The sequence below is a fragment of the Thamnophis sirtalis genome, unplaced genomic scaffold (assembly GCF_051295495.1).
Source record: "Thamnophis sirtalis isolate CommonGarterSnake01/CBP01778 unplaced genomic scaffold, rThaSir2_p1.2 scaffold_2, whole genome shotgun sequence".
NCBI lineage: Eukaryota > Metazoa > Chordata > Lepidosauria > Squamata > Natricidae > Thamnophis > Thamnophis sirtalis.
This window is the reverse complement of record NW_028261382.1, coordinates 14,924,230-15,210,297: the sequence shown is the minus strand read 5'-3', so window position 1 is coordinate 15,210,297 and position 286,068 is coordinate 14,924,230. Positions and strand designations below refer to the sequence as shown.

At 43.4% G+C, this 286,068-nt stretch overlaps 5 protein-coding genes across 5 annotated transcripts in view; 1 reads left to right on the top strand and 4 right to left on the bottom strand.

Moving 5' to 3' along the window:
* Positions 1 to 30,340, bottom strand: part of CHSY1 (chondroitin sulfate synthase 1) — a 108,048-nt gene extending 77,708 nt beyond the window's left edge. The window contains exons 1-2 of the mRNA XM_014054810.2: positions 29,929 to 30,340; positions 13,558 to 14,053 (exon numbers count right to left, since the gene is read on the bottom strand). Coding sequence (XP_013910285.1) covers positions 13,558 to 14,053; positions 29,929 to 30,254 — 822 coding nt within the window. The 5' untranslated portion in view covers positions 30,255 to 30,340. The remainder of the gene's footprint in view (positions 1 to 13,557; positions 14,054 to 29,928) is intronic.
* Positions 30,341 to 42,604: 12,264 nt separating this feature from the next.
* On the bottom strand, positions 42,605 to 53,444 carry SELENOS (selenoprotein S). Its single transcript, XM_087704318.1, has 6 exons — positions 53,287 to 53,444; positions 48,826 to 48,954; positions 47,390 to 47,496; positions 45,487 to 45,576; positions 45,323 to 45,398; positions 42,605 to 43,171 (listed from the first exon to the last, which is right to left on the bottom strand). Exons 1-6 carry the CDS (start codon positions 53,360 to 53,362, stop codon positions 43,086 to 43,088), a joined length of 564 nt encoding a protein of 187 aa, XP_087560444.1. The 5' UTR covers positions 53,363 to 53,444; the 3' UTR covers positions 42,605 to 43,085.
* Positions 53,445 to 56,005: 2,561 nt separating this feature from the next.
* SNRPA1 (small nuclear ribonucleoprotein polypeptide A') lies at positions 56,006 to 65,272 on the bottom strand. The gene is made up of 9 exons (XM_014054812.2): positions 65,116 to 65,272; positions 62,573 to 62,720; positions 62,299 to 62,377; positions 60,709 to 60,755; positions 59,542 to 59,644; positions 58,515 to 58,594; positions 58,016 to 58,091; positions 57,360 to 57,453; positions 56,006 to 56,237 (listed from the first exon to the last, which is right to left on the bottom strand). Exons 1-9 carry the CDS (start codon positions 65,195 to 65,197, stop codon positions 56,179 to 56,181), a joined length of 768 nt encoding a protein of 255 aa, XP_013910287.1. The 5' UTR covers positions 65,198 to 65,272; the 3' UTR covers positions 56,006 to 56,178.
* A 9,708-nt stretch (positions 65,273 to 74,980) lies between these two features.
* PCSK6 (proprotein convertase subtilisin/kexin type 6) lies at positions 74,981 to 207,209 on the bottom strand. Its single transcript, XM_087704317.1, has 21 exons — positions 206,933 to 207,209; positions 179,969 to 180,073; positions 162,327 to 162,437; positions 158,326 to 158,469; positions 154,937 to 155,013; positions 147,593 to 147,681; positions 136,961 to 137,133; positions 134,256 to 134,468; positions 133,026 to 133,126; positions 128,513 to 128,616; positions 120,478 to 120,595; positions 112,766 to 112,954; positions 108,349 to 108,485; positions 103,470 to 103,649; positions 98,560 to 98,662; positions 97,789 to 97,985; positions 94,394 to 94,481; positions 86,374 to 86,477; positions 83,039 to 83,165; positions 80,579 to 80,691; positions 74,981 to 76,738 (listed from the first exon to the last, which is right to left on the bottom strand). Exons 1-21 carry the CDS (start codon positions 207,101 to 207,103, stop codon positions 76,641 to 76,643), a joined length of 2,742 nt encoding a protein of 913 aa, XP_087560443.1. The 5' UTR covers positions 207,104 to 207,209; the 3' UTR covers positions 74,981 to 76,640.
* A 48,872-nt stretch (positions 207,210 to 256,081) lies between these two features.
* PLEKHO2 (pleckstrin homology domain containing O2) overlaps positions 256,082 to 286,068 on the top strand; it is a 39,229-nt gene continuing 9,242 nt past the window's right edge. Inside the window, exons 1-4 of the mRNA XM_087704315.1 lie at positions 256,082 to 256,302; positions 271,879 to 272,031; positions 274,639 to 274,755; positions 279,455 to 279,559. Of these exons, the coding sequence (XP_087560441.1) occupies positions 256,294 to 256,302; positions 271,879 to 272,031; positions 274,639 to 274,755; positions 279,455 to 279,559 (384 nt within the window). The 5' untranslated portion in view covers positions 256,082 to 256,293. The remainder of the gene's footprint in view (positions 256,303 to 271,878; positions 272,032 to 274,638; positions 274,756 to 279,454; positions 279,560 to 286,068) is intronic.

Here is a 286,068-nt window from a genome sequence, read left to right as displayed (position 1 = left end):
GGCAAAACTGTTTTGTCTTACGTTCTTGGCCACTGAATAAACCGAGATCTGGTTGCCACAGAAATGGGATGTTAGCATGAGGTTCTGTGATGAACTAGACTTCCCCAAAAAGCACGAAGCAGATTCCTGGTCTTGACAAACCCCTTTTACATTCAGCAAAGGCCTGGTAAGCAGTCTTTCAAAGGTGAATTTATGACCACAGACATTATCTAGCTTGGAAAGCTGCCCTGTAAATATTTTCCAAATGCAGTGCTGCACAAGGAAAGACTTGGCCCAAAGTCTCCGAGATTCACGGACAGATCTTCACGCTCCTGAAACGAATGAATAAACGAACAAATGAATTGTTTCCTGCAAAAGCCCACTCCCCTTTTGTTCCTGTTTTATTTCCTATGGGAGGGGCCATTCATCGTCCACCTGTGGCTTTACACCCAAGTCAACCTTGATTTCTCAACTGTTCTTCTGGCAGCTCTGCGCATGTGCACACTAGGAACAGACTCCAGCTGTTCCTCTGCCTCACTGCTGTCTAGTTTCGAAGGCAGCTGAGAACTGCCAGATGGCCTTGGCTCCCGTCTCTGCCTCCGACACAGAGCCCTCATCTGAGCCTTCCCCATTAACTGGCCATGTTCCTCCTCAACCTCCTCACTGTCTGACTCTGCCGCCAGTTTTGCTGGTCGCTGGCGGCCCACAACAGGTTCCACAGTATGAAGGAAAGGATAAACTTTTCATACACGGCTAGAGAGCCACACACCACGTCTTTGATACTGAATACAATTCCAGGAGACACCAGATACCAGAATAAGACTTTAAAACTGAAGGAGTAATTCATGATTTTTTTAAAAAATATATATGAATGAGCTGCTCATAGAACATCAGCAATATGCTGGCTTTTGAAATAGGAATGAAAAATCACTTTTATCCCAGACAGAACATTGATATAATTTCTTCTTTTAGCCAGCTGGAATTTGAAGCAATGGTTTTTATCAGACCAGCAGCCATTTACAAAGAACTCCTCAGTTGCAAGGAAAGTAGGAGACTAAGTTTTTACCCATAGGAAATAATTACATGTACACAAGAGACACCTTAATGCTTAATTAAATAAACATGGCAGCTTATAAGCAACAGGATTCGGGAATTCTTTTTTTTTTGTCTTTACATATCTGAGATCAGAGAAGCTCCAACAAACAAACAAGAATATATACTAATCAAAAGAAACAGATGTTTTGGAGGAAGTAGCAGCCAGATACTGTTTCTTCTTTCTCATGCTTGTCTCACAATTTGGTTCTTTGCCATGCAAAAGGGGAATTTGCATTCGCTTTTATGGGAGGAGATCAAAGTATATACTTCAGAACATGCTTTAATGGGCTAAGCTTGCTAGATGTTGGCATAGGAAGCAAGTTTTTTTCATGCTCAACTGTCTCTTAAAGCACATCTAGTTTGTGTGGTCTTCTCTACCGGAATAGGCAGCCAGAAAATTCAGTTTTGCACTGCTTCATGTGCAAAACTGCTACTGTCTTCCTGATCATTTCTGGGGTATAAGCATATCTGACCAAGATTTGCAACAGGGTGGAGATAGCTATCAGCAACATTGTTCACATTTCAGCTTGAAATCCCATCTGTCCCATAAGCAGAGTCAAGAACAAAGGATTGTGGGAGTTGTAGTCTACAATATTTGGAAGAAAGCCAAGATACCCTTTCATATCATCACAGATTTTAGAACTGTACTTATGCAGCGAGGGGATTTTCTGAAAGGGAAAAGAAAGAACAATGGGGAACAGCAGCAGCATCTCACAAGCATACACACTGTGGACAAAATTCACCCACTCTCAAGAAAATGTCTAAAACTAGTTGAGGGCAATTCCAACCTCTGCACTGTCAGAATTGCCAACGAGGTAAAGTTACAGAGGAGGAAGGAAGAGAAGAAGGAGGAAGGGGAGAGGAGGAGGAGAGAAGGAGGGGAGGAGGAGAGGAAGGGGAGAAGAGTCCTAAACATGGATGGATTTTGGTCTTAAACATCACCAACTTCTATAAACAGGGGCATTGTGTTTTTGAGGCATCTATTCTGGATGTAAACAGGTTTCCTTCCCTACCTTTTTAATAAAACATTCTTTTAATTAAGTGTTCTTTTTTTTAATCAGGGCAACCTGGACTACCCAAATATGGGATGGAGCATACTGCTTCCGCTTTCACCTTTCAGCCCCAATCCAGGAGCCTTCCCATATTTGGGTAGACCAAGTAGCCCTGATTAAAAAAAAAACCACTTAATGTCTCTCCTTGTACAGCTGACAAAATGAGGAGAGCCTGTGGCTTAGAGGTTAATACGTCTACCTAATATGTAAGTAGCCTGGGTTTGAATCCCAGAAGGGCATGGCTGGCTGACGAGAGCTTGAAATAGATTTATGCTAATTCTGCCTTTATTTCTTTGTCGGCGAATATAAATTGAACACATTCTTTTCATTAAAAGGAAGATAGGAGGCTGGCTTGCTGAAAAGCATGCCAAAAGCCTCTTCTTGATTTTCAAGAATGCCAATGGAGCCCAGAGGGGTGCCACAAGCTTACATAAAATGGAAAAGTGACGAATGGCTACAGCCCAGAGCTTTATTTGGGAGTGTGCCCAACCTGTCCATAAAAAGATCAAGAATAAGCAGAAGGGATGCTGAGTGTCCCGTAAAGGGCAAGTAACGTTCTCATAAATTAGCGCTTTGTAAACAGTCACACTCTCGCTTCCTCTCCTCTACTGCAATTATTTTCTGAATGGTTGGGGGGGGGGAAGGCCCACCACCAGCTATTCCATGAAAGAACTCGCAGTATATTCTCAAAATTCTAAAAATGCCTGACAACCCAAAGTTGGTGGGACGTCCTTGGTTCTAGAAAAGGACAAAGAGGACAGGAGACGAAGTGCTTCTTAAAGCAGGGAGCCCTTCAAGCTTACTTTTTTCTTAATTCTTCTTTCGGACAATCCCACGTGCAATTTCGGAACAGCAGAAGCCAGAAGCGCAAAAATTATACCCATTCTGAACAAAGCCTCAAAGGAAACGAAAACAGATTTTTCCAGCCACTCTGGAGACAGGACTCGATTTTCTGGCCCCCGTCGTCGTAATCAGAAGCCTCAAAGCAAACTGAAGAACAAAGGCCTACTCAGTGGAGAAGTCAAATCCAAGCTGGTTTTTTTTTTTAAATTTACCGTTGGCAGTTATTATTCAGAGAATCATTTGGAGGAGAAGGAATAAATCTGAACCCGGAAAAGCTCTTTGGAAACAAGGCTGAAGGGAGAAAGGGTTGTTGCAATTTGTGATGCAACAATGACTAAAGAATGAACCTATCACCATTAATTGCTGTTGTTACTGTTATCTATTATTGTTATGAGGGATGCGGTGGCTCAGGAGCTAAGACGCTAAGCTTGTCAATCAAAAAAGTCGGCAGTTCGAATCCCTAGCACCACATAATGGAGTGGGCTCCCGCTACTTGTCCCAGCTTGTGCCAACCTAGCAGTTGGAAATCACGTAAAAAATACAAGTAGAAAAATAGGAATCAACTTTGATGGGAAGGTCACAGCGTTCCGTGCGCCTTCGGTGTTTAGTCATGCCGTCCACATGACCACAGAGACGTCTTCGGACAGCAGTGGCCTTTTGGCTTTGAAATGGAGATGAGCACAGTTGAGAACGACTAGCACATAGGTGCGAGGGGAACCTTTATCTTTACTGTTAGGAGCAGCATCTATCTGAACTCATTTAGGACAGAATGAAAGCATGGAAGGTTATGGACCGCTGGTTCTGTATGGATGAATCTATAGCTATATGTCTATCTCTATCTATGTATCTCTATCTCTATATATCTCTATCTCTATATCTATATTGATAGATAGATAGATAGATAGATAGATAGATAGACAGATAGATAGACAGATAGATGATAGAGATAGATAGATAGATAGATAGATAGAGATAGATAGATAGATAGATAGATAGATAGATAGATAGATAGATAGATGATAGATAGATAGATAGATAGATAGATAGATAGATAGATGATAGATAATTTTCTTGCAGACATTTCATGACCGAACTAGGTAACATCATCAGCATTAGATGAGAGTGAGGGGGAGGAAGGGGAGGACTACTATGGGGTCCTTGCGTCTCTCTGATTTTGGTTGTTTTGTTGCAGTCATTTCATGACCCAAGTAACACCATGAGCACTAGAAGGGAGTGGGGGGGAGGAGAAAGAGGAGGACTATTGTGGAGTCCTTGGGGCCATCTGAGCTTGGTTCTTTTCTAGCAGACGTTTCATGACCCAACTAGATAACATCCTCAGTGCTTTTTTAATAACCCATACTAAGACTCAGACAGTGACTGGCCCAAAATCCTCCAGCTGGCTCCTGTGCCTTAAGCAAGACCAGAATCTCAGCCTCCTTGCTCCTATAGCCCAGCACCCTAATCTCTGCACAGGCTCTCCTCTTGCATTAGTTTTTGTTTTTTAGTACATAGTATTTTGCCCATGGGAATGTCCCAGAATTCCACAAACTCCTAGAGACAGGAGGGTCAGCCCAGTTCAGCTCAGGAACTTGACTAAAGATGATAGATCAACAAAAGCATCCAGAATTGAGGTCAAGTTCAAAGCAGGGAAGTGGCTAAGCGGAAAACCTTGCTGTGATTTTGAACTTCCAAGAGATGCTACAGCAAGACATGATTAAATGAGAAGGGTCACCAGGCAAGGTTTTGGCTGGGAGGGAAAGACAAGGGAAATCAGTGAAGGAGGAGATCCTGTTTTCACTGGTACACGTCTTCCTTGCCCCACAGGGAAGCTGCTGAGCGGCCGTCCCGAACAACGGGACAAAATCCCACAGGGGAAGGAAACTTTCAGAAATGTTTCTCAAATGTCAATAATCTGGGAGAGCTTGGAGCTCCCTTGTCCCTTGCTAATTTTTGGCCAGCAGAAATTCCTGAGTATCCAAATTTCTGTAACCCTGCTCATATTTGCAACATCTCTGGAGTCCCTTCTTGTCCTCCAAGATTTGAAATGCAAAAAAAGGGGGGAGGGGGAGAAATGTTTTGTTTCATAGTTGGAACAAATCACTGCATTGCAGAAGCTTTGCCAAATTATTTTGACTCAGCCAGAGTTCCACAGAATTGAAAATCTGGAAATCTTCTAGGTTTCAGACATAACGAAATCTGGATGGGGAGAGGAAGGCAAAGTTGAGGGATATCTCCCCCTACTTCTCCTCGTCTCTTCAGCAGCTTCCTATGCAACCATCTACCTAGTCTACTTACCTCCCATTTTCCAACTCCCTTCTTTTCCTTCCCCGTATCTCCAACCACGGATATTCTGGACTCCACCCTCCCCCCATGCAAACCTCATACCTTGATTCAGGCAAAGTACCTGTTCTGACCTAGGCTTCCCAAGAGCCTGAAGCAAAGTCTTTGTCCTGACAAAACACCCTTTTATTAATTTACTGTGAATTCTGCTCATTCACATCCAGCAAAGTCTTTTGAGGGAGGATTTACAGTCACAGACCTTCTCTGGCTTGGAGAGTTGCCAGGCCGATATCTGCAAAACTTGGTCTCGAACCAATTAAGCGAACTAATTGTCTCCTGCAAACTCCCCTCCCCTCTCACTCCTCATTTATTCCCTCTGGGAGGGGCCATTCATCGTCCACCTGTGGCCTTACTCCTAAGTCAACCCTTGTCCCTTAGCTGTTCCCGTCGTCTGGCAACTCTGCGCATGCGCACAATAGGAACAGGCCCAGGCTCTTTGTCTGCCTCACTGATGTCTGACTCTGAAGGCAGCTGACAACTGTCAGACGGTCCTGTGCCCACTCTAAGCCTCCGAAATAGAGCTCTCATCAGAGCCTTCCCCAGATAAGAAATCAGAGTCCACTTGGGAGTAAAGCCACAGGTGGATGGTGAATGGCCCCTCCCATAGGAAAGAAAAGAGGAGTGAAAGGGGAGGGGGCTTTTGCAGGAAACTATTCATTTGTTCGTATCAGGAGTGTCCATGAATCTCAGAGACTTTGTGCCAAGACTTTCCTTGCATAGCACTGAGTTTGGAAAATATTTACATGGCAGCTTTCCAAACTAGATAAGGTCTGTGGTCATAACTTCACCTTTGAAAGACTGTTTGCCAGGCTTTTGCTGAATGTAAATGAGAGGAATTCACATTCCTTCATTAAAAGGGGTTTGTCAAGACCAGGAATCTGCTTCATGCTTTTTGGGGAAGCCTAGGTCAGAACAGGTGGTTCATGGTTAATCGTTTATTCTACATAACGTAACCAGTAGGGTTATGTTTGATCTGTTTTTAATTTTGTAAGCCAAGAGTCAGTTGTGTGAGATGGGCAGCCGTATAAATGCTACAGATAAATAAGTCTTGTATGCTGCTACCCGAAACCTATGTTGCACAAGGCAAACTCATAGTAGAAGAAAAATATTGATAATTAATCAGTGGGTGGAATAACTCAGCTAAGACAGGAAGAATGCTAACGACCAGACGACTGCACGGAATATAAATCCTTCCATCCTCTTCCTTCCAGAGCTGAAGAAGCTTCTTGGATGAGAAATGAAACATCTTCAAAGAAAAACCAGAAAGTCCAGTTGACTTTTGAAAAAGCACCTTTGGGACAACCATGACCTGGATCAGACTCAGAATCTCCATAGATATAAGTTAAAACAGCCTGTTCTCATCTAACAAATTGCAAATGTGTTTGATTTCCTCATTCCATGCCAGCTCAGCCAATCACATTGGGTTTGAGTAGCGGTGAATTCTTGATCTAGATCCTGCAGGCTGGGAAAGTCTGAAAGTTAAAGTCATATATCTTCAAGCTGCTGAGAAACACTGCCCTAGATCTGTCAGCCCCAAACTTCCTGAAAGCTGTCCCAGCATTAAAAATAGATTCTTTTAAGGATGATTGTTACAGATTCATTTTATTCACGCAAAGACTATCAGCCCATGCTGCCTATAATAAGCTTCTCGGGAACAATACAGCACCACTCAATTAATTGAACTCATTTAAACAAGAGCAACACACACAAGACAGCGAGTGACATTGGCACGGCTCTCTCCAGACTCAATAAGCAGCCATCGAGCTGGCAGCCATCAAGTTGCACGACATGGCAATTGTCAAGAACCCCATCTGCAAAACCACAGCAGGAAATGAGCTCACACAAATCCAGGATGTAAGAAAAAAGAGAGAGATTGTGTTACTGGCAGGACGACAAGCTAACTCTCAAATCTGTTCAAAATTCAGGGGCAGAAGTTGGCACACATCACCTGAAGAACATACACTTGCTAGAATGGAGACAACAGCCTACTGACAACCAGAAACTGCTATAGATAGTCCTTGGCTTACAGACCACAGTTGAGACCAGAATCTCGGTTGTTAAGCAAGGCAGTTGTTAGATGAGCCACATCCAATTTTGCAATCCTTTTTAACCATCCAGAGTTGCTAAGCGGATCGCTTGCAGTTGTTCAGGACAATAGAGAGGCTTAACAAAGGGAGATGCTTCAGCTCTGACTTTCCCCACTATCCAGTCAGAGCTGAAGAAGCTTCTTGGATGAGAAGCAAAACGTCTTCAAGGAAAAACCAAGAAAGTCCCGTTGCCTCTTGAAAAAGCAATAGCAATAGCAGTAGACTTATATACCGCTTCATAGGGCTTTCAGCCCTCTCTAAGCGGTTTACAGAGAGTCAGCATATTGCCCCCAACAATCTGGGTCCTCATTTTACCCACCTCGGGAGGATGGAAGGCTGAGTCAACCCTGAGCCGGTGAGATTTGAACCGCTGAACTGCTGATCTAGCAGTAGCCTGCAGTGCTGCATTTAACCACTGCGCCACCTCGGCTCACCCTTGGGTCAATTCCATCAAATTCAAGATACATCAAACCACGGCGGGGCAGGAAGCAACCGACGATGGGTTTTAGGGACATTTTGCCCCCCCATCTATGTGATGACCTACCTTGTTCTTTGGGCAGCTTATTACATCGTCTTTGACTTATGACCATAATTGAAATGTTTGTTCAGTAAGTTTGACCCCATTTTGCAAACTTTCTTGCCATAGTTGTTCGGTGAATCCAAGCAGCTGTTAAATTAGTAATACGGTTGCTAAATAAATCTGGCTTCCCCATTGACTTTGCTTGTCAGAAAGTCGTAACAGGGAATCCCTGTTACTTGGGTGGCGCAGTGGTTAGAGTGCAGTACTGGAGGCTACTTCTGCTGACTGCTGGCTGCCTGCAATTTGACAGTTAAGAATCTCACCAGGTTCAAGGTTGACTCAGCCTTCCAATCTTCCGAGGTGGGTAAAATGAGGACCCAGATTATTGGGGGCAAGATGGTGACTCTGTAAACTGCTTAGAGAGGGCTGTAAAAGCACTGTGAAGCAGTATATAAGTCTAAGTGCTAGTGCTATTGCTATCCCATGATCCCAAGGAATTGCAACCATCATAAATACAAGCCAGTTCCTGAATGTCTGAATTTGGATCAGATGATCGTGGAGAGGCTGCAGCGGTCATAAGTGTGAAAAAACAGTCCCAAGTTACTTTCTTCAGTGCCACTGCCACTTCCCGACAGTCCCTAAACAAATTGTTGAATCTTGTTTGCTCAAAGTTGGAAACAAAAAAACATTCCTTCCCTCAAATGCAGAAATCATTAAAAAAAAGTGTGCTAGAATGCTCAGAAATGGATAAACTAATGATGGAACTAAGAAATAGAGAGGAAACAGAATATTACAAGATATGGAACAGGTGGTACATCTGGCTTGAAAAGCGATGTAAAATCAATGCATAAGGAACACATATTTTTCGGAGTATAAGACGCACCGGATTATAAGACGCATCAAGGTTTTGAAGAGGCAAATTTAAAAAAAAGTTTTTGCACTCTGCAAACCTCCCAAAAATGGCCTATTTTTCACCAAAAATGGGCCTGGTTTTTTTTTTCCAAATAAAGGGCATGAATAGCCTTAGGAGGCTTGAAGAGTGCTCCTGGGAGGGTGGGGGGATGAGCAAAGAACGGCCCGTTTTTTGTGAAAGCAGGCCCATTTTTTCTCAAAAAAAGGGCATGGATAGCTTTTAGGAAGCTTATAGTGTTCCTGGGGGCTGGGAGGGGGAACAAAATTGAGCAAAAATCTATACAGTGTATAAGACGCACCCAGATTTTCAGCCTCTTTTTTGAGAGAAAAAGGTGTGTCTTATACTCCAAAAGTTACAGTAGTAAACACAATGAAAAGAGGTGGCATATACTTAGAAAACCATAGAGATGGAAATATTGTATATAGATGTGTATACTGTAAAAATGAGAAAGTATGAAACAAAGAGGAATACGTATAAGATAATAGAATGGAAAATGGAAAACCCAAAATCAGAAAAAAGAAATACCGATAATGGAAAGCTGTAAAAATGTAATTGTGATTTTAATGTTTGGAAAGTGTCCAATTAAAAAATTAAAAAAGGAAATGGCAAAAAAACCGACAACCCACAAATTGTTGTAAGTCGAGAGGCCCATCTGTACGAGGGCCAGCAGTCCAAAAGATCAAAGGCTCCCAGACTTCATTTCTGAGCTATCTCTACACATGGCAGGACAATGCAAACTGCTCTCTTCCCAGAGCCTGGGAGGGAAGCTTGTTTGAAGGACAACATTTGATGGATGGTGGAGGAGCTGTGTCAGGCAGTCCTTGTACCGTCTGCCAGGAGACAATGTGTGCGAGAGTTTCCATCTCAGCCATGAGGTTCCACTTTCGTGCAGGGGGGAAAAAAAGCTAAGAGGATTGTTTTGTTTTTTTAACTGTGCAGAAAACTGAAAACCTTCGCTGCAGAAAACCTTCGTCAACCGCATGATTTATTTTAAGAGGCTGTCGCGCAAGAGCCCATTGTTTCCAGTTCCAAAAATACCTACTGAACCTTTAATTTTTTTTAAAAAAAAATCTATTCTTGTCAAAGCATACACTGCTGAGATACAGAGCTGGAAAAAGAGGAAGAAGAAACTAAGCATTGGCTGACGAAGAGTGCAAAGAAAAAGAAATGACTCATAATTTATCATAAAGGAAGGAGTTGTTAATAAGAATCAACTCAAAAGAGGGCGGGGGTCAAACTCGCGTCGTCATGTTGCCATCACGTGATGTATTTTCCCTTCGCGGAGCTGGGGTGGGCATGGCCTGCACGGGATGCACCCGGCCCGTGGCCTCCCAGTTTGACATCCCTGCTCAAGAGTGTCAACTGAAAATGATTCCAAGCCAGCTCATCAGCACCAGTGCATTCCCCCGTTTCCCTGAAAATAAGACCTCCCCGGATAATTAGCCCAATCGGGCTTTTGAGTGCATGCACTATGCCAGCAGCAATGCCAGAGGAAATGGCCCTCTCAATCAGGTTCTGCAACCCCCTGGGAAGATCACCCACATCCAATGAATCCCAGCTGGGATTCACTGGATCCTGAGCTGCCCCAGCATGGGGAGCTAGGGTAGGCCTGGGCAAGGCCTGATCTCCACTGGGATCCACCTGCATGCAGGAATCCTCCAAATCCAGGCCCTGGTCTTCCAGGGAAAGAGGTGGAAAAGGGGAAGCCTCCCCAAAAAACCTCCTAAGAGAATCTGGAGAACCAGGGGGTGGTGGAAACGGGACTGGTTGTGGTGCACCCCCCAAGGGAGACCTGGAACGAGGAGGAGATACACTTAGTCTGCCCTGCTGGGCCCTTAACCTTTTTGCCCTAGAAAAGGTCTTAGAAAGGGCCTTCTGCCTCCTAAGCTCATCCCTCTGCGTGGGACTTGAGGGACGAGAGGCAGCCGCCACCCTTTGAGCCCTAGCCGAGGCTGCGGGGCACTGCCGGGAAGAGGGGCCTTCCCCAGAGGAGTGGGGGGAGAAGAGGACTTTCGCGCCTCCTCAGCCATTTGCCACGTGGCAATACTCACGGCCCTCCAAGCAAAGCCTCCTCGATGCTCTCTCTCTGCTCCACTCTTCAGCAAGGCAAAGAAAGGGGAAAGCTCGGCGGGCTACAGGGACTGCCGCCGAGGCTTCTCCCAGCTTGAGGCACCCACGTGTCGATTTGCCTCCCCGCGGCTTGCCTCGCAGCCCCACAAAGCCTTTACACTCTTCCCAGCGCCACCACAGCTCGATTCCAGCCGCTAGAGCGATCAATTTTCAGCGATGAGAGGCCGTGGGGTTCGAAATCCCGAGCCCGCAAGCCTCCCGATTGCCCAGGGACAAAATTTGCAGTCGCGTGGCTGGTATGGCTCCAAATGGCTGCTGCAATGGCGCCTGAGCCTTCCCAGCCCTCAGAAGGCAAAGAACTGTCCCTGGAGGCCAGGAAAAGAAAAGCCAGGCAGAAGAAGAGAGCAATTCCTAGGGAGGCTACAATTGCCAGGAGGCGTCAGTAATGGTAGAAATACAGGAGAGAAAAATAAGAGGTCTCGCTTTTTGGCCGGACTGAGATGAAACTGGAAGTCAAGGGTGGAGCACAGAGGCGTGGCTTCAGCTTCATCCCAGTCTCATGGCCAATTGGGCGTGTTAATACCATCTACTGGATCCTCCTGTCCCTCGCTCCGGAAAATTGCGCGCGCACCCCCCGAATGCCACTCAATCCTTTCCGCCCATCTGCGCATGCGCACACGACACACACCTCATGCATGCACGCACGACCACTCCCCAGGCTCCGGAGTCTTTCCTGAAGCCTGGGGAGGGCGAAAATGGCCTCCCTTGGGCCACGGAAGCCAGAAACGGATTGTTCCCGAACTTCCAGTTGGGCCATTGGGGCTGATTTTCGCCTTCCACAGGTTCAGGAAAGCCTCCAGAGCCTGGGGAGGGTGATAAACGGCCCCAACGGGCCAACCGGAAGTTCAGAAACTATCCGTTTCCAGAGGGCCTCCGGGAGGCCGTTTTCGCCCTCCCCAGGCTTCAGGAAATGTGCATGGAGGCCAGCTGTTCTTCCAGGTTCCACCGTGTGCATACGCGAAGACCAGGTGCGGCCCGGAACCCAGAAGAGCAGCTGGCGACAGTGCGTGTGCCCACAGAGAGGGCTCTGCGTGCCACCTCTGGCATGCGTGCCACAGGTCCACTATCATGGGATTAGAGGGAACTTATTTTACTTGCTTTGGGGGAAGTTTTCAGGGGACCATAACATCCCTGGCAATTTATTGGGGGGCTGATTTGGGACATGTGTTTTGGATTGGGATTAGGATGATCATCTGTACGCACAATAAAGTCAACCACCCAGCTGCAATCAACCTTTCATTCAATGATGTGATGTGCATTATGCTCATCAAAACTCATGTTGGTTTGTAATTCCTAATCATGATATCCATGGATCCAACCAGGAGAGATTCTGATCCCTAGAAGACGGGTGACCTGGAAGCAGATCAACACTGAATATCCCAACTGGAGTCAACTTCTTGTTTCTCGCCCCATAGATGTACTAAATGTAGAGTTTGCCCTCTTCTCTCTGCGTTGATCCCAGAAGAAGGTCATTCACAAGATACCAGGAATTAAAAGTGCTGACTAATACAGAACACACTGTCTGAAAATCACAGTGTTTTTATCGTAACTGCCCAAAGGGAAAAAAAAACAACTCATTTATCAAGGAGAAGTTGGTTGACGAGAACAGAACTTGTACTTCTGAGAAATTCAGATTTCTATTATACATAGAAGTTAGAGTCACCCAAAAGACTGGGCCAAATGCATGGTTCAGATAGCACCGTCCTTGAGACCAGCCACTACATTTTGGCAACTACGTTTCATAGCTCCATGTACTGCGTCAGCCACTTATTCTGGCATTTAAACTAGAATGTATGCCTTAGCTTGACTGGACTAATCTGTAAATCAGGGTTAAAAAGCCATGTTTTAATGCAACGTATGGAAAAAATCAGGTATGAAAATGCACATTGCAACTTAGGTAACTTTAGTTTTTCATGCACCCCCCGTTTCTGAGCTGATGTTGTTAGAGCTCAATAAACAGATTGAGAGGCATAACTGGAAAATAGTTTTTCCCTTACACATCTCCCTCCATGCTTTATACATGACTGCATAAGGTGAATAATCTAAGATTTCTATTCATAAGTTATTGAACCCTTGAAATGATCCAGCATCCAATTCAAAAAATTTCCTTTGCTTGTTCATAAGAATATTGTGTGCATGTGTGTCTGTGTGTGTGTGAGAGGAAGAGAGAAGAAGAGAGGAGGGAAGAGTGAAATAGAGAGGGGAAGATAGAAACAGAAAGAGGAAGAGAAAAAGGAAGAGAGACAAAGAGAGAAAGAGAGCATGAGAGGAAAAGGAAGAGAGGGGGGAGAGAGAATGGAAGAGAGACAAGAGAGGGGAAGAGTGAGAGAGAAAAAGAAAGGAAGGAAGGAAGGAAAAGAGGAAGAGAGAGGGGAAGGCGAGAACAGAGAGGGAGGGAGAGTGCGAAAGGGGGGAGAATGGAAGAGAGAGAAGAGAGGGGAAGAGAGAGAGAGAGAAAAAGGAAGGAAGGAAAAGAGAAAGAGAGATTGGAAGGAGAGAAGAAGAAAAAGAAGAAGAGAGAGAGAAATTCCTTAGAATGACAGCTCTGGAGAACATCTTGAATACTTAAATTCTTCTCTACCCCAGCCTTGGGCCTACCTCGTAAGACCAGACACACTGCACTCCTGCAAATCTCCGTACGCATCTGCCGATCTCCACGTCCTCATGGGTGGTGTACATCTCTCGAAGGCATTCCCCAATGTGAGGGACCATTCTCCGAAGCACTTCTCGGCTCATGATTACTCCTGGACCCCCCATGCAGAAGTTCTCTCCGGGCTCCAGGGCCAGTTTCCCCATTTCTTCAGTCGTGCCTAGTCCGGTCTGCCCTAGGAAGAGGGGCTCGCTGCTATTCAAACTCCGCAGGAAGTTCTCCAGTTTGTCTCCTTTCACATAGACGTCATCATCCGCTCGCATGAACCATTCGTATTTGTCCAAATAGTGGTCATGCATGTACTTGAGCATCATGAATGATTTCTTCTGCGGTGGGTAAGAGTCGTCAACGCCAGGTAGCGACACAATGGGGATCGGGAGAGACATATCTGAGCCCTCGCTGGAAAAAAACTCCACCTTCCCAGGGATTGTGCTGGACCACGTTCTACAGAGGAAGAAACCAAACCTAAGTTAAAAATAATGCTTTGTATTTTGAGCTCATCGTTCAGGCTACAATGCTTAATATGGATGATGGATGGATGGATGGATGGATGGATGAATAATGGATGGATAGGTAGAAGATAGATAGATAGATAGATAGATAGATGGATGGATGGATGGATGGATGGATGGATGGATGGATGGATGGATGGATGGATGGATGGATGGATGGATGGATAGATAGATAGATAGATAGATAGATAGATAGATAGATAGATAGATAGATAGATAGATAGATAGATAGATAATGGATGGATAAGTAGAAGATAGATAGATAGATAGATAGATAGATAGATAGATAGATAGATAGATAGATAGATAGATAGATAGATAGATATAATGGATGGATAGGTAGAAGATAGAAAGGTAGAGATAATGGATGGATAGGTAGAAGATAGGTAGGTAGGTAGGTAGGTAGGTAGGTAGATAGATAGATAGATAGATAGATAGATATGATAAGACAGACAGACAGACAGACAGACAGACAGACAGATAGACAGATAGATAGATAGATAGATAATGGATGGATAGGTAATGAGAGAGAGAGGGGAAGAAAAGAAAGAAGGAAGGAAGGAGAGAGGGGGATGAGTGAAGAGGAATTGTCTTGGGCTGCATTTAAAACATATACTTCATCTATATAAATAACAAACTATCTATCTATCTATCTATCTATCTATCTATCTATCTATCTATCTATCTATCTATCTATCTATCTATCTATCTATCTATCTATCTTGTGGGGCCATGATAGTAGGGCCTCATATGGCAAACCATTTCTTCATTTGTGCCAAGGAAACTTAATTTGTGCCAAGGAAACTACATGAATATAGCTATCACAAAGTCCAGCTCATTTCAAAGGAGTTTCCATCCCCCACCCATCTTCTCTGCATAACTTTCCATGTATATAATGTGCATTTTTCTGCAGGAAAAGGTGTGTGAAAAAGTGCTACTCAGCTCAGTAACAATACACTTATCAACTTCCTGCTCGAATTAAATAGCCTTGTTCCAAGCATAATCTGTGCTTTAATTCTGGGCTGGGAAATGTTCTCAAAGTGTGAAAACAAAATGCTCCTTAAAAGTGTTAACTGCTATTTTATATCAGCAATTCACAGGTATTTTAGATGAAAAATAATGGCTCTGTTCATGCATTAAAAGGTAACAGGAAAGGTAAAAAGACTGGTTAAATTAAGTGAAGCTCCAGCTTACAATGTTGACAGATGTGTAAACAATGTACACATTATAAAATAATATATTTAAAAGGGAAGGTGTTAACATTGTAAAGTAAGAAAATTATCTCCTGAGCTTAATTCAAGAAAACAATCTGTTAGATTGCCTTTGTTCAAATTGCTGGGGATATTAAGCCGATTAATATTCAATAGCAAATATTTAGAGAAACCAAGACTAATATGATGAGTCGTCATTTCAATCTGAAACACGCTTTCCGTCGCAACACATACCAACAATCCAGGCAGAGATGATCCTATCCTACAGTTAATTCTCTATTAAATATTTATTAGTTATCCTGTCCAAAAGACAATGAAAGAGACTCACAAGATCAACATGCATCGCCCCCCCCCAATGGCCCATTTTTGCTCCCAGGAGGCTGCAGGGAGACCTATTAGGCCTAAAACGGGGTGTGAGGGGGTTGTGAGCACATGCACGGGGAAGCGGAGCAGAGGTGGGTTCCTACCAGTTTGCACCTATTCGGTAGAACCGGTTCGTCAAATCTACTGAACCGGTTAGAAGAGGTTCTACCAGTGGACCCGGAAAGCAGGCCACACCTACAGAAGAGGTTCCAAAAAGTTTTGAAACCCACCACTGGTCCTTGGATATGATTATTCTACACTATCGTGCTCATATTTATAAAACTCAGTGCCTCTGTGAAAGGTAGGGATGACTACTGCGTTTGTGGTGCAATCAGAACATTGCGTGTGTTGAAGTTGTTTTAACGCAAAACAAAGATGCCTTTTAAAAAACAAGCATACATCCTATTCTTATGCATGCCAGTGCTGTGTGTGAGGTAATTTAAGGTGGTTCTGACAAGTGTCGTCGGCATCTTCATATCCGGTCACATGGGCGGCAAGCCACTCCCAGCCGGTCACATGGGCGGCAAGCCACTCCCACAAAGGAGGCCACACCCACATAGTAGGTTCGAACAATTTTTGAAACCCACCACTGAAGAGGAGGGGGAATGCAGGGGTTGTGTATGCATACACAGGGGTGTGGGCATGTGCGGGGGGGGGGGGTGTCGCACACGCATTGCATTATGGGTGTGGGCAATCGCGCATGCTTTCGACATGCGATGACAAAACGATCAGCCATTGCTGTCCTTGGCCACGTTCACAGAACAGGCCCAAAACATTTTGTTTGTCTAAGTCGATAAACAAGATGACAACATGAGAGCAACATGGTTCCTGGGGAATGGCATTTTAGCGAGCTCTTCTTTATCTTTTCTTTTATTTGAAGCTAAAAGGGGCCCACCCAGCAATTTTATTTAAGATCAATTAGCAATTTCAGTTTCCTGAATTAGGTTGCAGTCATTTTAGAACTTTAGAAGGAAGGTTAGTTAGCATTCTAGAGCCTGGAACTTAACAGCACCAAACCCCCTGCTGATCATGAGACATGGCAACTGCTACAAGTTGGGAGCAGAAAAGGAATCAAAGAGAAAGAGCAAAGGGAAGAACAAGCGAAAATTCCAAGCATTCTGAAACAAGATGACAGCACTGAACGGAATTAAATACTTTATTTGGCCAAGCGTGATTAAACACACAAGGAATTTGCCTCCGGTACAGAAGCACTTAGTGTAGAAAGAAAAGCAACAGAATAACAGTAATAATACCAGTAAAATAACACCAACAAAGGAGGGAGTTGGACAATCACTGAGCAAACTGTCTCTGTAAGGCAAAGGACTCTGTGTATGTTTTAATGATAACTGGCCTATTGGGAAAGGAACAAATTTAACCTACCTGGATGCCTTTGCATTAACCTGGCTTTTAAGGAGATGAGAAAATTGTATATTATTTATTTGACTCACGCAGGCATTCCTCTCCCCCCAACTCTGCCGGTCCCCCTTCCCCAGTTGTGTGTGTGTGTGTGCAGAGGGGGTGGGGAGATTGCCAGGCCTAGAGATGATGTCTTGGTAACTCTCTCCTGCTTTAAATCCTTCCACTGAGAACGAGTGAGGACAATCACCCAATGGAACAAAAGTTGCCTTCAGAAGCCATGGGAGCTTCATCCCTGGAAGCTTTCAAGAAGAGACTGGGCTGCCATCTGTCAGAAATGGTGTAGGCAGGGTCTCCTGCTTGGGCAGGGGAAGGGGGGGCTGGACTAGATGACCTACAGGGTACCTTCCAACTCTGTTAATCTGAATGAATAAGGATAAACAATAATAACACTGCCCAGAGGTCGGTTCCTACCAGTTCGCACCAGTTCGGTAGAACCGGTTCGTCAAATCTACCGAACCGGTTAGAAGAGCAGGCCACACCTACAGAAGAGGTTCCAAAATTTTTTGAAACCCACCACTGACACACACAGACAGACAGACAGACAGACTCACACAGAAAGAGAAAGAGAAAGAAAGGAGAAAGAAATAAAGAAAGAAAAAGTGAGAGAGATGAAAGAAAAAAAGGAAAAAGGGACAGAGAGACAAAAGGAAGGAGAGAGAGAGAGAGAGAGAGAGAGAGAAAGAAAGAAAGAAAAAAAGAAAGAAAGAAAGAAAGAAAGAAAGAAAGAAAGAAAGAAAGAAAGAAAGAAAGAAAGAAAGAAAGAAAAAAAAACATGGCCGGCAAGCCACTCCCACAAAGAAGGCCACATCCACAGAGTAGGTTCAAAAAAACATTTGAAACCCACCACTGCTACTGCCGCACTAGATGGGTAAACACACATAGATATTAGACAGCACTGTGAGAATTAGGTATTCAGCAGAGTGATGGCACAAGGGAGGGGAGGAAACAATTTATGTCCAGGATGCGAGGGATGTGAAGGTATTTTCTCAGTCCTCCCAAGGGTGCTTTTTCAAGAGACAATTGGACTTCCTGTTTTTTTTTCTTTGAACACGTTTTGCTTCTCATCCAAGAAGCTTCTTCAACTCTGAATTTCCCCACCATCCAGTCAGAGCTGAAGAAGCTTCTTGGGCGAGAAGCGAAATGTCTTCAAAGAATAAACCAGAAAGCCCAATTGCCTCTTGAAAAAAGCACCTTTGGGACAACCATGAACGACTGAGAACCTCAATAGACACTTCCCCGTCTTTCTGACTCGTACATTATACAGACTTTCCATGGAAGGCAGGCTGGTTGCAATTGTTCTTTCTGCAGCCTTGACTATCCGTCCGGAGTCTGCAGCTGTCCTGTTTGGTTGCCATATACAGTTATAAAAGTACAAATAACCGACTCAATAATTCCTCTGAAAATGTATATCAACTGCCTACAGAAGGTGGGGAATTTTTCTCGGGCACTTTATCCAAAGTACAAAGTTAGGTTGGAAATCAAAGGGCAGGCTAAGAAACGACTTCAGTGGCTTGAAGCATCTGCCCCGTAAAACCATAATATTTATTGTCTAATCCTTCCGCTCCTGATTTTTCTTCTTCTTTTAACGACACCCAAGCGAGCGATTCTCTTAAAAGCTGAAGCAAGCGCCTCTTGCTAAGAATCCACATCGGGGAAGAAGAAAAAAGGACCTTTTTCGATTGCTCTTCTGTTGTTGTTGTTTGTTTTTTTTTACTCTTGGCAAGAAATTAGTAAATAGTAGGTGGGGGGGGGACAAAACAAGATTGCTTCTTCTCTCGCTGAAACTCCCATTTAGGAAATGAACTTCCCCTCTCTCCTAATTAAAGAGAAACTTCCTATTAGAGACATTAACCAGATGGAAATTCCTCCAAGGGTATTACAATAAGCTTTCGACACAAAACGAAACTTGGCAGAAACTGAACAAAACTATAACTCCTGGGTATAATTACAGTCAACATCCGGTGTTAAGTTTGTCTCTGTCACTCTCTGTCTCTCTCTGTCTCTCTTCTTTTTAATCAGCTGTTCTTTAAAGCTGGCTTCTCTGTAAATAATGCAACTACTTTACAAGAGAGATCTGCCACTTTCCCCTCCACCGAGGGATCCGTCTGACCAAGTGGCGAGATTAGGTTCTCCTGGGCTACTCCTATTTAATGACTTCCCTTCATGAGAACCAGTTAATTGCTCTTCTTCGCACCATGAATGATTAACTGCAACTGACAAACGGTGAGAAATCTGCTTCAACAAAGGCAGCCGGTTTGAGTTTCAAAGTTTCTGCCTTTAAAGAATTTGGCCCCGTGAAAGAAGAACCACCTCCCACCACATTTGCTGGAGTTGCAAGGAGGTGGAATAACTGTAGCAACTCCTGGAAAACCACAAGTTCCTCATTCTTACTGGAAGTCATACCTATGCCATAACATTGTGATGCGTGTGTTTTGGGAACCAAGGAACCCAGCAGTCCTGAGATCTCAGATACAAAAACCAGGTTTAGGAGAAGTGCAGGCAGAGCTGGAGGGTGGAATTAAGTGAGTCATCAGCCTAGAGTCTTTACGTTAAAGGTAAAGGTTCCCCTTGCATATATGCGTTAGTTGTTCCCGGCTCTAGAGGGCGGTGCTCATTTTCGTTTCAAAGCCGAAAAGCCAGCGCTGTCCAAAGAAGTCTCTGTGGTCATGTGGCTGGCATGACTCAATGCCAAAGGCGCATGGAACGCTGTTTCCTTCCCACCAAAGGTGGTCCCTATTTTTCTACTTGCATTTTAAAATGCTTTTGAACTGCTAGGTTGGCAGAAGCTGGGACAAGTAATGGGAGCTCATTCCATTACATGGCACTAGGGATTCGAACCGCCGAACTGCTCACCTTTCTGACCGACAAGCTCAGCATCTTAGCCACTGAGCCACCGCATCTTTACCTTATGTTCCACAAACTGGTCTAAGTCCTCTTGAATTATGTTGACTCTTATCTAGCATCCATTTATTGTCGCCAATTTAGTGTCAAATATCGGATGACTAGATTCTTGCTGGAACAATAAATTTTAACTGTAACTTAATGAATGGTACCCTTTCTTTGCGCCTGACTCCAGGTAAGGAGAAACAAAAACAAACCAAACCCCAATACAGGTAGTCCTCAAATTTCAGCCATAATTGCACTCAGAATTACAGTTGTAAATTATGCCAGTCATCGCAAGACTTGGTTTTGTGAACTTTTTGTGAAGGTTGTTAAGCAAACCTATTGTCCCCAATGGGATATTTGCAGGAAACTGGATGTCAATGTCAGTTTCCAGCAAGCAGCATCATAAATCATAGAACACCTCGAGCAATTTCAACCAAATTTGGTACACAGATGACTTACTCTCTGGAAACAAATACTGTGGGATTAAGGCACCCCTAACATCCCCTGGGGGGGGGGTTGTTCTGTTAAGATACAGCCAAGTTTCAATACAAAACTTTAGGAGTGGACATCTAGGACCGGCATGAGAAGGAAATCCAGTCAAAATGTGTAGATCTAGTTTGGAATATTGAATGGATTGTGGTAGATAAAAAGTTCAGACTAATCAACATGCAACTTCAACCAGCAATCAGCCACACACATCTGGAGAAAAACAAGGAGGACATGAAGTCCATTTTCCTACTCATTTCAATTATTTGATCACAAGAACAGCAGAAACTGGGAAGAGTTCTCTTGATTCAACCTTGACTATGACAAAAAAATTGGTGGGTAAAAAATTTAAGTGCTTACTGAGATAGCAAGGATCTAATCCTAGTTGTGACAGTCTTATCACCTCAGTAAAGACTTACACACTGCCAACAAAAGTGTGTCTAGTCAAGGCTACGGTTTTCCCAGTTGCAATGGATAGCTGTGAAAGAGGGACCATAAAAAAGGCTGAGCGCCAAAGAATGGAGGCCTTTGAACTCTGGTGCTGGAGAAGATTCCTGCGAGTCCCTTGGACTGCAAGGCGATCAAACTGGTCAGTCCTAGAGGAGATCAACCCTGACTGCTCTTTAGAAGACCAGATCCTGAAGAGGAAATTCAAATACGTTGGCCACCTAATGAAAAGGAAAGACTCACTGGAGAAGAGACTCATGCTGGGAACGGTTGAGGGCAAAAGAAGAAGGGGACGACAGAGAAGGAGGTGGCTGGATGGAGTCACTGAAGCAGTCAGCATGAGCTTAAATGGACTCTGGAGGATGGTAGAGGACAGAAAGGCCTGGAGGAATGGTGGCCATAGGGTCACAATGGGTCGGACACAACTTTGCAACTAACAACTACAATAACCACTAACAGTGCTCAACTTACAACGATTTACAGACAGTCTTCAACTTACAACAATTCACTTAGCGATCGTTCAAGTGTACAACGGCACTGAAAAACCTGTCTCCGTTTTTAACACGTATGACTGTTGCAGCAACTCCGTGGTCATGGGGTTTACATTCAGATACTTGACTCACATTTATGCCAGTTGCACAGTTATCCCACAGTCACAGGATGCCCTTTGGTGGCCCTCTGAGACGCAAAGTCCATGGGGAAATCTGATTCACTTAACAACCCTGCTGTGAACTTAACAAACTGCAGTGATTCGCTTAACAAAGGTGGCAAGAAAAGTCATAAAGTGGAGGCAAAGCTCACTTAAACAAATGTCTCATTTAGCGACAAACATTTAGGGCTCGATTGTGGTGGTAACATGAGGACTACCTGTACAGTGATTTGTTGAGCAACTCTGGCAGAAAAAAAACTCCTCTCAAAGTCAGGTGAGATTCACTGAACACCTGCCTTGCTTAGCAACAAAAATTCTGCTTCCAACTGTGGTCGCAAATCAAGGACTACCTGCATCAATAGTTTTACTGACTGAATTATTTCCCTCGACGATAGCAAGAAACAAAGTGTATTGTTTCGGAATCTGTTGAATTGTAGCTCCCAACAACATCACCCTGTGCTATCGATGTGACAGAAAAATCTTCCAAAACATAAGCTCCAAAATACTATCTCCAAAGAACTAATAACCCTGTTTTAGCTAAATATTGCAAAGTATAATTCTCAAACAATAGCAATAGCACTCAGACTGAATATACCGCTTCATAGTGCTTTACAGCCCTCTCTGAAAGGTTTACAGAGTCAGCCTCTTGCCCCCAGCAATCTGGGTCCACATTGTACCAACCTCGGAAGGATGAAAGGATGAGTCAACCTTGAGCGAGTCAGAATTGAACAGCTGGCAGTGGGCAGTTTGCCTGCCATTCTAACCACTGTACGATCAGGGCTCTTAATAGCAATAGCACTTAAGACTTATATACTGCTTCATAGTGCTTTTCAGTCTTCTCTAAGCAGTTTACAGAGTCAGCCTCTTGCCCCCAACAATCTGGGTTCTCATTTTACCAACCTTGGAAGGAGGGAAGGCTGAGTCAACCTTGAGACGGTCAGGATCAAACTCCTGGCAGTGGGCAGCATCAGTCTGCAATACAGCATTCTACCCACTGTGCCACAAATCAAACCACAAACCAACCTTGGCATCTCCCAAATGCATTGGATAATAGACTCCACCATCCCTGAGCCAGTGAATCCCTGGAGTGATGGGATTTGTAATCCAAAATTTCTGAAGAATGTCAGGTTGGAAGAGCCCACGGTACCATGTCAAACTTAAATAGCAATAGCACTTAGACTTATATACCACTTTACAGTGCTTTACAGCCCTCTCTAAGTTGTTTACAGAGCCAGCCTATTGCCCCCAACAATCTGGGTCCTCATTTTACCCACCTCGGAAGGAGGGAAGGCTGAGTCAATCTGCAGCCTGGTGGGATTCGAGGAGCCAAATTGGAGTCAGCTGTCAGTCAGCAGAAGTAGCCTGCAGTACTGCATTCTAACCACTGGGCCACCGTGGCTCATTAAAAAATGCCCTTGGTGGGTTTTTTATCTTGGTCTATGTAAATACCAATTAGCTAAGGCCAGATTCTGAAATGCTTATTTTTAAAAACATTGCTTTCTCTTTACTGAATCTTCATCAACAGTGTATCTCTCCCTCAGATTTCTTAGTATTTTAATGACCCAAAACAGAATCATGCTATATGTTTCAGAAAGGATACAGAGTTCTGATTATATAAACAAGCTAAGAGGAAAGTATTAAAGCGATACAGAATTGCCTCTAGGACACCAAGTCTTGGGTGGCCCAGCTCTTGGAGGGGGCCGGGGGCAGTACAGTCTCAAGGAGAGGCGAAACAGCTTTAAATTAAGAGATATCTAGCTTGAACAACAAATGCTGCAGTATTTGGTGAAACGCTGCAGATGGGGATGCGGTAGCTCAATGGCTAAGATGCTGAGCTTGTCAATCAGAAAGGTTGGCGGTTCGAATCCCTAGCGCTGCGTAACAGAATGAGCTCCCGTTACTTGTCCCAGCTTCTGCTAACCTAGCAGTTTGAAAGCACATAAAAATGCAAGTAGAAAAATAGGGACCACCTTTAGTGGGTTCTGTGCACAGTGTTCCGTGCACCTTCGGCATTTAGTCATGCCAGCCACATGACCACAGAGACGTCTTCGGACAGCGCTGGCTCTTTGGCTTTAAAATGAAGATGAGCACCGGCCCCTAGAGTCGGGAACAACCACCACATATGTGCGAGGGGAATCTTTATCTTTTACCCCTTGCACAAGGTATCATGTTATGGGCCACATGTAATAACAACCCTTCCAAAAGCATACCAGTAATTAGAGTTATTTGTCACTGGATTTTTTAATTCCAGCTTACTCCCTGCAGGAAGTTGCATCCTTCTTACATTGCGGAGTACCCAAAAGGGACAGCAATACAGATTAAGCATCATAGGGTTGGTCACCATGTTCTGCCTTGAACAATTTTTTGTTTTATGAAAGTTACAAGGGTGTAGGAGCAGTTGGATGTTTGCTGTAAGGCCTTGTCTCTCTCTCTCTCTTTCTTCAAATAACCTTGATGGTGCTACTCAATCACCAAATTAGAGATCTCTGAAACAAGCAGGCAAATCTTCCAATGAGGACATGGCTTATGTCGGAGTGTGGGTGTGCCTGCACATATACTGATATAGACAGACAGACGATAGGTGGTAGATAGATAGATAGATAGATAGATAGATAGATAGATAGATAGATAGATAGATAGATAGATAGATAGATGGATGGATGATGGATGGACGGATAGGATAGATGGATGGATAGATAGATAGATGGATGGATGGATGGATGGATGGATGGATGGACAGATAGGATAGATGGATGGATGGATGGACGGACGGACAGACAGACAGATAGGATAGATGGATGGATGAATAGACATACAAGATAGATGATAGATGAATGGATGGACAAACAGACCGACAGACAGATAGATAAGATAGATGATGGATGGATGGACGGATGAGTGGATGGATGGATGGATGGATGGATGTATAGAGAGAGGAGGGGGAGGGAGGGAGGGAGGGAGGGAGGGAGAGAGAGAGAGAGAAGGGCAGATTATCAGCCAGATGGCAAAAATCTTCCTGATGAGCAGCAAATTAGCGGTATGAGTTACACATTACTCTAGGATTTACTAGCTAACACGCTAGTCTCAACCATGCTTTTTTTTACAAGCCACAGCAGCGGGTTTTTATGCAACCCGCTGAGCCACTAAACAAACCACGTTTTCATCCTAGCGGTACAGTTATTCTGTACACAGACCACCTCCGATTCAAATCATCCGCTGGCTTTGCCAGGGGAGGGAAAACCTAAGCAGCTGAAATAAGAGAAATAAAGAGACCCTACAACGTCCTGTTTTTTGGTTAGAGCGGGCCCGAGAGTAGGGTCCTGGTTTGCTGCCAAATGTCAATTTCCAACCATCCCAAGGGAGCGCTCGATAGATAGGCTGACATGAAACAAGGTTTCCCTTGTCTTCAAGGCCATATACGTCGTCAATGCTCTGCTTATGCATTTACTCAGGGAGCATTTAAAAGTCCCTGATCAAAATGCAACAGAGGTCCCTATCAACTCTCCCTTTTATTTTTCTGGGTGGGTGAGTGGGTGGGGGTGGAGAGAAAGAGACCAGTGATTTCCCAATTTCTGTTAAAAGCTTCCACTCCGTTAAAAAGAGGGCGGGGGGGGGGGAGAGGAAGAAAATAGGCTGGTTTCAATTGCTTTGCTCATGCCAGAGTTCTCACCATAAATTACAATTCAGTACATGAACATTAGTTGCTCGGAACTTGGTGGGGAACAAGGACGCTACAGGGATGCCACCAAAGTGATTTGGGAGAAATAACACCAAGTTGGAACAAGGCCGTCTTAAACTGTGGTCCTCAAGTATCTCAAGTTCACTTTTCCTAAAGATGATTTAGGTCAGGGGTGTCAAACTCGAGGTCCGGGAGCCGGATCTGGCCTGTGGGGTGTTTATATCTGGCCCGTGGGGCCGCGCTGGAAACAGCAAAGGACCGACCTGCGACCTGCGATGTCTCTGCTGGCAGAAACGAAGCTCAGGAAGGCTGCACATTACCCTCCCGAGCTCAATTTTCACTGGCGGAGGATTGCAGAAGGCTGTCGCAGCCAAAAACTGAGTTTGCAAGGGCTGGGTGCAACCCTCCCAAGCTCATTTTTTGCTGGCAGAGGGTTTCAGGAGGCTGTTATAGCTGAAAATGGAGCTCACACGGGCCGCTTGCAGCCCTCCCAAGCTTAGTTTACACTGAAAGGGTTGCAGGAGGCCATTGCAGCTGAAAACAGAGCTCACACGAGCCGCGTGCAGACCTCTCGAGCTTGATTTTCACTGGCAGAGGATTGCAGGAGGCCATTGCAGCTGAGAACGGAACTCAGGAGCCTGTTGTCACTGGCAGAGCGCTCGGGCCACCATAGGCACCCCCGAGACGAGTGATGTTCAGCTGGCCACACCCACCCTGGTGTCCCCCCAGGTGAAACACAACCCTGATGTGGCTCTCAATGAAATCGAGTTTGACACCCCTGATTTAGCTGATAAGTGGACAAAAACAATAATAGGGACCCCCGAGACGAGTGATGTTCAGCTGGCCACACCCACCCTGGTGTCCCCCCCAGGTGAAACACAACCCTGATGCGGCTCTCAATGAAATCGAGTTTGACACCCCTGATTTAGCTGATAAGTGGACAAAAACAATAATAGGGACCCCTGAGACGAGTGATGTTCAGCTGGCCACACCCACCCTGGTGTCCCCCCAGGTGAAACACAACCCTGATGCGGCTCTCAATAAAATAGAGTTTGACATCCCTGATTTAGCTGATAAGTTGACAAAAACAATAATAGGGACCCCCGAGACGAGTGATGTTCAGCTGGCCACACCCATCCTGGTGTCCCCCCCAGGTGAAACACAACCCTGATGCAGCTCTCAATGAAATCGAGTTTGACACCCCTGATTTAGCTGATAAGTGGACAAAAACAATAATAGGGACCCCGAGACGAGTGATGTTCAGCTGGCCACACCCACCCTGGTGTCCCCCCAGGTGAAACGCAACCCTGATGCGGCTCTCAATGAAATCGAGTTTGACATCCCTGATTTAGCTGATAAGTGGACAAAAACAATAATAGGGACCCCTGAGACGAGTGATGTTCAGCTGGCCACACCCACCCTGGTGTCCCCCCAGGTGAAACACAACCCTGATGCGGCTTTCAATAAAATCGAGTTTGACATCCCTGATTTAGCTGATAAGTTGACAAAAACAATAATAGGGACTCCCGAGACGAGTGATGTTCACCTGGCCACACCCATCCTGGTTTCCCCTCCAGGTGAAACACAACCCTGATGCAGCTCTCAATGAAATCAAGTTTGACACCCCTGATTTAGCTGATAAGTGGACAAAAACAATAAAGAGACAACTGTTTGGTTGTTCTGGAGCTAACTGAGCGGTAAAGATCGGTTCTTTGCTCCCAAAACTGATGTTCTTGTCCAAAGCATTGTTTTTTCACCATAAGCAGCAGCTAATTCTCCAGCTTTGGCTCAACCTTAGAAAATCTAAGACAAACTTCAGGCGAGAAATAATTATGAGTTACCAAGAGAAGGCTCCTACTTACAGAATTCCTGTGTGACCTCTGCTTTATCTTCACACAGGAAAAAAAATCACCATTCCTCTAACTAGTATAGAGATTATAGGCATCATCGGTGCAAAGGACATATCTGCCCATCATCGCTGACACTATTGAGACAACCTATGGTTATAGGACCTCTTTTTGGTAGTCTTCTCCAGCCTGAAATACTCCATCAAAGGCCTGGAGACTAAAACAGATGAAGAACGGTTGCAGGATTTAGGTTTGGCTAGTCTAGAGAAAAAAAGAATTAGGAGCGACAGGATAGCAGTATTCCAATATTTGAGGAGAGGGGATCAATTTATTCTCCAAAGCACCAGAAGGCAGGACAAGAAACAATGGAGCAAAACCAATCAAAGGGAGAAGCAACCTGGAATTAAGGAGAAACTTCCTAACAATGGGGACAATTAACCAGTGGAACAGCTGGACTCCAGAAGTTGTAGATGCTTCATCACTGGAGGCTTTTAAGAAAAGACTGGACAGCCACTTGTCTGAAATCGTATAGGAGGCCAGACTAGAAGACCTCGAAGGTCCCTTCCAGCTCTGTTGTTTTCGAATACCTTTGAAATTCAGGGAGGTGGAATAGATCTGGTGGAACACCAAGTCTTCTCTTTTAAAACGGGCAGATGACTTTTTATTTTTTTTTAACAAAATCAATTTTATGGAACAACGCTGCAAGACAGCCTTCCCTATCTTGATCTGGGAAGGACTCCTCCCAGAATCTCCAGCAAGAGTCATTCCAGATGCAGAATCTGGGATCTGAAAGCTACACATTTGGAGAACGTCCAAACGGAGAGGAGAGAGAGAGGGCTGTCGTAGGTAGGGGTACTGACGTCTCCTGCAGCTTCGGGGTTGGGAAATGGATTGGAACTCTTCGTCTTCTCCCAATCCAATCATCTGTAGATCTCTAGAGTGCAACACGCAGCCAAAAGCTGATATATAATATGCTCAGGAAATAGATTTCCCCCCTCTCCCTGCAAAACAAAATGAACTATTTCTTTTTCCCCCTCCAGAGATAGCGAACGCAACTTAAAAGAAGAATTGCAAGGCCCTGAACTAATTACTAACACCCGGTTTTGGCCAGAAGAACCATTAAAAGCAGAATGATTTTTTTCTCTCCCTCCTCCCCCTCTTTTTCCTCCCAGGTTATATTGTATGTGTCTAGCCAGTTTTATCACTTCCCACATAAAACTCTTCAGTTATTCTTCAGTTTGCTGGAGCTGGTGGACCGAAGAAGGGATTTGGTCAAAAGAAGAGCCAAAGAGGGTGTATTCATCGGGCCACACAAAACTTTGCACTTTCAGGGTCTGAAATCACTATGATTATCCATGTCGCCATGCGCACACGTGACACCTTTTTATTTAAGTCTCTGGGTTTTTGCATGTTTGGATGGATCCCCCAAAAGGTTTTTATTCTTCGCATTTCAGTCCATATAGGCGGGGAAGTAGTTAATAGTAATTTATTTGTCAGTGCACAACCTACGTACAATGAGACTGGTTGAGCTCCCTCAGTGCAGATGCCCCCCCAAACACAATACAACTCAGAATGAAGACAGAAAAATCCCTAATCTGATAAATCATATTAACAAACACCCAGTCCTATTGCACCAGTGTCAACATGTTACACGTTGCGCCGGCCCTGCATGTCCATGTATAGTTTTTCCTCTCCTATATAAAAGACATGTATAGTTTTTCCTTTCCTATATAAAAACTACATATAGTTTTTCCTCTCCGGTATAAAAACTACATATAGTTTTTCCTCTCCGGTATAAAAACTACATATAGTTTTTCCTCTTCTATATAAAAACTAGTTTTTCCTCTTCTATATAAAAACTAAGTATAGTTTTTCCTCTCCTATATAAAAAACTACATATAGTTTTTCCTTTCCTATATTAAAAAAACTACATATAGTTTTTCCTCTCCTATATAAAAAACTACACAGTTTTTCCTCTCCTATATAAAAAACTACATATAGTTTTTCCTTTCCTATATAAAAAAAACTACATATAGTTTTTCCTTTCCTATATAAAAAAACTACATATAGTTTTTCCTTTCCTATATAAAAAAAACTACATATAGTTTTTCCTTTCCTATATAAAAAAACTACATATAGTTTTTCCTTTCCTATATAAAAAAAAACTACATATAGTTTTTCCTCTCCTGTTAAAGGATTAACTACTGACTCTGATAAATTATGTAGAGAGGAAGTTATCCCTTTTATTGGGGGGGGGGGTTGGCATTGAAAAGTGTAGATCAGGGCTGAGCGTGAAACACAGATGTAAAGACAGACTATCCTTAAGAGTATCAAGAAGATTCGATTATTGCCTTCCTGCTTAATAAAATAGGTTTGCAGAAAAAGCCAGCGTGTGCACAGTCTACTTGCAACCTGCAAGGAGGTGTGATAGGCATGGAGGGTTTCAAAATCCCCCTTAATGCAAGCCCATATTTTCTTAGCAACCCCCCCTCCCCAAACAAGGGCCCCCAGCATCACTGAAGGAGAGTGTGCATTGAACTCCTGGATGCACCTGAAGCCCGGGAGGGAGGGAGAGCAGTGCCTCACATGGTACCTATGATTCCTTGGGGGGCACCCCAAAAAAGGCTGGCAAATGGGGGGGAGGAATAAAGAACAAGAGGAGGGGAGAAAAAGGACTGAAGCGGGCAGGAGCCCATCCATTCTCGGCCTTCAGTTTAGCAAAGGGTGAAAAGCGGGCTTCGTGGGAGAGCCCCACATGTTACCCGCCCACCACCCCCATTTCCAGGATCAGGGCACGGGGATGCGGAGAGGATCTCTCACCTGTAGGCTGCCACGGCTCGGGTCTCCAGGTATTTCTGGGCTGTCATGACCCCGACGAAGAGGAAGTTCTTGGCCGGGGGGCTCCGGCCCCGAGGCTGGGCAGGGTCCGGGTGCCAAAGGAGGGCCCCTCGGGAGTCCCGGTTGGGCAGAAGCAGCAAGCCGCCGCCGCCCCCTCGCCTCTTGCAACCCTCCATGCTGGCGCGGCGCCGGTGTCCCACGTTCTTCAGCTCCGAAGCGCGGGGCAGGATGAGCCGGGAAGCCAGGGTGAAGCCCAGCACCAGACCGAGCAAGACGCTGAGCCAGGAGCGGCGGCTTCTGCCAGCCATTCCCCACCCCCTTGCTCAGCGCGCCCGGGAGGCTCCCCAAAGACAAGGCACAAGCCCCCCTCTCGTCCTCCGCCTCGCTGGAAACCCAGCCCAGCCCGGCGCCCACCCACCCACCCCGTAGCCCAGCTAGCTGGCTAACTAGCTCTCCGGACGACCACTCCCCCCCTCCCCGGCCGCCTCTCGAGCCGCTTCTTTCCCTTCGGGCGCCCCGTTCCCTCCGCAAGTTCTTCCCGGCTGCGGGCGAGGCCAGGCCCGCGTTCCCCCCTCCGCCGCCTTTGTGCCTCGGGAGACCCCCGGCAATGGCTTCCTGGCCGCCTCGCCCGCTTTCTGGTCCCCCCCAACTCAGCCGGGACGGTTGATCCTCCTCCTTTTTCTCCTCCTCCTCCTCCTGCTTCTGCTGCAGCTCCTTCTCCCCGTCCCGGGCCTCGGCCCTGGCCCGAGAGCGCCCAGCGCTCCGGGGCAGGCTGCTTCCCCGAGCCCCACTCCGGCTGGCTCTCCCGCTCCCTCCCTAGCCGGCCCAGCTGAGCTTCCCCGGCGGGGAAGGGCAAGGCAGCCTGGCGGGCGAGAGCACCGCGGCCATAGGGGCGCTGCTGCTCCGCCTCCTGCCGCCGCCGTGCCGGGGAAGCGGGCTTTGTTCGGACGCCTCCGCCTCTGCTCCGCCTCTTTCGCTGGGGCTAGTGCTGCCGTGGCTCGCCTGGCTGCTGCAGTCCGCGGCCGCCCGCTCGCGCTGCCTGGCCTGGCTTTTGCGGCTCCGGAGCCTGGAGCGACTGATTCAGTTGCTGCTTCTGCAGCCGCCACCGCCGGGGCCCGCGCCGAAGACACTGGCCGCGCATCTCCCCGCGGCTTAGTTCACCATCTCGCGGCGGGGCGGGAGCAGGAGGGGCGGGACGGGCGGGGTGGAGAGGAGGAGGAGGCCCTTGCCTGCCCCCGAGGGCCGCATCGCTCGCCCGCCTGCCGGCTCGGAGACGCGCTTTGGCTTCCCGAAACGGAGCGTCCCAGCCGAAGCAGAAAAAGAGTCCCGGAGGCATTTAAGAGAGAGGGGGGAGTCCGCAGAGGCGGGAGGGGCGAGGGATCGACCTGGAGAGCGAAGGAAGGGATTCCCCACCCCCGCGGAGGAGACGGAAATGGATCGGGAGACGGAATCTTGGTGGGATTAAAAAAACAAGGCAGCTTTTAGTTAGGGCAAAAGATGGCATAAGGTTCTCCCCGGGCAATCTTGGCTCTCTTTGCCCCGGGATTGATGAAGAAATCTGGCAGATTCAAAGCATCAAGCAGTGTGTGCTTGCAGAGTCATTTAGGATCTTGTGAACCTTCTGGCTCCAGTTCCCAAGGTGGTCCTCCTCTCAGCCAACCGCAATCTTGCTGCTCCTGCATTTTTTTTTTTTTTTAACTGTGTGCATTCACTGTTGGGCACAAAAGCCCTCCTTATGTTCCCCACCTTCTCTGCATAAAAGGGCTAAAGTTTCTTTCAGGACAATATAACTGAAGAAGAGTGAATATATAAAAACTGGATTGGACCCTGGGCGAGGGAATCATGTGTGGTGGTCTCTAGATATCGGATTGTAAGATTTGATCGTTCTGGTTTTGCTGACTTTGGATGCGTCATTGGGTTGGCGCAGCGTTCTGAACAAAACTGGGTGAAGGTAATTTAGCAGCAATTTATGTGCAAATAACATCCCTTATAGGTAGTCCTCAACATACGACCACAATGGAGTCCAAAAATTATGTCGCTGAGACATTTGTGAAGTTGGTTTTGCCCCACTTTGCAACTGTTCTTGCCACAGTTGCTAAGTGAATCAGTGCAATGGTTAAGGTAGTAACACGATTGCTAAGCGAATCTGGCTTCTACATTGACTTGTTCAGAAGGTCGCAAAAGGTGACCATGGGATCCCAGGACTGTCATAAATACGAGTGCCTGAATTTTGATCCCATGACCACGGGATGCTGCAGCAGTCGTAAGGGTGAAAAAATGGTCACAAGTCACTTCTTTCATTGCTGTTGTAACTTTGAGTGGTCACTAAATGAATTGTAAGTCAGGGACTATTTGTATTATAGTTGACTCAGCCTTCCGTCCTTCTGAGATGGATAAAATGAGGATCCAGATTGTTGGGGGCCATAAGCTGACTCTGTAAACCGCTTACAGGGGGCTGTGAAGCGGTATATAAGTCCAAGTGCTATTGCTACGTATTATTCGATAGCATGTTTTCATAACATGCTAAGATAATGATTAAGTTTCCACTGGAGACTACTATGTAAATCAAACTATGTTCCCATGTCAGCCCACCCTAACATGTTTTACAGATTAAGCCCTGCTTTAATAAAACAACATGCAGTTTTGGATGAGACATTTTCGACATTTAGTGCTGCATTCAGCAAGGTGCCTCTTCTGTCCATTGGATGGGAAATACTCAAATTGCATAGCTAGGTTACCCATCAATTGGGAAACCTGGAACTTAGGGTGTCAACACATATGAAAGGTACCAGTTTGGGAAAAGCTGGACCAGGAATTCAAACCTTAGCTTGGTTCCATTGGTGGCCACCAGAGATAAGATATCAACCCCACTCCCTTAGGTGGACTCAAGAATATGATGACACACAAACAAGGAAGGAAGGGAAGGGAAGGGAAGGGAAGGAAAGGAAAGGAAAGAAGGAAAGGAAACGAAAGAGGAAAGGAAAGGAAGGAAAAGAAAAAAGGAAAGGAAAGGAAGGAAGGAAAGGAAGGAAGGAAGGAAAAGAAAAAAGGAAAGAAGGAAGGAAAGGAAAGGAAGCCTACTGGTTGTTTAGACAGACTTTAACATTTCCTATCAACAACTTCAATTTTTTATAAAATGGCAAACAAGCTTTTGAGTGGCCCAGAACTCCATCAGATATGATTAAAAAACTGATGAGGAAGTGGGAGGAAGCTCGGTCGTTGGAACTACCCACTTATAAAAGAAGAAGTTAGTAAAGTTAAACCACAGTTGTTGTCCTATTGAGCTGAATGAGTAAGTCCCATACTAGTCACAGGCATTGGTTGTGTATATTGTGCTGAAATGTCTTGGGATATTAGGGGCATCCATGAACAGGAACTGCCAACCTAGCAGTTAAATGCGAGTAGATAAACAGGTACCATTTCGGTGGGAAGGTAACAGCGTTCCAACCATGAGATCACGGAAATGTTTCCAAATAATGCTGACAATGCTAAGAAATGGAGAGGAGCACCATCCTCTAGATCTGGAAATGACTGACAAGGGAATCTTTATTTTTACCTTTGATTAATTAGTGATTAGTAATTAAGCTATAATCACCTTTGATTAACAGAAAGCAGATTTTAGTCTCTATTTAAAATGGCAGAGACAATAACTATATCATGATCTTGTTTTTAAAATGGTATATGTGTCCGCATGCACACAAAGGCATATAGACAGTCGGACTAGCATAAAGTGTAAAATTGACAGAAGATAAACCAACAACCTGTACATGAATGTATCTATAGTTGTAAAATCTATGAGCCACTTCACAGAACTAATTTAGCATAAATAACCCAATATAAGGCTATCCAAGCTTCAATCCCTTTCTCCCCCTGAAAATAGAAATAAAACAATGTGCATGCATATATACACACACTGCATTTGCACAACACACTTAAACACAAACTAGCCAACCTCCTTTCAGCCTATTGCATCATACACACCCAAATACTAGGATATTTTATGACTGAGTGGGTTGGAAAATCTCAGATAAATATAATAATTTATTGTTTTATTAGCCACAAATACATATGATGTGCTCGCAGTTGCAAGATTGCTTGGGGGCAGACAATTGGAAGGAAGCAGGCTCAGTGCACCCATGTTGGGGGGGAGACACCAATTGAACACGTGCATTATAAATAGCTTTTAATCTGCTACAGACAGGGACCAGATCCGTATTGGATATTGATTGTAATACAAATCACAAATTGCTTAAAAAAAAAAAATCCCTCAAAAGCAGCTAAAACGCTGCTCTCAGAATTCCCAGCCAGTTTGGCTGAAAATCCAATCCATTTGGAAAGCACACCGTTGGGGAAAGCTGGTCTAATATTATTATACTTAGTCATCTTAACGGATGATGAAGTGCTTTCTTTTTTTCGATCAAAATTGGTTCACTGAAGTGGGGGTTTTTGTTTTTTTTTGTGCCCTAAAAAAGAGGTCACTTTCATTCATCAACATCTCCTGGACGACATCCCCTCCCCACCCCCTTGCCCCTCCCCTTTGTTGGGCTCAAAGAAAGACCGCCTCCCTGTTGAGCAAAAAGGAAACCATTGGCTCAACGTGGCAGCCTGTCCTTCAAACACCTCAAATTTTGCAAGTTCTTAGTGTTCGCTTCCCCTTTCAAATGGCAATGGAGGGATTTCAAAGGACATAAATGCAAACTTCATTGAAAGCCTGCTTTTACAGGATGTGAGTTAAACTTTCCTTATTCTCTTCTTTTCCTTTTTTCCTTCCCTTCCCTTTCTTCTCTCTTCCTTTCCTTGTTTTTCCCTTCCTTTTCCTTTCCCCATTCCCACCCAGTCAGAACCTAAACATTATTAGTGCAGTGGTGGGTTGCCAATCTTTTTACTACCAGTTCGGGCGCGCGTGACACTTCTGTGCATGCGCAGAAGCACCAAGGCGGGTGGGCAGAGCCTCCTGCCGCCGTTACCGGTTTGCCTGACCCGGGCCGAACCGGGAGCAACCCACCTCTGCATTATTGGAAGATTTGTAGCAACAGGGAATGTTCCTTTTCAAGGGCTTGACTAGCTGGCCATTTTCCCTACCTGATGCTCCATTCTTCACGACATTCTCTGATTTCAAACCGGGGGGGGGGGGGGGAACCTGAGTATCTGCAAATCTAAACATTTTTTATATTTATCCTCCGAATGGGATTTTGAGGTGGGGGTGGATGAACCTTCCTTATCTATTTATACTGTCCTCTGCCGGCAAACAGATGCAGAGAGATATTTATTTAGTTATTTAGACAGAATATAAAACTGCCTGTCTAACAAGGGTGATTTTGGGCAGCTTACAAAGAGTATTAAACTAACACGTCCTCAAGTTCAAAAGGCTACGATTAAACCATAACCCAAGACAAAAACCACATCACCAACAACTAACTACCTGGTCCCAGAATGTGGAAGAAAATATATTTAGATATCTATGAAAGGCTAACAGGGTTGAGGCCATCCAGACCTCTGAAAGAATGCTGTTCCATATCAGTCCATAGTAGAGTTTGATTACAAAAACAGAATTTGTACCCTTTAGTATTTATTCAAAGATCAATTGCACAATCTACTCACAAAGTGACTTTTCTCCCTCCACATTACCAGATCTGCCACATAAGCGTACCGCTGTGCACTGCAAAGGACTGAGCTTTCACAACACATGAAGCTCAAAGCAAGGAAACTATATTTCCGATTTGTCCAATTTTGGAGCCACCTCCATAACTGTTTTCCCTCAACCGCCGTCTGTCGTGATCTGCTGGCTAAGAACTCTGGGAGACAGAATTGTGATTCTAACTGGAGCCTTTAGGACCAATCTAGATTTTCCATGTGGATCAGGAAGCTGGACATAGGCCCAGCCTTTTAAGCGGCCCCTGGAGGCTCAGCGGGCTGAGATGGTCAGCCAGTTCCAGGCCATGATGCAGTCCCACTGGAACAAGGCCTCTGGCTCTTTGCCACCAGCAGCACTTCCCTCCAGCCTTCACCCAAAGCCCTGCACCAGGAGGCTGAAGCACAAAAAGACCCCAAAGGGGGGGACTCTCTGCAGCAACACAAGCATTCATTGCACGTATCCAGCCCAGGGGCCGTAGTTTGAGGACCCCTGATTTAATGCAGTATAAAAACTACAAGAAATTTTTCTGTGGACCACCAAAATTTTCTCACCACCAGTTGGTGACTGCTGTTCTAGTCCAACCTCCTGCTGAAAGCAGGGGCCTTATACCATCCCAGTTACATGGCTGCCCAGTCTGTTTTTGAAAACCTCCAGGGATGGGACACCCACAACCCCAGGAGGCAAGCTGTTCCGTTGATCAATTGCTCTGTTAGACGGGATTTCTTTGATTGCCAGAAAAGAGAGAAGACGGGAGAGAAAGAAAACACGCGGAGAGATGATTAAAAAGTAGATGTTGATGTGTTATCATAAAAACACAGGGATCCAACCAAATCCTTGGGAAGGCCAAACTGTTCTGATTTCTTTGCCACCTCCAATATTTTATTTCAAACATACTTCTAAAAACCAGATCTAGTACATTCTTTTCTTTGGAAACTGGTGTTCCAAGCGCCCATTTCAAACCTGTTAAGACACTAGAGTGAAAGGGAAAAAAAGCAGAAGTTTGATACAGTCAAATAATGAAAGAACACAGTAGAGAAATTGAGCCAGGCAAGAAGGAATCTTGTCCCCGTCACAATTCCATCCAGTCCCAGCCAATGTTTGTTGTTTTTTTCCTGGACAAGGCAGAAGACCTGCAGGTCCTTCCAAATTTCCAGCACCCAAATTTTCTCCGATTGCCCCGCTTTGAGGCCAGATGTTGAAAAGAATCTCCATATACTCTGGAAACTTGTCCATTGGCAAGTATTTATCAGCTTCTTGCTCACTGAGATTTGTCATCTTAGCAGTGCTGAACTTTGTCAAAATTCAGTCCGATGCTGCCCCCCTGAGGCTTCACGCAACCTTTTGTGCCAAGGACAGATTGCAGATATATTTCACTCTGGAAGAATGAAGGACTTCAGCAGTGGTGGGGGAAAGTCCCAAACTTTTATTTCAAAGAGCTAAAGCTTTTGAAAGAAGTGGCAAGCCTTTGAAATTCCAATAATTTTGCAGCATGGAAAAAAAAGGCGTAGAATCGCAAAGTACTGTAAATATTAGAATGTCTGTTGGCGTGGTGAAAAAAATGTGGAAGAAATGCTTGCTACCTTTAGTGAAATATGCAAAGTATTGGAAAAGAGGAAAAGAGAGAGAGAGATGAAGACAACTTACAAACATTCAGATCTGCCCAACGGCAGCTCCTAACATTTTACAAGATTACCTCTGGAAGTTGAAATCTGGCTTATTGCTACTTGCTAACTTCTGCCAGTATCTTAACAAAGTTTGTACAGTGTGCCCTAATACTTCTTCAAGTATCTCTTAGATCAGACCCTAACCTGAAACACTCAAAGAGCCACAAAGGTCCTAACTGGAAGCCCCCTGTTCAATTCTAGAGCCAACTAGAAGTCCGGTTCCCCCACCATAGTCTCCTCCTAGCGTCCTTTTTCCTCTACCTGTGCTAACCGAAAGCCAGTGGTGGGTTTCAAAAATTGTTCGAACCTACTCTGTGGGTGTGACCTCCTTTGTGGGAGTGGCTTGACACCCCATGCGACCGGATATGAAGATGCCGACGACACTTGTCAGAACCACCTTAAATTATCACACACACAGCACTGGCATGCATAAAAATATGATGTAGTTTTTTAAAAGGCATCTTTGGTTTGCGTTAAAACAACTTCAACACACGCACTGTTCTGATTGCATCACAAACGCAGTAGTCATCCTTGCCTTTCACAGAGGCGCTGAGTTTTATAAATATGAGCATGATAGTGTAGAATAATCATATCCAAGGACCAGTGGTGGGTTTCTAAAATTTTGGAACCTCTTCTGTAGGTGTGGCCTGCTTTCCGGGTCCACTGGTGGAACCTCTTCTAACCGGTTCGGTAGATTTGACGAACCGGTTCTACCGAATAGGTGCGAACTGGTAGGAACCCAGCTCTGCTGAAAGCCCTATCAATAATGGAGCTGACTGGACAATTCATCCCTTGCCAGTGTCTCCTCCTGGTGCACTGTGCTTTCTCTCCCCCAACCAACTGGAAGCACCTCCCAAAATTGTGGTGCTGACCCGGCGACAGGGAGCCACAACAGAGGGATGAAAGAGCTCCATAGCCGCAGGTTGCCAACCCGTTTTAGATATTTTCAAGTTTGGAAACATTGTAAATGCAGCTGTCCATTTATTCACTACTTTATATCAATATTTTATGTACTTTCTGTCAGATGATTCTCATTTCCGTCTTTTTTTTTTTTTTCAGCTGCCAGAATCATTTTAACAATATGGGCGGTATAACTGGACTCCAATATGATACTTTGAAACTATATTACTTATTCTTACACATGATCTCATTACATTTTCTCCGGAGATAACAACAATGTTAATTGCCACTTTGTCTAGGGCAGTGATGGCGAACCTATGACACGCGTGTCAGTGCTGACACGCGTAGCCATTTGGGGTGACACGCACAGGATTTCATGCGATTCATCCTCGGCTCCTGCACGGCCGCCGAGGATGAAAGAATCTGTGCTGGAGGAATGGGGGGGGGGGACGTGTGATCTCCCCCGCCCACACTCACTTACTGTATCGCCGCCGCGCCTTTCTGAGCGCAGGGGCTGCTGGTAAGGCGTGCGTGCCGTGCGCACACATGTCATCAGCGTGGCGAGGGAGGACCCGCAGGAGAGGAGCGCGGGAACAGTGCGCGCCTCTCTCCAGTCAGGCCGGCACAGAGAGTCTACTCCTGGGACTGTCGGTTACGACCACACCACATCAGGGAACAGCGGAGTGCCAACGGGAACTGTGAGCACCATTAGCAGCAACTATTGGGGTGCCATGGACTTGTAATTGCCCACAATAACTGAGATAAGTGAGGGGGAGGTTGTGTTAGCTTGTTAGGCTAGTTAACCCCTAATTGGCTATCTATAATTCTATCTGCTGTCACTGGCCCACTGATGGAGCACCCAAAAAATAAAAAACAAAGGTTAAGTAAAGGGAGTGGTAGTGGCAGTGGCCGACCCTTTCAAGAGACATGGAGCGAGATGTATGGCATTATAGAAAAAAATGGCAGATCATTTTGCGTTCTATGTACTGAAACGGTAGTAAGCAGAACGTGGAATATAAATAGACATTTTGAAACTAATCATTCCCAGCTCTTGGAAAAAAGTGAGGATGAAAGGAGGGAATACATTTCCAGGAAGCTACACCTTTATAAGAGCCAATCTAACTCCATCCTTAAATTTATGAAAGGCTCTACAAATTTAAACTCTGCAAGTTTGAGCATTGCTCACTCCATAGCTCAGCATGCAAAAGCGCTTAACAAAGAAGTTACTAAGCAGGTATGTTAAATAATTTGTTTTTGGTTTATTAAATACAATTATATATTGCAATTATACATTTTTGTAGTTTAAACTATAAATTGCGCAAAATTATGTTTTTGTCGAAGTGACACACAACGCGAGTTATGCTCGATTTTTTGCCGATTTTTGACACACCACGCCAAAAAGGTTGCCCATCACTGGTCTAGGGTATGTCTAGTCTAGTGAACAGAAGGACTAGGGGGGTGACATGATAGTGGTGTTCCAATATTTGAGGTGCTGCCACAAAGATGAGGTGCTTTCCAAGGCACCAGAAGGAAGGACAAGAAACAGTGGATGGAAGCTGATCAAGGAGAGAAACAATCTAAAACTCAGAAGAAAATTCCTAATGGTCTACCGGTGGAATGGCTTGCCTTCAGAAGTTATGGGTGCTTCATCACTGGAGGCTTTCAAGAAAAGACTGGACAGCCATTTGTCTGGAATGGTATAAGAGCGCCTGCTTCAGCAGGAGGGTTGGTCTAGAAGACCTCCAAGGACCCTTCCAATTCTGTTATTCTATGTTCTGTGTTTTACTTGAATTAGAGCAGATTCCTCCTGATCTTATTTATGGTAAAGTCTTTGGATTCATCTACAAGATAATTTAAGGTTTTCCATTTTAATTTCAAATGGAGGAATAATTTGTCTTTTCGGCATCTGAAAGGAAAAATCCCTCTGGCTATTTGTTCCTTGGCACACATTTTATGCACCTTGAAGGATTGAAGACTTCAGTGAATAGTTTTGAGTACAAATCCAAGACCTGAAATGTGTCCAACTATCCTACGTTGTTCACCTGTCAATCACATATTAATCCTGTCAGAGAACCCAGCCAAATCTTGCATTTTTGTGGACATTATAAGCAACACAACAGGGACTAAAAGCCTTATGGAGGAAGCTTGGATGAAACTTAAAGGAGGTTTTTGTTCTATCAGATGCTTCCAAGATTATTTGTCAACCAACAGTGAACTAAGCCAACTTTTGCCATCTTTCATTCTTAGCTACCAACAACAGGAAGAAATTCGCACCTTGCTATTTTTCAGAATAACTTCCTTAAGGGGTGAATCACATCCAACTCATTCCAAATGTTAATTCTTCGGTATTTAAACTTCATCTGAGTATGCCCAGATGAGACCAAAAGCTTTTATGAACATTAAGTAGCTTTAAATTCCTCAGAGCTAAGTTCGTATCTTATTCCAAAGTATAAATCACCATGTTTTCTTTTGACACGTGAACCCAGTCATTGTAACTTATTTGATCATCCATTGTTTAGCACAATCTTCTCCAATCCAGCATCTTAAGATACTCTTATTACTCATCCTGGAAGGAACTCTTGGGCCAAAGGGTGATTTAGAGTGATGTGTAAACTTGAGGTATAAATAAAACAGATTGCTACAATTGGCAAACACACAGATCAAATGGATGAAAAACAAACTTGGTAGGGAATGGTAACCACCAATACCTTTATGCTTGCTGGTGGCAGAGGAATACACCCTTCCTGACCTAACTTGGATAAGATTATCAGCCACCAAGATTGTGCAAGGAGAAAAGACACGTCCTATAGACCAATGAAACATACAAAAAGCTTTTGTGAAGAAACTGAACAATTAATCTGGCATACAGACTTTGCCCGGTGTTTCACGATACCGACAGAATCAGGAACATAAAATATAGGGTACCAAAGTCAAGAAATCCTTAAGTATTTGTTAGATAAGCAACCTTCTGGAAAATGGCCATTTCTTTTACACAAAGTGTTTTGTTTCATTTTCTTCAAACCAAAATTAAATAGACCTTCCACACACTGGAAGACTGTTCTAAGTATATCAGGAACTTATCACTTGATAAACATACACTATACTGCCAAAAGTATTCGCTCACAATTGATTCTGATTATGTGGATGGGTGAGCAAATACTTTTGGCAATATAGTGTATTTATAATTCTGGAAAGAACATGGTGTTATCTCAGGTTATCTAATCACACAAATATCTGGCTAGTCATTTAGTCAGATACGTACAATAACTAAAAATGAATTGTATAAACAATGTAAAGAAATAAAGTATAAAAGACGTATTGAAATCAGCTCAGCTCTTTCATACGCGAAGCAGTTTCCCTCTTAAAATGCATTTAAACGTTCCTTGTAGCGGGATAGAACTGGAAAGCATTCACTTTGCAAGCCCTGAGGTAGAAATGGGATGTGAAAAGGTTACCAATGTTTTGCCCTTCTATCGCAATCTTATTCTATTTTAGTCTGGTCTAACCTGTAACAGACTTACACTTCGCCAAAAAAAAAAAGAAGTCCTTTTTAACATGATTGAAAAGATGTTGCAGCGGTCATAAGGGTGAGGACTGGTCATGTCACTTTTTCAGTGTTGTAACTTTGAAGAGGCATTGAGCGAATGGCCGTAGGTTTAGGACGACCTATATACATCACCTAGTATTACTCTGGTGCCCCAGGTTGTTTATAAATTGGATTAGATAAATGCATTTAACCTGGTTTAGAACAGAATCCCACACGCACCCAACCAGCCTCTCCCATCCATGTTCAGGCAAGGTTTGGTTCTGAAGGAAGTTAGCACCCACCCCTCTCCTAGAAAAATGAAATGTCCTAGGAAATATTGAAAAGGCAGAGTGTTTCATTTCCCTAAATGAGAAGTGAAGAAACATGTTTTTAAGGCAGGAAGCAAATTCACTCTTAATAGCCCCCACCTTCCTCAATAGCCCACAGCAGATGTCCTTAAGAGATAAAGAGATAGCTAGGTCTATTCATAGAGAAATGCCCTCACCCAGGATTCCACAAAGGTAGGATTAGCCCTCTACCCATCTCACCACATGGCACTTGGGAAGATTACATCAGCCAGCAAAGGCTCAAGCAAGCCTGGGACACAGACAGCCTACAAAGTTAGCTAAGACCCCCGCCCCCTGGGAGTCTGACAACCAATCAGAATGCATTTCTTACACAGGAACAGGAAGCTCATAAAGTGGAGCCCAGAGAGGGGATAAAGCCCAAGGACTCTTAGCATCTCGGCCCTTTTTTCTTCTTCTTCAAGGGATGTTCAACATCTTTTCCCCCCGGAACCTCCAAACCATGTGGTCCTGTCCATTGAAACCTTCTTTCCAAGCAACTTCCATGAATTCGGTGTCTTTTCCCCCACTTGGAACTGAACCCAGGTGGACATTTCTTCCAACGGTTCCATTTAAACGCATACAAGACTGCAGCCTTAAGACATGTTTATTAAACTAGAGCGCATAGTTTTCTCTATAGAAAAAGAAAGCTAAAGAAACAGACCTCTTGCCAATGCTATGTACAGTCTCTTTGTTATACAAAGCGGAAATGATTAAAAAAAAAAAAGAGTATGGCAAGAACTGCCCCGCTCAGTGGTTGCTAATCTCAGTTGCCCTCGTGGTGTTGTCACCCTTTAGAAGAGCCACGTCATCCAAGGTGGGTTGCTACAGAGAACAAGCGGCGAACTTCAGTTGCATCGGTTTCCATGACTTGGTGGGAACAAAAACTCCAGAGGAAAAACTCTAAAATTCACAGACGGGCATGGCACATTTATAAAAATAAAAATAAATCACCGATCTTCTTTCTTGCCCTTTCTCTCCAAACTCCCTACAGCAAGCAACCCACAGACAGCCACTGGTTGCGAGGTAGAGTTAATGCCCTCCGGTGTCCAAGGAAGACACCGGGAGAATTAGCCTCATCCACCCGAGGAAGGGCCTTTGCGTCCTGGTCTCCACGAACAAGTCCCACCACCTTCTCCAGACAAGGGGTTATAACCTGGGAGAAGAAAGAGGAACTTCATCACATGGTTTTCCACAGGGGACAGGCAGGTAAGGAAGGACATACATCAAAGCGACATCGAAGGGAAATCTGGACTTCTTCAAAACCAGCATAAGAGCAACAAGGCAAAAGAAAACAAAGCTTTCTTAAGAGAAATAATCCTGTGTAGATGGAGAAATCTGGCATCTGTATGCTAAGAAACCTTACACAGATCAAAATAATAACTGACTGCATGAAAACCTGGATTTACACAAAGGGCTCGCAAACTTTTGCAAGAAATAGAATCTGTCTACCACTTTAAAAGTAAAATCAATGCTTTCTCTTTCAATTCCTACTAGTACTGAATGTCTGTATGTCTAACATGTTTGATCTGGTTTTGTCCTCTTTTGGCAAGTTTTATAAGTAAATTCTTTGACTGATTGATTTTAATGGTAAGTGGAAATCCCACATCAGCTGTGGCCCGCCAGCAGCTAGCGGAGCTGGTGGCAGATTCAGACAGTGAAGAGGTTGGAGAGGAACATGGGCCAGTCCTGGAGTCTGGGGAAGGCTCTGATGAGGGCTCTGTGTTGGAGGCAGAGAGGGGGCTAAGGCCGTCCGACAGTTATCAGCTGCCTTCAGAGTCAGACCTCAGTGAGGCAGAAGAACAGCTGGAGCCTGTTCCCAGTGTGCGCATGCACAGAGTTGCCAGACGACGGGAAGAGCTAAAGAACAGGGGTCGACTTGGGAGTAAGGCCATAGGTGGAGGATGAACGGCCCCTCCGGAGGAAATAAAAGAGGAACGAAGGGGGAGTGGAGTTTGCAGGAGACAATTAGTTTGCTTAATTGGTTCGTGATTCTCTGAGACTCCTTGCCAAGTTTTGCAGATATTGGCTTTCCAAGCTCTCCAAGCCAGATAAGGTCTGTGACTGTAAATCCTCCCTTTTTTTGCTGGATGTGAATGAGCAGAATTCACAGTGCATTAATAAAAGGGTTTTTTGTCGGGACAAGGAGTTTGCTCCATACTCTTGGGAAGCCTCGGTCAAAACAATAGCCTATTTAGAAAGATACACACCAGCTAATTCTATTGTAACACCATGCAATGGAAAAAAAAGTTTAATCTACTAAGGAATTCTTTCTTCAAAGGACAGAGATATATAAATAAATACGGATCATGTATACAGGATTTGCTCATGCCTGTGTTAAAAATACTATCAGATATATGCAGTAATTAAGCAATTTTTATCAACAAGAAATGTTGTCAACAATATAGACTATAGGATCTAAAAAGATACAGATCTGGGGGAAAATCAGAACATCATTCAAAAGTGGATAACAGAGAAAGATGTGAATATATGAAATAGTCTTTATTTAGATTAAACAAGTGGCTGTGCTACTTATGATGTTTCTTTTTGGAATCACCAATGGTTTGAATTGGATTTTCATCAATGCTCTGAATATTTTTAAAAAATGCACTGGCTCCATTCAGATCACAGCATCAAATTGATTTCTGCAAGATGATTGGGTAGTTCCAATGATCTTTAAGACAGAACCATCTTTTTATATCTTTACACTATAAGGATTTTACTTTCTATGTCTCCATTAGGGAGCAAACGCAGATCCACCCAGTCCTAATCACACACCCAGGATCACCTAAGAGTAAGGCCAGCTCTGTGAAAGAGGTCAACAGCATGTATTAAACCAAAAGGGACACTGCGAAGCACCAACATTCTCCAACAAGATACACAAAAGATTTGGAACCATTTGTGGTGCTCCAGATGTTGATTAACCAAACTTCCCAGTGTGCCTTGTCAACATCTTCACGCTGACCAGGATTTGAATGTGTGATTGAATCACAAGTAGGGACACACAAAACTTAGTGGCCCGATAACAAAAGAGAACCTGCAGTAATAAAATAAATAAAGAAACAACTGACTCAGGAACAATAGAATCAGCACACTACGGAAGAAAAACCAAAAATTTTCTGGAGGGACAGCCAGATCGTAAGAGTTTTATAGTCAGGTTTCCAAAACCATGAGATGCAGAGCACGATGGAAGGAAGAAAATAGTACCATGCTAAAAAGTGATCCACTTTCCAAGATCACTTATAATTAGACAGAAGAACAGAAAAATAGACAGACAGACAAACATAATTCTTGGTTCAGAACTTACCCTCCCCTCGTAAGGGCTTTTTGTTGGGTTTTGGCTTAACAACAGTTGTCGATGTGGAGGCTTCGGGCGTGGGTTCCTGAAATTTAGTGGGAAAAACTCATTCAGACCCCAAGATTCCAGCTCATCTTTTCAAATCCGAACTGTTCTCAGCAGAAGAGACCAACCTGGTTGTGTTGGAGAGTCGCCTTGTAGCTTTTCCCTTCCTGCATGCTTTCCCACATGGCTATCTTTTGCTTTCTCTTCTCCTCTTCGAGCTGAAGAGCAAAAGGTGCAGGAAGAAGATTAGAATGAAATGATCTTTCCACCGAATCGCAGAATTCGGGCGCCGCTCCAGGCTGTATACAGGCTTCCCAAATCAAAAATAGAAAGACCGCAGAAAGAAGGGAAGTAGTGGACATCTCCCTATGGCTTTCCCCATTTGGTCTCCTCAAATATGATAGACTTCAACTCTGATAATGCCAGCCGGTGTAAACTAAAGGGAATCACTGGAGCTGAAGTCCAACATTATCTTGAAAACATAAAGTTGGGGAGTATGGTATCCAATGAGCAGGCTTGATGAAGGCAGACCAAAATGAAAAGAATTAGCATCGGGAGATGAGAATTAAATTCTCTATGCAGAAGTACACCTGTTCCAAAGACAAATTCCTTGGGTATCCAATCACACTTGGCCAATAAAGAATTCTTTTCTATTCTATTCTATTCTATTCTATTCTATTCTATTCTTCTCTTCTATTCACAAGAGTTGCTTTTTTTCAGGAAAAAGCCTCCAATGAGGCAAGTGAAGTAGTTTGAAAGGTCATTAAAATGTTCTATCAAAATTAACATTTTTGTAGCTATAAAAAGAATTTTCAGTGTTTGGTCCTGGAGAAATCCTTAAACCAGAATAGATTTTACAGCATCTTTTCTCTCCAATGTGAAGAGAAAGGAATAAGCAAACCAGGTGATACTGATGTCACAGGAAGCTACTTTCATGGCCAGGTTAACTAAACAAGTTATTTGGAACGGAAGAGGACAATTTGGACGATTGCTGAGATAGCATGGTGAAATTAAGAGAGAGTTCAGTTCACTTTTCATTTTTCCACCTCTCTTAGCAGATTTAGATTTATAGCTATCTAATTTCCTCCAGGTTTGCAAACTTCAGCTATTCCAGCTCTGTAGAAGGGAAATAATATACACAGTGCGGTGTTTCAGGCCCCCAATGTTTTCGGAACATTTCAAGCCATTAGGCTACAGCCAAGCAATCCAAACTGACCAGGTTCACATATTATATTAAGTTATGGTTTACTTTACCAACTCTGATGGACAAACCAGAGTAACCTAGTTCACACACCACACTAAGCCACTATGTCTATTTTACATTCCACCATCACATACTGCATCAGACCATCAAGCAAATAAGCCGTTGCATGGTTTAATCATCTTTCTTTTAACGACTCCATAATCCCTTGCGGGTTGGAGTCTAGGCAGGTGAATGGAGCTAGCCGAGTGTTTAATGGCCAGATGCCCTTCCTGTTGCCAATGTGAGTTTTGTTCAGCAGATATATCCTTATTGTGCCTGAGAGAGAGAAATATCTGCCACTGCACCACTCCAGTTGGTTTAATGCATGATTTAGTGCAGGGGTCCCCAAACTTGGCAACTTTAAGACTTGTGAACTTCAACTCCCAGAATTCTATAGCTATAGCTGGCTGGGGAATTCTGGCAGTTGAAGTCCACAAGTCTTAAAGTTGCCAAATTTGAAGACCTCTGGTTTAGTGCAACATGTGAATCCAATTCATCACAGTGAGTGCCTTGTGCCCGAGCGCAACAGAATAGAAACTCCGGCGCCAAATTCTAAATTAGCTCTTTAGAGCAAAGATCTCAAATTGCACCTTAAAATTCTTTTTACGGTACTGATTTTTCATTTTTGGGGAGTGCAGGCTCCCAATCAAACGTCTGTATTTTTTCCTCGTGCTTTTGAATAGAAAGCACACTTATAACTGCCAGTCTTATAATGTTGCTGCAGGCAGTAGCAGTTCTCTGAACAGCTGCTTTAGTATCTGAAATAAACCCATCTGGCTGAGACATACCATTTTCTGTTTTTCCTTGAACTTCTCTGCTTGGACATTCAATTGTTCCTGCATCTTCATTCGGGCAGCTAGGAGAGCTTCTTGTCGTTTAACCACATCGTCTGGTTCTGAATCAATCCCAAGAGAGAGTTAACCAAAGCTTAAAGTCTGCTAGAAATCATACATTTGCACTAGCCTTGTGGTTTTTCATCTCTTCCGATACCGAAACTTGCCTTAATTTAATTTGCCACTGCTGCTTAGGAGTTAATCTCTTCTATCTGTCTTAAAATTATTCACCAGAATAATTCCACCAGGAAGTTGTTAACCATTCCTGTTATCCTTAGCCCTCTTAGACAAATAAGCTAAACCAAAACAGGAAGAACTGAAGAAAGCTAAGTTTCGGGGGGTGGGGGGGACATGTTTAATCTGAAAGTCTATCTTATCAAAATGGAAGGGATAAGCAGGACTGGCTGACTCAGAACATTATATAAGTTTACTTCTACACAGCTTCTAGCCCAGGGCAGTAACTATATTGAATTCTACTGTATAGTGCAATATTAATGCAATACCGAGTTTTCAATTTCAATTATATAGCATGTGAAGGATGTGTGCTTGTGTTTTTATTTTTATAGCTATAATGTACACTGAAGATGGCATTTAATTTCATTGTACGATGTGCAATGACAATAAAATAAAATAAGAGGGATACCTCATCCTTATTTCTGTGAAGATGATGATCACATTATCTATTAGCAAGAGTGGCAGATAAATAGCACAATACAAACACGCAATTGCTGCAATTTTATTGCAGTTTTGCAGAATAAATTAAATGCTCCGAGGAGATTCTACATGGAAACCTACAGGGAGGAGTTAATATCATCTTCCCAGTTTTCATAGGCTTACCTACTCTGTTCAAGAAGAGAAACTCATCTTGATAATAATACCACATTTTTTTAGCACTGGCAATAATAAATGTACCCTGATCTAATGCATAAAGATCTAAAGTTGTGCAGACATAGAGAGAAAGTCAGTTGAGAGTATTATTCATACACACCTATATCAGGGGTGAAATGCTACTGGTTTGGGCCACTTCAACCGAACTGGTAGTAAAAAATGCTACCATATGCCCGAACTCGTAATAAAATAATGCTTTAAAAAGTTTTTAAAAGTTCCGATGATCAGTTGTGTGAAAATCAGCTGTGCCTGATTATCTGTGAGGTTCCTGCTTGTTGCAGGGGCCGTTTTATGCGAAGTCCAGCTGCTTCTACATTGTGTGTGAGTCATTGTGCAGCCACGCCCATCTGGTCACATGACCACCAAGCCACGCCTGCCCAGTCATATGACCACCAAGCCACACCCACCTGGTCACATGACCACAAAGCTATGCCCACCAAGCTAAACCCACCAAGCCACACCCACAGAACCGATAGCAGAAATGTTTGAATTTCACCACTGACCTATAGCTGTTATGGGCACACTGGATCCTTTAGTGCCTTGAAGATTTTTGGAAAGTTTTTGTATGAGCAGATAAATGGCAATAAGAGCGAAGAGGATGTACCAGCCATAGTCTGAGAACAATGAATTTACTGAAAGAGAAGAAAAAGGCAAGAATTTGTATTTGGATACAGACAAGAACAATTTGAGATTTGGTCTGCTGCAACAGTAACATGGCAGTGAAAAAATACAGCTGCGTTCTGGGTGGATTTGATTTAAATCACGATTTAAATCACTAGTAAAAAGGCTTGATTTAAATCAACTTGATTTAAATCATGATTTTTAAAGAGCAGCCATCATCTCTGTCCCACAATTCACGTACCAACAGTCCTAATATTGCAGAACAGACATCCTCATGCTACATAACTAAGCTCCATTTCATGCTGAATGAACTAAACCAATTTGTGGGTGTTTTTTTTTTTTTAAATCATTGATATTTATCTATCCTGGCTGTGTTAAGCTAACGAAGGACCGAATAAAAATTCAAAAAGATTATTCCATGCATCTATGCCGTCAGCTATCTAGTAATTTATCACGTACAGCCAGCTGCCCCCATTGCTATTACAACACAGCAAATTTTGGCTCATCCTTTGCAGGTGTAGCTGACTTTCAGTTCCAGAAATGATTCTTTTTTTTTTTTTTTGTATTTACAAAGGACAATTTTATTTGGATGTTGTTTCATTTTGTAAATGAAACTATGAAACTCTGGTCTCAGTGGTAACTATTAGAGTAACCATTCCTTTTCCACTTTTCAAAAAACATTTTCTTCAAAGAGCAAAAACATACATGCAACAAGAAAACTAAGAAAGGAAACAATATAAATGATACACCCAAGGGAAACATAAGTAGCAAAAATTCCAAGAGCCAGCATTTAAAAAAAAAATCATCTTAATTCCCAACATTTCAATCCAGATATAGCAATAGCACATAGACTTATATACCGCTTCAGTCCTTTTACAACCCTCTCTAAGCGGTGTACAGAGTCAGCCTCTTGCCCCTCCCCCCTAAACAATCTGGGTCCTCATTTTACCCACCTCGGAAGGATGGAAGGCTGAATCAACCTTGAGCCAGTCAGGATCAAACTCCTGGCTGTGGGCAGAACTAATCTGCAATTGCAATAGCACTTAAGACTTATATACCATTTCATAGTCCTTTTACAGCCCTCTCTAAGCGGTGTACAGAGTCAGCCTCTTTCCCCCAACAATCTGGGTCCTCATTTGACCCACCTCGGAAGGATGGAAGGCTGAGTCAACCTTGAGCCTGGTGAGATTCTAACTGCCAAATTGCAGGCCGCCGGCAGTCAGCAGAAGTAGCCTGCAGTATTGCACTTTTCTACTCCCTATATTTCAGCAGGCTAGTTTGGAAAAGTGAGAAATGTAGTGGAAACTAGGACCCCCAGAAATACTTTCCTGTTTTTCAAACATAGAAATAGAGAAACGTAGAATTGGAAGGGACCTTGGAGGTCGCCTAGTCCAACCTTCTAGTGCGCGCAAGGAGAAACCTTACACCCATTCCTCACATATGGCTATCCAATCTCTTTTTAAAAGCCTGCAGTGTTGGAGCACCCACAGTCAAGTCATTTCACTGATTAATTGTTCTCACTGTCAGGAAATTCTTCCTTAGTTCTAGGTTGGCTCTCTTATTGAGGAGTTTCCATCTGTTTTCTTCTTATCCTGTCCTCAAGTATTGAAAAAGGTTCCACCACAAAACCGCAGATGACAAAATCGCGCTCGACGAAAGCGCGTACGTGACGTCATCACAGCGCGACGAAAACATCGCACTGTGATCAAAAAATGTAAAAATAAAGCGAAAACCTTACCCTAACCCCCCCAAACCTAACCCTAAACCTAACCCTAAACCTAATCCTTAACCTAACCCTAAATGTAACCCTAAACCTAACCGTTAACGTAACGCTAAACGTAACGCTAACGCTCTAAACCTAACCCTAACCCTTAACCTAACCCTAACCCTAACCCTTACCTTTATGTGAATCGGCTTGCTTTAATTTTATTTTTATTTCAATTTTTAATTTTTTTCGTCGCGCTGTGATGACGTCAAATGCGCACTTTCGTCGAGCGTGCTTTTGTGGACCGCGGTTTTGACGGGTCACGTTGAAAAATATGTTGAGCCTCTCTTTTTTTGTGGCAGCCCCTGAAATACTGGACTTAGACTTAGAATAACTTGTCACTTCAAATGTACACTAATCAGCATATATTAAAATGAAATTTCATTGCGTACAGCTCTCACCTCCAGTATACGCTACATAAACATGACCAATAAATAAAAACATGCATATACTCACATATATTATATGACACAGGGAAACAACAGTCTAATTTTGGATGTATGCATGCATGTGGCAAGAAAAACAAATCTTTTAAATTTATCAGATGGATGGCTTAGGGAACAAACCTGTTATAGAACTAAGTAGTCCTGCTGTAAATACTTTGAAGCCTCCTCCCAGAGGGGAGCAACAGAAGCAGTCTGTAGAGTGGGTGGGTGGGGTCTCTAACAATGCTTCGAGCTCTAAACATATGGCGATTATAAGCAATATCCTGAATGATGCTGCTTATAATCTAAGCATATCGCCATATGCTTAGAACTCAAAGTTTCCTATAATCTTCTCCATTGCCCTTACAATTCTCTGTATGGGCTTTCTATCTGAAGAAGACTATCTGAGGAAGAAAATGATAATTAGGGGTAACTTGATAGCAGTATTCCAGTATTTGAGGGGCTGACACAAAGAAGAGGGGGTCAACTTATTTTCCAAAGCACTGGACAAGAAACAATGGTTGGAAACTAATCAAAGAGAGAAGCAACCTGGAATTAAGGAGAAACTTCCTAACAGGGAAGACAAACAGTGGAACAGCTAGACTTCAGAAATTGTGGGTGCTTCATCACTGGAGGTTTTTAAGAAGAGACTTGTAGGTTACTTATCTGAAATGGTATAGGTTCTCCTGCCTGAGCAGGGGGCTGGACTAGAAGAGCTCCAAGGTCCCTTGCAGCTCTATTCTATTTTAAAAGACTGGAAGACTGCTATCACCCTGAATCCTTCTCTTCCTTAGACTTTGTTGTTAGTTACAAAGTCCTGTACGACACATTGTGACTCCATGGACACCATTCCTCCAGGCCTTCCTGTCCTTTACCATCCTCTGGAGTCCATTTCAGCTCACGCTGACTGTTTCAGTAACTCCATCCAGCCACCTCCTTCTATGTCATCCCCTTCTTCTTTTGCCCTCAATCATTCCCAGCATTAGGCTCTTCTCCAGGGAGTCTTTTCTTCTCATTAGGTGGCCAAAGTATTTGAGTTTCCTCTTCAGGATCTGCCCTTCTAAAGAGCAGTCAGGGTTGATCTCCTCTAGGACTGACCAGTTTGATTGCCTTGCAGTCCAAGGGACTCGCAGGAGTTTTTTTCCAGCACCAGAGTTCAGAGGCCTCAATTTTTTGGTGCTCAGCCTTTCTTATGGTCCAATTTTCACAGCCATACATTGCAATTTGGAAAAACATAACCTTGACTATTTATTTAGCCTGCAGGCACCCCTTATCATCTTTGTTGTATTTCTCTTTCCTTTCGTGCCATTTCAAGGCTCTTCCTTCATGCATAACACCCTCCATTGAGAGCAAGCATTCCAGTTTTCACCCTCCTCCCTCTTTCTTTGCACTGTCATTTACAATTATTATTATGCTTTATTCATTATTAAACTATTATTATTATTAGGTTAATCTTTGGTGAGATGATTTTATTATTGTTGTCATTGTTATTATTTCATCTTTGGTGAGATTCAAAGCCTTTAGGGCTGGTTGGCAGCTCAACTGCTCACGTCCTAACCAAGGACCTAGGAACTGGTAAGTAACCTCAGAGGATATACCTTCTTAAAATATATGATGTTCTGAGTAGCGCAGTTTTTTGCAGTTCCGCTGGTGTTTATTGCAGGAAGCTGCAATCTGTTTATGTGTTTTGTAAAATTCTTGGGACATGGTGCAAAGTGCCCTGATGACAATGGGTATCACTGGGGTTGTTGCTGTTATTACACTTATCGTTATCATCACGCTTCCTCTCTGCAAGCAAGGCGGACGTCATCAAGCCCTCCTCCTTCTCCTCCTGCATCCATTTATGACGTTCGCTTCCAAAGCTCGAATCCCACGCAGCCGGGAATGATGGGAACTGTAGTCCCGACAGTCCTCTCTGGGGACAGGGGAACCCACCCCCCGAGTTCCGCCAGAGACTAGAATTCCTCCATCTCTGTGAAAGGTGTTAAAGGCGCAACCAGACAGCCCGCTCTTTCCCTGTTCGTATGCGTAGGAACGATATACTGCTCCTGAACATGGAGGCTCAATTTTATATTATCTTTTAAAGCCCTAGATCCGGGAACTCCTCCCATGGATGCCCCGAAGGGAACAACCCCACGCCGGTTTCCTCTCACCTGCTTGGAGGAAGAACTGGGCGCCTTCCTGTCCCGCGGGGGGACCCTGGGGGTCCGGGGCCACGTTACCCGTCATGATCCCGCCGACAAGCCGGATCTTCGCAGACACATCCGGGTTCCTAGTCCTCCGGCGGTCAGCCAATGGCGACGCCGTACCTCAGAATTCCCGTCACCCAATGAAGGCCGGTGGATAAGGTCGAGCCAATCCGGAGGCGAATCGGAGGAGGAGGAGGCGGGAGGAAGGGGAGGGGAAAGTTTAAGATGACTAGGCTAAACAGGGAAAGCCCGGCTTCTTCAGGGGGCGGGACTACCTGGGAGGCGGGGCGGGCAGGAAGGAATCTGACAGGCGCTTTGCGAGGGGGAGGGCGGAGTTTGGCTGGGATCGCTTTAAGTTTATAAACAACGCAAAGGAAGAGGAAAATTATCTCCGGTTTGCAAAACTTGCAAGCAAGTTGAGACGCGTTTTGTGCACGCAGTGCAGTGGCCCGTTTTTATATAAGATGCAGCTCAATACGTGCATCAAAATGCATTTTTAATACATATGTGGATACATGTACACAAAAACATGCTTTATATATATATATATATCCATATCTTTATTTCTATATATCTCTACTTATCTATCTCATCTAATCATCCATTATCTATCCGTCCATCTATCATCTACCTATCCATCCATTATCTATCATTTATATCTACCCATCCATCCATCCATCATCCATCCATCTTATATCTATATTTCCCACACACATACATACACCTAGTAGTCCTTGGCTTATCACCCCAATGGAGCTCAAAATTTGTAAGTGAGGCATTTGTTAAACAAATTTTGCCCTGTTTTATCACCTTTCCTGCCTTAGTTGTTAAATGAATCACTGCAGTTGATAACCAGTAAGGCAGTTGTTAAAAGTGAATCGGGCTTCCCCCGTTGACTTTGCTTGTCAGAAGGTCGCAAAAGGGAATCATGTGACTTCGGGACACAGCAACAGTCATAGGACAGGAGCCAGTTGCCAAGCATCTGAATTTTGATCACATCACCATGGGGATGCTGGAAAAGTCATAACTGGGAAAAAGTCGTAAGTCACTTTTTTTTGGTGCTGCTTTAACAGTCACTAAATGAAGTGTTGCAAGTCAAAGACTACCTAGATATGCAAATATAAATAAGCAGAGTATGCTTTGAACTTCTCTATAACTGAGCGTGCAGGATCGACTGACCGGACCAACTGGATAACTCACTTATCCCGTTGCATGGATTCACTTAACCACTGTGGCAAGAAAGGTCGTAAAATGGGCCAAAGCTCACTTAACCACTGAGCAACATAAATTTCGGGCTGAGTTATGGACATAAGTCGAGGGCTACCTGTATTGCATGCGATCCCTAGATCCCGTCAATCCCACAGCTAAAATGCATATTTAAGATACCCTAACAGCCAAGAAATTAAAAGACGCTTGCTCCTGGGGACAAAAGCCATGGCAAATCTAGACAGCACACTAACAAGCAGAGACATCACCCTGCCAGCAAAAGGGTGTATAGTCAAGGCTACGGTTTTCCCAGTTGCAATGGATGGATTTGAAAGTTGGACCATAAGAAAGGCTGAGCGCCAAAGAATGGAGGCCTTTGAACTCTGGTGCTGGAGAAGATTCCTGCGAGTCCCTTGGACTGCAAGGCGATCCAATTGGTCAGTCCTAGAGGGCATCAACCCTGACTGCTCTTTAGAAGGCCAGAGCCTGAAGATGAAACTCAAAATATTTTGGCCACCTAATGAGAAAGAAGGACTCACTGGAGAAGAGCCTCATGCTGGGAAAGATGGAGGGCAAAAGAAGGGGATAACGAGGTGGCTGGATGGAGTCACTGAAGTAGTCGGTGTGCGTTAAATGGACTCTGGGGGTTAGTAGACAACAGGAAGGCCTGCAGGAACGTTGTCCATCGGGTCGCAGTGGGTCGGACACGACTTCGCAACTAACAACAGCAACAAGCCCATCTAGACTCAAAGCATAGTGGTCTCTTGATTTCGTTAGATTTTAACACCAAGATGTCTCTCAGACATGATATTCACATTTGTAGAAATAATACACCACTTCTGACCAAGTAGCAAGGGGCTTCAAGGACAGATATTTCAGTTCCTGGGTGCTCTACCAATTAGATATTGTCCCAAGAGGCAGATCAAAAGTTACTTTCATAATACCACTGACAGAACAAATCCAGGCATATAGACTTTGTTATTTGGTTTATCATGACAAGCTTTTAAAAAAATCAGAAAAAAGTAAAACAGGTCTATTTCACCATTTGATAGAGAATGGAGAATCAACTATGGTTGATTCAAGAATCAATCACGATTCCTTTTAATCTGCATCTCCATGGCATTACAACTCCAGCAACTTGGGTGTCACAATCCACTTATTTTATTCTTGGTGTCTTAACCCTGCCAACTAACGTAATTTTCACCAGATATATACTAAATTTGCTTTGCGCAGGAACTAATCTGCTTTTCTTTTGCTCAGTTCATTTTTCATTTTGCTTTTTTGCTACTTTGAATCTGCACTAAATGAAACCTTATTTGAATGCAAGACTATAAATCTGATTAAACAAATTGCCAAACTGAACCTAAGAGCAGATATAGTTGGGAGACCCCAACAGATCTAGTACTGCTAGTTTATTAGGGTATTACTCTAGTTGAACATAGTTTAAACATGGTAAAAAGTTCACATCATGGTGTGATCCAGTTCAAAAAATTGCAGTTTTATTTAACTGCAAATGTACAGTATAAAATTTACAAACTACAATTGGAGTATTTTCATAGTTGCTTCTTAACACAACAAAAAACATAATCCAGAAAGAAAAAAACCAAACAATAGTACATTGTAGATTATCCAAGGTGTAAAAAATAATAATTAAGATCCATTGGCAACTGTATCTTCCTCCATCTCTTCCACAGCCTCATCTGAAGGACCTAATTAACGGAAAAATACACATACAATTTATTTCTGTCAAACAGATCCAATTCTTACCAAAGGAACAGTTGTACTGATTAAGTTTTTTTTTTTAATTTGGAAAGATTTAAGTTCATTCTAATTTATCAACTTTCTTACAAATACTGGCTTTTTTTCTCTCCAATGACAATTAAGGATATATTACCACATTCTGTAGCCATATATATATAAAACTAGCTGAATACCTATGCTCCACTTCGAAACTATGTGATCGGGCTTGTTAAATCAACACAGCTTTAAAACAAATGAATAGTTATGATCGGCTCCTCCTCTCCCCTTATTTCCCCCAGGCTTGCCCCACAGAGGCCTCTCCTACCTTATCCCCTTCTCTCCCTCAGGTTGGCCCCATTGATCCTCTCCTATCCCTTTCTCTCCCTCAGGCTTGCCCCAGAGGCCTCTTCTATCTTATCTCCATCTTTCCCTCAGTCTAACTCCTTAGCATCAAACTGTTTTTCAGGTGGGGAGGGGGAGGGGGAGTAGAATGTCTAAACTCCCAGCCCGCAGGCCATGTGCTGGCAATGCCCACTCCCAAGTGGCAGTTGGAACAGAGTTCTTTTTAGTTGGGGAGGGGGAGTGGAACGTCTAACTCCTTAAGATCAGTGTTAATACTACTATAAGAAATACTAATAATCTGATGATCATTTAGAAAAATCCTTTTTTAGGTAGGCACCTAGAAGCCAAGAGGAACATACGTGCCAAATTTCAAGTTTGTAGGCTTTACAGTTCTGGAGATTTCATGATGATGCATGAGTGATATTATGCTTTTATATATATATAGATTCTGTATTGTCTTTGTATTTCAAACAATATATTCTCAACAAGATGGCAATTTAAATACCTCGGCCTTGAAATGTTCCATTCTATCTACACAATTACCTTAAATTGCTCTAGAACAGGGGTGTCAAACTCACAATGACTCATTTTCCTCTTTGCTAAACTGGGGGTGGGGGTGGCCAGCATCTAGCCCTCGGGTTGCGAGTTTGACACCCCTACTCCAGAAACAGTAAAAAACCTCATCTGTTCTTTCAAAGGAAACTTGTCAGCTATGCTTTCCAAACATTAGAAGGCTGAATATTTCTTACCAGTTTTACGGTCCCTGCCAGGTATTTGACCAGCCTGCAGCAAGCCTTTCAGCCTCTCCACTTCGGCTAGAGTCGAGGCATTTGCGATGGCATTCTGGAAAAGAAACATCCAAAGTCACTTGTGTAAATTAAAAGTTAAAGCCTAAGGAATAGTCAAATGATTTGCTCAAAGGATAATATTTCCAGTAACAACATAGCTGTGAATTTTTCAAGTAATCTGTATTTGTCAATTGCAAAACAAAGAGAAAGCCATACAATCCATGGCAGTAGCAAAAGCAAGCTTACACAACTGCAATCAAACAGAGTTCTGGGAATTAACAGCAGCATGTACTTCCGTATCAAGGAGTGGTGCGGTGGCCTAGAGGTGGAGTTTTCGCCTCACAATCAGGAGGCTGTGAGCTCGATCCTAGGTAGAGGCAGATATTTCTCTCTCTGGGCACAATGAGAATATGTCTGCTGAACAAAACTCCGCATTGGCAACAAGAAGGGCATCCGGCCAGTAAACACTCTGCTAGCTCCATTCTCCACCCCGCAAGGGATTATGGGGTCGTTAAATGATGATGACGATGTACTTCCATTATCAAATATTTGGCTAGATTTGACCAGTGAGTTTCTTGATTGAGCTTCTCCTTTTATGGGGGTCTGAAAAAAATTACCTTTATAGCCTCCACATCTCCTGGGGAGGGTCCAGCCTTCTTTTTATCAGTAGGCAAACCAGCACCTGGGTTAAAACTGGAAAACAAAAGAAATGTAGGGTGCAATTTGAAAAGGTCTTTTTCACCTGCTTCTCGAACTTCCCAAGAGAAGCTCCGGGAAGCCCAGATTTCAATCAAGTGTAGTATCTTATCTTTGTTAACAAACTGATATAATCAAAGAATAGCTCTTTCAGAAACACCAGCAGGAAAGCATTCCCTAACCCCACCCATTTTAACACTGTCCCAAGCAAAATTGTAAATGCTGTGTGAAGGTTCAGCTGCCAACTTGAATTTTGAACCACCAGGTTGGTGACCAAAATAAATAAATAAATAAATAAATAATATTGTTTCTTCCAAAGTATATGACAGCTACTGTTTCTTATTTTTTTATTTTTTTTTATTTTTTTCCATTTGCCTGTGGTGTTTCTGAAGAGTTTTAAAGTGGTTATCTGTATCTTACGTTTTGGCTCTCCTGGCAATATCCTTTGCAAGCTGAGCACCCTGCTTGCCCTTGAACATTTTCTCTGCCTCCTGACGCTCCTACAGCAACACCACACACACAAAGTTAATGCAACATCAACAGAAACAAGCCTACTGTGCATGGTTTTCCCCCAAAGAAATTTGCAGGGTAAGCTAATAACTAATACCCTGTTTTCCCCAAAATAAGACCTCCCCGGATAATAAGCCCAATCGGATTTTTGAGCTCATGCGCTAAAATAAACCCTCCCCCCAAAATAAGCCCTCACTGAAAATATTGCAACACAGCAGCAGCCATGAGGTGACCACGCTCACCGCCTCCTGTACCTCAAAAATAATAAGACCTCCCCGAATATAAGGCCAAGCACTTATTTCCAGGGAGGGGGGGTCCAAAGAAAATATTTTCAGGGAAACACGGTATATACACATATATATGTGTGCACACACGTTGACATTACTGATTTCAGTTTCGAATTCTTTCCCCAAAGTTGCACACTTTGTTGGAGATTTCTATTTTTAAAAGGGATCTGCTTCTGTCAGAGGTGACATATGAACTTCTGTGTCATACAGGAAATTACATTTAGCTTATTAGATGCTGCTTTGTGACTTTATTTCTCCAACCATCTAAGGAGGAATAACCAAGTATGTATGAATTATTCCAAATGTGGGTAATTTAAAAGTACAGGAAACATTTTTTAAATGAACTCTGAATTTTCATTCAGTCTGTCATATACTGGACACACGCAATACCAAAACTCCTAGTTTTATCTTAATTTTTTAAATTCAGAACCCAAGTATACATTTTAAAACTCCCGGCCTTATTACTGCATTTACAGTATGTTTCCATAACATAATCATACCTCAAGACTGAATTTCAAATTACAGTTGCAAAAAATCGAGCCATAATCAAAATGCTAACCCGGAAAATTAAGTTAAAGAGAAAGCCTCAAAATTATGTAATTGAATATAATTGTTAGGAAATAGTACTTCAAAAGTGTCAGAGGACTTACTTTTAATTTCACTTTTTGGAAATCCAGCACTCTGACCTGTGGAACCTTGTGGATGATATATAGCCTATAATGCTTTTTATTTGTTACAGGATTCCTCAAAACGCTAAAAAGGGAAAAGGGAAGACATTCATATAATTCCAAACAGAAAAATGTGTTTAGACCAGGGGTCAGCAACCTGAAACACTCAAAGAGCCACAAAGGTCCTAACTGGAAGCCCCCTGTTCAATTCTGGAGCTGACTGATAGTCCAGTTCTCCCACCATAGTCTCCTCCTAGTGCGGCATCCTTTTTCCTCTACATGTGCTAACCGAAAACCCTATCAATTGTGGTGCTGACTGGATAACCCACCTCTTCCCATAGTCTCTCCTCCTGGCGCGCCATGCTTTCCCCCTGCCCCCCCCCAAACCAGAAGCTCCTCTCAAAATTGTAGAGCGACTGGTGACTGAGAGATGAAAGAGCCACATGCGGCTCCAGAGCCGCAGGCTGCCCACCCCTGGTTTAGACCATTTAAACAGACACCATTAAGAGAAACACACTAGAAGATAAAATGTGAAACCAGAGATCAGAGGAATGCACAATTGAATTATTACAATAAACTAATTACCAAAAGAAAAGGAATAACACTTCTTTTGGTAAGATAAAAAGTTTGCAACACCAATCAGTTAATGAGTGATTGCAGATTTTTTTTTTTAAAAAACAACTTTAGGTTGTTCTAAATTTACATGCGAAAAAGAACCTGTTATTATATCAAAGAAGAATCCTTATGTTTTGTTGACACTGCAATTACATAAAAAACCAGCTGGCTTTTTCTAGCATAAAAGCCAGCTAGGTGGCAGTGGATCAGTCCTTTTCTCTTAGCAGAGGGCTGTGAAACTTGTGGCCCACAGGCCAGTTGTGTCACACGCTGGCCACGCCGGGTTCAGCAATGTCATGATATGTCATGTGACAATGTGAGTTTGACATCCCTGTCTTAGTCCAATCTTCTTCACACAGAAGAAGTGGTTACAAAGAAAATATGAGGTGTTATGAATACTAGTTTGTACTAGTTGTACAAAATAAAGTGGAATATAAATCTGGTAAGTGAATATATAAATTTGCTTTTAAGTGACAGCGTCCTCATTTTTTTCAACAAATCAGAAACTGTTGCTTAAAAAGAAAGATTTTGTACCTCAGATAAGTTAGGGATTTGATAGTTGCCAAAGGATCAAGATCACCCTAAGAAAGGTAAAAACATAAGACATTTGGTTAATTTTAAACTACCTTGTGTACATTGTGCCTTGTTTCCATCAAGGAATGCAAGATTTAGTAGAGCAAGCATATGTTATGTATGCAATTTAGTTAAGAAAGTTCAGGACTAGTATTCATAATGTTAATTCACACACTAGTTCAGAAAGAATACTGTGCATCAAGCAGGCCAAATGTTTGTAGCATTGGTATTTTAAACTCTACAGTACAGAAAACTTTATAAAGTTTATAAACAACATGAAGCAAAGTTTATAAACTTTATAAACTTTGCTTCATGTTTGTTACGCTTTCTGAACTGTCCAGTTTAAAATGCCTAGGTTGCAAACATCTGGCCTGTTTGATGCATAGCATTCTTTCTGAACTAGAGAAAGGCATTCACTTTTTCTTCCAGAAGGAAGAAACCAATGACCTTTTGGAGATTACATGAGGAAAAGCTTACCAGGTTTATGCATTGTAAGGTCAATAATGTTCTGCAGATTGGAATAAGCCATTCACAAGGAAGAACACATGGATTGAAATTAGAGAAGCACGAAATGGCGCTGTTTACCTGTGTTTTTGTCAAACTACATTTAGAGAATAAGACCTGTCTTTCAGTTTTCCCAAGAGGGGAATACTGTAAACTTCAAATTTCAGTGAGAACTGAAATTGCTTTCCTCAATCCTGCTTCCCTGAAAATTTCTGTCTTCTGCTGTTTATATTAATGACACATATTTAAGACTATTTCAACCAAGGATGTAATACTAAAACTAAGAAAAATGAAAAATAAAAACATCCTCTTTCTCCCTTTATTAGAAAAAGTCATATGTAAAAAGCAGCTCCCATTTTGATGAGAAAAGAGAGTGAAAGAAAACCATTAGAACATTTAGCCATGAAATTCAGCTTAAAGGTAAGGGTTCCCCTCGGACATATGTGCTAGTTGTTCCCAACTCTAGGGGCAGTGCTTATCTCCGTTTTAAAGCCGAAGAGCCAACGCTGTCCGAAGTTGTCTCCGTGGTCATGTGGCCAGCATGACTAAACGCCAAAGGCACACAGAGCGCTGTTATCTTCCCACCAAAGTGGTCCCTATTTTTCTACTTGCATTTTTACATGCTTTCGAACTGCTAGGTTGGCAAAATATGGGGCAAATAACAGGAGCTTACTCCGTTACATGACACTAGGGATTCAAACAGCTGAACAACCTTTCTGATTGACAAGTTCAGTGTCTTAGCGACTGAGCCACCGTGTCCCTATAATTCAGCTTAGATAGTGTTAAAAAAAAGTTGTATTTGGCTTAAAGCTGTTTATAAATCCAGCCAATATTCTTGCAATCTATAGTTTATGGCTTGGCTTAATATAATGCAGATATTCACCTAGAAACTACCGTACAAATACTCACAGTTTTATGCATGCCCAACTAAAGTGTCCACAATTTTTAAGGATATTTAAGTACCGAGAAGAAAACTGAACATAAATCTCAAACTCTAGGTCACCCTAGTACTCACAAAGAGATACTTATTTCCTTTATTTGACTTACCAATTCCAAGATGTTATTGTTGATAAGTATGAGTTCAGTGAGATTTGGCAAAGACTGTTCAAGTCCTTCACCTATTCGGCTAAAAAAAAAAGAAGAGGGTAAAGAGAAAAACAAATAAATTAAATCTGGTAGAAGATAATTTCTTTACCAAGCATCATTTGCTTTTATATTTGCATTAAGGCATGCAATAGAAATAAAGATCAATCTAGAATTTATATTTAATCTAAAGAAGATAAACTCCAGGCCTCAAAATTGTGGCTGAAAACACACTCACCTTAATCTGTTGTTATTCATCAGCAACGTTTTCAATCTCCTCAGCAGTGGAAAACCGTCCAATTTCCGAATCTCATTGTCGGAGAAATCAATAGTATCAAACTGGTCCAATGTGGCACCCAAATTCTCTATTACAGGAATCTTGTAACCTGATAAAAACAGAACAGTATAAAAATATAAAAATACATTTTCTGAATATTCATCTGATAACATTTAACAGCAAATTATTATTGCTGCACTTCTTATAACAAATCTGACAAGGCCTGGCCAAATGGAGTACATTCAGAAGAGAAGGGGGGAGTCTGCCAGAGTGAATGGCAGCAAGCTCTGATAAAAGGAAACATTTGAAACAGTGTTCTATAACTTTACAGGCCTACCTATTGAAAAACACCACTGTCAATATTTGTAACAAAAGAAAACCAAACATCTTTAACAAATACAAAAGATCTGGTTTTTTTCCCTTACTTGCAAGCTCCTAGGCTTCGATTAACTTAGATTGTTGCAAAGTGTATCAATCAGCAGCAATAAACAAAATTGTTTTTTTATAGAACTGCTGAAGAAAAAGCACAGAAAAACTGGCTCACTAAGAACATGATCCAGAGCTTATTACCCATAATGGTCAAGGCCAAACAGAGAGAGCACATTTTTTTTCCACTTAAGGCAAGGTAAGGAGTCAAGACAAAAGATAGAACAGAAATTGTGAGATCCTTCGTTCTCCCTGAGATTGGTTGGTTGTTTTCTTGCAGATGTGTCATTACCCAAACTAGATAACAGTCCTTAGTATTTTTTTTTTGTAAGCTACCTGGAGTCATGGGGGAGCTATATAAATTCTATAAACGAATGAATGTATACCTATCTATCTAAATTATCTATCTGTCTGTCTGTATCTAAATTCTATATGTATCTAAATTCTATATCTATTGCTATCTAAATTCTATCTCTATCTAATTCTTTATGTATCTAACTTCTATATCTATCAGTATCTAAATTTTATATCTATCTAAATTCTATCTCTATCTAAATTCTATATTTATCTCTAAATTCTATATCTTATCTAAATTCTATACCTATCTAATTCTATATGTATCTAAATTCTATATCTCTAAATTCTATATCTATCGCTATCTAAATTTTATATCTATCTAAATTCTATCTCTATCTAAATTCTATATTTATCTCTATCTAAATTCTATATCTTATCTAAATTCTATATCTATCTAATTCTATATGTATCTAAATTCTATATTTCTAAATTCTATATCTATCGCTATCTAAATTTTATATCTCTATCTATCTATCTATCTATCTATCTTCTATATCTATCAAAATTCTATATCTCTATCTAAATTCTATATTTATTGCTATCTAAATTCTATATCTATCTAATTCTATATGTATCTAACTTCTATATCTATCACTATCTAAATTTTATATCTATCTAAATTCTATCTCTATCTAAATTCTATATTTATCTCTATCTAAATTCTATATTTATCTCTATCTAAATTCTATATCTTATCTAAATTCTATATCTATCTAATTCGATATGTATCTAAATTCTATATCTCTAAATTCTATATCACTATCTAAATTTTATATCTATATCTATATATATCTAAATTCTATATCTCTATCTAAATTCTATATTTATTGCTATCTAAATTCTATATCTATCTAATTCTATATGTATCTAAATTCTATATCTATCACTATCTAAATTTTATATCTATCTAAATTCTATATCTCTATCTACATTCTATATTTATCGCTATCTAAATTCTATATCTATATCATCAAAATTCTATCAAAATTCTATATCTATCTAATTCTATACGTATCTAAATTCTATATCTCTAAATTCTATATCTATCGCTATCTAAATTTTATATCTACCTATCTATATTCTATATCTATCTAAATTCTATATCTCTATCTAAATTCTATATTTATCGCTATCCAAATTCTATATCTATATCATCAAAATTATGTATCTATCTAATTCTATACGTATCTAAATTCTATCTCTCTAAATTCTATATTTATCGCTATCTAAATTCTATATCTAAATTCTCTTCCCCCCCTGTTCCAAGAATCCAATCCTTTGGGACCCAATTCTGAAGACCCAATCCTGCTCTTTTGCCTGTTCGTGCATCAGAATCAAGGGTGCTGCTGCTGCTGCTGCCGAAGTAGCCATGCCAGATCCTTGCAGTTCACACCAAAATGGAACAGACGCTGAGAAATAGGTTTGGGTATCAAGATGGTCCCCAGGGGCAGAGGACCGGAAGTGGAGCCGTTCCCGACACCAGTCCTGGGTTTATCCCAGGGGGGAACCTTAAAACGAGCATAGAGTACAATCATAGAGCCTCCCGTTCCGTAACATTCCATAAACGCCTTTTAGTCAAATGAGTTCCTCGCGGGCCACCATCCCGTTCGGAAAACGCTTTGCCCAGGGCGCTTAGGAGCAAGGGGCCTACTACGTCGGACAGAATTAAGCTTGGCCCGGGGAGACAAACATCCCCCCCACGCCCCAAGGCGACTTCTCACCACGGAGGTCGAGCTCCCGGTCTCGCACGGCGCTGGTGTACTGAGCCGCCTGCTCGATGAGCTCCGCCGTCAGCTTCACCATCTTTGCCTCTCTTCGGCGGCCTCCGCAGAGAACGCACCACCGCCAAAAATGGCTTGACTGGAGTGCGCATGCGTCACGGCCGCATTTGACGCAGTCCGCAGAGCTGAGCTGCCGAGCGGCCAAAGCCGAGCAATCGAGCGCCAAAGGTTTTTGCGTAGGAATTGCTCCGTAGCCATGGTAACGCGCGACGCTGTCGGAGTGGAAGGTCCTTCTCCTTTCAAGAGGAGGGGCTTGGAGTTGCCTTTGAGTTACAATGCTCTGACCCCCCCCTCCCAATAAATGTTAAATAAATATAAACGTTAATATAAATACAAATATAACATATAAATATAATAGACATCCATAAGTGGCAAAGCACCATTGCTCTGCTCACAGAAGATGCCGTAATGAGACCAATGAGGATTTAATTAGGGTTTCAACAATGACCCCTCCAAGACCCTCTAGGAGGTCTGCAACATTAAAATGATTTGCCAAATATTGAAAAATGTATTTACTTAAAACATTTAATTAGTCACCGATTGTTAGCTCCCAATCAAGATACTTGCAAAATCAACATCACACATCTCATTATTTTTCATTTGCAAAAGAAAAAGTGTTCCTCATAAAAAATATGTTTCTGGTATTAACATGATTTTTACATGATTCAATAAATAAATATTCTACAAATGCATCAATTTTAATTTTTAACATGGTAAATATTGATAAAAGGTGGCTCAGGACTAAGACGCTGAGCTTGTTGGTCAGATAAGTAGGCAGTTCAGAGGTTCGAATCCCTAGCTTCGCATAACTGAGCGAGCTCCCATTACTTTTCCCAGCTTCTGCCAACCTAGCAGTTCGAAAGCATGTAAAAATGCAAGTAGAAAAATAGGGTCCACCTTTGGTGAGAAGGTAACAGCGTTCCATGCGCCTTCAGCATTTAATCATGCCGGCCACAAGACCACAGAGATGTCTTTGGACAGCACTGGCTCTTCGGCTTTGAAATGGAGATGAGCACCGCCCCCTAGAGTCAGGAACGATTAGCACATATGTGCGAGGGGAACCTTTACCTTTAAATATCGATAAATGTAAATTATGCTAACAAAAGCTCTTTTAGAGTACTCCATCATTTTCAAAAGTAAGAAGGGATCGCAACAGCAAAACATCTAAGAAACACAGATTTAATGGAATGCAGGTTCATCCAACATGTTAAAGCTGGATGTGAGAGCTGATTCTCAGCACGATAAGATGTATATTTATTTACAGTACTTATATGGCTGCTTATCTCATACAATCATTGTGGGTGGCTGCATCCTTCCCGCCAAATGCCAGACCAAACAGCCTCCCAGCTCAACTTCTCCATCGCAGTATTGGAAGAAATATCCATCTGGGTTCAGTTCCAAGTGGGGAAAAAGACACTGGAAACATGGAGGCTGATTGGAAAGGTGGTTTATTGATGGACAGGAGCACCTGGGTTTGAGGTCCTGGGCAGCTGACCACATGGAGTGGAGAGTGAGAGGTATTTATACCCTCTCTTGTATTTTGAACTTGAGCTTCCTGTTCCAGTGCAAGAATATGTATTCTGTTGGCTGTAGTCCGACTCCAATGTGGAGTCAGGTTTGTCTGAATCAAGTTTGGTTGAACCTTGGGCAGGTGATTTTGCAATGCAATAGGCCCTGCTGCTAGATAATCCTATACTGTCCTGGAGGGTCATGTCTTAATCCCATCACCCTGGAGCCAAGGTCTTTGTTTTTGTAGATAGGCTGGCCCAGTCCTTCCCAATGAGCACCAAATATCTGCTGGGGGGCAGGGAGCTGAAGCCGTGAGTTTCTGTCTCCCTTAAGGTGTCTATTTCTCTTTAGGGGAAATATTCTGCCTTTTTAATATTTCCTAAAGTATTTCATTTTTCTAGGAGTGATGAAAGAAATGTCCTTCTGGGTTCAGCTCCAAGTGGGGAAAAAGACACTGGAGACATGGAGGCTGCTTGGAAAGATGGTTTATTGGTGGACAGGACCACATGGCTTGAGCCCTGAACAGAAAAGGTGATCATATGCTTCAATGTTGGTGGAGAAGAAGTGAAGGGCAGAGGAAGGGGCTTGCTAGGCTTTTTATAACCTGTTCAGTCCCACCTCTCTGTTTTCTGTTCCTGTGTAAGAAATGTATTCTAATTGGTTGTCAGACTCCCATAGGGCCACGCAGGGGCAACTCTCTGGGCTGTGTTTTGAATCCAGGTTTAGTTGAGTTCTCAGATGCCATGTGGTCAGTTGGGGCCAATATTATCATGCTTTAATCCCATCCCTCCTGTAGCTGAAGTGAAGAAGTCTTTATTATGTAAAATGAACTAGCTTGGCCTTCTTAACGGCCCATTAACAGTGGGGATTGGCAGGAAGCTACAGGCAACTATTCTGTCTTTTAAAACATGTTTCTTTCTTTTCATATCCAGAGAAATATTCTGCCTTTTCAATATTTCCTAGGATATTTCATTTTTCTGGGAGTGGGCTGGATGATAACTTTCCACAGGAGAGGGGAGGTGCTTTCTACAAGGATTACTGATAGAATAGATGGTATCAGTTACCTCTTCAAATGTATGAACCCATGATGTAATCGCAAGGATGAGGCACTTATCAACTACATCCCCAGTGAGCAAAAGGTTTTCAGGAATGAGAATTTTAACAGTTAGCAGGCAAAAAAGGAACAATAGACTTCCTTCCTTCCTTCCTTCCTTTGTTCCTTCTTCCTTCCTATAAAGAGCTAGGGAAAAGGAAACTGAAACTACACACCACCCTATTTTGCCTAAATGTAGGTTTCCCGTTAGAAAGTAGAGTCCTTGCTGGAAATCCTAGGCTGTTACTTTAACTTTCTTAATAAATCTTACTAGGAATCAGAGCCCTATGTGACTTTCTTTGGGGTTAATTACTTCCATTTTGGGTTGCTGAATCAGAAGCCCGATATTTGATAAATCCCACTTATTCCCACATAAATTGATAGAAGCTATGGCATGTAAAATTTACTATGCACGTCTTCTCTGTCTTTTGGAGTGGCATGTTGATGTCTTCAGCCCAGCTTTGACCATCCATTATAGAGTGCCAAGAGTGGTGCTCATATCTTAGCAATTATATATTATGGGTTGTCCATCAGCCAGGAAGTGTCCTCCAAATAGTCCTTCTGCATGCATCAATGAGGATAATACATTTTAACAAGCCAGAAGTGCATACTTAGAGCAGCGCACCATGAACTACAAAGACATATTACTATGTTAAAGATTGATAGGGATGTATGTCAAAGGTTGTGTGACTAGAGTTGTAGCCTATGACTTTGAAGATCAAGCAGAAGAAGTTGGAAACCGGAACACATGCAATTGTGCTTTTACATTTTCAAATAGCAAAATTAAAATGGGGGGAGGAAATAGGTCTGATAGGAATGGACAACCAAAGCATCCGGAAAATGACACACACACACACCGGCAATCCCATCTTCTGAAATGGTTCGTATGGTATTGAACATCAAATAACAGAAATACATTTTCTTGAAGTTTTTTTTAAAAAAACCCCAAAATATATGTGAAAGGAGTCACAACGTACCTAGAAATAACTAAAAGTTATTACAATATAAAATGCAAACAATCGTTGGAAATCTTGGGTGTGTGTTTTGTGTAACGGTATAATGTCTTTGCTTTCCCAGTGTTTATATGTCCCCTCCCAATGATTTTTTAAAAGATAAAAATTACAGTTACTGTATATAAATATTGCTGACATACAACAGGCATTATTGCTGGTGCTCTATGTATGTATGTATGTATGTATGTATGTATGTATGTATGTATGCAATGCTAATGATTTTTATTTTAAAGATGTATTGCTTTACTACTGGAGGAAAATGGATTGATCTGACATTTCTAATGTTCTTTTTTTAGGTTTGTCAAATGTTGAAAGTTCAACCACTGTTTCTGGCTCAGGGCAATATTCTCTCTCTCTCTCTCTCTCTCTCTCTCTCTCTCTCTCTCTCTCTCTCTCTCTGTGTGTGTGTGTGTGTGTGTGTGTGTGTGTGTGTGTGTGTGTGATGTTTAAATGCTATATGTCAGTACAATTAACATTTTCTCCTTCCTTGGGCACTTTCTGAACTGCAGCAACTGGTTTTAAATCTTATGTCCCTGTCACTGGAGACCACGAGGTGGCATACTAACATCAGAGAAATTTATGCCAAGTGTCTACTTCATCAGAAACTGCATACATAACAAGAAAAATGTTTTACACATCCAGAGATGATAGATGGGTGGATATAAGATAAATAGATGCAGATGTATAGATAATCTGGTTAAAAAACAACACAAATTTTGGTGATGACTAAGAGTCAGCTTTTGCCAAGAAATAAATTATTATGAAAACACCACCCTGTGTGCCATACTCAACCCAAAATTGATTTTTTTTTAAAAAAATGAGCTTCCTCAGTCCTATCAATCAACCAGTTTATTTATGTATTATTTATTACACAAATTTATACTCCTACTTTCATAATATCATATTTCATAAATAATCATGCATGAGAAAAGTCAATACAATAGGAACTTTTAAAAGGGGAGGCCTAACAAATATCCGGGAGGCATATAATACATGATATTTGATTAACTCATGGAAAGCGAGGGACATGGCTCATTTCCAAAGATTGATTATTCCACTGGCATCTACCAATTTTTGCCAGCACTGCTGTTTTCCTCCTTTTGAAATCCCCTCAAATTAAATCAAGTTTGGCCTTGAATTTCCATCTCCAAGCCACGATGAATACATTTAACGACAATCCTCATGCAGTTAGTCCTTGACCTACGACCACAATTGAGCCCATAATTTCTGTTGTTAAGTGAGACATTTGTAAAGTGAGTTTTTACCCCATTTTATGACCTTTCTGGCCACTATTGTTAAGTGAATCACTGCAGATATTAAATTAGTAACATGGTTATTAAGCGAATCTGGATTCCCCATTGACTTTGCTTATCAGAAAGTCGCAAAAGCTGATCGCATAAACCCCAGGATATTGCCACGGTCATCTCTCCCCGCCCGAATGCTGAGTGAATGTTGTGTTTTTATTGTTAATTATTTTTTATTCACATTTTTTTTATGTCTTGTCTTGCACTCCCCTCCCTCATTATTGTAAGCCGCCCTGAGTCCCCTCAGGGAAAAGGGCGGCCTATAAGTGTTCAATAAAACAAATAAAACAAAAAACAAAATAAATACGAGTCAGATGCCAAGCAGCTGAATTTTGATCACATCACTATGGGGATGCTACAAAGGTCATGTAGGAAGTTAGCACCTCTCCTAGAAGAATGAAATATTCCAGGAAATATTTTAAAAAGCAGAATATTATGTTTCCCTGGATGAGAAAAGGAAAAACATGTTTTAAAGACAAAACAACTTCCTGCAGCTCCCTGCCCCCCTTCAGCTTCAGGGTGATGAGATTAAGACATGGCCCTCAGGGCTTGATAGGATTAGCCTTCTACCCGTCTCACCACCTGGCACCTGGGAAGATTACATCACCCAGCAAGGTTCAACCAAGCCTGCACTCAGGACAGCCTACAGCAGGGGTAGTCAACCTTTTTATACCTACCGCCCACTTTTGTATCTCTGTTAGTAGTAAAATTTTCTAACCACCCACCGGTTCCACAGTAATGGTGATTTATAAAGTAGGGAAGTAACTTTATAAAATTTATAAAGCAGAGTTACAGCAAACCCCTACCGCCCACCATGAAAGCTGGAACGCCCACTAGTGGGCGGTAGGGACCAGGTTGATTACCACTGGCCTACAGAGTTTCCCCTGCATGGCCCATGGGAGTCTGACAAACAATCAGAACATACGCTCAAATTCAAAAGTCTAGAGAGGGCATAAAACAGGGCACTCTCAGCATCTCTTCCCTTTTTCCTCCAGGATCTCAAACCATGTGGTCCTGTCCACCATTAAAAACCATCTTTCAAAGCAGCCTCCAGTGTCTTTCTTCCCATTTGGAACCGAACCCAGGCGGTCATTTCTTCCAACAGTTGTGTGAAAAATGGTCATAAGCCATTGTAACTTCAAAAATTCACTAAATGAACTGTTGTAAGTCGAGAAATACCTGCACAAAGCAAGGAGGAAGGGCTGTTGAATGCAGCATTTACTTTTGAGTAAACAAGGAGAATTCTTCCATTTGCCTTATACTGGGAGTATCAACAGCATAATCAAATAGGAGAGTGCTGAAAAATGCACAGGATGCCAAAGATTTAGAGTCCAAAACATGTGGCATCAATTATTCAACACAGCCCAGATTCTATTAGGCAATTTGCAAGTTCAACGAATGTACTGAACCATCCTTTACTTTTCATGCTGTTATAAACTAAACATTTTGCTAAGCCAGAGGCCATGTTTGCACAACACCCTGAGCCCCGGGAAAGAGTTCGTCCGTTCTTTCCAGACCACCTTTCACTGACTATTACAGCCTGACTCACCATTTCAGAGCAGGTGTTTGCTTTCAGGGCTTCCAGAGAGAGTTTAAATGTCATTTTATTGCTTCAGAGGTCAGCTGATGCTTCGGCTAAATTAAACCTTTGGTTTAATTCTTTACTGTCACCACTCGAAAAATCTGAGCTGACTGGGGAAAGTTGCTGTCTTCATTTTACCAGGGAGAAAGTCCCTGTAAATTTAATGGGTGTACTCTGAACAGAGGTACCTGCGATTGCTCTGGTACCCTGTTTTCCCCGAAAATAAGACCTCCCTGGATAATAAGCCAATCGGGTTTTTGAGCGCATGAGCTAAAATAAGCCCTCCCCCAAAAATAAGCCCTCTCTGAAAATATTTAAATGCATGTACAGCTGGTCCCCGCCATTTCTTCTGGTTGCTTGCCGCGCATACAACGCAAGGGGGGGAAGGGGAGGGGGGAACATGCCCCATGCACCCCACACGCCCTTATTTAGTGCCCGCTCCCGCAACCCTAGCCATCGCACCCCTTCTATCACGCTAATGGCCGCTGTAAAAAGAGCGGAAGGCCCAGCAATGTGCAACACAGCAGCAGCCATGAGGTGACCATGCTCACCGCCTCCTTCACCTCAAAAATAGTAAGACCTCCATGAAAATAAGGCCAAGCACTTATTTCAAAAGGAAGGTCAAAAGAAAAGGTTAAAAAGAAATAAGACCTTGTCTTTACTTTTGGGAAAATGCGGGAAAAACCATTATACAATTCAGTTTCTTTATTCATTAGATCTAGGCACGAGGATTTACTCAGGAGGTAAAGACAGGACCCACTTAAACTTTACCCCTGTGTTATTTGCTTATTGCATGCTGACATTTCTTTCCACATTCCTGCTGGCAGGAACTGGAGGACACTGAAGAATTAAACATTTTGAGGACGTTCTATTCTAATTGTTACAGTGATGAGTCACAGAGCAAATTAACTTCATAATCACTAATCTAGTCATTTCCCTACTGGAGTTTTGGGACTCTGCACGCACACGCACACACAGACACACATACATACACACAAACACACACAATTTCCTCAAGCAGAGTCCTATATCATGCTTACCTACAACTGTGGGTTGTTTTTTTTTTGCCTAAACTAATGGTTCTCAACCTATGGTCCTCTGGGGAGCTGTGATGTTGTCACGGGATCCACAAAGGTTTGAAAAAAAAATGTTATGATTTGGATATTGAGTTACCGGTTAAGTCTTGAGCAGGGGTGGGTTCCTGCCAGTTCTAACATCTTCTATAGAAGAGGTTCCACAAATCTACCGTGCAGTTTAGAACCAGTTCCAGCTCCCCCCCCCCCGCCCGTCCACACATCATCAAGATGAAGAGCGAGAGGAGAAATTCTGGGAGTTGAAGTCCACAAGTCTTAAAGCTGTCAAGTTTGAACACCCCTGGGTTTTTTTTTCTAAAGGATTAGGGGTGCGAGGGTCTTGTAACTTGACAGCTTTAGGACTTGCGTGCTTCAAATGCCAGAGTTTCTGAGCCAACATTTTGGTTGTTAAGCAAGAGCATTGTTAAGTGAGTTTCACCACATTTTACCAGTTGGCCACACCCACCCAGTCACATGATTGCCAAGCCACTCCCACCCAATCACATGGCTGGCAAGCCACTCCCACCTGGTTACATGGTCAGCAAGCCACTCCCACAAAGCAGGCCACACCTACAGAAGAGATTTCAAAAAAATTTGAAACCCACCACTGAACGGGTGACACCACATGCGCCAGGTGACATGGCTTTGGGCATTTGGGGCACATGTGCCATAGGTTCACCATCACGGGTATAGGGTTTCGTGCCTAAACAGAGGGTTGGACTTGATGACCTCCAAGGTCCCTGCCAACTCTCTTATTTTATCTATGTGAAGGAAATATCAAGAGGTCACAAGATAAAAGTTTAACCGTCTCCTTTTTCTGTTCTTGCCCATTGCTTCTCCATCACTTTAGCAAGGAAATCTGCCAGCAGGTAAATGATCTGACTAACAAACGGATCCCATGTCACAGTGCAGAGTTTTGAATTCTGCATAATGCTTAGTCTCGTTCAGCAGCTGCCTCCTTTTAATCTTTCCATTTCTAAAACTAGAAAGACAGTGACAGCCAAAGCGGACCTAATGGGATCACTGAAGATGGGCCATGTCTATTCACGGTGAAATTGGTATTAAGAGAGGGGGAATAAAATGTCCATGTAAGTTTTCTGGATCACAGCTCATTCCATTTTAAGAGATTGGGTTGCCTTGCTCATCTCTGCATTTTGAAATACGTGTACCTTTGGTGCTCTCTGAACTTGGTTGTTTTCTTGCAGACATTACCCGAATTAGGTAAAATCATCCACAGGATGATGTTACCTGGTTTGGGTAATGAAACATCTGTAAGAAAACAACCAAGCTCAGCGAGCACCAAGGATTAAATTATTTTTTGTCTTTCAATGACCCTGTATTCCCTTGCATCAGGGTGGAGTTGGGACAACTGAATGGAGCTGTGTGTTTACTGGCTGGATGCCCTTCTTGTCACCAATGCAGAATTCGCAGCTGATATTTACCGTATTTTTCGGAGTATAAGATGCACCATTTTCCCTCAAAAGAGAGGCTGAAAATCTGGGTGCGTCTTATACACTGAATACAGCATTTTTTGCCTCCCGAAACCCCGCCCCCTTCACCAAAATGGCCATGCATCACCTTTAGGAGGCTTGTAGAGTGCTCATGGGTGCTAGGGAGGGCAGAAATGAGCGAAAAATGGGCCATTTTTTGCTCAATTTTGCCCTTCCAGCCACCAGGAGCACTCTATAAGCATCGTAAAGGTTATGCATGCCCTTTTTTGATGAAAAACGGGCTGTTTTTGGGAGGTCTCCAGAGTGCAAAAACTTTTTTTTAAAATTTGCCTCTTCAAAATCTTGGTGCGTCTTATACTCTGAAAAATACGGCATTCATTGTGCCCAGAGAGAAATATCTGCTGCTACCTAGGATCAAACTCACAGCCTTCTGATTGGGAGGCGAGAGCTCCCCCTCTCAGTCACTGCACCAGTCAGAGAGCGCCAAGGACCCCTCATTTCAACCCTGAGCTACAAATATATCCTCCTTTATTAGATAGAACAATCAAAGCCGGATTCATTAGACATACCCCAAACTGTATTGTGGAATTTCTGTCTACCAAGAGGATATGATGTAGCCTAATCAAAAAAGATTAGTTGCATTTTGCACCCATGGGGTACTTACCAATATGTATATTTTGGCCTCTCCCAAAAATATTACAAGCGATTAAAAGACATAAGACATTCCACCTAATAAAACAATACACTGTACTTTACTAGCATGAAATAAATACATAGTAATTGATGGGAACTATAAATATTTTATTCATGTTGTCATTTGGCCAGGTTTGGCCATATCATAAACACTAGCTTGGTTTCCAGTATTCATTCCACCAGTTTGACAGCACATGATTCAAGCAGTATGAACACAGCAATTAATTTTTTTTTCCTTTTCCCATCCTCCCCCACCGCAAAATTTTGAAAACTCACTTTGTCCGATTGCCGATTAACATTTTTACTGCCAATTTCACGTTTCACAGACTGGAGGGTTTTAAACTTATTAAAAATGAGAGTCAGAACAGCTAATACTGTATACGAAAAAGAAAAACAGAACCCCGGTTGTTTACATGTCTGAATACAAAGAAACGACTCTGTTGACGCTTACAAAGATATCGTTAGAAAGGAGGGCAATGCTTTAAGTTACATTTCTTTTAAAAAAAGGTTATGTCCCTGTAGAAAATAATTAAAAAAATTCTATGAAGGCAATGACTGCATTATAAGTTATTTCTTTTTTTAAAAAATCTTTAAGACAACATAGTCAAATATATCTTAACACAATTATAGAAACACCACATGACAAACTATTATATATATATATTATATTATATCATATGTATATATATATTTATGTATAGCGAATACATTCAGATGTTGTTGTTCTGTTCAGTGTGGTTTTGGTAGAATTGGCTGTTTATCGTTCTTGACTGACTAAGTGAAGCACCTTTTGAAAAGGTTTTGCCTCGTGAAATCACTGAGCTGTCTTTATATATATATTTTCAGGAAGGTTGCGCTGGCGAGGTATGGTAAGAGAAGCAAAGCGATCCATTAAGCTCAAGAGATCTATTTTGGGCAAGGAGAGAATATTGTAGCTACGTCTGCAGTCAAGAGTCTTGCCTGTTACCAGCTGTTCTTCAGAGATGGCTTCAAATCCAGTTGATCAGAATTGTAGGCAACACACCGGATTTTTTCTAGCAGGGTTTGATAGTTGAGATCAGTGCATAGGAAAAAGAGTGGGCGGAGGGGGGCCAAGGGGAGATCAATGTCCCCTGCCAATTCCAAAAATCCTTCTTTGGTCACCATCAAGCTTAAGACCATCAAAAGACAATGGGGAAAACGTGCCTATTTTCCAGCACAACTTTGTGGAAATGAATCGTATCACATCGTGACGTTGCAGTGGTGAGGATGCAAATCTAAGGCAGACATTCTAGGCATCTGTAAACTATTCTAAAAGGTTTCGGAGGGAGAAGGAAAAAACGGCTCTTTCATTTTTTATTTTTTGGGGGGAAATGCAGGAAGGAGGTACATCTGCATTCTTCTTTTCACAAAACGTGACAAGTTGGCTAGCCCAAAGCTGAGGCTGTGTGCCTCTCCACTCGCCAGGCACGTCTGAGAAGGATTCACATCGCCGCCATTGGCGTTCTTATTTATTTTGTTTTCGGTCAAAGGTGCAGCAAGCAAAGCCATCTAGTACTTGTAGTGGCTACACTGTAGGGACCAAACTTGCAGGTGATGTGGAAAGTAGCGGAGTTGCAAACCAAGGCTGGACAAGATGAAGGTTAGGACCAGGGTGGGAGTAGGAGTGGAAAAGAAAAAAGGAAAAAAAAAAAAGAGAGAGAGAGGAAACTTTGCTGGAAGGAACTGGCACATGAGGAGTTCCAGATGGCAGATATTAAATGCCGGCTTAGCCAGCCAATAAGCATGTCCGACAGCAAAACTGTATAAATGGTTTGCGTTCACATAACTTGTTGGATTTCACCATCTCGCAGAACATCTCGTCACCTGGGGGAGCGTGTGTTTGGAAGGAAAAAAGAAAAAGGAGACAGCAGGAAGAGAGACATTAGATTAGCATTTCCACTGAGGGGTGGGGGAACTGGAATGTATAATAGTAGAAAAACCATTCTGATGGATGTCCCAAAGGGGCTTCCCCCCCCCCCAGGAGGCAATTGGACTTTCTTGGTTTTTTTCTTTGAAGGCGTTTTGCTTCTCATCCAAGAAGCTTCTTCTGCTCTGACAGGATCGTGGGGAATGGAAGGATTTACATTCCTTGCAGACAGCTGGTCATTTGCCTCCTTTTAGAGGACCTTTGAAGCACTTGGAGGTTGATCTGGGTCCCCAGCTGTCTGCAAGGAATATAAATCCTTCCATTCCCCACTATCCTGTCAAGCTGAAGAAGATATTCCATAAAAATTTTTTTTTGGCTATTTTAAAAATTTTTCCCTCCTGAAAAATAAGCACCTTTGGGACAACTTCTCACCACCGAGTCGCAACCTTTCGGACCTTAGGGATCACCAAAATCATAATTTTAATTCCCATCGACCACTAATATGAATTTTTAAGAAGATAAATAGTATTTAGTGCAATATAAAAATGCAAATAATCTTTCTGCAGACCCCCAAATTTTTTCTCATGGGCTACCAGTGGTCCATGGATCACCAGTTGGTGACCACTTGACCTGGGTGACTGATAATCTCTACAGACTTTTATTCTGATGGATGAACGAAAAGGGACACAATGTCCCATTATTCTAAAGTCTAGGCATCTCCAAGACAGGTAATCCACGACGTGCGATCACAGTTGGGCCCCAAATTTTTGTAGCTAAACAAGGTGGTGGTTAGGTGAATTTTGCCCCACTTTATGTCCTTTCCTGCTATGGTTGCTAAGTGAATCATTGCCCTTGTTAAGTGAGGAACACGGTTGTTAGGCGGATCTGGCTTCCCCCTTGACCTGGGTGGTCAGAAGGTCGCAAGAGGGGATCACATGGCCACAGGACACCACAACCATCATAGCTACATGCCAGTTGCCAAGGGACTGGATTTTGATCACATCACCACAGGGATGCGGTAATGGTCGTAAGGGTGAAAACGGTCGTAAGTCACTTCTTTCAGTGCCGTTGTAACTTTAAATGGGCACCAAACAAATAGCCGTAAGTTCAGGACTACCTGGACACAAAACCACTCTCCTACTCCTGGCCAGATCTTGTATTTATTCTGAGTTAGTTTTAACATAAGGAAAGCATGCAATAGGAAGAGGATGCAGAGTCTCAGTTGCCCCTTCTCCCCAAAATAAATATTTGAGAGAACCACCAATCTACCACCAGACAATCATTATTTTGAAGATGACAGAAGGAATATGATTAACCATTTTGGTGTTGTGGCCCACCAGTGGAGCTGGCAGCAGATTCGGACAGTGAGGAGGTTGGGGAGGAACATGGGCCAGTCCTAGAGTCTGGAGAAGGCTCAGATGAGGGCTCTGTGTCAGAGGCAGAGAGGGGATCAGAGTTGTATGCCAGTTATCAGCTGCCTTCAGAGTCAGACATCAGTGAGGCAGACCAACAGCTGGAGCCTGTTCCCAGTATATGTGTGGGCAGAGTTGCCAGACGAAGGGAACAGCTAAAGAACCGTGGTTGACTTGGGAGTAAGGCCACAGGTGGACGATGAGTGGCCCCTCCCAGAAGAAATAAAAGAAGAGCAAAAAGGGAGTGGAGTTTGCACGAGACAATTAGTTCGCTTAATTGCTTCATGACTCTCTGAGACTCCTTGCCAAGTTTTGGAGATATCGGCCTGGCAGCTCTCCAAGCCAGAGAAGGTCTGTGACTGTAAATTCTCCTTTGAAAGACTTTGCTGGATGTGAATGAGCAGAATTCACAGCAAATTAATAAAAGGGTTTTTTGTCAGACCAAGGAGTTTGCTTCATGCTCTCGGGAAGCTTGGGTCAGAACAATTTGGGGAGCAAGTACAGGAACAGTGTTTAGTGTAAACATAACATTGCAAAGTTCCTTTCTTGCTCTCTTGCCCTAGCCTTGTCTCATTTTTAGATCCTGCCTCCAGCACACCCTTCAGAGGCCAAGGATAGCCAGTGGTCTCTGAAAAACATTGTGTCTCCCTCAAACAGAAAAAAATGTGAGGTGAGAAACGGACATTTCACTGAATAATGCCAAAAGCTGACACAGTGCAAATGAGTTTCTCTTGTTTTCAGAAGGTCTGATGGGATTTCACCACTTAAGAAGTGGTGGGATCCCATTTTCATCTTACAACCGTTCATTTAGGATTTAGAAGTGATGATTTACAACCGTTTTCCACCCTTACGACCCTTGCCGCATCCCCTTTGGGTCAGTTTGGATGCTGGGCAACTGGTTCGCATTTATGATGGTTGCAGAGTCCCCAGGAAGGGGGGGGGGGGCATGTGATCTGCTTTGGTAATGAGCAAAGTCAATGTGGGAGCCAGATTCACTTAACCACCATCTTACTAACTTAACAACTGCAGTGATTCACTTAACAACCGTGGCAAGAAGGCTGATAAAATGGGACACAATTCACTTCGCAAACGTTTCGCTCCGCTGCGGGAAATTTGGGCTCGGTTGGGGCCGTCAGCCAAAGTCCACCTGTAACATGATCAAAGCCGCCCCAATGAATTCAGCTTGGCCTACACAGTTTTAGGATCACAGCTGTCAGGCTTCCGGAGGGGAAGAGAAGGTCTAGTTCAGGGGTTGAACTAGATCTCCTGCACACAGAGCAGACACTCTGAGCTATGGGGTCCCTCCCACGGAATAATTCTATTGCCGCATTGCAAAACTACGAAGCAACAGCAGCCGGTCCAAACACAATCTCTCTCTCCACCCACCCCAGCAATGGGGTAAAAAAAAGGTTAGCTTCCTCATAACTGCTGTAGCATGATTCTAATCATTCCAACCGGCTAGCCACTCAAGCTGGTAACGAGGGACTATATTTAAGAATGAACAATTGACGTTTAATTTGTGGCTCTGAATATGCAAATCCTCCCCGTCCTTCAGCAGCAGCTCAGGGCTAGATTCTGATATCAAAAGAAGTGACATTGATAGTTCTACCTGCTCGTTTTCACGTCACTAATTCTTCTCAATCCGTGCCCCCGACCCCAATTTAATCCCAGCAAGCTTCATTATACGTTCCATAAATACCAAATTTCAGCCACAAAAGCAATTAAAATTGCCTTCCTCTCCGATGCACGGAAGAAGAAGAAGAAAAAAAGAAGGACGAACATCTGGTTGAAGAAAAGGATGAGATTCTGGGGAATGGAGCCATGCAGATCTAGTAATGGCCTGGCCGGAAAGCCAATTCTTACAGCTTTGGTTCATTTTCTTCTCAATTTGCTCTTCATTTTGAAACGAAACATCGGATTCTCTTTGAAGCACAGTATTCTTTCCTCCCCCTCTGCTGCTCACCATCAAACCCCACACATTCAAAATGGAATGGGACAACTCACTGCGGCCAACTCACAAGGGCCAGCTCACGGCGAGACAACACGCCAATGGTCAACTCACCGTGGGACAACTCATTGTGGGACAATTCAACAATTGAACTTTAGTGTTTAACATTATTTTAATGTTTGTCATTCACATTTAATTTTGTCCCTCCTTTGGCATCCTTTCTTTAAAGATTATATTTCTTCGATTGGAGTGTAACTGTTGTCTGATGCAATTTGGCCATTGGGAGTTGGCCATGGGATGCTAGCCATGCCAAGTTTGCCTAGACCCCATTCAAAATGTTACCTCTTATGGCTACTCCTACTCTTACATTCCACTACCTATAGCCACATGCCCAACAGACATTGTTTCATTTACTAACAATCCATGGAAATACATACCATTGTGACATCTGTCACTAGCGATGCATGAGCCACTCAGTAGATAAAACCCTTCTTTACATCTGGAACAGTTTCTCCCAGAGCCATCACAATTTAAGCAGTTATCTTCACACCTGACAATAAAAGATAACTATTTGATAACCAGCGATATATATAATTTTAATTTAAGGAGGGGTATGATTCGAATATTGCTTTCATTGTGGTTTGTTCAGTAAGCCACCATTGGCTGTGTTCATGCAAAAAACTAAAGCACAAATAATAGTTAGGTTTGTGCATACTAAGCCAAAAATAAGCCATATTATATAATTCTGAGCCATGCTAATTATTTTTTGCTTAGCATATTGAACCCAATCTTTGTGGTTTATTCAAAAAAGGAAGGTTATACAAGCAATATGTTACAAATTCCTAGAATAATAATGAACAAAGGCAACTCATCTTTTTCAAAATTCCACCTACTATGTCTATAGCAATAGATTTTAGACTGATGTACTGTCCCATAGTGTTTTACAGCACTCTCTGAGCAATTTAGAATGTCAGCCTATTGCCCGCAACAATCTGGGTCTTCACTTTACTAACTTTGGAAGGATGGAAGGCTGAGTCAACCTTGAGCTGGTCAGGATTGAACTCCTCTCTGTGGGCAGAGTTTGCCTGCAATACTGCATTCTAATCACTGTGCCACTCTATCTATACGCATTATTAAAAAATGAAAGCTTCTTTAAAGCAAATCAGTTCTATCTGTCCACCTCAGCTTTCCCAGCGTGATACCTTACCTGTCTGTCTTGCAGGAGAAACCAGATAGGAATGACAACAAGATGAGCTAATTCTACTTTATCGTAAAGCTACATTGACAGAATCTTGGCAAGTATGAATGTACACCCCCCCCCCAATCTATATACAATCTGAGATACTAGGGAGGGTCTCTTCTGAGCCTTTTTCTCCACCCATTATGCAGCGGTGGGCTCTGCTGTCTCTTATCTGACCATTTATTTAGCAGTGCTGTGGCCTATTGGCCGCCTGACCTTCCAGCAGCTGAATCAGAGTAGTAGTAGGAGGAGGCATAGGAGTCAGTATCAAGACAACCTGAGAGCTCCGAGGGGGAAGAGGGAATGAAGCTGGAAGAGAGGGAGACAGAGGCAGAGCCTGGGGTCTCCTTCAGCCCTCAGATGGAGAGTTAACAGTCCCCAGGTCTGGAGGTGGCTGCTGAAGAAGAGGACCAACAATTGAGTCCAGTGCCAGATGTGCAGCTGCACCAAAAAAAAAAACCAGAGGAGAGGAGAGCAGTGAAAATCTGTGGGCTGGTGCTTGGGACAGAAGAGCCACCGCTGCTAGAGAAGCCCCACCCTAGCTCTGGGGACAAAAGGCAGGGGGCGGAGATGAATAGATATGGAAGACAACTATTTATCTCCCTGCAGGACAGACTTGTTAGCATGCATTGAGAAAGAAACCTTTTTACCAGGGCTGCCAGCACTCCTAATAAATCTTTGAGTTAACTTCAGAGGGTCTGTCGTCTGTGGGTGTTTGGGGAACTGAGTCAGAACAGGCAGCCTCCCTTTGCCTAGTCTCACAAGGTCTTTCCCAAGTAAAGGTAAAGGTCCCTCTCGCACATATGTGCTAGTCGTTCCCGACTCTAGGGGGCGGTGCTCATCTCCATTTCAAAGCTGAAGGGCCAGCGCTGTTTGAAAACATCCACGTGGTCTTGTGGCTGGCATGACTCAATGCCGAAAGCTCACAGAACACTGTTACCTTCCTATTAGAGGTGGTACCTATTTTTCTACTTGCATTTTTACATGCTTTCGAACTGCTAGGTTGGCAGAATCTGGGACAAGTAACAGGAGCTCACTCCATTACGCAGCGCTAGGGATTTGAACCGCCAAACTGCCGACCTTTCTGATCGACAAGTACCACTTCCCTACCAAACCTTGCAAGCCAGGTGCTGATTAAGCTTCTCAGGGTCCGTCCCCCCCCCTCTTGGAGTATCAGAAGAGCCATCTGGCTGAAAACGAGAATTTTCAGACACGGAAACTGAGTTCTGGCCCCCGAGCGTTATCCTTTGTAGGGGAAAACATTTCATAAAAGGTCCCTTAGCAGCAAAGCGCCTCCTTCCACCTGCATCTTTTGTTCTGGGAGCAGATGTTGCAGGGAGTTAAGGAGGGCCAATGTCTAATTGATGAGCATGCGGGGAGCTGGCAAGAAGGAAATCAGATTCCAAAATTTGCAGAAGGAACTCTAAATGGCCTTCTTGTGGAAAGATCTGAGAGGTTTTAAAGGTCTGGGTTTTCTTTTCTTTTTTTCCTCCCTCCGCGAAAAAATCTCACAACATCAGAGCAATCTTAAGACAGTCAAGGCGGAAGATTTATGTTTTGCAGCGTGTCAGAGCAGATTGTTCAGCAAGGTTCCAACTCATTCCCAGACCACTTTCCTAAAAGCCTCCATAAACAGGCTGCCAAAGCAGGTGATTACCTTCGGCAGACTTGGAAGGGTAATCCAAGCCTCTCGTCCTCGTGATAATAGCCTTCTCCACATGTCGGGACACACCTCCACTCGTGGACCTTCTTGGCACACTGGAGACATTCTTCTTGGCCCGGCCCTAAGGATCGTGGGAAAAACATGGTTTCCCAGTCAGGAAAGTTGTAGGTGCAAAATGGGGGGCGGCGGATTTTAGTTATTTATTAAATTTAAATGCCATCCAATGTCAGGGTTCCAAGTAATACCCCCAACCAAAGAAGACTCCAAGGCTTCAGATTCCTCAAAGTTCCAAATTATTAGAGATATCATATTGGTACATCTGGGAAAACCTGAATCTGAAAGCTTCCAGTTTTTCCTCACCCAAAAGAAAGCCCAAGTCCCTTCCCCCTGCACCCACATGTCCATCACATGGCCCAATCAGTCACCATCGCAACTGGAGATGCCTTCTAATCACATCCATCCAAGTGCAGGGCAAGATGTCCTTGACTCTCTGAGAAAGGAATGTTATTTTGGCAACTGATAACTGACATACGGCTCTGGCCCCCTCTCTGCCTCCGACACAGAGCCCTCATCAGAGCCTTCCCCAGACACCAGGGGGAGGCCCATGTTCCTCCCCAACCTCCTCACTGTCTGAATCTGCCCCTAGCTCCACTGGCCATTGGCGGGTCACAACAAGGACATGCCAGAATCTGGATTTGATAGGGATTGAATCTTCAGAATATTTTTGAAAGTTATTTTAGACCATGGCTAAACTTCCTGGAGAGAGGAGACATCCAGTTCTCAGTAAGTCCAATTTTGCCTGAGTGTTGCATATATTTGCTGTGAAATTATTGTGTGTGGATTTTGAAAAGGAGGTTGCAGATGCTTGCCATGTAAGATTGAAGTTCTTTGCTCCTTCGAGCTATACTTCTTATAAGCATTTAATGCTGCCCATGGAGACCTGTGAAAAGGTAAGGCTTCCTCCTTTAAAGCAGTGTAAACTTTTGTGTTCACATCTCAGAAAATATAGTGTGATGTGCAAACCATGTCAGATGTTGTTCCATGCATTAAATAACCATATAAAAGACAAAGGTAAAACCAGTACTTTGTAAACATAATGGAGAGGATATATTAGGAATCACTCCATCTAATAAAATCCTAAATAAAAGTACAATTGTCAATCCTGAAGTGACTCTGGCTGAAGCCATCTTGGAGGTTTCAGGATTGTCGCACAATGGTGGGAGGGAGAAAATTGTTAGATTGTGTTTTGTAGCCAAAACAATAAAGTTTTCCTGTAGGAACCAAGGACATTCTCACAGATGGCTGGCCAGAGGAGGAGCAAATAACCAAGCGACCAGCTAGCACTTTGATTGGACAGCACGACCATTGACTTGGGGGGTTTGGGAAAGTTTTTCTTTTAATCAGATGAAAGTCACGGGAAATTTCAGAGTTGGCTTTCACCAGTTGTGCCAATATGAAGTATTCAATAAAGTGTTCTTTGAGGAACATGCCTGCCTCGGAGTCCTGTTTTCTATGGGAACCTTGTCAAGCTGACAATTTCATTGAGATAATGCTCACAACAGATACTTTAAGTATCACAAAATGCATAGTTAGAAAGAATCCAGATTTTCCTTACAAGTCAGAAGTAAGAAAGAATCAATTGTCCTTCCTTGAGGGTTGCTAGAGCACTAACAGCCTCAGGCTGTTGGATACAAATTCAGTTTAAGAGATATAAGCTGGATTAATACATTCTAAGTCAAGGGTTGCTTAACTGTAGTTTGTGGAATAAATCACTACTGGCTGGGTTAATTCATCATGCAACGTTATCAACCGTGATTGCAGTTGTTTTCACATCTCAGAAAATATAGTGTGATGTGCAAACCATGTCAGATGTTGTTCCATGCATTAAATAAATGTTTCTTATCCTTTATTTTACAATTCTCTCTTGTTCTTGCAGTCTAATATAAATCCTGGGATGGACCAAGTGATGACAACAGAATAACAAAGTTGGAAGGGACCTTGGAGGTTTTCTAGTCCAACTCCCTGATCAAGTAGGAGACCCTATAGCAATTTAGACAAATGGTTGTCCAGTCTCTTTTTAAAAACCTCCAGTGGTGTAGCACCAGAAGTGAGTTCCTACCAGTTCGCACCTATTTGGTAGAACCGTTTCGTCAAATCTACCGAACCGGTTAGAAGAGGTTCCACCAGTGGACCCGGAAAGCAGGCCACACCTACAGAAGAGGTTCCAAATATTTTTGAAACCCACCACTGGTCCTTGGATATGATTATTCTACACTATCATGCTCATATTTATAAAACTCAGTGCCTCTGTGAAAGGTAAGGATGACTATTGCGTTTGTGGTGCAATCAGAACATTGCGTGTGTTGAAGTTGTTTTAACGTAAACCACAGATGCCTTTTAAAAAACAAGTTTACATCATATTCTTATGCATGCCAGCGCTGTGTGTGAGGTAATTTAAGGTGGTTCTAGCATCTTCATATCCAGTCACATGGGCAGCAAGCCACTCCCACAAAGGAGGCCACACCCACAGAGTAGGTTCGAACAATTTTTGAAACCCACCACTGTGTAGCACCCACAACTTCTGGAGGCAACCATTAATTGTTCTCACTGTTAGGAAATTTCTCCTTAGTTCTAGGCTGGCTCTCTCCTTGATTAGCTTCCATCTATTGTTTCTTCTCTTGCCTTCTGGCGCTTTGGAATATAGGTCGACCTCTTCTTTTTCACAACCCGTCAAATCAACTTGAACATTCTGAAATCCTAGGAAATGGATCTGCCACCAAGAATGATTAGTGAAGGCGACATTTTCATGACATGCTCGGAATGAAATCTCAGTTACCTGACTAGGTATAACTTCCCTGGTTTTGAGTGGGAAAAAACCCCAATGTAATTCCTTCTTATTTCTTCTTTCCCTCACCCGCTAGTTAGTGATTTAGATAAAGAGGTCATCTAGAGATCTTTAAGGTAAAGGTAAAAGTAAAGGTTCCTCCGCACATGCATGCTAGTCATTTCCAACTCTAGGGGGCGGTGCTCATCTCCGTTTCTAAGCCGAAGAGCCAGTGCTGTCCGAAGATGTCTCTATAGTCATGTTGCCGGCATGACTAAACGCTGAAGGCACACGGAATGCTGTTACTTTCCCACCAAAGGTGGTTCCTATTTTTTTACTTGCATTTTTATGTGCTTTCGAACTGCTAGATTGGCAGAAGCTGAGACAAGTAACGGGAGCTCACTCTGTTACACGGCGCTAGGGATTCGAACTGCTGAATTGCTGACCTTCTGATTGTCTTAGGGCCACCCCATCCTTCTAGAGATCTTAGTGATTATTAGTTCACCTGTACACGTCCTGCAGTCCGACTGGCAGCCCTCGCATTGCAGAAGTTCCTTTTTCAAATACAGGCCTTGCTGGCATCCTGAAACGCAGTTGTTGTCTATGAGGCTGTAGAGGAAAGCAGCAGAAAACATTGGTAGCAAATAAATAATAATAATAATAATAATAATAATAATAATAATAATAATAATCAGCTGCTGTAAAAAAATTGCGCAGACTGATGATAAATTACAGCACAATTCAGTAGCACAAATGATCCATTGGAATTTATGCAAAAATTATAATATTAAAACAGCAACAAACTGTTGGGAACATAAGCCTGAAAAAGTCACCGAAAATCAAATGGTCAAGATCTTGTGGGATTTCCGTATACAAACGGATAAAATACTGGCGCATAATACACCAGACATCACACTGGTTGAGAAAAATAAGGTCACAATCATAGACATCGCAATACCAGGTGATAGCAGGGTCGACGAGAAGGAATATGAAAAAATTGCGAAATACCAGGATTTAAAAATCGAAATTCAACAATTATGGCACAAACCAGCAGTGGTAATTCCAGTGGTAATTGGCATACTGGGTGCTATTCCAAAAGCACTGGAATTACATTTAAAACAGTTAAAAATTGACAAAATCACCATCAGTCAAATGCAAAAAGCCGCACTGCTTGGATCTGCACGCATATTACGAAAATACATTACGACGTCCTAGGCCCCTGGGTGGGGCCCGACTAGTAATCAATGCCAAATCCGGTGAAACAACTGGCCGCTGTGATACAATTGTAGATCACCGAAAATCCTTAAGGAGAAGGAGTAGCGAAAGATTAGGAGGAGCTGCTAATAATCCAACAAGCTCTTTCACTAATCAGGTGACAGTCTGTTCAAAGCATCTTTGAGATTTATCTTCTCGTCAGATTTTTAAGGTCCACTTTCTGGATTTGTGTAATGCGTGTATAGGGAACTGCAAGCTAACCAAATGGTTCATGAAACAAAAACACAAACAACACCCTGAAACCATCATAAAATAGAGAGAGAGGAGGAGGAGGAGGGGGAGGGAGGGAGGAAGGGAGAGGGAGAGGTAGAGAGAGAGAGACAGAAACAGAGACAGAGAGAGAGATTGTATTCTGATTGTCTGGGCCATGCAGGGGCAACTCTGTAGGTAGAAAAACAAAGGTAAAAGTTTCTGGACCTATTGTTTCTGATTCTAGGGGGGTGGGATTCACCTGCATTTGTTAGCCAAAGGAGACAGCATGACTATACACCAAAAGGGATGGAAAGCTGTTACCTTCTGTTCTGACCCAGGTCCCCAAATATAATAAACCCTCTGTGTTTAAATCAATGATTCCTTTATTAGGAGCGCCGGCAGCCCCAACACAAAAAAAAAAAATTCGACGCAGGCTAACAAGTCTGTCCAGCCAGAAGATGAATACTTGTCTTCCACATCTATTCATCTCTTCCCCCTGCTTTTTATCCCCAGAGCTAGGGTGGGGCTTCACTAGCTCTTCTGTCCCAAGGACCAGCCCATAGATTTCCACTGCTCTCCTCTCCTCTGCCTTCTGCACATCAGGCACTGGACCCAGCTGTTCCTCCTCTTCCTCCTCAGCCACCTCCAGACCTGGGGGCTGTTGACTCTCCATCTAAGGGCTGACGGATGGCCCAGGCTCCGCCTCTGTCTCCCTCTCTCTCTCTTTCTCTCTCTCTCTCTGATAGCTTCATTCCCTCTTCCCCCTTGGAGCTTTCAGGTTGCCTTGATGCTGACCCTGACTCCCTCGCCGCCTCCTCATCTGATTTGGTTGTTGGAGGGGCCGGCATCTGACAGGCCACAACACCTTCCAACCAAAGTGGTACCTATTTATCTACTTGCATTTGCATGCTTTTGAACTGCTAGGTGGGCAGGAGCTGGAGCAAGTCGTAAGAACTCACCCCATCACCCCATCTTAAACCCAGTTCTTCAGCTGTCCAGCTGACAAACTCAGGATCTTTAATTAGCTGAGCCCATCATATCCCTTTCTTTCCTTATAAACCAAACTGTCCACTCTGCAAGCATTTACACTATCAGAAACTACAAGCTGACTATAGTTTTCAACCCAAGACCAACAGGCTGGTCTGCACTTGTGGATGAGCTGAACCTTAATCTTCACTGGGTCCTCCATCAGGATCCTTGCTTTCCAATTGGTTTATGAAAATGTTCTTACGTAAATTGCCTGTCCTTACTTAAAGAACTTTCTCAGCTGATATTCTCTGCTGCCAATGTGCCAAGAGTGGGGTTTTCCGCTTCCTAGCCAGTATAGCTCATTTGAAGGATGCCAGATTAGGAAAAGCTGCCTAAAAAGAGCCGTGATGGCGCAGTTGTTAGAATGCAGTATTGCAGGTTAATTCTGCCCGCTGCCAGCAGTTCGATCCTGACCGGCTCAAGGTTGACTCAGCCTTCCATCCTTCCGAGGTGGATAAAATGAGGACCCAGATTGTTTGGGGCCATAGGCTGACTCTATAAACCACTTAGAGAGGGCTGTAAAGCACTGTGAAGCGGTAGATAAGTCTAAGTGCTACTGCTATTAAGCAAAGCTTGGGGGGGGGGGGAAATGTGTCAATGTGACACATCCATGGCATGTTTGACCGACAGCTGATCCTCACGACAAATCGATTTTCTTTTTTTAAAAAAAGACGACAGGAACATTGCTGGCAAAATCTTGCTAAGCTTAAAAGGGCAAGCAAAACAATAAAAGGAACACTGCAGATTGCAGCCAAGGGAAGCCACTTTTACTGACCCGCCGCAACGGATCTTATTTTCCAAAGTTATAATTTTCGACTTTTGCCCAAGTGCCATTATTGAAGCAGTCATGTCAGTCCAATTACTATCCTCTAAATCAGTGTTTTTCAACCTTTTTTGTGCAAAGGCACACTTTTTTCATGAAAAAAATCACGAGGCACACCACCATTAGAAAATGTTAAAAATTTTTAACTCTGTGCCTATATTGACTATATATAAAGTAATTTTCCCACGGCACACCTTACACTATGTCACGGCACACTAGTGTGCCACGGCACAGTGGTTGAAAAACACTGCTCTAAATGAATCCTGCAAAGAATGTTTGTGCCTCCTGCTCAGATCAACCTTCCGGCATTTCACTCCCCCCCCCCTTTTGCTCTTCATTTCTTTCCTTGGGACAACTTCTGGCCCATCTTCTTCATTTCCTTTGGGGTTGCCCTGCATTCTTGGTTTCTGAAGGCAGCCAAAAATCAGTTGGAGCTTTATTGCTGGAACACTAAGGTGGGAATCATCAAGAAGCAACAGTTTGTGCTAGAGTTACAACAGTCCCTTGCTAAATTCTAGAACACTGAAGAACCAAGTTGGAAGGGACCCTGGAGGCCATCAGGATTAAAGCACCCACAACTTCTGGAGGCAGGCTGTTCCACCGGTTAATTGTCATAATTGTCAGGAAATTTCTCCTTAGTTCTAGGTTGCTTCTCTTCTTGTTTAGTTTCCATCCACTGTTTCTTGCCTTGGCTTCTGGTGCTTTGGAAAATACTTTGAACCCCATGAAAAACAAAAGAGTGGGGAGGGGGGCAAGTGCCCATTGCCCCAGCTTCCTTCAGAAACCTTCTGCCAACCTCCAGCAATAGAGGTCCTTGTCTCGCCCACCTTCAAATGTCTTGAGTTGGCAAAGAAGGAGAAGTTTCTTAATATCAAAAAAGGAACGGCAATCAAGCTTAGAGCATTTTTCTCTCTTTTTATCGTACGTATTAAAGAATGCAGGGGAGTAAACAGAATATTATATGGTATGGAATGAGTGGTACAATTGGCTAGAGGAGAGGTGTAAAGCTTAAGGAAAGACTAAATGAAGACACAGGAGTTAGAAATTAACAATGTATAGGTAGAGATGAACAAACATGTATACATTGTAAATTAAGGGCTGTATATAGTATCATAAGACAAACTGAAATAAGGGGGGAGAAGTACATTTACAACGGATATATACTGAGGTGAAAATGCTGTACAGAAGGAAATTGGAAAAAAAATATTTTTGTCTTTTAAAAAAAAAACCTGTTTAATAAAATTTATTAATTAAAAAAAATGCAGGAGAAAGGGTGGATACTGAAAGCATTTTCTTTCCCAAAATGTAAACTGATGCCGCGGCGGAACGACGATCCTCCATAGGGCTCAATGGAGATTCTTCCTGTCTAAAGGTTCAAACAGACGGAAGCCACCTCGGAGGGATGGTGAAGAAGAGAGAAAACTCTGTAGAATACAAAGAGATCGCTAACTCCTTGGAAGACGCAGGGAAGCTCTCAAGCTGGCAGAAAGAAAAGAAGGGCACTGCGTGCCATCCAAGGCTGTGCCAGCTCAATCGCAGGAGAATGGAATGGAAAGAGTGAAAAAAAGAACAGTGCGCTGGCTGGGTGAGATTCTTTAAATTTGCAGACTTCTGCTAAAATTATCTCTTTAAAAACTGTTGGAGAAGAGTGGGGCCGAAAAAGGAGGTGGGGGGTGTCGATCTTCCAACCCTGGAAAAACTGTGGATAAGCATATAGCTGGAAATAGATCCGGCTTAGAAATTTGAAACAAACGGATAACTTGGGACATTAGTGTTAAATGAAGAACATTGGATTGGCTAATCATGGGAAATCAACTCTGATTGGGAGTTTTATTTTCATTTTTGGGAAGGACAAATCCTGAAGCTGAAGTTCAAATACCTTGGCTACCAAATGAGAAGAGAGGACTCCTGGGTAAAGACCAGCGGTGGATTTCAAAAATTTTTAGAACCTCTTCTGTAGGTGTGGCCTACTTTGTGGGAGTAGCTTGCCAGACATGTGACCAGGTTGCCAGCCATGTGACTGGGTGGGCATGGCCAACTTGTAAAATGTGGTGAAACTGACTTAACAACGCTCTTGCTTAGCAACCAAAATGTTGACTCAGAAACTCTGGCATTGAAGTGTGCAAGTCTTAAAGCTGTCAAGTTACAAGACCCTTGCACCCCTAACCATTTAGAAAAAAAACCCCAAGGGGTGTTCAAACTTGACAGCTTTAAAACTTGTGGACTTCAACTCCCAGAATTCCTTCTCTCGCTCTTCATCTTGATGATGTGCGGATGGGCGGGGAGAGGGAGCTGGAACTGGTTCTAAACAGCACGGTAGATTTGTGGAACCTCTTCTACAGAAGAGGTTAGAACTGGCAGGAACCCACCCCTGGGAAAGACCCTGATGTTGGGAAAGATAGAAGGCAAAAGAAGAAGATGGCAGAAGCTGAGATGATGAGATAAGTACATTTGACACAACGAACATGAATTTGGGCAAACTCCGGAGACAGTGGAGGAAAGGGTAAGGTGCAGGTAGTATTCAGCAGGTTCTGGCCAGTTCTGTAGAACCAGTAGCAGACATTTTGAGTAGTTCTGGCCCAGCCCCGCTGCCTCTTAGCTGATTTTCTTTTGTTACCCTGAACAGGAGAACAGAGCTTGAAAGCAGGTTAGTGGGGTGGGAAGGGAACAGGGAGTTGGCAGTATCCTTCCCCTGCCATGCCCACCAAGCCACACTCACAAAGCCACACCCACCAAGCCACGCCATGCCCACCAAACCACGCCCACAGAACCAGTAGTAAAACAATTTGAATCCCACCACTGGTGCTATGGCTCAAGGAGTCACAAAGAGTCAGACACAACTTAGCAACTGAACAACGACAAACTACTGAAGCTTCCCACAGAAACAGACTCCTTCTCCTGATATTCTTGAATTAGCCCTGTCTTTCCCAAAGATGTCAACATCCTTCCAGTAATGTCACTTATGACCTTTGACCTGCCCAGGGGCACAAGCTGTAGACCCCCACTCCACTCAAGGACCAAGCTGCCTATAGAGGTGATGTGGATGGAGGAACTTTTCTGTCCCTGGAATCCTCTCCCCATAGTAAAGAGATATTAGTGCTGCTCTATTTTTTTTTCTTCAAATAGAGCTAGTGAACTTGCAGTGTTTTATCTATAGTAATGATGGCTTTTATTCTATTGCATGATTTTATGAAGCCTCCTGCTACTTGAGTTATAATTCTTGAATTCTAAGGTTGGCTGGATAGACTAATATAAATACAATAAAAGCAATCAGAAGACAGGACCAAAATATCTTTTACTCAGTAAGAAGAGGGCAGGATTGTCCATCAGAACAAAAGGGAGTCACTGCCAGGAGTTGCTTCCTCCCCATGCTGGATTAACTCTGTTAATCTGTTAAAAATCTCTAGCATTGACACCCAAGAAGAGTCAAGAACCCATTGGCCAAAAACAACAGAAGAAAAGGTCCATGACTGAAAGCTTGGGAGTGACATACAGTATGGCTTGACCTCCATGGTCTGAAATGGGCAGATCTTCTACCTGTATATGACTTCTTTCTTCTCCACAGTGGAGAACTGATCTATCAACGTCAAGTCGGTAAAGCTTGAGTTGCTTACTGGAAGTGGAGCTGAGTGTGGAGAGCTGAAATTGATTGCCATCTCTGGTCTGTTGACTACCTAGGCTCCGATCCTGCATAGTTTCCAAGACCAGACAAGGTCAGCCAACAGCCAACAGCTGCGGAGAAAATCTCCTTTGTAGGAAATGGATATTTTCTAATTAGCTATGCCATCCTAAATGGCCATTTGCTGCGAATGCACATAATGGGGTTGTTTTTCCCCCCAAAACCTCTAAATGTACACACCGATCCAAAAAAGATAATCTACTCCTACAATAAGCAATGTGTATCCTGCCTCCATCTATCAGCCATCTCTCTCTCTCTCCCTCTCTCCCTATAAGCCACCTTGAGCAACATCCATGTCCTGTCATCTAAAGAGAGGGCATAAATATATAGGAGCTGTCTGCCAAATTTCTTCTGCATCAATTTTCACTTACTAAAATGTGTTCCGGGATGTCACTTTACACAGTGCAAAATCACACTTCCCTTATTTTATAGATATTTGTTACTTGATGCTGGGAATTATCTATAAAAGTTTAAAACCATTTCCAAGTTTCTGGCTTAGAGAATTTCAGAAGAAAGAAAGAAAGAAAGAAAGAAAGAAAGAAAGAAAGAAAGAAAGAAAGAAAGAAAGAAAGAAAGAAAGAAAAGGAGGGAGGGAGGGAAAGGAAGAGAAAGAGAGAGGGGGGAGGGAGGGAGGAAGGAAGGAAGACAAAGAAAGAGAGAGAGAGAGAGAGAGAGAGAGAGAGAGAAAGAAAGAAAGAAAGAAAGAAAGAAAGAAAGAAAGAAAGAAAGAAAGAAAGCAAGCTAAGAGAAATAAAAGGTCTCTTTATTAAAAGTGTCCTTATTAGAAATAAAGGTCCTGGCCTGTTAATGCCTCCCGCAGTGAACAGTTTGGTTAGAAGATTAGCCTGTAAAGGGCTTATTGCAAAACCAGGAGGATCAAAGGGTGGGAAATTTCAAATGATGGAAACATATAAACTGGAAATCACATCACCTACCATGTTTCCCTGAAAATAAGACAGTGTCTTATTTTCTTTTGGCCCCTGAAATAAATGCTTGGCCTTATTTTCGGGGAGGTCTTATTATTTTTGAGGTGCAGGAGGCCCCTTAATCTCTCCCCATGGCCCGGGGATCAGCTGATCCAGAGAGGGCCGGACGCTCTGTCTCTGTTTCTGGCACACTCTTAGCTGGGCCTGCTGCTCTTTTTGCGGCTGCCACTAAGAGAAAGGTTTGCGTGGTGGCCACTCCATGTAGTTGGCAGGTGCGTGTGGGGCACATGGGGCATGTTTCCCTCCCTGCGAAAATGATGCGACCGGCTGTGCATGCGTTTAAATATTTTAGGGGAGCGCTTATTTTAGCGCATGTGCTCAAAAGCCTGATTGGGCTCATTATCCAGGGAGGTCTTATTTTCAGGGAAACAGGGTAGACTTTGTGATATTTACAGGAGATCCAGCAAGGAGGTCAACAATCCATTAGCAATTTTTAGCATCTCCTTTTCTTTGTTCAATCAGCTGAAACTGCAGTGCTAGTTCCTAGCAAGGGGCTAACTTCTGACATCCTTGCGTTGTTTCTCCACCAGCTCCTACTCACCTGAATCCATCTTTGCAGACAGAGCATTTGTCCATCTCGCCAAAGCATTTCTTACAGTTTTGATGACACTTCTGGCAACGTCTTTGACCTTTGTAGGGCAGAGAGAAGAGGCCGGGGTGAAAAGAAATTCCAGCGATTATGAACGCATAATTGCAAGATGTAACATTTATGACTTACAGAGTATTTAACGGCAAGTTGAACCATCCGGCACTGAATAATAACGGTACTTTTTTAAAAAAAAAATAGGCGGGATGACAGAAATAATTCATTTCAACTTAAGATATATCATTTTCTAGACCTTTTCATTTTGGAGAAATTCTAAACTTTGGCAAGCATATCTTAAATATTCAAAACCCAGGTCAATTAATTTAAAGGGCTGATTTTAAAACCACCGATGCTTTTTTCAGATTTTATTGAGAAGTGTCAGAAACATTCCTCATCCCATTTCAGATTGGCAGGAGATTAAATCAATGTCTTGAGTAATAAGATTAAGCAGTACTTTCGATCTGAATCCAGGACATTTCACCTTACAAGTAAGGACATGGATGGTGGCTCTATAACTCTTTAAAGCAGCTGCATCTTTTCTCAGAAATATACTTTAAAAAGCTGCTTATACATATTATATGCACGTCAGAGGTGGGATTCAATTATCTTCCCTATCGGTTCGCAGATGTGAGTGTACGTGCCTCATTTGCACATGCACACCGCCTTCTGCGCATGCGCAATGCTTGCACATTATATTGGGGTGGTTGGGAGGAGCCTCCGGCAGCCGCCACTACCGGTTCACCCGAACCAGAGAGAACCGGCTGGATACCACCTCTGATGCACGTCTCTGCAAGCCATCATTCTGAAGCCAAATCCGCAGTACTACTCAATCCCATTGATTAAATTAGTTTAGTTGCATCGTTTCGAAGTCTTCACTTGCAATTAGAAATATCATTTATTTAAATGCTGGGTTCAGTAATGTAATCCTGCAGCGTGTCAATCAACCAACCATAGCTAGCCTTGATCAGTCCCCAGATCTCCTATTTTAATCAGTGAGGAATAACCGTGGGAGGGAAAATTGTTCACGTTAACCCAACAGGTTAGCTAAAACCCACTTCTGCAACAATATGTGTATCTCTCCAAATGCTGTTAGAGTACTTCGCCTGTCCAAATTGTACACATTAGGGAAAATTGCTTCCAAGCACTAAATAAATAAAAAACACCCTTTGTGCTAAAAGAAAAAAAAAAAGAAAACCGACGCAAACACGAAGCAAAATTAGTTTCAGCTAGGGAAAAGGGAAACCTGTCACAAAATCTCAGAAAAGAAACCCCCTTTTCCAGCTATGCGTTTCCTTAAAAGGCATTAGCTGAGGAAATAAGGGATGGTTCAATTTATCAAATGCAGGGAATAGCTCGACGGGTGTAAGATTTACATTGGGGTGAGCCAGGGCACGGGGTGGAAGGAGAAGATGACAGATTGATAATGCAGATACTTATTTATATCCCCCCTTTATCATTTTTATATATAATTCAAGATGGTGAAGATACTCAATTCTCCTTCCTCCTCTTATTTTCCCTGCAATCACAACTCTGTGAGGTGAGTCAGACTGTGAGGGAAAGGAACTGGCCCAAAGTCACCCTGTCAGGACTAACGCGGGACTTTTTCGTGCATAAGGCAGGACTAGAACTCGAACTAGAAGTCTTCTGGTGATTGGCCTAAGACAGCTTTCATGCCTAAGGCGGGGCTAGAACTCACTGTCTCCTGGTGATTGGCCCAAAGTCATCCAACTGACTTTAATGCTAAAGGCATTAGTCTCCAAGTTTCTATCCTGTGCTTTAATCACTAGACCAAACTGGCTCTCAATGCAGGTTGCATATGTATAATCAACCTGTCTTCCCCTCTGCCTGTACGTCCGTCCGTCCATCCATCCATCCATCCATCCATCCATCCATCCATCCATCCATCCATCTACTCACCCACTCACCCCTCTAGCCACCCACCCACCCTCCGTCTGTCCGTCCGTCCATCCATCCATCCATCCATCCATCCATCCATCCATCCATCCATCCATCCATCCATCCTACCATACATACATATATACATACATACCATCCATCCATCCATCCATCCATCCTACCTTCCATCCATCTACTCACCCACTCACCCCTCTATCCACTCACCCACCCACCCACCCACCCCTCTGTCTGTCCATCCATCCATCCATCCATCCATCCATCCATCCATCCATCCATCCATCCAACCTTCCACCCATCCATCCTACCATCCATCCATCCATCCAACCTTCCACCCACCCATCCTTCCTTCCTTCCACCCACCCACCCACCCACCCACCCACCCACCCACCCACCCACCCATCCATCCATCCATCCATCCATCCATCCATCCATCCATCCATCCATCCAACCTTCAACACATCCATCCTACCATCCATCCATTTATCTATCCTGTATCTCACCCCACTGTAAATCCTATATCAATGTAGCTACTCCATGTATCTGATGCAATAAAATTCAATCATGAAAACTTATACCTTTTTTTAAAAAAATGTTACTTGGAAAAGGTGCTACCAGACTCTTAATGTTTTGTCTCTACAGACTGACATGGTTCCCCTCCTACAATGTAACAAAACCAAAACGGATTGATTTTTGCCCTCCCTAAGCAGGACAACCATCAATTAGTGGAACTGCCGATTGAGTGCAAACATTAAAGGTTTTAGAAGCTATTTCATTTTCAAGGAAGGATGAAAACAAAACTGGCTCTTAAAGCAAAAGATGCTACAAAGGCTACAAGCTTCTGTTTAATGCGCTGGAAAGTTTTATGCTTTTCTTTCCATTTTATGAGAGCTTCGGGGTAGCTTTGGCAATCTGAAAAATGTGAAATCAATTAAAAGACAAATTATTTGATTTAAAACTATTACGGTTCTTAGTTAATGTGTTTTTATATTGTTGCTAATGATGGTAACTCTAGATCTGTTTTGCAAGAGACCAACTAAAGTACACTAAGATGGATACAATTAAAAATACATAAAAATAATTGGCATGGAAGGAGGGAGGGAGGGAGGGAGGAATGGAGGAAGGGAAAGAAGAAGGAAGGAAAGAAAGAAGGAAGGAAGGAAAGAAAGAAGGAAGGGAAACATGGAGAGTGGAAGGAAGGGAGGGAGAAAAGGAGGGAGGGAGGGAGGGAGGGAGGGAGAGAGGGAGGAAGGAAGGAAGGAAAACAGAGACAGCACAGTACAGGAATTATTCATGCCACTTTCATGAAAATGAACTTAAAATTTTTATAATAGGTGAGAAACCATTGTAGATTGTACTGCAAATGTCCCCTCAGAGAAGGGGGGGTGGCATTTCCACCCAGTAGTGACTGCTGGTATTGATTTCCCCATTCTTACCATCCTCAGAGTAAAACCCAGCTGGGCACAGCATCACACAAGTGTTTGTCTCTTGATGGTGATAATAGCCACGCTTGCAGGCTGTGCATGAGTTCTGACTTCTGCCCAAACATGCTTCGCAGCCCCTGTGACATCTGCGGCACTTGCGTTGCAGGCTGTCCCCAAAGTAGCCAGGAGGGCAGGAGTTCACGCACTTCCTGGAAAAAGTCCACAAACGTTCCAGATTAGACCAAAAGGAGGACCCACGATGGCAAGAGCTGCCAAACGAAGAAGAGCAGCAAAGTAGCTGGCATAGATTCTTTTTCTGATGTCTTCCATCATAAAACATTAATGCTCATTTCTTGGGTCGATCTTAGACCAAGATCCCCAACTTGGTGTCCTCCAGATGTTATTGGATTAGCTCCATGGGCTGGAAATTATGTGAGTTGTAGTTTGACCTGCCTGGTGGACATCAAGTTGGAGAAATCAGCCTTAGAAGGATGGAGTTAGAAAGGAGAAGTTGGAGACCTTAGTTTAGCTTTTTTTATCAGCCCGTCAGGGGGAGGAGGAAGCTACTGATATTAAAAAAGGGTAAGGAATTGTCTGGTGGTCATGTTACCTATGAAAAATCTGAGGTTAATAGCCACAGTGTACCCAGAGGACAGGTGGGGAAATGAGTGACATACAACATGTTGTTAGTTTAGAAATCTTGAGTGTGGAACTAACTGCGCAAAATGCATTAAACCCCCTCAGTGACCCCCGTCTTTTCCTGGCTTTTTTCCTGCTGATTACCTGCCAGTTTTAACACTTCCAAGGCTGTAGTGGAAACAGTTCAGGCACTGATCGGCATTGGGACCATCGCATCCTTGGTCGCCACATTCCCTATGACACAGACCTTAGGGAGACAGACAGATCTGTTGAAAGAAGAGATATAAAACTCTTCCTAGTCCAACCTACACAATGGCATCCAGCACTTGGTCTATCAACGTACCATATATCCGGTAATCCAGTCTTCATACTACCACAAAGTACCTGTTGCTTGATTCATTTGCTTGACCCTACCTAATAATAGCGGCCCTTGGACTATCTGTTAGTGCCAATAAAGGAGAAGAGCTGCAGTGGTGCAGTGGTTAGAAGGCAGTACTGCAGGCTACTTCTGCTGACTGCCAGTTCAGCAATTCGAATCTGAGCAGGCTCAAGTTAACTCAGCCTTCCATCCTTCCAAGGTGGGTAAAATGAGGACTCAGGTTGTTGGGGGACAAGAGGCTGACTCTGTTAACCGCTTAGAGACGGCTGTAAAAGCATTGTGAAGTGGCATATAAGTCTAAGTGCTATTGCTATTTTCCTTCCTTCCTTCCTTCCTTCCTTCCTTCCTTCCTTCCTTCCTTCCTTCCTTCCTTCCTTCCTTCCCTTCCCTTCCCTTCCCTTCCCTTCCCTTCCCTTCCCTTCCTCTCTTATTTCCCTTTCTCATTCTCCTACCTGGTGGTGAAATGGTTAGAATGCAGTATTGCAGGCTATTTCTGCTGCCTGCTGGCTGTCTGTAATTTGGCAGTTCGAATCTCACCAGGCTCAAGGTTGACTCAGCCTTCCATCCTTCCAAGGTGGGTAAATGAGGACTCAGGTTGTTGGGGGACAAGAGGCTGACTCTGTTAACCGCTTAGAGAGGGCTGTAAAAGCATTGTGAAGTGGCATATAAGTCTAAGTGCTATTGCTATTTTCCTTCCTTCCTTCCTTCCTTCCTTCCTTCCTTCCTTCCTTCCTTCCTTCCTTCCTTCCTTCCTTCCCTTCCTCTCTTATTTCCCTTTCTCATTCTCCTACCTGGTGGTGAAATGGTTAGAATGCAGTATTGCAGGCTATTTCTGCTGCCTGCTGGCTGTCTGTAATTTGGCAGTTCGAATCTCACCAGGCTCAAGGTTGACTCAGCCTTCCACCCTTCCAAGGTGGGTAAAATGAGGACCCAGATTGTTGGGGGGGGGGGCAAGAGGCTGACTCTGTAAACTTCTTAGAGAGGGATGCAAAGCACTGGGAACCGTATAGAAGCGCTATTGCTACATTTGCAGCTCAAGGTTGAAATGAGCTGTCCTTGGGGCTCTCTTTGAGCTTGGATTTTTACTTCCAGACCTTTCATTACCAAAGTAGGTAACATCATCAGTGCTAGAAGGGAGTGGAGCCTGCATTGATGATGTTTCCTAGTTTGGGTCATGAAAGGTCTGCAGGAAAACAACCAAGCTCAGAGACAACCAAGGATCTCATTTATACTCTAATGTTTTATCATAGCTACAGCCTTTGGCTAACTGAATTGACAACCTGCTAAGCTTTTTATTGACTTGGGACTTGGAAAGTAACATCGATAAAAGACCACAAAGTTATGTGAACCCCTGTTAAGGTTTGGTCAATATCCTGTGTTCTAATAGCATGACTGTATGGTAACTATTAAGTTCCGTGTGCAACATGTGTGACTCCTAATGTAGAAAACTTTTCCTGTGAGCCAACAGTGTAGAAAACTCAGGATTAATGAATAAGGTTTTTTTTGTTGGTTTTTTTTGGGGGGGGCTGTGGGGTCTATTCCTGCCCTTTTAAAAATCTATTGCCATTTCAACTGCCTAGCCATTTCTTCTGCATCTCAAATCTGTTCTTCTTTTTGAGGCAACAAGACTGTATACTCCATAGCCTATCTCTCCTGCATTCTCTCCACTCACCTGCTGTTCTAGATAGAAAGATCCATATCACTCTTCCTGTATGGAAGTTAAGAGTGAGCACTTATCTGTGTGTGAAATGGGGAAAGCAGGAACCTTATCTTTGGTAAGCAATAAAATGTATCTTGGGCTGATCCAAGGATAAGAGGGGCTTACTCTGTTTGATGCTTGGCATCATCATTGCCATTGGCATCGTCAACTCTGGATAAACCGGTGTCTTGTGTTTTTATAGAATCTATTTATCTCAATATATCTACTGCAAAGACCTGAAGGAAGATCTTTTTTGCGGTAATAAGGTAGCTCAGTGTAATTTTACTGCTTGCAATCCCACTGATTGTTCAACCCATCAGTGTCTAAGAATGGATGAGGGATCTCTAAAACAAGTTAATCAAAATCTTTCTGAAAGAACTTTGGTGGGACACCATTAGAAAATACTAAAATACTAAATTGGGAATAATGAAATATTTTTTTAAAAAAATCCAAGGGAAAAAAATGAACAAACCATTTCTTTGTTATTGCTAAGGTACAACTCAATGCGGGATAACTCATCAATTCAATTTAATTATTTAAAATAGTTTTAATTGTTGTCATTCACATTTCATTTTGTTTTTCCTTTGGCATCCTTTCTTTAATGATTCTATTTCACCCTTTCTTGATATTAGTGTAACTCTTGTCTTGCAGCGAGTTGTCCCACAGTGAATTGGCCTTGACAAGTTGTCCTGTTGGCCAGTTGGGTGTGATGACATGGCCACGGGCAAGTTGCCCTAGACCCTCTGCAGACAGACCTGAGCTAAACCTGAAGAATTAGCTTTTGAGAATCTTCTTAGCAAGTTTATGGTCTAGGGCAGGGGTTGGCAACCCGTGGCTCTGGGGCTGCATGTGGCTCTTTCATTCCTCTGCTGTGGCTCCCTATTGCAGGTCAGCTCCACAATTGATAAGGCTTTCTGTTAAGACAGGTAGAGGAAAAAGGAAGCCGTACTAGGAGGAGTCTCTATGGTGGGGGAACTGGACTTCCGGTCAGCAGAGGAAAAAGGATGCCGCGCTAGAAGGAGAGACTCTGTGGTGGGGGAACCGGATATCCGGTCGGCTACAGAATTGAACAGGGGGCTTCTGGTTAGGACCTTTGTGCCTCTGAGTATTTAAGATTGCCGACTCCTGGTCTAGGGCTACTTCCACATCTGAACTGCATGGCTGCCTCAGACAATTTTAGTGAGTTTTTCTCTTCAGGAGAAGAGCTCATTTCTACAGGGACATCTATGCCTTAGGAAAGTCAGGAGACAGTTGGACAAACCAACCATTCCATTGAAAAACCAAGCATCTGCCTCAGATTATCATTACATATAAGTGTTAGCAAGAAGACCGTGTTTCTTAGAAACTCCCGTCTCCAAGTTTCTCCTTGGAACAACATGAAAAGTGCCATTGCATTTTTGCCCCCCTCTCGTTTTGCAGGATTGGGATATACTAGCCGACTTGTGTGTTCAGTGCTAGATTGGGCACAACTCACACAGAGACAGTGGCTAAGTTTTCAGAAGACCCTTAATTACTTTGGCCCCGTCATGTGGTTCTATCATACAATGACATTTTACATTAGACACAGTTTTATTTCCCAACAGTTTGATCAAAGCTTGCCGGGGGGGGGGGGGGAAGGAAAATTGTGTGCTTTGTATAAAAATGAAGGACCTCGTTGTCATTGGTGTTTTAATTGCTGTCTCTATTCTTCTGAACAAGGCAGCCACCAGGAGACACAAAGCGTATTGTGGGGGCTGCGCAGTTCCATTCTCTGACTATGGGAAATCAACTTCAGATGTTCCCATAATTGAAAAAGTCCTTCTCGTTCTTTTCCAAGCCTAACAAGGCCAGCCCCCACAATGCCAGAATGTCTCTTCTTTCTTGTTGTTTCAATTAAAACCAAAATTCTTGGAAATCTGAAAGGGATCTCGTTTTATCCGAATTTGTATTTGTGGTTCCCAAGGAAGAAAGGGAATGCCCTGCTGCTGATTTTCATTATGTTGTAAGAGAAACAGCTTCTTGGAAATTCATAGAAGAACATTTCCAAGCTTAGCTTCGTGGGCGATTGAGCAATCCTGAAATAAACGTTCTCCGTGTTCCTAGACTGCAAAGTGCCTGGACTGGTTTTTTCAAAGGCAAGAAACAATGGATGGCTCCAGGGGTGAAAGGCTCTGAAGTCTGCCACCGGTTCACTTCAAACGTGCGCTTTGCGTGCATGTGCACTGCAGGCGCTACCACACAATGCTGCAAAAGGAGGATTAAGAAGCCTTAAGAAGTCTCCAAAGGTAAGTAGAACAGCGAGGGGGGGAGGGAAACAACTGTGCCGTACGATCTAGGTTCTCCAGGAAGCAGGATTTCCTGCTTATTAGCAAATATAAATCACGTGGCAAAGCTGATTGTCATACAGGTGACTACCGGTTTGCTCAAACTGGTAGCATTTTTTCACTACCGGTTCAGGCAAAATGGTCTGAACTGGTAGCATTTCACCCCTGCATGGCTCCTTATGCACAGGAAGACTAGAATAGAATAGAGCTGGAAGGGACCTTGGAGGTCTTCTAGTCCAGCCTCCTGCTCAAGCAGGAAAGTCTATATTATTTCAGATAAGTGATTGTCTAGTCTCTTCTTAAAATCCTCCAGTGATAGAATGCCCACGATTTCTGAAGGAAAACTGTTCCATTGGTTAATTGTCCTCACTGTTAGGGAATTTCTACTTAGTTCTAGATTGCTTCTCTCTTTGGTTAGTTTCCAACCATTATTTCTTGTCCTGCCCTCTGCCGCTTTGTAGAATAATTTGACCCCCCTCTTCTTTGTGGCAGCCCATCAAATACTGCAATCCTGCTATCATGTCGCCCCTAATTCTTCTTTTCTTTAAACCAGAAAAACCCAAATTCTGCAGCCATTCTTCATATGTTGTAGTCTCCAGGCCTTTGAACATTTTAGTTGCTCTTTTCTGAAGCAGAGCTAGAAAGGAGAAACAAACAGTTTGGGGCATTTTACCTGTATATTCATCTTCTTCCTCTGGGATCTCCATCTGATTTTGGAAGAAAGCGACTTTTGAAAGCTCCATTTCCAAAGACGGCGGGTCCAGCATTGTTGACCTAAAGTGCTGAGTGCTGATATTAGAGGAAGGATGCTCAGCTGTTCCGTATAAAATGAGGCTCCATTCTTTTAGCTTCCCTAGGAAAGATTAAAAGTTGACATGATTTTCCTCAATGAGCTATAATTTTAGTTAAGAGGTTCTCAATGTTAGTGAATGAAGAACCCATTGAAAGAGGTGCAAAATGGTACAAGAGCAGAATAAAAGAATAACAGGGTTGGAAGCAACCTTGGGGGGTCTTCTAGTGCAACCCCTTGCTTGGACAGGAAACTCTATACCATTTCAGACTTTCCAGGTTGCCCAATCTCTTCTTAAAAACTTCCAGTGTTGTAAAAGGTAAAGGTTCCCCTCGCACATATGTGCTAGTTGTTCCTGACTCTAGGGGGCAGTGCTCATCTCCATTTCAAAGCCAAAGAGCCAGCGCTGTCGAAAGATGTCTCTGTGGTCATGTGGCTGGCATGACTAAATGCCGAAGGCGCCCGGAACGCTGTTACTTTCCCACCAAAGGTGGTTCCTATTTTTCTACTTGCATTTTTTACGCACTTTCGAACTGCTAGGTTGGCAGAAGCTGGGACAAGTAACAGGAGCTCAATCCATTACGCAGTTCAGTGGCCTAGAGGTGGAGCTCTTGCCTCACCATCAGGAGGCTGTGAGTTCAATCCTAGGTAGAGGCAGATATTTCTCTCTCCGGGCGCAATGAGAACGTATCTGCTGAACAAAACTCCGCATTGGCAACAGGAAGGTCATCTGGCCAGTAAACCCTCTGCTAGCTGCATGCAGTTGCCCAGACTCCACCCTGCAAGGGAGTATGGGTTAGGGCTACCATTAAAAGAAGAAGATGATGATCTTTAGAGCTTTCCTGGAACACTGGGAATACTTCAATACAGGTAGTCCTGGACTTACAAGCAATCTTTTAGTGACTGTTAGAAGTTACGACAGCTCTGAAAAAAGGGATTTACAACCAATGTGCATGCGTATTCTGTACTTCAGAAAAAGGGCTGTTTGGAGAGCAGTTCTCTGCAGCAATTATACATGGGCAGATGGTTAGGAAATCTGTGACACCAACAGCTGTTGGAGAACTGTATGGAAAGAAAGCAAGTCAGTTGGGAGGTGGCAAGAGGAGGTATCTCCATCAACACCATACAAATGCAAGCATCTTTACAAGTGAACTGCCTGCATCAGAGCTGTGGTACTTGGAATTCTGGGAGATATAATCCCAAGGGCTCTGTAAGATATCATATTGGGAAAGGCTGAGAAATTTATGCCTCCGGGGCTTTGCCCAACCTTTGCCCCTTTCTTCAATCTACTTCCCCTTGCCGGTTTATTCCTCTGGCTATGTGAGTGAATACTTTGGCCACCTAACGAGAAGGAACGAAAGAGGAAAACAGGCAACCACAACAATAGAAGAGGAAAGGAAGAGAGGAAGAGGAGAGGAGAAGAGAGGGAAGGGAAGGGAAGGAAAAGAAGAAAGGGGAAAGGAGAGGAAGATTGGGAGGGATAGGAAGAGGAGGAGAGAAGGTATGAAGGGGAAGAGGTATAGAGGAGTAGGGGAGAGGAAGGGGAAGAAGGAAAGAGAAAGGAGAGGAGGAAAGAAGAAAGGAGAGAAAGGAGGGAGGGAGAAAAGGAAAGGAAAGAAAAGTAAGGTGGAGGTAAAACAAAATAAGTGTATGGGATGGTAAGCAAAGCAATCCCGATCGTATATTTTATTTTTTATATGGAAAAAATGAATGTTTAAAAGTGTTAAAATGTGATAAGAATAAGAGCGATAGTGGGTGCACCTCGGTACACCCACGTTACACCTATCCTCCGTGAGCTGCACTGGCTGCCTATTGGGCTCCGGACACGCTTCAAGGTGCTAGTCGTTACTTTTAAAGCCCTACATGGTATTGGACCTGGGTACTTGAGAGACCGCCTCCTGCCAATTACCTCCCTATGACCTATTAGATCCCACAGATTAGGCCTCCTCCAAATTCCATCTGCCAGCCAGTGTCGACTGGCAACTCCCCGGGGGAGGGCCTTCTCTGTGGCTGCTCTGGCCCTCTGGAACGATCTCCCCGTTGAGATCCGGACCCTCACCACCCTTCCGGCTTTCCGCAAAGCCACTAAGACCTGGTTGTTCCGGCAGGCCTGGGGCTGATGAATTTCCAGCCCCACTTGAATGTTGCGAATGTTGTTGCATTTTAATCTGTTTGTCTTTATTTTCCTATTTGTAGCCCCTTCCCCCTTGGTTGTTAGCCGCCCTGAGTCTCTCGGGAATAGGGCGGCATACAAATTGAATAAACTACAACTACTACAACTATAACTAAGAGTATGTATACTTGTAAATGTGTGTATGAGACTAAAAAAAAAAACTTTTTTAAAAAAGAAGGAAGGACTCACTGGAGAAGAGCCTAATGCTGGGAAAGATTAAGGGCAAAAGAAGAAGGGGACGACAGAGAATGAGGTGGCTGGATGGAGTCACCGAAGCAGTAGGCATGAGCTGAAATGGACTCCAGAGGATGGTAGAGGACAGGAAGGCCTGGAAGAACATTGTCCATGGGGTCATGATGGGTTGGACACAACTTCGCAATTAACAACAACATTGGAGTAAATCTACTCCACTGGCAAAGTTACGACTGTTCTGGATTTCAACTTCATTGGTGCCACCACAAAGCCCTGGCATAGTTTGTGTGGTGTCAAGGGCAATTACACCTTTTGATTTCCACTGCCAAGGCCTGGAAGACCAGAAACAATTAAAAAAAGAAAGGAAGGAAGAAATCCTACATTTCAACACAGCTTTTTTTTTGGATCTGTATGTCAGCACAAATTAGTTTGGTGCTTTCTAATGGAATTTATATTGGAGATTTCTGTTGCTTTTTAGCCTCCTGTAAAGACTGGGGTGAGGGGGGGGGCAAATGACACACACACACACACACATCGTCTCTGAACATAATTTATGGTTCTTTTAGGGAAAGAGACCAGAGACCAAAAATTCAGGCAGAAAGAAGACTCCAAGGAGGAATGAAGCCTTCTTCTCAAACACCAATTCATCACCGGTCATTAATGTCACTCTCAGAAAGTCTGCAAGCTATAATAAAGGACAGTGACACCGAGAGCAGACATATATCATTTGCTTTGATAAATACAGTGTCTGTCCAGTACACAGAAGCATTTTTAAAATGTGCCACAAAAGAACCTTCTTTTCTTTGTTGAGTTCCAAGAAGTCAACCAATTTGAGGATAGCAGAGGAAAGGTTTCTAGGGTGACGGCCTTGTCACTATTGCCAACGAATCTTGAAAACCAGGGAAAAGCAAGCATTCCTCCTTGCTTCGTGATAATTGCTCCTTCTAGACACTAATTTAGAGCCATGAATTTGTTGAGCTTCATGAGAAAATAAAAAAGGTAAAGGCTTCCCCTGTCCAGTCATGTCTGACTCCACAGGGCTGTGCTCATCTCCTTTTCTTAGCTGAGGGACCACTGTTGTCCAAAGACAATATCCGGGGTCATGTGGCCAGCATGGCTGTATGCCAAGAGGCACAGAACACTGTTACCTTCCCACCAAGGTGGGACCAATTTATCTACTCGCATTTGAACTCCTAGGTGGGCAGGAGCTGAGGCAAGTATTTAGAACAACAGAGTTGGAAGGGACCTTGAAGGTCTTCTAGTCCATCCCCATGCTCAGGCAGGAAATCCTACACCACTTCAGACAAATGCATATCCAACATCTTCTTAAAAACTTCCAGTGTTGGAGCATCCACAACTTCTGAAGGCAAGTTGTTCCACTGAATAATTGTTCTAACTGTCAGGAAATTTCTCCTCAGTTCTAAGTTGCTTCTCTCCTTGATGAGTTTCCACCCATTGCTTCTTGTCCTACCCTCACGTGCTTTGGAGAATAGTTTGACTCCCTCTTCTTTGTGGCAGCCCCTGAGATATCAGAACATTGCTATCATGTCACCCATTAAACTAGACATACCTAATTCCAGCAACCGTTCTTTATATGTTTTAGCCTCCAATCCCCTAATCATCTTTGTTGCTCTTCTCTGCACTCTTTCTAGAGTCTCAACATCTTTTTACATCGTAAGTAGTAATGGGAGCTCACCCCATAACATGGCACTCGGGTCTCGAACCCAGTCTGACAAGCTCAGCATCTTTAATCACTGAGCCATCACGTTCCCCCATGATGACTGAGAACTTCTCATGAGAATGGAAATCCATTCAGAAGAATTATCTCTTCTCTCTTCTCTCCTTTTCTTCATGGTGAGAATTCTGACTCCTTTATCCATCAAATGACTCACTGAACCAGTTCAACAAAGATATACAGTAGTTAGGCATTTCTGGTTGAAAATATCCATGGAAACTCTCTATTTGTTATAGAGTAGTGGTCCTTCCTGGAATCTGGGCACTGTGGAGTTGGTTCTTCCCTCCTCTTGTCTTCCCCCCAGAAAAACAAAATCAAGTACAAGTCAATATGGAACCAAGAAGAAATGGACTTCTTAGGAATCAGCTTGTAACTAACCTTTGGAAGCAATCAGCAGAAATCTTGGTATATATTAAGCGTGGAAGACACTCAGAATTATGACTTGGCTGCAGGAACTGCAATGTGGTTGGTTTAGTTTCAGCTTAACTGAGCATGACTCTTAGCCACTGCAGAGCACAAACCACAATTTATGGCCAAGAGTGCCGTGTAAGCATAGTCAATTGTAGCTCAGTTAGTCAGCTGTGATTGTACAAATTATGGCTTGGCGCAAAGTGTGAATCCAGCCACTGTAAAAAGGACTGCAAATACTCTTACACGCTTACCTTGTATGTCTGGGTTGCGAACATGATAGGGTTTATCCTGCACCTCCAGTGTCCATTCTCCAGCTGCCCTTTCACCCCAGCAATGGACAGTCATGAATTCCCAGTGTTTGAAGCCTTCGTTAGACTCATCATGCTGTCTGTTAACGAGATACCAGAATCAAGAGTTCAGACTCAAACTATTGACCAAACTGCAGAATTGGGAGGGGGGTTATTTGCTTTGGGAGGGAGGTTATTTGCTTTGGGAGGGGGGTTATTTGCTTAGAGCAGCCAAGTCAATCGTGTTGTTGTAGGTGGAGTCAGAATTTCAAGGAAATGGGGCTTGCTTCATGGTTTAGAAAGAAGGTTGGAGTTTACTTTGTGCTTTAAAAGAAAGGCTATGCACTTTACTATTGCCACCGAAAACAGCAGGAACTATGTCCCCATAATTGTTAATAAAATTGTTTATTGTTAATAAAATTCATCAGAGATAATTTCCAGGGGAAGAACGAAGGGAAGGAAAGGAAAGGAAAGGAAAGGAGGAGAACGGAAAGGAAGGGAAGGGAAGGATGAGAAGGGAAAGGAAGGACAGGAAAGAAAGGAAAGGGAAAGAAAGGAAAGGGAAACAAGGGAAGGGAAGGGAAGGAAGAAAAGATGAAGGGAAGGGAAGGGAAGGGAAAGAAAGGAAAGGGGAGGAAAGGGAAGAGAAGAAAAGGAAGAAGAGATGAAGGGAAAGGAAGGATGAGAAGGGAAGGATGAGAAGGGAAGGAAAGGACGAGAAGGGAAGGGAAAGGAAATGAAAGGGAAACAAGGGAAGGGGAGGGAAAGGAAGAGGAGAAAAGGAAGAAGAGACGAAAGGAAGGGAAGGGCGGGAAAGGAAAGGGAAAGGGAAGGGGAGGGAAGGGAAACAAGGAAAGGGGAGAAAATGGAGGGGAGGAGAGAGGCAGGTCAGGACTGCATTCAGCTGCCTAGCTCCTGGGCCTTCCTAACACTAAGAAATAGCTATCATGTCTACATTTAACACAATTGTCCTAGTGAAACTCTATTCGGTTAGGCTTATGTGCTGTACACAAGAAGCTTAATCATAATGAAAGATCCATTCAACCATATTTCAATGAATCATCTCCTCATTTCTTTATTTTCCAACATTATCTAATTATGCCCAAAGCTACATCTGAAGCTTAAGGGCCATTAAACTTATAAAGTCAAGCTGGAAGTAAATTTTGGATTTCTATCTTATAAGGAGATTCCTTATCCGTGTGAGTTTCAACGTCTGTCTTGAATCACATTTTAGAAACTCAATAATTAGTTACCCCGTTATGACAAGTGATATTTATGGGTAAAATACATCAAAGCAACACAGTTTGCAAGTCTTTTGCTTTTAAAGTCTTCATAGAAGGTAATTCAGAGGGAGTGGGGAATCAATGGGTTGGAAGAAACCGCAAATAAGTCAACATGTAAACTTCCCAGGATTTGGGGGATTGGACAGTAAATTAAATAAAATATAAATGAAACCATGCTCTGATACCTGATTCAAGAAATATCTGTATCCACCAACTAGCTGTTATATAGGTATGCATAAATATGAAATATGTGTCATATTTATTATATAATCTGTTCTGATTTTGGCTTCCCAAGAGCCTGAAGCAAACTCCTTGTCCCCACAAAAATCCCTTTTATTAATTTACTGTGAATTCTGCTCATTCACATCCAGCAAAGTCTTTCAAGGGAGGATTTACAGTCACAGACCTTATCTGGCTTGGAGAGCTGCCAGGCCAATATCTGCAAAACTTGGCAAGAAGTCTCGAAACTCCATGCCCCTTTTGCTCCTCTTTTATTTCTTCTGGGAGGGGCCATTCACCATCTACCTGTGGCCCTACTCCCAAGTCGACCCCTGTTCTTTAGCTGTTCCCTTCGTCTGGCAACTCTGTGCATACACACACTGGGAACAGGCTCCAGCTGTTTGTCTGCCTCACTGATGTCTGACTCTGAAGGCAGCTGATAACTGGCATACTGCTCTGGCCCCATCTCTGCCTCCAACACAGAGCCCACAGAGCCACCACAGCCTTCCCCAGCCTCCAGGACTGGCCCATGTTCCACCTCCTCACTGTCCGAAACTGCTGCCAGCTCCACTGGCTGCTGGGAGGCCACAACATAACCAACTGCAGCCCTTCAAAGACCTCTCTTGTATTCTGATTTTGAAACCAAGAAATAGTTTGACTTTTTTTTTCCATTTTGAGACTTACACTAGAGATGCATTTGCAAAGCCTGTGTTTCCATGGTTCATAACTTAATTAATTTTAACCAAGCATAAAATACAAAAGTGTATAAAAAGATAAAGATAAAATAGGGGAGGAAAGGGGGAAGAGAGAAAAGTATAAGGTAGAATGGAAAAAAGAAAGGAAAAAAAAGCATTGATTTCTGATGCCTTCTGGAGCAGTAGAATAAGGTAATAAGATAAAATCTCAACTTTTTTACTTTTATATAATAGCGTACCATAATATCTCCAAAGGAAAATGACACAAAAATCCAAATTACAATCTTTGGAGTGTTGAATTTTAAAGCAGGAATTCATGTCCAAAATGTGAAGTTTAAAACAACCGATTTGGCACCCCGCCATCTCATCCAACGGAATGACAAGCACATGTGGCCACAGAATGACTGACAAATGCTTGTCATCAAAATTTGCAATCAACAAAGTCAGCCGGGAAAGAGACACACATTTCAATTTTAATACACTTGCGTGTGCTACCAGCTTTCCTCCACTGGTTCTTGCCAAGGGGCTGCCCCAAAATGTATCCACTTCGCTTTGCTTCAGCACCGCTGCTGCCCAATGATTTGTGTCCAAAGGGCACTTCTGTTTTGCGGCTCAGCCAACCCTGACTCGGCTGGGCAAACGGTACCCGCCTTTCTATAAAGGATGATTAAGACCTCTTGTTCATATTCACAGCAAATGAAATCGCACCTTTCATTTCTCTGATGAAAGAGAAACGAAGGAGGGAGAGTCTCACTCTCTACAACCCGTTTTTCCCCCCTCCTTTCCACTGGATTTCTGAATTTCAAATCACCAAGTTGGAATATGAAAACGAAACAGTACAGATGAAAGGGTGGTTACAAAGATATCATTATGCAAAAGGCTCGTGGGTTGAAGGAGATGAATAATCAGAGATCCCATAAAATGGGCTGGAATGACTGGCAAGCTACAAGCACACTTTTCAACTGGCTGGGTCAGTTACAGCTAAGATGTAAGGTGGCTTGCTTCTTTCTGGCTTAGCATGAAAGGAGCCGAGGTGGCGCAGTGGTTAGAGTGCAGTACTGCAGGCTATTTCAACTGACTGCTAGCTGCAGTTCAAATCTCAGTCTACCATCTTTCCAAGGTGGGTAAAATGAGGACCCAGATTATTGTTGGGGACAATAGGTTGACTCTGAAAACTGCTTAAGAGAGGGCTGTAAAGCACTGTGAAGCAGTATATAAGTCTAAGTGCTATTGCTATTTTCCTTCCTTCCTTCCTTCCTTCCTTCCTTCCTTCCTTCCTTCCTTCCTTCCTTCCTTCCTTCCTTCCTTCCCTTTACAGTGGTTAGAATGCAGTATCGCAGGCTAAATCTGCCCACTGCCAGCAGTTTGATCCTGACCAGCTGAAGGTTGACTCAGCATTCTATCCTTCCCAGGTGGGTAAAATGATGACCCAGATTGTTGGGGGCAAGAGGCTGACTCTGTAAACCGCTTAAAGAGGGCTGTAAAAGCACTGTGAAGCGGTATATAAGTCTAAGTGCTATTGCTATTGCTAAAGGGGAACCTCTTTCATTACATCTCCTGTCACCCAAGTCCTGTTATCTCTCTGGGATGTCAAAGAAGAAAAGGCTGCAATACAATTAGAATCCATCCAGGAAAACTACTAGATCAGGGTGGAACATCAGAGGAAAAAAGAAAAAATGGAAGACAAAGTCACTCATTTAAAACCTTTCTTTTCCCTATATCTATGCTTGAGTCTTCAGTAAGGCTGCTTGTTATCATTCGATGGCCAATCCAGGTCAAAAAGCAGATACAGATTACAGAATGATGGTCTCAGAAGGGACCTTGGAGGTCTTCTAGTCTAACTCCATGCATTGCTTCTGAGAAACCCTCAAAGTTTGACCCAACTGAGGTTACTTAGGGCAGCATTCATAGGACACATGTCCTCCTCCCAGATCATTTTCAGCAATAAGATCATTGCCTTCCTGTTTCAAAGCCAACTTCTTCAATTCTCCATCTCGCCCCCTTTTTTGGCTCTTTGGACAACCCCATTGGTTGCCTTGTGGGAAGATTAGAAACTTGCCTTCCTCCCTCCCTCCCTTGAGCTCCCTCCCCATCAGTTCCTTGGGGAAACAGTGGGAGGTATCCAAGAATGCCAATTGTGTCGGGATCCCAATTGTGTTGTGGATGAGATCCAGTGCCACTCACCTCCTCGCCAGCAACTGGGACTTGGTTCCCGAAGGAGAAGTTAGGTATATTTGTAGATCTCCCCGCCGAGGATGCGCAATGGAAATCCGTACGACGACATGCTCCAAATAGGCCACATGATGCTCTGGGTTGTCAGCACAGGCGCTGGTTAGAGTCATAGTTCGGATTGTTTTATTGGCAGGGATGAACCTGTGTGGTTGGAAATAACAAAAATAAAGAGAATAAAGACAAGCCTACTGACATCTCTCAAACAGCAGCAGGATCCACACGGGGAAGACTTCCTTCAAAATGTTAATTCTCAAGATTAACTCAAATCCATTTCCTCTAAATTCAGATAAATATAAGGTGTAATCCATCCCAATCATTTCCAAGTCAGGGGACCCAACACCCCAATCCTGTTTGTCACTCCCAAGAGTCATTGTCACTCATTGCGGAACAAATTGAGCCAGATTAAACCCAGGGCATGATTTAACAGATTAACAGAGTTGGAAGGGATCTTATAGGTCATCTAGTCCAACCCCCCACTCAAGCAGGAGACCCTACACAATTTCTGACAAATGGCAGTCCCATCTATTCCTAAAAGCCTCCAGTGATGAAACTCCCACAACTTCCGAAGGCAACTTCTGTTCCATGGGTTGATTGTTCCCACTGTCAGAAAATTTCTCCTTATTTCCCGGTTGAATCTCTCCTTGGTCAATTTCCATCCATTATTCCTTCTCTGGCCTTTGGGTGCTTTGGAAAATAGCTTGACCCACTCCTCTCTTTGGCAGCCTCTTAAATACTGGAAGACTGCTATCATGTCTCCCCTGGTCCTTCTCTTCACCAGACTAGCCATGTCCAGTTCCTGTAACTGTTCTTCATATGTTTTAGCCTCCAGTCCCCTAATCATCTTGGTTGCTCTTCTCTGCACTCTTTCTTCAACATCTTTTTTATAGTATGGTGACCAAAACTAGATGCAGTATAGGTGTGGTCTTACTAAAGCTTTATAGAGTGGTATTAGTACCTGACTTGATCTTGATTGTATCCCTGTGTTAATGCAATTTAGGATTGGATTGCATTGGCTTTTTTGGCTGCCTCTGCACACTGCTGGTTCATATTTAGCTGGTTGTCCACTAAGACTCCAAGATCCCTCTCACAGTCACTGCTAGTAAGCCTGGTTTCACCCAGTTTCTATGTGTCTTTTTGGTGATTCTTACCTGAGTGTAGGACTTTACTTTTCTCTACATTGAATTTCATTTTGTTAGTGTTCAAGTCTGTCAAGATCCATCTGGATCTTGAGCCTATCTTCTAGGGTGTTAGCTATTCCTACCAGCTTAGTATCATCTGCAAATGTGATTTGCAGATCAAATGCAAAATGCATTTATGCTTATATGTATCTTGCCTTTTTATGTACACTGAGAGGATATGCACCAAAGACAAATTCTTTGTGTGTCCAATCACACTTGGCCAATAAAGAATTCTATTCTATTCTATTCTATTCTATTCTATTCTGTTCTGTTCTGTTCCGTTCTATTTCTATTCTATTCTATTCTATTCTATTCTATTCTATTCTTCATTCCTCCATGCTATGCTATGCTATGCTATGCTATGCTATGCTAGGCTAGGCTAGGCTAGGCTACTCACCAAAGGCAAATATGATTTAACACAGGGCAGCTTCCAACCTCAGTCCTACAACTGTTTTTAATCATTTCCCTTTAGAAGAAGATAGCATTCTGGGTTCTCTTTCAAGTGAAGGGTTCCATGCTTTAAGAGGGAGAGGGGCGTTGATTCTGCTGCATTGCCACCAGCAATAAATCAACTTCTCACTTAGAATCCAAAACATATTGCTAATGTCTAATTTACAGGGAGAGGCTTGCTCATTGGTTTCAGACTCGCTCTGTGGATATGCTTTTGAGCATCTGGTGAAGGTTCCTCTGGAGGAGGATGTTACTGGTCTTTTATTTTTTGGCTTACTCATAAAAGGAGAGTCTATGAAAACCATGAGCGGTGATGTCATTTCTTGGAGAGAAAAGATCTTTGTAAGTGAACTTCAAAACATTACTTGCATGCAGTATGATTTTGCTGTTCTGCTCGGTGGTCCTCAACGTGCAGTTGAAGCCGTCCCCAGCGCCAATGCCAAACAGAGAATGAAAGGGCAGAGAATTCAAGGTTTTCTAGGAAATCCAATCCTACGTTACACTGGTATTGTTGTCAATATTTGAAATTATGTTTGGTCCGGGATTATTTTTGAGGACAAATGTATGGATTAGGATAAATAAATACCCGGGCAATGCCGGATTATCAGCTAGTACAAGATAAAAGAGGCAGCGTGGAAGGCTTTTTTGTCATGTTGAAGGTATGCTGTGGTCTCCCTTTTCAGATTAGTGCTATTCAGATTAGTGCTATTCTTCTACTTCTTGTGTCATATCCATCACTGGACGTTGGCAATCATGTTGGCAATCCTATTATTATTAACAGCTGCAAGAAAAATTGCTGTTGGATTTTGTCCAAACCAGTCCTAGATTTTGAAGCCATGATGCTATTCTTAATGAGGAATTTGGGTTTTTTTTATGCTAACTTCATTGATGACTTCATACATCTTAGGACTCTAGAAGAAGTGCAGAGAAGAGCAACAAAGATGATTAGGGGACAGGAAGCTAAAACATATAAAGATTGGTTGCTGGAATTGGAATTTCCTAGTTAAAGGAAAAGAAGGACTAGGGGTGACATGATAGCAGTGTTCCAATATCTCAGGGGCTGCCACAAAAAAGAGGGGGTTAAGCTATTCTCCAAAGCACCTGAAGGCAAGACAAGAAGCAATGGATGGAAATTAATCAAGGAGAAAAGAGTCTAGAACCAAGGAGAAATTGCCTCCAGAAGTTGTGAATGCTCCAACACTGGAAGTTTTTAAGAAGAGACTGGACAACCATTTGCCTGAAATGGTATAGAGTTTCCTGCTAAGCAAGGGGTTGGACTAGAAGACCTCTAAGGTCCCTTTCATTTTTCATTTTTTTTTCATTTTATTAGCATTTATAGGCCGCCCTTTTCCCTTCCAATTCTGTTATTCTGTTGTGAGCTTTGTAACCATTTCCCCACATGTCCAACATAGCACTATCTTGATGGGTTGAGTAAAATAATCAAGATACCTTTTTAAAAACAACATATAAAAATTAAAAGTATTAGGTCAGTGTTGGCGAACCTTTTCGGCATCGAGTGCCGAAATGGGGGCGCGTGCGCGTGGGAATGCCAAAAACTGGAAGAACAGCTCCCTCAGCGCATGCACGGACAGGGAAGCTCAATTCCAATTTCTGGTGTGTGCATGTGCACCAGTCACCTGGTCTGCTGGTTTCTGATGTGCATGCACATGCGAAGACCAGCTGGTCAGTTGCTCATGCGCACCAAGGAGCTGCCCTTCCAGTTTCCAGAACTCCAGCACACACGAATACCAGCTGGCTGGTTCATGGAATCCAGAAGAGCAACGGGCAACAGCTGGCATGCCCATAGAGATGGTGCTGCATGCCATTTCCGACATGCGTGCCATAGGTCACGGTGAACCTATGGTGTTAAGGACCAAAGAAAATTAAGAATAACACCATGGCAACTATTATTTCTTCGATCCCGCCTTGAGTTCTTTTGCTTTCTGCTCAATCATTAGAGTAATCTTGATGCCTTAGGGATGTCCAGGAATTGGCCATCAAAAGCCAAGCCCAAAGACAGACATCATTGTTGCTAAGCTGGATGCTAGCAGAAATGGGGGAAACAATATCCTTTTAATCAATGCTCTCGATTGCTTGGAAGACTTTCTCCCGTTCCTTAGATGGAACTGAGCAACTGCTAGGGGAGAGCAGCCAAGCAGCAGCTCAGGTCGTAAATCGCAGGGAACATCATGAAAGCCAGGTGAAGGATGGCCGGGACAGACTTCCTTGATCAAAGCAAAGCCAATTCTTTGCTCACAGCCTGCAGCCCAAAACTGGTTTCTTCCTGGCTTCCTACCAAGTTGCTACATAAGCCGGCAGGAGACACTTCTGTGCTGTTTGGTTTTAGCTGAGCAGCCCCCCATGGTCCAAATAAAGAGAGAATCGAATGCTAGTAAAATGAACAGCTGAGCCAAAGGATAAGCACTCAGTAAGTTAGAGGGCAAAGTGTCTATGGAGATTCACAGCCCTCCAAGTCATGGTTGTCCCTTCAGCTCTGAAGAAGCTTCTTGGATGGGAAGCAAAAATCTTTGAAGGAACCGATGAGCTCTGTACTCCCGTTAACCCTTGGAAGGATTATTGCTTGGACTTTTCTGTGTGTGGATGTCATGAATTACCAATAGTTAAATAAAGAGGGCTTTTGGGGACAAGGGGTTTTGTTTCTTGGTTCTGCTAAGGCTGGGTCAGAACATTGGCTTTGCTTTGTCAGAAGGCAGCTGGGAAGATCAGAAATGGTGATCCCATGACTGTTGTGGCCCAGCAGGAGCCGTTGGAGCTGCCACCAGACTCCGACAGCGAGGGGCCCTATGAGTCGGCTCTGGAGGATGTGGAGGACCCTGGACAGGGTTCTGACTCCGAACAGGGCGGTAGAGAGGCTGGTTGGCCACCAGGAGGCACCTGAGCCTTGGACCAGTGGGGAGGAGACAAGGGAGAGTGAGCCGGAGGCCAGTAGTGAGTTGTTCCTGGATGCACGCCATTTAAGAGCTACTAGGCGTCAGGAACAATTACACAGTTACAGGAGGTGATTGTACTCAACTGGTGGTCATTAGGCTCCTCTCCAGACTATAAAAAGCTACTTGTGCACACACCCCTCTTTGCAGAAGTCAACGCAGGATTGAATGTCGGAGGACATTACTGTGAGCTTGGCAGGCTGGATTGCTGCCAAGCCTTATCTATGTTTATTGCTGCCTGAGTTTGTCTGAGTTGCTGCCAAGGTCCTTATCTGTTTGTTCTGCTTGGCTTTCAGCCACCGAGGTCTTGGTGTCTTGCTATTAAAGTACATTCCAGTTAAGCTTGTCTCGGCATTCGTTACTGGACGGGGGAGGGGGTCAGAACACATGATTATGGGATATTGAAGCATGTTAAGTACACATTGGTTGCCAAGCACCATCACGTGACTGTGAGAATGCTGTGACAAGGATTGGTTGTATCTCACTTTTTTTCAGTGCCGCTGTTACTTCAAACTGCTAGTAAAATGAATAGCTGAGCAAAGGGTAAGTAAGTTAGAGGGCAAAGTGCCTATGGAGATTCTCAGTCCTCAAGGACAATGTTATCCCAGATGTTTCCCTTCTCATCCAAGAATCTTCTTCAGCTCTGAAGAAGCTTCTTGGATGAGAAGCGAAATGTCTTCAAAGCAAAACAAGGAAGTCCAGTTGTCTCTTGAAAAAGCGCCTTTGGGATTAGAGGGCAAAGAATGATAAATTCAATAAATGTATCCAAGCTTAAATAGAAGCTCATATAAACCATTGATCCAGTTGCCTTCATAGAGTCTTAAACTGAGCCTTATGCCACCTTCTTTTCCCATGGCTCTATAGAAGATCTCTACCTGTCTGAGTCCAATCATAGAAAGACGATGGCTAAGTAATCAAGGTAGCCAGCACCCCACCCAAATGTCTAAAGCAGTGTTTCTCAACCTTGGTGACTTTAAGTCCTGTGGACTTCAACTCCCATAGCTGGCTGGGGAATTCTGGGAGTTGAAGTCCACAGGACTTAAAGTCACCAAGGTTGAGAAACACTGGTCTAAAGGGTGTGGAGGGACCGAATCGACAACTCTGGGAACTGCACAGCTGCACAAATTGGAAGCGTTCGAGGAAGGGAAACAATTGCGGAGGGGAAACTTGATGACGAAGAGAACTAATATTGTCTCCTGGTGAACTATGAAACTAAGGGCAGGTGTGAAACCCCACAAATCTGGATGTGTTTCTGCCAATGTCTCCAAAACATCACAGGTGAAATCAGAGGTGAAATGTACATGCTGAAGTCATTTATTTAATAATGCATGGCACAGCATGTGTGTGCATGTGCATATAGTCATACAGCTGCTCTGGAGATACAAATGAACATCAAATATTTAGATGGGGTGAGCATGTGTTTTATTTTAGTTACTTTCCGTCTTTCTATTCCCATGTTAATGTATATTCTGTGTCATGCAAAGAAAGCAATTCTTGTCCCTTTATAAGTAAGGAATTGTTATCAAATGCTTACTATCCATTCAGTTTTTCTCCTTTTCCGAGAGGTCATGGTCCTTTCTTACTTGTGCATTCACAACACCTCTAGCATGAAGTAGAGTGGGCTTAAACAGGGAGATTGAGTCGAAGTTTCATGGTTACAAAGGCATAACTATTTCACTGCACTGATTCTAAAACAGGCAGTGGAAATCATTTATGCAGTCTTAGTGTAAAACCAGAAGACTGTTTAGCTACATCTAATAATATTTTCCTTTGTGAATCCTCACCCCAGAACAGGAGGAGGAGAATTGTTTGTACGTGCATGGAATTACGAGCAAAGGCCAAAGTGAATTAACTTTCAGCCATCTCTGGGGTTTCAGAAAAAGTTTTGCACAGGTTGGTAATTAGAACGGTTTGTCATCAGAAAAGCCACGCCAAATTAAATCAGGAGAAAAGAAACTTTTAGAAGGAACCAAGAATCAAAACAACAGCAGCAGCAGCAGCAGCAGCAACAACAACAACAAAAGAGTTGGGGAAAAGCTTGAGAAGATTTAGGGACATATCTGTGTGCATAGTCTTGCAAGGAACAAGCCAAAGCAACCTCATAATAAAGCAGTCCCATGCCCAGGGAATTTCAGATGCTGCGTTTGAGTTAAAACCCACAAGGGACAAAGTTGTGTGGCATTCCATCTCTTGCTAGTATATTTCCAGCTGTCTCGATGCAGGTGTGTATTTAAAAGAGCCTGCAGTTTTTCCAGGTCATGTCAGTTTTCATGACGGACAATTGAGACCTTCAAGCAAAACACTGCAAGGTAAAAGTGTTTAGTGCAGGTATATGTTTACTTCACATGGGTGGTGTGGTGGCCTAGAGATGGAGCTCCTGACTCACAATCAGGAGGCTGTGAGATCGATCCTAGGGAGAGGCAGACATTTCTCTCTCTGGGCACAATGAGAATATATCTGCTGAACAAAACTCCGCACTGGCGACAGGAAGGGCATTTGGCCAGTAAATACTCAGCTCCATTCAGTTGCCAGGATTCCACCCCGCAAGGGATCATGGGGTCCTTAAAAGTTGATGATACATTTGCTTCAGAGGTGGGTTTGGGTGGCACTACTGCCGGTTCGCTCATGTGCTGCTTCGTGCATGCGGGCGCTTGATGTGCGCTGCACACGCATGCACAGTACAATTAAAATCATTCTGCACATGTGCAGAACCAAAAAACAAGATGGCACCACTGTCGGCGCTGCCCGGGGAACCAGTTTGGGGGTGTGGCAGGCCTGGGTCGCTGCCAATTCCAGCGATCCAGACAACCAGACCACTACTGGTTCGGCCAAACCGGTCTGAACCAGTTCAAACCAGTCCGAACCCACCACTGGTTTGCTTCACACCATGCTTCCTCCCTCCTCTTTCCTTCTCCCCTTTCCATTACCCTGGTTATGCCCTTGATTTACAGCCAGTCACAATCTGATCTACAGTTTGATATGGGACCCCACAGTCACACTGAGCGGAGGATACTCGGCACTGACATCATGGCCAAGAATCAGTCAAAGAGTCAATCCATCCAGATGTGAGCACTCTCAGGACACTCACCAAGGCTTCTTATTTGAGGTTCCCACGCAGATGTGCTGGGCAGGAACAGTCTTCCATCTCTTGGCTTCCACCACCAGAGATTCTGCATCTACCAGGCCAAATCCATACAAATGGCTAACTGGAAAGAAAAGTGTCTCAGAGATTCACTGGTTTATTGGGGAAAAACCCCCACACAATTATTATTTTTTTCACAATTTTGTAAAGAAAGGATTTCATCTGCAAATATGCGAGAGCTTTGCACACAGCCTTTCAACGGAGTCCCTTTCTATAGATGTTCTCTTTGATCCTTTTCCTTTGGGCGTCCCGATTTTCCATATCGCTCTGGTTTCAAGGTTTTTCTTTCTTCCCCACACGCAATCATCTGTATTTGTACGGTAGCTCAATCTCTGGCAAGTCATCTTGATAAACAATAAAGGGGGGGACACCCTATCCTCAACATTTAATATGCAACCTGCACCCTTCAGATGTTAATGTATTACAATTCCAGCATCCTCAGTTAGCCTGGCCAATGGAGAATGAGTTCAACAATATCTAAAGGGCCTCTGATTTGCCACCTCTATGCAAAACAAATTGAATTGACCATATGATAGCAAGAAAAGTTAAAAATGAAGAAAATGAGGAACCCAATGGGAAGGAATATATGTAGCCCTGAATTGAACTATGCCAATCCTTGGTGTTCCTCTCCTCTGCCCTCTCTTCTCTCCTCTCCTTTCATATTCTTTCTCTCCTCTCCTCTCCCCTCCCATCTTCTTTCTTTCCTCTCCTCCTCTCCTCCCCTCTTCTCTCCTCTCATTTCATCTTCTCTCCTCTCATCTTCTTTCTCTCCTCTCCCCTCTTCTCTCCCCTCTTCTCATCTTCCTTCTCTCCCCTCTTCTCTCCTCTCATATTTTCTCCTCTCATCTTCCTTCTCTCCTCTCTCTTCTTTCAATTCTCTCCTTTCCTCTCCTCTATTCCCATCTTCCTTCTCTTCTCTTCTCTCCTCTTTCTCTTCTCTTTCCCCCCTCCCTCCTTTCCCTCCCACTCTCTCTCTCTCTCTCTCTCTCATTTGCACACTTTTAAAATATACATATGACCTTGTGAATATATTGCCAGGTGACTCATAATTGGGGATATTGTTATTGTTGTTGCTGTTCTTTCTGAACAGCTGAGCTGACTACTATCATTTATTTTGGATGTTCATATACTGAATGAGTCAGCAATTCTTAAACATGTCTCATCTAGACCTGCTGGAAGTCCAACTGCTTAAATTCTCTGCCAAAGCCCAAAGCCAGTAGTGATAGTGTCGAACTAGAAGCGGAGACATTCAGGTTCTAATCTAAACTGCCCTTATGCACAGAAACTCCTCTGTTGCTTAAACTGAATTCATGTCTTGTTTTGGTCATGTTCCTTTATGTTAAAGATAAACAAAACCAAAAACCCTGGAGAATTTTCATTTTTTTTCTTGTAATACAACATACCGTGTTTCCATGAAAATAAGACAGGGTCTTATTTTCTTTTGAACCCCCCCCCCAAAAAAAATAAGCGCTTGGCCTTATTTTCGGGAAGCTCTTATTATTTTTGAGGTGCAGGAGGCAGTGAGCATGGTCACCTCATAGCTGCTGCTGTGTTGCAATATTTTCATGGAGGGCTTATTTTCGGGGCAGGGTTTATTTCAGCGCATGCACTCAAAAGCCCAATTGGGCTTATTATCCGGGGAGGTCTGTCTTTCAGGGAAACAGGGTAGCACAATCATGCCTATGCCATCCATTAGAAAACATTTGCAAAATTCTTTCCTGGGCACCCATAAGCCCAACTCTCTGTCTGCGTGTATGTACAGGCACATCTGCTTCCATTCGTCATAGAAAAATCCAGGAGCAACAGGCTATTCTCGTTCGGAAGCCTGCAATAGTTTTAACTAAAGGATTACTGCAAAGTCGCTCTAAAATAAACACAGGAGGCAGAAGGTAATTTTGACAACAGCTTATTCTGAACCTGGACAGCATCAAGGTTCCAGCAAAAACTAAAGCCAAAGGGGGAAAAAAAAACAAAAAGAGAGGGGGGGAGGGGAAGCAGAGAAATTTCTCAGACCGAGTTAGAGAAATCAATTCGGTGAAAGTTAAGCCTTCTCCCGAATGCTATTTTTGCCTAAGATTTTTGCCTGCTGAAACAGACGAGCGCTTGTAAATATCTCCCGATTAAAGCCGGGCTCTAAGAGGATTAGCAGGACTCAGAAGGATGAAGGATTCTTGGTAGGTCTACAACATATCACGGATGCTCAAGTCCTCTCTGGCTGCCAAAACCTGTGGGGATTCCGAGCTGGCCTTCTAATTCCCGAAATATCAGCGGGGGTAAGGGAGGAGGAGGGGAGTGCTATTCTAATCAGAAGCCTCCAAGGAATTCAAGATGGTGAGCCCGAGTTTTAGGGTGAAATGCAAATGAGTTGAAGCACCGTAACTCCTGGGGACTAAAAAGAGGGAATTTGTACACACAGCTTGTGGCCCGCTGGTGGCCAACAGAGTTGGCAGCAGAGTCAGACAGTGAGGAGGTTGGGGAGGAACATGGGCCCATCTTGAGGCCTGAGAAAAGTTCAGACAAGGGCTCTGCGTCAGAGGCACAGAGGGAGCTAGACAGCAGCGAGGCAGAGGAACAGCTGGAGCCTGCTCCGAGCATGCACATGCGCAGAGCTTCCAGAAGACAAGAACAACTAAGAAATCAGAGTCAGCTTGGGAGTAAAGCCACATCTTGGAGGTGATTGGCTCCTCCCATAGGAAACAAAAGAGGAGCAAATGGGGAGTGGGCTTTTGCAGGAAACAATTCATTCCTTCGGTCGTTTCAAGAGTGGAAAGTTCTGTTTGTGACGATATGAGATTCTGTGCCAAGTGTTGCCTTGCGTTTGGAAACTAGTTATTTGGCAGCTCTTCAAACGAGATAAGGTTCGTGTTGATAAATATTCCTTTGAAAGACTGTTTGCTAAAGCCTTGCTGACTGAATGAAAGGAATTCACAGTTGTGTAAATATAAGAAGTTTTGCCAGGACCAAGACTCTGCTTCATGCTTGTTAAGGAAGCCTGGGTCAGAACAGACTCCTCTCATTGGAAATGTGCTTGACTCGATAATGCTTTTTATGCACAGAGCATAAAGTGTTCCAATATCTCAGCGGATGCCACAAAGAAGAGGGGTCAAGCTATTCTCCAAAGCACCTGAGGGCAGGACAAGAAGCAATGGGTGGAAACTAATCAAGGAGAGAAGCAATCTAGAACTGAGGAGAAATTTCCTGACAGAACAATTCACCAGTGGAACAACTTGCTTCCTGAAGTTGTGAATGCTCCAACACTGGAAGTTTCTAAGAAGATATTGAACAACCATTTGTCTGAAGTGGTGTAGGGTTTCCTGCATAAGCAGGGGATTAAACTAGAAGATCTCCAAGGTCCCTTCCAACTCTGTTATTCTGTTCTGTTCAGAGCTGCAGCAGTAAAAACATTTGCAATTTCTTCGGCTGGCTTTAAAACCAAAGGGGGTGCCCTTAGAGACCCCTTCAAAAGCGTTCGTTACAGCCTTCTGTAACCAGATGTTCCCGCCAAATGGTAATTTTTAAAGTCACGGAAGGAAATCTTATTAAATACACAGAGAGTAGTCAGACTAATGACATGTTTTACATTTAGTGTAATTTTATTTAAATGTATGGTTCAGAGTTAATTATGGGCCATTCTGTTTTTGTCCCAACCGCAAAGTTTTTTGGAAGCGAGGATCCCTGTTTTAAAGAGTGAAAACAAGTAAGCAGCAATGTATTCTCTGCTGTGGTGCCTGCCTTCTGGAATAAGCCCCCCCCCCCCCAAAGATCCAGATGTTTCCTACTCAGCTGACATTCCAGAAATCCTAAAAGATCTGGTTGTTCTCCCAGACTTTGGGGTAGGTTGGATGGAACCCCGTTGTTAGATATGTTTGCCATATGTCACATGTGTTTGGCTATAGTAGTCCGGATATGCCATGTTGTTTATTTCCCTTGGGTTTCTATTTTTTGTGTTGTATTTGTCTTGGTTTTTTTTATAATGTGAGCTCAACCTGCAGTCAAGGGCGCTGAAGTTGAAGTATTTTTTTTTATTAAAAAAACTATATACAGGTTTTATTCTCTGTCGCAAAGACATGATAGCAGTCTTCCAGTATTTGAGGGGCTGCCACAGAGAGGAAGGGGTCAAGCTGTTTTCCGAAGACAAGGAATAATGGATGGAAACTGACCAAGGAGAGATTCAACCTGGAAATAAGGAGAAATTTTCTGACAGTGAAAACAATCAATGCATGGAACAGAAGTTGCCTTCGGAAGTTGTGGGAGCTTCATCACTGGAGACTTTCAAGAAAAGCTTCCAGTGACTGCCATTTGTCAGAAATAGGGTCTCCTGCTTGAGCGAGGGGTTGGACTAGATGACCTATAAGGTCCCTTCCAACTCTGTTAATCTGTTATCTGTTAACATGCTAGCATTCAAAGAGAAAAGAATTAACTAATCATGTTGGAACTCTGAATGGACCAGAATTCCTTTCAAATATATTTCAGCAACATCGTCAATAACTGACTGGGAAGATAATTCTTCAGGGGACACTCTGCTAAAATTGCATTCTATAAATTAGCATCTTTCTAATTTGTGCTCATAAGATTAGAAGAAAGTTGGCACCTCTTTACAGGCAATGTTTTTCCTCTTTCCATTAGTTTTCCTACTGCCATTCCTTTTACCATTCTTCCTAATGATCACGTATGTACAGAAATGGAGCAGTCTTCTTGCAGAAGCTGTAGTTTTCTCTATTTTGGAAGTTTGTATGAGGTTAAGGTAAAGGTTCCCTCGCACATTTGTGCTAGTCATTTCCGGTTCTACGGGAGGTACTCATCTCCGTTTCTAAGCCAAAGAGCCAGCATTGTCTCTATGGTCATGTTGCTGGCATGACTAAAGGCCGAAGGCTCATGGAACACTGTTCTTTCCCATCAAAGGTGGATCCTATTTTTCTACTTGCATTTTTATATGCTTTCGAACTGCTAGGTTGGCAGAAGCTGGGACAAGTAATGGGAGCTCACGCCATTACGAGGCACTAGGGATTCAAACTGCTGAACTGCCAATCTTCTGATTGACAAGCTCAGAGTCTTAGCCACTGAGCCACCACATCCCTAAGAAGAGGTTAAATAACCACTTTTCATGGATAGTATAATTCTTTTTGAAGGGGGTTTGACAATAAGGCTTCCAAGGCCCCTTCCAGCCTACAATACTATGTATAAAGTGCAATGAAGTGGGTAATCCTTAGGATTGCTTTCAACTCTACAATTTTGTAATTCTATGTCTCTAAACCACTGGAAGATGTTTACATTGGTTTGTAAACAGGGACGTTTCTGAAGAAATGGGGGGAAATCTCCAATTGTTTCACAAAAAATCCTGCTTTGGGTTTATTGTTCCAATTTCCAAAGACTTGTAAGAAACCAAACCGATTCCTGTTATTAGTAGCCAGGCTTGTTATTACAAAACCCTGGGAAATTATAATACTTACTTCACTGCCTCAGCAGTGCTTAAAAAGAGTTGCAAATGACTTTTAATACAACAAAGAGCTCTAAAAAACGCAATTGTGTTTTACAGTGAAGATTAAGGTAAAGGTTCCCCTCGCACATATGTACTAGTCATTCCCGACCCTAGGGGGCGGTGCTCATCTCCATTTCAAAACCGAAGAGCCAACGCTGACTGAAGACGTCTCCGTGGTCATGTGGCCGGCATGATTCAATGCCAAAGGTGCATGGAACACTGTTCCCTTCCCACCAAAGGCGGTTCCTATCTTTTTACTTGCCGTTTTTTATGTGCTTTCGAACTGCTAGGTTGGCAGAAGTTGAGACAAGTAACGGGAGCTCACTCTGTTACGCAGTGCTAGGGATTCAAACTGCTGACCTTTCTGATTGACAATCACAGGGTCTTATCCACTGAGCCACCACGTCCCTATACAGTGAAGGTTATGTTTATTCAAATCTGGTCACTATTTAAATAGATATTATCACTATGTCCTCAATAAACAACTTTCATCTATACACAGAGGGTTACTGACAACGCTTCGTGGATCTAGGATCTGAAAAAATAATGTTGTTCCGGGCTGAACATTTGAATACGAATGCCTTTTTTTAAAAAAAAAGTTTGCATATGTATTACATATGGAGTTAGATATACAGGTAGTCCTTGACTTACGACCATAGTTGAGACAAAAACTTACGTTGCTAAGGGAAACGTTCGTTAAGTTTGTTAAGTGTAAATTTCCCCATGAAAATCGAGTAGTAACTACATTGTCAAAGTTTTATTGTGATTCTCTCTTTTGACTGGGGAGGGGGAGGGTCCTGTTTTAGATTTTACTTTGTTTTTTTAAAAAAATCTTGCCTTGCTTTCTTTCTTCAGTGGAAAAAGCAATCCACCCATCTGTTCTCACCTACTCTTCCCAACAGCCTGAAGCAAACTCCTTGTCCCGACAAAAAACTTTTTTTATTAATTGACTGTGAATTATGCTCATTTACATCCAGCAAAGTCTTTCAAGGGAGGATTTACAGTCACAGACCTTCTCTGGCTTGGAGAGCTGCCAGGCCGATATCTGCAAAACTTGGCAAGGAGTCTCAGAGAGTCACAAACCAATTAAGCAAAGTAATTGTCTCCTGCAAACTCCACTCCCCTTTCGCTCCTCTTTTGTTTCCTCTGGGAGAGCCATTCATCATCCACCTGTGGCCTTACTCCCAAGTCAACCCCTGTTCTTTAGCTGTTCTTTTCTTTTGGCAGCTCTACACATGCGCACACTGGGAACAGGCTCCAGCTGTTCCTCTGCCTCACTGCTGTCTAGCTCCAAAGGCAGTTGAGAACTACCAAACAGCCTTGCCCTCACCTCTGCCTCTGACACAGAGCCCTCATCAGAGGCTTCCCCAGGCTCCAGGACTGGCCCATGTTCCTCCCCAACCTCCTCACTGTCTGAATCGGCTGCCAGTTCCACTGGCGGGCTACAATGCCATCCATCATTGCATAGCAAAAAGAAATCATTCTCCCCCCCCCGCCCCCCTAGTGAGTCACCATTATGCGCTATGTGGATAGAATTCCCTTCTGCACCAAAAAAAAAAGTAGTTTAATGAGTCTGTTGCAGGAGGGGAGAATTGGATCAGGGCAGCTGTGTTGAAATAGCTGGCTGGGAAGTCTTTTTGCCTAAAGAAAAAATATCCCCTTTGTGTTCCTAACCTCAGGGAAGCCCAAACATGCCCCCAACACACACACACACACACACACACACACACACACACACACACACACACACACACACACTCCAGGAGGGCTATTAGGAGCTTTGGAAATAACGGTGGGATTCTGTTAGTTCTTCAATGTTTTCTTTTATGGTATAAGAATATAATCCTGTGTTGTGTGGTTGTGTGAATTAATTAAACTGTTTTTCAACTTCGTTTCGTTTCCCATGTTGTGAAGTGGATCACTGTAACTCTTAGGCGTATCATACAGTGGGTAAGCAAAACTGGCTTCCCCCATTGGCTTCGCTTGTCAGAAAGCAGCTGGGAAGATCAGAAATGGTCATCATATAACTATGGGATGTAGAAGTGTGGTAAGCAGATGTTGGTTGCCAATCACTATCAAGTGACTGTGGGAATGCTGTGAAAAGGATCAGTTGTATCTCACACGAAGGGAGGAAGGGAGTAAGATAGCAATAGCACTTAGACTTACATCCCACTTTACAATGCTTTGTAGCCCTCTCTAAGTGGTTTACAGAGTCAGCATATTGCCCCCAACAATCTGGGTCCTCATTTAACCTACCCCAGAAGGATGGAAGACTGGGTCAACCTTGAGCCTGATGAGATTCGAACTACCAAATTGCAAGCAGTCGGCAGTCAGCAGAAGTAGCCTGCAGTACTGCACTCTAACCACTGTGCTCCCGAAGTTCATGCTATCTTGGCTCCCCTAAGCCGAATTGCTACAGACACCCTTTCAATAGTGCAATGAACATTTGTCTTCCCTTTTTTACGAAAGGAAACCCAACTCCATCCAGGCCAGAAATCTCACCTCGCCGTCCAGCTCCATTTGTTTTCCAGTCAGGAGCCAAGAGATGAACTGGTCGGGATGTTTTCACAAGCAGGTGCTGCACATCTCGCCATGTCAGCAAAGGGCTAAAAACAAACACACAAGGAAAGACAGAGCAATATATCTCTATATCTCTAAATCTTCAGTGGTGGGATTCAGCCGGCCCGCACCCATTCAGGAGAACCGGTTGTTAACTTTCTAAGCAGTTTGGAGAACTGGTTGTTGGAAGAAATCTCATTTTGTCTTTTCCCCACTTTACAGGGCTAATCCTGTAAGGAAGGCAGGAAGGAAACATTCTGGTGTTGTTTCTAGCCTAATCTTGATTGCCCTGCTTACAGAAACTGCCTGTCCTGGTAACCTTTGTTACATTGTAACAGCTAAGGCAAAGCGCCCATTGACGTGAGTGACATTGAGTTGGTAATGCCAGAGTCATATGACCCCTGAACCCATCTACCGAGTTGGTCATTAGGACAGAGAACCGGTTACTAAATTATTTGAATTCTTTCTATCTTTCATCTACCTACCTACCTACCTACCTACCTACCTACCTACCTATCTATCATCTACCTACCTACCTACCTACCTACCTATCTATCAATCTATATATCACCTACCTACCTACCTACCTACCTACCTACCTACCTATCTATCTATCATCTACCTACCTACCTACCTATCTATCAATCTATCTATCACCTACCTACCTACCTACCTACCTACCTACCTATCTATCATCTACCTACCTACCTACCTACCTACCTACCTATCTATATATCTATCATTGTCTATCTATCTATCATTATCTATCTATCTATCTATCTATCTATCTATCTATCTATCTATCTATCTATCTTTGTCTATCATTATCTATCTATCTATCTATCTATCTATCTATCTATCTATCTATCTATCATTATCTATCTATCTATCTATCTATCTATCTATCTATCTATCTATCTATCTATCTATCTATCTATCTATCTATCTAGTATTCATGTCGTGTCTTGCAGATTCTAGATCTGCAAAGGATTCCGTCAAAGAGAAGCACCGGGGCAGAAATATTATTCAATTTCAGCCAATAGCTATCTAAAAGCTTCTGGTCAGTGAGCTGAGAAACAACTTTCCTGCAGCTAAGCTGGAGTCCTGATTACAGAGGAATAAAAGCAGTCCTGAGACAGCAGAATGGCCTTCATCACAGGTAGACTGCATTCTCCCATCCTAAATCTTCCTCTTATATAAAAATGCCCTTGTGGGTTGTTGTTTTTTTAAAGAAAAGAAATCTGAAAAAAGCACAACCCGACAGACCAGTTTTCTATTTGTAGGGAAGTCGGTAGAAACAGAGACTCTTAAAAGCTTTGGCTGCCCAATGCGGAAGAACCACGCACAACACGCTGCATTGTTTCTTTGAGGAGGAATGCGGATTTGTGGCAAACAAACATCATGCAACCGGCCACGGAAGAGCATTACATTGCAGCCACGTTCACGAGTGGCTCAGGGGTAACTCCGAAAGGACTTTCAAGAATCTTTTCATTCATCACTCCTTGAAGGTAGTTTCAAACTCATAATTTCAAGAAAGGTTGGTACAAAACATCGAAAAAAGCCCTGCTCTCTCCCTCCCTCCCTCCCTCCCTATCTCAAGCTGTCTGCTCTAGTATATTCCTCTTCGGTATATGGACAGGAAGATAGGCCACAGATCAATGAAAGAAGCAAGCAAACTGGATTACAAAACCAATCATTTTTAATGGCTAAATATGATGGGTGCTAATTTGGAAGCAAACTCTTCAAAGTGACAGAAAATAAACGATGAGGTCAGAAGGTGTTAAGTGGACATAAAAGCCAAAATCTACTTAGATGGATAGGATGGGTATGCTCCAGGTTCCTCCCTCCCTCCTTCCTTCCATCCCTCCCTCCCTATTATTACCCCTCTCCCTCTGTCTTCCCGCTCCCCCTCCCTCCCTCACCCTCCCTATCTTCCATTATTACCTTCTCCCTTTCTCTTTTCTTCCTCCCTTCCTCCCTGTTATTACCCCTCTCTCTCCCTCCTCCGCCTCCCTGCTCACTTCTTTCGTTATTAGCTTCTCCCTGTTCTTCTTTCCTTCCTTCCTCTGTCTCCCTCCCTCCTTCTGTTCCTCCGTTATTACCTCCCTCTCTGTGTCCTTCCTCCCTTCTCCTCCCTCCCTCCCTATTATTACCTTCTCCCTTCCTCTGTTCTCCTTTCCTTCCTCCCTCTTTCCTTCCTCCCCCTTTCTCCCTCCATTATTACCTTCTACTTCCCTCTGTTCTTCCTTCCTTCCCTTCCTTCCTCTTTCCTTCCTTCCTTCCCTTCCTTCCTTCCTTCCCTCCCTCCCTATTAACAATCTCTAAATGCTGCCATTATTGGAATTTCTCCATAGCTACCCCTGTTCTGTGAAACACCCTTCCCTCCTGAGATCTGACAAGCCCCCAGCTTCTTTGCTTCTGGAAAATCTTGAAACACCTGGCTCTCCACACAGGCATTTGGGTAATGTTAGCCTGGAGCTTGGTCATGTGTGACTTTGATGTGGTGCAGAGTGTTGCCCGAGGGTGCCATAGCTTTTTATTGTGATTCTTTGGAGTTCTTTCCTTGTTTTATTATTTCATGAGCCACACAGGGTTGTGGTTGGAATATGGGCAGCTGTATAAGTCTTTAAGACTAATAAATAAAACAATATCTGGAGGGGAAAAAGTAGATTTGGCTACCGCATTTCCCTAAGATGCTTTTGCCTTGCAGGCATTTCTTAAAATCTCTCGTATGCACCTATGTGTCATGTAGATAAATGCCTATACAGGGGTTTTTAAATAATCAGAGCAATTAAGAATAAAATGTCAGTTGATTGTCTCTCTGGCAAAAAAAAAAAAAAAGGAAACATTGAACATGTTACATTGCTTTAACGCATTTGTGATTGAGTATTTAATGGAGCATTTTATATCAAAGCTCTAAATAACTCCAACATTTGTGGATCTAAATCCCCCCTATCTTATTTTCAAGCAATCTGGGGGTCCCCTGTGCTTCCTAGCCGCACATCAAGTTTTGAATTTTTCAGTCTTAAAACCCAAGGTGCCAATGCACACGCTTATACTTGTGAGACAATTCCATCTCCTCCATCATAATAACGAGGGGAAAAATTCCCCATCTTCGATATAATAACGCGAAACAAACAAATAAATGAACCCATCTCTGCCACTGTGAGTCACAGCAATTAACAATGCATTAGCATGGCAAGCCAAAGTCACAGCATGGAAGTATTAGAAGCAGTCGGCAGAGAGAGCTTGCAGATCGTTCTCTTCCCCCTTCGTCTTCAAAATAAAACAAGGAGAAAGAGTTTGAGGCTGAACAACAGCGGCCAACTTTAACATAATCCTGGAAACTCATTTTCCATAGAAAGTGTGAGGGACAAGGCGGGTTTCCAGAAGCTTATCTATGCTTCATGAGTTTCTCAGCCAAGAAAATAAACAGCAGGTAGACAAACATTTTGAATTATATAGCTCAATACCTTCCATTATGATTGGCTAATGTCCCACAGCAGGAAAAGCGTGCATCAAAACACCGAGACACATTTAAAATTGCCCCAAATCTCTAAGGGGTGTCATCAGTCTCATCCAAAATCTCATGCAAAGACTCAAGATTTTAGAAGCTCGTGGGGGTTTTGCTCATTTTTTTTAATTTAAGAAATGGCTTATATTTAATTTGGATATCCAAGGTGCATGTCAGCCCTGCAGGAAGGTGCAGGAAGATGCACCTTCTTCAGCCTGGTGTTTTCCAAATGTAGTGGACGTCAATTTTCAGAAATCTGAGAATTGTAGTCCCTGTACATCCGGAAGGCTTCGGGTTGGAGAAAACCCATCCATACTATTTTGAAAGAAGACTTTCTCCTATGTCTTCCTCTTATGACTTCAAAGACAAATTCACAGAGAAGGTATGAGCCAATATGAGTATCTGCTGTCATCCAGATTACAGAGTGCATTTCATTGAATATCAGAGGTTAGGGAGCAACCAAAGAAAGAAATTGGTTGGCCTTTTCAGGAAAAAAAAAAATACACACTCAAATTTTTAAAAAGCACAGAATGGTTGAGAACATGTTCTAAAATGTTTAAAGGAAACCAGCTCTGCAGGCCTCTTCACTACCCAGAATGCTTTTCAGCAGTTGCATATAAAACTGGATTAGCATAATGTCTTCTTCAACTTTTAGCAATAGCAGTTAGACTTATATACCGCTTCATAGGGCTTTCAGCCCTCTCTAAGCGGTTTACAGAGTCAGCATATTGCCCCCAACAACAATCCGGGTCCTCATTTTACCCACCTCGGAAGGATGGAAGGCTGAGTCAACCCTGAGCCGGTGAGATTTGAACAGCCGAACTGCAGAACTGCAATCAGCTGAAGTAGCCTGCAGTGCTGCATTTAACCACTGTGCCACCTTGGCTCCTTTTCTCCCTTTAACAAATCATGTCTACCCAAGAGGGTGAATTGAATCCTTACTTGGCTTCCAAAGCTAGAGCGATGATCCCAGCTACCATGGGGGCAGAAACGGAAGTCCCCGTGTGGCCATCTGTGCAATGTTTCTTCAGATCCGTGGTCATCTAAGAAGAAAGCTAATGCAACTATCAGGGAGAAACGACATCCAAATCACATTGCGTAGCCTGGATTTTGTGCAACCATAAATGGCCAGGATCAAGGAGATACCAACGGCTCTTTGGCTTCCAACAGTAGGTCATTCATTCTTTTTTTTTAAAAAAAAAACACCACACATGAGGCAAATCAGATAATCTGAGCTGCTATAACCTGTTCCAATCAGAAGGTTTAGTAGGGTTGGTAATAGTAGAGCAAAAAACATTGAGATAAAAAATCGGAGCTAGTCCTTTCCTCTGTGATCTATCTGTCAACAAGAGGAGCTGTCTAACTCAGACCTAATTAAAAAAATGAATTATCCTTAAGCATTTATGGTGTCTAGGAAGCACGGTGACTCCATAATCTTCTGTAAAATATTCTCACTGAATTTGGGCTTCCCACAGCAAAGGCAATGCTACCAGGGATGTTTGGTTTAACTCATCAAAGTGCTCTGTATTGCTTCTATAGTCATTCACTGGCTGGATTATCTACCCAACGCCCATGGGTAGAAGTTTTTTCTATTACTGGAGAGTCCATGCAACATCATATAAACACTGCAAAGTTTCATTCTTTACAAGCAGGAGACCGCCTGGCTTTGCCAAACCAAGCCAAGCAAAATCCTGCTTCTAAGTTTTCACCAGGGGTGAAATCCTCCCAGTTTGGCTGAATTGTTAGGGACGACTGTCCCTTGCTCTGCAAACCGGTAGTAAAAAAAAAAGCTTCCAAAGATCACGCGGCTTAGTTGTGAGCCGTGCGATTGGCAGAAGCTTTTTTTCCTGCTTTTTAAAGCATTTTTTTCCTGCCGGTTCGGGCGAATAGGCAGGAAAAAAATGCTTTAAAAAGTGTGGTGGGGGGAAGCTTCCGACGATCGCGTGGATCAGCTGTGAGCTGCTCGATTCTCAGAAGCTTTCTCTCCACCCACACTTTTAAAAGCATTTTTCCTACCTATTCGCCCGAAGTGGTAGGGAAAAAAATGCTTTAAAAAGTGAACAAAAGTTGGCCACGCCCACCCAGTCACATGACCCCCCCAGCCACGCCCACAGACCTGGTGGGCAAAAAAAAAAAAAGATTTCACCACTGGTTTTCACCCTGTTTACTTACAATCTGCCGCTCGTAAAAGGCCCCACTGCTGTATGTTGTGGCAAGGGTAGAGGCGCACTCCTCCAAATACCATGGCTTGTTCCCATTCTCGGTGGTGCTGCTCACAGAGACGGTGTAGATGCTGTTGGTGTATCCATCGCAGGAACAATGGTCCCCTTCTCGGCCACCATTTCCAGAAGCCCAGACGAAAATAGAACCCCGTCCTCTCCGACCCTAGGCGTTGGGGGTGAGAGAAAGGGTTGGAAAAGGAATTGACACTCTAGTTAAATTACCGTATTTTTTGGAGTATAAGACGGACTTTTTCCCCTCAAAAAAGAGGGTAAAAATCTGGGTGCGTCTTATACACCGAATACAGCATTTTTGGCCTCCCAAAGCCCGTCCCCTTTGCAAAAATGGCTATGTATAGCCTTTAGGAGGCTTATAGAGTGCTCCTGGGGGCTGGGGAGGTCAGAAATGAGTGGAAAATGGGCCATTTTTTTGCTCGTTTCCCCCACCCCCAATCCCCAGGAGCACTTTATAAGCTTCCTAAAGGCTATGCATGCCTTTTTTTGACAAAAAACGGGCCCGTTTTTACAAAAAATGGGCCGTTTTTTTGCTCCAGCCCCCAGGAGCACTCTATAAGCCTCCTAAAGGCTCTGCATGCCCCCCCCTTTTTTTACTAAAAGCAGGCCAGTTTTTGTGAAAAATGGGCCACTTTTTGGAGGTTTGCAGAATGCAAAAACTTTTTTTTAATTTGCCTCTTCAAAATCTTGGTGCGTCCAAGATCTTGGTGTATAACTATATAAAGATAATGATGAGAATAGCTGGGAACTGTAACCAGGTCGACATCTCAACCAAAATTAGGTTGGGGTGGGTGGGTTAAAAGCACAATGACTATATATGTATACTTTTCTGTTATATCACTTTTTTATTAAAAAAAAGAGGAGAAAAATTAAATATGTATATTGAAAGAGAATTATAAATACCATCAACCTAAAAGGGAGCTTGCTCAGAAGCTGAAATACACCAAGAAAATGAGATGAAAAGTGGTAAGTAGAGCAGAAAGGTAAGGGAAGAAGAGAGGGATAGGAGGAAGGGCAAAGGGAGGGGGAAGAGTAGGAGAGAAATGAGGAGTGGTAAGGGGAGGGAGGAGAAGGAGAGAGGAAGGGGAAGTTGTGAAGAGAAAGATGACAGAGGGAAGAAAGGAGGTAGGGAGGGGGAGGAGAGAGGGAGAAGAAAGTGATGGATAAAGCACAAATATGGTGTATGGAGAGCAGAAGAGCCAATAATTGGTTTTGGGGAGTCGTTGGTAAGATGAATCGATGTAAACATTTAATAATACAACATGATGTTGATTATGTAATAGTATACATGTAATTATTTGTTATGAAAATGGAAAAATAAAAAACTTTAATAATAAAAAAATCTTGGTGTGTCCTATACTCTGGTGCATCTTATACTCCGAAAAATACGGTACTCTACTTTTTATGAACAATGTTCATTGAATTTAACCTCCGTAAAGAAGCGTCTGCCCAATTTTATTTTCTGGAAATAACTTGTGTAAATTCCCACTATCACCATACTAGAAGAAATACATGTGACCAAACATAAAGCATTTTGCAAAGGGACTTTTACCTGTCACAGGGAACGTTTGGAGACACAAGAGATAGTCCTTGAGTTATGGCCACAGTTGACCCCAAAGTGTATGTTGCTAAGTGAAACATTTGTAGAATGGCAGAAAAGTCCCATTGCATGCCTTTTCATGCTTCTCTCCATGATTAGTTCCCATCCATTGTTTCTCGTCTTGCCTTCTGGTGCTTTGGGAAATAAGTTCACCCCTCTCTTCTTTGTGGCAGCCCCTGCCACAAATACTGGGATACTGCTATATATCGATACTTTTAGAACAATTAATCAGTGGAACAGAAGTTGCCTCCAGAAGTTGTGAATGCCCCAACACTGGAAGTCTTTAAGAAGATGTTGGATAACCATTTGTCTGAAACGGTATAGGGTTTCCTGCCTAGGCAGGGGGTTGGACTAGAAGACCTCCAAGGTCCCTTCCAACTCTGCTATTGTATTGTATTGTATTGTATTGATATTATATAGCTGTATGTATGTATGTATGTATGTATGTATATATGTATGTGTGTGTATATATGTGTGTGTGTGTGTGTGTGTGTGTGTGTTTTATTTGTGCAGTTAGCTTCCTCCCATAATTGGGGCTTACCAGGGGTTGTGACACTAAAAATTAATTATAGATAGATAGATAGATAGATAGATAGATAGATAGATAGATAGATAGAGATAGAGATAGAGATAGAGATAGAGATAGAGATAGAGATAGAGATAGAGATAGAGATAGAGATAGAGATAGAGATAGAGATAGAGATAGAGATAGAGATAGATAGAGATAGAGATAGAGATAGAGATAGAGATAGATAGATAGATAGATTAGAGATAGAGATAGAGATAGAGATAGAGATAGAGATAGAGATAGAGATAGAGATAGAGATAGAGATAGAGATAGAGATAGAGATAGAGATAGAGATAGAGATAGAGATAGATAGAGATAGAGATAGAGATAGAGATATAGATATAGATATAGGACTAGATATATGACTAGATCTACGACTAGATTGTGCATTGTTGCAAAACAGAGAACAGAACCTGAAGAAGAGCAGGTGAGAAAAGGGAGGGGGAGCTACAACACCATCACATTCTCCTCACACCTTTTTAATGCCGTTTTCAAATGCTTGCTTAGCCAAAGGACCAGGTCCATCCACTGTACGCCCATCGTCATCTGGACCCCAGCTAGCACTGTAGACATGGATGTATTCGGGCTTGGCGCCGATTGCCTTCGCTTCCACCACATCGGTCACGTCGCCGTCTAACATTCGGATCCCTACACCCGGATGTTTAAAAAAAAAAAAAAAAGAACAAAAAGAAATGGGTTGGGATAGCTCTTGGGAGAGGTGCTATGGACACAACCATCAAAGGCTTTAGTTCAAAGTGCTGCCCGGAGGGCTCTCTTTGCTTGGAGGGATTGGTCACTGAGATAACCTAGGTAGAGTATTATCTTTGGGCAGAATCAATTCGCATCGGAATGAATCCTGAACCAGCTGGGGCTTCGGCATTACCTTCAGGATTGGCCTCCGAGACAAAGTGTTACGACGACAGCGCGACTGGAAGGTTACCAAGCTATGGATACTCAGCTCTGGCCAAATCCACAGCTGCACCGTAATGAGACGGAGCCGTCACTGAGAGTAGTGGGGGGGGGATTTGCTTTGTGCATAATTCTGGCACACCGCAGGCAACACCTTGCAGAATAAACAAAGATTGGGAATGGTAGGTGGGGGGAGAGAATACATTACAAGCCCGAAGGCAGATGGAACATTTGCACAACGAAGCATAAGTTGGTTATGGAAATATACGGGGTGAATTACTCTCCTCTATGATGAGTCTGAACACCGGTTCAGCAACTAGCCAAACAGGGCACTCCTGGAAATGAATAAAGCAAGAGGCATGGTCCACCAGAAAGTTGGCCGGGGTCTCTTCCCAATGAAATGGGAACCAGGCAACAGCTGAGCCTGCTGGATCAGGGCCAAAATCCTCCTTGAATTTATGGTATTTTCATTTCATTTTATTTCTTTAGCGAGAGAGAAAAAAACGCAGCCAAACCAACAGATACTATAATATTAAAAAGGAAGCACTTAGCCTTGAATGAATGAATGAATAAATAAACATACATGAATCAGTCTCCGAAAAAAATTCTAGCAGCTTGATTCATTATTTCTATAAAGGGGAACGACTGATTATTTATCACGGTTTAGAGGTTTGCCATGGGTGGCAACGCACTTTTAGGAGAAAGGGCAGCCAAGGGTAATCTTAGTGTCTAATATTGTTAAGTGCAAAGGCCTCTGTTTAGTTTTAAGGGATTGCGTTTTTCTTTCTGTGCATATTTTTCCTTAAAGGTAAAGGTTCCTCTTGTGCTAGTCGTTCCCGACTCTAGGGGACGGTGCTCATCTCCGTTTCAAAGCCAAAAAGCCAGCGTTGTCCAAAGACGTCTCCATGGTCATGTGGCCGGCATGACTAAATGCCGAAGGCATACGGAACACTGTTCCCTTCCCACCAAAGGTGGTTCCTATTTTTCTACTTGCATTTTTACATGCTTTCGAACTGCTAGGTTGGCAGAAGCTGGGAGCTCACTCTGTTACGTGGCGCTAGGGATTCGAACCGCTGAACTGCCAACCTTTTTGATCAACAAGCTCAGTGTCTTAGCCACTGAGCCATCCTTCCTTAAGAATTTTTCCTTAAGAAAAAAAAGAAAACCAGAAGGAAAAGTTAATTACAGCTGCAGCTTTACTGTGGATTGCAGGTTTTTTTAAATAAAATCTCTTGAACATTATCCTCCTCTGATAGTACAGAATGAATCTAGGTAGTTTAACAACAACAAAAAAACAACCACCACAAAACCTTCCCCTGAGCTTAATTCAAACCAGCATTGTGCAGCAGGCTTATTTCTATAATTGTTGCTAGAAGTTCAAGGCCAGACGCTACCTTCCTCCGAAGATAATTGGTTGGGTAAAAAAGAAACACGCAAGGCAGTTTCAACTCACTAAACACAAATGCATCTACCTTCACCCATTAGGCAATAAAAGCATGTAGAAATAAATAAAGCAACTGGTTGCAAAAATTTGTAGCCTGTCTTGGAGATGTGATTATGTCTCATTTAATGAAGGGCTCTAGATCTTCACGGTAATGGGAAAACTGAAAAAGCTTCCAGGAAATCGAGAAATAAGCTAAACAGAAGGGGATTTTGATCTTAGAAAAGTTTCATGCTCCACCTGAGTTAAGGTAGAACTTTAGTATCACACATACTAAAAGACCTCTGGTTATAAAGAACCCCGATACTGAGATTGTACAATGTTAGGCTTTACAAAACAAAACATGTGTAGAACTTTAGCATAATGTCTCTCCTAGAAACCAAATTTCCGAATTTGTAATTAATAGTGCTGCTCAAAATCCTGCAAAACTTATTTGAGTAAATTCTCCTTCCAGTTGTCCCAAAGGTGCTTTTTCAGGAGGCAACTGCGTGACTCGACAAAAGCGTGCACAACAAAAGCGTGCCAACAAAACCACGTCGCTAAAACTGCAACGTCATCAACGTAGCGACAACAGCGCGGCGACAACAGCGCGGTGACAGAAGGGCGCTTTACAACAGCGCGTCGACAGAAGGGTGATTTAAGTTAAGGTAAGGGTTAGGTTTAGGGTTAGGTTTAGGGTTAGGTTTAGGGTTAGGTTTAGGGTTAGGTTTAGGGTTAGGGTTAGGTTTAGGGTTAGGTTTAGGGTTAGGTTTAGGATTAGATTTAGGGTTAGGTTTAGAGTTGGGTTTAGGGTTAGGGTTAGGTTTAGGGTTAGGGTTAGGGTTAGGTTTAGGGTTAGGTTTAGGGTTAGGGTTAGGTTTAGGGTTAGGTTTAGGGTTAGGTTTAGGGTTAGGTTTAGGGTTAGGTTTAGGTTTAGGGTTAGGGTTAGGGTTAGGGTTAGTTTTACAGCGCACTTCTGTCGCCGCGCTGTTGTCGGCGCGATTCAGCGCTCATTCATCGGAGCACTTTAGAACTCGCGGTTTTGTCACCATGGTTTAGTTGGGCGCGGTTTTGTCATTCGCCCTTTTGTTGGTGAAACGGCAACTGAACTTTCAGACTACAGGAGCCATTTGCACTACTCAGGCGACCCTCTAAAAGGATGAAAATGACCAGCTGTCTGCAAGAAATATAAATCCTTCCATTCCCCACCATCCTGTCAAGAGCCGAAGAAGCTTCTTGGATGAGAAACAAAACATCTTCAAAAGAAAAAACAAGAAAGTCCAGTTTCCTCCAGAAAAGGCACCTTTGGGACAACCATGACCTAGATGACTGAGAATCTCTGCAGACTTTTTCTCCTATCAGTTGAACTCAGTTCGCATTGATTTCCTTGGAGTTTTCTCAGAGACAAGGAGGAATTGGTTTGCAAAGGTTTTCCTCCAGGATGTTTTTATCTATCTACAGCCCTGGTATATTTTGATAATCTCTCATCAAAGGACAATCCAGGTCTGATCCTTAGTTTTTGGAGATCAGCCAAAGCTGTCCAGATACAAGCATCTTAACTGTCCAAAGCTCATTCAGCCAGAATTGTAGCATCCTCACTGCAGTCGCTGACAGACTTCAGTGATCAGGGAACTAGAATCTAGATGATTAGGGGACTGGAGGCTGAAACATATAAAGAATGGTTGCAGGAACTGGGTATGTCTAGTTTAATGAAAAGGGGAGACATGATAGCAGTCTTCCAATATCTCAGGGGCTGCCACAAAGAAGAGGGAGTCAAGCTATTCTGCGAAGCACCTGAGGGCAGAACAAGAAGCAGTGGGTGGAAACTAACCAAGGAGAGAAGCAACTTAGAACTAAGGAGAAATTCCCTGACAGTTAGAACAATTAATCAGTGGAACAACTTGCCTCCAGAAGTTGTGAATGCTCCAACACTGGATGTTTTTAAGAAGATGTTGGATAACCATTTGTCTAAAGTGGTGTAGGGTTTCCTGCCTAAGCAGGGGGTTGGACTAGAAGACCTTCAAGGTCCCTTCCAACTCTTGTTATTTTAAACTTGATCCAGATCCATTTATCCAACTAGGTAAAAAAAATTCAAGCACTTGTATTTCAAATACAATAAAAGCAAATAAAATTATGACGTCGAGCAGAAACAACGATGCAATATGGTAACCCTCCATCAAAAGAATCTTGCAAATATGGATGGAGAGAAAGTTACGGATAAGAATCGCTGCCTTTATCAATAAAAAAAGGCAGTGATACTTAACCGTAACTTTCTCTCAATTCGTATCATCACAAAAAGGTGTGTATCTGGAAGCATCCTTGATTGATTGATTACCAGCAGAAAAGGCAAAAATCTCTTTTAAATTAAGCTTTATTCTTCATTTGAAAATAGAGAACTTACTGTAATACTTGTGCTGTAACCATAACTTTCCTTCTAATAAATACAGTTAATTAGAGCTCTTAGATTCTTATTTTTGAGTGAACGACCCCCACTCACCCTACTCACTAGATGGTAAAGAGGGGAATCTGACAAGGAGAAGAAATAACTTCTTCCTTCTCCTTTCACTTCCATGGGGTGGATTAAATTCAGAACACCCTATCTTCTTTATTTCCCTTTCTCTAAAACAGCCCTCCAATATCTAAAGGTCATGTTTACATTGCACACTAAATCTAGATTTATTGAACCATTGTTGACATCCTAATTGGGTTGGGCTTAAAAGCACAGTAACAAGGCAGGGTAGCTATCTCGTGCAAGAGATTGATTGATTATGTGCTACGAAGTCGTTGTCAATTCTCAGCGACCACATAGATAAATTTTCCCCAGGATGATTTCAACCCCGTCTGGTTTTTCGTGGTGCGCTTATCACCACTGTAAGTGTATTATATTAAATAAATACATTCATCGGATTATATGCAGGGCATATAATCTCCTGGGGCCTCAGGTTGGAAATCTGTATCATAAATCATAGTTTACAAATCACACAAAATGTTAAACCATAAGCAAGAACCCGTTTGGGATTAGAACACTGTTAGCCGTTTTTTTTTTTTTTTGAACAAAGGACATATAAGGAGAGAAACATGTTCTCTGGGAGCAAATGTATGGGGCAAGTAGAACCCTAATTACAGGTATTTAGAACAGTTCATTTAGCAACTGTTCAAAGATACACAACAGTGAAAAAAAGTGACTTACAACTGGTCCTCATGCATACATGAGCCATGGTGGCGCAGTGGTTAGAAGGCAGTACTGCAGGCTAATTCTGCCGACCGGCAGCAGTTTGATTCTCATTGGCTCAACGTTGACTCAGCCTTCCATCCTTCCGAGGTGGGTAAAATGAGGACCAAAATTGTTGGGGACAATATGGGGACCGTGTAAATTGCTTAGAGAGGGATATAAAGCACTGTGAAACGGTATATAGGTCTAAGGGCTATTGCTATCTGACTGTTGTAACATACCCATGGTCATGTGATTAAAATTCATATGTAGCATGTATTTATAATGGCTGCAGAATCCCAGGGTCAGGTCCTCGCCATTTCAACCTTCCATCAAAATTAATGGGGGAAGCTGGATTCACTTAGCAACCACACTGACTTAACAACTGTAATGATTCACTTAACAACCACAGGAAAAAAGGTCACAAAATTGGGTGTCTCTCATTGAACTGTCTTGCTTAGCAAAGTAAATTCTGCTCCCAAGTGTATTCTGACTTTTTTTAATCCCTCCTTTGCAGACATATTTGCCATTAACTGAACACCCCAGTAGCTAGGAGCAGACCTTACCACTCCGGTCAAACCTTTCAGCCAAACTGACGGGGGGGAATCGATAGATGATCAGGGGAGAAGTTAAGGTTTTAAAAAAAAATGGAAAAGAGAAGGGATAAATCAGCCATTTCCCACAGTGTAAGCCATAAAAACTTCTGATGGCTCGCAGCTTTCAAGAGATGGGGAAAACAGGAACGATGGATGAGTATCCTCTCTGTGTTTATTGAATGGTAAATGTACTTGCTCTTGGCAAAAAGGAACAGCGGAACACAACACAAAGAGGAAGTCGAGGAAAGGGCAGAAAGTTTTTTTAAAAAAATGAGATTGGAGCTTTGGGAGCGTGATGGACAGGGCTCGCCCCCAAGCAGAGTCCAGTTCTCAACACTTGGGTTTCCAGGGAATCTCTTTTAGCACAAGTGTGAGAACTTCATAGAATAGCAATAGCAATAGCAGTTAGACTTATATACCACTTCATAGGGCTTTCAGCCCTCTCTAAGCGGTTTACAGAGTCAGCATATTGCCCCCACAGTCTGGGTCCTCATTTTACCCACCTCGGAAGGATGGAAGGCTGAGTCAACCCTGAGCCGATGAGATTTGAACCGCTGAACTGCAGCTAACAGTCAGCTGAAGTGGCTGCAGTACTGCACTCTAACCACTGCGCCACCTCGGAGTAGAAGGCTCCTTACACCTGCTCTGACCTAGGCTTCCTGAGAGCATGAAGCAAACTTCTGGTCCCAACAAAAAACCCTTTTATTAGTTTACTGTGAATTCTGCTCATTCACATCCAGTCTTTCAAGGGAGGATTTACAGTCACAGACCTTATCTGGCTTGGAGAGCTTGGAAAGCCGATATCTGCAAAACTTGGCAAGGAGCCTCGGAGAGTCACGAACCAATTAAGCGAACTAATTGTCTCCTGCAAACTAGACTCCCCTTTCACTCCTCTTTTATTCCTTCTGGGAGGGGCCCTTCAGCATCCACTTGTGGCCTTACTCCCAAGTCAAGCCCTGTTCTTTAGCTGTTCCCTTCGTCTGGCAACTCTGCGCATGCGCACACTGGGAACAGGCTCCAGCTGTTCGTCTGCCCCTCTGATGTCTGACTCCGAAGGCAGCTGATAACTGTCAGACGGCCCTGGCTCCCTCTCTGCCTCCGACACAGAGCCCTCATCAGAGCCTTCCCCAGACCCCAGGACTGGCCCATGTTTCTCCCCAACCTCCTCACTGTCCGAATCTGCTGTCAGCTCCGCTGGCTGCTGGCGGCCCACAACCACACCTGTCCCAAACAAGGGTGATCTCTGTCAGTTAAGATAAGACCGGCTTGAATGTTTGGTTACTCTTGACACCTACAAAGACAGCAATCCCACAAGGGATTCCCTGATTAGGCAGGCCAACACAGGCCTTTCAACCACAGCCAGATTTATGGCAGCCTCAGCTTGCACAGATTAAACTTTAAAGCGTTGCTCTCAGTCAGACAAAATGGAGCTATTGGCTGCACCGGCTGAGGTCGCCATAAATCTGTTAGTCTTTAAGGAGCTTAGAGCTGGGGCAGGGATAAAGGTAGGCTGGCATCCATAGATGAATCCCAAGGGGACCTCTCATTTGCCATAGCTACAAAACCCACATGTTTTCGAGGACGACCACTTCAAAGGGCAGATCTCAGAAGAGGAAGGGTCTCAAACCACAGGTCTCAGAACGGGTGTCCCTTGGGCAAACCACAAAAGCAATGAAAACAAGCATAAAGGTAAAGATTCCCCTTGCACATATGGGCTAGTCATTCCCGACTCTAGAGGGCGGAGCTCATATCCGTTTCAAAGCCGAGGAGCCAGCGCTGTCTGAAAACGTCTCCGTGGTCACGTGGCCGGCATGACTAAATGCCGAAGGAGAATGGAACGCTGTTACCCTCCCACCAAAGGTGGTGCCTATTTTTCTACTTGCATTTTTACATGCTTTCGAACTGCTAGGTTGGCAGAAGCTGGAACAAGTAACGGGAGCTCACTTCGTTATGCAGTGCTAGGGATTCGAACCACTGAACTGCCTACCTTTCTGATCGACAAGCTCAGCACCTTAGCCACTGAGCCACCATGTCCCTTAAGTGATTTACAGAGTCAGAATCTTGCCCCCAATAATCTGAGTACTCATTTTACTGACTTCGGAAGGATGCAATGCTGAGTCAACCTTGAGCCGGTGAGAATTGAACTGTTGGCAGTCGGCAGAATTAGCCTGTAATACTGCATTCTAACCACTGGGCCACAACGGCTCTTCTGAAATAATTTTCAGTTGCTGCAAAACTTCCTAAAACAAGACGGTTCTGAATGGCAGGACACAAATATCTTCTATTCAATGGGTCAGAGGAGCCTCGTCTATCACCAGGGACAGGGCGAAGCCTATTACTCTGTTCAACAAAGAACAGACACTTTCAAGAACAAGAACACAAGGTCAATTCATGTGTGACTTGCGCCAAGCATCAGGGCTGCTTTAGCGGGAGGAAAATCCCAGACTAACTTGTGGAATTATCTAGACGGAGAAAAAGAATGCAGAGAATGTAAACATGCTACTGTACCAATAAAGGAGACTATTTGTAGCTCAGGGTTGGAATGAGGGGTCCTTGGTGTTCGTTGAGCTCAGTTGTTTTCTTGCTACTAGCGCCAATGTTACTTGGTTTGGGTAATGAAATATCCTCAAGAAAACCACCAAGCTCAGAGAGCACCAAGGACCCGACAGTCCTCCTCCTCCTCCTCCTCCTCCTCCTCCTCCTCCTCCTCCTCCTCCTCCTCCTCCTCCTCCTCCTCCTCCTCCTCCTCTCCGCACACCCCATTCCCTTCTAACACTGATGGGAGGGATGGGCTTCAAAAATTTTAGCAAGGGGTTCTCTGCCGGGTTGCTGGGTGGACATAGCCATGGTGGGCGTGGCCTAGTCAGCCACCTGCACTAAGGCTGGGGAGGGGGGAGGCGTTTTTGCCCTCCCTGGGCTCTGGAAGCCTTTGTCGAGCCTCCGGGAGGGCGAAAATGGCATCCCCAGGCTACAGAGGCCCTCTGGAACTGTTTCTGGCCCTCCCGAACTTCCCATAGGCCCATTTTTTGTCATCCCTGAAGAAGTCTGGACCGACAGATGAGGCGACAGACCCCTAAGGTAACAGGAACGGCTTTTATTGAACAGAACCACTCGCAAAGGTAACTATGTACAATTCAGCACCCTGCTCTGCTAGACAGCTATTTATACGGGAGCTGTCAAGCAGAGCAGCCAATAGTAATAGAGCCCGCTTCCAGCCCGGCGCATCTTAGCCAATAGGCGCGAGCCTTTGGTTGCTGGGCTGTCAGTCGTATGTCAAGGACTTGTGGCCTGTCATAAGTCGAGGACTTAAGACTGGTTGGAAGTCGAGGACGTTACAGCCCCCGCCCGCGAGCCTCCATGCGTGCCCTGCCCTTACCTGCATCCAAAACAGACCACGCGGGGACTCCTGGGAGGTGGCGGGATGGGATGGACGGGGCCAGCTAGGAGTGGGAATTGGGGATTCTCTGAACTGCAGAGGTTCTCCCGAACCCCTGCGAGTCCCCAGCAGCCCACCTCTGACTGATGGTGTCATCCAGTTGCATAATGAAACATCCGCAAGAAACCCACCAAGCTCAGAGAGCATCAAGGACCCCACAGTCCTCCTCCTCCTCTTTGCACACCCCGTTGCCTTCTGATGGCGCTATCTAGTTGGGTAATGAAAGATCCTCAAGAAAACCATCAAACTCAGAGATCCCCTCACATGCTACAATCTCCAACAGATAAGATGGGGACAAGTGAGAAAAGGCAGCAGAAGGCCTCCCTTCATAAGCTCCATGCAGAAAAAGGAGGCAATGCCTTTGAGGTATGATTGGATATAAAATTCCTTGGCATTTCTTCCACCCATTCAGAGCCCATCAGCTGCCCAATGTACCCTATGTACAATAAAGAAATACTTCCTAAGCAGTCGTCCTGTTCTCTGGAGGGAATCGGACATCAATTGCATTTTGTAAGATTTTGTGAATGGCAGCCAAGCTAAATATTTGATATTTGACCTATGTGTGTAAGCCTGGATTTGACTTGGTATATAAAACAGTGATAATAGTGCTCCTTTCTGAGGGCTAAACAGACATGTATATAGAAATGAAGGGACATTTTCTTTCTCTCTAAACTAGCAATTTACCTTTTGTAGACTATGCCACCAGTAAGTATCACTGGAGTTTTATCTTAAATAAAATAGGAGGAAGCAGAAGGAATTGTCTAGTGGGTTATAAAATTGGGGAAGAGAGAGGAGGTATAGACAGAAAACAAAAATACCGGATATTCCTATATTTGCTGTATATTTCCAGGCTGGTTTAGCAAAAATTGTAAAAGATAACTCTGCTAAACAACTAATTCCTACATCACTGTCAAACTATTTACTAAGACTGTATTACTATTCTTCTTCTCATCCTTCCTATTACCTACCTTCTCCCACTTATGACTGCAACCATGTTGCTTGTATCTTTACTATTTATATCGTTCTGTTGTTTCCTAGTGTGATTTGATTGCTTATTAGTAACCTATGACTATCACTAAGTGTTGTATCTTAAGATTCTTTATGAATGTATTTTATTTTTCTTTATGTACAATGAAAGCATATGCATCAAAGACAAATTTCTTGTGTGTCCAATCACACTTGGCCAATAAAGAATTCTATTCTATTCTATTCTATTCTATTCTATCCTATCCTATCCTACCCTACTCCATCCTATTCCATCCTATTGTTTGTGGAACTCCCAAATGACAAGACAGGGTCAAAGAGGTAGATGGTGAGACAAATATATAGTACAGTAATGGGAATCCTTGAAACAGTAACATTTTCAACTGCTTTCATAAAACAGATTTCTACAAAGAACAATGGCTGGCAAATGTGTGTGTGTGGGTGGGGGGGGTGTGTCTCAAGTTCAGCAGATTCGCTTTGAAACAAGATGGGCAGGAAATAAATTTAATTAATAAGTAATAAACAAATATTGCAAGAATCCTCTTTCTCACCTCCAATTCTCGCATTGTATGCAATGCCCACAATGCAGATGGAATTGTTTGCCGATGCTGCCACTTCGCCAGCACAGCGGGTGCCATGCCTAGGAACAGAATTCACAGAAAGATTTTAGAATTCAGTAGAAACCTTATACACATTGGAAGTGGAGAGAGAGGGAGAGGGTGGGGTAGAGAGGGAGACACAGAGAGTGGGAGGAAGAGAGAGGAAGGGAGGCAGACAGAGAGAGAGGGAGGGAGGGAGGGAGAGAGAAAATGAATGAATGAATGAATGAATTAATTAATTAATTATCTATAAAGATTCTCAGTCATCTGGGCCATGGTGCAAAAGCAAAGGTGCTTTTTCAAGAGGCAACTGGGCTTTCTGGTTTTTCTTTGAAGGCATTTCGCTTCTCACCCAAGAAGCTTCTTCAGCTCTGCAGAAGAATGAGCTGAAGAAGCTTCTTGGATGAGAAGCGAAATGTCATCAAAGAAAAACCAGAAATTCCAGTTAAAAAAAGCACAGTTGGGACAGAAAGAGAGAATGGGAGAATTTACTAAAGAATTGACTAAAACGTGCCCATCAGAGTAGTTTTCCTGTTGTTCCCTGCAAACCTTATTTGGGATGGAGAATGCAGGAGAAGAAACAGCTTATTTCATCTCTGAGGCATTGGGGTCGTGTTCATTCAAGGCATGCTAAGGCTGCAAATGCCCCCCCACCCCCATTCTTAAAAAGAAGCCTGAATTTGTCTTAATGGGCTCATCGTTCACTTGGCATGATTATTGATTTTAATAATACATCTAACACACATTTAGCTCCAGACTATATTCCTTCGCCCTTGAAATCCTCCTAAATATGTAATGCAAAATTCAATTCCATGCCTATAGAAGATGGCATGGAAGGTAGCCTGGATCTTTCAATGTTTACCTTTCTTAGGTGCAAAGAATCATGTATTTAGTTTAGGTGCGCCCTATGATCCTGACTTTTCAGGTAGTCCAATCAAAGCAGACAATCAGGACTCCGGAGAAACTAGTTTTCAATTGTCCTGTTGGTAAAGTAACTTTGCTGTGGTTTACCAAATTAACTTAATCAGTTTGGTTCATAGAACACAAAGAGACACATTGGGTGTCAAGCTAAAGAAACCAGGAACTGGAGTTGATTTCAAAACATTTAAGGAACTTTTTTTCAGCGAAAAAGATAAAGGTAAAGGTTCCCCTCACACATATGTGCTAGTCGTTCCCAACTCTAGGGGGCAGTGCTCCACTCCATTTCAAAGCCGAAGAGCCAGCACTGTCTGAAGACGTCTCTGAGGTCATGTGGCTGGCGTGACTAAATGGCGAAGGCCCATGCAACAGAAATAGAAAAGGTGGTTCCTATTTTTCTACTTGCATTTTTGTGTGCTTTCGAACTGCTAGGTTGGCAAAAGTTGGGACAAGTAACGGGAGCTCACTACGTTACGTGGGGCTAGGGATTTGAACCGCTGAACTGCCAACCTTTCTGATTGACAAGCTCAGTGTCTTAACCACTGTGCCACCGCGTCCCTACATATACACGAAAATCTGGTCTACTAAAGGATCAAGTCAAATGGGCACTAGATAAGGGTGAGTGGAATTCACCATTGACCCTTATCAATGGTGGGGAGGCAGATTTGGGTCTCTTGTTAGGTTGTTGGTTTGAGCTCCGAGCTTGTCAATTGGGTTGCAAATGTTTTGTCACCACTCAAGGTGACATCGTCAGTGCGTTTTGAGTTGTGCTCGTCTGTCAGAACACAGGTCTTCAGATATCTTTTTATGAGATGCAAATTGGTCTGAATGTTGCTTGTTCGGATATTTCTGAGTCATTTTGGGTCTCTTGTGGCTGCACATTGATTCCAAATTGATGACATATTTAACCTCGCCCTCCAGCTCAGCCTGCTCATCTACATTGAGGCTCTCACGATGTGCCGTGCTACAATGTTTGGGTTGTGGGTGCTAGCTAAATGCAGCAACCCTGGAGTCTGATTCAGAGCTACTTTTCATTACCACAGCAGGTATGATAAATAATGCTAGACAGAGGTAAAGTAAATTTTGGATGAGCAAAGGCACTCTATGCAAATCAATGACAACCACGTCCAGGGAATTACTGAGGTACGTTTCTGCCTTCTGGCAGTCATTAAAGTGGAACGCCTCCATGGCAGCCTGTGTTTGGAAAAGTTTCAAAAGTGCATCTAAGTTTTTTGACAATTAATCCCCTCAATTAATGAAGTGCTCAGAGGATTACTATCATTAGAAAGAGAGAAAGGCTGATCTTAGAAAGAGAGCATTTGTAGCAAGCTGAGTCCCACAAGTCTGAAGGAATATATTTGCAGGGCAGCCAAACAGCTGCAGAATTCAACACAAACTAACACCATCCCATCCCATCCCAATCCAGCCTAGGGAATTGCCGCGATACACTTTATTAAGCAACTGTAGCATCTTATTTCTGATTGCAGGCCAAACTATGGTTAATGAGGCTCAACTATAGTTTGGCTGGATGCCCTGACTGAAAACTATTGTTCCAATGGCTGATTTGCCTCCAGAATTGCTTTTAAGGAATAGAAATGCAAAGCAGAGAGAGAGAGAGAGAGAGAGAAGGATTGAATGCAGGCATCCAGGAGCAGCTAAGTGCCCTTGGTATCTGCCAGGTTTCCTGCTCCACTAAACTTTTTAATATATTTAACTTTTTTGAAATAAATAAACAGTGAGATAGCAAGTTGCAAAGCAAATCACATTTGAATGACCCCTGTACACTTTCTTGATAAAGAGGATGAGTAGAATTTATATTCCATTCTTCCTCTTGAATGAGGTCCAGCCCCACTAAGGTTGAGTGCATGTTGTGTCTTTTAACTTGCCTTGTCTTTCTATTTTTTAAATTTTTTAGTATTCTTTTAAATAGTTTTTTATGTAAGCTGCCCGGAGTCCTTTGGGATTGGGCGGCATATAAATTTATTAAACATTAACATTCAGAAAGGCAATTTATAGTCCAAGAAACTAAGCGAGGTCCTATCTGAGCGTCTTGCTCTATCCATTATGCAGCTGACCATTCCCTAGTAGGCAGCACCTCTCTGCCAATTCTCATAAGGTCTTTTCCACATACCATTCAGAGGTGGGTTCCTACCAGTTCGCACCTATTCGGTAGAACCGGTTTGTCAAATCTACTGAACCGGTTAGAAGAGGTTCCACCAGTGGACCCGGAAAGCAGGCCACACCTACAGAAGAATTTTGAAACCCACCACTGGCAAGGATCTTGTAACTTAATAGCTTTAAGACTTGCATGCTTCAATGCCAGAGTTTCTGAATAGCTACTTGGACCAACCTAAGTACTAATTCATAATTTCATATCTGGTCACATGGGTGGCAAGCCACTCCCATCTGGTCACATGGGTGGCAAGCCACTCCCACAAAGGAGGCCACACCCACAGAGTAGGTTCCAACAATTTTTGAAACCCACCACTGATACCATTGTATCGTCTTGTAGGAGAGTAGCAGAGACTGAGCTGCTAAACAGGTAGTCCCAAAGGTGCTCTTTCAAATGGCAACTGGGCTTGGTTTTCCTTGAAGACGTTTCGCTTCTCATCCAAGAAGCTTCTTCAGTTCTGACTGAATGGCAAAGGATGGAAGGATTTATATTCCTTGCAGTCATCTAGTCTTTAGAATTCTGTCTGAGAGTCAACGACTCTCCGAAAGAGTGCTAATGACGAGATGACTGCAAGGAGTATCAATCCTTCCATCTTCCATCATTCAGTCAGAACCGAAGAAACCTCTTGGATGAGGAATGAAACGTCTTCAAGGAAAAACAAAGTCCAGTTGCCTCTTGAAAAAGCACCTTCGGGACAGCCATGACCTGGATGACTGAGAATCACCATAGACATGTTGCTAAATATGTATTTTGTGGCTGGTTATGGCCCAGAGAGCAGGTAATTTTCACGTATGGGCGAGCCCATTCCCAGAACCCGATTCACCTTCTAAATGTGCCCACTGATGCCCAAAACACGATGCCTTTGTGTGCATTCCTGTTTGAAAGTCTGAATAGATAGACAAAGCAAGGAGATTTTTAGTTGGGGAATTCTAATTGATCAACTTACCTGGTTCTAATATAGTTTGAAACCCTGAAAGTAGCAAAATAATCGAAATTTGGAATGAATTACATTGTTTAAGATTTACAGATAATGGGAAGCTGTGTTAACGTAGTGGGTTTATTGACCCTTTTTGTTTCTTTCTTCTTTTTGTGTGTGAGTGTGGGTGTTTCTTTTTTGTTTCTTATTTTTTATTTTCTATTATTTTTCCTTTTTCTCTTTTTGGCTTTACTTTTATCTTATTTTTTTAATTTTAAAGTTAGCTGACCTTATTATACTCAAATGCTTGTTAAAGAACTATGCCGGGCATGGGACCTGCGAAGCCGTAAGGGGGTTAGGGAGGGGGGATTATAGAGGGGAGGGGGGAGGGGGGAATTACAGTTTCAATCCTTAGAACAATAAGAATTCACTTGTATACTGTGGCTCGTTTTTCTTTTTTTTTCTTTTTTTCTTTCTCTACTTTTATTGTAAAAAACAAATTGAATTGTATGAATACACCAAAGTGAGGAGAAGAGGGAAAGAGAAGGGAGAAGTAAAGAGGGAGTGAGAGGGAATGTGAGGAGGGTGAAATGGAGGGAGGGGGAGATGTCTGAGGGGGTAGGGAAGTAGGAGGGGAATGCTGGAGGGGTGAAAGGAAAGTTGGAGGGGGAGAGGAGAGGGTGTATGGGGGAATGAAGTGTTATGTGGGGTTTTTTTTTTTGTTTTTTTTTCTTTTTTCTTTTTTTTATGCACAGTATATAAGTGATTGTATAAAATGAAAATGAAAATGAAATAAAATAAAATGTTTTAGCAGCAAGTCGAGGGCTGCAGATCGTCCCCCACTCACGATCACAATTGAAAAAAAAAAAAAGAATTCTGTCTGAGAGTCAACGACTCTCCGAAAGAGTGCTAATGACGAGATGACTGCAAGGAGTATCAATCCTTCCATCTTCCATCATTCAGTCAGAACCGAAGAAACCTCTTGGATGAGGAATGAAACGTCTTCAAGGAAAAACAAAGTCCAGTTGCCTCTTGAAAAAGCACCTTCGGGACAGCCATGACCTGGATGACTGAGAATCACCATAGACATGTTGCTAAATATGTATTTTGTGGCTGGTTATGGCCCAGAGAGCAGGTAATTTTCACGTATGGGCGAGCCCATTCCCAGAACCCGATTCACCTTCTAAATGTGCCCACTGATGCCCAAAACACGATGCCTTTGTGTGCATTCCTGTTTGAAAGTCTGAGAGGTTTGCAAATAGTCACTAAAGAAAGACTCCCTGTGTGCCCCATTACTTCTGCTCCTTCCACTGTCTTTCTTTCTTGTGTCTACTTTCAGACGGCAAGCCAGGAGTGAAATGCCATCGGTAGTCAAAAAAAAAAAAAAAGGTAAAAAGAAGTTTTTAAAAAGTTCTGCCCATCAGCTGTGCAACAATCAGTTTAGCCGCGCAATTTATATTAAATCCAAATCGTGCGGCACAGCTGTTCTCCCCCCCTCGCTGTTCTGCTTACTTTTGCAGACTCAGAAAAGGCTTCTTAGCACCTGCAGTGCGCCTGCACGCGAAGAGAACATTTGGCGTGCATGTGAATGAGTAACAGACTCAGTGGTGGGATTCAAATAATTTAACAACTGGTTCTCTGCCCTAATGACTATCTGGGTAGGTGGGGCTCGGTGGTCATGTGACTGGGTGGGCTTGGCCAACTCAAGGTCACTCAGGTCGATGGGCGCTTCGCCTTAGCTGTTACAATGTAATAAGGGTTAACCGGAGAGACAGTTTCTGTAAGCAGGGCAATAAAGATTAGGCTAGAATGTTTCCTTCCTGCCTTCCTTACAGGATTAGCCCTGTAAAGTGGGAAAAAAACAAAAGGAGATTTCTTCCAACAATCGGTTCTCTGAACTACTTAGAAAGTTACCAACCGGTTCTCCCGAATAGGTGTGAACTGGCTGAATCCCACCACTGAACAGACTACAGAGCATTTCACCCCTACCCTGCTCCAAGCCCCTTAAGGATTAAATTGTGATCTTCCTTCTTTGGTAAGTATTGTGCCTCTAGACAGCACAACTAGCATTATTTAATGCTAGGTCATACCTGAAACTGATTCCCTAATTAGTGTAGACCCAAACCTAAGAATAGGGTTATCACCTTTTTTCTGGTAACGGAGTATGAGAACTTTAATGGAACAGTTCAACATACAAGAGCTGCAATCTGTGAGAAGAAAGAAATCTCTTGCTCAATTCACAGCTGTTAAAAGCTAATGAGCCTTGCTTAAAATATATAATATAATGCCGTGTTTCCCCCAAAATAAGACAGGGTCTTATTTTCTCCCCCCCAAAATAAGTGCTTGGCCTTATTTTCAGGGAGGTCTTATTATTTTTAAGGTGCAGGAGGCGGTGAGCGTGGTCACCTCATGGCTGCTGCTGTGTTGCAATATTTCTGGGGAGGTTTATTTTCAGGGAGGGCTTATTTTAGCGCATGCAATCAAAAGCCCGATTGGGCGTATTATCTGGGGAGGTCTTATTTTCGGGGAAACAGGGTAGCAACCTGAAACCAATTGACTTGCCCCTTTCTCCATTTTTCCTCCCCAGGTTCTTGTAAAAATCTTACATTAGCTAAAACTTTCAGCTTGGAAAGCCCCATGGAGCCCCATGGCTGCGCCATGCAAAACAGATTTAAGATTATCTGCTTTGCATTCTCCCACCCACTCACCCTTTAGCCAAATTTGGAATTTTCCTTTTACGTGTAAAACTCTCCCTTTGAATGAGGCTTTTGAATGCGGGTTATTTAGGGGCATAGTAGCCAGCTATTTTTCAGGCTGATAGGCAACTGTTTCACTAGGTAACGGTAAAAGTTCCCAGCACAGATATGTGCTAGTCATTCCTGACTCTAGGGGGCGTCATCTCCATTTCAAAGCCGAAGAGCCAGCACTGTCCAAAGACATCTCCATGGTCATGTGGCCAGCATGACTAAATACTGAAGGTGCACAGAATGCTGTCACCTTCCCACCAAAGGTGGTCCCTATTTTTCTACTTGCATTTTTACATGCTTTCAAACTGCTAGGTTAGCAGCAGCTGCGACAAGTAACGGGAGCTCACTCTATTGCATGGCGCTAGGGATTCAAACTGCTGCATTACCGACCTTTCTGATCAACATCTTAGCCACTGAGCCACCGCGTCCCAACCAATGCTTCACTAGCTAACTACAAAAACAGAGGCATAAAGTAAAAGGCAGCCCAATTCCATTCTTAATGGGGAGTGGTAGGAGAGAGAGAGAAAAAAAATGGAACACACTTATTTTCATTGCTTGGATCATAGCGCGGAGTTGGATCTTCATCATTTCCATTGACATCATAGCTTGCATGGGGGTCCTAAGGGAGGAAAAAGAAATAACCTAAAGCACAGCCAAAAAGTAAATCAGAAACAAGACACAAGGAGCAGTGGATGGAGATCAAATGAGATCTAACCTAGAACGGAGGAGAAACTGCCTAACAGCGAGAACAATTAACTAATGGAATGGCTTGCATTCAGAAGTTGTGGGTGCTTCATCAATGGAGTTTTTTAAGAGATTGGACGGACATTTGTCTGGAATGATCTCCTGCTTAAGCTGGGAGTTTTTATTTATTTTCACTTATTTGATTTGTCAATCATTTACAAAGTAATAGGTATAAGACATGAGTATGAATTAAATGGGTACGAATCAATGGGGACAATAGTACAGGGATGGTAGGCATACTGGTGCACTTATGCACACCCCCTTACAGACCTCTGAGGAATGGGGTGCGGTCAACAGTAGCCAGTCTAAGGTTGAAGCTGTGGGGCATGGAAGATATAACAACAGAGTTAAGTAGTGCATTCCAGGCATTGACCACTCTGTTGCTGAAATCATATTTTCTGTAATCAAGTTTGGAGCAGTTTACATTGAGTTTGTATCTGTTGTGTGCTCTTGTATTATTGCAGTTGAAGTTGAAGAAGTCATTGACAAGTAGGACATTGTAGCAGATAATTTTGTGTACTACACTTAAGTACGACAATAGGCGGCGTAGTTCTAGGTTTTCCAAGCCCAAAATTTCAAGCCTGGTGGTGTAGGGTATTCTATTGTGAGCAGAGGAGTGTAGTACTCTTCTCATGAAATACTTCTGGACTCTCTCAATTGTATTAATGTCCGATATACAATGTGGATTCCAGACAGATGAGCTGTATTCAAGAATTGGTCTAGCAAAGGTTTTGTATGCCCTAGTTAGCAATACAATATTACTGGAGGAGAAGCTTCGTAAGATTAGGTTAACAATTCATAATGCCTTCTTGGTGATGCCGTTACAGTGAGCTCTAGCACTTAAATTGTTTGCTATGAGTCCTCCAAGATCCTTGACAGAGTGAACTTGACAGAGTTGGACGAGAAGACCTCCAAGCTCCCTTCCAACTCAGTTATTCTGTAGAAGCTCTTTTTCACTCTGCTTATACTCATGTTCTTCTTCCAAAGATCTCAGAAGGTTTTTACAGGATTCCCATCTCTGCATCAAGACTTGTTCAGACTAGTTACACTAGATTACTTAAAAACAAGCTTTGCTGCATCCAATAGGACGAGTCATTCTCTGGCTTGCTTATTTACTAGTTCAAAGCCGTTTGCAAAAAAAGAAAACGGATTTCTTGAGCTGAAAGAAGCTCTCAGAGAAGTTCACCGCTCTCGAATATCCAAGCTAGAAGAACCACACAAGAGGTGTGTGTAGTGCTGGAAACGAAAGCAGCCTAAGTCCTTTGGGGATGGCGTGGACCTTCTCTCTTAGCTGGTCATCAGTTCCTTGAAATAATGGTGCTTTTTCCCAGACTTGCAGCTGTCCAAGCTCAGGAAAATACTTGTTTCAGATGCATTACAGAGGTAACCAGTGGCTGTGTGCTGTATTGCTGTTCTGTTGCATCCCCTTAACTCAAACAAGAATGTACAGAAAGCAGAGCTCATATAAAATCCAAGGCACTTTGGATTGCTTTGCATCCAAAAATTGCCTCCCTCTACACCAGGGGTGCCAAACTTGATTTCCTTTGAGGGCCGCATTAGGGTTGTGTTTGACCTTGGAGGGAGGGGGGGAAGGGCATGGTGGGTGTGACCATGGTGGGCATGGCCAGCTCGACATTACTCAGGTTGAGGGTGGTGATGCCTCTGGTGGTCCGAACGGCCTGTCAACGAAAATGGGCTCCTTAGCACCATTTTCGGCTGCGACGGCCTCCTGAAATCGTCTGAGGGAAAATGGAGCTCGGGAGGGCCGCCGTGGCGCAGTAGTTAGAGTGCAGTACTGCAGGCTATTCCTGCTGACTCCTGGCTGACTGCAATTTGGCAGTTCGCATCTCAACAGGCTCAAGGTTGACTCAGCCTTCCATCCTTCCTAGGTGGGTAAAAGGAGGACCCAGATTGTTGGGAGGCTAACTCTGTAAACCGCTTAGAGAGGGCTGTAAAGCACTATAAAGTGGTGTATAAGTCTAAGTGCTATTGCTATTGCAGAGGCACTGCGGGCCGTTCCTTTGCTGTTTCCAGGGCGGCCCTGTGAGCCACATCTAGGCACCCCATGGGCCAGATCTGGCCCCCGGGGCCTTTAGTTTGATACCCCTGCTCTACACAACATTCAAGAAAAAAGAAAAATGGACAAAAGACAAGAGAGTAAAACTGCAAACTTAGCTACTCCTAAAGCAATTGTTCTAACACCCCCCTTGTTATGGGAATTCAGTTGCAGACTAGGTGACCGAAGTGCTGGGTCCTGGGTGAGAGCCTGCTCCATTTCTCCCACTCTCATGGAGACTACCAGAATATTCTGGAGACAGAGAAAATCCATGATGATGATGATGATGATGATGATGATGATGATGATATGCAGTACGAGCCCAGCAGCTTGGTAGAATAAACTTTTGGTCCCGGTGAACAACTCAAGATTGGATCCTGTGATACTATTCAAGGACTACGTATATTTATCTTCATTCACTACCAGAATAACTGCCTTGATTTTTTTTCTGCTGAGATAATGCAAAGTCAGCTGGCATCATAGAATCAAGATCACGCGAAGTGTTAATACCACTTTATAATGCTTTGGTAAGGCCACGCCTGGAATACTACATTCAGTTTTGGTTGTCACGGTGTAAAAAAGATGATGAGACTCTAGAAAGAGTGCAGAGAAGGGCAACAAAGATGATTAGGGGACTGGAGGCTGAAACACATAAAGAATGGTCGCTGGAATTGGGTATGTCTAGTCTTATGAAAAGAAGAAGTAGGGGAGACATGATAGCAGTGCTCCAATATCTCAGGGGCTGCCCCAGAGAAGAGGGAGTCAAGCTATTCTCCAAAGCAGGGAGAATTGTCCTGAGGGCAGGACAAGAAGCAATGGGGGGAAATTAATCCAGGAGAGAAGCAACCTAGATTCCTGACACAGCATTTAACCAGTAGAACACTTTCCTTCAAAAGTTGTAAATGCTCCAGTGCTGCAAGTTTTTAAGCAGACATTGGATAACCATTTGTCTGAAATGCTATAGGATTTCTTGCCTAATCAGGGGGTTGGATTAGAAGACCTCCAAGGTCCCCTCCAACTCTGTTTATTCTACTCTCTTCTAGAGCATAGCAAACTTTCCTGCTTCTTTCTCTTGTATTGTACAAGTAGACAACAAAAGATGTGTGCCAAGACCCTCCCATCTTTACTTACATAGTTCTGTACAAGATCGGGGTGATTCCTCTCTATGCCATCATCAAGGATAGTCACTACGACACCTTTGCCGGTGTATCCTCTTTGCCAAGCTCCCAGAACATTCATTTCGGACCTGCATTGGCTGTTGTTGTCTTCGCAATGCTGAGAACAAAGAGAGTAGTGAGTAAGCTGTTCCTTCCCATACCTGTCACATTCAAATCAGAAAGACGGTAGCTACTCTGGATTGGAAAATGGTAGGACCAGCCCTGGATGAGATAAAGGAAGCCACTGCCCCAGGCAGTAGAAGCAATTGTGTTGGTTCAGCTGTGACTCTCGAGTCCTCTGCTCTTCCCATTTCTTGGAGAGATTTCTGTGTCCCACATCTACCTTGGCACTTGGCCTATGATAAAAACTACTGTATTTTTTGGACTTGTGTGTGTATAAGACGCACCAAGATTTCAAAGAGGTAAGTAAGAAAAAAAGTTTTTCTCCTCCCTGGCCCCCAGGAGCACTCTGCGGGATTCAGCAGAGCTGGGGGAAGGCAAAAAAAGGCTCTGTTTTTGAAAAAACTGCCTATTTTTTGCCCATTTTTCACCCAAACGGGGCATTTTTACCTTTCCCCAGCCCTGATAAACCCTGAAGAGTGTTTCTGGGGGCTGGAGGGAGGCAAAAATGCCTCCGTTTTTGCTAAAAATGGCCCATTTTTTTGCAAAAAAAGGGATGCGGGGGGAGGGGGGCTTGGAGAGGCCAAAAATGGCTGTATTTGGTGTATAAGACATACCAACATTTCCATGCTCTTTTAGAGGGATGGAAGGTCCATCTTATACTCTGAAAAATACAGTATACCCCATTGGGAATGGGGAAATAACCTTCAATAGCCAACCTGGTTGGCTTCTATACAGTGATCCTTGACTTATGGCTATAATGGATCCTGGAATTTCCATCATCGGCCATGACAGTTGTAAATCAAGGACTTCACGAGACTGATCTGATTTTATGAGCTTTTTTATTGGCCACTGTTCAGCGGGAGTGGTAGTTGGGAAGCAAACGCTGCAGTCACAAAGAGAGTCCATTCATTCCTACAGGCAGTTTAGGACTGAAACTGGCTGAAAAGGGCAGGGAACCTTGTAAATCACAGTCACATGACTGGGGAATCCTGCACCCAGCCATAAAAGTGAGCCAGTTGCCAAGTGCCTAAAATATGGTCATATGGTTGCCTGGCGTTTACGCCTGTACCTGTTGGAACTCTGGAACGGAGTCCTTAACCACCCTTGAGCAGGGATGAAATCAACTTACCTTTGCTACTGGTTTGCAAACGTGAGGGCACACACATGCGCAGAGCATCAAAAATGGGACGTGATGACATCCAGGTGGGTGGGCGGAGCCTCCCGATGCCACCGCTAACAGTTCGCCCGAACCAGACAGAACTGGCTGAATAGCACCACTGCCTTTGGGGGGGATCTGTCATGACTTCAAATGGTCATCAAGTGTTAAGCAAGGACTTGGTGAATGTGGAAGGGAGAAGTTCCATACAAGTAGTCCTCATCTTACAACAGCTCATTTAGTGACCGTTCGAACTTACAACGGCACTGGAAAAAGTGACTCTCAGATATTTTTCACACTTATGACCATCCAGATGCTTGGCAACTGACTCACATTTATGACGATCATAAACTCGCATTGATTTACGTCAAAGGGGAAGCCATGTTCCCTTAAGCACCCTGTGACAAAGTTAACAACTGCAGTGATTCACTTAACAAATGTGACAAGGTAGGTGGTAAAATGGGGCAAGACTCACTGAGCAAAATGCGCACTTAGCCACATCGATTTTGGGCTCCGTTGTGGTCGTAAGGTCGAGGACTACCTGCAGAAGTTAAACCTTCTTAATTGATCCTGTGGTGTGTTACATGAACACTCTTTAAATATGGAATAGCCATTCTCTTGGTGATGAAAGAATTACTGCATTAGTTCAGATATTGGCTGGGTTCAGACATTGGTAACTGAACGAGCACGGTGCATTTGATTTCCAAGATTGAACTTTTTGGCTTCAGACCTAGGTCCTTTTTCTGGATTTTAACCGGATGCCGTAGCTGCAACCTGAACCAGGCCAAAACAACCTGACCTGAGTTATTCTCCTTTTGCTGGCAGCTGGCAAGATCAGCTACTGTAAAGCATTAGATGTGAAACTTCTCTTGAAGAGTGTACAGGAGTGGCAGCCTGCTCCAAACTACAGCAGCTCAGCTTCGGCTAAATCCGCCAAGCAAATCACTAAGAACCTGTTTTTGCTGTTATTTTAAGACTTTTGGGAACACCCTGACCATTTCCAAGGTGGTTTTCACACCAGCAAATGTCCTGCATAGCGTGGGACTCAAAAAAAAAACAACCACCACCACCAACCCAGAATGAATGTCTGCTCTTGTGTTAGTCTGCCTGTGTGTGTTGCTTCTACAAGTTCTTTTGCTGTTTACGGGTGGGTGGAAACCAGAGAAAATTAATCTCTCTCTCTCTCTTTATTGGGACTTATAGATAATTAGTTTAAAAAGATTTGTGGCAGGTTGATATTGTATATGCAAGTGGTTCTCGATCTTTCCTTCACCACAGATCTCCTGCAAATACCTTTTGTGGCCACGGACCATGGCCACTCAAGATTTAACTCAAGATTTAAAGCCCCAGGTTGCATCAAGCCTTCGTGGACACCCTGTGATGATATCACAATCTCCTGGTGGTCTGGGGATCACAGGTTGAGAACCACTGGTCTATGGTACTTGAGACATGACTTTACCAGCGGTAGGATTCAAAATCTTTTTACTACCAATTCTGTGGGCATAGCTTGGTGGGCGTGGCAGGGGAAGGACGCTGCAAAATCTCCATTCCCTTCCCACTCCAGGGGAAGGTTACTGCAAAATCCCCATTGCCTCCCAATTAGCTGGGACTCAGAGAGCAGAGAATAGATGGGGCAGGGCCAGCCCGAGGTGGTATTTACCGGTTCTCTGAACTACTCAAAATTTCTGCTACCAGTTGTCCAGAACTGGTCAGAACCTGCTGAATACCACCTCTGGTTTCCACTGTATACATGCAGTTATCAAATTATTTGAAGCCAAGCCCATAGCACAATGTCTTTAGGGTGCTCAGCTGGGGCCCCTTATCCAATTTTAGATCGTTAGAATTTGCAGAATTCAAATTTCTTAAGATCATCCATGCAACACGCAAAATATGTCTTAATACCACTCAGAAACCAGAGACAGGCCTCATGAAAGTGGCTAGGTAGGAAGTCATTCATGTATATCTCAACATTATTATTATTATTATTATTTTTCTTCCTCTTTCTTTCTTTCCTTCTTTCCCTCTTTCCTTCCTTCTTCCTTTTTCTTTCTTTTTCTTTCTTTCTTTTCTTTTTTAATTTGTCTTTTATTATAAATATAGAGAACAAAAACCTCATTTGTCAAACTTGCTTTTTCTGGCCTGATTCTTCTAGCATCCCACAAAGATAGGATGATTCACCTGCAAGCTCAAATCACTGTAGGTAAAACTTGCAGGTCATCATACCAAAGTGGGTATCTCAACCTCTCTTAACCAACAATTAATATTATTGCAAATCTGTATGTACTTGGTGGGCACGTATACCATTAGGATGATTGCTTGCCCAGTCATCTAGATGTTTTGGCTGGATTTAGCATTTTTATCCACCTACCAAGTCCTTCCAAGAACCTATTATTATTCTGTTGTCGATGACCACAAAACTAACTGCCATGCTAAAACAACCCATTCAAACAGGCTCAAATGCAACAAGAGCCAATAAGCCCACTATAAAGACACTTGAAATGTGTGTGTATAAGAAGCAAACAAAGGAGACCACAATAAAACAAAGCAAAATGAAATAAATAAAGTAAAAGTAAAATTGAGTTCAAAGAATAAAATGACTTCCTTGGGACGTCACTCCAAGATTAGGGGCCCTTAAGCTTCCTATGGCAATAGCTGCCCTTTACACACACGCGCACACACACAAAGTGTATAGTTACCATGTACCACATTTCGGGCCAAGATGGGTCATTGAACGAAACGAAACGGTGGTTCCGACGGACTCGCCTTTTAACTCTTGCTTTAACCTCTTGTTGCTGCATCCACTTTACCTAGAGAACGATAAAACAGTTGTGTTTGTCCCTTTTTGCTTTCTCTTATAAAGATCTGCTTCCTTAGAACAGGGTATGTGACAGCTCAGTTTTTACTTTTGGCTCATCGATGGCTCTCTAAGGTAATTGAATAACAACAAAGAGGGGACATTAAAAGATCAAAGTGAATCTCATTCATCAGTAAAAACAATCCCCAGAGCAGCAGTAGCTCTTAGTCTTTAAAATGAGACAGAGAAAAATATCTAGTGCAGTGTTTCTCAACCTTGGCGACTTTAAGTCCTGTGGACTTCAACTCCCAGAATCCCCCCATCCAGCTGGCTGGGGGATTCCGGGAGTTGAAGTCCACAGGACTTAAAGTCGCCAAGGTTGAGAAACACTGATCTAGTGAGATTCTTAAGGTAAAGGTTTCTAGAAAACAAGGGGCCATCCCAGGCAAGGTTCTTGTCCTCATAAAACTCCTCCTTATATGAGAAATCCCATTCTTTTTCTGCACTTCACACCTGTGCTTTTTTACTTAGCACTCAATGGAAGTCACCTAGAAGATAGTAAGTAACAAACCAAACTCTTAAGAGGATTGTGTAGCATTTTAGATTCAAAAGGGAAAACATGCTATTGTTCTGATGGAGGCTTCGCAACAGCCTGAAGCAAACTCCTTGTCCCGACAAAAACACCTTTTGTTAATTTGCTGTGAATTCTGCTAATTCACATCCAGCAAAGTCTTTCAAGGGAGGATTTACAGTCACAGGCCTTATCCGGCTTGGAGAGCTGACAGGCCGATATCTGCAAAACTTGGCAAGGAGTCTTGGAGAGTCACAAACCAATTAAGCGAACTAATTGTCTCCTACAAACTCCACTCCCCTTTCCCTCCTCTTTTGTTTCCTCTGGGAGGGGCCATTCATCAGCCACCTGTGGCCTTACTCCCAAGTCGACCCCTGTTTTTTAGCTGTTCCCTTCCTCTGGCAACTCTGCTCATGCGCACACTGGGAACAGGCACAGCTGTTCGTCTGCCTCATTGATGTCTGACTCTGAAGGCAGCGGATAACTGGCATATGGCCCTGGCCCCCTCTCTGCCTCCGACACAGAGCCCTCATCAGAGCCTTCCCCAGACTCCAGGACCGGCCCATGTTCTTCCCCAACCTCCTCACTGTCTGAAACTGCTGCCAGCTTCACTGGCTGCTGGTGGGCCACAACAGCTGTAGAATATCCCAGGATGCTTGGGTGGCATCAGTTATGACAACCCCTTAAAACCAAACACATCTTTTACCACGATCACGCAGCTGGGAAAAGATGCATCAGGTATAAAAAACTACCAATAGGTACTAAAGGAATGAATGTTTGTGCTTTCAAGCATCATTTTTTTCCTCTTCAAATCCAATGTGTTGCACGCACCAAGTGCCCAACTGCCTCTCCAAAGGATACCTTCTAATAGCGGGATTGTTCTCATGAAAAGCAATTTTGAACCTGCAAATGTCTACGGAGGTCGTCAATTATCCAGGTTTCTTTTAATGTTGTACGCCGCCATGAGTCCTTGGGAGAAGGGCGGCATATAAATCTAATAAACCTCAAACCTCTGGTCATGGCGGTCTCAAAGGTGCTTTTTCCAAAAGGCAGCTGGACTTTCTTGGGTTGTTGTTGTTTTTTCCTTTGAAAACATTTCACTTCTGGGGTTCTAAAGAAGCTTCTTGGATGAGAAGAAGTGAAACGTTTTCAAGGAAAAAATAAAATAAAGTCCCGTTGCCTTTTGGAAAAAGCATCTTTGGGTGAACCTATGAACATTAAGTAAAGTTAAAGGTTCCCCTCGCACATATGTGCCAGTCGTTCCCGACTCTAGGTGACAGTGCTCATCTCCATTTCAAAACTGATGAGCCAGCATTATCCAAAGATGTCTCCATGGTCATGTGGCCGGCATGACTAAATGCCAAAGGTGCATGGAACACTGTTACCTTCCCATCAAAGGTGGTCCCTATTTTTCTACTTGCATTTTTTACAAGCTTTCAAACTGCTAGGTTGGCAAAAGCTGGGACAAGTAACGGGAGCTCACTCCGTTACACGGCGCTAAGAATTCGAACCGCCGAACTGCCAACCTTTCTGATTGACAAGCTCAGCGTCTTAGCCACTGAGCCACCGTGTCCCTATCTATGAACATTCCTATCATTTTTTTCTAAGCTTTGCATCTCCTTCTTCTGCCTTTTTCTTACTTCCCTTCTTTTTGGTATTGAGCCAGTGTTGACTTCTGACCATTGCCTGCAATTTTTTTGGAAACATTTTCAGGAATGGTTTGCCCTTGCCTCGTTCTTCCTAGGGCTGAGAGAGACACTTCCCAAAAGTCACCCAACTGGTTTCACACCTTCGGTAGGACTAGAATTCACAGCCTCCTGGTTTCTAGCCTAGTGCCTTAATCACCTTGCTTTCTTTCTCTTTTGCTGTTGTTAGTTGCAGAGTCGTGTCCAACCCATTGTGACCCCATGGACAACATTCCTCCAGGCCATCCTGTCCTCTACCTTCCTCTGGAGCCCATTTAAGCTCACACCTACTGCTTCGGTGACTCCATCCAGCCACCTCCTTCCCTATCGTCCCCTTCTTCTTTTGCCCTCCATCGTTCCCAGCATTAGGCTCTTCTCCAGTGAGCCCTTCCTTCTCATTAGGGGGCCAAAGTATTTGAGTTTCATCTTCAGGATCTGGCCTTCTAAAGAGCAGTCAGGGTTGATGCCCTCTAGGACTGATCGGTTCGATCACCTTGCAGTCTTCTCCAGCACCAGAGTTCAAAGGCCTCCATTCTTTGGCGCTCAGCCTTTCTTATCGTCCAACTTCCACAGCCATACATTGCAACTGGGAAAACCATAGTTTTGACTGTATGCCCTTTTGTTGGCAGGGTGATGTCTCTGCTTTTTAATATGCTGTTTTATATATACATACATACATACATACATACATACATACATACATACATACATACATACATATAAAAACACAGCATACTAAAAAGCATATATATAGGTCTTATTTCCTAACGCTCAACACATTTCAGAAACAAGAAGCACCATTTAAGTTATTAGCCTGCCTGAAACCAAACGACAATGACAAATCAAATCAATGCTACAAAAAAACAAAAGAACGAACTCCATTTTCCCTAACTGTTCAAATAATTTCCGTCCCTTTTGATCAAAGTCAAAATAATACTTCTAGCTCTTGCTGTGCAGCTCTGATACAACAGCTGCTCTGCAGCTGGAGACTCCTGTTCACACACTAACAAAATAAATTATAAATCTCCTGCACATTGAAAACAGGAGGCTAAATATTGCTTATCCGTTATAAACCTACCAGGATTACAATAAAACTTGGAAATGATGTGATCTCAACTGCAAAAATGGAGAAAAAGAAATTGGTGGCTTGTTTCCCCCCCTCCTTTTTTTTTCCTTTCCAGCATCAGAGAAAACCACCATGAAATCTGGGATTAAACTCCAAGGTAAGCAAAATCCCCGAAGGAACACAGAATCTCAGAAAATGAGCGTCTAATATATATAGCTTAGCCTCACATTTTGATAGCAATAAAATGGAATCCCAAGGAGGGGGGGATGACAACGGTGACCTTTTCAAATGCTGTATGTTTAGCAACTGCTCGGAACGTCATCAAATGTTTAATGTGTGCTCAACGGATTCCTGAGTAATTGTTCACAAGGTCATCAAACATCTTTAGCCTCAGAACCTTAATTTTTTTTTTAAACAAACTTTGCTTGGGCTGTTTTTCCTCCAACAGCCTGGCTTTCATGTAGGATAGTTCATGGTGGTGAGGGGCTTAGAAAAATAGGGCACGTTTTAAAACAATCATCCCATCTCTTAAGTGATCCTTCTGGAGATGAAGATCAGCAACTTCCAAAATTCCCCAGTTGTATTGCTTGTGCTAAAGATGCTGGAGTGCCCGGAAGGCCCCTAAGGTTGAGGAGAGCTGGTTCAGATGAATGCCTTTGCTACGCAGTTTCTATCAAGCTGGTGAGAAGTGGAGAGACAAAATGTGTTTGTTCAAAGCTAGGTAAGGACAAAGCACAGCGGTGCTGAAGGCACAGTACTAATTACCGTATATGGACAAATCAACTTCAGGAACCCTCTATGGCAGGGATCTCCAAACTTGGCAACTTTAAGACTTGTGGACTTCAACTCCCAGTGCATGCGCGAGGACGCCGCCGGCCTCGTTCCAACCGAACCGGTTGGAACGGGGCGAGAAACCCACCCCTGATGTAGAGAGACAGGAATGAGGCCGCACAAGCAGTGTGCACAAGCACAACTCAACTGGCGCAATGTAAGCTGAGCACATGTGTGCATGCCCATCACCACACCACTTGTGTAGCCCAGTTCCAAGTTTTTACTTTGTATTAAGTTAGAAGATACAAAATATGTTACGTATAGTATTGGGGTGATGAAATATCGAGGAAAACCACCAAGCTCAGAGAGCACCAAGGACCCCAAAGTTGATTTTTGTTACAACCAGTAATACATTTGATCCATCCCCAGACATGTTTTTAAAGTAATTTTCCCCGTTCTGTGGTCCTCCACCAATAAATCCACCATGGATTTATTCATGTAAAATATTTTATGCCATTATTCACATACTGGTTTTCCAGATTTTAAGCGATGCTACTTTCCATGGGTCACACAGAGCACCATGGGCAGTAGTGAGAAATGATGGGAGTCACAACAATCTCTGGAGAGCTGCACGTTGCCTACTACACCCACAGAGATTCCACCTGTGCTATTCGTACTGTGTGCTATGCTCACAATTTGTAGAGAAAAGGTGCTTTTCATTTTAATGGCATTTTTATCAACATTTCAGTGCATTTATTTCCTTTGGAAATCAATCATGTCCCCCCAAATGTGCACAAACCCTCATGTGGTTAATTGGATGCTGATTGCGAGGCTATTTATAATCCTGTCTGAATGATATGACAGAGGCCAAGAGATGTACAAGTTGTGAGAAGAGAATAAAAATTAGCCAGGCAAATATGCTTTGGAATATTAGCTGAAATCACACTCCAGCCTAGTCTTTCCCAAAGTGGAGTTCTCTTTACAGATGGCAAGCCTGGGAGTTGCTACATGGCAGAGACAAATGGGTTTATTTCTGATTCAGCTGATGGGTATTTGAATTTTAACTTCAGGTTTTCTTGAAAGTGCTCCCTGATGATGAGTTTGCAAGTAGTCTGTATCTCCATTTGCAGGACCTCACTGTCCTCCCCTCTTTGGAATTTGCAATGCAAAGCATTGCAATGGAATGGGGGCTTGGCAGCTTGGCAGCTCTTCCTTCTAGCAACTGCTCAGATTTTTTTTTTGTGCATATACCCAGAAAACTACATAAAGCTTGGAATAGAAAGGACTTCTGTAATCCTTCAAGCAATTTACTAGCTGTGGTGGCGCAGTAGTTAGAATGCAGTATTGCAGATTGACTCTCTTTACTGCCAGTAGCAATAGCAATAGCACTTAGACTTATGTAGGACTTCACAGTGCTTTACAGCCCTCTCTAAGCAGTTTACAGAGTCAGCATATTGACCCCAACAATCTGGGTCCTCATTTTATCCACCTCAGAAGGATGGAAGGCTGAGTAAAAGCTTGAGCCTGGTGAGATTCAATTTGCCAAACTGCAGGCAGCCGGCAGTCAGTAGAAGTAGCCTGCAGTACTGCATTCTAACCTCTGCACCACCACGACTAATAAACGCCAGTAGTTCGATCCTGACTAGCTCAAGGTGGACTTAGCCTTCCATCCTTCCAGGATCAGTAAAATGAGGATCCAGAATGTTGGGGACAATATGCTGACACTATAAACTGCTTAGAGAGTGTTATAATAAAGCACAATGAAGCGGTACATATAAGTGCTATTGCTATTTTTATTTCTCACTAGCTGATAACCCGGCGTTGCCTAGGTATTTATTTATAGGGGGGAAATGTCCAGACCAAACGTAATTTCTATTGTTGGATTTTCTCCATTACCAGAGGGAGTCCCCTTGTGGAGTACAGTAGAAGCCATTTTACGGCAATACAATAGAAGCCATTTAAAGGCACAACAGGCTGCATCTTAACAGAACGCTCCCCTCAAAGGGGTGTTAGGGGTGTCTTCCCCCCCCCCATAGTATTTTTCTCCAGAGAGTAACTCATCTGTGTATCACGTTTGGTTGAAATTGCTCGATGTTTCCTGTTCTTAATGGGACAAGGTTGACAGCCGAAAAGCTGGTTTTGCCTCATCTTCAATCTGCTGCATGAACTGTTGAAAAGGGCTCACTGCACACCCATCCAAGACTGTACATTCAGGTTGTACAGGATAATCTGCTCAATGTGAGCAAAAGGGCAGTTGATTTAGTAATTATGCTGGCAAATTTCAGGGAGCCTTTGGAATGCAAATGTCTATAAGGACATGAATAAATTGGAAAAAGAGTCTCAGCTGTAAAAGCATCAGTTCATTTTGATGACATGAAATTTACTTATCTTTTCATTCTCCCCTCCCGAAAACCCTTTATTCTAAAGAACCGCACACTATTTTCTCTGACATTTGAATTCCAGGTGGCATTCCTTGTCAGTGAAAGTAAAGGTTCTGCCACTGTCATTTGCATATTCACACAATGACTTTAAATGGGAACAGTCAAAGGGGTGATTCATCTTCCTAAAATCTTTCTAAAATAAATTAGAAAGGTACTCCTTGATTATGAAATCACAATAAAGCCAAGTCCAGAAGGCTGCCATGCTAATTTTGGACAGCGTGTTTAGGTAAATACTAACGGCACAGCGCTTTGCTCAAGAATAATTTAAACACCTGTTCTATTGCAGAAATCATTCATTTTCACACCCAGAACCTCATTGGCCTTTCTTTGAAATCCGACAGTGCTCAGAAAAGTTAACAGGGGATAGGGCGCTCAGTCAATTTGCCATTGTTTTTGCTGCTGGATAAGTTCAAATCACCGCACTGAAGGTGTATTTGAGCTTTTCAAAAGTACAACGGAGGAAAAAGTTGACAAAGAGCACTTGAACTTTTACAGTTTGGGGTCAGCTTGCAAGACTGAGAAGGGCTTTCATCTGGGACTAGTTTAAGATCCCCTTAATGCAGTGCCCATGAAACTGAATTGTCTACTCGCATTAGAGAAGACTGTTAGGAATATAATTTAATGGTTGGGTTGGCAATATATAAATCGTATAACAATGTTTGTACCTGTTTCTTTAAATCATACTGTAAAATGTGATTGGTTGCTGTTTTCCTCAATCGGCCATAAGAGGGAGCCAGAACGAGTGTTAGCTCTCTCTCTGCTTGTTAGATGCTGGGCTGATCTGGAAGTGCTGTGAGCTATTGTAAGTTTTGCAACTGTTAGCAAACTTTGAGTACTGAACTGATTATATGATACTGGACTATGTTATTATCTCTTAACTGAAAGATATTGGTGACTGACTGTCTTATCCGCGTATGACCTGGACTGTTTGATGGACTCTGATACCTCTATTTCCACGAAAGTAAAAGCCTATTTAAACTGCAGTGTTTCTGTATGCTGGTTTGTGTGTTCTCCAACACAACTCTCACAACCCTTCGCTGAATGTACTTCCAACGGGGAGCTTACCTAAAACAAACAACAAAACAGGCTTCGTGTATATATTCCAAGTGTATTTCTGTGTGCAGCATTAGAAGAACCTTTCGGTGTAAGCACAAACTTTTCTGCAAAAGGGTTTTTTTCAGGTAGTGGAAACGACCTGGAATCAGAGCCAGTTTGGTATAGGGCTGTGATCAGTGGTGGGTTTCAAAATTTTTCGAACCTACTCTGTGGGTGTGGCCTTTGTGGGAGTGGCTTGCCAGCCATGTGACCTGGTGGGAGTGGCTTGCCGGCCATGTGTTTTCTTTCTTTCTTTCTCTCTCTCTCTCTTTCCTTCCTTTTGTCTCTCTGTCCCTTTTTACCTTTTTTTCTTTCATCTCTCTCTCACTTTTTCTTTCTTTTTTCTTTTTTTCTTTATTTTTTTCTTCCTTTCTTTCTCTTTCTGTGTGTGTGTGTGTGTTTCAAAAAAATTTGGAACCTCTTCTGTAGGTGTGGCCTGCTTTCTGGTGGAACCTCTTCTAACCGCTTCGGTAGATTTGACGAACCGGTTCTACCGAACTGGTGCAAACTGATAGGAACCCACCTCTGGCTGTGATGGTGAACATATGGCACACATGCCCTCTCTGTGGGTACACATGCTGCTGCCAGCTGCTCTTCTGGTTTACGTTGCACATGCTGGTTTTCGCAGGTGCCAGAGTGCCGGAAAATGGCCTGAAAACAACCCAAAAAACGGCACCCAAACAAGCCATTTTCTGGGCTGTTTTACAGGCCATTTTCTGGGCTGCTTTTCAGCTGTTTTTAGGCCAAAAACAGCCCAAGAAACGGCCCAAAAAATGGGCAGAAAACCAGGCAAAAAACAGGCATGCGTGTGCCAGCCAGCTGGTTTTCAGGTTTTTGGCACATGCATGCACATTCACGCACATTCCAGTTTAGTCACTCAGTGCCGAAAAGATTTGCCATCATTGGTAACAGAGGTTAAGTGAGCAGAAAGTATTTAGAGGCAGAGATATTGCAACTCTTTAAATGAGAGGCATCTTTTCCTGTAACTGAAGCCTGTAGCAGGAAAAGACACAGCTGCTTTAAAGAGTTGCAGACAAGTGCTACGTCCATTACAGGGGTGGGTTTCAACCGGTTTGCAGCAGTCCCTGCGAACCGGTTGGTCGGCGAACCCGGAAGTAAGTAACTTCCGGAAACGGCGACTGGCCCACCCACCTGCCCGCGCTCCTTACCAGGTTTTGACGAGTTCTGCGCTTCTACACATGCACAGGACGCATACAGCGCCTGCGCGATCCTCCAAGAGGAGCTGGAGCATCGCACAGATGCTAGTACGCATGCGTACGCCGCGCGCGTGCACGAGGACACCGCCGGCCCCGTTCCAACCGAACCGGTTGGAACGGGGCAAGAAACCCACCCCTGGTCCATTAGCATCAACATTGTCTTTTATCTTAAATTCTGTGCCATTCTATTTCACATTGTAATTATGTGGGGATGGGTTAGGGTGGAAAGGGAGACAAAGTCTCTCCTCCATGCATGACCAACTAATTGTGAAATGGCTCCCTGCCGTTCGTTTTGAACTTTTAAAATTCTCTCCGGTAGCTACAAGCTGCAGAATAAATAATTGGTGTAGCTAAGCTCTGAAAGAATCAGTTTTCTGGGTTAAGATTAGGGTCCTCCATTAGAAGCTGTGGGCTGGGTACCATGTTCCTAAAATGACATCTTCAAATTGTCCCTCTGCCCCCAGGGGAAAAAAAATCATAGCCAGGTGACCTGCATCCAATTTGCATCCATTAGTGGGGTGCAATGGCTAGAATAGTGTATTGCAGGCTAATTCTGCCAACTGCCAGCAATTCGATTCTGACCGGTTCAAGGTTGACTCAGCCTTCCATCCTTCTAAGGTGGGTAAAAGGAGGACCCAGATTGTTGGGGGCAATAGGCTGACTCTGTAAACCGCTTAGAGAGGGCTGTAAAAGCACTGTGAAGCAGTATATAAGTCTAAGTAGTATTGCTATCCTTGGCCAATTGAGAAAGAAATACTTTGACTCTGCCTTACACTCTTGTTTCCCTTTTTATCTAGATTTTCATTAACCCTGCAGAAAACCAATATTCTAATAGCAATAGCAATAGCAATAGCAGTTAGACTTATATACCGCTTCATAGGGTTTTCAGCCCTCTCTAAGTGGTTTACAGAGTCAGCATATTGCCCCCAACAACAATCTGGGTATTCTAATAGAAGCAGATCATCCTCCATTTCTCCTCCCCCAAATGAATAATTTGTGAAAACTGTGCATGTTCATCCTCAGTAACTTTGAGGAGAGAAAAAAAAATAGAATATCCCACCTCTGCCGAGAAGAAAGAATACAAGGATTTACTTTTCTTTTCATTGTTCATAATATTTGTCCTGTCCTATTTTTAAAAAAGATATTCTAGTAAGGGCAGCTTGGTAATTCAAAAGGTATCTTGGAAACCTCCCAAAATTAAGAGCACACCAAGCAGAATCAGAATACCGTTTTCCCCAAAATAAGACCCAACTGGAGAAAACACCCTAGCATGGTTTTTCAGGATGCTTGTTATATAAGCCCTACCCCAAAAATACGCACCAGTTAAGATCGTCAACCAGATGGATGCATTCAGTACCGTATTTCCCCAAAACAAGACCTAAATGGAAAATAAGCCCTAAAGCATCTTTTGGAGCAAAAATTAATATAAGACCCGGGAAAACACGGTAAATTATTGTTGTGCTTCAAAATCTTCATTCAAATCACAGGGAAGAAGCAGATACAGTAGTACCTATTTGCTTCTGTGTTAATAATACACCACAAGGTTAGAATGCTCTGTAGCAAAGACATAAGGATGTATCATTCAATCCCCCCCCCCCAAAAAAAGGAATGATAGACTAGCCAAAAAAAAAAAAATCCCCAAAGGACGAAATACTCAACTGGTAGAGAGCACATCATAACCCTCTTTCTTCAAAGACAATTAGATCTAATTAGCATCTTTTTAATCCAATCCACAGTAGTACGAAAACAACTCCTGTTCATCAATGAAAGGAATATTAAATATTCCGGCAATTATCATATGACCCTAAAGAAGTGTTTGAAAGTGTCTGAAGGCTTCTTTTAGCAGGTCAATTTGGGAAATATTCCACTGTCTCCTAGTAATTTTCTAAATGTAGAGTTTTAGTGATTATTAGTCAAAGGGGGGAAAAATCACCATCATTTGTGCTCTAGTTATATATTATTATACATTTTAAAATGTATCACGGATATTATTAACTATATGTTTTTAAATGAATAATAATAATAAATAACTAGAGCACAAATGGTTTTTATTTTTATTTTTTATTATTATTATAAACCTTTATTCATTAAACATGAAATTCAATCAACTGAACAATTAAAAATGTATCACAGATATAATTGACTGGCTCTAATGGTTGATACGGGTTGCTGCCAACATCCTAGGTATCAAACAAGTATCTTCTTAAAATGTATTATTATATACTTTATTCATTAAACATGAAACTCAGAACCAAATTATTATTATTAATTAATATTATAAATGCTAATTATTAGTATAATACTAATTTTTCTAATTATTATCTATTTTATTCATTAAACATGAAACTCAGTCTACTGAACATTTAAAAATGTGTCATAAATACCACTGCTACTGGCATTATTATACAATTGTATCACAGCAGCCAGTTGTTTTGCCGGATTTGGCATTGGTTACTAGTCGGGCCCCACCCAGGGGCCTAGGACGTCGCAACGTATTTTTGTAATATGCGTGCAGATCCAAGCAGTGCGGCTTTTTGCAATTGTCTGATGGTGATTTTGTCAATTTTTAACTGTTTTAAATGTAATTCCAGTGCTTTTGGAATAGCACCCAGTGCACCAATTACCACTGGAATTACCACTGCTGGTTTGTGCCATAGTCATTGAATTTCGATTTTTAAGTCCTGGTATTTTGAAATTTTTTCATGTTCCTTCTCGACGACCCTGCTATCACCTGGTATTGCGATGTCTATGATTGTGACCTTATTTTTCTCAACCAGTGTGATGTCTGGTGTATTATGCGCCAGTATTTTGTCCGTTTGTATACGGAAATCCCACAAGATCTTGACCATCTGATTTTCAGTGACTTTTTCAGGCTGATGTTCCCACCAGTTTGTTGCTGTTTTAATATTATAATTTTTGCACAAATTCCAATGGATCATTTGTGCTACTGAATTGTGCCGCAATTTATAATCAGTCTGGGCGATTTTTTTACAGCAGCTGAAAAAAATATTATTATTATTATTATTATTATTATTATTATTATTGTTGTTGTTGTTGTTGTTGTTGTTGTTGTTGTTGTAATATTTGGTGAGATTCACAGTCTTTGGGGTTGTTGTTGCTGAAGTTGTTGTCGTTATTGTTGTTGTTGTTGTTGTTGTTATTATTATTATTATTATTGGTTAATCTTTGGTGAGATTCACAGCCTTTGGGGCTGGTTAATAGCTCAACAGCTTGAGTCCTAACCAAGGACCTAGGAACTGTTAAAGTAATGTCGGAGGATATAAGCTGTTCTAAGTAGGGTGGTTTTTTGTAGAATTAAAATGTTCAAGTTCGATAAATTTAGAATTTCCAAATAGCGAGGTAGCCCTTTAGGTATTGCTCCAAGGGCTCCAATTACAATCGGGACAACACACGATTTCTTTTTCCACAGTTGCTCAACTTCAATTTGCAAGTCTTGGTATTTTGTGATTTTTCTTGCTGTTTATCTATTATTATTATTATTATTATTATTATTATTATTATTATTATTATTAACATTACTGGGGCATGGTACCAATCAGAAGGAGACACAATATTTATACAATTCAACATAATAAAATGAGTTCATAACTTTAACAGCCAACTCTATACAACTAGCATTTATAACGCACATCAAACTCAACAGTCATAAATATTTCAAAGAAAACCCCATGAAACAGCAGAGCACACATATATTCATGATTAATATAAAGCAAATATTAACCTGAAAAACTACCAGCTTCATTAGAGGAGAGTACAACCAGCCCCATTCTAATATACTAGTCCAATAAAAAAAATCATTTTTTAAAGGTCATATGGAGAGAGTTGATCCCACAGCCACAGGACAATATCCCAGACATCAGGAAGCCTGGAGATGGGGATGGAGAAGAGAGAGAATACCTTGCCCTGGGTCACATAAGGGGCAAATAGGACTGTAGGGAGAAATATGGGTCAACAGATCAAGGAATGTTGTAACCAAAGAGCTGTAAACACAAGCTCCGCAACGGTGGGGGCTCTAAACTGGATTGCGCTTTTACGGCCTCTCCGAGGTAGCGGATCCAGGAGAGCTCCTTGGTTTACCGAGGAACTCCGGGAGATGAAACGCCAAAAGAGACGCCTAGAGCGCCGCTGGAGGGCCAGTAAGTCGGAGTCAGACTGAGCACTGATGAGAGCCTTTATCAGAGCCTATCTTGTGGCAATACGGGCGGCGAAATGTGCTCATTTTGCCGCTCTTATTGTGTCCACTGAATCGCGCCCAGCTGCCTTGTTTAGAATAACCCGCTCCCTCTTGAAAGGGAGGAATGTGGATGACCCTTTACAAGGTAGAGCTGAGGAGTTTGTTCAGTTTCTAGCGGATAAAGTCGCTTGGATTCGGACGGACTTGGACTCCAATTGCTCAGAGCCAGCCGAGGTACCGGGGGAAGGTCTTGAGCGAAATTTATGGACTGAGTTTCAACTTGTCACGCCTGAGGAAGTGGACAAGGCCATGGGAGCTGTGAGTGCCTCCACTTGTATACTGGACCCGTACCCCTCCTGGCTGGACGCGAACAGCAGGGAGGTGACACGTGGCTGGATCCAGACTATAGTTAGCACCTTTCTCTGGGAGGGATTCTTCCTGCCCCTCCTAAAGGCGGCAGTGGTGAGACCCCTCCTGAAGAAGCCGTCTTTTGATCCAGCCATCTTGAGTAACTATCGTCCAGTTTCCAATCTCCCCTTTGTTGGGAAGGTTGCTGAGAAAGTGGTGGCCTTTCAGCTTCGGTGGTCCTTGGATGAAACCAATTATCTGGATTCCTTTCAGTCTAGATTCAGGCCTGGCTACAGCACGAAAACTGCTTTGGTCGCGCTGATCGATGATCTCTGGAGAGCCAGGGATGGGGGCCATGCCTCCATCCTAGTGCTCCTTGACCTCTCAGCGGCCTTCGATACCATCGGCCATGGTATCCTTCTGCGGCGGTTGCGGGAGGTGGGAGGCACCGTTCTTCGGTGGTTCTCCTCCTACCTCTCGGACAGGTCGCAGTCGGTGTTGGTCGGAGGGCAGACATCGACCCCTAGGCCCCTTAATTATGGGGTGCCGCAGGGTTCGGTCCTGTGCCCCCTCCTATTTAATATCTACATGAAGCCGCTGGGTGAGATCATTTGTCGGCACGGGATAAAATACCACCAATATGCGGACGATACACAGTTGTATCTGTCCGCCCCGTGCCAACTCAGTGAAGCGGTTGAAGTGATGTGTCAGTGCCTGGAGGCTGTCAGGATCTGGATGGGGATGAACAAGCTTGCACTCAATCAAGACCGAGTGGCTACTGCTGTTCCCTCCCAAAGATTGGCCTTGTATTCCATCTCTCAGGCTGAGGGGTGAAATTATATGCCCCTCAGACAGGGTTCGCAATTTGGGAGTCCTCCTGGACCCACAGCTGACTTTAGAACACCATTTGTCAGCTGTGACCAGGGGGGCATTTGCCCAGGTTCGACTGATGCACCAATTGCGACCCTACCTGAACCAGGAGGCCCTTAGAACAGTCACTCACGCCCTTGTGACCTCAAGACTGGACTACTGTAACGCGCTCTACATGGGGCTGCCCTTGAAGAGCATTCGGAGACTTCAGCTTGTCCAGAATGCAGCCGCGCGAGCGATTGTGGGTGCACCTCGGTACACCCACGTCACACCTATCCTCCGCGAGCTGCACTGGCTGCCTGTTGGTCTCTGGACACATTTCAAGGTGCTAGTCGTTACTTTTAAAGCCCTACATAGTATTGGACCTGGGTACTTGAGAGACCGCCTCCTGCCAATCACCTCCCTACGACCAATTAGATCCCACATATTAGGCCTCCTCCGAATACCATCTGCTAGCCAATGTCGACTGTCGACCCCTCGGGGGAGGGCCTTCTCTGTGGCTGCTCCAGCCCTCTGGAACGAGCTCCCCGTGGAGATCCGGACCCTCACCACCCTTCCGGCTTTCTGCAAAGCCACTAAGACCTGGCTGTTCCGGCAGGCCTGGGGCTGATGAGTTCCTGGCCCCACTTAAACTGTTGCGACTGTTGCTTTGTTTTAATCTTGCTTGTTTTTTGTTTTTTTGTTTGTATTCCCCTCCCCCCCTGCTGTAAGCCACCCTGAGTCTCTTGGGAATAGGGTGGCATACAAATGGAATAAACATTTCAACATTTCAAACAAGTGTTAGCATTTAAACAGGTTGAGCAGGGAATCAGCACAGAGTCCTCCAATGAAATAACTTACGCCAATAGCCTAGAACAGGAGTGTCAAATTCAGGATCTGCAGGCCACATCTGGCCCACAAGGTGCTTAGATCTGGCTCACGGGGCTGCCCTGGAAACCACAAAGGATCGGCCCGCAGTGCTTCTGCCAGCAAAAATGCGGCCCAGGGGGCCACGCACAGCAGGTAGGACAAGACGCAATGGGTGGAAACTAATCAAGAAGAGAAGCAACCTAGAACTAAGGAGAAATTTCCTGATAGTCAGAACAATTAATCAGTGGAAGAACTTGCCTCCAGAAGGTGTGGATGCTCCAACACTGGAGGTTTTTAAGAAGATGTTGGATAACCATTTGTCTGAAGTTGTGTACGGTTTCCTGCCTTGGCAGGGGGTTGGACTAGAAGACCTCCAAGGTCCCTTCCAACTCTGTTATCCCATTCTAAATATAGCAAAGTAGTGGTGGTTTCTGGAAAAGCAGAGCAAAGAAGATTTTGGGCCAAAAGAAGCAGCACCAATGGAAAGCATTGGGACTTGGGTCAGCAGGATATTGTTTTGAGCTGAATGGATGACCTGTCTGATTCACGTGGATCAAGGAGCTCATTAAATAACGAGAATAAGGAATCCATTGGACAGGGCCGCTCTCTCAAGAACTTGGTCTAAAAAAAAAAAGCAGACACACAGAAAGATGACTAAGACACAAAGAGCTAGTGCCCAAGGAAAAGTTACTCGGAAGAGAACTAGACAGTCTGTCTGAGAAACTGCCAGAGGGTAAAGAACAATTCTCCAGGCAGATAATATACGGCAGGAAAAGAGGCTTAGCCAGGGAGCAGGTATGTGGGGGTTGTGGCCCAGCAGCGGCCAGTGGAGCTGGTAGCAGATTCGGACAGTGAGGAGGTTGGGGAGGAATATGGGCCAGTCCTGGAGTCTGGGGAAGGCTCTGATGAGGGCTCTGTGTCGGAGGCAGAGGGGGGGCCAGAGCCGCAGGCCACTTATCAGCAGCCTTCAGAGTCAGACATCCGTGAGGCAGATGAACAGCTGGAGCCTGTTCCCAGTGTGCGCATGCGCAGAGTTGCCAAACAAAGAGAACAACTAAAGAACAGGGTTTGCCTTGGAACTAAGGCAGAGGTGGGTTGCTCCCGGTTCGGCCTGGAGGCTCCACCCACCCGCCTGGACGCTTCTGCACATGCAACCCACCTCTGGAGTAAGGCTACAGGTAGACGATGAATGGCCCCTCCCAGGGGAAATAAAAGAGGAGCGAAAGGGGAATGGAGTTTGCAGGAGACAATTAGTTCGCTTAATTGGTTCGTGACTCTCCCAGACTCCTTGCCAAGTTTTGCAGCTATCGGCCTGGCAGGTCTCCAAGCCAGAGAAGGTCTGTGACTGTAAATCCTCCCTTGAAAGACTTTGCTGGAAGTGAATGAGCAGAATTCACAGTAAATTAATAAAAGTTTTTTTTGTCAGGACAAGGAGTTTGTTTCATGTCCTTGGGAAGTGGGAACCTCTTCTACTGTATGGTTGGTTAGACCTCTTCCTCCAGAACAGCAGGAATCAGCTCAGATGCAGGAGGAGGAGACGATAAGAAGGGCGGCAGAGGACAGCCAGCGAAAAGAATAAGCAATATTCACCGTCTTATTAAAGATCTCAACTGAAAAGAGCAGAGCTGAGAGACAGCACGTCCGTCCGTTCCCTCCCCAATTCAGTGAGAGTGCCAACAGAGAAGAAAAGGTGGGAGAGAGCTGATGAGGGGCTGTTGGCTGGAGAGTGAGGAGCAACTTGAAATAATGGCTCTTTGCCTCTCGTGGATGATAAAAAAATAATTAGCCGTGGCTATTCTGTGCGCTATTGCAGGCTATTTATTTAATTAATTAAATCTCAGAGCCGCCTAGGCTTCACGTTGTCACTCAGCGCGATGGTTTTCCAACCCACCGGTTCATTTGGATGAAGTACAAAGGACTGGATTTGCTACACATATTTTAGCCATAAACCTTGGTTTACAGATTACATGCATGAATGTGTAATAGTAATTCAGAGGAGGGGAGAGGAAGAAAAACAAAGAAATGAAAGAAGGGCAGGGAAGGAAAAAGGAGAAAATGGAAAAGGAAGGAAAGGAAAGGAAAAGAAAGGAGAGGAAAGGGAGCTAAAACTAGCTTACATCAATAGTATTTGGCTCCGTCTCTCTGTAATTTTCTATCCTTACACTACAGACATTGATTCATAGATTGTCTTTTATTTAAGTAAAGCAGAGTCACAAAATAGGTACGTTTTAGAATACTTTTCAACAGTAACACAACATAAAAACCAGGAAAATAACATACACGGAAATAAAATTAGGGTTTACCCATCAAGTGTACTTTGGCCTTTCAAAGATTGTTTTGTTTTGTTTTGTTTGCTACCTGGATTTCATTTTGGAACCTGGGGTCGCCTTGGTGATGGTCTTTGTGATAGCTGATATTAGTAGTGGACACACATACCTTGGGATCCATTCTGAGGAAGCTGTGTGGACCCCTGCTGCTGAACGTTGATCTTTTAATGGTCTTGCTGTGATGGAAATGATAATAGTCTTCCAAGCTCCCAACCTAGAACCATCAAGGAAGAGAAACAAGTCAGGAAACTGATCCATTCAGGTGTCCCCTTTCTTTAGTGTATCGAGGAGGTACAGAATACATTGAAATGGGAATATTTTCTGTTGTCTTAAATCGGCCTTTCTCAGCCTCATGACCTTCCCGAAGAATTACCAGACAGCAGAGACAAACAGCGATGCCAATGGGTGGGAATGCACGCTAGGTGAAAATTATGTTGTTCTTAATAGGAGCAACACAAAGAAATTTGTGAGCTTTTAAATTCTCCTGGCTCTCAGTCTGTGATCCGTGGACCATGATGTCATTACAGGGGGTCTGCAAATAGTTAAGTCTTTACATCTTGAGTTGTCTAGGGGGTTGATGCAGTGGTGAAATTCAATTTTCTTCACTATCGGTTCTGTGGGCATGGCAGGGGAAGGATACTGCAAAATCCCCATTCCTACCCCTCTCCTGGAGGAAGGATACTGCAAAATCCCCATTCCTACCCCACTCCTGGAGGAAGGATATTGCAAAATCTCCATTCTCTCTTCATTTCTGGGGGAAGGATACTGCAAAATCTCCATTCCTCCTGACTCCTGGGGGAAGGATATTGCGAAATCTCCATTCCCTCCCCATTCCTGGGGGAAGGATACTGCAAAATCCCCATTCCCTCCCCACACTGGAACCAGTCAGAGGTGGTATTGGCTGGTTCTCCGATCTACTCAAAATTTCTGCTACTGGTTCTCCAGAACCTGTCAGAACCTGCTGAATTTCACCCCGGGATTGATGGCCATGGTCAGTGGCCATGGTCCACAAAATGTATTTAAAGGGGGTCCGTGATGGTGAAGAAAAGGTGGAGAACTACTGGTCTGCACAATTAGCCATGGGAAAACAAGCTGATTTGACCTCATTGAATGTAACAGGTTCGTGAGGAAGACCTTGAGAAACAGAGCAAAGAAATGCTTTTTAGGGAATGGTCCAATAAGAGAGGGCATAACCCACAGATGCCCAATGGGTGGAGAAAGAGGCTGGGAAGGGAGCTCACACCAGCTTTTCAAGCTGTGAAAGAGATGGCAGTACTTGCAAGTCCTTTCAGATTTGCAAAATTCTGTTAATGTAGCCTTACAATAAAGTAGAATTAATTAGCTCATTGAGTTGTGTTTCCTGTCTGGTCTGTCCAGGAAGGGTGACACTGGGTGAATTCCATTGCTGTTCCAACTTTTCCAGAAATGTTTCGAGCTTCAACCAGCATTGTTTCCAGTTTTAAACTGAATTTGAAAAGGGTCCGTTTTGAGCTTGGAACATTTCTAGAATTGTTTCAGCCCTGGAAGCCCAACTTCACTTTCTGGTGAAGTTGGAAAGTGGCCTTCAAGTTAGAACATAGTATTTATCATCTCAAATTCTCAGTGTTCTGTACATTATAATGTGAAAATGTTTAAGCTTGAAGTGTCCCATTTGGAGTTAAATTTGAAACCGACCATTCCCATCTCCTACGCTATGTTCCGATGCCATCCCAATATTTTGAGCGAAAAGCCTTAAGATGTTCAGCTTAGAACATTAAACTTGGAGTGGAAACGCTTCTAGCAAAGTTGGAGCAGCATTAGAACATGACCTCTTACCTCATCTTGAACTTTAATATTTTGAATTTTTGGCACCAAAAATAAAAGAATGGGGGAAAGGAAGACCAAATCCAAGCCCAAAGGTCATAACCATGGGTCTTAACCAATTTAAGATGCTTGTGATCACTCAACAGTCTTAGCCAGAGCAGGTGAAGACTCAACAGATAATTCACAGATATTTTAGGCTTGGTTACTGACAAGCTTAATTAAGTTCAGTCCAACATGCTTGGTTAGTTAATGATTCAATCTCTTGTGCAAACTAAGAAAATTGATATAAGTGATGAACACCAGCTTAAGGTGTTGTGTGAACAAGGTGACACGAATCCCCAATACATTTAGCAGGATATTTTCCTAATTAGGAAAAGCTACCTTTAAATAATGAAAGACCTGATTAAGCATAATTGATTTATTGTATGCCATCTACTTATTTTTGACTCCTAGGCGCCACATAGATTAAGCATGATTATTAGACTTCTATTTAGTCAACTTTTTTTTAAAGGTACCTATGGTAATATTAATTTAATATATCTTAGGTGACAGGAATTTGAACTGAAATATTTATTTGGTAAAAGGATCATAAAATAAAATATGTACAATGAGATTTAATTCCTACATGGAGACAAATATAAAACTGTACCTATAATATCCTGGCAACCATCATAAAGATTTAAAGAGAGTAATAAGAAATCTAATTGTAGTCCCATTAAAAGGTGTTCCCCTCGCACATATGTGTTAGGTGGTGCTCATCTCCATTTCGAAGCCAAAGAGCCAGCACTGTCCAAACATGTCTCCGTGGTCATGTGGTCAGCATGACTAAATGCCAAAGGCGCAAGGAACGCTGCTACCTTCCCACCAAAGGTGGTCCCTATTTTTCCACAAACAGTCTGTGAAAGTTCCAACAGACATCTGCTGGAGTTGCCAGTGTCTTTCAGGGGAATGTTGATAAAAATCCACCTTATCTCCCTGGGAATGCTGCCCGAGACCTAATTGCCAAACGCAGAGCAAGGCCAAACTTAGCACAGAGTCAAACAGAACTTTTTAAAGTTTGAACTGACCAGATGAACTAATTGCTTCCTGCAACAGCTCATGTCCCATGCGCTCCTCTTTTATATGGAGGGGCCAATCTTCTCCAAGCCTTACTCCCAAGTCAATCCTGTTTTCTTAATTGTTCTTGCCTTCTGGCAGCTCTGTGCATGAGCACACTGGGGATAGGCTCCCGTTGTTCTTCTGCCTCGCTGATGTCAGCCTCTGGAGGCTCCGGAGGCAGCAAATAACTACCTGATGGCCCTGGCCCGCTCTCTGCCTCCAACACAGAGCCCTTGTCTGAGCCTTCCCCAGTCTCAAGGACTGGCCATATTCCTCCTCAACCTCCACACTGTCTGAATCTGCTGCCAGCTCTGTTGGCTGCTGGTGGGCCCCAACACTGCCAAGAGATGCTCCATCATCTTCATGCCTTCATTCATGAGAAGCCCCATCATCTAAAGTTGAGCTTTTGCAACAGCATGTGCTTGCCACCTATTAGTTGTTTAAACTTTGGTGTTGAGCATTGAGAATACTTAAACTGTGGGTTTGTAGCTCAAGAATCTCTGTGAGTCACATCGAATCCAGAGGTATTGACAGAAGCACCTCATGTCAAGTTGCTAAAAGCCAACATTTTGTTCGGAAGCATTTCTAATGGCCTAATTTTTCAATCGCCAAGGAATTCTGGAGAATGTTCTATTTTCTCTGTGGGAGCTATTGTCCCACAGGCAGGATTACCTGCCCCAGCTTGACTGCACATTCACATTTGCAGAGCTTCAACCGATCAGTTCTGCTACCGCTTTTAATTTAATCTCCTTGGATTGTCTAGAATTGAGTCCCTCTGGAACCAAGATAGAGAGATGCACGGTCCATCTGTCTAATCTTCTGGTTAAAGGCTGAATAGATAAATGGAACAGTTTAGCCTCTTACTAGAAGAACAAGCCAACTGAAATGGGGAAAAAAAGGTAATTCCGCGCTTAAGACAACAAAGTTAACCTTTGTTGTTCCTCCACTCTGTTCTTGCAACAAAATCTGCTTCGTCTGGAAAATGGCTACCAAAGTTATAAAGCCGGCAAGATCGTGGAATCAAAATGCTCAGAAAAATGGTCTTTCTCCTAGCAGGAGCACCCATCTGAGAAGAAGCTAAAGGCCATGATTATTTTCCTGGTGCTGTAAGGATATGCACACCTATTCCAAGAAAATGAGCTGAAATAAGCAATCAACCCACCACTTCTACCAATAGCACTAGTAAAAGCACTTAGACTTATATACCACTTTACAGTGCTTTTCAACCTTCTCTAAGCACTTTTCAGAGCCTATTGCCCCCAACAATCTGGGTCCTCATTTTACCCACCTCGGAAGGGTGGAAGGCTGAGTCAACCTTGAGGTGGTCAGGATCAAACTCCAGGCAGTTTGATGTGACAGAGATGGTATTCAGCAGGTACTGAACAGTTCTGGTAGTGGAAATTTGAGTAGCTCAGAGAACCGGCAAATACCAACTCTGGCTGGCCCCGGCCCCATCTATTCTCTGCCTCCCGAATCCCAGCTGATCGGGAGCAAATGGAGATTTTACATATCCTTCCTCTGCCATGCCCACCAAGCCATGCCCACCAAGCCACGCCCACAGAACCAGTAGTAAAAAAATTTGAATCCCACCACTGGCGCATGTAGCAGGCCGTGTGGGTGCCTTCCACACATGTGCCTGGCCTTCCGTGCATGCCCTTTACTCTCTCATGCACCTTCCACACACACGCCTGGCCTCAAAACTGTGCTTAAAAGGATGGCATAACAAGACCCCAGTGTTGATCAAGTTAGAAATCTTACCAAATCCATGAAGTTCTTCGAGGACCCTAAGAAAAGGCTTCCTAATTGTACTGATCCACTCAAACTGCAGTGTTATATACGTTTCCCTAGGAAATAGATCTCCCTGAAAACCATGAACCTTAAATTTGATTGAAGGTGTATCAGACTGCATTATAGAACCCTCATGATTTATTTATTTGCCAGATTTATGTCCTGCCTTTCCTTGGGAAGCTCAAGGCCGCAACCCTAGAAATCCTTCTTCCAATTTTTTTTGCACCACCACTGAAAGAGAGTGACTAGCCTAAAGTCACTGAGTCTCTATGACGGGACACTGGTTTCTGCATTCCTACAAGAAGAAAACAGACGTTTCATGTGTTGATAATGAATGTATATGTCACAACAGGTTTCACCTTCATATACTCCTGTGGGCAGAAGGAGGTAGATAATTACATAATGCATGAAGGTACCATTTATTTAGCCATTATAAATCACAAATGAGTTCCTACCACACACTAAACCCCAAACCAAGGTTTCGTAGCAGCTTCCTTTAACATGCTAAGCAAAACCTAAAGTTAGCACACAATGGGCAAACATGGTCATGTTGAGGTTCATAACATCCTGGGACAAAGGCGGGTAGGGAAACACTTTAACACACATATGCACACATCTTTAGGGGACTAAGGGAGACATGATAGCAGTGTTCCAATATTTGAAGGGCTCCCACAAAGATGAGGGGGATAAACAATTTTCCAAAGAACCAAAAGGCAAGACAAAAAACAATGGTTGGAAACTAACCAAGGAGAGAAGCAATCTAGAATTAAGTAGAAATTCGCTAACAGTGAAAGCCATCAACCCATGGAATAGCCTACCTTCAGACGTTGTTGGTGCTCCATCACTGGAGGCTTTCAAGAACAGACTGGACAATATTTGTCTGAAATCGTATAGATTCTCCTGTTCTAGCAAGAGGTTAGACTAGAAGACCTCTAAGGTCCCTTCCAACTCTATTATTCTATGGTCTATGCTCTCACTTGCTTCCAATTCCTACACATGACACTAGTCATTACCCGCCTGGTATCGTCCAGATGTTTTGGACCTCTCTTTCTCAGTTAATTTGGTGCAATCAAGGGGATTAAGCTAACAAAATTGCATTCTATTTCTGAAGCAGTTCAATTCCACTAATACCTGAATGAGAAACTGATTGTCGCTCCCTTATGGATAATGAGATGTTGGAATGCTAGTAATAAGAAGAATTAGAATCCAACAATCAGCTCAGATATATTTGTTTAACCACGGTTTAGTGAATAAATGGCAGTGGATTACATCTGCCCAACACATTTCAATTTTGTGCAGCATGTAAATCCTAACATATACAATGATGGGATTCAAATAATTTAACCACCAGTTCTCTGCCCTAATGACCAGCTGGGTAGGAGTGTCTGGGTGGTCATGTGACTGGGTGGGCATGACCAACTCAACATCACTCGCATTGAGGGGCCCCTCGCCATGCCCAGCCATGCCTCACCCCTCCCCTCCCCTCCCAGCCACTGTCTCTGCCACCCAGCTGGCGAGTGGCCGAGTGGGTGGCCAGGCTGCGAAGCAAGGAGTGGCTGGGAGGGGAAGGGTGTGGTGGGGTGGGGCCAGGCATGGGGAGGCACGCTATTCAGCCGGTTCGCTGAACTGCACAAAAAGTTAGCTAATTACTGGTTCTACTAAACCTACGCAAAGTGGCTGGATCTCACCACTGTATACACTCCAATTTGGCTGAAGGAGTGGAGGAAGGTTTTTTTTTTCATTTGTATTTTAAGGGTCCATGTGTAATTTAAAAGCAGCACTTTGTTTCTCCGTCAAAGTTGTTTCTAAGTTTGGAGTATGTCCTTTCAAAAGAAAAAAAAGTGCAGACAGAATATAATTGTAATCCTCCCAGACCATTCAGAAGAGTGCCAGAAGCAAGTTTGATTCTTGCTTAGCTGCTGCTCCCTTCCCAGGAGGTAAAGGTTATAAATAAGCAGAGAAATACACATCTATATTTAGCCTGCAGAATAGTGTCTAGCACACTTTTAAAAAGAAAAAAAGAAAAACCCCAACCCCAAATGAATTATGGAAAACAAAATGTCAATGCCTCCATTCATGCAACTGAACCGTAAACCAACCAGCCACATTTTAACCTTAATACGTCGTGCGGTTCTAAACTACAGAAGATGGTTGGCCTGTAATTTAGTACGTTGCAAGAATCCGAAAAATGTGTTTTTTAAAAAAAGTTCAATTAAAGTCAAGCTAGCTAGGTGGGAGAGCTTTAATCCTGGGCATTTTCTGCTTCAACCTGCGCTGAATCAGCTGCCACATCAGCTGTTTGCACTAGGAAAAGCACACTTCAGCTTGAACAACTGGGTCAATTCCTTCCAGAGGAACAAGGAGGTGCTTGGTTTAGAAAGGGTTACAAGCCTTGAGTCTAACCCACATTCAAAAAATAGATGGGGAAAATGGTGTTCCCATTGTAATGTGCTTTGAAAATCCATGCAACACGCGGTAAGTGTAAAGAAGAACACAGCGTGAGCATCTCTTAAGCCTTGCACAGAATAAATTTTTGTTTGGAGGAATGTCCCACCTAGACCATCAAGCATCGGAGACCTGAATTATTCAGAGTTAGCACCCTGAGAGCAAAGAGAACACCTGGAGATCACCTGGTCACAACTTCATGATTGCATGCAAATGGCCCCTGGCCCTAAGTTTGCATTTTGATAGGAAATTTGTTCTGACCTAGGCTTCCCAAAAGCACGAAGCCGACACCTCATCCTGATAAAACCCCTTTTATTTAGATTAAAGGGAATTCCTCTCCAGCAAAGTCCCAGCTGACAGTCTTTCAAGAGATTTCACAACTACAGACCTTTATCAGGCTTGGAGAGCTGCCAGGCCGATATCTTCCAAATGCCACTCTCTAGCAGACGATACTTGGCAAGAAGTCAGGAACAGATCTCCACCCTAATGAACTGAACTAATTGTCTCCTGCAAACTCCCCTCCCCTTTGGCTCCTCTTTCATTCCCTATGGGAGGGGCCATTCACCATTCACCTGTGGCTTTACTTCTGGGTCGACCCTTGTTCCTTAGCTGTTCTCTTCTCCTGGCAACTCTGTGCATGCACACATCGGGAACAGACTCCAGCTGTTTGTCTGCCTCACTGATGTCTGACTCTGAAGGCAGCTGATAACTGGCATATGGCTCTGGCCCCTTCTCTGCCTCTGACACAGAGCCCTCATCAGAGCCTTCCCCAGACTCCAGGACTGGCCCATGTTCCTCCCCAACCTTCTCACTGTCTGAATCTGCTGCTAGTTCTGCTGGTGGGCCAGAACGAAATGAAACAATGAAAACTTTTACGTAAAACCATGTTTGTCTGGGGTTCTGTGAGCAGCCAATGAAACTCTCCAAAGTCCTAGAAGACCCCAATGGATGTTCAAGCAGTTCTGGTTAAATTAGCTCCCCAGTGTTTTTAATTCATTGACTTTTTAGATCTTAGAAACTTCTCCTTGTTAGTTCTACCATCTCTACTCCCATCTGCTTTGTTAGGATGTTAGCTATCCTCAGCTTTTGATTGATTTTTTCCCCATATCCTGCTCAGCAATCTATGAGCTTTCAATTCCAAATAGAACAAGATATTAAGGGAACCAGATTTGTGTTGTTGTTGTTTTAAAATGTCTAAAATGACTAATGGGCACCACGCAACTCAGTGTCATTTCGCCATAGCCAGCTGCACGGGGCTGCCACAAACTGTATCCAGGAATCTGTAAAATTAAATATTTACATCTCCTCCAGAAAAAAACAATGGGGCAGAATCAAAACTAAGATAGCAAGCAGCTTAAGCAGTTGGCTTAAGAGTAAATTAAGTCAAAAAACTAGCTAACCACACAACCATCCAGCCAAGTAATGTGCAGCTTCTATTTTAATCTGAGATGGAAAGAAGGTTTAGTCTTAGTAGTGTAGGAAGTTAAAACCCACCCCGCTACTAGAAAATGAAATATTTTAGGAAATATTAAAAGGGCAGAATATTTTCCCCTAAAAGGGAAGCAGGGGCTCATTCCCCCCACCCCTTTTGTCAATGGGCCATTAAGGCCTGAGCCAGTCTATTCTATATAACAAAGATCTACTTCCTTGAGGAGGACCCACCTAGCAAACAGAAACTCACTGCATGGCACATGGGAAGATTACATCAGCTAGTAAGGCAAAAAAGCTTGGGTCTCAGGACAGCCTAGACCAGAGGTTCCCAAATTTGGCAACTTTAAGACTTGTGGACTTCAACTCCCAGAATTCTCCAGCCAGCCGAGCTTTAAGAGAGCTTAAAGCTCTGCTGGCTGGAGAATTCTGGGAGTTGAAGTCCACAAGTCTTAAAGTTGCCAAGTTTGGGAACCTCTGGCCTAGACAGTTAGCTAAGATTTCCCGCCTAGAAATCTGGAAATCTGACAACCAATCAAGAATACATTTCTTACACAGGAACAGGAAACAGAGAGGTGGGGCCCAACAGAGGATATAAAACTCAGGCTCTCTCAGCATCTTGGCCCTTTTCTGCTCAGGAACTCAAGCCATATGATTCTGCTCAGGAGCTCAAGCCATATGATCCTGTTCAGGAGCTCAAGCCATATTTATTTATTTTATTTTATTTATTTATTTTAATTTGTCAACAAGTACAAGGAAACACATTAAAACACATTAAAATGGCACAAATAAATGGATAAAAATAAGCAAAACATAGCCATAAACACACACAATGGGACAGTAGGACAGGGACGGTAGGCACGCTGGTGTTCTTATGCACGCCCCCTTAGGGACCTCTTAAGAAATGTGTAAGGTCCACAGTAGACAGCTTAAGATTAGAGGTATGGGGGTTAGCGAAACTAATAACAGGATCGAATAGGGTGTTCCACAGATTTACTATTCTATTGCTGATGTGATCCTGTCCACCATTATCCAAACTACCTTTCCAAGCAGTCTCCATATTTCCAGTGTCTTTTTCCCCACTTGGAACTGAACCCAGATGGACATTTCTTCCAACAGTAGCAAAGCATTTTAAAAGAATGGTGAACAAAGAGTTGGCTATTGGTCACGGTGGAAGGCAGTTTCTTTCTTAACCTTCCTGGGAAGTTCCTTCTGTTCTTTCAGCCTTGTAAACCCAGATGTACACTGGTTCACAATCCTTTTGCTCCTTTGCCTTTCCGGCTTGCTCCTATGTTTCAGTAGACAAGCAACACCCCCTCCCTTTCCCAAGTTGTCCCAGCAGGTTGAAGCAAGTCATGTCCACCACAATCCAAGGTCACAGGGATCAGTGTTAGAAGTTCTATGAGACGGCCCTGCTGCTGTAATCGACATAACCTGTTATTGCTTTGCACAGGGTGAGCTTCATGCTTTATAAGATTATGGAAAATCTGAGTGTAGGCATGTATCAGTAAATCCCTCTCTAGCTTGACATCAGGAACGAGTTCCCTTTTTTTTTTAACCCAACATATATTACTATTTGTGTGTACATACAACCCACATGAGCCAGGTTTTTTTTTTTCCTTTTAAATGTCTCTTCCCTTGTCTGTTTTGTTAGCAATTTATTTCTGCGGTATTACCTTCCTGATCCCCTGCTGATAGAGTTTACATTTTCCGGTCTTTATTATGTTCATTTAGTTGTAAACTCTAAATCTAGTTCTAATCTGCAATCCCTGGGGTCTTCATTTTTTTAGTATAAATTAAATTCATAAACAATCAAGGCAAAGGGAAGCGTTCCCAATTCCCTACCACCCGCAGATAGATAGATATGTGTGTGGTTCTCTGTATTTGTCACTGCTAAGTTCTAAATGCAAGAATGAAAATGCATCACTAAGAAACAGGGGGTGGGGAGAGAAAGGGCAAGAAAATAAGCAGCTGGAGAGGCCCGAAGAGGAGGGTAAAAAAATTTGAAGCCAAAGAAAAAGACACAGCATCATAGAAACAGAGTTTCTTTCAGGCGCAGATGTCTGCAACAGGACCTTATTTTAAAAAACAGATGAAGAACTAATTCAAGGAAGGTTTTCTACAACATTGGAGGAAAAGCATGTGAGAAACCCAGCTGGAATTATTTCCAAACTCTGCTTGGAATCTTCCCTCCCTACCCGCCACACCAATTGTTTTCAATAACTTCAGCTGGTTGTTAGTCTAACTAATAGCCCATTTAGCCCAGGCCTATCTAATCTGGCAGGAGTTTTCAAGTGCCCAATAAAACATTTCCAAGTTATCTCATTAAACAGACCTTTGAAAACTATATCGCCAAAGGGCTGTGGAGTTACAGTTTATTGTATTTGTATGCCACCCTTTCCCCCCGAAGGGGGACTCAGGGCGGCTCACAACTCGAACCGGGGAAGGGGGATACAGACAAAAATTTAAAAACAAACATAACAATATATAATTTAAAACTCACAACAGTCATACCATTCGAGACGGGGGCAACAGCTCTTTAGCCCCAGGCCTGTCGGAACAGCCAGGTTTTGAGGGCTTTGCGGAAGGCCTGGAGGGTGGTGAGGGTTCGAATCTCCACGGGGGAGTGAGCATGCTGCAAGCTTTCTTTTTACAAATGAGCTTGGAATGGTTTTCATGTGGTTGGTTTGAGCCTATAATGGCACGTGAACCCAAGCTATGAGGCTTATTGTTGTGGCCTGTCAGTGGCCAGAAGAACTGGCAGCAGAGTCAGACAGTGAGGAGGTTGGGGAGGAGCATGGGCCAGTCTTGGAGGGTGGGGAAGGCTTGGACGAGGGTACTGCATCGAAGGCAGAGATGGGGCCAGGGCCATCTGACAGTTCTCAGCTGCCTTCAGAGCTAGATAGCAGTGAGGCAGAGGAACAGCTGGAGCCTGTTCCCAGTGTGTGCATGCAGTCGGAAACAGCTGAGAAATCAGGGTCGACTTGGGAGTAAAGCCACAGGTGGACAGTGATTGGCCCCTCCCATAGGAAATAAAAGAGGAGCGAAAGGGGAGTGGGCTTTTGCAGGAAATAATTCGTTCATTCGTTAGTTCATTTCAGGAGTGTGAAGATCTGTCCGTGAATCTCCGAGACTCTGTGCCATTGCACAGCACTGTGTTTGGAAAATATTTACAAGGCAGCTTTCCAAGCTACATAAGGTCTGTGGTCATAACTTCACCTTTGAAAAACTGTTTACCAGGCCTTTGCTGAATGTGAAGGAGAGGAATTCACATTCGATTAATAAAAGGGGTTTGTCAGGACCAGGACTCTGTTTCGTACTTTTTGGGAAAGCCTAGGTCAGAACACTTATGACACAAATCAGGGTAAAAAAAAAGTCATGGTGCAACTCAGGCTTGTTTAGGCCAGGAGTGTCCTGGTTACCCAGTGCAAAGAGGAAAGATCAGGCCGGTCTACCCAATGAAAAGAAACATGCTAGCAGTTTGGGGAGTGGCATCTAGCTGGCCATGCCCACCCAGTTGACCACACCCACCCAGTCGGCTATGTCCACCCAACCCCCCGAGGTCAACACAGCCCTGATGCTCCACTCAATGAAATTGAGTTTGACACCCCTGGTCTAGACAGTCTCCAAATGTACAATTTTAAGCACCAGAATTCACAGCAATGGATATGTTTGCAATGGAATTTTGGAAGTTAAAGTCCTTCTTGAGGAAATCTGGCTGAGCAAGCTGCATGATTTTCTTCTCTTTTTTTGAACAGGTTATCTGGTTTTCTCCACTGCTGCCTTCCAAAGATGCCATACCTCAACTAATTATCCGTAGCCAGCATGGCCAATGTGATGGGAATTGCGATTCACCGTATCTACTGAATCAAGACAGGTCAGTGTGGAGCTTATTCCCTTCTCCAAGGCGAGTCCGATCACTCAACAAATGAACACCTGTCCCATTCACTAGCATGGTCAGGAACCCTGATTAGGAACCAGAAGACCATGAATTCTAGACCTCCCTTGGTCCAATGACTCTCTCTCTCAGTTCAGCCCACCTCCCAGGAACATTATTGTGGGGAAAATGAGAAGAACATTGTGTATGCTTCCTATCGTGAAATGTTTCCCTGCACAAGTATACTAGCATTTCCAGCTCTAAAGGGCGGTGCTCATCTCCATTTCAAAGCCGAAGAGCCAGGACTGTTCGAAGACGTCTCCGTGGTCATGTGGCCGGCATGACTAAACACCAAAGGTGCACAGAGAGCTATTACCTTCCCATCAAAGTGATCTCTATTTTTCTACTTGCAGTTTTAAATGCTTTCGAACTGCTAGGTTGGCAGAAGCTGGGACAAGTAATGGGAGCGGACTCTGTTACCCAGCGCTAGGGATTTGAACCGCTGAACTGTCGATCTTCTAATCAACACGCTCAGCGTCGTAGCCACTGAGCCACCTTGATACAAAACCAAAGGCAAGATATAAATTTCATCATGAATACCAACTTCATCCCAGAGCAACAATATTTTTTTTGCTGCTTGTAGTATCCTAGCTAATACTTCTAGTCCACTCTGAAGACAGGCAACAATAAGAAAGGGGGCACTACTCCAAATTTCCAACCAAGTCCTTCCAAAAGACCAGCTAATATAATTAGCCATATAATCAATTGGCCATGCCAATATTCATTTGCAAAAAAAACCCAGGACAGATAGCATCAATGGGGTTAACTCAAGATGCCCAAAGTTGTTATGACTTCTTAAGATGTACCAAAATTCTATTATTTTGCCTTTGTCTACAAACCATTTGTAAACCATTCAATGCCCCCAAGCCACCAAATCAGTGGGGCTGCGCTGAGTTTGTTTACATCTACAATGGAAGAAATGTTCTTTGCTCTGTTTAACACCACCCCTGTTAGCGCATGGAAGGGTACAGGCTGCTCCGTTCCATGGAAATGGGTGACCTGTGCCAACCCCACCCAAATATATGCTCCCTGCCAGAAGGCTGAGGGAGTCATCTATCACTCTTTCCTGCAATTGGACATTATGCATCCCAGTTGAGGTGGCTCAACTCAAATGGCATCATAGAGAGAAGGATCATCTCAAAAGTTGTACAATTCCACTAATTATTTCCGCATGAACAGTAAAGGCAGAAGAATCTGGGTGTTACCTGCTCAGCATCAATTAAGAAGAGGTGAAAGCTTAAGGGTTCAGTTCCAGGAAGCCAGCCACCAAGAAACATCAGAGAAAAACAGAATAACAGTTGAAAGGGACCTTGGAGGACTTCTAGTGCAACCTCCTATACAAGCAGGAGACCTTACACCAGGGGTCAGCAACCTTAAACACTCAAAGAGACACAAAAATCCTAACCGGAAGCCCCCCATTCAATTCTGGAGCTGACCTGGAAGTCCGATTTCCCCACCATAGAGTCTCCTCCTAGCATGGCGTCCTTTTTCCTCTACCTGTCCTAACCGAAAGTCCTATCAATTGTGGAGCTGACCAGAAAAACCGCCCCTTGCCATAGAGTCTCCCCCTGGCACGCCCTGCTCCCCACCCCCAACTGAAAGGGCCTCTCGATATTGTGGTGCCGACTAGTGACAGGGAGCCACAGCAGAGGGATGAAAAAGCCACATGCAGCTCCAGAGCGACGGGTTCCTGACCCCTGCCCGATACCATACTGGACAGATGGTTATCCAATCTCTTCTTTAAAAGCTCCAGTGATGGAGCACCCAAAACTTCTGAAGGCAAGCCATCCCACTGGTTAATTGTTCTGATTGGCAGGAAATATCTCCTTTAGTTCTAGGTTGTTTTTCTCCTTGTTTAGTTTCCACATATTGCTCCTTGTCCTGCCTTTGGGTGCTTTGGAAAATAGGTTGACTCCCCCCCCCTCTTCTTTGTGACAACAGCAATGACAACAGCAATGGTGAGATTCAATATTGTTCATCCATCCTGTATATCCTTGGACAGAGCACCAAGCAACATCAATGGTTTCCTAACCACCGTGCTGCTTATCCCACAATTATGGGCAGGCTATATTTGCGCCCTAAGACTTATTTATATTTCTCCCCTTTAATTTTGCAATATCAAGGCAGGGAGGAAGTAAAGATATAAAGTAAAGTCTCCTTTTAGTTGAGCTTGAGTCCTTCTAAATTCATGAACAGATTTATATCATTTCCTTGATAATGATTGTTGTTGTTAGTTGGGAAGTCGTGTCCAACCCATTGTGACCCCCTCGACCACATACCTCCAGGCCTTCCTGTCCTCTACCATCCTCTGGCGCCCATTTAAGCTCATGCTTACTGCTTCGGTGACTCCATCCAGCCACCTCCTTCTCTGTCATTCCTTTCTTCTTTTGCCCTCAATCATTCCCAACATTAGGCTCTTCTCCAGTGAGTTCTTCCTTCTCGTTAGGTGGCCAAAGTACCTTCCTTCCTATTGTTTTGCTTTCTTAACTTCCCAGATGAGTTGACAGCCCTGGTATTTTCTGGTTGCCTCCAATGCAGGTAATAATCATATAAACTGGTGTAGTTTTTTAAAATTAAAAAGTCAAAAGAAAAGTAACAATGCCAGAGTTAAACGAAAACCAAGCGCAAATTTGAAAACATGAGACACTTTTAAGAATCATTGTTTTAGAAGCCAATCACTGCGGCCTTTGAGCACACTTGCCAATGGCTAGTTACATGTTTTTCTGAGTCACCTAATTTTCTGGCTAGTACAACACACTAAAGCATAAATTAACGATGGTTTTATATATCATCCCACGCAAACACATCCAAGAAGTTAGTGAGAATGACAGAGAACTGCCCCAGATAACTGTCAGGTGTTTCTTGGCTAATGATATTTCAACATTGGTTCTCTACAGTCTTAGCCTGATTTATTGCTGCAACCACACAACACTCCAGAGCTTAACCAAAACGGAGTTATTCCAATTTCCTGGCTTCGCACAATGTGCATAGCTACAAACTAGCTAATCGTAAGGGATTGTGCAAACTCTGTTGTGTCAGCAGTCCTCCAACCCTCATCATCTTCTAGCTGCGATGACATTGATCTTACATTGCTGGCAGAGTCTACACTCTGGACCAGAGGAATGCTGTCGATATAATTTACTTGGACTTTAGTAAGGCATTTGATAAGGTAGACCATAACCTACTACTAGATAAAGTAGAAGAATGTAGGTTAGACAGATGGATTCGTAACTGGCTGACCAACCGCACTCAACGTGTAGTCCTCAATGGAACTGCATCTTCATGGAGGGAAGTATGCAGTGGAGTACCCCAAGGCTCTGTTTTAGGCCCAGTACTCTTCAACATCTTCATCAATGATTTGGATGAGGGAATAAATGGGGAACTCATCAAATTGGCAAATGACACCAAACTGGCAGGAATAGCCAACACTCCAGAAGATAGTCTAAAGATACAGAAGGATCTTGACAAACTTGAACATTGGGCACTATCTAACAAAATGAAATTAAATGGTGAAAAAAGTAAGGTTCTACATTTAGGCAAGAAAAATGCACAGGTACAGTATAGGTGTATCTTGCTCAATAGTACTAACTGTGAGAGGGATTTGGAATCTTAGTGGACAACCATCTAAATATGAGCCAGCCAGGAGCAGCAGCTGCCAAAAAAGCCAACACAATTCTAGGCTGCATCAACAGAGGAATAGAATCAAGTTCACTTGAAGTGTTAATACCACTTTATAATGCCTTGGTAAGGCCACACTTGGAATTCTGCATCCAGTTTTGGTCGCCACGATGTAAAAAAGATGTGGAGACTCTACAAAGAGTGCAGAGAAGAACAACAAAGATGATTAGGGAACTGGAGACTAAAACATATGAAGAACGGTTGCAGGTATGTCTAGTTTAAGGAGAAGAAGGACTAGGGGAGACATGATAGCAGTCTTCCAATATCTCAGGGGTTGCCACAAAGAAGATGGAATCAAGCTATTCTTCAAAGCACCTGAGGGCAGGACAAGAAGCAATGGGTGGAAACTAATCAAGGAGAGAAGCAACTTAGAACTGAGGAGAAATTTCCTGACAGTTAGAACAATTAATCAGTGGAACAGCTTGCCTCCAGAAGTTGTGAATGCCCCAACACTGGAAGTCTTTAAGAAAACTTTGGATAGCCATCTGTCTGAAATGGTATAGGGTTTCCTGCCTAGGCAGGGAGTTGGACTAGAAGACCTCCAAGGTCCCTTCCAACTCTGCTATTGTATTATCTTTATCAGACAACTGAACGTGAAGCAAATGTTTGACTTCTCCTCAACAATAGTAGCAATGTTTGACTTCTCCTCAACAATTGCTACAATGGTAGCAATAGTGGCGATGCACCCACCCGACCCATCACAAGATCTATGGACCACATGAAGCCCTTATTAACATGAAGCCCTTATTAACTGACTTTCTTTAAACTCCGCTGAAGATGTTACCTAGCCTGGTAACGAAATGTTTGAACACCAACCCAAAAGCCATGGAGAACAAACCTTCTCCCTCAGTGGTAGCAATAGCAATAGCACTTAGATTTATATACCACTCCATGGTGCTTTTTCAATGCTCTCTGGGTGGTTTTTTAAATGTCAGCATATTGCCCTCAACTATCAGGGTCCTCATTTTACCAATCGTGGAAGGACAGAAAGCTCAGTCAAACTTGAGATCCATTAGGATCGAACTCCAGACGGTGGGCAGAGTTAGCCAGCAATTCTGTGTTCTAACCATTGGGCCACTAGGGCTCCCGACAGTATCTATCACACATCACGATAATGCCAAAACCATTATACATGCACATGAATACAGTATTATCACACAAATGAAACTATTACATAATTGTATTATAGCAGGTTCAGATTTAATGGTTGATTGATTGATTGTAAAATTTATTGGCTGCCCATCCCACGGTGGCTTACAATCTTAAGTATAATGGCATGTGGCAATGACCTTGGGAGAGAGGAGGAAGTACAGCAAACTGGACAATTATCATGCAAAATGCATCTCAGCCCCACATAGAGGAAACAAAAGTCTCAGAAAGGACCTTCCCTAGTTTTCCAGAAGATAAAAAATAAAAGCAGAAAAAAAATGCTTCCAGATATCAAAACTTTGAAATGTAACTTTACAACAAAAGTAGTATTAATATATGGCTTGTGCTTTCAGTCTGGACTACCTTGGCAATAAAACACTATAAAGTGTAAGGCATCAAACTACTCAGAAATATTGCACAGCAGTGAGGATAGGATCAGGCAAAGAATATAACCATATCTCAGAGGTGGTATTCAGCAGGTTCGGACCAGTTCACTCGAACCGGTAACGGAAATCACGGGGCTGCCCACTTGCCCTGGCTCTATGCCGTCCTATTTATCAGTGACGTGTGGTGAAGTTTATGGCTGGTGAGGCAGCAATTTTTTTAGACTTGTGGACTTCAACTTCCAGAATTCCACAGCCAGACATGCTCAGTTCAGATTTAAAGCAACAGCATTTGTTTTTCTCCTTTGCTAAATAAGTTTCTTTCTTTTTCTTTTTCTTCTCCCTTCCCCTCCTTCCTCCCTCTCTCCCTCTCTCCCCCCTCTCTCAAACACACACACACACACACACACCACACACACACAAAGTTGCACCAGGATTCAGAAAATTTAGGTTTTCCTCCTCAGCCCATGTTAGCAATACCACTAGCAGCATTTTGGCTGGCAGGTGTAAGTAGAAGTGGAAATTCATTCTACTGAAAACATTGTTTTTGCTTATGATTGGATAATTAAAATTTCAGAAGACCCAAAGGCATAGTATTAGAGTGTTACATAGTGCATAAACTAAAGAACTGTCTCAATATGCTCCCTCCCCCCTCTCTCAAACACACACACACAAACACAAAGTTGCACCAGGAGGATGAAGTTTGAATTCCTCCCCCTCCCTCCGACCCACACGAACCTTTTCCAGCTGTTTCAGAGAGGATTTCAACTCTGCTCTTGCCTGCCATCATGAAAAGAAAAAAAATGTAAAAGGAAAAAGGCAAGAGCTGAGGTCAGGCTGAGCTAGTTGCTGCCAGAGTCACTGTGGATGACTCTGCTTAACTGTTTAAAAAAGCCTCTTAAAAAGCACCCTCTATAGGAGGAGGCAGGAGAACGACGTGCCTCATCTACGTCAGGAATTTTTCGGCTTTTAACCCTTGCTTAACCCTGCTCGAGTGATCATAAAACGACTGAAGTCAGACTAGACAAGGCACGCCGTTCTCCTGCCTCCTCCTGTAGAGGGCGCTTTTTAAGAGGCTTTTTTAAACAGTTAAGCACTAGACAGAGTCATCCACGGTGACTCTGGAAGCAACTAGCTCAGCCTGACCTCAGCTCTTGCCTTTTTCCTTTTACATTTTTTTTTCTTTTCATGATGGCTGAGGAAAGCTATTGAGGAAAGAGGTATCTAAACAAGTCAATGAGGGAGCCTGGCCTTCTTCTGTAGGGAGCGATCTTTCATAGGACAAGTGATGTTGCAGAGAAGGTTCTTCTACTCTATTTCATCACCAAACAGGTATCTGAAGGCTGTGGCTGTTGTGGCCCACCAGCGGCTAGCAGAGCTGGCAGCAGATTCGAATAGTGAGGAGGTTGGGGAGGAACATGGGCCAGTCTTGGGGTCTGGAGAAGGCTCTGATGAAGACTCTGTGTTGGAGGCAGAGAGAGGGCCAGGGCCGCCTGACAGTTATCAGCTGCCTTCGGAGTCAGACATCAGTGAGGCAGACGAACAGCTGGAACCTGTTCCCAGTGTGCCCATGCGCAGAGTTGCCAGATGAAGGCAACAGCTAAGGAACAGGGGTCCACTTGGAAGTGAGGCCACAGGTGGATGGTGAATGGCCCCTCCTAGAGGGAATAAAAGAGGAGCGAAAGGGGAGTGGAGTTTGCAGGAGACAATTAGTTCATTCCTGCATTCTTGCCAAGTATTGTGGGGTCTAAAATATATCAGCCTGGCCACGCTCCAAGCCTGATAATGGTCGGTAATTGTGAACTATCTTGAAAGACTGTGGGCCGGGACTTTGCTGGAGAGGAATTCACTGTAAATTAAATAAAAGGGGATTATCGGGACGAGGACTCGGCTTCGTGCTGCTGGGGAAGCCTAGGTCAGAACAGTGGCCTTATCTATCACATTATTGAATCCAAGGACAGAAATGATGTGGACCAACTGAAACTCTTTACCTAACGTTTGCTTTAATAGATTTGTGGGTCAAGAATGATTTGAATTGTGGTCACTTCCACCATTCAATTCATGTACCACATTATTCAGCGATCTTCCTGCAGAAATGCTTCTGGAGATAATATTTCAGGGTGTATTCACCCGCCATGCTAACTATCATAGGTCTCAACATGCTTCCATCTGTTGCACAAACCGAGTTGTATGATTCATTTTTGGTTCAGTGGATTGTGTGAACTCAGCCTACCATGAGTTTACATAGCCTTAGACTATAGCTATTGATTCCAGGGACATTTATCTATGCCAGTCAATTCAGTCTTCCCTATTTTGCCCCCAGGCACCATAAATATTAAACATCAGAGCTCGTTGGCTGATCTACAGTGAAGAGAGGGCAGAACTTCGGTCTGACCTGAGCGTAGTACACAAAATTGTCTGCTACAATGTCCTACCTGTCAATGACTACTTCAACTGCAACAATACACGAGCACACAAGAGATACAAACTCAAGGTAAACTGCTCCAAACTCGATTGCAGAAAATACAACTTCAGCAACAGAGTGCTCAACGCCTGGAATGCTCTACTTGACTCTGTTGTTGCATCCTCAAACCCCCACAGCCTCAACCTTAAACTGTCTACTGTTGACCTCACCCCATTCCTAAGAGGTACGTAAAGGATGTGTATAAGCGCACCGAAGTGCCTACCGTCCTACTGTCCCCATTTATTTGTCCCCATTTCCTGTATTCATAATCATGTTTAGACATATCTGTTATCTTACACATGCATGACAAAATAAATAGAAATCTAGAATTTAAGTCAGAATTTATCACCAGTCCTGTTAGCACCCAGACAAATTGCTCTGCTACAGAGAGAGAGAGAGAGAGAGAGAGAGAGAGAGAGAGAGAGAGACAGACAGACAGACAGACAGAGAGAGAGAGACAGAGAGAGAAAAGCAGCGAACCAAGAAACAGTCCTGAGCCAGAAACAGAAAGCAATATGAAAAGCTTTTTTTTTTAAATCAAAACCTTCTTTGCAGCTGAAGAACGCAGGGATAAAAAAAGAGAGAGAGACCGCAGGACATCCTGAGAGAATCAAAGTTCAGCAGAGGTCGTCGTAATGAAAACTCAAAAGAAATACTGGAAAGAGGTTTTTTTAAGCCAAGAACGGACAAGCTTCTTCGGAGGTTTTGGCCAATCTGAACTGCAGTCCATTGACACACGCAGACAAAATGTCACGTTTCAGCCCAAGGAGAGAATTGTACCATTCAGGCAACCTTCCCCCCCAAATTCTGGTAAAGATGGGGTTGTTTTTTTTTAAGAAAGTGGGAAGCCATAAGCAACTGCTGTGTTTTAAGAAAAAGCAGAAAAGTATTTAACATCTGTGGCATACCTTCTTTTTCTTCCGCCCAAACATGAGAGAGAACCTGGCCCCCTTCCGAATAGCTGCTCTCTACTTGCTTTTTGCAACCATTGGTTTTGCTTTCATGTTGTGCCTTATGGACTATGTGAGAACTCACTCTCTCTGTCTTACACCGGAGAGAATTTTCTACAATTAGAAGAAGAAGAAGCACCTTCTGTAATTACTATTGGTCCAAGGATTTGCAGTGCAGCCAAAAGTTCTATTTAAATCCGAGGCACTTAATCATCTCCCAGACAACAGCAAAGGCCCCAGGTGGAAAACTGCACAGAATTATGGTTTGAAGGATACTTCAAATGTGAATTGATTGCTTAGATCAGTGATGGCTAACCTTTTTGCCGTCGCGTGCTGAAAGCCACACCCATAATGCAATCTGTGCATGACCCCCCACCCTGCATGACCCCCCGTGCTCCCTGTGCATGCGCCCTACCCACCCCCCTTGCCCATTTTTGGCTTCCAGGTTGGTGCAGGAGGCTTTCCAGGCCCAAAATGGGACACAGGGCATTGCGCGAGGCCCCAAAATGCAATGTGAGCACCCCCCCATACATGCACACACACACACACCACATGCATGGCAGAGACCCGCTGGCCAGTGGGATGCATGTGTACATGCAGGGTGGAGGTGGGGTGATGGCTGGTGCACCTGCATGCCATAGGTTGGCCATCACAGGCTTAGATATTTGCAAACAACGTTCCCTTCTTTTCTGGCCTCCTAATCATGTGGGGAAATCATGTACATCATAACCCCTGATAATTTATCAGAGTTCTTGATAAATTCTCTTTTTGCACATGCTATGTCAACATAACTGCAACTTTACTGTCCTCATTCCCAAAGGTTATCCAAAAAGAACCTGGAGATGATCTCCAAAAAAAAAAAAAAAAAAAGTCAACAAGATGGATGCTGGTTGAGAACATGGAGTAAAGCTGTACTGCAAGAAATGAAAATAAATGACCTCCAATACAAACTGCCCCGTTAAATAAATCAAGAAACTTTAACCCGGTGAAGTTAGCTGGACTCCCATTGTTCTAAAATCTACAATGAATACTAAAACATTTGGGTTCTCCCCTTGTGTTAAACCATAAATCAAAATGGCTAAACTACAAACAAGCTATCTTAAGGCTTAATGTTACTCCTGATTCCAGCCACTGATCATAGCAATAGCACTTCGACTTCTATACCGCTTCATAGTGCTTTTACAGCCTCCTCTAAGCAGTTTACAGAGTCAGCCTAATTGCCCCCAACAATTTGGGTCCTCGTTTTACCCATCTCAGAAGGATGGAAGTTTGAGTCAACCTTGAGCCGCTGAGATTTGAACTGCTGAACTGCAGCTAGCAGTCAGCTGAAGCAGCCTGCAGTACTGCACTCTAACCTCTGCGCCACCTCTGATCATAGTGCTTTTGCCTGAGCTAAATCCCTTCTTGCCCTTATGCCTTAGATGTATCACTCTAGACCAGAGGTGTGATCATGCTGGTTTGGGGTGTGGGTTCATACAACTGATAAACAGCCATGACTGACAGATTATGGAGAGGTTCACACAACACACTTAACAAGCAAGCCAGAGTTTGCCTTTTCAATCTCTACAAGCTCAGTTGAGAAATCATAAGCGTGCTAGGAAACCAAACCTCCAGCTTCTCCTTGATTAGTTCACTTTTAGTCTGCATGGAAGAAGACACAGTTCTTAATCCAATCACATGAGTTCCTCATAATCTCAAGCAGTACTATCTAGTCCTAGGTTCACCACCATCAGAATGATTAGAAGGTGTGCTAAGAATCTCAAAGGTTTTTCAAAAGGAGACTGGACGGCTTTTTGACGAAGAAGTCTACAACATTTCCCATCCAGGAAGCTTCGTCGGTGGCGACTGGATGGTCACAAATGATGAAGCTTCTTCAATGAGAAGCTGAAGTTATTCTCCTTCTTGCAAAAACAAACAAAAAAAACCAATCCAGTTGCCTTTTGAAAAAGCACCTTTGAGACTACTATGACCTGGATGATTGAGAATCTCCATTGACATGTGCTAAGAATCCTTTCAACCAGCAAAGCAAAGATGATCACGAACTCATAACATGTAGAATGGCCTCCCTCAGACGCAATCACAATACAACCTAAAGCAAATTTCCCTGATTCTCCTCTTGAACTATGAGTAATGGACTACAATGTCCATCATCCCTGAGCCGAGGCCAGCATCTTCTTCTCACAACCACTAACCAGAAGCCGATTGAAAGCTTACCCAAAGGATATTAATGAAGAACAGTGCCCACCTGCTTATATTGCTGACATATCGCTATTCACAGCTACCCTGTCTTAGATGTTGGGTATCTCTTCAATGTCTCCCCAAACACAAGCCGACTTGTCACTCTCCGTCCTCAAATGTGATACCCTCACCTCTTAGAAATTTCTCTCATTTTATCTTAAGTTCCTTGTCTTTTAAATGCACCTTCCTTCCTGAGATTCATTAATTAGGAAAGACAACGTTCTGTGTTTTGATAACTGGGTTCACACTAAATGTCTTAAACATGATGCATTGCACCCAATTTACCAACAAGGATCTTCTTGACTTAAACTACTGCATAAGCCATCTGTTACTGTTAAAGACTAGTTGGGTTTGCACAATGTAATGATTAACCACGGTTTAAACCAGGAATCTTGGGGGGGGGGTATTTATTTACAGCCCATAGTAAAGATAAAGGTTCCTCTCACAGATATGTACTAGTTGTTCCCGACTCTAGGGGGCCGTGCTCATCTCCGTTTCAAAGCTAAAGAGCCAGCACTGTCTGAAGAAGTCTCCGTGGTCATGTGGCCAGCATGATTAAGCGGCAAAGACTCTGTTCCTTCCCACCAAAACTGGCACCTATTTTTTTTATTTCCCATGTTTTTACGTGTTTCTGAACTGCTAGGTTAGCAGAAGCTGGGACAAGTAACAGAAGCTCACTCTGTTATGAGGTGCTAGGGATTCGAACTGCCGAACTGCCAACCTTTCTGATCGACAAGCTCAGCATCTTGGCCACTGAGCCATTGCATCCCTTAGCCTATAGTATAGCATAATTGCATGGATTGATTCTACAAAACACGCTCAGCTAATATATGTTTGGATTTCAGTATGAATGCAGTCAGTAGCTGTACCTTTGTATTAACAGCCTAACCTAACCTAAAGGATCCTCTTTAACTCCTAAATGAGATGGAGTAAAAGAGACACTATTAAAATCTGATAAATCTGCCAAATACGATCACCGAGGGGGATAAAATACCATATCGTCAAGAACCTCAAAAAGTTCCCGTTTTGCAGACATTTCAAAGCCTTCCCCTTTTGTTCATTTGCCCAAGCCTCCCAAATAAATAAATAAATAAAGACACCCACAGAGAAATCAATTAATCTTATACATATTGCAGCTGGGAAGAAATATATAAATGGCTTTATAAATGGTATTAAATTGATAAGGGCATGTTTTGCTGGGCAAAAATTAAATATTGATTCATTTCCAACAGGCAGTCCCCTCTGGAATACGTCTCCCGTTTATTTTTTCCTGGGTTGTTTCCCCCCCCTTTTTTTTTTTCGCCCTTTCCTTTCAGCTGTCGTGTTTCTAGCTAAGTAATTACCTTTTGTGTCCTCTCCCTTTTGCAAATCTCGGCTCCTAGTCCCTTGGACACAAAAGTCCTCTGCAAAAAGTTGAGGTTGAAGATTAAAAGTTAATTGGCCCTGAGCCAAGGGGAGGAAGAATGGTCAGGAAAAATGCTTAGAGATGTGGGGAGGGGGAAAAATCTATTGGAAGAGCCACAAATTCAGGCAAGGAGGTGGATGGGTGTGGTGTGGTGGGTATGTGTAGTAGGAATTGGGGGTAGTTTAGTCAAAGTAGAGAATAGTAGACACTGTCATTGTTCCTAAAAACCAACAGAGCCCTCCCAAAGGTGCTTTTTCAAAAGGCAATTAGACTTTCTGGGTTTTTTTTTTCTTTGAAAACATTTCACTTCTCGCCCAAGAAGCTTCTTCAGTTCTAACTCTAACTTCTTCCTTTCTAACTCAGAAGAAGCTTCTTGGATGAGAAGCAAAACTTTTTCAAACAGGGAAAAATACACACACCCACACACACACCAAGAATGCCCAGTTTTCTTTTGGAAAAGCACCTTTGGGACACCCCTGACCTGGATGGTTGAGAATCTCCAAAGACAGCAGAGTCCTCCTTCAAACCTCAGAGAAGAATGTAATATCCATCTAAGAAACAACCTGAGACATAATCTAGGTTTGGCCGTAGAGGAGGTGGGTTCCAAAACCTCAGCATCTCTTCTTCAAGCCAAGAATCTGCTTGTGCTGGAACAGATGGAGGCGCACAGGTCCAACTCTCAAGATGGCAACGCACTCAACTAGAAAATCTCAAGGTGGCATTTGGCCAGTCTGGAAAGGGGTCTTTGGTCCAAGGCATTCAGGCAGAAATGGAGAACTGTCAATCTTTCACCTGTCTAGTATTATCCCCGTCAATACAACACAAGGTCTGACCTAAGCGTAGTACACAAAATTATCTACAACGCTACAACGTCCTACCTGTCAACAACTACTTCAGCTTCAACCACAACAATACATGAGCAAACAATAGATACAAACTCAAGGTAAACCACTCCAAACTCAATTGCAGAAAATACGACTTCAGCAACAGAGGGGTCAACGCCTGGAATGCTCTACCTGACTCCGTTGTTACATCCCCAAACCCCCATAATTTTAACCTAAGTCTACTGTTGCACTCACCCCATTCCTAAGAGGTCTGTAAGGGGGCATGCATAAATGCACCAGCGTGCCTACCATCCCTGTCCTGCTGACTCCATTTATCCGTACCCATTTCCTGTGTTCATATTTATGTTTATACTTATGCCTGTTATCTTTTACATGTTTGACAAACCAAATAAATGAATAAGGTGCTGAGCATCTCCTCTGTAAGATAACAACCTCAGCAGGTCTGTGCCAAAGCCGAAAAGGATCCGGCCCTGGTTTGAAAAGTCAAGCAAGCTGAATAGGATGATCGATGTTTTCCTAAGCTAAAATGCCCCCTCCAGCGGGCACGGGATGGGTAGGAGGCGCTGGGCTTCCACCCAAAGAAACATCTGCTATCAATTTCTTCCAGGCACCCATCCAGACGGAGAGAGAGTCCTTCTGGCTTGCAACAGGCAACAGGCACCGCCGGCTTGCAATCAATGGGGCATCGAACGGACAATGGGGACGCACGTTGGGGAGGGTCGGGATTAAAGCCCAACCTGTCGCCCTCCATCTCCGTGCCTGCTCAGAAAGGAAGCGGGCCCCGTTGATGCAGCGGCTGGACCTCTCCGAGTCGATTTGGCGGTCAGGATCACACCCCGCGCCCGGGTTTTAACCTCGCCAGACTTAGCAAAGAAAAGTGGGGGTTAAAAAAAAATCTCAGCCCCGGACAAGCGATCAGGTCCTCCCTTGGCAAAGAAAGGGAGCCATGCCTTCAGCCTTCCGTTCCGATCGACCAAGGATCTCGCTCTTTCGCCTCCAAACCGGATCGGGACGGTTTCCACCGCTCCTTCCCCGGTTTCCACTCCGCGCGTCGCCTCTTTCAAAGGAGAAGAGGGGGTCACGGGAGAGAACGCGAGTGGGAAAGTTCTTGCGGGAGCGCAGCGCGCGGGGCAATTGCGAAAAAGTGCGGCGGGGGGAGGAAACCAGGTTATGAGGGGAAGGAAACCAGGTTAGGGGAGAGGGAAACCAGGTTGGGGGAGAGAAACCAGGTTAGGGGGAAGGAAACCATGTTAGGAGGAAGGGCACCAGGTTAGGGAGGAAGGAAACCACGTTAGGGGAAGAGAAATCAGGTTAAGGGGGAGAGAAACCAGGTTAGGGGGAAGGAAACCAGGTGTGTGGGGTGATCTTTCCCATCGACCCTCCACCCCTTCCCACGACCACCACCTCTCTCTCTCTTCCTCCCTCCCCGGACTTGCAGCCCCGCGAAAGTTGCGCGCCTCACCTGCCCGAGGTTCAGGTAACCGTAAGCCGAAGCCAGCCGGTCCGCTTCGCCTGGGCCCCCCAACACCCGCACGGCCCAATGGTTGGTGTAGTAGACGCTTCGGGAGTGCCTGGCTGGCAGGCAAGCCGGCAGCGCCGCCAGCAGGAGCAGGTAGGTTTGCCAAGAGCGCATGGCGGCGGCGAGGAAGTCCCGCGGGCAACCGGAGCGCTCGAGACCCCGCTTTGCTAGCCCGGCGAGAGTGAATGCCTTAGCCCGCCGGTGGGTGGAGCCTCGACCTCTTAAGGCGGCCGCAGCCAGCCGGGAACGGGGGAGGGGGAGAGGGAGGGTGGAGACCGGGCTGACGGCCTCCCCGGTGCGGGAGTAGAGCTGCGTCCCGGGATCCCGGACAGGCGGGCGTTCCTCGCTGCTGCCCGCCTCGGAGCTGCGTTACCAGGGATGCTGCAGCAAAGAAGACGGGTTGCTGCTGCTGCTGCTGCTTTGGGCATCCTGCCTTCGGCCAGCCAGCCAGCCTGAGCCGTTGGAAGCGAAGCCAACGGAGGAGACCCAAGGCTGCCGACTCTCCTCCGCCGACGCTTTGAGAGCTCCGGACGGCACCGACGCAGCTGGGATGGGGTTTGGATTTGGGGATGCAGGAATGCAGAAGTCGTACGTTTGGGGACGCAGGCAGGCTCAAAACTCCTCCACCCTCGCTTTTCCCTCCCCGGGGATTTTGCGGGCCTCAAGCCGACGTCCCAGCCAAGGCTTAGATAGAATCTCTGAATATTTATTCCCCGAAAGGAGTTTTCGGCAAATCGCGTTTTTGTGCGGACCGAGAGGAACTGCGCGCCTCCGTCCCGCTTACCGCTTTTCTCCCCCCCCCCCAAGTCCTCCTTTAGAGGGGGGTACTTAAATGAACGCTTTCCCTTTTTCCTGTTTTATTTCGGGTTCAAAGATGGATTCTGCACGCCTGGGGTTGTGTAGGGTTTTTGGTTTTTTTTTACATTCGGGTGTCTGCTAAGGTTGAACATAGCTTTAGGCTTTGAGCAAGTGGATAGTGGTATAATAATAAGGTAAAGGTAAAGGTTCCCCTCGCACATATGTGCTAGTCGTTCCCGACTCTAGGGGGCGGTGCTTATCTCCGTTTCAAAGCCGAAGAGCCAGCGCTGTCTGAAGACGTCTCCACGGTCATGTGGCCGGCATGACTAAAGGCGCACAAAATGCTGTTCCCTTCCCACCAAAGGTGGTTCCTATTTTTCTACTTGCATTTTTACATGCTTTCAAACTGCTAGGTTGGCAGAAGCTGGGGCAAGTAACAGACTAGGGATTCAAATTGCTGAACTGCTGATCTATCTGATCGACAAGCTCAGCATCTTAGCCACCGAGCCACCCCCCCTCTCTCTCCCTCCCTCCCTCCCTGGACTTGTTATACACCCAGGTATAATAATAGGAAATTGAATTCCAAACGTGAGCTGCATGGCTTTCTTCCACCTTTCTCTCTCTTTGTGTGTGTTTGAGCGCTTGTGTCTGTATTTGTTTCTGTGTGTCTGTGTTTCCATTTTGTTTATGGAAAATGGATTCTGCTTAAAGCTTTTTGCTCCGTGACCTTGAATTGCCCCGTAAATAACTCATTCCAATAGATTTTGAAGTAATAAAACCAAAACACACACTCAAAGCTAAAATATACAGCCTCCTTAACAAAATAACAAGACATTGGTGGCTTCGTAAAAGAGGAACAAATGTATTTGCAATATAAGCTTATCATAATAAATTAGTTTGCCTTTAAGGTGTTGCCGATGCTTTAGCTGTTGTTGCAGAAGATTAACGCAGCTGCTTCTGTTTAAAACCAACACAAGTTTGTCTATGGAAATCATAATAAAAAACAGCCTGGCAAAGATTTGCTGTTATTTGAACAGGGAATCCATTCTTACTCAAACAAGGAATCCACTAAGCATTTAAATTCAGGTAGTCCTCGACTTATAACAGTTCATTTAATGATCGTTACAACAGCACAGAAAAAAGTGACTTATGATCATTTTTTCACACTTAACAATCCTGGCACCATCTCTATGATCAAAATTCAGACTATTTCAGACTATCAGACTGACTCATATTTATGGCGGTTGCAGTGTCCTGGGGTCATGTGATCCCGTTTTGCAACCTTCTGACAAGCAAAGTCAATGGGCGAAGCCAGATTCATTTTACTAATTTAAAAACTGCAGAGATTCATTTGCAACACAATTGCAACAAGAAACGTTGTACAGTGGGTCAAAATTCACTTCACAAACAGATTGCTTAGCAACAGATATTTTGGAGTCCATTGTGGTTGTAAGTCAAGGACTATCTGCACCCCTTTAAAAGGACTTTCTTCAACAAAAAAAGTATGAAGTAGGTTTGCAATTATAAAGTTCCAAGCAAAATCCCCATCATTTCCAGAGGAAGTTGATAAAGATTACAAGGCTGATGATATAAAGACCATGATCTCTTGGGTATATGCCAAATAGGCCAAAAAAGTCAAGATGGTGGCCACAACCATCCAATCAAAGCCCTTTCTCTCTTTTTATTGTGTTGCATATGTAAAAAGGGGGTGAGGTGTCAATCACTTGAGACCATTGTAATTTTTAAAAATAGCAATAACATTTAGACTTAAAAACTTCACAGTGCTTTTACAACCCTCTCTAAGCAGTTAACAGAGTCATCTTCTTGCCCCCAACAATCCAGGTCCTCATTTTATCCACCTTGGAAGGATGGAAGGCTGAGTCAACCCTGAGCCTGGTGAGATTTGACTGTAGCCGGCAGTCAGCAGAAGTAGTTTGCAATACTGCACTCTAACCACTGCACCACTGCATTTCTTCTCCCTTAATTCTCCCTTTCTGCAGACAGCTTGCTGCCAATGGTCTTTAGCTGACTTTCCATCAATGCTAATCTATTGTTTGTATTACCTTGCATTATTTAATAAATGGTAATTGACTGGGTTTATCCAACTTGAGAAGCTCTAAAGGAAAAGGGCATTTTACCCAGGTGTAATGTACAACTGAAGCTGAGCGCTCCCTCCTTGGAATGAAGAATTAGAGGTGAAAACATACTCTAATTATTGAATAAGAGAGTTGGAGGTCTTCTAGTCCACCTCCTGCTCAAGCAAAACTGTATACCATTTCAGACAATTGGTTCTTCAATCTTCTCTATATTAGTTTAATTTATATCCTGGTTTCCTTCCAAGAGTGCAAGACAAAGTATATAGCTTTTTCTCCTTCTCTATTTTCCCAAGTTGCCCCAGGACAGTGACTATCTCCACAGTATAACTCAAGTGATGTTATGAAATTCAGGGCAGAGAGAGTCCTAATTTTATATTTTAATAACTGCTTCACACTGGTGTCCTTTCAGATCTCCAAAGAACCTGTAGCAGAGATCCCACACAATAACAAAAGTCCTGGGAAACAAGATGGAACCCATTGGGACACAAAATCTAGGGAGTTAACCACATATTCTTTCCCTATTTCTGGGATCCAGTCCCTCAGGGGAAGATCGCAGCAAGCATAAACTTCCATCCTCTTCAAATTCAGCCACTAAATCTCAAGAGTCTTGCAAGTTCACCCAGGTAGCCATCTAAGCCAACAAAGGAATGACCACATCAGGTAGTGGTTTGCAAAGATTTTTTTCATCTCCCCCCCCCCCCCCAATAATTTGATAGCCTCCAACTTCAAATGAAGATTTTCATGGCAATAGAAGTTGAGGACATTCTGACCGGCTTAAAAGAATTCAGAAAACCCGTGTTATGCTTCATTTAGCTTTAGTTTAGTATCTGGTGTAAAATCGGTTTGTGTCTTTTACAAACTTTGCCTAAGGGCTTTGCATACCCCACCCCTAAACAGCCAGTGTTATTAGATTATGGGTGAGCTGTTCCAACCACCCGGAACCACGATATTGTAACCTGACATCTACGTTTGTGAAGCCGGCTTGCTGGTTTAGTTGATAGGTTGTTGATTTTTTTTTTTTAAGGTTTTTATTGAATACAAATTAAGACATTGGACATAGCGTAACCATCCTGGTGAAATCTATGCCATCCATGCTAAGATATAAAGTTATACATTATAACCACCCTGCTTTTTAACGTTTGATCTATTCCGTATTTACAAATATAGAAATATCGTATTTCCCACTATGTTGCTTTGTGTTTATCTTATACATTTTCACTATTATAATTTCATACATAATTCTAGCCTCCATTGTATGAATCTTAGCCATTGCTAATTTTGGGTCTTTCCTTTTTTTTGTTCCAACCATCAATAAAATTTATCCCAAATCTTATAATATTCTGATTTGTTTTTATTCTTCAATTCCCACATCAATTTATTTCAGCACAACAGAATTTTCCTAATTATTTCCCCTTCTTATGGAATTTTTCAGTTTTGGGCAAAGACCATTCTTGCTGCCGTAATAATATGTATTGTTAAGTAAATTATCCCCTTGTTATATTTATTATTTATAATTCCCAAAAGAAATAGTTCCGGTGTGAATTCTATTTCCTCTTCGGTTATCACTATCAGCCACTTTCGTATTTTCTGCCAATATTCTTTTGTTGTTTGGCACGATCACCACATGTGATAGTACGTGACTGATTCATGGTCAAAGTTTTAGTTTAGTTAGGCTTGCTGGTTTCGCTGATGCTTTAAAAGAGGGTGTGAACTTTTAGTTAATCAGTAAGCTGTTCTAAAGTTTACCATAGATAAGCTTGTTGATGGAATTGCCTCATTGCTTCCATGGAGGGTCAGTGAAATTCAACCCCTGGAAGACCTCAGGCCAGAAAGGCCATTCCAGGTCATCAGATGGGTTGCTGGATTTGGGGGTAATTTCAATACACTTCTCAACATCTTATCCTCAGATGACTTGATGGACTTTGGATCAAATATTTGGGCAGCAGGCAGTCATTGTCCTTTTATTATCTTTAAAGAAACGTTGATTCAAGGTTGCTAGACAAAACTCATACTTCATATCTTGGGAACAAATAGGGGGAAGAAGAGAAGGTTTACATATCAACAGAGGTGCCAAATAGACCCAGCAAGATTCTCTCACTGAGTTGAGTGGATTATAATTTGCTACAGATAAATATTTAATACTAACCCAAAAGATTAGCTCACTTTAGATTTCAAAAGCCTTTCAGAGTGGAGACAATATCATCATAAGATGGTGGGCCACCATAAATAAATAAATTGTCTCAATTTAGAATAGAATAACAGAGTTGGAAGGGACCTTGTAGGTCATCTAGTCCAACCCCCTGCTCAAGCAGGAGACCCTGCACCATTTCTGACAGATGGCAGGCCAGTCTCTTCTTGAAAGCTTCCAGTGATGAAGCTCCCACAATTACTGAAGGCAACTTGTGTTCCATTGGTTGATTGTTCTCACTGTCAGAAAATTGCTCCTTATTTCCAGGTTGAATCTCTCCAGTTTCCATCCATTATTCCTTGCCTGGCCTTCGGGTGCTTTGGAAAATAGCTTGACCCCCTCCTCTCTGTGACAGCCCCTCAAATATTGAAACGCTGCTATCATGTCTCCCCTGGTCCTTCTCTTCACTAGACTAGCCATGCCCAGTTCCTGCAACTGTTCTTCTTCATATGTTTTAGCCTCCAGTCCCCTAATCATCTCGGTTGCTCTTCTCTGCACTCTTTCTAGAGTCTCAACATGTTTTTTGTAGTGTGGGGATGTGATTTTTTCTCCCTTAAACCTGCAAAAATGCAGGAGTTTTGCAAATCATAAATCGGCATTCTTTCCAAGAAAACAACCATGTGTATTCAAGTAACTAAAAGCTAGAAAGCAAAGAACACTGCACTCAATTGAATCAACTCAAACATGATCAGAGGTGTGCAGTTCCCACTGGTGTGCATTTACCTCAGTTGAGTTCCTGTGCTGTGAGAAACCCACAAAATCTCCCTCCAGGTATGTATATTAAAAGGATCAATTCTGCTGAAGAGAAGTAATTTATGATTTGGACCAACATCTCCTTAAACCTTTCTAAGAATTTTTTTCGTTCTTTCTCATTTTAAAGATGGCTCTTAGTCCGGCCAAAGTGAAAGGGTTCTATTTTTACAAGCGAGGTAAAGATGCAGCTCTTGCACTTAATTGATGTAAATTCCTTAATAATTTTGCAGACTAGGTCCTGGGGCCTGATTTTATAAGTTGTGCATACCCATGGCTCCCTCCACTGTGGTTTATTAAATAAAACCCAGTTTGCTGGTTCATACACCACACTTAAGCAAAAACGGACAAATTCTTCTAGGTGGCATTCTTAAAAATGATTTAAGTGTCTTTGCAAAACAAAATAAAAAGATAAAACACCAAGTGAGTATATATCTTTCCAATTATTGAAAACTAATAAATGAAATATTTTTTTAAAAAAACTATTCTGTGGTTGAGTTATAAATATGGATAAATATACATGTTTCTCCTATGGTGACTATGCAGCATATGTGGTATCTGCATTGATTTAGTTCCTCCCATCTTTAGCATCTCACCAAGAAAACACCTCAATGCTGCTCATCCAAGTCTCCTTTCTTCTGTTAAAAGATATGTAGGTAAAGGTATGTGCTAGTTGTTCCTAACTCTAGGGGGCGGTGCTCATCTCTGTTTCAAAGCTGAAGAGCCAGCGCTGTCCGAAGCTGTCTCTGTGGTCATGTGGCCGCCATAACTAAATGCTGATGGTGCATGGAACACTGTTACCTTCCCACCAAAGGTGGCTCCTATTTTTCTACTTACATTTTTACATGCTTTCGAACTGCTAGGTTGGCGGAAGCTGGGACCAGTAACTGGAGTTCATTCTGTTACGCGGCACTAGGGATTCAAACTGCCAAACAGCTGACCTTTCTGATGAACAAGTCCAGCATCTTAGCCACTGAGCCACCGTGTCCTTATATATATAGACTATATTTGCACACCATCATTCTAAATCACAATTACCTTAACCATGGTTTGTCAAAAAACACACCAATGATTATTCTAAATCAGTCTGTTTAACCACAGTAGGTTGAAAAAGAATACAATTCACTTCTAGTAACAGTTTAAACCATAATACAGAACACATTCTAGGCAACAAACCCTCCAGCTTGGTGTGTTTTCTCAACTTAATCTTATTATTTATTTTTCACATTTCTGAATAGCCATTTTCCCTCAAAGGGGGACACAGGGCAGTAGACAATAAATATTCATATTCAATACATATATTCAAATCTTCATATTCAGGGTACAAGAATGGTCACTATTGTTTTTAGCTTTAAAAACACACTACCAGCAAAATCACACCACATTTTATAGCATTAGAGAGAAATCTCTCACTCTCTAAAGGGATGCCTAAGGGAGGTGGGATTATATGGCATTTACATCCAATCCTCAGCAAATATTAACACTGTATCATATAGGTATTGTGAGAGCATTTTGCCAGTTATGGATGGAGCCAATACATAATTGGCACCACCCATTGCTGAGCTGATGTATGATACCAGCACACAATCAAAGGAAGTACTGCTTTTTTGTTTGATATGTTGTTTAAGGAAGACCCACCAACCATGTATCAGTAATACAATTGAGTGGGTCCAGAAGTGTTTCACGAGAAGAGTCTGCCACTCCTCTGCTCACAATAGGAATTCCTTATGCCACCAGGCTTGAAATTTTGGGCTTGGACAACCTGGAACTACGCCCCCTATGGTCTGACCCAGGGGTCTGCAATCCACAGCTCTGGAGCCACATGTGGCTCTTTCATCCCTCTGCTGCGGCTCCCTGTCACTCATAATATGCATCATAACTGCCAATGTGCCAGCACGCAATTTATTGAGCTTTTCAACCCATATTTTCTTTTTTCGGAGTTCAAAATGTTTTTGTTGCATGCAGAAATAAAAATATATTTTCTCTGTAGCATTCATTGATTTCATACATGCAACACACTATAGTTTTTTTTATACATAGCATAAAAGTTAAAAAAAAACCTATATATGCAGCATTATCTTCATTTTAGATGTCAAAAGGGTTTGGGGGCTCCCAGTGTTTTCTTTTCCGTGGGAAGCGGATCAAAATGGCTCTTTTGACTGTTTGACTGTTGACAATGCCAGACTCCGTTGTTACATTCTGAAACCCACATAGCTTCAACCTCAAACTCTCTACCATGGACCTCACCCCATTCCTAAGAGGTCCGTAAAGGGGGCGTGCATAAGCGCAACAGCGTGCCTTCCGTCCCTGTCCTACTGTCCCCATTTCTTTGTACTCATTTCCTTTATTCATGTCCATGTTTATACTTATACCTGTTATCGTGTACATATTTGACAAACTGACTAAACAAAAACAACTGCTCTGTTTTTGAGAAGGGGAAGAAGGGGTAACAATGGTTCTGATTGTACTGCCAGGAAGAAGAACAACTTTGACTGAAATCTGGAGTCAATCCGATTGTCTTTTATCAGTTACTTGAGATGTTTAGCAACTCTTCAAGGACTTTTTTCTCTCCAGTTACTCACTCTGATATACTTGAAAGCCTGGATTTTTTTTTAAAAAAAATATATTTTTGCACATGAAAAGACTGTGCTGCAACCCAAGAAGTTAACAATCTGCACTGCTTTGAACTTTTTGGAGTAACAGCAGTGTACACCTTCAAATCTTAACATTATTAACAGCATAAGGAGGTATTATTCCTGGATCTCCCTTCTAGTTTTTCCAAGGATGGTGGAATTAATATTGAGGTTGTGGCAGCCATGTTGTCTGCACCTCTCTGCCCCAAGGTGGCTTATTTCAAATCACCCTTGTGTTGGATTCAGTACTGTCCCTGCCTGCAAAATTATGGAATGAATGTTTCTCATAGTCACCTTTATGAATGTTTCCATTTAAAGTCAGAGGCCACTTCAAATACCACACTGGGGGGGGGGGAATGGAGGAGAAATACCGATGTGAACAAGTTCACATCTGCAAGAGTAACTCTTACTTTTCGTTCTGCACATCCTCCCTCTGTTCCCTTTCTTTCCCATTTTCCCCCAACCCTTTTAAAATGCCTCTTTGTGGGCCAAGTCACGCAGACTGCTAAGTTTTTATATTTAGGTTTGTTTTGTTTTTCGGCTTTGTGGTGTTGAGAGAAATATCCATCTGGGTTCAGTTCCAAGTGGGGAGAAAGACACTGGAAACAATGGTGGCTGTTTGGAAAGATGGTTTTAATGGTGGACAGGACCACATGGCTTCAGATCCTGGGCAAAAAGACGCATATGTGTCTGTGTGTGTGTGAGAGAGACAGAGAGATTTATACCCTCTGTTGGGCTTTGAATTTGAGTTTGTAGTCTGATTAGTTGTCAGACTCCCATAGGGCCATGTAGATCTGACCCAGGACTTAATTACCCATTGACAAGGGGGTGTGTGAGTTTCTGCCTCACTTTTAGGGGAAATATTCTATCCTTTTAATATTTCCTATAATATTTCATTTTTCTAGGAGAAGGATGGGTGCTAACTTCCTACAGTGGGTTGCACAAACACAAAGAGTTAAAGGTTCTTCCCCACCCCCCCCCCCAATAAACCATGATTTAAAAGACATATGGTCCCCTTGCATGTTTCATGAATATATCCATCTTCTGGATGTTGAAAGAAGTACAGCCATTGACTGTGTCCATATAACACAAGACCGAATGGCTGTTGTGTTTCCCTCCCAATAATTTGGCCAGTGTTCCATCGCTCAGGCTGGGGGTCAAATTCTACACCCCTCAGATAGGGTTCGCAACTTGGGAGTCCTCCTGGACCCACAGCTGACTTTTGACCACCATCTGTCGGCTGTGACCAGGGGGGCATTTGCCCAGGTTCGCCTGGTACGCCAGTTGCGACCCTACCTGAACCGGGAGGCTCTCACAACAGTCACTCGAGCCCTTGTGATCTCCAGGCTGGAATACTGCAATGTGCTCTACATGGGGCTGCCCTTGAAGAGCATCTGGCGACTTCAGCTAGTCCAGAATGCGGCCGCGCGAGTGATAGTGGGCGCACCGTGGTACGCCCACATAACACCCATCCTCCGCGAGCTGCGCTGGCTACCTGTTGATCTCTGGGTGCGCTTCAAGGTGCTACTTACCACCCATAAAGCCCTTCATGGTAGTGGATCTGAGTACTTGAGAGACCGCCTTCTGCCGATTACCTCCCTTCGTCCCATCAGATCGCACAGAGTGGGCCTCCTCCGAGTTCCATCCGCCAGTCAGTGCCGACTGGCGACTATGCGGAGGAGAGCCTTCTCAGTAGCAGCTCCGACCCTTTGGAACGATCTCCCCATAGAGATTCGCACCCTCACCACAGTCCAGAGCTTCCGTACAGCCCTTAAGATCTGGCTATCCCGTCAGGCCTGGGGATAAGATCTTCATACACCCCACCCGAATGTTGAATGAATGTTGTGTTTTATTGCTATTATTATTTGTACTCACATATTATTTTACGTTCTGTCTTGCACCCCCTTCCCATGAGTTGTAAGCCGCCCTGAGTCCCCTCAGGGAAAAGGGCGGCCTATAAGTGACAATAAAATACTAAATACTAAAAATACTAAACATGCTAAAAGCATGCTTAGATGAATCTGGCTTACTAGATTGCCTCAACTGTCTGGATTCACACAACACTTCAAAATATATTTATGCTACATTCACTGACCCATATAGCTTATTGAATGGCAAATTAGCCAACCAATCAATTCAGTGCAGTGTTCTTTACTTTCTAGTTTTTTTGGATGTGCATGGTTGTTTTCTCAGGAATAATGCTGATTTATTGTTTGCAAAACTCCTGCATTTTTGCAAGTTTAAGGAAAAATCATGTCCCCACACTACAAAAAAGATGTTGAGACTCTAGAAAGAGTGCAGAGAAGAGCATCAAAGATGATTAGGGACTGGAGGCTAAAACATAAAATGAATTGTTGCAGGAACTGGGCATGGCTAGTCTAGTGAAGAGAAGGACCAGGGGAGACATGAGAGCAGTCTTCCAATATTTGAGGGGCTGCCACAGAGAGGAGGGGGGTCAAGCTATTTTCCAAGGTGCTCGAAGGCCAGACAAAGAACAATGGATGGAAACTGATCAAGGAGAGATTCAACCTGGAAACAAGGAGAAACTTTCTGAAAGTGAGAACAATCAACGAAAGGAACAGAGTTTGCCTTCAGAAGTTGTGGGAGCTTCAGCACTGGAAGCTTTCAAGAAGAGACTGGACTGTTATCTTTCAGAAATGGTGTAGGGTTTCCTGCTTGAGCAGGGGGCTGGACTAGTTGACCTACAAGGTCCCTTCCATTTCATTTTTTTTTTCATTTATTGAACATTTATAGGCCGCCCTTTTCCCTGAGGGGACTCAGGGCGGCTTACAATCACAAAGGAAAGGGAGTGTAGGACAGTGCAAAAAGAAATGTGAACAAAAATAAATTAAACAATAAAACTCAACATTCACTCAACATTCGGGAGGGGCGAAAATAGGCTTAGCCCCAGACCTGACAGGCTAGCCAGTTCTTGAGGGCTGTGCGGAAGGCCTGGACGGTGGTGAGGGTACGAATCTCCACGGGGAGATTGTTCCATAGTGTCGGAGCCGCAACAGAGAAGGCTCTCCTCCGAGTAGTCGCCAGTCGGCACTTCCAACTCTGTTATTCTATTCTAGTGTATTTCGTGACTCCAGAAAAAGGTAGCCTGCTCAGATTCAAAGCCAATTGGGACCCTCAAACTCTTTTTTTCCCCAATGCGGCCTTTGCAAAGCCTCCCATAGTAATGTGAAAGGGATGACCTCAAGTCAAGCTTGACTCTTTTTGACTTCAGTGCATTGTCCATGTAGTTTTCTGGGCAATAAATATACAAGAGGTTCACCATTGCTTTCTTCCTAGGAGATGTCTAAATACTGGTTTGCTTGCTGAAATGATCCAAGATCAACCATGTCCTGTCACCTAATGGAACTACATTTTATGGTAAAGTCCAGAGGAATACAGATAGTCTTCAACTTACGACCACAATTGATCCCAAAATGTCTCTTGCTAAGGGAGAGACTTTTGTTAAGTGAATTTTGGTTGTTAAGTGAAGTGGGTTTCCCCATTGACTTTGCTGATCAGAAAGTCACAAAAGGTGATTACATGACCCTGGGACACTGCAATGGCATAAGTACGAGTCATTTGCCAAGCGTCTCTATTTTCATCCTCACATGACCAGGGGAATGCTGCAACGGTCGTAAGCGTGAAATATGGTCAAAACTCACTTTTTTCAGTGCTGTCAAACAGTCACTAAATGAACTGGGGTTTTTATTTATTTTTCAATTTTAAAAATATAAGCATTCCCTCTTTCCTTAAGCAGCGTGTCATCTGAGTACAAATATTTCTGTGCAACATCCTTCCACAAATTATAATCCATTGAACCATTAAACATTGCAAAACTCTTCATTTTTTACTTGACATGTCTTCTAATAAAAACACAATAATAACATTAAACATAATTATTCTCATTATACTAACAATGATCATTTTATTCTTATTTCTGTCATGATGTATTTTCAATTCTTCTTTTGGCCTCCTCCTTTTATTTCCAATTTCCATTTTTATTCTCTAACCATGGATAAAAACACTTCCCATATCATATGACCGTGGGGATGCTGCGGCAGTGTGAAAAATGGTTAGAGCTCATTTTTTTCAGTGCCGTTGTAAGTTCAAACGGTTGCTAAAGGAACTGTTAAGGACTATTTGCGCATGCCTTCCATTCTACCATTGAGGGGACAAGGCGGGGGGGGGGTGGGGACCCAAACCCCATCTCTTGTTGGTGGAAATGGAAGACAGTCAACAGCCAATAGCAGATTCTGTTATTTCAACCATGGCAATTTTTGTCTTTTGCTCACTCTTTTGCTTGCCAGGTGTGTTGGGCCACAACTTCCAGCATTTGTAGCTCAAATGCTCCCTGGAGTTCTAGAAATTGCAATCCACCTATAGCTGGAAGATACCAGGCTCGTAAGGTTTGAATTTTGCTTATGAGAAATTCTGAGCCTCTAAAACCGAGGGACGGTTTTATCCCAAGCGGCGACTTGTATCTTCTTTTGTCAAAACCGCAGATTATATTACTGGAATCCCACCAAGCAGATCATCTTATCTTATCCAATGATTGGTTTTTTTTTTCAGATGTCTGAGCCCCGTGGGGGAAATTCATTACTATCCGTGTCTCATAATGTTCAAACAGGCCCCAGGAAGTTGGTGGACTTCAAAATACCAAAGAATAGATTTCCATCCAAATGCAGGAATCCCTTGTATTTGCTAAGGGAACGTCTTCAGTATAAACCCGGCCTCAAAATACGATAAGGGACGTGATGGCTCAGTGGCTAAGACGCTAAATTTGTTGATCAGAAAGGTCAGCTGTTCAAATCCCTAGTGCCACGTAATGGAGTGAGCTCCCGTTACTTGCCCCAGCTTCTACCAACCTAGCAGTTTGAAAGCACGTAAAAAATGCAAGTAGAAAAATAGGAACCATCTTTGGTGGGAAGGTAACAGTGTTCTGAGCACCTTCGGCCTTTAGTCATGCCGGCCACATGACCACAGAGACGTCTTTGGACAGTGCTGGCTCTTCGGCTTTGAAACGGAGATGAACACCGCCCCCTAGAATCAGGAATGACTAGCACGCATGTTCGAGGGGAACCTTTACCTTAGAATACGATGGGTTTACCTATTGTTTATTTGAGGCAGAAGCATCACAATTAAACTAATTGCATGGTATAAAATTTTAAATTGAAATATGTACCAGGTAAACAACTTTTTCCCAGAAACCAGCGACATTAATTGTGTTCTGTCACACTGCCATGAGGTTCTTAAATGCGCACCGATCAGGGTGCAAGGAACAAGCAAGCCAAGGTTTGCTTCAACATGGTATACTGATTAAACCACAACTGACTGTTTATGTATAGCTTAACCAAATGCCAAGCAAGATGTACGATGGTTCAGCACAGTGTTAACTCAAAGTGGCAATGTTTTCAAAACAAACTAAACAATGCTCTGCTTATCACCCTTCATGGCTGAGACAAATTTGAAGCCAAAGGAAGTTTTTTCTTTTCTATTCTGTTCATTCCAGGTTTTTGTTGTTGTTCTTTTAAAAGTGATATAAAGAAACAGGCCGTGCAGAACTGGACCTCCAGTAACCTGAATTCAATCAGTTGAATAAATGAATAAGCAAGTTAGCTTTGTCAACAGAAAATAGCCATAGGATAGATTTCCCAGAAAAAGTGGGGGAGGGAGAGGGAGGAGAGAGAGAAAAAGAAAGAGAGAGAATTTAGCCACTGAGAACTGACTTAAAGATTTTAGAATTCAGTAGAAACCTTCAAAGAATTGGCACAGGAGACAGCGAGAAAGAGAGACACAGAGACAGAGACATACAGAGAGAAAGACAGAGAGGGAGACAGAGGGAGAGACACGGGGAGAGAGAGAGAAAGACAGAGACACACACACAGAGAGGGAGGGAAAGACAGAGAGAGAGAGAGAGAAAAGAGACGCAGAGAGAGAGAGACAGAGAGGGAGATACAGACACACACACACACACACACACACACACAGTGGGAGAGACAGAGAGAGAGGGAAAGAGAGACAGAGACACACAGAGAGAGAGGGAGAGAGGGAGAGACACACACACACAGAGAGGGAAAGAGAGACAGAGACACAGAGAGAGAGAGACAGAAAGGGAGATACAGAGAGAGAGAGAGAGAGAGACAGAGAGGGAGAGACAGAGAGAGAGAGACAGAGACACACACAGAGAGAGGGAGGGAGGGACAGAGAGAGAGAGAGAAAGAGAGAGAAGGGGGAGATACAGACACACACAAACACACACACACAGAGGGAGATACAGAGAGACACCCACCCACATAGAGAGACAGAGACAGAGAGGGAGAGACAGAGAGTGGGGGGGAAGAGAGACAGAGACAGAGAGAGAGAGAGGGGGAGAGACATAGAGAGAGAGAGAGAGAGAGAAAGAGAGAGAGAGAGAGAGAGAGGGAAAGAGAGACAGACACACAGAGAGAGAGACAGAAAGGGAGATACAGAGAGAGAGAGACGCACACACAGAGAGACAGAGAGGGAGAGGGAGAGACAGAGACACACACAGAGAGAGAGAGAGGGAGATGCACACAGAGAGGGGGAGAGAAAGACACACGCACACACACACACAGACATAGAGATGGGAGAGATACAGAGAGAGGAAGACAGAGAGACAGAGAGAGTGTGTGTGACAGACAGACAGACAGAAAGAGAGACAGAGAGAGGCAGAGACAGACAGACAGACACACACACATACAGAGTAACAGACAGAGAGAGAGTGACAGATAGAGAGAGAGAAAAAGAGAAAGGCAGAGAGAGGCAGAGACAGACACACACACAAACACACAGAGGGAGACAGAAGACACAGAGAGACAGAGACAGAGCCTGGAAACCCCTCACTCTGCTTCTTCCTCATATAAATACATACTGGTACTCTGTGCCTACAGTAATATACAGTATGAGTGAATAAAATAAAGCAATAAAAACCTTATGAGTTATTCTCTGCTTCCTTCGAGAAACTGTGAGCTGGGCTGGAAATAGGAATGGAAACAATCCAATAGAAAAATCACCGAGCTGGCTTCTGTTTTGATAGTGTACAAAGACACTGACTTTTCCCAACAAATATCTGAGATCCCTCGGCCTCTCCAATCCTAATTCTGGAATGATCTCACCCCCATCTCCTCACTGAGGGAGTCTTTGGCTATCATCCTGAAAGGGCATTTCATTCTTCTGTGCTATTTAGAAATGACTGCTGGTATCACATGAAGACATTAAAGGGCTGGTGAAAGTTCTTGAGTAGATCATAAACCATTTGGGTTAGACACCATCTTGTCAAATTTACTCCTGTCTCTAGAGTTACCCATTAATAAGGAAACTAAGATCATGGCATCCGGCCCTCTCAACTCCCGGCAAATAGATAGGGAAGAAATGGAGGTAGTGACAGATTTTATTTTCCTGGGCTCCAAGATCATTGCAGATGGGGACTGCAGCCAAGAAATTAAAAGACGCTTGCTCCTGGGGAGGAAAGCGATGGCAAATCTAGAGAGCATATTAAAAAGCAGAGACATCACCCGGCGAACAAAAGTGTATAGTCAAGCTTATGGTTTTCTAGTTGCAATGGATGGCTGTGAAAGTTGGACCATAAGAAAGGCTGAGCACCAAAGAATTGAGGCCTTTGAACTCTGGTGCTAGAGAAGATTGTGGGTGCACCTCGGTTCACCCACATAACACCTATCCTCCGCGAGCTGCCTGTTGATCTCCGGGTGCGCTTCAAGGTGCTACTTGTCACTCATAAAGCCCTCCATGGTAGTGGATCTGCGTACTTGAGAGACCGCCTCCTGCCAATTACCTCCTTGCGACCAATTAGATCGCATAGATTAGGCCTCCTCCGAGTTCCATCCGCCAGTCAGTGTCGACTGGCAACCACACGGAGGAGAGCCTTTTCAGTAGTAGCTCCGACCCTTTGGAACGATCTCCCCGTGGAGATTCGTACCCTCACCACCGTCCAGACCTTCCGCACAGCCCTTAAGACCTGGCTAGCCCGTCAGGCCTGGGGATAAAGATAATCTATCCCCACCTGAATGATGAATGAATGTTGTTTACTATTTTACTTTTATGTATTGTTTTGCGTTTATTGTCTTGTACCCTCCCTTCCTTATTTTATGTAAGCCGCCCTGAGTCCCCTCAGGGAAAAGGGCGGCCTATAAATACTAATAAAATCAAAATCAAATCAAATCAAATCCTGCGAGTCCCTTGGACTGCAAGGCGATCCAACAGGTCAGTCCTAGACGAGATCAACCCTGACTGCTCTTTAGAAGGCCAGATCCTGAAGAGGAAATTCAAGTACTTAATGGCCACCTAATGAGAAGGAAGGACTCCCTGGAGAAGAGCCTAATGCTGGGAACGATGGAGGGCAAAAGAAGAAGGGGACGATAGGGAAGGAGGTGGCTGGATGGAGTCACCGAAGCAGTAGGTGTGAGCTTAAATGGGCTCCAGAGGAAGGTAGAGGACAGGATGGCCTGGAGGAATGTTGTCCATGGGATCACAATGGGTTGGACATGACTTTGCAACTAACAACAGCAAAAGAGAAAGAAAGCCAGGTGATTAAGGCACCAGGCTAGAAACCAGGAGGCTGTGAATTCTAGTCCTACCGAAGGCGTGAAACCAGTGGGTGACTTTTGGGAAGGGTCTCTCTTCAGCCCTAGGAAGAACAAGGCAAGGGCAAACCATTCCTGAAAATGTTTCCAAAAAAATTGCAGGGACACATGCAGGCAATGGTCAGAAGTCAACACTGGCTCAATACCAAGGCCTGGAGGAACATTGTCCATGGGGTCACAATGGGTCGGACACGACTTCACAACTAACAACAACAACACCTGTAGCTTTCTGGCACTTCACTAGAGAGACGTTCCCAGAGGATGAGCTCCAGCACAAATCTAAAAGCTTAGAAGACAAAAGGTCTGGTCACAGTGACCGACCCAGATCGAATCTTGCAAGATTACCCCGGGACACGTTTGTATATTCGCCTTCATTCCTGAGAGATATGGGAGGCTAACGCTTCAAACAGTAAATACATTCTCAACCTCTTGACTCGATCACATCCAATGATCGTTATTAGAACGAAAAATAAGGTTGACTTTTCAGCTAGACGGCATGACGGGACCTCGCGGTTCTTTTGGTGAACCACAGGCTGAAATGTTAACAAAATTCATGGACTTTAGCTGACCCATATTGTACCTTGGGCTCAATAAATTAAACCGCTCTAAATTAAACATCAGTTTCTCTTTGGTGGAGAGGAGGACAAGGGGAAGGGAGTATGCTCTTATTTTGAAAACAGCTTATTCGTCTTGGTTAGACATAATTACACTCTGTCCACAAAAATGAGGCACCCAGAAGAATGATGAATGCTTAACAGCAAGTTAATGCAATTCTAGGATTGTGAAGAAATTAAAAACCAAATGTTAAACCTGATTCAAGGGTTGGAGTGATGGTGACCATTATCCACCAGCCTGCACATTTGTGGTCTGTATCAAATTAAAAGACCCGTAGTGGTCAATTAGGAAAGAAAATTGCAAAACAAAATATATATATTAAAGCTGCAATCCTATGCAGGCCTACGTGGAATATATAGTTTTTGCAACCAATTTTAACTTAGTTCTGCATAGAAAACATCCCAATTCACACATCACTTTAAGTTATAATGTAATTCACTTGCTATTAACTTGGCAGCTTACACGAAGCCAGCTGTTGGCTGTTTTTATAGACATGCTGCTCCATTTAAAAGGGATGATGAGGTTACATATAAGTTACTACCTTGTCCCTCTCTGCCATGTGCTGTTCATGGCATGGTCTGAAAACTAAACTGAGACAGACTACAACAGACCTGAGTTTCTGGTTTCTGTAATCCAAAATGTAGACTCCCAAGTAACCCCCTCCCCCTCCACTTGCTTAAAAAAGTCAAGTGCAATGTGGGTAAGATAATGGTACAATCATCATTTGCGTAGTACACAAAATTGTCTGCTACAACATCCTACCTGTCAATGACTATTTCAGCTTCAACCGCAATAAATAATACACGGGCAAACAATAGATCCAAACTCAAGGTAAACCACTCCAAACTCGATTGCAGAAAATACGACTTCAGCAACAGAGTGGTCGATGCCTGGAATGCACTACCTGTCTCTGTTATTACATCCTCAAAACCCCAAAACTTTAACCTTAAACTGTCTACTGTGGACCTTCCCCATTTCCTAAGAGGTGCGTAAAGGGTGTGTGTATAAACGCACCAGCATGCCTACCATCCCTGTCCTATTGTCCCCATTTATTCGTACCCATTTCCTGTGTTCATGTCCATGTTTATACTTACACCTGTCCATGTATATATCTCATACATGTTTGACAAGCTACATAAATAAATAAACAATATCCAACTGCTTGTGATAAACCAAGGTTTATGGGTTTGACAGCTGTGCAGATCAAGTTTGGTTGGTTTATTGGTTTATTGTACAATGGACTTACATAAAGGTAAAAGTTTCCCTTGTCCAGTCATGTCCAACTCTAGTGGGGTACTGCTCATCTTCATTTCATCCCTTGTCTTTTGTGAGCCGCCCGGAGTCCTCCGGCAGTGGGCGGCATACAAGACAAATAAATAATAATTTCTTAGCCAAGGGAGCCAGTGTTGTCCAAAGGCATTTACATGGTCATATGCCCCAGCATGACTATATGTCAAAGGCACACGGAACACTGTTACCTTCCCACCAAAATGGCACCTATTTATCTACTCGCATTTGTCTGCTTTCAAACTGTTGCTGGGGCAAATAATGGGAGCTCACCCTGTCACAGACTGATCAAATCTTGAATCTGGGCTGTCAGTGTTTTTAACCACTGAGCCACCATGTCCTTTAGCTTCTAAAGCCAACCATGACATGTATTGCATTCGTTTATTTAATTTATATACAGTATATAATGTGATATATATAATATACACAGTGGTGGGATTCAAATAACTAAACAACGGTTCTCTGCCCTAATGACCAGCTGGGTAGGTGGGGCTTGGTGGTCATGTGACTGGGTGGGCATGGCCAACTCAACATCACTCACGTCGATGGGCACTTCGCCTTAGCTGTTACAATGTAATAAGGGTTAACCGGAGAGGCAGTTTCTGTAAGCAGGGCAATCAAGATTAGGCTAGAAACAACACCAGAATGTTTCCTTCCTGCCTTCCTTACAGGATTAGCCCTGTAAAGTGGGGAAAAAAACAAAAGGAGATTTCTTCCAACAACCGGTTCTCCGAACTCCTTAGAAAGTTAACAACCAGTTCTCCTGAATAGGTACGAAACGGCTGAATCCCACTACTGGATATACAGTAACAAAACATCACTATAGTATTAAGTCGGAAGAATCTGATGAGGATTACTCTTAGAATGTAAACAGCTTCTACTGCCATTCCTCGACTTACAACAGTTCATTAAGTAACAATCCAAAGTTACAATGACAAGAAAGTGACTTATGACCATTTTTCACACGACCATTGCAACATCCCTTCCACTCCCCACCTCCACCCCGTTACGTGATTTATGTTCAGATGCTTGACAACTGACCCGCATTTATGGCGGCTGCAGTGTCCCAGGGTCGCGTGATCCCCTTTTGCGACCTTCTGACAAGCAAAGTCAAGCTAAATTCACTTAACAACCGTGTTACTCATTTAAGACCTGTGGCGATTCTGTTAACAACTGTGACAAGAAAAGTCGTAAAGTGGAGCAAACTCACTTATCAAGTGTTTCACTTCGCAACGTAAATGTTGGGCTCAGCTGTGGTCATTAACTTGAGGACTGTGTATAAATTCACCCGTTATATTAGAGCCTATTGCAGCTTGTTTGGTCCGGACTTGGCTGGTTGCAGAGAGGCCCAGCTAATGTTTAATGTAATGAGCGAGACCAGCCATAAAGTTGAAGGATATGTGTAGGGAGAGTGGATCAATTGGATACTCAATTAAATTGTTGTAAAGAATCAGGCATACTTTGCATGAATAGGTCCGCCGAGAAGCTGCCTGAAACATTCTGTTTGCTTCCATACCTACTTTTGCTTCATTTATTATGGGATACCTTGTAATTTGTCTGAATTATTCCACGGACCCATATGTTAGGCCTCTAGAGTAGGTGCTGATTATTATCCAAATACTTCAGAAGAAAGCTAAGAGAACACAGACCTTATCCAAGGTCACTTATCACCCAGGAACGTTACAACCGGAGATATATGAGCCTACACCTAAGCAAAAGTAAACCATGTATTGTTCTCTAGATACCTTCAAGCAGCTCTCCCGTCATCTATGACAGCAGGGTGTGCTGGGAGTTCTAGCTCAATATTGCTGGGGTGGGTGGAATGAAAGATTGGTTATTCTGCAAGGTTTCTGCTGCAGGCCAGTCCTTTGGTTGATGCTCGGATGATGCCAAGCAAGGATTTAGTAGCAGCAGGAGAGGATATCTGAGCTACCATGAAATAAATGTTTCCCCAAGGCAATGGCTAAGCATATGGCATTTCCTGATTTCTTTCTAATCACATCGCAACATCCAAGAGGGCAGTGGGACACCCTTGGCAAATGCAGAACATCTGAAAGCATGTTGTAGGATGGGAAAATGTCCCCCTCCGTCGCCATCGTCTTCTGCAACCAGGCTGCTGTCTCGCCTGTTTCAGAATTCCTCCGAGAACCACCTTAGGAGCTGAGATGGAAGGCTGTTCAAGAAGCAGATGGAAGTCTTATTTGCCAGTACTGTTATTCTTTAAGCGGGACAAAAGCATTCCCAGGGATTTATATTAGATTAAAGAGTTGGAGAAGACTCCTGCGAGTCCCTTGGACTGCAAGGCGATCCAACCGGTTAGTCCTAGAGCAGATCAACCTTGACTGCTCTTTAGAAGGCCAGATCCTGAAGAGGAAACTCCAATACTTTGGCCACCTAATGAGAAGGAAGGACTCCCTGGAGAAGAACCTAATGCTGGGAAAGATTGAGGGCAAAAGAAGAAGGGACGGCAGAGAATGAGGTGGCTGGATGGAGTTACTGAAGCAGCAGGCGTGAGCTTAAATGGACTCCAGAGGATGGTAGAGGACAGGAATGCATGGAGGAATGTTGTTCAGAAGGTCGCAATGTGTTGGACATGACTTCGCAACTAACAACAGAGCTGGAAGTGACCTAGTCCAACCTCCACCCACCCACCCAAGCAGGAGACCCTACACCATTTCTGACAAATGGCAGTCCAGTCTCTTCTTGAAAGCCTCCAGTGATGAAGCTCCCACAACTTCCGAAGGCAACTTCTGTTCCATGGGCTGATTGTTCCCACTATCAGAAAGTTCCTCCTTCCTTCCTTCCTTCCTTCCTTCCTTCCTTCCTTCCTTCCTTCCTTCCTTCCTTCCTTCCTTCCTTCCTTCCTCCCTCCCTCCCTCCCTCCCTCCCTCCCTCCCTCCCTCCCTTCTCTTTTTTTCCTTCCTACCTTCCTTCTATCCAGTCTTCCTTTCTTCCTTCCTTCCTCTCTCTCCTTCTTCTTTACTTCCACCCTCCCTCCCTTCTTTCCTCCCTTTCTTCTCTTCTTCCTCTCTTCTTACTTAATTCCACACTCCCTCCTCCACCTATCTTTCTTCCTTTCTTCCTTTCTTCCTTTCTTCCTTTCTTCCTTTCTTCCTTTCTTCCTTTCTTCCTTTCTTCCTTTCTTCCTTTCTTCCTTTCTTCCTTTCTTCCTTTCTTCCTTTCTTCCTTCCTTCCTTTCTTCCTTTCTTCCTTTCTTCCTCCCTCCCTTTCCTCTTCTCTTTTTCTTTCCACACCATTGGCCTGTAGACACCCACCATATTTATGTCCCAAGCATCCCCCTGTGAGACTTATGCGAATCTCAGACACATTTTGGAACTGAAGCCGATGCTAAAGCCTGCTGTTTTGAAGCCTGCCAGTTTCCACTTAATTCTTTTTAGAGTGTCTTAATTAAAGAAAAAGTCATCTATGGCAAGCAGCTTGATGGGTACCAAGGGAAGTTTCGGCAGGCCCATTTCTGTCCATGGTCACTGCACCGACTGCTTTGCATTAACATATGCAAATGTTCCCAGCTTTGTTTTGGTGATGCTCTTATTGTTGGAAGCAAGGAAAGTGGCCGCATTCCTTTTCAACTCAGAAAGGGCTTGATTGCTGTTTCCACACACGAAAAAAAATTGTTCCCTCTCTTCCTTTTCCTTCCAGAAACATTTGTTTTCTTGCTGACATTTCTCTGCAGAAAAGGGCACGCAGGCCAGCAGGCAAACTATAAGCATACAGAAGCTTGGTCTCCAGGGTTTGTGCATTGCTGTCCTGGTTTTTTTTTAGACAGGTAGAGAAGTCTGAAAGCTACAGAGTTGCCTGCAACCAGACAGGAGCACAACAAATTGCACACTGATTGTGTTGTTTGAACAGAAGTCAAAGGCAAGGCAGTGAGGGCTTCTGTTGCTCAGTGGAGAGAAGACCCTGGGGTTCCTTTTAGTCACCTCCCCAAAAACTGCCAGCCGGATGGATGGATGGCAAGAGTTCTCACGCTGAAACTGGGCACAATGGCCCAGAGCAGGGGTTAGCAACCCGCATCTCTGGAGCCACATGTGGCTCTTTCATCCCTCTGCTGCGGCTCCCTGTCACTCAAAATATGCATCACAACCACCAATGTGTGACCCCCGCCGGCACATGATTTATTGGGGTTTTTGACACACACACACACACACGGTAGGCCAACCATGGATAAATCCAAGAAATGTTTCAGATGAAAGCAGTTTAATTCAACTACATATGCTAGTTTTGTGGCTACTCCAGAAATAGTCAGGCACCAGAAGGGTAAGAACAGAATTGGAAGGGACCTTAGCGGTCTTCTAGTCAATCCCTGCTTCAGCAGGAGACCTTATACCATTCTGACAAACGGAGCACCCACAACTTCTGGAGGCAAGCCATTCCACTGGTTTATCTGGTTTCCCTGTCAGGAAATTTCTCCTTAACTCTAGGTTGGATCTCTCTTTGATGAGCTTCCATCCATTAAGCTTCCTTCTTGTCCTGTCCTCCTGTGTTTTGGAGAATAGGTCAACCCCCTTGTTTCTGTGTCAGCCTCTCACATATCGGAAGGCTGCTACCATGTCACCTTTAGTCCTTCTCTTTGGTAAAGTAGACATACGTAGTTCCCACAACCATTCATCACATATGGTTTAGCCTCCCTAATCATCTTCGTTGCTCTTCTTTGCACTCTTCCTAGTCTGACTGATCAAACACTGCTCTATTTTACATGTTCTGTGTAGGCGATGCGGGTAAATAAGACTACAATCACACAATTAGAGCCGTGGTGGTGATGTGGTTAGAATGCGGTACTGCAGGCTACTTCTGCTGACTGCTAGCTGCAATTTGGCAGTTTGAATCTCACCAGGCTCAAGGTTGACTCTTCCTTCCTTCCTTCCTTCCTTCCTTCCTTCCTTCCTTCCTTCCTTCCTTCCTTCCTTCCTTCCTTCCTTCCTGGGAAGGGTAAAAAGAGGACCCAGCTTGTTGGGGGCAATAGAGAGGGATGTAAAAGCACTGTGAAGCGGTATATAAGTCTAAATGCTATTCCTTCCTTCCTTCCTTCCTTCCCTCCCTCCCTCCCTCCCTCCTTCCTTCCTTCCTTCCTTCCTTCCTTCCTTCCTTCCTTCCTTCCTTCCTTCCTTCCCAGTAGTATTGCAGGCTAACTCTGCTCACATTGCCAGGAGTTTGATTCCTGACTAACTCAAGGTTCTCATAATATGCTGCAACCCAATGTATCAACCACATTGTGGTTTTATTTAATAGAGCCCTGGTGGCACAATCGTTAGAATGCAATATTGCCGGCTGATTCTGCCGACTGCCAGCAGTTCGATCCTGACCAGCTCAAGGTTGACTCAGCCTTCCACCCTTCGAAGGTGGGTAAAAATGAGGACTCAGCTTGTTGGGGACAAGACACTGACTCTGTAAACGGCTTAGAGAGGGCTGTAAAAGCACTGTAAAGCAGTGTATAAGTCTAAGTGCTATTGCTATTATGGGTATTGTTTTGACTTTTTAAATGCCCCCTTCCCACTCTTTCACACCACATCCCCTTTGACTCTCCAATTTGCACAGAATCTAGGCTCTAGAACATATCCTTGATGTAAAATTATTTGGCAATTCAGAATCGGGTCTCGGCGATTCCTTGGAGTCCCTCAAGAGAAGAAGAGTCTTTGCAATCCAAAGGTTAAGCTCAGTAGTTGAATGATGATACAAAACAAAACCTTAAAAGCAAGGAACACAGGAAATGCATATATCAAGGCCACAAGCTGCTGGATGAGAGGGTTTTTTTTGCTTTGTTTTTTCATGTCTGGTTTGGTTCTAATCCCAGAGATGGTATCAAGAATGCAGGAAATTGCATCTTTTAATGAGACTTGCGTGGCTTAAAAAATGTAAATCTTAAGTAGTGCTTCAATAAAAATGAACAACAAAGAGATAAGGATGTATTTTCATCATTCGGTCTCCCTCCCTCCTTTCCTTCTTGCAATCAAAAGCTACCGGGCAATTTCCATGCAGAAACAATTCTCTTCCAATCAAAGTGATTATTATACAAACTTTATCCCGAGTTTAGTCAATAATTATTTAAGGCTCAGGAGACTTAAATTCTTGCTCCCCTGCCTGCTTTGATGCCAATGTGCATTGCTTTATTTTCCTGCAAATAAGTATTTCGATTCGTTCGTTAGTCCTGCTGTTAAAAAAAAAAAAAAAAATCACTGCTGCTTTCATAAAATAATGAAGGGCAAATCTTCTTCCATTGTTTTATTCACACACAACACACAAAAATTGGTTGAGGCATAGTTGCTTAAACAAACCATGATTGTTGGGGGAATAACAATAAAGGAGAATTCAAGGAAGAGAGCCAATTTGTCCCCCTAACAGCATTTTTTTCAAATGTCATGAAATAGCTCTGCTTGCTAAATAAAATGGATCAGGTTGGAGAGCTAAAGCAGGGGTCATCAACATTTCGGACCTCAGGGACCACTAAATTCATAATTTTGAACCCCACGGACCACTAGTATGTCTGCCTAGGCTGGGTGGGCGTGGCAAGGTGGTCGTGTGATTGGGTGGGCGTGGCCAACTCAATGTCACTCACGTCGAGGGGCGCCTTGCCAGCCTCTACTTGCCACTCCTCGCCTGCCCGCCCAGGCTCCTTAGGACCCCAAGAGGAAGCAGTTGCTGAAGCTAAGCAGCCACCATGAGAAAGAGATGGCAAAACAGCTCAGTTCAAATTGGATCTGACCAAGAAGGAGGCTCAGCACCTCACGACAGAGATGGGTTGTTCCTGGTTCGGTCTGGATTGGTCGAACCAATAGTGGCGACAGGAACCGGTAGTAAAAACAATAGAAACCCACCACTGGACTACGAGCAGAGGCTTTCCAAGCAGAGGGAAGTCCTGTGGGAGCGCAAGGCCAGGTACCGGCATCTGGAGGCTCAGCAGGCTGAGATGGTTAGCCAGTTCCAGGCCATGATGCAGTCTCACTGGAAGAAGGCCCTCCGGCTCTTCGCCACCAGTGGCCCTTCTCTCCAGCCTTCGCCGAAAGCTCCACACCAGGAGATCAAAGCAGACCCCAAGTCAGAATTTCTGCCCCCTTCTGACCCACACAAAAAGACCCCAAAGGGGGAGATTCTCTGCAGCAACACAAGCGTTCATTGCAAGTATCTGGCCTAGGGGTCGCAGTTTGAGGACCCCTGATTTAGTGCAATAAAAAAAATGCAAATATTTTTTCTGCAGATCACCAAAATTTTCTGGTGGACCACCAGTAGTCCACAGAGCACCAGTTGGTGACCGCTGTTCTAGGATGATGGTTAAGAGAAAGCTTGGCTTCTCCCAGGAAAAAGGCTGAACTAATTGGCTTTAAGAGAGCCATCCTAGAAGGGAAATACCAGAAAGATGTATTGTTTCCAGATCATGGGACATCTGTTTCTATCCAGACCAATTTCCTTCCATCAAGTACTGATAAAGGATCATTTTAGGTGGTTGCCTCTCTTGCCATCATCACATCCTTCGGGGAGACCAGACTAAGCATGTTTGCAGTCTCTACAAGCTGCTCTTCACACAATATTCTTAATCCTCAACCCAACCTAGCAAAATACAACACATAACTAAGTACATGGTTTGCTTAGCAAGTAAAACCAGATTATAAATTGCTGGTATATTCTGGCTAACAAAACATATTACGATAGAGTGGTACCTTACTACTTCTTGTTAATTTGTTCCGAAAGTCACAAGAAGTACCAAAAATGATGAATACCAAACAAATTTTTCCTATAAGGGATAATGTAGTGAATCACAGGGCAGCCAAGATCTAGCTTGTGCGTTGAGTATCAAACAAACAATGAGTACCGGGGCAAAATTTGCATGTCAAAATGAAAGTTGAGTACCAAAATTCAATGAATTTCAAAGCAGTTGAATACCATGGTACTATTGTATTGGCTAGGTTTTCTCCATCCTGCTTAACTACAAATGACTTGAGGTTCATTTTTGTTGTAGCAATCCAGAATAATGCTAATAAACAATTTGCAGGAATTGCAACTTGTTAAGAACAAGTCACAATCATTGGCCTTAATTAATCAGAGAGACGGTTCAGCTAGTGATTAAGGCATCCAAGGAGAAACTAGGAGATGGTGAGTTCTAGACCTACCTTAGCCATGAAAGCCATCTGGGTGACCTTGGGTCAGTCACTCACTCTCAGCCCAACCCACGTCAGGGAGTTGTTGCTGTGGGGAAAATAGAGGAGGAAGGAGTAATTAGATATATTCACTGCCTTGATTTACTTGCAAAGCATAATAATGGGATGAAAAACAACTCCAGTAAATAAATGGTTACCCTGAGGTTTGATGCATCATCATCAAATATTGTCAGAATCTAATTTAATCATTTATGTTAAAAACATTATTCTTTTTTTTCATAACAAAAAAACATGTATTTCTAACTAATCAACATAGTTAATTTCTTTGTCAGTTCAGAACCTAAAATTATTTATCATCGCTTCATATTAACTGCCTTTACTTCAGTAAAAGATATAATCCAATTTGCTATGCCCTTAACTGAAAGCTCAATTCCAGTCAAAGAAAATACTTTGGTGCCCTCTAGTGGTCATATATTTTAATAGAAGAGTGAGACTGTGTATGTGTGTGTTGTGTGTGTGTGTCTTTCTGTAAAATCCTGTATAGAGGTCAAGATTTTCTCTACCCTCCCCTTTTCAATAATTATATTATTAATAGACAGGTAGAGGTGCTGAAATATGTCCCTTTGTGTGAACATCCAGCAGACAATTAGCTGAGTGTTGCTTAATTTGGTGGGACATGTTTGTACTTGCTTCTACAAGAAGGAAATTCTTATATAATCTACTGAATTCTGTTCTACAAAGGAATTATTGAGACTGTCATCTGCACCTCTATAACTGTCTGGTTTGGCTCTGCAACCTAGCAAGACAGACACAGACTTCAGAGGATAAATCAGAACTGCAGAAAAAGCAATTGCTACCAATCTGCCTTCCATTGAGGACCTGTACACTGCACGAGTAAAAAAGAGGACCGTGAAAATATTTATTTATTTATTTATTTATTTAATATTTACCCTTCATCTCCTGGACATTGTTTCAACTTCTACCCTCAAAACGAGGCTATAGGGCACTGCACACCAGAACAACTAGACACAAGGACAGTTTTTTCCTGAATGCCATCACTCTGCTTAACAACTAATTCCCACAACACTGTCATATTACCTACTAAGACTGTATTACTATTATTCTTCTCTTCCTTCGTAGTACCTTTCTCTTCCCACTTATGACTATAACCATGTTGCTTGTATCTTTACAATTTATATTGTTTTATTTGTTTCCTAGTATGATTTGATTGCTTCTTAGTAACCCATGACTATCACTAAGTGTTGTATCTTATGATTCTTGATGAATGTATTCTATTTTATTTTTCTTTTATATATAGTGAGAGCATATGCACCAAATACATATTCCTTGTGTGTCCAATCACATTCAGCCAAAAAAGAATCCTATCCTATCCTATCCTATCCTATCCTATCCTATCCTATCCTATCCTATCCTATTGCTATTTGAAGTTCTTAGATGAGAAAAGGAGGGAGAACTATACTGTGGCCACATAGAGTTCTAACTATGTTTGCAGGCCAAAAATCCCCTTCAGTAATTGAAAAGGGCCAAAGCAACAATAATGTTAAAACATGTTAAATTTATATTCACTCCTATGCTGCCCACCTCACTGATACAGCAACTCTGTATTTGATAATATGAAAAATAAAAAATAGAAGGAAAACTTCTCTCCTTTCTCCTTCTCATCCCCTGAACACAGAAGAGCACAGTAATTTTTTTGTGAGATGGGCAGCTATTCTATTCTATTTCTATTTATGGAATTTATAGGCCGCCCAATCCCGGAGGACTCCGGGCGGCTTACAGAAATAAGAAATATTAAAAAAGATTAAAACAAATAAGACATAGCAGATTAAAAAAGGAAACACAACATGCACCCAGTCTAAACGGGGCTGGACCTCAATCAAGAGGTCAACAGCCCCAGGCCTGCTGGAAAAAGCCAGGTTTTGATAGCTTTTCGGAAGGCCATGAGAGTGGGTAGGGTCCGGATCTCTGGGGGTAGCTCATTCCATAGGACCGGAGCGGCAACAGAGAAGGCCCTACTCCGAGGCGTCGCCAGCCGACATTGTCCAGTTGATGGCACCTGGAGAAGGCCCATCCTGTGCGATCTTATCGGTCTTAGGAAGGTATGTGGCAGAAGACGGTCTCGTAGATATCCGGGTCCTAGGCCATGTAGAGCTTTAAAGGTAATAACCAGCACCTTGAATCGTGCTTGGAGACCAATGGAAAGCCAGTGCAGCTCGCGGAGGATAGGTGTAATGTGGGTGTACATAAATGTGATTAATTAATAATGCTTTTCCTCCTCTTGAAGTCATGGGCACTCCCACCCCCAGGTTAATAAGTGTAGCCATTTGTGTTACCATCAAAGGATTTCTTTTTAAGAAAGAAAGCCATAAACTGGGTTTATATACAGGTAGTCCTCGACTTACAACAGTTTGCTTAGTGACCATCCAAAGTTACAAAGGCACTGGGAAAAGTGACTTATGTCCATTTTTCATACTTACGACCATTGCACCATCCCCATGGTCAAGTGATCAAAATTCGGACACTTGGCAACGGGCTCAAATTTATGACGGTTGCAGCGCCCCGGGGTCACACAATCCCCTTTTGTGATCCTCTGACAAGCGGAGTCAACGGGGAAGCCGAATTCCCTTATCGACCGTGTTATTAACTTAACAACTGCAGCGATTCACTTAACGACTGTGGCAAACAAGGTTGTAAAATGGGGCAGAACTCCCTTAACAAATTTCTCACTTAGCAATAGCAATGTTGGGCTCAACTGCGGTTGAAAACTGAGTTCTCCCTGCATCGTGTTGCTAAAATAAGGTTTTGTTTGACACCTGGTAAGTTGAATCATCCACAGCCAGCTGGATTCACACCACATGCTAAACCAAAACGAAAGCTGTCTTACCATGTAAGCTAAAGTGGGAGCCCATGCAATGCTTCAGAAAAACCAGAGTTTCTTAACATGCCAGAGCAGTGTTTCTCAACCTTGGCAACTTGAAGATGTCGGGACTTCAATTCCCAGAATTCCCCAGCCAGCGAATGCTGGGAGTTGAAGTCCGGACATCTTCAAGTTGCCAAGGTTGAGAAACACTGTGCCAGAGACTTCAGATCTTTATTTGAAACTGGCCCATAAATCAGTGTGCATATTTTTTTAAAATATTCAGTTACCTTATCTGCATATGATTAATTACGGCGCAAGCTTATCTGCTTTTTATTTATACCCATCCACTCCTCCGATCACAATAGAATCCCTTACGCCACCAGGCTCGAAATTTTGGGCTTGGACAATCTAGAACTATGATGCCTACAGTCTGACCTAAACATAGTACACAAAATTATCTGCTGCAACATCCTACCTGTCAAAGACTACTTCAGCTTCAACCACAATAATACAGGAGCAAACAATAGATACAAACTCAAGGTAAACCGCTCCAAACTCGCTTGCAGAAAATACAACTTCAGCAACAGAGTGGTCAACGTCTGGAATGCTCTACCTGACTCCGTTGTTACATCCTCAAACCCCCATAACTTTAACCTTAAACTGTCTACCGTGGACCTCAACCAGTGGTGGGTTTCAAAAATTGTTGGAACCTACTCTGTGGGTGTGGCCTCCTTTGTGGGAGTTGCTTGCCACCCATGTGACCGAATGGGAGTGGCTTGCTGCCCATGTGACCGGATATGAAATTATGAATTAGTACTTAGGTCGGTCCAAGTAGCTATTCAGAAACTCTGGCATTGAAGCGTGCAAGTCTTAAAGCTGTCAAGTTACAAGATCCTTGCCAGTGGTGGGTTTCAAAAATTTTTGGGAACCTCTTCTGTAGGTGTGGCCTGCTTTCCGGGTCCACTGGTGGAACCTCTTCTAACCGGTTCGGTAGATTTGACGAACCAGTTCTACCGAATAGGTGCGAACTGGTAGGAACCCACCTCTGACCTCAACCCTTTCCTAAGAGGTCAGTAAAGGGGGCGTGCCTAAGCGCACCAGCGTGCCTAACATCCCTCCCTACTGTCCCCATTTATTCGTACCCATTTCCTTTGTCCATGTCCATGTTTATACTTATACCTGTTACCTTGTTCAACAAACTAATTAAATAAAAAATAATAAATTCAGTTTCTACATGGCCGCCCAACTCCACTAAGTGACTCTTGGCTGAAATGAGGGGGTTCATTAAACTACAATTCCCAACCTTGCCCAGTCTGAGAAATCAAACAGCAGATGAAACTGAACGCTTAGCGTTTTCCAAGCATTCTGCTCACATAGTGAATAGACAGTTAGCTCCGGAAAGCTTGTAAACCCCTCTCCTTGATTGATTTTATGTTTTGCTACAAAACCCTCTGAAGCCAAAGGAGGCAATAACACTGATAGCGTCAGGAAGCAAAAAAAAAAAAAAGATGGAGTCAGATAAAGCAGCGAATGCAGGATGATCAATGGAGTGGGTGTTCATCTTATTTACAAGGCTGTAACCAGGCAGTTCAGAAAACAGGAAGCAACCACCATCACTCAAAGAAAAAGATTATTTAAGAGCATCTGGGACGCCGCCAGGCTTCCGCCCCCTGCGGGGGGAAAAACAGTGAGTAAGAGGCTTGCAGCAATGAAACCATTCTCTTGTGACATTCAAGGGATAAAGACCAGGCAGGGCATCACCAGACATCACAATAAGGCCAAAGTTTTGGATGGCACAATGAAACCAGCATCTTCTGCTGAATCGCCGTAAATCGCGTCCTTCAGATCACTCATTCTTGCTCTTCAGCAGTGTCAGCTGCAAATAAATCAGGGGAATTTCCCCTCTCCGCGTGGGATTTAAGGATGCTCTCCTTTTGAAGCTAAGGTTTTACCCCCAAAAAGCCAATCTTAAGCCCAGAAGAAGCTCTTCTTCTCCATGGGGACATGACCCAACATTGCAAGCTTGACTCTTCAATATCCCTATTGAAATCTTTTGCAGTTCTTTTTGTGCTTAGAGGACGCCAGGTTGGCCTTAATTTATTAGAAGACATGAGTAGATTCTTAACTAAGCCTTTCCGTATGGATCACACTAAGAAAATGAAAGCCTTCCCAGGAAAATCAGTAAATGCAAGGATAATCTACTTTATCCACAACCTACTTTCTGGAGGAAGTTGAGAAAAGCAGTTGTAAAGTCAGACGTGTTGATAATGTCAGGTCAACCGAAGTTTACAGAATAATGAGCCATCTATTGAGCCTCTCAAAAACTCTTGGCCAAAAAAGGGTACCATTAATGGAGGTTTAGTTTAGTTTAGTTTATTGTCATTGCACATCGTACATCAAAATGAAATGCCATCTTCAGTGTATGTTATAAGTATAAAAATAAAAACACAAACACACATCCTTCACATTCTATATAATTAAAATTGAAAACCTGATATTGCATTAATATTGTACTATCCGTAGAATTCAGTGTGGTTACTGCCCTGGGATAGAAGCTGTTTTTTAGCCTATTTGTCCTTGTTTTTATTATCCTGTACCGTCTGCCAGATGGTAATAGTTCAAAAAAAAAAAAAGGGTGTGCCCAGGATGAGATGGATCTTTAAGAATGTTTTGAACTTTCTTAAGGCAGCAGGAGCTCTAAAGCTCTTCCAAAAAGGGGAGAAGGCAACACATGATCCTCTGGGCAATGACATTGACCCTCTTAAGTCCAAATGGCCCCGGTTCCGTAAGGTTTTGAGGACCCTGAAGCCTTGACTGGGTCCTCCAGAGATTTTGGCCATGAAATTGACTTCTGCTGCTGATATGGCTTTTATTTTGGAACATGGTTATTTTAATCAGGTGTCATGGGTTTCTGTGGTGATTTGATCTACATGTGTTCCCTAGAGTGTCTGCTTCAAAATGGGCAGTTCTCTAAGTTATAAAGACATCTTAAATACACAAATCAATAAAATACGATTCAAGTCGTCAATGTAGTTGAGTTTCACATATTCCTGATGTATGCTTTGGGATAGATGAGCCTGGCCAATTGTGGCTTATTCTACACTGTAGTAAGCCCACAAATGAGTGGAATGGATCTGTAAGTTGATACTGGCTTAGCTTTAAGACCTGTTAGGTTAGGGAAGTTGAGCTAATATGAAAGTAGAGGAGTTAGATGGGAAAGGAAGGGAAACTGAGCTGGAATTTACAGTTGGATCCAGAGACATTTTAGAAGATTATTGCTTTAGGTAATGAAGACTGGAATAGCATATCTTATTGTTTGTAAGGGAGATTTTTATTTCATTTATTTGCTCGTAGGCAGCATGTTTCCTTCCATCCTGTAAGTACTACTGTTTCCACCCACCCCAGCAGCCGACTAGCCTGCAGGTCTTGTGCCAAAGCTGAAGTGGAGGATCAAATGGAACGAAAATGAGAATATAATGGATCAGATTGAGAATAATATTACAGCATCTCAATTTAAATTATGAGCATGACAAAGGAAATTTTTCCCTCTTGCTGTGGAAGAAAGAAGAAAATATTAAGGATAATAGGGGTTTATGGGGATGATTCTAGAATAAATAGTCTTTTTGAAGCTGTCATTTTTTAGGTTTCAGTTCTTCTCTCAACCTTGGTGCTCTCTAGGAGCAATATCCACAGTTTATCTATCAGCATGGCATTTCCAGTGGAGGCTGGGGATTATGGTCATTGAATCCCATTACAATTTTTCTAGAATAGTGTGTTGTTTTCAGAAATATCACCACGATTAAGCAGGATAGATTCTGTGCAGACCTCCACACCCAGCAAGTGGGGACCTCAGCCTTAATAGGTACAGGTCACATCTGTAGAAACAGCTGTAAATGAATTTTGAATATTGCACATGCAGGTTTTTGAAAGATGTATTCTATTTTTATTTTTTTTAAGAAAGAGCTTATCCTCATAGGCAGAGGTCTTTGTAAAGAGGAGGAAAATAACTTCACCTTAAAAAAGATGTGAGTGAAAGTGAAACTTTGAGAATGAATCACCAGTCTTGAAATAAACAGGACTGGATGAGTTCCTCACTCAAGAGGGGAGAAGACCCAAGCTCCAGGTTGCTTTTAAATCTACCTCTTTATTGTTGTCTAGTTTTGGATTGAAATGGGTGGGGATGGTTGACAATCCAGGATGAGGTAATGGATTTGTAAGTTTGCCAGGTTCACAACTGTTTATCAAAACAATATTTTCCAAACTGTCCTGTTGATGGGAGTGCCGTCTCAGTATTAATACAACACGGTGGGATTGGCTTGGAATTTTCCAGCAATCTGATTGTAAGTGAAGATAAGAGGAAATTTGCACATCCTTCACATTCTCTGTTTAGATGAAGATCAGATATTATCAGTGGGGGAGGGGGGTTACCGGTTCAGACCGGTTCAGCTGAACCGGTAGTGGTTTGGCGGCCTGGGGCGCTGGAATCGGCAGCGACCAATGCCTGCCATGCCCCTGAAGTGGTTTTCCAGGCCATCTTGTTTTTCGCTTCTGCGCATGCACAGAGCAATTTTTATTGCACTGCACATGCGTGCACAGGCGCGCCCATGAGCAAACCGGCAGTAGTGGATGTTATCATAAAAATAATTGATGTGTTTGTGTGTTTCAAGGTGCCCACAAAGTCTTCTCCAGACCTCGAAACTCTCTCTTAAGACATACTTTCTCCAGCATTTCCCAACATCATGGAACACAGAATAATTACCCGTCATGATTGCTCATCACAGCTGCATTCGCCCGACACATTAAACTTGGCTACTGAGTTGACCCAGGTTGGCACAATATATCCATTTGCTTGTTCATTTCTAATCTTTGTAGATTGCCGCAGTGAAGACAATATCAACCACGGAGCAAGAAAAAACAAAGCAATGGAAGTTCAAATAGCATACCAACCAAGATAAAGCACTCCTAGTCAGTCAAGAAAGTTCAAAGTGGAATATTTTAACTGACTTGCAGAACGCAATGAGGAAGGATGTGAATCAGTTTGGCCTAGTTGTGAAGGCACCAGGCTAGTCCTATTTTAGGCATGAAAGCTCAGCTGGATCCTTTTGGGGTGGGGGTTCTATTCTGACCAAGGCTTCAAAAGAACATGAAGCAGACTCCTTGTCCTGGCAAAAAAACCTTTTATTAATTTACAGTGAATTCTGCTCATTCACAGCCAGCAAAGTCTTTCAAAGGAGGATTTACAGTCACAGAACTTATCTGGCTTGGAGAGCTGACAGGCCGATATCTGCAGAACTTGGCAAGGAGTCTCGGAAAGTCACAAACCAATTAAGCGAACCAATTGTCTCCTGCAAACTCCACTCCCTTTCGCTCCTCTTTTGTTTCCTCTGGGAGAGCCATTCATCGTCAACCTGTGGCCTTACTCCCAAGTCAACCCTTGTTCTTTAGCTGTTCCCTTCGTCTGGCAATTCTGCACATGCAAACACTGGGAACAGGCTCCAGCTGTTCATCTGTCTGACTCTGAAGGCAGCTGATAACTGACATACGGCTCTGGCCCACTCTCTTCCTCTGACACAGAGCCCTCCTCAGAGCCTTCTCTAAAGGACTAGCCCATGTTCCTCCCCAACCTCCTCAATGTCCGAATCTGTTGCCAGCTCTGCTGGCTGCTGGCGGGCCACAACAGGTTCTCACTGACCTCTTTCCATGATGTTGGACCAGATAGGTAGAATCAATTTTGGTAAGAGGGTGCTTGATGTAACATGGTGCTGGGGAATTCTGGGAGTTGAAGTCCACATATCTGGCAGCTGCCAAATTTGAGAAATGCCGGTTTAGACTCGGACAACAATCCCTCAAGGCTGAATGGTTGAACCCTTTAGTGCTAGTTTTAGATGCTGGAACCAGCATCCCATCTGCCTTGTCACCACAAACCTCGTGCAATTATGACACAATCGTTAATCATTGCCTGTTCTGGTTGTGGGGTGTTTTTTTTTAACGCCAGCTGCATCCTTTTTGTCTTGCAGGGCAAATGCAAAGAACGTTAAGTTTCCTGTCCTCAAAAACTGATGACAATAACCCACCCATGAGGCTCTGCTTTAAAGAGACCAGATTGAAAAGGACATGGGGTTGTGCAAACACCACGGGGAATTTTCCTGCCGGTTCTCATTTCTAGTAAGAGTTGAGTTTGGAATTGTTGACGGTCTAAAATATCCACTACTTTGTTTTCTCCTCAGATCGGCTCATGTGATCTCCTTTTTTTTCCTCTTTCTGTTCTGTATTTCACTTCTGCATCATCCCCTCCCCTCACCAAAGGGATGGCTAAGATGTGGAAACTGTCTTCCTTTTCTTCGATGAACTTTTGGAAGGAGAAAAATTGCAACAGATTCACTTCCTCTACTTGATTTGGAGTAGTAACTGAGTCAAAAGTTCCCTCCCAGTAGCCTTAATGACCATTTAAATTGTTCGCTAGGAGTGTTTTGCATTATGATAGATTTGTTTAGTCATATATTAACTTCTTAAATGGCCACATCTGCTTTCTAAAGATAGAAGGCCACAGATTAATACTAATCTGTTGCATCTCGGGAAAAATATTTTTAATTGAATGGGTTTTAGAGAGTGTCAAATTTTTCAACTTTCAATTTTCAAAAGTCTAGTCGTTCCTAGGGGCGGCGCTCATCTCCATTTCAAAGCCAAAGAGCCAGCGCTGTCCGAAGACGTCTCCATGGTCATGTGGCCGACATGACTAAATGCCGAAGGTGCACTGAACATTGTTACCTTCCCACCAAAAGTGATTCCTATTTTTCCTACTTGCATTTTTTACATGCTATCAAACTGCTAGCTTGGCAGACGCTGGGACAAGTAACAGGAGTTCACCCAGTTACGCGACACTAGGGATTCGAACCGCCGAGCTACCGACTTTTCGATCGACAAGCTCAGCATCTTATCCACCGAACCACCGTGTCCCACCATATAATTTTTACTTTACTCAAAAAGTGAACTCCACTCACACAGAGGCAGCCTAAAAGGTCATTAACTTGATTTAAACAAGGTTCAAATTGCCCCCATTAAAATTCAAATTGCCTCCCTGTGGGGTGTGGGCCCCATGTTAGGAACCACTGAGCTAAACTGAATACACACAAACTACATTGTAAACTAGTATGATATGTGAAATCCTACACTCTATGCTTTTTTTAAATCAAGTGGCATCCATTCTACGACTGCTTTCTTTCAGCTGCCATCAGTTCTTGCTATGTTGCTTGCTATATTTTATCCCCTTGATAAAAAGCAATAGCAATAGCAATAGCAGTTAGACTTATATACCGCTTCATAGGGCTTTCAGCCCTCTCTAAGCGGTTTACAGAGTCAGCATATTTCCCCCAACAATAATCCGGGTCCTCATTTTACCCACCTCGGAAGGATGGAAGGCTGAGTCAACCCTGAGCCGGTGAGATTTGAACAGCCGAACTGTAGATCTACAGTCAGCTGAAGTAGCCTGCAGTGCTGCATTTAACCACTGCGCCACTTTGGCATCCACAAAAGAGACCTAAAACAGGATGAATCGACAACATCAGCAAGTATTGCAGGCCCAGCTGGCAAAAGCAAGCTCAGGACCGTATGGGTTGGAAACATACGGAAGAGGCTTCATCCTGCAGTGGACAAACAAGGGTTAAAATGATGATGATGATGATGATGATGATGATGATGATGATGATGATCCTATGTTCACAACATTACACATACGCCTTATAACTTACCATGATTTAAATGTGCTTTGTCAAGAAATTATCATGAACTAAACGTGTTATTATTTTTTGTCTTTCAAATGAAGATTATATTCCATTTGAAAAAAGCAAATCTTTTTATGAGTACATCAAATTTTGACTTTCTAGCTAACATCTTCCATCGATCAAAACATCTGTGCATCAGGATCGGAGCAAGTCTTATAAAGATCTCTAAGAAAAGTGATGTTTTAGTCATGTCAGCTAAGGAAAGATGAAACTGATGGATGGAGACTAATGAAATCAGAGTAACAATTTCGGCCTTCACTTTGTTGAGTGAGGTTCACCACATATTATTGTCTGGGTTATTAGCATCCTGAAGCACAGATATAGAGGGTTGTTTGGGGTTAATATAGCTGCCCAGAGGCTCAAAAGCTGCACACTGCATGGGTGGAATAAAGCTGTTACCGTACGTTCCGTTAAGGCAAGTGTTAACCAGGTTAATCTCAGATTGTGTCTTCTTAAGAAACCCACCACCAAAATATCATGTAACATGCATGTCTGCCTTCTCTGAATTTACTTTCTGGCATGGCTCATGAAACGAGCTAAGGCATAACCCAGATCAGGGATGTCCAGAGGAGGGAATGAAAGGAGTTAAGGTGATGTGGGAGAAGAGAAGACAGACCTGGGAGGGGAGTTAAGCACATCATCAGCTTGGAATTGTTACATTGCCACAAATGCTCCAAGTGCAATCCCTCTTGAATTCCGTTGACCCTTATCTGGCACTGATTCAGAGTTGAGCTTTAGTTCACTAGATTCTTGTGTGTACGCTTGAGCTATAGATCTTCTGAACTACTACTTAACATATATGATCTTGATCCTTTGCGCCTGACAGATAGTAGTTGCAGGTGAAAAAGGTGCTGTCAGGCCTGCAACCATCTTTTTGGGGGGGTCTTTGGCCTGCCATACTTTCCATTATTCTGCTATACATTTTCTATTGTGGGAAAATGGAAGGGGGGATTGTGAGGAGTCACAATACTATGTAGCCATAACAAAATTCTTTCTAGAAAGCCAAGGTCATCCTTTGTCTCTGCACCTCTGCACCTGAGTGGAATTGGATAGGTGGAAGCTGCCAGCATGGCAGTGAGAGGTTGGGCCATGTGATGGGCTTGTAGGTGTGGGGGCAAGAGCTTGAACTTTCAACTGGGTGGGGAAAACTGGGAAGCCTTCAGATTCGAGTTTTCCCAGATGTGCCAATATGGCTCTCTTAATAAATTGGAACTTTGAGGAATCCATTGCCTTGGACTCTGATTTACTTCTGGATGCTATTTGGAACCCTGACAGATACAGGGCTTCGGTCACATAATTGTGGACCCTCCCTTGGCTTTTTGGACTCGTCTCTGTGGATGCCCCAGATCTAGGTCTTTGGTTTTTATTTCCCATGTAATGAGAAGATAGCCACTGCTGTTGGTGAACCATGTTGTTAACTTAACAATTGTGGTGATTCATTTGATACCTGTAGCAAGAAAGGTTGCAAAATGCAGCCAAACTCCCTTAACAACTGCCTTGCTTAGCTACAGCAATTTTGGGCTCAATTGCAGTCGTAAGTCAAGGACCACTTGTAAATGACTGCAGTTGGGTTCATGCAGTTAATATATTGAGCCCCCAACTCCCATTAGAGAGCCAAACTTTTTTCTTTAGTTAACTGTGGGAGATATATAGGTAGTCCTCAAACATACGACCACAATTAATCCCTAATTTTCTGCTGTTTGACTAAGACATTTGTTAAGTGAGCTTTGCCCCATTTTACAACCTTTCTTGCCACGGTTGTTAAGTGAATCACTGCAGTTGTTAAGTTGGTAACAGGTTGCTAAGTGAAGCCAGCTTCCCCAATGACTTTGCTTGTCGGAAGGTCACAAAAGGGGAGTCACATGGCCCTGGGGATATTGCAACCGTCATAGATATGAACCAGTTGCCAAGATCTGAATTTCGATCACATGACCTTGGGGATGCTGCAACAGTCATCACTAAATGAACCGTTGTAAGTCAAGGACTACCTGTGTTTGTCAACTAACAATTTAGGAGTCATCTAGGCTGGTGTGAAAGCAAGGCCGCCCCCCCCCCCCCGGGTTAAAGGGCCGCCTTTAGCTTTCCACTCTTAAATAAAAGATAATCTATATATAATAGAAGATAATCTATCATGTAAAGAAATACGTTCTTCTCCAGAAATTGATGGGGTTGAGAAGCTGCGACAGACAGCTAATTTAGACCTTGGGTGAACCAGCACTTTGGCCGGCCAAGGTAACATTGAAAGATGAGGAGGGGAAGGAATATCCCTCACTGAGATGAAATGGGGAATAGATCCTCTATCCAATATAGAGATAAGCTGCAATATGGAGAACGGTCATATTGCCAGGAAGAGTCATCTATATACCTTTCATTCATCGTGTGTCAGCAAATAGGAGGAAAGCTTTTAACACTGAAGGAATGCCACACATTGAACACACATACACACACACACACACACACACACACACACGATACTCAAGCTAGGGGAAAAAGTCTTTTGCTTTGGAACAGATCCTGCATGTCAACAATGGAAAGTATTAAAATATGTAACCCCCAAAATCCTGGGTCATTGTATGGCTTTTCCCTCAGGCCTGTCCGTCCGTATGCATCACTCCCTCTCAAGGTGGAAAATGCAAAACTCCAGAAAGGAGAAGAGATAATATATAGGTTTGCATGTAGCTAATCTAGAGACTCAGATGCAAATTCAGCACTAGTGAATTTAAAGATGCCTCATTCTCCTTATGGCACAGGTAAGCTTTGACTTGCTACATGGGCACCAGAATTTCCACAGCTGAGCGAGGCGGTTGCTAAGTGAGATGCGGGCAATTTTATGAGCCTTTTTTTTGCCATGGTTGTTAAGAATCCCTGCGGTCGTTAAGCGCATCCAGCCTTCCTCATCGACTACATCACTACTTACCATGTGACCCTTTGTTTCCACCCGGAAGAACTTTCTCTTTGTCCCTTTTCTGATGTCAGTGATCTTCCCAACATGGCCAACTTCCTGTCAGCCCTTTATGGCCGTCCCCCTCCTTTTGCTGTCCCTGTGGCCATTCCTCTCCTTTGTCAACACGGACGACTTCCTGTCTGTCCCCTGTAGCCAACTCCTTCCTTTTGCAGTGACTTTTGCCAACATGGCTGACTTCCTGTCCTCCCTTTATGGCCATCCCCCTCCTTTTGCTGCCCCTGTGGCCATTCCTCTCCTTTGTCAACACGGCCGACTTCCTGTCTCTCCCCTGTAGCCAACTCCTTCCTTTTGCAGTGACTTTTGCCAACATGGCTGATTTCCTGTCAGCCCACTATGGCTGTTCCCCTTCTTTTGCAGGGATTTTTCCAACATGGCTGACTTCCTGTCCTCCCTTTATGGCCGTCCCCCTCCTTTTGCTGTCCCTGTGACCATCTGCCTCCTTTGTCAACATGGCAGACTTCCTATCTCTCCCTTGTAGCCAACACCTTCATTTTGAAGTGACTTTTGCCAACATGGCTGACTTCCTCTCCGCCCTCCCTGCTGTCCTCCTCCTTTGCAGGGACATTCCCAACATGGCTGACTTCCAGTCCTCCATTTATGACCGCCCTCCTCCTTTTGCTGCCCCTGTGGCCATCTCTCTCCTTTGTCAACATGGCCAACTTCCTGTCTGTCCCCCTGTAGCCAACCCCATCCTTTTGCAGTGACTTTTGCCAACATGGCCGTTCCTATCTGCCCACTATGGCTGTTCCCCTCCTTTTGCAGGATCTTCCATACATAGCTGACTTCCTGTCCTCCCTTTATGGCGCTGAAGGAGTATATGAATCAGTATGAATCTATATTGGCTTCTGCTTATATTATTGTATACTGTCAGAAATTAGTTGTTTTCTAGTCTAGCAAACTGTAACCTTAATACTAGATGGCATTACTGCAAATATTATCTCACTGCTGTGTCTCACTTCTATTCTTGGCTTCGAAGTTAGGGACATTCTTGAAAACATATAAGAAATTGTTACACGGGCCACTTAGATAAAGTAACCAAGCTAGTAGAATTTTTACATGGGAATATCAGGGTCCATAGATAAAGGAACCAAACTAGGGAGTTTTTCTGGCTCATAAATTCTTAAAGCATTCTGCCAAAAAACAACTAATTTCTGACAGTATACAATAATATAAACAGAAGCCAATATAGATTCATATTGATTCATATACTCCTTCAGCGGACCACATCCTTTTGCTGCCACTGTGGCCATCCCTCTCCTGTATCAACATAGATCACTTCCTGTCTGTCCCCCTGCAATCAACCCCCTCCCTTTGCCAACCTGGCCATCTTCCTGTCCGCTCTCTATGGCCGTCCCCGCCCCCCACTTTTGCAATGTTTATCCAGTTATGGCTGACTTTCTGTCCGTTCTCTGCAGCCGTCCTCTTCTTCCTATCACAGTACATCGAGTACTAAACAAACGGCAAGTTCTGGGACAACATTTTCACATCAAAATGCACCAAATTCGAGGAATTTTGAAGCAGTCAAATACCAAGGTACCCCTGTACAAAACCTCGTTTGTTATTGGGGGGGGGGGGTAGGCACACAATTTGTGTGTTCCATCAGGCTGTTGCTTGGGTGCTAACTTCTCTGAAGTTTTGATGCTCTTGTGTTGGGTCCAAAAGCTCTTTAGAGACATTGATATATTGATAGGAAGAACAAACTCGCTAGTGATGAATCTATTTAGAGTTATACATTTACAGGTAGTCCTCGACTTACAACCATTCATTTAGTGGCCATGTGAAATTACAACAGCACTGAGAAAAGTGACTTATTTTGACCGTTATGACCACTCACTGCAGCATCCCTGTGGTCACATGATCAAAATTCAAATGCTTGGCAACTGGCATGTATTTATGACGGTTGCCGTATCTTGTGGTCATATGATCCCCTTTTGAGACCTTCCCATAAATAAAGTCAATGGAGAAGCCAGATTCACTTAACAATCATGTTACCAACTTAATAACTACAATGATTCATTTAACAGCAATGGCACGAAAGGGCGTAACATTGGCAAAATTAACTTAGCAACTCTCTTTTTGCTTAGCCACAGAAATTTTAGGCTCAGTTGTAGTCCTAAGTTGAGGACTAACTCTATAGCAGAAAAAGTATACCGCAGTCTTTAAAAAAAAAAAAGTAACAGAAAATGAATGTTCCCAGCACTTCCCTATTGGGCCCCAGTGGGAGGCAATTGAAACAGGCTGGTAAAAAACACAGTTGTACAACCATCCATTCTTCCCTAATTTGTGCAATTTTCTACAATAGGCCACATGTTTCTGGAGGAGCCACTTCCCTTGTTTGCTACATTCGCTAACTTCTCCATCAGCTGTCGCACACCAATTTAAAAAGCCGAGGAGATGATTCCTCTCCATTTACTGGCATATTAGAAAATGAAAAAATCACTCTGCAATCTCTTTTTGCTTGCTCAGAATTGCTCTTTGTCAGACATAATATACAGCAGCAGGATGCCACACAAGACATTGTGGGTGTATCAATGACAGAGTATTATATGGTGTGGGCCAGACGACATGCTCGGTCTAAGTATAAAATGGCAGAGGTTGAAGCTACAAATAACTTGGTAAGTGTTCTGAAGAATGGCCGTTGCATGTCACGCTAACTAAAATCGCTGACGGAATCCGAGACAGTTCCAAAAGGCAGTCACTGTTTCCCAACAAAAGAGGGTCTCAGAGCTTTTGGGTCTCCTTGGCTGATGTCATCAAGATCCTGAAATATCACTGCTGAGTTTGCAAGCAGCCGCGTTATTTCTCTGCCCTATATTGTAAAGGAAGTCATGCGAAGCTGTGTCATGCAACCATTTCCCCAAATGGGAAACTGCACTGGGATGATGCTTCACAAAGTCGAGGGAGTGAGGTAGGAGTTTACAATGTTATAAGGCAAAAGAAAAATTAAACTTCTGCCTGCATTGATTTGGCCCTAATAAAGGAGAATAAAGATGCTGACATTGTCGATCAGAAAGGTCGGCAGTTTGGTGGTTTGAATCCCTAGCGTCGCGTTATAGAGTGAGCTCCCGTTATTTTTCCCAGCTTCTGCCAACCTAGCAGTTCATATGCAAGTATGCCGGCCACATGACCACAGACACATCTACGGAGAGCGCTGGCTCTTTGGCTTAGAAATGGAGATGAGCACCACCTAGAGTCGGGAATGACTAGCATACATGTGTGAAGGCTTTACTTTTTAAAGGAGAATATTTGTATCTCAGGGTTGAAATGAGGGCTCATTGGTGCTCTCTGAGATTGCTTGTTTTCTGGCAGATGTTTCATTACCCAAACTAGATAACATCATCAGTGCTGATCAGAAACATCAAACTAAGTAACATTTCCATCATCTTGATTGAAGGCTTCACTTCTGTTTGTTTGCAACTATGGCACATATATATATATATATATATATATATATATATATATATATATATATATATATATATATATATATATATATATATATATATATATATATATATATATATATATATATATATACATACATATATACATATATATATATATATAAATGTTTTTTTATTTGTGCTGATAAATAAATAAAGGGAGACTAGTATAGATCTATTTCAAGCTATTTAGCTCTCATCAGCTAGCCATACCCTTACTGGGATTTGAATATATATATATATATATATATTTAAAGTCACAACCCCTGGTATGCCCAAATATGGGAGGAAGGTCACACTTCCACTCTCTGTCTTCGGCTCGTCACAAGAGACCATCCAGACAGAAACCCAATATTTTTTACTGTTGCCTTTTTGTTACATTTGTTATATTTATGCTGATAAATAAATAAAGGGAGACTAGTATAGATCTATTTCAAGCTATTTAGCTCTCATCAGCTAGCCACACCCTTGTTGGGAATCGAACCTGTGCTCTATTGCCTCTTAGGCAGATGTGTTACCAGGGGTTGTGACTTTAAATATATACCTCTCACCCTGGCTGGCTGATAAGGAGTCGAGCTCTGTAGCTCAATGGTTAACACATCTGCCTAAGAGGCAATAGAGCACAGGTTCGATTCCCAACAAGGGTGTGGCTAGCTGATGAGAGCTACATAGCTTGAAATAGATCTATACTAGTCTCCCTTTATTTATTTATCAGCATAAATATAACAAATGTAACAAAAAGGCAACAGTAAAAAATATTGGGTTTCTGTCTGGATGGTCTCTTGTGACGAGCCGAAGATAGAGAGTGGAAGTGTGACCTTCCTCCCATATTTGGGCATACCAGGGGGTTGTGACTTTAAATATATACCTCTCACCCTGGCTGGCTGATAAGGAGTCGAGCTCTGTAGCTCAATGGTTAACACATCTGCCTAAGAGGCAATAGAGCACAGGTTCGATTCCCAACAAGGGTGTGGCTAGCTGATGAGAGCTAAATAGCTTGAAATAGATCTATACTAGTCTCCCTTTATTTATTTATCAGCATAAATATAACAAATGTAACAAAAAGGCAACAGTAAAAAATATTGGGTTTCTGTCTGGATGGTCTCTTGTGACGAGCCGAAGACAGAGAGTGGAAGTGTGACCTTCCTCCCATATTTGGGCATACCAGGGGGTTGTGACTTTAAATATATACCTCTCACCCTGGCTGGCTGATAAGGAGTCGAGCTCTGTAGCTCAATGGTTAACACATCTGCCTAAGAGGCAATAGAGCACAGGTTCGATTCCCAACAAGGGTGTGGCTAGCTGATGAGAGCTAAATAGCTTGAAATAGATCTATACTAGTCTCCCTTTATTTATTTATCAGCATAAATATAACAAATGTAACAAAAAGGCAACAGTAAAAAATATTGGGTTTCTGTCTGGATGGTCTCTTGTGACGAGCCGAAGACAGAGAGTGGAAGTGTGACCTTCCTCCCATATTTGGGCATACCAGGGGGTTGTGACTTTAAATATATACCTTTCACCCTGGCTGGCTGATAAGGAGTCGAGCTCTGTAGCTCAATGGTTAACACATCTGCCTAAGAGGCAATAGAGCACAGGTTCGATTCCCAACAAGGGTGTGGCTAGCTGATGAGAGCTAAATAGCTTGAAATAGATCTATACTAGTCTCCCTTTATTTATTTATCAGCACAAATGCAACACAAATGTAACAAAGGCAACAGTAAAAAATATGGCTTTCTGTCTGGATGGTCTCTTGAGATGAGCCGATAGACAGAGAAAGGAAAGCAGTATGCTTCCTCCCATATTTGGGCATACCAGGGGGTTGACTTTAAATATATACCTCTCACCCTGGCTGGCTGATAAGGAGTCGAGCAATTTTGTGTCACAACCCTGGTATGCCCAAATATGGGAGGAAGCATACTGCTTTCCTTTCTCTGTCTATCGGCTCATCTTAAGAGACCATCCAGACAGAAAGCCATTATTTTTACTGTTGCCTTTGTTACATTTGTGTTGCATTTGTGCTGATAAATAAATAAAGGGAGACTAGTATAGATCTATTTCAAGCTATTTAGCTCTCATCAGCTAGCCATACCCTTATTGGGATTTGAACCTGTGCTGTATTACATATTAGGCAGTTGTGTTAGCCACTAAGCCACAGGTTCTCCTCCTTTATCAGCTGAGTGATATGCCTTGCTGCCTTGCTGGTGGAACCACTGGCAGCCACAATATATCTACCTGCTTGTCCCACCATGAGTGAGACTAGCTTAAGCGATTGTTAGTGACATCACCATTGAAATAATATTTTCCTCCTTACTCGGCCACCACCCAAGAGCTGTGACATCTCTCTTCTTTGGGAAAAAAGTCTGGAGCGCAGAGATTGGAAACAGAAGCAATCCGATAGGATCAGGATCATTAGCAATGGACGGCATCAGCCTGAGGCTGGTGTAGCTTTTGACCAGCTTGAGAATGAACTGGGAGCAGTTCAGCCTGGCAGCTGAGATGGATCTGGAGACCAGTCTTGGATTGGATTGAGACTCTATAGCAAGAGTGTCGAACCTTGGCAACTTTAAGACCTGTGGACTTCAACTCCCAGAATTCCCCAGCCAGCTGAGTAATTCTGGGAGTTGAAGACCACAGGTCTTAAAGTTGCCAAGGTTGGGCACCCCTGCTTTATAGAAACTGATTTTGTACCAGCATGCGGGCACTATTTTATGCATTAAGGTTGCTGCGAATATGGCAGGGCATCTGCTGTCTTGGAGAGAGCAATATCATGGCTATCATCCCCTAAATATTTATTTTATTTTTTTAAACTTGTCAAACTGGTTTGAAACAGAAATAGGCTCATCATTCTTGGCAGAGGAGAACGTCAAGGTTTTGTATGTGAGCAGGTGTGCGGTTTTTCTCCCCCGTGGAATTCAAAACGTCATAACATTAAAACAACACAGCTGGAAAACACAATGGTTTAGTGTTGGCTCCATGCCTTGCTTGGCACATAAGCATGTTTTTTTTAATAGTATAAACATGGTTGGCATGTTTGATACTAGAAATGAACAAGGTGTCCATAAACACATTTCTTCAACTTGTATGAGTGAAATTGACTGTGTGTGTTAAAGGACAGAAACTGTACAAATCTTCAGCTTTGGACATTTTCATGCAATGCCAAGTCACAGTTTGATTAATTGTGATTTAATAACTCTTGGCACGGGCCATACCCCATGCCATATCATCAAATCATTATTTACCAACTACGTTGGCTGGATTGATGTAATATGATGATGTTATCCGTTCAGTCATGTCTGGCTTTTGGCAATTCTATGAAGCCCAAATTTAACCATAGTTTACATCCTGTTTCATGCCATGGGCAAAGTTATAAGCCATGGCAGATGGGTCAAGTCCATGCCATACAGGAAGGCAAGCCAGCATTTGAACCCAGGGTGCTGAATGAACTCAACTGCATAATAAGGGATCCAGACCCCGGAAAAGTGGGTCAATTAAATAACCCTAACCCAATCGGGTATCTTATTAGATATTTGGGGATGGGGGAGGTTGAGGGTGGCCAAATTTCTGTTTTCACAAAAAACTGCCAAGGTGGTATAATGCCCCCAAGTTTTCTCACATCAGACTTGGAGAAGGCAGCATCTGCAACTTGGCGCCTGCCAGCTGGGCTCCCTTTTAGCTCCCAGAAACCTCCCTCTAGTTGGGAGTTGCTCATCCAAAGGGCACCAGGTTGGGAAAGGCTCAGTTGGATGCAGGCCGCAGAGGCAGCCAGCGCTGGAGAAATGACTGTAGAATATCTGTAGCCCAGAGTTGGCATCAGGGGTCCTTGATGCTCTCTGAGTTTGCTTGTTTTCTTGCAGACTTCTCATTACCCAAACAAGGTGACATCATCAGTGCTGGAAGGGAGTGGGGCGTGCAGGGAGAAGGAGGAGGATAGCAATAGCAATAGCAGTTAGACTTATATACCGCTTCCTAGGGCTTTCAGCCCTCTCTAAGCGGTTTACAGAGTCAGCATATCGCCCCCACAGTCTGGGTCCTCATTTTACCCACCTCGGAAGGATGGAGGGCTGAGTCAACCCTGAGCCGGTGAGATTTGAACCACCGAACTGCAGATAACAGTCAGCTGAAGTGGCTGCAGTACAGCACTCTAACCACTGCGCCACCACGGCTCTCATAGGAGGGGGAGAGGGAGGAGAAGGACACCTATGGTCTTCTCTGAGCTTTGTTGTTTTCTTGCAGACTTCTCATTACCCAAACTAGGTAACATCATCAGTGCTGGAAGGGAGTGGGGTGTGCAGGGAGAAGGAGGAGGAGGAGAAGGACACCTAGGAGAAGGAAGAGGAGGAGGAGGACAACTGTGAGGTCTTTGATGCTCTCCCAGCTCGCTTGTTTTCTTGCAGACGTCCCATAACCCAAACCAAGTAACACCATCAGCCCTAGCATTTTATCCGACTAGGCTTAGTCTGGCGACGTTAGCATCCTCAGGCCAGCACTGATGCTCTTAAGCTAGTTTGGGTCACGAAACGTCTGGCAGAAAACAAGCAAGCTCGGAGAGCACCAAGGACCCCGTCCCCCATCCTTCCAACGACGTCCTGTCCCCCTAGCAGCCTCCCCCCTCCGCCCCCACGCTCGGGGAAGGGGGTCTCCTCCACCCCCACCCCCAGCTCCGCAACAGCGGCAACTGCAGTCCCTTGCAACTTCTTGTTGGTGCTTGCGCGCAAAGTTTGCCGAGGGCTTCGGAGGGGCGCCCCAAGCGGCGGCGTTTCGAACCCAGGACTTTTCTTCGCTCCCTCCCCTTGCAAGTTACAACCGCCCCCCCTCCCTGTCGGCTCCGCCTTTTTTGCCTTTTGCCTTGCCCTGCCTCGGCTTTTGCCTGCGAACCGGCTCTGCGGTGGGAAGCCGGGGTGGGAAGAGAGCGAGCGCGTCCGTGCGCGGAGATGGAGCCGCCCCGAGGCGCGTGAAACTGGCAGCGGCGGTGGGGAGCGGGGTGGGGGTGGCCCGGCAGCGGTGCTTCTTCCTTTCATTTTCGGCGTGCAAGAAAAGCCGCCGCCCGTCGGATCCCTCGGCCTTTTTCGGGCCGGCCAATTGGGGAGAGACGGGGTGGAAGCTGGTCGGCTGGCTCCTTCCACCTCCCGACCATGGAAGATGTGAGTAATGCGAGGGTTTGTTTACGAGGCATGTTTTTGAAAAGGGGTCCGGAGTTGAAACAAAGTTTTAAGTTTCCAGTCCTGTGCGTGGCTTTCCTTGCTTAAGAAAAAGGGGGGAGAGTTTTTTCCCCAAATCCGGGAGCTGCCCCCCTTTCCTCTCCAGCCTTTAAAAAAAAAATGATTTTAAACCCAGACTTTGTTTTTGCTCCGAAGTTTAAACTTGGGTGAGTTTTAAGCCAAGGGGGAAGGAAAGGGTCTTTTAAGTTTTGTGTTGTGTTTCTGGGCTGGGAAGAGTTGATGAAGAGGGAGGATGGATGGAGGCCCTTGGCGGGGTGTGTGTGTGTGTGTGTGTGTGTGTTGGGGGGGGGGAGTGGGGGAGGAAAGAGAAGCGAAATGGGCCTTTTCTTCCTGCCTGCCAAGATTGCAGAGGACACGAAGCGGGAGGGAACGCTGAAGAAAAAAGCAGTGGAGAAAAAAGGCTGGGAAGGTTTGTTTTCCTGCGGGGGGGGGGCATCAGCCTGGGAAATAGGGGAGGAGAGGGCGGGCCGTGCGAGGGAGTGGGGCCATTGAGTTCTCTGATAGCCCCCAAAGTTGATAAAATATGAGCTGGGAAAGACAGGAAAAGTTTTGCTTGTCTGGCTGGGAGATGCTCCAAGTTCCTTGCAAAGGAGTAAGACAGTTTGAGAGGTTAATCCCTTTTATTTTGGGGGAGGGATGGATTGGGGTTCAAACCTAGGCCTGTGTTTTGGGCAGGTAAGCCACCAGCAAGTAACTCTTCACCTTTAGTAAATTGGGAAAAGTGACCGGGATGTGGAGTATGGATTGACTAGCTCTTGTGGGAATGCCGTGAAGAGTGGTTGGGGAGCCCTAAACCAAAGCCCTAGGGCACCCCCAGGGACTCAACCTGCCTTCCCTCCCAGCAGTTTCTGTCCCATTCAATCCTGTCTTTTTGCATTCTCTTTCAGTCCTTCAGCTACCCTGGCTGTGTGTGTGTTCATATAGGGCACCTTCACCTGTGTTTAAAATAATCATGGTTTATTCATTGAATCTCATTTCCTGCATTTGTGCATAAATGATGTACCCAGTAGCCTAATTTGCAAAATAATACAATCATGATAATAATAATCATAAGGGAGCCAAACTAACCCACCTTTGGAATGTGGCATAAACGCAGCCTGTCGGTTTGCTATTTTCTTTCTTGCACGGATGTGGAAGGGGGGGTTGGACTAGATGACCTCTTGAATTACCATCTAACATTCCAAAGATCCATTAAGACAGAGAAGAAATATAGATGTGTGAAGTGCTGGACTTGGGGGAAATTATGGAGCCTCGGATTCACACAGTCTGTGATCCAGTACTTAACAGCATTTCTATGTCCTTTGCTCTAGGATGCCAGCTGTTTAGGTAGCCCATTAAAATAAAATTGTGGCATCCTTTCTCTGTACTTCAGATGCCCATGGAGGTTAGGGGTTGCCACAGTTAAATGGCTGTGCCCAAAAACCAGAGGTAAAGCAACCTAAAGGACCTTTTTCTATTAGAGTTCCCATCTGCTTTCTCTGCTGAGATCTGTAGCTCAGAAACAGTAGTGAGGGGGGATGTATGCAAATCTGCCACTTCTGATTGAACAATTTACTACTCAACTCAGCTTTTGATTTAGAAGATGCTCCTCGTCATCCTTTGCCAGTTGCCTTAGAAAGCTTGGGAGGGTGAAAAAAATAATGCATCGATTTAAATCTGCATTTCTGCAAAAAAGAAAACAAATCTGTGTTGCTATCTTTTCTAGAAGCAATTCTAGAAGGAAGCCTGGTCTAGAATCAGCGGCAAGGGGAAGATAAGGAGGTCTGTTTTCTATTAAGCTGATTGACTCTAATGAGACTGAAATGACTTGTGGGAAAGGGATGTGAGGAATAGACCAGGATAACCAAGCAGAGAGCTTCTGGCTTAGCATATCATGGGAACCTGGTTGAATGTAGTTTATTCAGGAACTTTTACCAACTTTTATCAACGCAACTCATGGCACACATTTGTTCCCATTTCCTGAATTGTGACTGTTGTCCGGCTGCGCTGATGTTGCAAAAATAGAACTTATAGATGGAAAACTCCAAAGAGTTTGTTTCAGTCGCATCATTTTATTTTATTTTTATCGTTTGCATGGGAATATTATAGAACAAGCGGTCCTTGTCCTGCAAATAGAATTCCGTTCTTTTCCAAAGAATTTCCAGCATCTTTTGTGCTTCTGAATCTGAACTCACCCCCCCCCCCCATGGAGAGCAAACCATTCCTGTCCTTGACCTTAAGAGTTTAAATGATTCATTTGTGTCTCTTTTATTATTATTATTATTATTTTTAGTTCTGTGTCCCCTGGTCCCCTGTTTTTTTTCTTTTTCTTTTGCTTAACAACTCTTGTCTGTTCAAAGAGGGTCTTGCCTTCTTCTGCCAACAACCTGTTTGCGTTCTTTCTGACTCAGGGCATTTCTATTATCCTGGCACCACGAGTCATTTTTGCCCCCCTCTTCTGCTCACAGGGGCTCTTCCGCACACAGAAAAAAATGGCTTTTCACGAGCCCTTCAGCTGTTCCGCCTTCTCAGATGAGGAAATGGCCCTTTTAATGCTTTATAAGGATATGGCAATGGTAGGGTGTGAATCTGCTGATCTCTCTCTATTGCTCCCTGCCTGCCTCCTGCAGCAGAGAGGAGAAAGGCAGATACTGAAGCTTCCTGCTTAAAAAGATTTGACATTGCTTGAGAAGAGGGAGCTGATCCCAAGAATCTTGAGCTGCAATCGGTAATCCACAGGCAGCTATTACAAGACATATATTTAAACTAGCATATTAATCAATCGGATTAGAGGGACCTTGGAGGTCTTCTAGTCCAACCCCCTGGTCAAGCAGGAGATCCTATACAATTTCAGACAAGTGGCTGTTCAGTCTCTTCTAAAAAGCCTCCAGTGATGGAGCACCCATAACTTTCTGGAGGCAACTTCTGTTCCACTGGTTAATTGTCCTCACTGTCAATAAGTTTCTACTTAATTGCAGGTTGCTTCTCTCCTTGATTACTTTTCAGCCACTATTTTTTTTAAATCTTGCCTTCAGGTGCTTTGGAAAATAAGTTGACCCCCTCTTCTTTGTGGCAGCCTCTCAAATACTGGAACGTTGCTATCATGTCAACCCCTAGTCCTTCTTTTTCACTAGGCTAGACATACTCAGTTCCTGCAACTTTTCTTCATATGTTTTAGTCTCCAGGCCTTTAATCGTCTTAGTTGCCCTTCTCTGCAAGCAGGTTGCCTTAAAACCAAGCCAGAGAATTTATTTTCCTTCAGATACCACAAACAACCTGCTCCTAGGCCTTCTCTCATCATTGGCCGGGATGATCGAGAGTATCTCTCAACGGTGGTGAGTTAACCAGAAAATTGCAGCTGAGCAACATTGCAAGTTTCCATTCCAACCTCGACCCAACAAGACCCATTGTCTGTGCCAGCCCAGCATTGACTTATGGTATCTGATAATGATTTCCCCCCCCCCCACTAGAAAATGAACTGGAGATGAAGCACCAGTAGGCCTCTTCCTGGTTCCCCTAACCACCATTTGCTCAATTAACCCAATTCTCTGAATTCAAACATGGAACCCTCCTGCAGCAGAGAGGAGAAAGGCAGTTACTGAAGCTTCCTGCGTATAAAGATCTGATATTGCTTGAGAACAGGGAGCTGATCCCAAGAATCTTGAGCTGCAATCGGTAATCCTCTGAATTCAAACAACATGGAACTCTAAGCTTAAACATTGCTACCTGGATTTTTGCACGATGCATTAGCCTAAAACATGGCCGGCTTACTTTGTGATTCACTCTGTTGTGCAAATCCAGTCGTTTCATGCAAACTATTCCTTTCAATTATTCTGCAGCTAGGGAGTGACTGAAGAGTTATTTCCTTCCTGTTCTTTCTCTTGGTAAAAACCAGGAGTTTTAGCTAAGATTGTAACTTGTGGCATTGTGGTGATTTTTCCAAATGTATTAACACCTGGTGTAAAGATTTGGCAACTGCTCCTGTATTTTTGACTTATGTCATTAAGAGCTTAAGGTATATAATAATTACTTTGCTGGATCATTTGATACAGTTTTATGGGTTTTTCCCCCATAACTGGACAGTGAGATGTTTCTGAACAAATTGATAATGCTCTTGTCCTTATGTTATTGTTTGCTTTCGGCATCTGGAATATATATTTTTTTAATTGCCAAAGGAATACAGAATTTATGGATCGGTTTTATGTATTTTTTAAAACCTTTTGAGGCTTAGTCCGCGCCTATTTATTTCCTTTTTAGACACGCTTTCTTTACTCAAAACAATTTGCTCCTTATTTCATAATGCTGCTTTTATGAGGTGTGACAACTTCACTCTGACTGCGGCGGCCTAGTCTGCCAACAGTGTGAAGAAATAGGGCATCATAACAATTTCTTATGTACATTCTGTAATTCTGCTGATGTGCTACTTGGAGCGCAACGGTTCGTGCACAAAGTTTTCCTCTAAAAAAGGGTTTTTGCAAGGCGATATCGGGAAGAACAACAATAACAAAACCTATAGCTACCAACTTCAGCTTATGGGTGGCCTTAAGCTAATGCACAATCATGGGTGTTCCCTTTCTCCACGCTGACATCCCTCGTCTTCACTTCTGTGGGTGTCATGGAAACCATACAAACAAACCCCAGCCTCTATTTTAACTTAATGGTTGGAATGGGAAGGGATGGTCCTGCATTCTAAGCCAGTAGGTTCTCAACACGGCCCCCCTTTAAATACCTTTTGTGGCCATGAGACCTCCAAGACTTTAAGTCAAGATTTAAATCATAACATTTCCTCCAGCCTTTGGGAACCCCCTGTGTTGACAGGTTGAGAACTACTGCTCTAAGCTATTGCTGTGGCCCGCCAGCAGCCAACAGAGCTGGCAACAGATTTGGACAGTGAGGAGGTTGGGGAGGGATATGGGCCAGTCCTGGAGTCTGGGGAAGGCTCAGATGAGGGCTCTGTGTCAGAGGCAGAGAGGGGGCCAAGGCTGTGTGCCAATTATCAGCTGCCTTCAGAGTCAGACATCAGAGAGGCAGATGAACAGCTGGAGCCTGTTCCCAGTGTGCTCATGTGCAGAGTTGCCAGGCGAAGGCCACAGCTAAAGAACAGGGGTCGACTTGAGAATAAGGCCACAGGTGGACGATGAATGACCCCTCCCAGAAGAAATAAAAGAGGAGCAAAATGGGAGTGGAGTTTGTAGGAGACAATTAGTTTGCTTAATTGGTTCGTGACTCTCTGAGACTCCTTGCCAAGTTTTGCAGATATCGGCCTGTCAACTCTCCAAGCCAGAGAAGGTCTATGACGGTAAATCCTCCCTTGAAAGATTTTGCTGGATGTGAATGAGAAGAATTCACAGTAAATTAATAAAAGGGGTTTTTGTCGGGACAAGGAGTTTGCTTCATGCTCTTGGGAAGACTAGTTCAGGACAGCTATTACGTAGTTTGTGGGTAATCCTTGACTTACGACCATTCTCTTACTGACTGTTTGATGTCACAACAGATGTCAAAAGAGGGGTATTTATGACTCAAATGTTCTGATTGCTGCCCCTCCTGTAGTCATGTGGGATGGTCGCATTTTAAGCCCGTGGCAACTGGCCCCCATTTATACCTGTTTGCAGGCTCCCCTGGTTACATGCTGATGATTTCCAGGTAACTTTCAGATGTCAGGCCCAGAAATTTTACGTTATTCCAATAGGTGGCTTACTGCCACGCAGTTATTGTATGCACAAGAGAGGGAAAGATTCAGCGCTGCCCACTCTGGTCAGCGAAACTGACAAAATTTTGACTTCTTTGATTAGAGAAAAGACATTATCTACATTTATGAGTGACTGGAAGACTCTTAGGGACAGAAGTGGGGAAAAAACTAACTTGTGATGTATAATTCTGACAATTAGACAGGATAGGTCCTAGAGAGATACGGCATAACTATAGAGTGATTGGTTAAAATATAATTGTGCTTATTATGCCTGCTGTGGAGAACATCAAAAGCCATTGCTTTGTATTTTTTTCCTTTCTATTTTCCTTTATTTTATTTTATTTTCCTTTCTTTGCTTTCTTTCTTTTTTTCTTTCCTTCCTGATTCAGGTAGTCCTCGACTTATAATCGTTAATTTAGTGACCGTTCAAAGTTACAGTGGCACTGAAAAAGGTGACTTACGATGATTTTTCACACTTAACGTCCATTGCAGCATCCCCATGGTCACATGATCAAGATTCAGATGCTTGGCAGCTGATACATATTTATGATAGTTGCAGAAATATGATGCAACCTGGAGTCATGTGATCAGCGCAACCAATGGGAAATCCAGACTCACTTAACCATGTTATCAATTCAACAAATGCAATGATTCACTGATTAACAATTGCTAAATTTCACAGTTGCTTAATAGTAGTAACTGTGAGAGAGAACTTGGAGTCCTAGTGGACAACCATTTAAATATGAGCCAGCCGTGTGCAGCAGCTGCCAAAAAAGCCAACACAGTTCTAGGCTACATAAACAGAGGGATAGAATCAAGATCACGTGAAGTGTTAATACCACTTTATAATGCCTTGGTAAGGCTATACTTGGAATTCTGCATTCAATTTTGGTCACCACGATGTAGAAAAGATGGTGAAACTCTAGAAAGAGTGCAGAGAAGAGCAACAAAGATGATTAGTGAACTGGAGACTAAAACATATGAAGAACGGTTGCAGGAACTGGGTATGTCTAGTTTAAGGAAAAGAAGGAGCAGGGGAGACATGATAGCAGTCTTCTAATATCTCAGGGGTTGCCACTAAGAAGAGGGAGTCAAGCTATTCTCCAAGGCACCTGAGGGTAGAACAAGAAGCAATGGGTGGAAACTGATCAAGGAGAGAAGCAACTTAGAACTGAGGAGAAATTTCCTGACAGTTAGAACAATTAATCAGTGGAAGAGCTTGCCTTCAGAAGTTGTGAATGCCCCAACACTGGAAGTCTTTAAGAAGATGTTGGATAGCCATTTGTCTGAAATGATATATGGTTACCTGCCTAGGCGGGGGGTTGGACTAGAAGACCTCCAAGGTCCCTTCCAACTCTGCTATTGCATTGTATTGTATTGTATTGTAAATTACCAACTGTGGCAAGAGAAGCCGTAAAATGGGACAAACTCACTTAGTGAATGTTCTACTTGGCCACATAAATTTGTTGTTGTAATTTGAAGATTACCTGTATTATAGATTGTATTGGTGTTTTATTTTTTTCAGAAGTCTTGACATACACCTGTCAATTTAACTGTCAGTTTCACCAACTGTACATATTTTCTTTTATTTGCTGCTTGGAAGAAAGTTTAGACAAGGAAGAAAGGCTTAATGTAATCTTGACGTGGTATTTAGACTTGGTGTGCACCCAGCCAGTGTAGAGTCAGAAAGAATTGAGTTAACTTGGTTGCACGTGTACCTCTCTCTCTCCTTGCTAAAGGGGTGGGTGGGTCTCACGTGAAGAATCTGTGTCAGAACCTGCGCAGGTGCATCCTTTTCTGGTTCATTTGGACAACTACAAAAACATGAATTAGGAGGAACAAAGCTTGCAGATTCCAGCAACTGGAAATACCTCTTTTCAAAGCTATTGCAAGGATCTTAACAGTGACATATACCTGGGGTCAGTTATGCAGAAAAATGCAGTGTAAATTTTTACGACAAGCTAAAGTTCTGTGTAAGGGGCTCAGTAACTAAGACGCTGAGCTTGTTGATCAGAAAGGTCGGCGGTTCGAATCCCTAGCACCATATAACGGAGCGAGCTCCCGTTACTTGTCCCAGCTTCTGCCAACCTAGCAGTTCAAAAGCACGTAAAAATGCAAGTAGAAAAAATAGAGACCAACTTTGGTGGGAAGGTAGCCACATTCTGTGCACCATGCCGGCCACATGACCTCGGAGATGTCTTCAGACGTTGCTGGCTCTTTGGTTTTGAAACGGATAGGAGCGCCGCCCCCTAGAGTCAAGAACAACTAGCACATAGGTGCGAGGGGAACCTTTATCTTAAAGTTCTTTGTGATACTTTCACGTGAGGACACTTGTACACAGTATTATTTGGGAGCAAAGCAGACAAGATATCAGAGCTGCAGTATTTTGTGTAAGTTATTTGCAGGCTGTCTTGAAGGGTGCAACAGCTTAAGGCCGTGTGTGCAAGAATAAGTGTTTAAAAAAGCATCCTGCTTCTAAAAATGGCATCAAAAAGGCTTCGGTTAGAAGTCCCAGTATGCCTAAATTTGTACACAGATCTGAAGGTGACAGGAAAGACTCAACTTCCTGATACCTTCAGTAGATTTCTTTTAGGGCCCTTTATCTAAGCAAGCTATATGAGTCGACAAAAGTTGAAAGCACAAAATTTGGTTTATATTGAATTAATTTCAAATTACGGACCCGAGATAACCTTAGGTTGTGACTAGCAACAGCAAAAGCACTTAGACTTATATAGCGCTTCATAGTGCTTTACAGCCCTCTCTAAGCGGTTTACAGAGTCAGCCTACTGCCCCCAACAGTCTGGGTCCTCGTTTAACCACCTCGGAAGGATGGAAGGCTGAGTCAACCTTGAGCCTGGTGAGATTCGACCTGTCAAATTGAAAGCAGCCGGCAGTCAGCAGAAGTAGCCTGCAGTACTGCACTCTAACCACTGTGCCACTGTGGGCTCATCTGGATATTGTTGTTATCACTGCAGCATAAGAGTAATTTTGTTGACCCTCAAAAAGCTTCACATTCAGAGTAACTTACAGTGCTCGCTTGCGCAGTTCTGCTCGGAAATAAAATGCTATTGTCCTATAGAACACGCTCCAGGCTAAGAGTTGTGATGCGTTTAAGCCTTAGCTTCTAAAAATACAAACTGAGCAAATATCACTTGCATCCTGAAAGCAGCAAAATAGCAAAGGGAATTTTTGCATCCAAGAATTCTCAGCCATACACAAACAGTATTTATATGCATGGTGGCCATGATGGGGTCTTAATGGCTCAGCACATTGCTCAGAGGGAGTGTAGATGCAGATCAGATGGATTTTGTGCTTTGACAGATAGCAATAGCGCTTAGACATATATACCGCTTCACAATGCTTTACAGCCCTCTCTAAGCGGTTTACAGAGTCAGCCTCTTTTCCCCAACAATCTGGGTCCTCATTTTGCCCACCTCGGAAGGATGGAAGGCTGAGTCAACCTTGAGCCTGGTGAGATTCGAACTGCCAAATTGTAGGCAGCTGGGAGTCAGCAGAAGTAGCCTGCAGTACTGCACTGTAACCATTGTGCCACCACTGCTCCGATAATAGCTTATGTGGTCCTAGACTACTTCGGCCATTGCACTAAGCCATGGTTCATTTTATAAACCACAATTAGATGAAGTCCTGCAACATGCAAAACCAACACACAACTATTGGTGTTGTTTAGTGTATTGTATCCATCATCCAATATATTAAATGATGATGAGAGTGCTCCATCACTAGAAGATTTTAAGAAGAGATTGGACAGCCATTTGTCCAGAGTGGCTTAGGATCTCTTGCTTGTACAAGGGGTTGGACTAGAAGACCTCCAAGGTCCCTTCCAACTCTGTTAATTCTATATGATCCCAGCTAATTGTGGAAGTGGTCCATATTGGTACTTCCTTATTTTATTGCTATCAAAATTAACAAGGTACGTAATTCTGATAGGCTGGAAGCTTAAGAGGCACTGGTGAGTGAGCAGAATTCATTTCTGTTCCATTTCTCTATCTCATTTCTCTTCTCCCCACCCATTTCTGTATATATATACTCTTTGGTTATTTGTATTCATTTTTAGATATTCTATACACCCTCAGTCAGTCAGTCTGAACCCTGAACAAGGGAAGAGTTACTGGGTGATTGATAAACCAACTGTTCAGTCTGTTTCCTGTAAATGTAGCTTCTCTTGGAAAAGCATAAACATTTGTATGAACTTTGATGGAAATTTGGATATGTGTCCCAAGTGCCTTTGAGAACACATTCACAGCAGGCTGATTTAAAATATATTTTAAAATGGACTGTCTTTCTCTATTTAGAAATGTCGAAGAGACTCTAGAATCATGGCTTCTTCTTTTCTTCCATTCAATCATGTTCAATTCTCAGAGACTGCCTGGACAAATCCTTGCAGTTTTCCTGGCCAGGAATTTTCAGAAACCATTGCCTCTAGCTGGTCTTCATGGGTGACTGAAAACGGCCTGAAAATGGCCTCAAATAGCAGTTAGTTAGACTTATATACCGCTTCATAGGGCTTTCAGCCCTCTCTAAGCGGTTTACAGAGTCAGCATATCGCCCCCACAGTCTGGGTCCTCATTTCACCCACCTCGGAAGGATGGAAGGCTGAGTCAACCTTGAGCCGGTGAGATTAGAACCGCTGAACTGCAGATAACAGTCAGCTGAAGTGGCCTGTAGTACTGCACCCTAACCACTGCGCCACCTCGGCTCTTTTAAAACCGGGCCAAAAACAAGAATGTGCATGCCAGCCAGCTGGTCTTTGGGCTTCCAGTGCTCCAGCGTGCACAAAGACCAGCTTGCTGGCTGCGCACTGCCCAGCTGGTCTTTGAGTTTCTGGCGCTCTGGTGTGCACATGCATGGGCTTGCACATATGTTCCGTTTTGGGCATTTGGTGCTGAAAAGGTTCGCCATAGCTGCTCCAAAGTCATGTCTGGATCTCGGTTAAATGTTATGTGGGCTAGCTACTTGCTACCTTAAAAACCCTCAATGAAAGCTCGGAGGTTCTAGAGAAAAATATTAGTTTTTAGCACAGATAAAAACCAACTTCTTCAATATTGCGTTTTTCAAACTTCGTGCCTTTCCTACAACCTTGAACTCCTTAACAAGGTATCCTACTTTCTAGAGTGTAGGTCAGGGTGGCGAAAAATGGTCTTTTTAAAAAACAACTTGTGGACTTCAAGTGAAGTCCACAAGTTGAAGTCCACAAATCATAAAGGGGCCACGATTCTCCACCTCTGGTGTAGGTGCTCAGTTCATAGCACTGAACTTGAAAACACCCAGCAGTCTTTTGAAAAGATGGGCTGGGATGTATAGATGGTCTTTTCAGCAAAATAGATTTCTTCTACTAAACATCTTGGTAAGAAACCACAGGTAGAACCAACATTTTGTGTAGCAGATCTGTGGCTCAATCCTCTAGCGTTTCTAGTTAAGACAATTGAGATGGGAATCCATGGCCTCTTTATGACTTGTGGACTTCAACTCCCAGAATTCCTGAGCTGTCCTGGGCCATAAAAGGGCCATTGTTCCCTACCCCTGTTTTAAACCAAGGTGGAGCTGTCCTTCCCCACCAGATGCCATCCAGATGTCTTCAACCTCAGCCTTCATAATTCCTAGCCATTGTAAGCAGAAAATACGTATAACCTGGGTTTTTTTTCTCATCTTCGTTTATAGAGAAGTCATGTCCTGAATTTTTAGTGTTATCTTCCTCTCCACCTTCATCATCTTCTCCACCTTTCCATCAACACAAGCTCATCCATATTTAACCCTCCCTTCCTGCCCACCCACCCTCCTATCCAGTAAATGGCCAGGAAGGAAGGGAAGGAAGAGTTTTCCACAGATCTGGACAGATCTACTGGCAAAGGGATTTTGAAGTATGTTGAATAGTGCTTTATGCTAGTTTTGTAAATCCTGCACCCTAAAGGAAATAGGTTGTCCCCCTTATTCTAAGATAAACAATTGGTAGCAGTTCTGTCCAGTATAATGAGGACTTACTCATTACATTTTAGCTTGGTCAAAAATACTTTGCAACAATCTGATTCCAAATAAGTCTTTATTTCCAACAGACCATGTCCTTTTCAATGTCTCTCTATGCATCTTTGAATGCATGAACTAATTATTACTATTATTTCTTTCCTTCCTTCAGGTGATTTGCCTTTTTTTAAAAAAAAAAGTCTGGATCCAAAACAATGTAAATCATTATTCAGGAAGTTCTAATTTTGGGATCTGATGAAGAAAGGAAGGCCTGGTCTCTAAAGACAGCGACTTCTCCCTTCAGCATCAATTAGATTTATTTATCTATTTATTACTTTGCCAAACATGTAGAAGATAGCAGGTATAAATATGAACAGAGACATGAAAGAAAGAAATGAATACAAATAAATGGGGACAGTGGAACAGGGATGGTAGGCACACTGGTGCGCTTATACCCGCCCCATTAATGGACCTCTTAGGAATGGGGTGAGGTCCACACTAGACAGTTCAAGGTTGAAGCTGTGGGGATTTGAGGATGTAACAACAGAGTCAGGTAGAGCATTCCAGGCATTGACCACTCTGTTGCTGAAGTTGTATTTTCTGCAATCGAGGTTGGAGTGGTTTACCTTGAGTTTGTATCTATTGTTTGCCCGTGTATTATTATGGTTGAAGCTGAAGTAGTCATTGACAGGTAGGACGTTGTAGCAGACAATTTTGTGTACTATGCTTAGATCAAACCGTAGGTGGCATAGTTAAGGTTGTCCAAGCTCAAAATTTTGAGCCTGGTGGCATAAGGGATTCTATTGTGAGCAGAGGAGTGGAGGATTCTTCTTGTGAAATACTTCTGGACCCGCTCAATCGTATTAAGGCCCGAAATACAGTGTGGATTCCAGGCAGACAAGCTGTATTCAAGAATTGGTCTGGCAAAAGTTTTGTATGCCCGTGAATGTTGTAGATGTCGTGAAATAGAACTGAATGGTGCTTGGCTTAGACAATGGAAACCTCTTGCCTTTAGGAAGCTTGGAGGAAATCACACAGAGCATAAAGTGTACATTTTTGGAAATACCCTGTGGGATTCTGCTGAAGTGATGTGCGCAAACCTTTAATGGTAGAGATCCAGTCATTCCGAGACCAGATTTAAAAAAAAAAAAAAATGGATAAGAGGTATAGACCGTCAAGGACAAACTATATGTTGAAGATCTGTTCTTCAGAATGGTCTCTGAAGTTTATTTAACGGTTTTAAAAAAACAACAGCAGTAGCAGACTTATATACACATTGCAAATTCTGGTGCAATGTGACAATGTCTAAAATCAGATTTTAATCTGATTTTAGTCTTTAAAATTGTTGTGGCTCGCCAACACCCAGCAGAGCCAGTGGCAGATTCAGACAGTGAGGAGGTTGGGGAGGAACCTGGGCCAGTCCTGGAGTCTGGGGAAGGCTCTGAAGAGGGCTCTATGTCGGAGGCAGAGAGGGAGCCACAGCCTTCTGACAGTTATCAGCTGCCTTCAGAGTCAGGCATCAGTGAGGCAGACGAACAGCTGGAGCCTGTTCCCAGTTTGCGAATGGGCAGAGTTGCCAGACGAAGGGAACAGCTAAAGAACAGGAGTCGACTTGGGAGTAAGGCCGCAAGTGGATGATGAAGGGCCCCTTCCAGAGGAAATACAAGAGGAGCGAAAGGGGAGTGGAGTTTGCAGGAGACCATTAGTTTGCTTAATTGGTTTGTGACTCCGAGATTCCTTGCCAAGTTTTGCAGATATCGGCCTGGCAGCTCTCCAAGCCAGATAAGGTGTGTGACTGTAAATCCTCCCTTGAAAGACTTTGCTGGATGTGAATGAGCAGAATTCACAGCAAATTAATAAAAGGGTTTTTTTGTCGGAACCAGGAGTTTGCTTCATGCTCTTGGGAAGCCTTGGTCAGAACAAAAATCAGATTCAGCAGGGGGGGCTGGACTAGAAGACATCCAGGTCTCTTCCAGCTCATTTGTTCTATTCCAGATTTAGAACCGGGTTGCCTGTATGTGAAGTTTCCCAATCAGCTTGAGACAGAAGAGGAAATCCTGGCTCCAATTATTTAGGTGGAGAGGCCCAGCTCAAGCCAGAGGCCTTATATTTCTGCTCGGGCAAGAAGCTAAATTAGCACATTAGACTTACAATCTTTTTTTTAAATATAATTCATACTAATGGGAAGGAATCTTTTAATTTTTGGTTTTGGTTTCCCAAAGAAGAAGAAGAAGAAACTCAGAAACCTTCTCTTGGCTTCAGAGTAGTAGTCTTGCATTGATTTTATTATAAATTGGCCAAGGGGAATTTCTGTATGAACATCCTGTACTTCAACGTATAATCATCTTTCCTGCATTCCCCCCCGTCCTTCTCTTTGGCTTCTCATCCTCCATTCAAGCTCAAGGGGAGACTTGGGATCAGTAAACACGGAGAGCCAATGCATTTTGTCGTGATATTCCTGTTGGTAGTGCCTCTGGTGGGAAGAGTTAGCAAAAAGAAATGAGTTTTCCACCATTGCAGTAAGAGAGGCATTCGGGGCCAGCCCTACCACAGGGCAGTGTGAAATTGTGGTTGCAAATGATAGAGGTTCCAGATAAGTCATGAAAACACTCCTTTGTGGAAGGCACAATTGTGTGAGCCTCACAGCTTGTCCTAAGTAATCGACTTTTTGGTTTTCGGATATGTTGGGAGACCTTCTTGTGTCATCAATCTTGAAAGTTTCACCTGTTTGGTTGGTATTTGGACCAGTGGTGGGTTTCTAATTTTTTTACTACCAGTTTGCACGTGCACAACGCTTCTGCGCATGTGTAGAAGCATCCAGGCAGGTGGGTGGAGCCTCCCGCCGCAACCATTACGAGTTCACCTGATCCAGGCCAAACCAGGAGCAACCTACCTCTGATCTGGACCTAGAACTGATGGAAAGGGCACTGTAACACTTTGACACAGGCCCTCAAATGTGTTGGGTAACTTGCGTGGCCAACAAATATTTTCCTGTTCATCTTTGACACATGAATGTCTTAGGTGTGGGTGTCCTTTGAGATAGTCAAATGTTTTATTTATATTTATTGTGGCCCACCAGCAGAATCAGACATGAGGAGGTTAGGGAGGAACATGGGTCAGTCCTGGAGTCTTGGAAAGGCTCTGACGAGGGCTCTGTGTTGAAGGCACAGAGGGGACCAGGGCCATTCGACAGTTATCAACTGCCTTCAGAGTCAGACATCTGTGAGGCAGACGAACAGCTGAGCCTGTTCCCAGTGTGCCCATGCGCAGAGCTGCCAGATGAAGGGAACAGCTAAAGAACGAGGGTTGACTTGGGAGTAAGGCCACAGATGGACGGTGAATGGCCCCTTCCATAGGGAATAAAAGAGGAGCGAAAGGGGAGTGGAGTTTGCAGGAGACAATTAGTTCATTCCTGCATTCTTGCCAACTATTGTGGTGTCTGAAAGATATCACCTTGGCTACTCTCCAAGCGTGATAAAGGTCGGTAATTGTGAACTATCTTTAAAGACTGTGTGCCGGGTCTTTGCTGGAGAGGAATTCACCATAAATTAAATAAAAGGGGTTTATTGGGACGAGGACGCAGCTTCATGCATCTCAGAACAATATTTTAGCAAAGTATCGGGAAAGTAGAACACCTCTGAATTCACATATTATTTAAACCAAAGCAGTCTTGTTTCATTTTGGTCATGCATGTTGGGTGAACACTATCTTTTGCTTATTGAACCATAGTTAAGGGACTCTCCATCACCCCTGAAGGTCAGAGGGAAAACTTAGAAAATCAGGACTTTTGCAAAAGCAGCTTACGAATACCTAGTAATACCTGTCTTTTTTTTTTCCTGGTTTTATTCTAGGGTTTGAAACAGGAAAATTCGGAGAAGTCAAAGAGTCCCACTTCAGGAGATAAAGTTGGCTGGGTCAAGAAGAGCAGCGGGGGCTTTCTGAGTCTTTGGAAAGAGCGTTACATCCGGCTCTGTAAAAACCAGCTCTTGGTGTACGAAAATGAGGTAAGACAAGGGAAGAGAACAGTGGTGGGATTCGAAAAATTTTACTACCGGTTCTGTGGCCGTGGCATAGCTTGATGGGCGTGACAGGGGAAGGATACTGTAAAATCTCCATTCCCTCCCCACTCCAGGGGAAGGTTACTGCAAAATCCTCATTTCCTCCCGATCAGCTGGGATTCGGGAGGCAGAGAATAGATGGGGGTGGGGCCAGTCAGAGGTGGTATTTGCTGGTTCTCTGAACTATTCAAAATTTTCACTACCGGTTCTCCAGAACTAGTCAGAGGAGTCTCAACAAACTCATGGACTTGTTCCAAACACAAAAATGCTCTTCCTTGCTTGGGCTTCACTTTGGTTCCTTCTCCCCCTCATCGGGAATGTTTCTTCTTCTGTTAAAAGTTTAGGTCCAGAGATCATCCATTAAAGCATCGGGTAGATAAAAATGAAGCACAGGTAATCCTCACATAGTGACCCCAGTGGGGACCGACAAAACTCCACGCGATTGTGATGGATTTATAATCTCACTTCCACTGGGATTGTTAAGCAAATCGCTGCGGGTCATTAAGGGAGACATTGTAAAACGATGGCTTATGATTTCACTGCCAGCTTTTTCCTGGACTGGTTGGGTACCGGCTGTGAAGCAAGAGAAGAGTGATCGTATAAATGTGGGTCCTTGCAGTAGTTGTAAGTGTCCACCAGTTAGGAATTGGCCAGATGTTGATCATGTGATTGTGAGGTTGTAAATGTGAGGACTGACCATCATGAGAGAGAGAGAGGGAGGGAGGGAGGGAGATGGATAGATTCTAACTGTGAAGGATGACCATTAAGGCTTGCTCTGTTGCCCTATTTTACAAACCGTAAAGATCAGGAAAACTGATTTGGAAGGAAGATGAGAAAAGGGTTTGCAAGCCAAAACACAGCTTAAAATGAAGAAGATTAGCAGGATTCTTGGAAGTTGCCACTCATCAGCCAAGCGGCCAACTGAGCAGGGAGATGATTCAGCTAGTTAGTTTTTTGGCCCACTGTGATGAAATGGATTGCATTTTTATTTATAGCCACTATTTTTAATATTCCTCTCCGGGTATACGGTACACTTACAATTTGAGATTATTTTTACTCCTTCCTTCCTTCCTTCCTTCCTTCCTTCCTTCCTTCCTTCCTTCCTTCTTTGCACATCCTTTTTTCTTTTTGTTTGTTGCCAATCACGATGAAAGGTGTCAAACAGAAAGGACTTAACCCATCATCTCAGAATCAGAAATCTGCCTCCAACCTTTTCTGGCTCTTGCTTATGATCACTGCAGGTTCTTTTGCATAAGTGCAATAGATAGACAGGATGTTCTTGGATTAACCTACTTTTCTCATACAATAACTGGGCCCATTTGGAACAGGATACATTTCACTCAGCTGCTGTTCTTAATTATTTCAACTGAATTAAGTAGATGACGGTTCTTTTAAGTCTGGGATGTTTAGTAGTGTATTTGTTCCCCTGTGTGGGGATGGCTGGGAGTGAGATTTAGCAGCTAACATTGCATCCATAGATGCCTGGTACTCGTTATTATTTCCTGCCCTCTTTTCACCTACAATTATGTGCGAAATATATTTATGGTTTAGCCAAGAAAGCGTTACATTTCATACATGTGAGGAACTCGGTTTCAGAACATAAAATGCTTCTGTCACAGGGTCTCTGCTGGCTGTTGAGGTGACCTGAAACGCTTTGCTGTAATTTATGCAAGATATGCTTATGCTTCATAAAAACTGATTTTTTCCCCTTGGGATCATGAAAAGGGTGTTGGTTGAAAAGGTAGGTTTGAAATATGCTTTCTTTCATATGCTGGTCAGAATTCTAAACTACTTCACTACTGCAGTCAGCAAGAGCAAGTTCAAGTGGTCCTTTTTTTTCCCCAAGAAGGGAATTAAATATAATTTGAAATCAAGAACGAGCTGGGGTGGAGCGTTTGGGTTATATCTCAGTCAAGTTGCTCATTCCTTTGCTTGCTGCTGCTTCTTTTTACTTCCAGATCAGTGACTCAGCATGCAGCATATTTAAGTTTAAGAAGTATTAATTATGCAAAACAGAAGAAAGTCTCTCTCTCCTCACCTGTATTTATGCAGGCTGAAAATAAGTAACCTTTGATTTATGCAATGGCACAAGTGCACAGAGAGATCAATAATTTTCATCCTCTCTTTGGTCAGACTGGATTGAAACTGGAGTCAGAGGAGAGGAGCCCAGAGGCGTGACTTCAGCTTCAACCCAGTCTCAAGGCCAATTGGCTGTGAGAATACCATCACTGGACCATCCTGCAAACACCTCTTAAAATAACAGTTCAGGTAAGACCAAGAGAGTGATGATATCATCGCATAGATATTGTTGACAAGACTTTGTTCTTTCAGATGCCCACAAACTAGGGGAGAAATTGCTTGGAGGCTAACAAGTTGATTTCTAGTTACTCCAGTAGGTGTTATTCGAACTGGATCAGACTCCAGATATTGAGTTGAGGTGCAGCACAAGCATAGACTTCCCTAATCTGGGATCATTAGTGCCTGTCTTGCAGAGGGGTGTCACATCTCACGCTTTACAATAGAGAGAGAAAAACGTAGTGTTGTCTCTTACAGGAGGAACAGAAATGTGTTGAGAGTTTTGAACTGGAGCATTATGATCGATGCCAAGATTTGCGAGCCCTCCTGAAACGGAAAAACAGATTCATTTTAATCCGTTCTCCAGGATGCAAGGTAAGAAGTCCTTTCTGTTCTGTATAAAACTCCTTCCCATTCCATTCTCCTGCCTGCCTGCCTACTTCCTTCCCATCTCCTTCCTTCCTTCCTTCCTTCCTTCCTTCCTTCCTTCCTTCCTTCCTTCCTTCCTTCCTTCCTTCCAACCTTCTTCCTTTCTTCCTTCCTTCCTTCCTTCCTTCCTTCCTTCCTTCCTTCCTTCCTTCCAACCTTCTTCCTTCCTTCCTTCCTTCCTTCCTTCCTTCCTTCCTTCCCATCTCCTTCCTTCTTTTTTTTTTTAATTAAGAAATTTTTAATTTTAATTTGAAACAAGTACAACATCTTTCTTTACATCTATAGAAAGTGTATCAGTCGATCACAAATAAACTTTGGTACATCTCCTCCACAGTCAACAAACATAACTCATATTAACTCAAGCATTTTGACTCAGATATTCATACATATCACCATCATCATATATCCATTTTCATTTGACTGTAATTATTATTTAAAAATATTAATAAAGGTAATAATCTTGAACAATACATGCCCACACCAGTGGGAAAAGAAAAAATCAAGAAGAAAAAGCAAAAAAAAAAAGCAAAAATAAAACAAAAAAGACAAAAAGGACAAAAGACAAGGCAGGAAAGAAAAAAGAAAAAACAAAAAAAAGAGAAAAAAAGGAACACAGGTATCTATTATAAAAAAGAAAAAGTATATCAGCTGGTTCCTTCCTTCCTTCTAACCTCCTTCCTTCCTTCCTTCCCATCTCCTTCCTTACTTCCTTCTTTCCTTGCTTCAGTTAGAATGCTACCACAATTTTATAACATTGGCTTCATCTTTAGTTGTTGTTGTTTTTTGCAATTTGCTCCATTAATTCTCTATGAAAATCGGTATATAAATCTAATTGTGATAGACCTCTACTTGGAAGGATTTGTTCCTTAAATACTATGGTATGTGGGCTCTCATCTTGAGTCCTTGAGACTGGAACAATCTTGTGTTTATTATGATCCCTTATAATAAACAAGACTGGAACTGTGTCTTCTAAACTTCTGTTCAGAGACAGCTCTGTGTCATATCTGGAAGATGATACCCATCTTCATATGCGGCCTTCTCCTGGGAAGACATATCTCGAAGGGACAGAAAAGCCTGAATGTTTGTAAGGCCTTTTCTGAAGTTCTTCCTCCTTTGGACATCTCAGTTACTCCTCTTTTACCTCCTGGATTATGCTACTGGCAGCCTCCTCCCTTGGATTGCATAACCGCATTCAACCAAGGCAGTCAAGAACAGATAATCCAATAATGGAAAATCATCATAGAATGAGCCAGTGACACAACTCTTTAACCATCAACATCTACAACGAGGGCAAAAGCCTGATCATTCAGGCAGGCTCATTCCTGATTAAGGAGAGAGAATATGCTACTCTGACTTCATGGAGAAAGCATGCCTTCTTGGGAAGGAACCAAGATATTTCTCTCTCTCTCTCTCTTTTTCCCCCCTTTGTCCAAGCAAACTGAGTCTGACCCTCCCATTTCCCCTCCTCCCCCATTGCCCTGCTTTCCAGCCAGCAACTTCTTGTGGCAGAAAGGAAGTTTGATCAATGGGGACTGTGCTTAGAGTTTAAATGACTGTAAAAAGGGGGGAAAAAAGACCCTGCCTCTTGCACTATTGTAAAGCGACTTTGTTAATAAGGGTGATTCCAGTTCAGTTGTTTGGGAGCTCAGATGGAGACAGATGCTCATCCAACAAGTTTGGCTTCTCCGTTTCCAACAAGGCTGCTCAGCTAACTCCTCCCTTGCAGCAGCTGCAGCAAAAATTAAAATCTCTATGTATAAAAATGGCTGTGTGTATATATGTGTGTGTGTTCCAGCATAAGTCTGGAACTCCTCAAGCAATTTCAGCGAAACTTGGTACACAAATGACTTAATCTCTGGAGAAAAATACTGTGGGGGTAAGACACCCCTAACACCCCTCGGAGTGTGTGCTCTGTTAAGATGCAGCCTGTTATGCCCTTAAATGGCTTCTACTGTACAGTGCAGTGGAGCTGCCATGGTAACGCCTTCACAGTACTCCACAAGGGGGCTCCCTCTGGTAAGGGGAAAAATCCAACATTAGAAATTAGGTTTGGTCTGGACATTTCCCCCCTATAAATAAATACCCGGGCAACGCTGGATTATAGGCGAGTATAAATAAATATTGAAGGAGGAGAGAAATTGCTTAACTCCATTCTAATCATTGGTGTACCTGGCTCTGCCTTCTGCAAACTCAAGGCTGCATTGCATAACTTGTTCCAACTCTTGAGTGCAGGTGGACATCTCTCCTCCAAAACCTGGGTTGGGCTATAGCTAGAATCAAAATGGATTTCACTATATTTTACAGAATCCTAACATCGTATTGTTGAAAAGGGCCCTGAGCTCAACATTATCTATGCTGGTTTCTTCTGCTCCTGATAGAAAGGCAGGGATATGCAGTGAGTGAATGAATGAGATCTAGAAGGTACAAATGTTCAAATCTGGCAAATTTTGGATTGACACCCATTCAGTTGCAAATGGGTGGGATAGACAGTAGATGGCAGAGATTATCTTGTCCAAATCATTTCTTTTTTTAAACAGAACGATAGAATAACAGAATTAGAAGGGACCTTGGAGGTCTTCTAGACCAACCCCCTGCTCAATCAGGAAACCCTACAACGTTTCAGACAAACGGCTCTCCAGCCTCTTCTTAAAAGTCTCCGTTGTTGGAGCACCCACAACTCCTGAAGGCAAAACGTCCCACTGATTAATTGTTCTCAATGACAGGGAATTTCTCCTTAGTTCTAGGTTGGGTTCTATCGTTGATTATTTCCCATTCATTGCTCAGTAAAGTTAGGTTGCAGTGCTCCCTTGATGTGAAGATAAAAGGGGAGAGGGCAGAAGACAGAGGAACACATTTCTGATTTAAACCTCTCCCTTGACATTGGACCTCTCTACTTCCGTGATGGCGAACCTGTGGCATGCGTGCCACGGGTGGCACACACAGCCCTCTCTGTGGGCACGTGCACCATTGCCAGCTGCTCTTCCGGGTTCCGTTGTATGCATGCGCTGGTTGAACTGGCCAGTGAACCTGTGTGTGGCCGAACCCTGAAGAGAGCAGCTGCATCCATTGCGCATGGATGCAATGGAACCCAAAAGAGAGCAGCTGGTGACTGTACGCACATGTGCACCAGCCAGCTGCTCTCTTCCGGGTTCCGGTGCGCCAATACGTGCACTTCAGTTTTGGTACTTGGTGCCAAAAAGGTTAACCATCACTGCCCTATTTCATGAAGCATGATTTCCCTCCCTCACTCCCCCCCTCTCCCTTTCTCTCTCTCTTTCTCTTTCCCTCCTATTCCTGCAAAAATGTTTAGTTCAAACGAAGCTATTTTCCCTTGAAAAATCTTGGTTGATTCCCTTGTGATGATGACGAAAATGTTGACGATGACAACATTATCAGTAATGATGCATTGGCGCCAGCACAGTTGCTGTCCTGGAACATTTCTTCCCTGAGTGATTTTTGCAAGATCAGGTGTTTTTACATTAGATTCATGACTGTCCTTAATCTTCTGTGGATGTGATTGTGCCTTTGGGTTACTGGGCTGAATCCGATGGAGTTTGCTTCTCCTGAAACACCTGGTCCCACGTCCTGTGCCATCCTTACAGTCACAAAGAACATTTTTTCCCCTCGAAACATCAGCTCTAGAGGTGAAGAGGAAAAAACCCCCACCCTCTTCTTCATTCATGGAATCCAAACATTGATTTTTAAAAGCTGTTAATTGCCTTTGACTTTCCTTTTAGCAGAAAAGCTGGGTAACAATGTGTTTACATTATAAATGTCCACAGACTCCATTCTTTTCTTTCAAGGATTTCATCAACATACTTCTACATAACATAACATAACATAACATAACATAACATAACATAACATAACATAACATAACATAACATAACATAACATAACATAGCATTAACATAACATAACATAACATAACATAACATAACCCTTCCACTCCTGGTAGAATAGAATAGAATAGAATAACAGAGTTGGATGGGACCTTGGCGGTCAAGTGTGATTGGACACACAAGGAATTTTGTCTTTGGTGCATATGCTCTCTGTACATAAAGAAAAATAAAATAGAATACATTCATCAAGAATCATAAGATACAACACTTAGTGATAGTCTTCGATTGCTAATAAGTAATCAAATTATACTAGGAAACAAATAAAACAATATAAATTGTAAAGATACAAGCAACATGGCTATAGTCGTAAGTGGGAAGAGAAAGGTACTAGGAAGGAAGAGAAGAATAATAGTAATACAGTCTTAGTAGCTAATTTGACAGTGTTGTGGGAATTAGTTGTTTAACAAAGTGATGGGAAAAACTGTCCTTGTGTCTAGTTGTATTGGTTGCAGTGCCCTATAACGTCGTTTTGAGGGTAGAAGTTGAAAAAAATTATATCCAGGATGTGAGGGGTCTGTAGATATTTTCACAGTTTCACAGATAGGAAGGTAGGTAAATCAAACCATGTCCATTATCTTGCATATGGGCCATTTCTGGACCATTCTCTAGCTCTGATAAGAAAATCTTTTCCTGGTGGAAACTGGATAGCACCAGCTGGTATTGCAAGGAATTAATATTCTTTTTTTGTAGTGAAATGTGAATTGCTTTCAGGCAAGCTCTCTTCCTGTTTTTTTCCTGCTCAGGTGCAAGATATCAAATTCCAGGCATCGTCCCCAGAAGAAAAGGAATTATGGATGAAAGCGCTCAATGATGGCATCGGCCGAGGAAAGAATAAGATCTTTGATGAGGTCAGTTGCAGTTGCAGCCAATGTAATCCTAAATTGCATTAACAGGAGTACATTCAAGGTCACATGAGGTACTAATAGCATTCTATAAAGCCTTAGTAAGACTACACCTAGAATACTGCATCCAGTTTTGGTCACCACACTATAAAAAAGTTGTTGAGACTCTAGAAAAAGTGCAGAGAAGAGCAACAAAGATAATTAAGGGACTGGAGGCTCAAACATAATGAAGAATGCTTGCAGGAACTGGACATGGCTAGTCTAGTGAAGAGAATGACCAGGGGAGACATGACAGCAGTCTTCCAATATTTGAGGGGCTGCTACAGAGAGGAGGGGGTCAACCTATTTTCCAAAACACCCGAAGGCCAGACAAGAAATAATGGATGGAAACTGACCAAGGAGAGATTCAACCTGGAAATAAGGAGAAATTTTCTAACAGTGAGAGCAATCAATCCATGGAATGGAAGTTGCCTTCAGAAGTTGTGGGAGCTTCATCGCTGCAGACTTTCAAGAAGAGACAGGACTGCCATTTGTCAGAAATGGTGTAGGGTCTCCTCCTTGGGTGTGGGGGGGGGGTTGGACTAGATGCCTACAAGGTCCCCTCCAACTCTGTTAATTGCTTAAATCTTAGCTTCAGGTTGTTCCTAACATTGCTGTAAGTTTGTATGTCAATGAAGACGCAAAATCACCCAAGCCAAAGGTGTCTGAAGGTTGAATCATGACAACTGAGCCAAACTGTGTTAATCTGAGGCGTTTCATTGCTCATCCAAGCAACTCCATTAGTCAGAGTAAAATAATTAAATAGGCAGAGAATCAGAGAGTGGTTGGAATGTATCAACTCTTGCCACACCAGCTTCAAGGATTTCTCCCCAAAAAGAGTTGCAACCTGTTTTTACTCTGAACGATGAAGTTGCTTGGATGAGCAATGAAACCTCTCAGATTAATAGCAATAGCACTTAGACTTCTAAACCGCTTCATAGTGCTTTTACAGCCCTCTCTAAGTGGTTTACAGAGTCAGCCTCTTGCCCCCAACAATCTGGGTCTTCATCTTACGCACCTCGGAAGGATGGAAGGCTGAGTCAACCTTGAGCCTGATGGGATTTGAACTGCCTAACTGCAGCTGGCAGTTAGTTGAAATAGCTTGCAATACTGCACTCTAACCACTAGTTTGCTGCAAGTTGTTATACTGTCTTCTTCCATTCCCCATTCGTCATATAAGCCCAGGCTGGGGAAAGTATATTGACCCATGAGAATCAAGAAAGCTGTTGAAAGATGTGATGGTGGGTGCTCCAGCACTGATGATGTTATCTAGCTGGGTAATGAAATGTCTGTAAGGAAACAACCAAGTTCAGAGAGCACCAAGGACCCTCCACTACATTGCTTCAAAACCTGGTATATTTCCAGAAACCCATCAGGTTGCTTTTTTCATTTAAATGTTTGGAAATCCACAGCGCCGATTCTCTTAACGGTTGGGTGACCAGAGGATTTGCATATACAGTATAGATACTGAGGAGACTGGAGATTGAAGCTGCCAGGTCATAGTTTATTCACCTGTGGGTGGAAGGAGACAGAGACTGAAAAAGATCAGGGGAAAGAAATGAGAGCTGAAAAAGAGAAACTTTGGTGGCTTTAGAAGAGAGCCACGGGCAAGGCGTGTAGGGGTGCTGAAACATAACTGTGATTCTGTGGCTTTTCAGACTTCCTGGCTTCAAGGGAACTATCTTCCTGCATTGACTTGTTGAAGACTGTATTGTGCATGAGCTGCAGAACCCAAAACAGGTTACAGAGGACTGGATATGAAAGCAGAAGGGTTTCTGGAGCAGTCTCCTCCGTCTTGGTGCTCCTCGGATGTTCTGGACTTCAGCCCTTGAAGTTCAGGGGCAGGCTGAAATCCAAGGCATCCGAAGAGCATTAGCAATAGCATTTAAACTTATATACCGCTTCACAGTGCTTTTACAGCCCTCTCTAAGCGGTTTACAGAGTCAGCCCTATTGCCCCCAACAATCTGGTTCCTCATTTTACCAACTTCAGAAGGACGGAAGGCTGAGTCAACCTTGAGCCTGGGGAGATTCGAACAGCCAAATTGCAGTCAGCAGAAGTAGCCTGCAGTACTGCACTCTAACCACTGCCCCACCATGGCTCAGAATTAGAATAGGAAAAGGGAAGAACATTGTCAAGGACAGAGGAAGTGACAGAGATCCGGTAGGTCACCTGGAGACACGTGTGTCTTGCAGACTCCTGGATTTTCTAGATCAACCCTGTCTAGGCTGTGAAGATCCTTTTCTTGCTATGAATGCTGTGGGAGTAGGAATGGGATTTCCAGAGGGAAAAGTGCAGACTACAAGAACCATTTGCACCACTCAAGAGACCGTGAGGACACAGATAAACCTCCAAGTGCTTCAACCACCCTCTAAAAGGATGCAAATGACCAGCTATCTGCAAGGACTATAAATCCTTCCATTCCCCACTGTTCTGACCCCCCCCCCTCCATACGGTGAGTCACGCTGACACAATGTGGCTGTTAGCCAATTTATTCACAGTAATTAACTCACAGACAAGACTTTGGCAGCAACCCAGACTTCCATAGATAAGAAATACACACAAGAGCTTCTCCAGCTTTAGTATAACCGTTGTGTCCTGCAAAAGTTCTCCTCCCAAAGTCTCTTCTTATATACTCTCTTGGGAGGAGCCTAATCACAACCACCTGGGCCCGATTATCTTCTATGTCTCCGTAATTGCTGCCGACGCTTATCTGCCCGTCTCTGCCTGACGTCCGGGACCAACTCCCTTAGCTCCTCCCCACTGCTCCAGGGCCTGACGTCTTCACCAGTGCTCCAGGGCCTGACGTCAGGGACAAATTCCCTTTGGCTTTCACCGCAGCTCCATGCCTCAGGCGCCTCCTGGTGGCCAACAAGCCTCTCTGGTCCCTGCTCGGAGTCTGAACCCTGTCCAGGTCCTCCACATCTTCCAGAGCCGACTCATAGGGCCCCTTGCTATTGGAGTCTGTCAGCAGCTCCAACGGCTCCTGCTGGGCCACAACACCCCACTATCCTGTCAGAGCTGAAGAAACTTATTGGATGAGAACCGAAATGTCTTCAAAGAAAAAAAAAACAAGGAAGTCCAGTTGCCAAAGCACCTTTGGGCCAAGGATGTTTGAGCAAAGTATTCTTGGGGGGCGAGGAGTCTTCCTTTGCCTGCTGAGGGGGGACGTGACATCAGACTGACCTGAATTGGGTATCTTGCTCATTCTCCCATTTGGATAAGCTCTGCAAGAAAGTTTTAGGGTGAAAAAAAGTAAGGTTCTACATTTAGGCAAGGAAAACAAAATGCACAGGTACAGTATAGGTGGTACCTTGCTCAATAGTAGTAACTGTGAGAAGGATCTTGGAGATCTGGACAACCATTTAAATAGGAGCCAGCTGTGTGCAGCAGGTGCCAAGAAAGGCAACACAGTTCTAGGTTGCATCAACAGAGGGATAGAATCAAGATCACGTGAAGGGTTAATACCACTTTATAAGGCCTTGGTAAGGCCACACTTGGGATCCTGCATTCAGTTTTGGTCACCATGATGTAAAAAAGATGGTGAGGCTCTAGAAAGAGTGCAGAGAAGAGCAACAAAGACAATTAGGGGACTGGAGGCTAAAACATAGGAAGAACGGTTGCAGGAACTGGGTATGTCTACTTTAATGAAAAGGAGGACTAGGGGTGACATGGTAGCAGTGTTCCAATATCTCAGGGGCTACCCCAAAGAAGAGGGAGTCAAGCTATTCTCCAAAGCAGCTGAGGACAGGACAAGAAGCAATGGGTGGAAACTAATCAAGGAGAGAAGCAATTTAGAACTGAGAAATTTCCTGACAGTTAGAACAATCAATCAGTGGAACAAGTTGCCTTCAGAAGTTGTGAATGCCCCAACACTGGAAGTTTTTAAGAAGATGTTGGATAACCATTTGTCTGAAATGGTATTGGGTTTCCTGCCTAAGCAGGGGATTGGACTAGAAGACCTCCAAGGTCCCTTTCAACTCTGTTATTCTACTCTACTCTATTCTACTCTACTTTACTCTAATTCTATTCTGTTCTATTCTATTCTATTCTACTCTAAGGTTGCTTGTTCTGCCTCCTTCCAGAAGAACTGGATTGTCATCGAGTGTCACATTATGGAGAGGTTGCTGTCTTTCACATTGAGTTCTGCAGGCAGTGTGCACAATTTGTACATGAGGGTTGTGGGGGGCGGGGGAAGGCAGACAAGAACAGAAAACTAATTGCATTTGCCTTGCAAATCTGGAGAGAAGCGGAAGGCAGAATTTGAGCCATCCGTGCTCTCGTCTTAAGCAGGAAGGAGACCTTGGAAGAGTTGCGTCATTGGGTGATCTTGGCAGCCTTAAGAGGACTCCATGAATTTGGCTTATTGGGCCCAGCTCTTCATTGACATTGGAGTTGCTTCATGTCCAATGTGTTTGCTGCCATCTTGTATAAGAAAGGAACAAAGCACATTGCTTTGCGACTCCAACGAGCGAGAATCATGGTGCAACATGGAACTAAAATCCAGATGTCCCAAAAATGCTTCTTTCAAGTGGCAACTGGACTTTCTGTTTTTTCTTTGAAGAGAGCTGAAGAAGCTTCTTGGATGAGAAACGAAACGTCTTCAAAGAAAAAAAACTAGAAAGTCCAGTTGCCTCTTGAAAAAAGCACCTTTGGGGCAACCATGACCTGGATGACTGAGAATCTCCACAGACATGGAATCAGATGCTTATATTCAGCCTTTCCATTTGGTATCATTGATGTTGTTGACAGTATTTGCAACACACACTTACCCAGCCCAGCAGTGGTGGGATTCAGCCGGTTCGCACCTATTCGGGAGAACCGGTTGGTAACTTTCTAAGCAATCCGGAGAACCGGTTGTTGGAAGAAATCTCCTTTTGTTTTTTCCCACTTTACAGAGCAAATCCTGTAAGGAAGGCAGGAAGGAAACATTCTGGTGTTGTTTCTAGCCTAATCTTTATTGCCCTGCTTACAGAAACTGCCTCTCCAGTTAACCCTTATTACCATTGTAACAACTAAGGCGAAGTGCCCATCAACCTGAGTGACATTGACTTGGCCACACCCACATGATCACATGACCACCAAGCCCCGCCTACCCAGTTGGTCATTAGGGCAGAGAAGTGGTTGGTAAATTATTTGAATCCCACCACTGCAGCCCAATGAAAATCCAGGCGGTCACGTGCACACAATGTGCCAAAGCTTAGTTAGGTATTTCAAGGGATGGACATGTTGTATGAATCCAGCTTGTTTGGTTGGTTAATGGTTCAGAGATTGAGCCAAGTCTTATAACTTTGGGACAATAATCCTTCTTTTACGATACATTTCCTATTGTAGTATGTACTTTCTGGATCAGTTCGTTAATCACAAAACTCAGCAGACTTGAGTTCCAAGATTACAAAAATTCTCAGAATTGTCTGTTTGATTTAGTCTTGCCTTAGTGAAAATACTAGGGGGATGGGGTGGCTCAGTGGCTAAGACGCTGACCTTGTCGATCAGAAAGGTCAGCAGTTCGGGAGTTCGAACTAGCGCCGAGCCATGGAATGAGTTCCTGTTACTTGTCAACCTAGTAGTTCGAAAGCACTTAAAAAATGCAAGTGAAAAAGAGGGACCACCTTTGGTAGGAAGGTAACGGGGCTCTGTGCACCTTCGACATTTAGTCATGCCGGCCACATGACTACAGAGAACGTCTTCAGACAGCGCTGGCTCTTCGGCTTTGAAACGATGAGCACCGCCGCCTAGAGTCAGGAACAACTAGCACATATGTGCGAGGGGAACTTTTATCTTAGTGAAAATACAACCAGAGTGGCTTGTAAACCAAGGTTTATGAATTGGCAAAATAAAATAAATTGTATCTGGCCCGTTTTGGTTAATAAACCATAATTATTGGGCTTTATGTAGTAAACCATGGAGGGTAAGTTTTAACATGATTATATGAAGCCAAAAACATGCTAGGATTTGTCGTATAGATTAAAGGAATGATTCAACCTCTTGTATATTTTTGGGGGTTTGGAAGGCTGAACTGTAAAATGCTTGTTTTGCAATTAAAGCAAGGGTGAAATAAGGACTGACACGATAGCCATCTTCCAATAATTGAGGGGCTGTCACAGAGAAGAGCGGTCAACCTGTTCTCCAAAGCACCTGAAGGCAGGACAAGAAGTAATGAATGGAAGACTATCAAAGAGAGATCCAGATTACAATTAAGGAGAAATTTCCTGACAGCGAGAACAATTAATCACTGCAACAACTTGCCTCCAGAAGTTGTGGGTGTTCGCTCCATCACTGGAGGATTTTAGGAAGAGATTAGACAACCATTTGTCTGAAATGGTATAGGGTTTCCTGCTTGGTCAGGGAATTGGACTAGAATAGCAGTCACCAACTGGTGGTCTGCGAGAAAATTTTGGTGGCCCATAGAAAAATTATTTGCATTTTTTTTATTGCACTAAATCAGGGGTCCTTAAACTACGGCCCCTGGGATG

Coding starts and splice junctions, on each gene's coding strand:
- PCSK6 (XM_087704317.1), bottom strand. CDS start 207,103: ATGCGCTCTTGGCAAACCTACCTGCTCCTGCTGGCGGCGCTGCCGGCT. Junction 134,469..136,960: donor TTGAAAACGGCATTAAAAAG/GTGTGAGGAGAA, acceptor CCCAACGCCTAG/GGTCGGAGAGGACGGGGTTC. Junction 112,955..120,477: donor ACCTCAAATAAGAAGCCTTG/GTGAGTGTCCTG, acceptor CCAACCACACAG/GTTCATCCCTGCCAATAAAA.
- SNRPA1 (XM_014054812.2), bottom strand. CDS start 65,197: ATGGTGAAGCTGACGGCGGAGCTCATCGAGCAGGCGGCTCAGTACACC. Junction 62,721..65,115: donor CCGGGAGCTCGACCTCCGTG/GTGAGAAGTCGC, acceptor TGTTTTTATCAG/GTTACAAGATTCCTGTAATA. Junction 59,645..60,708: donor AAATCCCTAACTTATCTGAG/GTACAAAATCTT, acceptor TTCCCTTTTTAG/CGTTTTGAGGAATCCTGTAA.